Genomic DNA, 231,775 nt, shown 5'->3' on the forward strand with positions numbered 1-231,775 from the left:
TTACGTGACAGTTTCACGAATCCCCGTGAGATCTTGATTAATCGATCAGTTCTTTGGTTGATAAAATATCAGAAAATGGTGAAAAATATCACCGGGCTTCAAAAAAGTCCAAGATGACACGTGCCTTATTTTATCCTAAAATATTCAGTTTGCTGTCATACATGAGGAAAAAAAACAGAAAATATTCACATTTAACAAGCTGGAATCAGAGAATTAATACTTTTTTCTCTAAAATTTCCTCAAACTGATTGATAATCCAAAACAATCTTTAATAATTGCCGATTTTCTTCTTTGCAGATTTTTAGTTATTAGTTTTATTTTCAGCCTAAACATAAATGACTGCAACTAAATTAACCAACAAGTGCAATTTAGCATCTGTGCACCACAAATATGTGCAATTTACATCTATTTTTTAACAAAGTAGTGTTTTTATAATATGTACTTCTTTTATTTTTCAAATGTATGTTGTGCTTCTTTTAATTAGTTTTATTTAATTTACTTTTTCCTCACTTATAAAGCTGACTCAAGAAAATCCACAAGGAATTCCAACAATAAAATTCTATTCTATTTAGTTTTTGGGGGGGATTGATTATTTATGAAATACCAGAAAAACTTCACTTTTGTGGTGTTTTCAGACTTTTTCTCCTGTATTGATAATGCATATTGATTCCAATATTTTTCTTGCATTTTTTGTGGCATAAATGATCAAAGAAATCCAATTTTTGTCTTTTCTTTTGTGTTTTGTTACCATTTATGGCTAGAGTGTGGAAAAAGAAGCCCACACTGAGTAAAAAGAAGCCCACACTGAGTAAAAAGAAGCCCACACTGAGTAAAAAGAAGCCCACGATGAGGAAAAATTAGCCCACACTGAGGAAAAAGAAGCCCACGATGAGGAAAAAGAAGCCCACGATGAGGAAAAATTAGCCCACACTGAGGAAAAAGAAGCCCACACTGAGTAAAAAGAAGCCCACGATGAGGAAAATTAGCCCACACTGAGGAAAAGAAGCCCACACTGAGGAAAAAGAAGCCCACGATGAGTAAAAAGAAGCCCACGATGAGTAAAAAGAAGCCCACACTGAGTAAAAGAAGCCCACACTGAGTAAAAAGAAGCCCACGATGAGGAAAAAGAAGCCCACACTGAGTAAAAGAAGCCCACACTGAGTAAAAAGAAGCCCACACTGAGTAAAAAGAAGCCCACACTGAATAAAAAGAAGCCCACACTGAGTAAAAAGAAGCCCACACTGAGGAAAAAGAAGCCCACACTGAGGAAAAAGAAGCCCACACTGAGGAAAAAGAAGCCCACACTGAGTAAAAAGAAGCCCACACTGAGGAAAAAGAAGCCCACACTGAGTAAAAAGAAGCCCACACTGAGGAAAAAGAAGCCCACACTGAGGAAAAAGAAGCCCACGATGAGGAAAAATTAGCCCACACTGAGGAAAAAGAAGCCCACACTGAGTAAAAAGAAGCCCACGATGAGGAAAAAGAAGCCCACGATGAGGAAAAAGAAGCCCACGATGAGGAAAAAGAAGCCCACGATGAGGAAAAAGAAGCCCACGATGAGGAAAAAGAAGCCCACACTGAGTAAAAAGAAGCCCACACTGAGTAAAAAGAAGCCCACACTGAGTAAAAAGAAGCCCACACTGAGTAAAAAGAAGCCCACACTGAGTAAAAAGAAGCCCACACTGAGTAAAAAGAAGCCCACACTGAGTAAAAAGAAGCCCACACTGAGTAAAAAGAAGCCCACACTGAGGAAAAAGAAGCCCACACTGAGGAAAAAGAAGCCCACACTGAGGAAAAAGAAGCCCACACTGAGGAAAAAGAAGCCCACACTGAGGAAAAAGAAGCCCACGATGAGGAAAAATTAGCCCATGCCAGTAAAAAATTAAACTACGTCAGCAAAAATAAGCCCACAGGGAGGGGAAATTGAGGAAAAACGAACCTACAGTGAGGTAAAATCAGCCCACAGGTCAGATAATTAGCCCACACTGAGCAAAAGGTAGCCCATTTGAGAAAAAAATGAACATTTCGATCCAGTGTTTACACAGTAAAAATATAGAAAAAACTGCTGTTAATCCATGTGAACTCATGCATTCATTTTCTCCCCTGCTTTTTCTTCGTCCATCTCACGTCTCTGTCATTACATTTCTTTTATTTGTCTCTCTTTGGGGTGTGATTTGTCCCTTGCAGAGCTGTGACCTGGCTCTCTAATTACCTCCCCACCTAAAGGAAAGGTGCTGCCTCACAGACGAGCCTCCAAGGCTGAGCATGCATCATACTGATATATTCTTCTATTAGCCACCTGTGGCACCGGGATGTGTGAGTGCAGCAAAGTGATGCCGAGGAGCTCAAGGGCGAAGGGAAGCCACTCTGGAGCATTCTGACGAGCGTCCGTCCTCTCAAGGCCCGGCTGATGCTATCTTTAATTTATCGCCATGTTTTATTTACCAGCAAGTCAATTCAGGCCACCGAGCAACAAACAAGCCTCTGTGTTGGCTGGTAGGCAGCGTCCGGTCGACTCTGCTCGCGTGTCGGTCTGCACAGCTGCACTCATGGACGGTTATACGAGTTTCTAAGTACTTAAACGGGATATTCTGCTGAAATCAGCTTATTTAGAAACATTTTTTTTCTAAGTTGCTTATGTGGGATCATGTGCACAAAAGTTCAAATGTTTCACCCCCGTATCTCCAAACGGTTTCTGGGTGTTTGTTTGGGCTCATTTTACCTCATAGGTTAAATTTTCCTCACTGTGGTCTCATTATTCTTCACTGTGGTCTCATTATCCTTCACCATAGGCTCATTTTTTCCTCACTGTGGACTAATTTTTCCTCACTGTGGACTAATTTTTCCTCACTGTGGACTAATTTTTCCTCACTGTGGGCTCATTATTTCTCACACAGGCTTGTTTGTCCTCACTGTGGGCCTGTATTTCCTCACCTTTGGCTTAGTTTTCCTCGCTGTGGGCTTATTGTTCCTCACTGTTGTCTATTTTTTCCTTTCTATGGGGCTACTTTTTGATCACCATGGGCTATTTTGTCCTCTGTGGGCTTAGTTTTGTTCACTGTGGGCCAATTTTCCCTCTCTGTGGGCCAATTTTCCCTCTCTGTGGGCCAATTTTCCCTCTCTGTGGGCCAATTTTTCCTCTGTGGGCTCATTATTCCTCACACAGGCTTGTTTGTCCTCACTGTGGGCCTGTATTTCCTCACCTTTGGCTAATTTTTCCTCACTGTGTGCTCATTGTTCCTCACTGTTGGCTACTTTTTGCTTACTGTGGGCTATTTTTTCTTTTCTATGGGCTGCTTTATGATCACCATGGGCTTTTTTTTCCTCTGTGGGCTCAGTTTTGTTCACTGTGGGCCAATTTTTCCTCTCCGTGAGCTCATTTTTCCCCTTGCTGGGATAATTTCTCCTCACTGTGGCCTCCTTTGTCCTCTCTGTGTCCTCCTATGCCCTTACTGTGGGCTCATATTTCCTCACTGTGGGTTAACATTCCCCACTCTTGGCTACTTTCTGCTTTTCCTGGGCTTCATTTTTCACAAATACCATATTTTGTCTACAAATCAAAATGTTCCGTTCTGAGGAGGAAAGAAACTAGAAAATATTCTCATTTAAGAAGCTGGAATCAGGATTTTAATTGCTATTTCCGAAAAAGTTACTCATCAGAATAGCTTAAAAATGTATTAATGTATTCATTTTCAACTCAGACGGTAGAAACTGCAGCTAAAGATTGTATTGGGTATCAGTTGAACTATCAATTATTTAAACTGGAAAATGCAAGAAATTATTGAAATAATTCTTGCTTTTGTGATGATTTTAGATTTCTTGGTTTGTCAACCCAAAACCAAAACATGAAATATACCATGTAGTCACATTTTTTTCAGAATTATTAACACCTGTGGACAGATGTCGTTCAGTGTTTTGTTTTGGTAAAATCACCACTTTATGTGCGTCTAGAACATACGAAAATCAGTGAATCTAATAGTCGTTGTAGCTCTACATGCTAATATTTTTGCTCTGTCCGGTCCTGAACACGGCGTCCTGTTCAGAGTCTCAGTATGCAGAGCTGCACTCAGACATTTCGTTGAGGTCAGGATTTCCTCCTCGGCGTTTCCCCCTCCTGACTCTCCAAGATTCTGTTCTGTGGCCAAACATTTCCTCGCTCGCCTCCCCGGAGATCCTATTATCAAGTGTCATAGTGTGCATGACTTACGGCCCTGCTGACCCTGAACACACACTCTGTCTCATTAATTCATGGCCTTCAACTCTGGATTGAATTACAGCCGTCGCTCGGGCAGAATTTACTTTGACAGTGTGCCTTTGTAGCACACACACACACACACACACACACACACACACACACACACACACACACACTTGGAGATGAGCTGCAGTGTTTCAGCTCTGTTCTTGATATGCTATCAGTGTTTGCTGTGCCACTCTGCGCTTGCTGGTATTCATAATTCATCGCCACCATTAGTTTCTCTGCATCTGCATTCACCTCTTTTTTTTTTTTTTTTCCTTGCTTCCTTTTCATCCTTCGATCAATTGCTTCCTCACCGGAGTTGGGAGTGTCGTTTCCCGGCGTAGCGATGCTGAATTACTCACACACACCTCGGTCTTACTCCCACAGACGCATGTGAGCGCAGGATTCAAACCCAGAGCGAATAAAGACGGCGCCGAGATCAAAGGGAAAAGCAGCGAAATGGGGTTGCAGGCCCTTTAAGAGGAGCCGAGCGGGGAGGGCTGTGCATCCATAAAAGATGAGTTTATTCAGTGGCCATGCTAAGACATGGTTAGAGCGCCTCTGCACTCCAGTGTGGCTCTCGCAGCATCCCAGTCCGACCGATCGAACGCCGGCCGAGGCATGGACGCCATAAAGGGATAAAACTGTACGGGAAAGCGACGGGAAGCAACAGCAGAAGAGCGAATGGGGAAGAAAGAAGAGGTTGAAAGAAGATCAGAGGGAAAGTGACGGTGCAGTAGAGGACAGGAAACAGGTGCATCAAGGCGGAGAATGGGCAATTCCTCCTTCCCAGGCATGTCCCCTCTCTCTCCGTCCATTCTGTAGTTGCAGGTATTTTTTCTAACTTGAGTGCCTTTCTCTGACGGGAAACTGCCGCTGTTTACCTCTTTCTTTTTTTTCTTCTTTAATGTCTGCTGCACATCTTGTCTTTGCATGCATGCTGATAAAAACTTCACTTTTTGTAGAAACCTTCCAGAGCGGCCGCAGTGTGTGAATAACACCCAAAAAATGTGGCTGAAGCAATGTTTGTGAGTTGTGACTGCCTGTGTCCTCTCAGAATAATCAGTTTTAAGTGCTGCAGTCTCTTGGAAACAGATTAGAGATGCGTTTCAGTGCAGATATCGACAGGACGGAGTGTCTGGCGGTCCTTTGGAAATGGATTAGAGATGCATTCGGGTGCAGATGTTGACGGGTCGGAGCGTTTGGGAGGATCGGGGCTGTTGTGTGTCTGCTGGTGTCGGTTGCGTCTGGCAGCGGCGCTTGTTTACTGGCTGTGCGGATGGAGTCTGTTGATGCTCTGGCTCCGAGCGCCTGGCATCTGGGGCAGCGTGAAAGAGGGGCTATTGATAGATTTACAGAGGCTGGTCAGAGAGGAAGGGATGGAAACAGCCGTGCAGGGAGACGGCTGCATGTTAATGTTTAGAAATACAGAAGCCAGCTGTGAAGAGATACAAAAAGCCCACATTTGCACAGTAAACATATTTACCACAGTTTCGTCCTCCAGTGGGTGGAGGAACCAGTTACTGGGTGCTTAACATCTGTTGGCATTCAAGTCACACATTCAAGAGTTTCTGTGCAAAGTGTCCATCGAATTGCGAGCGAATGTTTGAAATGTCACAGAAATCAAAAAAAAAAAAAGGAAATGCAAATTAGGAACTGCTTTGAAGCAATAAACTCGGCTGCGTATGTTGTCAGAAGGTGGCGATCTACACTGCGTAACTAATGGTGGAAGCAAAACCAGCTGTGAACTGGAAAAAAACAACTTGAGAAAAAAACACTTTATCTATGAGAGAAAAGAAAGGAATTGTTTTCAGTTTGACAAATGTTTTATGCTGTCCAGAAACAATGAAAGAAACCTCTGTTTAGTCATGTGAGTTAAATTAAAAAAAAAAGCAGACCTTAATAAAAAAAATCCTGTTTCGCTTTCCCATGAAGAACATTAACACCTCTAGTCACATTAAAATCATTTTTGCAAAAACATTTTCTTAAAATTTTGCAATTTTTATTCCATTTATGCAGGCCAAAACGTGCATTAAATATATTATCTTGTTATATTCCAGTGTTGTGCTGGGAAAACTTGTCCTGCTGTTTTTGTAGATGATATTTTTATGTTATCTGAAATTATTGCTAAACATAAGCATAACTGCAACTAACATTTTACTGAGATTCTGCTTCTTTTTGCCTGGTCAATGCCACCTGACATGAAACGGTAATTACAAGTTTCTCGGTTATACACAAAACCAGTTGTCAATTGGGAAAAACAACCCAAAAAATCTGAAGAGAAAAACACACACTTTGTCGATCTACGAGAGAAAAATGGAAAAAATCTTCAGGAATTGTTTTCAGTGTGACAAATGTCTCATGCTGTTCAGAAACAACAAAAGAAACGGCTAATTAATCATGTGAGTTAAATATTTGGCATCTGAGAACTTAATAAAAAAAAAAAAAGTTTCACGCGTCAAGCGACTGTTAAATAATTTTTGCTAAAACGGTGGACAAATTTTATGTAATTTGACGCCTCAAAACACGCATTACCTTTTCTCCAGTGTTGTGCTGGGAAACCTGGTGTTCTGATGTTTTTGTAGACGTTATTATGAAGCTACCTGAAGTTATTGCTAACCATACATAGCTTCCAATGACGTAGCTAACATTAAACTGAGATTCTTCTGCTTTCTTTGTCTGATCAACGCAGCTGAAATGAAATAATAATAGCAACTTTTGCGATTTTAAACAGTTGTCACCGTTTTTCTCTCGTAAATGGACAAAGTTTGGTCAGTTTCTTCTTCCTCTTTGTGTTTTTTGGCACTTTGCAAACAGCTGGTTAGTCTAGCTAATTTGCGCTAAAAGCAACTAATGGAAGCAACCTTTATTTAAATGGTTAATAGTTTGATAAGTTATATATTGCATTTTTAGCTTCAGTCATGCAAAGCACTCCTGCTGAGTTTACCGTCTTTCCCAAGGACACGTCAACACATGGTGGTGTTGACGCTTAAAAAAACAAAAGCCAGAAACCACTTTACATCAGTTTTTGTTCAAAGCTAAGGGAAGTTCTCCTCAAATTTTATAGTTGCCATTACCTTTTTCTGATGGAATACTTAAGATAAGATGAACATAATAAAAAAAGTATAAAACCACCATTTTTACAGTTATTGGACGACCTGCTCTACCGTCTGAACAATGGTCAGCCTACTTTTTGAGTTTTAAATTTGAATTCACCTTTTTTCTTTTTTGCGACATTTCAAAAGTTGGCCTCAGACTTGCTCAACAGTTTTTCACTTATTTTTATTCGCTTCACCTTTGGTTGGTTTTAATGTTGTGGCTGATCAGTGTAGAGCAGCAGTTTATGGTGTTGAACAGTGAGGCAGAACATCTGTAACTTCATAGAAATTAGTACAGTTTAATTTGTTAGCTAGTCACTTAACTGATCAGGAATAAGTTGTCACCTTCTGAAACCTTGTAATAGTGGAGATATTTACCCTCCATTTCCCAGATTTGTTGTAAACTAAGAGGCAAACTGACATGAACCTGGTTTTGGCAGGTATGTTGCACATTTAGCTCATTTCAGAGCGTTGCAGTGATGATTAAAGGATAACCGTGATACTGATGACAGCAGTTTTATACTATTTGGTCCGAGTTAAAGAAAATGTGGTAATGCAGTAGTGGTATTTTACATAACAGGGTTGTTTGACTCATCTTCTACTAGCAGCAGGCATATTAACGGATGCAAAGATGACACTTGTTGGATCAGTTCACTGTTGGGTTTCATTGTGTTTATTTCCAACAAGAACAATGTACAAAATCAACAACAGATATTGACTTTTTCAATCTATTTAGAAATGTTTGTTGTTGTTATTTACAGGGAAAAAGTGAACACAAACATACACAGAAATATCTATTAAAATGTTTTTAAAAATCCCTGACAGGCATAAATAAAAAATATTAGAAAACACTCACAAAAAAAGAACCAGTTTTTCAAGTTTAATCCAGTTTAATACATTTGTTGATGGTCCGCGAAGTCAAGAGAGCACGAGGAGGCAGACAGACTCGGATGACTTGGGTTGTGAGTAATGTTTACTGATATCAGGAGAAGTGACACCGATAGTGCAGCAGTTCATGCAAGCATCAGTTCTGAGGATTCTCTGATCTTTGGGTTTATATTGTAGTTAGGAGAAGGTCAGATTTAGATTAGACCAGCATGGAGACAACTAGTCTGCTTAGTCACTTCAGAATAGACGATATCTGATCTTAACCACAGCAGAGTCCTGGTTTATCTTCCTCCTACAGCAGTGTGTTTTTATCAGCAGCTGTCTTAGCTGCAGTGACCGCATTGGAAAGCTGTTTAAAAGTCATTTTTAAAATGTGATGGATTGATTTTTGTTTATTCAGGTCGTTAGGTTAGTTAACACCTGGATTAATGATCTTCTGTGTTTTTCTGGGATGATCCTGAAGATCTTTCAGAAAACAAACATTCATCAGTGTGTGTGTTTGAACTTCACCATAATGAATGAAACTGCTGACTGCAGGCTGCAGAGCAAAATGGAGTCTCACTGTCTTTAATCTGTATTGATTTACACGATCTCCTCCCTCTTTGCTGTTACTCTGCAGTGAGTTTGTCGTTTTGCGTCTTGTTTTTGTAGTTTTAGGTCGTTTTTGTGTCTCGTTTGTGTTTTTTTGATGCGTCTTTTATAGTTTTGTCTTTATGCCGTTTTGCATCTCACTTTTGTGTTAGTCATTTTGTGTCTCATTTTTGTTGTTTGCGCCTCATCTCGCTTGTGGCATTTTTTCTTTGTCATTTTGTGTGTTGTTTTTGTCATTTTGGGTTTCATTTATGTTGTTTCATGTCCCTTTGTGAAAGCTTTGTCTTGTTTTTATGTTTCATTGCACCTTTTTTTTTGTTTTGTGTGTTATTTACCTTTTGTGTCTCGCTTGTAACAATTTGTCCAAATTTTGACACTTTTTTGCTCTTTTGTTTCTTGTTTTGTTTATTTTTTGTGTCATTTATGTTGTTTCATGTCTTTGTGAAAGTTTTGTATCTTCTCTGTTCTGTCTCATTTTTGCAGTTTTGTCTCCTTTCTGCCCCATTTTTGTCATGCTATGCGTCAATTTTCTGTTTTATTTAGTTTTGTTTTGCGACTCATTTTTGTGTCTTATTTTTCTTTTGTGTTTTGCTTGTGGAGTTGTTGTCAAATTTTGTGTCATTTTGTTTTTGATCAGGGGTCTTGTACTTTCCTGTGTTTGACGCCAAAAAAGTATCAGATTTTACAGTTTTTAACTGACATAATCTTTGAGAAAACACTTATCTCTGATGTAAACTTCAGCATAATCTTAGAGCAGACGCTGCTGAGAGCAAAATGAAATCTTACTATCTTTAATTGATATCGATTTACATCATTTAACTCTACTGTGAATGCGTCGTTTTGCTCCTTGTTTTTGTAATTTCATCTTGTTTTTCACATTTTGTCTTGTTGTTTTGTGCCTTGTTTTTCTTTAGTGTCCCACTTATGCATTTTGTCTCATTTGTTGTGGCAGTTTTGTCGTTTTGTGTCTTTCTTTTTGTCTTGCTTGTGGTGTTTTTGTCTCATTTTCTTTTTTGTTTTTGATCATAGGTCTTGGTCTTTCTTGTTTCTGGCACCAAAACAGTATCAGATTTTACACTTTGTAGCTGTGATAATCTTTGAGAAAACGCCTATCTCTGATATGAACTTGTCCATAATGCCTGCTGCTGCTGACTGCAGGCTGCAGAGAGCAAAATGGAGTCTTACTATCTTTAATCGGTATTGATTCACACGATTTCCTCCCTCTTCACTCTCGCTCTGCACAGATCTGTGTCAGAGCAGGAAAAGACTGGTGTGTCTTGAACACGCTGGCAGACAGGATTTGGAAAACACCAGATATCTTAAAAAATTCACCGCAGTTCGATATGAGCGCTGTCACATCGTGGACGCCGTCTCATTCGGAAGTCGCTGAGAGGATTAAATCTGAAGTGAGCGTTTTTGAAACACCAGCCATACAGTTGCCCTTGAACATCTCAAACTTATCTCTTTGTGCTGCGCGACTGAGTCGTGTCACCTCGATGACAGGGCAGAGCCTCACCGACACCCCAGGAGGGTTTTAGAGGGCCGGGTGGAGGCGGAGGAGGAGGTGGAGGAGCCGATGAAGCCTGCTGGAATCAGAAGTGACTGGGGAGCTGAAGAGAAGCAGAAGAGACGGAGCTGGAGGATCTGTCAGAACGCTGACGAGCAGCAGCCAAACAGCACTTTTCCCATGTCAGCCTGATCAAACTTGTTGACATCTGGAAAAAGATGGAAGGCAGCCGGAGAAAGGCAGGAGGAGATGAAGGGCAGAGCGGGAAGCTGCAGCACCCACATCACAGCGATGATTGATGCTGTTGCCACGGAGCCACCAGGTGAGGAAGAGCCGGCTGTAATATTGACTCGGGGTTGTCGGTTCTCCAGAGAGCAGCGCTGCACTCTGACACGCACTGATCTGCTGCTTTTTCATCCTTGATGTTGCTTCTTTGGCTTCTTTTCACAAGTCAAAACAACATTTTTGGGAAAATTTGGTTTTCAAGCTCAGACTGTAGCTTTCTGTGCCAGAGGCTTTATCAGTTCTGTGGGACGACTTAAAGAAGCGGCTTCAGTTTGTAAAGTTAAATCTGCTCCAATCTGCTGCAAACCTTTCTGACACATGAATCAGTTAGTCATCAACTCTTACATTAGTCAGCAACAGCTTTGATAGTCGGCTAATCGGTTTGACAACACCTTTAAGGTAGAAAAATCCTCTGATTTCAGCTTTTTGTTTTGGGTTTCTGGCTTCTTTTCTCCTCTATGGCAGTAAACTTCATATTTTTTGGGGGGAAGGCAACAAAAAAAGCAACACATTTGTCATGTTGGGCTTTGGGAAACACTAAGCAACAGTTTTCACCATTTTCTGTCATTTTAAATATAAAACAACTCATCCAAAAAAACCTTAATTCCCTAATTAATTGATTATTTATTTGCCAACTCTTGAATTAATTTCCAACTGTCTTTATGATAGATTTGAGATTTTCTGTGGAAAAACAGTCCAAATTCACTGATTGCAGCTTGCATACATTTCTGTCTTTTTTTTTTAAATTTCCACCTCTGACAGTATCTTTGGGTTGTGGACAGAACAAGACATTGGTGATCTTTGGCTTTAGGAAACACTGAGCAACAGTTTTCACCATTTTCTGACATCTTATTGACAAAACAACTCATCCAAAAAAATCTTTTTTTAAGAAAAACAGTCTTAATTCCCTAATTCATTGATTAATTACCAGCTCTTGAATTAATTTCCAACTGTCTTCGTGATAGATTTCAGTGTTTGAGATAGTTTGATTATTTTTCTATGGGGAAAAATGTCAAAAATCCTCTGATAACAGATTTTTGTTTTGGTTTTCTGGGTTCTTTCCTCCTCTTTGGCAGTAAGCTTTAGATCTTTGCATGTGGACAGCAACAAAAAAAGCAACACATTCGTCCTGTTGGGCTTTAGGAAACACTGATCAACAAACGTCACCATTTTCTGACATTTTGTAAACAAAATAACTCATCCAAAATTACTTTTCAAGCCTTAATTCCATAATTAATTGGTTAGTTGCCAACTCTTGAATTAATTTCCAACTGTTTTCATGATGGATTTGAGTATTGGAGATTAGTTTGACTGTTTTTCTGTGAAACAAAACTCACTCAGAATTCACTGATTACAGCTTTTGAAATTTGACTAATAGTGTTTCTTTGCTCCTCAGACAGTAAACTGAATATCTTTGGGTTATGGACAAAACAAGACATTATCTCTGGTTTTGGGAAACACTGATCAACATTTTCCATCATTTTCTGACACTTTATAGACCAAACAACTAATCAAAATAGAGTTTCAAGTCGTGAATTTTTAGGAAAAAGACATATTTCTCGGATTAATCAATTAGTTGTCAGCTATTAACTTAATTGACAGCTGTTTTGATAGTCAGTTAAGTCATTTTTAAGGAGAAAAAAGCCTAAATTCTTTGATTCCAGCATCTTTCCTCCTCTGACAGTAAAACTGAAACAAGACATTTGTTATCTTGGGCTTTGGGAAACATTCCTCAACAATTTTCATCATTTTCTGACACATAGATAAAACTAATCAAAAAATCTTTCTGTAGAGAAAAAAATGTCTTAGTTCTCTAATTAATTGATTAGTTACCAACTCTTTAATGACTTTCCAGCTGTTTTGATGATACATTTGAGTATCGTAGATAGTTTGAGTAAAAATCTAAATCACTGATTGCTGTTTTCTTTCCTCCTTTTTGACAGTAAACTAAATATCTCTGGGTTGTCGTCTCGGGCTTTGCGAAACCCTTCTTGAGAGTTCTTCCCATTTTCTGTCATTTTATAAACCAAACAACTAATCAGATAATCATTTTGAATACATTTTTAAAGAGTCTAAATTCTGTAATCCAAGCTTCCTAAATGTGAATATTTGCGGTTTCTTTCCTACTCTTTGAGAGTAAACTGGATATATTTGTGTTGTGGACAGAACAAGATGTTTGTCAACATTTTCAGGCATTTTACTGACCGAAGAACTAATCAAATAATCTGGAAAATAATGAACAGGTTAATCAATGATGAGAGTAGGTCACAGTTGGAGAATGAAGGGATTTCATGACATCTTTAGATTATTTCTTCTTCATGTTGGCGATCAATTCTTTATTTTCTTCTTTACAATAACTTATTATTAAATTACCAAGAAAAAGACGTATATTTGTCACAGTTTACCATCAATTTAAGAGAGCAAAAGGAAACCTGGACACTTTGGTTTATCTGCTGTCATACTCAACACTTCAAGTTTTTACCTGCTATCTCTGCAGTCCTGTTTATACTGGCGCATGTATATGTTGACTAATAACAGTCGCTCAAAAGAATATATTAAATTTGAGTCTCAGAAATCGCAGTACTGCAGCAGTAATTCACATACTAAGTCTGTAATGTGCAATTTATAATATGAATAGTCGATTATTTGTGCCAATGTTTAATAGATTATTTAGCTGTCAAAACAGTCCTTAGTTGCAGCTGTAATTGTGTTTTTGTGTCGCTGCAGCAGACTCAAAAGCGAGTTATTTGTATGCACACTTGCTTTTGAAACGTACTCTGTCTTTCAGCGTGCAGAGATTTCAAACCAGCGTAGTTTGAGTGCTTGGCGTGAAGATGAGATCGGCGTCTGTCTTGTCGTCTCGGTATAGATTCTCCTTCGTTTGAAGCCGGAGTCGCTCCTGTCACAATTTCCCTTTTGAGTGGAGTGGAGGCTGAGAGCGTCACCTGTGGAACTGGCAGGGAGTCGGTTTCCTTTCTCAAGGACGCCTCCTTCAGCTGAGCTCCGGCTCTGTTTTATTGATGTAAGATGATCTATATAGACTGTATTGTCTTTGTGGAGGACTTTCAGAGAGATGAAGAGTCACAGTGACAGCGGCAGACGAGGTTTCCATCCAGTAAAAGTGTATAATTAAACAACCTTGGCCTTACCTTTCAGATGAAACATTTATGGCACGTCGCAGCAAAGTCTTAACAACTATAAATCTCAGTTAATTTGACCCAGGGTCATTTTTGCAGGCTGTTTTTACATATTCTGTAACTTTTTCATCTATAGAATTGCTTGAAGAACTGATCAAAACCTCGTCAACAAGGTTCAAGATGTTTGGATGTCACGTTAGGCGATGTTAGGCTTTTACTAGAAGGATAAAGATGCACTGCGTCGGCTAAAAAAGCTCGTTTTCTTTCTAGGCCACTCTCGGAGCAGCTCTCCATCCACTTTAAAATTTTACCGTCTTGACCTGCTTCAGGCCTCCGGCTACATCTTATACTTTTATCTCCTGTGAGCTTTTCTCAGACCGTAGGAGGACATACATGCTCTAAGTCTAGTTTCTACCGTACAAACTTCGTCTTGTCCACTAAACTTGACACTTAGGCACAGAGAACCTGCGAGGACTCAAAAAGAGAATCGAATGTCATCTTTTATAGACTGCTAGTCATCATGTAGTGTTGCTCAGGAGCCAAGTCTACAGGTGTCTTTACAAGAAAGTCTGAAATTATTAATACTCATACCAAACTTTGAGTATTAGTCAATTTTTATTTGACATAGATTTTTTCCGGCTGGAAAGATTCAAGAGTTTTGTTTTCTCTTTGTCCCATGCTCATCCAGTATGTGCAGGGAAATGCAAAGCGACTGTTCCCGAAGGTAGAGCAATAACTGTAAGAGAGTATAAAGAACATTATGTTAAATTAAACAAGTTAAAATAGAAAAAAGCCACATCATAAATGATAAGGAGGTAGTGATTGTGATGCTAAAGTGCAGCAAATGACGTTAACAAATGGCAAAAAACATTGTGTTAGAGATGTTAATGATGTGTTTTGGAACTTTTTGAACTATTTCTACTTCTTTTGAGCATATTTAGTAGAAATTAGTGCCCAAAATTGTCTACACTGCTGGAAATTGCTGCAACTTCTTTGAAAAATGCAGCTTCTGTAGCATTAAAATGAGTCCTCTGAGTTTCTACCATGTTCCAGAGCATTCTAGTAGGCTATAAACTGAGAATAACTAATGCAGTAGCTCTTTAGTCACACCATGGTCATAGTAAAAACCCAAGAGCTTAGTGAGATTCTAAAACTACATTGTTGTTCCTCGCGAATGTAAAGTGTTCAAGTGTCCGTGGCTGCTGTGTGAAACTTTATCAAAAACTACAAGGAGTTCCACACTAAGAAACCTCTCAATGGTCGTGGTCGGAAGATTAAAGTGACCCAAGAAGAACCCAGAGATCAGCACCAAGATCATCCCGATGAATGTGATCAGTTCTGGTAGAAACATCTCAATCAGACACCACCAAGGGGGACCAAACTTCTACAAAATGTTTGGACACAAAGAAAAGGGACGAATTCGACCCGTAGAACTCCATCAACACGAATATGAATGCTTTGTGGGACTTTTTCAGCCTTGCCAAAGTAAAACGGCATCATGAGAAAAGAGGATGACGTTCAGATTGTGGAGGAAAAAGGTACAGAGAAAAATTCCAGTGACACAAAGATCTGAAACGTGCTGCCAAAGGGTGAAGAAATAATGAAGAGAAAACGAAGATGTTGCACTCTAGAATCTGTTGAGAAGAGGAAGATTCAACCTCAAAGAGCTGAAGATCATCACAAAGAGGAACAAAACCCCGGTGGAGGCACACAGGAAGACCCAGTACGTGGCATTTTCAGCAGAAAACTGACAATTTTGACTGAACGCTGTGTCTAAAGCTGTCTTTTATCGCTTGTTTATTTCATTTCCAGCCAGAAGGAGCCTAAAAAATTCACCATAAATCAAAATTCTGCATCAATGCGAGTCATTTTGGAGCTTAACTGCATATAAAGGCAAATTATATGGAATGTGCTTGAGGATGCAAAGGGGATTTTTATGTTTTAAAACAACAGTCTCTCAGTTGACACCAGAGAAAAAAGCAGATGAAAGTGAAGCAGTGTTTTGTTTTTGTCGGCGCCTGTGTCATCAGTATTTTTGTCTTCCGGCCTCCCGAAAGCGGTGAGAGAAGAAAAACGGCGAGAATAAAGCCGAGGAGGAGACGCCGGGCTGCTTCTCTGTTATAAATCAGCTTAATTGCGAACTACCGCGTCACATTTTTCCTCCGTAGCAGCAGAGGTTGCCGTTTTCCTCTGCAGCTGTCAGTTGCTGGACACAAAGTGCTGATAATGACCCGAGGTTTGCTAATGCGGCCTCTCTGGGAAAACTCCGGTTCAAACGCCGTCGTACCAGTGAAGGGCTGCACAAAACACGATGCAAACAGTCTTCATTTTGGCATTAATTAGGTTATTTTTCAAGGTTCAGCTTCCTTTAAACGATCAGCACATGCATGTAGGCGCCCGCTGTGATTATCATTAGTCAGTGGGTTCATAATAGACTCCTGCAGAGTGCATGACCCCGAGCTGCAGGAGTGACGTTACTGAAAACACAGGACCTGCAGCTTTTTAACAGTTCTGCATGGTCCCGTGAGTTTTTTTTTTTTTTTTTTTTGCCCGCTGGTGCCCTAAATGTGATTAATTTCTGTTTTCTGTGCTTTACCGGGCAGAAAGAAACAGCCAAACGAGCGCGACAAAGGGGGCGTTTTCTGACATCAAAGGTAAAAATTAAAAGATTAAGTGCAAAAGACACCAGCTGTGTCGGGAAGTGTGGCGACATTTAAAGCTCGCTGCGCTCATTTTAGGATTAGTTGTGAAGTCGGAGGCACACAGTGACAAAACTGCAGATTCTAGCTGTTGGTTGGTTTGAAGGACGGAGTCATGTAGCTATAATTACAACAGACCCTCTGAGTGTTTCAGAAACTGTATTTGTTGGAGGAGGGGCACTAATGTCCACCAACATACAGTCCTCAAAATTATTCATACCTAATGGAAATTAAAATTCTTTTTTGGAGTCTTCATTTGTAGAAGCTGTTATGTTGGTACTTCCTGTGTATCTTTTGTCTACTTGTTGCTGTGCACAAATCTACATATGAGTTGACTACCCTTCATTAACATAATAGATATGGCCAAAACAGATTATTTTTTTTTTGTGCTCATGTTCAAAATTATTCATATATCTCAACAAAAATGTCCCAAATGTGTTAATCTTTCTCCTATAGTTATTTGAAGATGTTACAATGGAATAAACAAAGGGTTTAGAGGTAACGGATAACGTCGTCTTGATAAATTTTCAGAAAACTTTTTTTATAGTTTACTTGAGATAATAATCATAACAGTAATAATTTATTTTTTCTCTATTTTGTAATGTATTTTTCTACTGAGTCAAATCCACTCAACTTCAGTTTGATTGATATCTCAAGTAAACGATAAACAAAAGTTTTCTGGAAATTTATCAAGATGATATCTGTTTTTGCAAATAAACACTTCAAATACCTTTTTGGCTGATCAAATGTTAAACAGTGATTTAAAAAATTAGCATCTTTCCAGAAGAGTATAAATAGAGGGAATGTGTTCTGATCATTTTCAATTTCGAGTCATCATGGCCAAGAAGATGGAGCTCGGTGAGGACCTTCGTCAACGTCTTGTGGGTGCCCACAGCGACGGAAAAGGTTACAAGGCCATTTCAAAGCAGTATGATGTCTCTGTGGCAACTGTCCAGGGCATAATCAACAAGCACGAGAGGTTCAACACTGTTAAAAACTTCAGCGGGCGTGACGGCAAGCATAAAGTGTCCCCCAAACTGTCCAGAAACATCTTTCGAGAGGTCAACAGCAAGCTCTGGAGTACAACCAAGGCCCTAATTGAAACACTTGACCAGGCAGGGACGAAGGTGTCGCTGTCCACCATCGAGCAAGTCGTGCACAGAGGAGGTCTCCATGGATGTAGGCCTTGGAAGAGATGCTGCTCAGGAAGAAACGTGGAGGGTCACCTGGCTTTTGCTAGAGGTCATCTGAGGCAAGATCCCAGCTTTTGGTCAACCATCCTGTGGTCTGATGAGACAAGGCTGTAGTTCTTTGGCCTTATGGATGCCGAATATGTCCGGAGGAAGAAAAGAGAAGCATACAAGCTGAAGAACACTGCACACAGTCAAGCATGGTGGGGGAAGCATAACACTATGGGGATGCTTCTCTCCCAGTGGAACAAGGAACCTTGTCAAGGTCCATGGAATCATGAGAAAGGAGGATTTCATCAGGATTCTTGATGAAAACGTGAAGGAATCTGCTGAGAAACTGTAGCTCGGACACAACTGGATGTACCAGCAGGAAAATGATCTGAAACACACCAAGGTAGTGAAGAAATGGTTCAAGGACAATGATGTCAATGTTTTAGAGTCCTGATCTGAATCCCTTCGAGAACTTGCGGCAAGACTTGAAGACCAGAGTGATGTCTGGGAAACAGGCCAACCTGACCCAGCTTGAGGCTTTCGCTAAGGAAGAGTGGGCCAACGTCCCCCAGGAGACATGAGGACGCTTGTGGACAAGAACTGTCTAGAAGCAGTCCTACAAAACAAAGGCTATGCTGTTAACTATTAAAGAAAGACATTGGTTCGGGGTATGGATCATTTTGAGCATGGCATTTTTTGGGAATCCATGAATATAATACCCCTTGAAATGAAGAGTTTCTTGAATTGTGTATTGTCATTCTTTCTCTTGTTGGTCACATGACTCATAGACAAACTTGACAAAATGCAGTCATTTCATCACAGGAATAAAAAAAGCACAAAATTAACAAGTGTATGAATAACTTTGAGGACAAATGTAGGTTTGTTTCCGCTGATTTGTATGTTATTGTTAGTCGTGTTTATAATTTTAGGCGTATTTGTTGTTGTGGTTTTTATTGCTGGTGATTGCTGGACTTGTGCATCAATACCACAGGTCAGAAACATCTTGGACTTTGTAAAATTATAGTTGACATTTTTGACCAAACAACTACAGAAAACCAAATGTTCAAACATCAGCTGCATCGATATACACAAAGATGCAGTTTTCATATTGTAAATAAGATTTATTTTAGAGATATTTGATTTATTGGGACCCTCTTAGTCCTTTATTGAGGCTCAAGTTCAAAATGTACGATGCTACGTTGTTGGCTGAGTGCTGGGAGTCCAGTTATAATGATGAATGTGAGAGTTTGATGGTACGAGGAAGGATTTTACTGCTCTGGAAAGTTATGACTGCAATTATTTTTTCGTTTCTTTCTTCACAGTTGCAGAGTAGACAGTAGAAATATGGTATATGGTCGATATAGCTCTTAAATTAATGAGAATAAGTTTCATTTAAGTTAATATTGATGAAGTTTTTTTGCATTATAAACCAGCAGTGGAGAAAGTTTGCGGCCAAGTGTTCTATGCAGAACAGGCAGACCTAAGTGCTAGGTAAAGTAATTATAAAGTAGCAATTGAACGATTAAACAGGAATTTAACATCAAGTCTTTACTTTGCACTTTCGACCTATTGCTCAATTATTTTAATATCTACATAACAATAAAACAGAAATTATTGCATTTACATACATAAACAGAAATAAACAAAGATAACCTCACTTATATGCACATTAGATTAACCTTTTTTGTAAATTCATTATTATATGTAGTTTTTCATTTGAGTAACAGCAAATATCTGTAAAATAATCATATTTTTACTGATGGAAATTCGGTAAAAATAGAGTAATTTGCAAAAGTGCGTAATATGTGGTGCAAAGAGAAGTCCTACTACGAGGATCTACTGCAGAAAAACTAAATATTTCAGTGCTATTTTTTCCAGTACAGTACAGCCCTGGTTTAAATAGTCTGAGAGCCTTTTTATTTTTTATTTCAATGCGTTGAGCTACATAGAAATAAATGTGCAAGTCACTGTACAACAAGCTGAAAAAAATGATCAAAAACTGTAGAAATGCTTAAAAAATGAACAACACAAAAACACACACTTAAAAAATATTTATTTTGGCAGATTTAAGTACAGTAAAACAGTTTTTTTTTGGTCATACTGATACAAAGAACAAAATTAAAATACAGTTTTTTGATATGGAGATTATTTATGGTTTTAGCCCTTTTTTCAGTCTGTATGTAAATTAATCACTTATTATGCATATTTTTTTTCTTTTGAATTACAGCAAATATCTGTAAAAAAAAATATAATTTTTCGCTGATTTCATTTTATGGTGATGCCGTGTAAAAACAAATTTCCAGATGTAAAAATACAGAATTTTCCTGTGGATATTTACGGTTTTTACCTTTTTTTTTTTTTAAAACGGTCAACATTTCAATTTATCACTTAATATATGTAGTTTTTCTTTTGAAGAACAGCAAATATCTGTAAAATGATTATATTTTTGGTGATGAAAATACAGTAAAAATAGTGTGATTTTGCATAAAATGTGGCAAATTGTCAAAAACATATTTAGCGAAAATATTTGCCAAAGAATGTGCAGAATTGTGTAATTTATGGTGTAAAAAAACAACAAATGACAATAATAATGTGAAAATTCTGTGCATTAATCTAACTCACTGATATATTCTGTATTTTTGTCGGTGACAAGCGTCTCCAAACTCCTTTTTTTTTTTTCCCAGCTCTTTCAGCACAAATGTCACTGCGCATAAACGGTACGAGCTGCTGTTTGCCATCCATGTTTGTCTTTGCAGCAGCAGCAGCTCATGACAGTCGGTGTTTTCTGCAGACCTCCGCTGGTTTCTGTCCGGTCCTTCCTCACTGTCAAAGATTAGCTCCTGCAGCTTCGGTCCATCACCTCGGTGACACTTCATACCCGACGGAGCTCCTCCACTGCCATTAAAACTGCTCATTAGTCTCTGCTCTGACTGGTAAATTGACTTTGGCGAGTACAATTGGTTAAATGCCTCTTAAACTCCCACCAGAGACTCTTCGACAAGCAGCAGCAGAGGTTTCTACTCAAACAGCACAGGTGTAACTAATAATATTAACAGTGTGTCCGACCAGATTCTTTCTTTTGTACACGCCGACTCACCGGAGCAGGAGTCGCCGCTAACGCTATTAGCTACACCTGTGTTTCCCGCTGTACAAGGTCAGAAAGTCGGCCGTGAAAAAGACTCTATTAACTCCTCTGATCCCTGCGATTATTTTATTAAAGCCCACAAAGAGTTTGTGTTTCCCGTCTGTTGTCGCTGGAGAAAGAAAGTCTGCAGCAATCCGCTGTTATACTTAAAAAGGCCTCTTTGAAGCAGCTCTCAAAGTTTCTCCTCCTCGGGCTGCAACTTTAACATCTCCTGAGAGCGGAATTTGTTATTTTTCCACGTCTTTTTCCATCATCTTTCCCTAACTCCGTTTCAAGTAGAAGTCTCCGGTTGGCTCTGCATAAAAGTTATTTTCACCGCAGAAGATGAGCCTCAGGTGGCCTTTGTTGTAGCTTTAAGGCGCCATAGGAGAGACGTTTGGATCTGTCATGGGGATATGGATTTAGCGATGTGCGCTGTAGATGTGTGTCGAGGAGGTTACTTCAAGGTCTTCCTGCTGCTGTCACACATTCTGCTGCAGCAGAGTCTAATTTGACAACGCTCCCTGAAAGCCTGAACCTCAGATACTCATCTCCAGGTTCTTTTGCTTTTACAACGTTTTGTCCTTGATAAGGGATTGCCATGTCAGTGAACTCTCTGCTATCAGATAGCATTACTGTCACACATCAGGGCACGGAAACAGCAGAGAGGAGCAGGTAGAGTCGCTGCAGATACAGGAAATACCTCCGTGTGCTTTATTTATTCGTAGCATTTATGTTTATCTAAGGGGGATTGCACCTGGTTTTATGTATTTACAGTGAATAGTTCATGCTGGATGTGCAGCCAGAGCAACTTGAGGGAAATACAGTCTTATTTGCTTGACTTACAGCATTATAGAGCAGCGATACAGACTTTAATTTGTACGATGCACCCTCCGTATAGGATGAAGTCTGGATCCGGACCAGTTGGTGACCTGAGGTCTAGTATGTAGTGGAATAAAGGAAGCCTCCATTCAGAGAATTTTACCTCCAAGGAATTTTAGTAATCTAATTACTCAAACAAGAAAAGCACTCGGAGTGAGCAATACTCCTCCAAGGCAGGCATTTCCGACGGATGAAATCTTGAAAAAATTTGTGGCAGCAATCACGGCACCATAGAATGTGTCCATTTAATACAGATGTACCCACAAACAAAATGACATTTGCTGAGCACAGGCGTGTGCTATGCATGTGTATGGATACTGAATCACATGACCTAAATATGTAGCGTGCGACAGGAATGGATGGAACTCAAACACCCCCACAATTTAATCAGTTGTTCCTTGTATCATTTCTGATGCATAAGTCCTGATAGGTCTTCAGCGGTGGATTTGTAGTAGGATCACAGTCAGCTGATGTAGTGTTCACTTGTTGTCATGGTTACAGTGACACCGTGCCTCTATCTCACAATGATGCAGAAATCTTTAACAAATCCGTGGATCCAGACAATAAGCTGCATCACTGCCAGAATCTAATCACTTTGTCCTTGTGTCATTTCTGGCCTTCCCTGAAAATTTCATCCAAATCTGTTCATCTGTTTTTGAGTCATGTTGCTGACACAGACTAACCAACGGTGATCGTCACGTAACTCCTCCAGTCCTTGGTGGAGTAACAACTGTCATTTTTGCTGATTTAAACAGTTAATAATAGTGTCATTTTACAGTCTGGTGTTGTAAAATATCTCATTACTATTTGTACAAATGCAATTTATTTTTGGAGCAGGAAATCTGTAAAGTAACAGTAAATCATAAGAACAAATTAGTGAAAAACTTCATGTAAATACTCTTTGTGTTCTTAGTTTCCTTGTGTTATTTAGTTTTTCTTAGTAACATTCTATCTATATGTATTCTTTACATCTTTAATTTATTTATAGTTGTTTTCTTGCTTTTCCTGCTGTCTCTTACTGACAGAATCCTGACTCTAACTGAAGACCGTGAATAGAAAAATAGAAATAGAATAGAAAAAATAGAAAAATGATTCCTTACATTTGGCGGGCGACTTTATGAATAATCTGTCATGCTCATCTGGCGTTTGTCAAAATGAATATTACATTTGAAAAACATGAAACTGGCTGTAAGTTCTTGTAGTCCTGCAGTAAAGATGTACTTCTGTGTCGTGTCTTCTGAGCAAACCGAGCCATCTGCCTGCATCCATGGTGTGTTTGTGTGTGTCGTATGACGGCTCTCATCGCCTCCTGCTCTTTGTTAGCTCTTAAGCCGGCGTGACAGCTTCGACACGTGTCCTCTGAAAACACACAGCGAACGCCACTCGACCGCGCTGACGACTAAATTACAGCGAGCGGCGTTTAACGAGCTCCTCGTTTGCTGATTATACAGAACGGTCCTCGTTGAAACCCCGATCAGACTCAGATGCTGTCCTGGACAACAAGAGGAGCTTCTGAGATCAGAAGATGGTTGACTGACTGAAGAGATGTTTTAGAACTGCTAATACAGATACCACAACTACTACTACTGTCCTGGACAACAAGAGGAGCTTCTGAGATCAGGAGATGGTTGGCTGACTGAAGAGACATAGTTATATTTTTTGTGGATTTAAATGCACTAAAAATGTAGTTTTATTGTCACATTTTGTAGCAGAACAAATTATTTAAGAAAATACAGGGTTTTTGTTTTTTTCTGGTTTAGTTTTACAATAAATATGGAAATTAAATACTTTTGCAGCAATTTTACTAGCTATTTCAAAACTGTAAAAACAAAACACTGAAAATATCGAGAAATAATTATATTTTTTGTTGATTTAAATATAGTATTTCTATCGTCACATGTTATAAAAGAACAAATTATTTGAAAAAATTAAGTTTTTGTTTTATAGTAAATATGAAAACTTGTAAAACTTTTGGAGAAGGAATATGAATTACTTCTAGTTTAGTAATTTTACTAGTTATTTCAGATTTAACATCACAGAAAAATCTGTAAAATAACAGTTAAATATTTAATTATCCTTTTCAATCCTTAAAATGCATGAACTTTTTTCAGATTACGGTCAATAATCTGTAAAATGATATTTATGGTTAATTTAAATACCATAGAAATATTTTAGTGTTGTGGTAAAATTCATAATTGTTTTAAGAATAAATTCCACTTTGTAAAAACAAAGATTTTTGACTTTATTTACCTTTTTGACCTGTTTTTGTTACACTTAACATGTTAACACTTATTTTAATTTTTCAGTCTTTACCACATTAAAGTGTTCTTCTAAATAATGGTAAATATCTCTTAAGTAATTATATTTTACCTGTAATATGTCCAGTAAAAAATGTGTAATTTTTATGGTCAGTTGTTGCAAAAACGCAAACTACTATTTGTAAAAAATAGAGATGTTTAATGTGAATGTTATTTGCAGTTTTGGCTGTTTTTTTTTTTTTAATGGTTAGTGTAAATTAAGAATTCTGTAATTTCTCCTAGATATTTTCTATAATTTAACAAAACATAAAAAAACAGTAAAATAACAGTTGGAAAAAAAATATTTTATTTTTCTAACTTTAATATGCATTTTTTTTCTGTCTCAAATAGTGGCAAATAACTGTAAACTAATCACATTTTCAGCTGATTCCAATACCTTAAATATGATTAGAGATAATACTCTTTATTAAACACAAACAACAAAAAATCACCTTGTTTGTCCACAATTTTAAAATCTGCAGTTTCATTTGAAGCAGAGCTCATCTTCTCTCTCCATTTTCTGAGAGCAGTTCCTAAAGGACAGTGAATGATTGGCTAGAAAATAGTGTTTATGCGGCTGTGCATGTAGCTTATTGAGAGAATATCGAAGTTTCTCTCTCATTACTGTCGAAGCTCCGGGAAGAGGAGCGAGCGCTGAAGCAATCAGATGTATTCGCTACAGTCAGGATTGCAGGTCGTTGGATGCCTGCTGGCTTTTTCTCTGCACATATAAACCTAAAAAAAATGCTCAGAAATGCCTCTCCATGTGATCAGAATTCAATTTGTGCAGTAAAATAAAAATCTACTGCATCTACAAATGATTTTTCTCCCATTTGTGAGTGAAAACAGGCAGCAGGATGTCAGAGAAGAGCTCTTTCCTTCATTCTCTGCTTCTATAGAACAGAAATTCATTAGATTAGTTAACGAGCAGTGTTGAACGGCTCTAATTTAATTCTATAAAAGCGTGGGCGGCTACCGCTCTGTTTCATGGGCTTAACTGACTTTGTAGTGAATTCTACATGTTGAAGCAGTTTTTAGTGCAGCTTTGTACTCTAAATGTATTTTTAGAGATTCGTCTTTCATTTATTATTTAACATATTAAGGGACTACTACTAGTACTAGTACTACTAACCTTCATTGTGGACGCCTCATACAGCCTAGAATTTGCGACCGCATAGATTAGGAGTGTCAACCTCATTTTAGCCCAGCCCAGTTTGATCCCCAGTGGATCAGACCAGTAAAATCACAGCATAATAACCTCTAAATAACCACAACTCCTAATTTTTCCTTTGTTTTAGTGCAAAAAAGTCTGAAAATGTTCAAATGTTTAAATTTAAAGAATTATGTTTTTACAAAACATTATGAACAACCTGAAATTTCTTCAGAAAAATAAATTCAATTTAGGCAACAATATGCCCCAGTTTATTTACACTTTACAACTTACAGATCAGAGTGTCTACAAAGACACAAAATATTTAATCAAATATGTGGAACTGAATGATGCAGTGTTTTATTTTATGATCAAAGCAACAAAAGTCAAACAAAAAAAGACAACAACAAAAAAAGACAAAATATTACAAAAATGACAAAAAATTAGAAATAGTTTGACAAAAAACTTGACAAATGACAGAAACGAGACAAAAATTATACAAATAACACAAACGAGACCAAAAATGACAAAAGCGAGAAACAGAGCAGCTGAAAAGTAGACACAGGAGAGACAAAAAGAAAACGCAAAATGACAAAAACATGAGACAAATGACAAGTCAGATAAAAACAGACAACAAAAGCATTACAAAATATTACAAAAATGAGACACACAATGACCATAAAGCGTTGAGCAATGTAGTATTTTACTTTGTGATCAAAACAGCTTGTCATGGGCGACAAGTTATTTTAAATATGTTGTTTTACAAATTTACAATCTGCAGTTAATATCTTCTCTATAATTTTTACACGTCACAAATTCGTCCCGGGGACTGGATTGGACCCTCTGGTGTGCCGGTTTTGGCCCACGGGCCGCATGTTTGACACCCCCGGCATAGACGATACAAGCTGATTGTGCGACTGTACCAGCAGAACAAATGGTGCTCAAAGAAGTACTTGTTTGAGGAGAGGCTGTCAGAATTCATCGTTACAGGACTTGTAGGCCTTTGGAGGTGCTTTTCTTTGTACGTCGCTCTCTGTTGAGCCCAAACTCAGCGGGAAGTTCTAAAATCTCCAGAAATCCTGTGCTACATCCACCCCCGGAGCTCAGCACACCTCAGGAATAATCGCGTTAGCACGGTGTGTTTTCTGTGTTTGAGAAATCTGTAAGCTTTGTAACTTTTGCAGACCTTTTATATGCAGACACAAGCAGCTTTTTAACACACTGACGGAAAAGGAATAGCCCAAAAAGCAGAATATCGGCTCTTTATTGTTATTTTCCTTCATATTCTTACTATATTCCAGCTACTTATGTCCACATCTGCCTGTTAGTTGATTACATTAATCGATAATGGTCACTTTGGGTCGATTTCTTTCTGATTTTGGTCTCTAATGCCATCTTCAGCATAGTTTTCTTTCAGTTTGGGCTCAGACATAACATATAGTTCACTTTATAATAAATTGGGGGGATTTTGGAGGCAGCTGAGGCCTCTAAGGAAGCATGAAGAAGCCTGGAGAAACAAATTGGCCGCCATCTTGCCACGCTGCTCTGTTCTCATGCCATTTTAACCTCTGTCTGTGTGTCTGTATATATATATTTAAACCGCTGCAATCATCCCAGTTTCTGTTGCTGAATAATATCAGGACACTCCGGCGATGCTGGTCTGGCTTTACATTAATAGCTTGTTTGCTTTGAAAACATCTATTCTCGACTTCACTGCGCCGAGCCGCTGATTATTTTGGATCACTGAGCCGGATGTTTCTCGTGTTATTTGTGGAGAAGAAGATGCAAACAATAAGAGAGGAACGATGCCCCTATAAGCTGCCGCGATATAATCAGCAAACAGTATTTTTTCTTTACTTTTCTCATCTTGCACAGATTTACAGTCGCAGCCCTCCTCCTCCAAAACACATTTCATCTCCTCTGCAGCGTTCCTCGGCAGCCTTGGAGAGTGATTTCATTGGGATGACAAGTGCGCCTCTCCCTCCATATTTCTGCCACCCGGGCCTCTAGCCTCAATCCAAAGGCAGCCTGCAATAATATAAGGTCTTTTTTTTTTTTTTTTTTTATCCTATCTGATTCTAGCTATGCTGAAAGTATTTTCCTCCTATCACAACATCACCAGCGCTGGCTTTCCTCCATTCCTCTCCGTCCACCGAGCAGAAAATGTTTGCAGGCGGCATTTGGGGGGTTGGCGGCTATCTGTTGGAGCTATCTATCTTGATAATTGACCAGTGAGAGTAAACGCGACGGCGATCGGTGTGACGCTAATACATTCTGCCAATTTGACATGCTCATAATCCGCCGGGCTCGGGTTTCCGCCCTGCAGCCATCGCGGCGGTTTTCGAAACACATCTCACAGCGGGCCGAGCGCGTGGGCGGAGGAGCGACACTCGGGCTAAATTAGGAAACCGGGAAGCGTTCGAATGGAGGGAAAGTAGGGAAATTGGTGTAAACGTGTTACAGAGGCAGACACGTATGGATGGATGTATCTGTCACGGTGTTAAGCCCAGCTGGGGGGAGATAAACGCATCTTAGCATCACAACCAATTTGCTCTGTATGCCGCTGATTGCTCTGGCGGCAGTGAATGACGTGAATAGGAGGTATACTGTACATCTGGAGCGTAAGCGGTGAGGAGATGATGCCTCAGACTAATTCCACCTGGCACCGCGGCCTCGTTTAGCAACGCTATCAAACAAAATCCGGGTGTATTTGTAGGAAGACCTGAAATACACACAGCAGTAGCATTTAGAGGAGCACAAAGCTTGGATAGGACGTCGACTTAGCAATAATAAATACTTATTTTGACACTAAACATGTCAAAAATGTTCATTCTTACTCGCATGATGGACCACAGGTTTATGTTTATGAGCCTGCTGGGAGTTAGAGACCAGAAACAGATGTAAGAAATAAAGCATCTAAAGAGAAATTAATCTCTTTATCAACCAGTAGAGAGAAGAGCAGGTGTCTTAGTGAGTGAATTATTATCACACACAACTAATTTAAGCTGTTGAACCTCCTAAACCCTGGTAAACTCTTGCCATTTTTTTGTTTTTGGCTCATTTTTCACTACAATATAAAGTCCTGCGCCTCTATATAAACAGTTAGAAAGAACTGAAAAATCTGCAGTATAACAGTTGAAATGCCACAAATCCTAAGAACACATTAATGAAAGTTGAATTTCTGATTATTTATTCCACAAAAATATCCATAAATGAAAGAAACCTGTGTAACAGTTTTCCAAATGTCTGCACACTGCAGATATTTTGCTCACGTTACAAACAAGATGGCCTCGTTTAGCAACGCTATCAAACAAAACCCGGGTATATTTGTAGGAAGACCTGAAACACACAGCAGTAGCATTTAGAGGAGCACAAAGCTTAGATGTGACGTCGGTTTAGCAACAAGATATATAGATTTTAACGGTATTTTGACATTAAAGATGTCAAAATGTGAGTTTATGCTAATATGATGGACCACAGAGTGATAATTATGAGCCTTGTTGGTGTCACAGAGACCAGAAAAAGATGTAAAACATGAGAAATAACAGCCATCAAACAGAAATTAATCTCTCCATCAGACATTAGAGAGCAGAGCAAGGGTCTTATTGCTGTCACACACAACCTGTACTGGCTGTTTAATCCTCTGTTGTCATTTTAACAATAAGAAATATGGATTATAACAGTAGTTTGACACAAAAAAATCAAGATTCTGTATTTCTACACGTGACAGACTACAGATTTATAATTATGAGCCTTTCTTGGTGTCACAGAGTCCAAAAACAGATGTAGGATGTTAGAAATTCAGCATATAAAGAGAAATTAATCTCTTTATCAACCAGAAGAGAAGAACAAATGTGTTATTGAGTGAATTATTATTACACACAACTAGTTTGCACTGCTGAACCATCTACTCCCAAGTAATTTGTTTTTGTCCATTTTTTCCTCACTGTTGGCTCATTTTTCACTACAATATGAAGTCCTGCACCTCTATAAAAACAGAACAACCATAGCTAGAGTGCCATTATATGGCAGCTCTACACACTACAGATATTTTACAGTGTATGCTTTTAAAATATTCACAAAAACTTTGTGTCATGAGGGTAAACCGGGCTGTTCTTCAAATCTGAATCCTTATAAAAACAGTTTACTGGTCTGCTTAGATTCGGCCGTCATCATTTGCGAGTAAAAACCAACAAAACTCAAAAATTCACGGTAATCAGCCTTTTATTGGCAGAGGAAAAACAGGAACAGCAGTTGTCTTTAATGGCTGCTGATTTCTGCAGCTACACAATTACAGACGGAATTACTGCTGCGTGAGTTTTTTTTTTTTTCCTGCCGATCCCTCGTGTGTTTAGGGACGTTTCAGATTCGTGGTGGGAAATGACAGCCTCAGAGAAGAAAACTACAGCACAGCGAGATGGCAATAAGAAGAAAAAAACGGGGTTTAGTTAGTGATTTGACACATTTTTACTCCCCGTGTTCTCATTTTTCACTGCACTATAAAGTCCTGCACTTTCATGGAAACGGAACAACCGTAAATAGAATATGATAGAACTAAAAATGTCTTCTGTGCAGTTTGACACAGTTGGAATGCCATAAATCATAACGAAGAAAGTTGAATTTGTTTTATTATTACATGCACTTTTGTCCAAGTAACAGGTGTTGAAAATAATAGAAAAACAATGGTGCCTCATTAGAGATATTATACTACAACTGAGGAGTTTTATTTATATGTTTAGGCATTTTTAAATTGTCTTAAGTCATAACATCAATAAAAAACACTAAACACAGCGGCAGACTTGGCAGCTGTAAAATGTTTCACCATGCTGAATGCATCTCCATCAATTTACTGCTCAGTTCACTGTTTTTTATTGATCCCGTAGCTTTGATTTTAGTCTCATGATGATTTTGGACAAATATTGAGTCATTTTGGGCTTTTTTCTTTCGTATTTTGCAGAAATTAGAGCCTTTTTTTTTTTGCCAAGTCAGAAGCCATTTTAGATAAATGTCAATTATTTTGGACAAGTTTCAGTTTCCATTATTTTTTTTAATCATTTCAGACATTAATTGGTGTAATTTTATTTGATAGTTATGTTTATTTACTGAGTTGATAATTCATATAATGTGAGAAATTATTAGGTTAAATAAGAATGCACTTTTATTTGAGTGTTCACATAAATAGTGAGTCAGTTTAACTTTGGGACTCCATTACCCATGATGCTCGGTTTTTAGCAAGGAATGTTGGGAGCCAACACAAATACAGGCATGGAAAAATGTAGTTTATGCTAGTAGCAAGTTGTAGTGTGCCATGAGCTGAAGCTGCTGTTCCCTTTGTATTCACTAAAGCACTTAATGAAAAGAAGTCCAGACTTTTTACTTTTTCTGAATGTCACTGTGGAAGCCTTACATTAAGAGATGTTCAAGTCATTGTGGCCATTTCTCAATTATTCTGGAGAAATTTGAAGCTATTTTAGTCCAATTTTCTCAATAACTTTGGACCAGTTTCCAATTTTAGTTCATGTCTGACAAATTTTGAGCAATTTTGGACCAACTTTTAATTATTTAGGATTTTTTGGGGCATTCAGAGAAGTTTAGAACATTTTGGACGTCAATCAGAAAAAAATCAGTCACTGGATACATTTTTAATCCATTTTAGACAGTTTCCTCAGTTATTTTGGACAAGTTTCCAAATTAGTTTTTTTTGATAAATTTGTAGTCATCTTGGACAATTTTTTTACTCATTTAGACTAGGGCTGAACGATTTTGACCAAATTCAAAATTGCGATTTTTAGCTACCAATATTGCGATATCGATTTTTCTTCGATTTTTCTTTTTTTTTTAACTGCACCAAAAATACCTTTTGTTGTATATAAAGCTACATAATAATAACAAAACTATCTTGTTTATACAAAGCCATTTTTATTAAATTCACTGAATGTGAAGCTTTGTGAACATTTGACTTTGTCAACAAAACAAAGTGCAGAGAGTGCATAGTGCAACAAACTCTCAAAACTCAAGTAAACTTTTCAGCTTGTAAGTTAGAGATAAAATAAAAATAATAAATAAAAGTATTCAAAGAAAAGATATCAGGTGCATCAAAATCAAATGCTTGCTAAAGGTAAATATTAAATACCTTTTAACATTTCTTTAAATTAAAATACTTGAGTACGAAACACTACTAAACAAACTTAAGTGCAACTGAACGAAACACCCTCCGCCAGGTTTTACTGTTCACAGGTTCTTAGCTAAGAAGACCAACATGTCCACGTTTGCTGGTTTAAGTGATGCTCGTGTGCAAGTGACAATGTTGCCCCCTGTGCTAAAAAGGCGCTCCGAAGCAGCACTAGTGGCAGGTATACACAAGTACTTGCGGGCCATTTTCGACAGGTGGGGAAAGTTAAATTTGTACTCTTTCCACCACTTAAGTGGATCGTCTTCTCCATCAATCAAGGGGGCAAGGAGGTAGCTGCAAAACTCGGCCTCCACAACATCTTCGGGCTGAACACTGACACTGGACACATCGGAGGCTGAAGCGCTGGACTTGAAGAGGCTGCCAATTGACTTCTTTCCTTTTGCCCCACTGGAATGTGCACTTTGTGGACCGTGGGCACTTTCGGTGCGAGATCTCTTCTCCTATCAAGTGAAGGATAAAAATAACAAAATATTTCAGTTTATACATGTTTCAACATAATATCATATTCAACCATACAATTTTGACTTACTTGTCTTAGTATATCCAGCATTTCTGTCTTCAGTCTGCTTTTAATGATGGGAATCTTGTCTGTGTTGGTGTACTTTGTTTTGAAACGAGGGTCTAAAAATGACGCCACATCCAAAAGTTCTTGAGTGATAGGGCAGCTGTATTTGTTTTCAAGGTATGTCTGGACTTTGGATTTAATTGACTTTGTTAACTCAGTATCCTCTGCATCATCAGCAAGCACAGATGTGGCCAAGTGATGGAGAACAGGCTTGAGGTAGGAGATGCTGACGTACTCTTCTCCGGATAGAGCATCTGTGAACTCTAATAGTGGATGTAGTGCTTTGTGAATAGATTCAAGCACATCCATGTCTTGCCACGTTGGGATGAGAGTGCGTGCTGGTGTTCCTGATAAGACCTTTGATATGGCCTTGGCCTGTTCGAGGACTCTTTGGATCATCTTCTCTTTGGATCCCCATCGTGTTTGACATTCCACAATGAGACAGTGCTCAGGTAAGTTAAGCTGCCTCTGTGCTTCAGCCAAGGCTATTTTCTTTTTAGAGCTGTGTGAGAAATGCCCTACAAGCTTCCTACACAGTCCTGTGGCTCTTGACACCTTGTCATCTACTTCTTTAAGAGCGTTTTCTGAAAAACAAAGCCAAAAAATAATTAGTTGATAGTCACCATCACATCTTTTACAGCTTAAGCCAAGCAGCAGTTAATTTACACCATTAAATTTAGAAGTGGGTAGAGTAATGTTAGAAGAAGCTCAAGTAAAAGTGTTTAAAAAAAAAAAAAAAAGTATAGTAGTAATGAGTCACTTTGATTTTGAGGGTAAAAATTCTGAATAATATTTTAGATATGGCAAACAAAAACATACAGTAAAAATCATAATATTTTCAATGAAATCCTCCAAAAGGTCGAGGACAGATACTAGCATTATCCAATTAGAAGTTAAAAAGTATAAGAACAAACTTCAAAATGTTCATCTAATTGAGTAATTGTGACTTAATACTACCCACCTCTGATTATAGTTTCACATTTAAAGCCACCATGTAAATGAGAAACTAGTTGTTTATGTTGCTTGTGAAGGGTCTCAGTCGTACAGGAAGGACCCATCGTAAAAAGGGTTTCTTCAGTCGTCATCTGTACTTGTAAGTACAGATGACGACTGAAGAAACCCTTCTTACGAGTTATTTATGTTATAACAAATGACCCCATTCATTTATGTAGAATTATCAATATGTTTGTCAGATGTTTTTGTCTGTTTTTCCACCACACGTGAACAAAATACAAACTTACCAATGGCGAGGTGGAGTCTGTGTCCGAAGCATTGAAGCCTGGTCCACTCATTCAGCTCCGCAGCCTTCACCATATTTGACGCGTTGTCTGTGGTGATGCACACAAGTTTTTCTTCAGGTAGATTCCAACACGAAAGTCCCTCCCTCAGACTTGCTGCAATATTTTCGCCTGTATGGTCGTCTGGGAAGTAGGCAGTTTGAAGGCAGCGAGCTTTTATGTCAAAATCTTCAGTGATGAAATGGACCGTGAGACTTTGGTACGGCTCAGATGCACGACTTGTCCACAAGTCTGTTGTACCAGCGAAAAACCCAGCTGCTTGAATCTCCATCATGACTTCGTGCTTGCACTTTTTATATAGTTCAGGGATGGCAACCTGGCTGAAGTAAGTACGTGCGGGGATGCTGTATCGCTTGTCCAAAACATTGACCATCTTCATGAATCCAGATCCGCTGACACTGTTAAAAGGCAGCATGTCTTTAGCCAGGTACTCCGCTATTGCCTGTGTGATTTCTCTGTGTCTTTTTGATGTTCGCTCGTACGGGGTAACATTTTCAAACATCACTTTAAGTGAAGCTTGTTGAGGTGCTTTTGGTCTTGTTGGTATTTTTGCCATGCAGCCATCATATACGGTTTTGTGGTGGTTTTTTAGATGTTGGAAAAGATTTGTAGTGTTTCCTTTTGATGTTAAGACTTTCGCCCCACATGTTCTGCAAATTACCTCCGACTGTGCGTCGTCTTCTTTTTTAAATCCAAAATACTGCCAGATAATGGACGATCCTTTTCTCTTAGACTGCAAAGAAACAGTCTGTGCAGTGTTTCCATCGCTGTCTTCACTTTCCTGATCCTCACGCATTGTGGGGAAAGTTTGTTTGCTATAAGTTAGCTGCTAGCTGCTGCTTGCCTCCGCTTGCCTCTCGTCAAGGTGTGCTTCTTCTTTCCCTAACTCCGCCTGCTATACCAGGGGCGGGCGCACTATCGCCCCTAGCGGCCTTGGATATGAATGCACAGGCATGATTAAAATGAATGGGTGCGAAACAACCAAACAAAGGCTCAAAATCGAGTAGCCACGCGATTTCAAAATCGCGTGACGTAATATCGCGATAAAATCGCAAATTAGATAAATCGTTCAGCCCTAATTTAGACAAACACTTTGGTCACATTTTGAGTCACCATAAATATTAATATTTGATGTTTCCAGCCTAGCCAGACTTTGTTTCTGGTGAAACATCTTTCTACAGATGATGTGCTCACCATCTGTAGAAAGATGTTTCACCATGCTGAGTGTATCTTCCAACAACTTGCTCCTCTGTTCACTGTTTTCGAGCCATGCTGCATTTATTTTATTGGTCCAATGTGTTTGTTTTCTCGTTTACTTTCTGTTGTCGTCTCCTCTCTGCTCTATGGACACACTGCCTGCAGTTCAGCCGAATGTTCCTTGAATTTTTGTCACGTGACTGTTAGCAGCTCATGGCTTCTGTGTTTTGTTTTTTTTCTAATTTTTAAATGAGACATTTAGAATGCAGTGATTTTGATTTAATTTTAGTCTTTTTGATCATTTTTTCTATTGGAACCATAGATCACATGTAATTTGTTCAAAGACAATCGCAAAGTTGATGATTGTTACCATTTCAACGGTTTCTGGGTCTGATAAATGGTGTAGTTTTGACGTATAAAAGCAATCCTGCTGGGGTTTTTGAATTTCAGAGTAGCTTAGGTCCTTCTAGAGCTGATATTCGTCACATCTAACTCGTCTAACATGAACCGACAACACGTGTTACAGTTCAACATGAGAGGGAGGCGGCTGACTAATTTAGAAGTTTGCCAAAATAAAACAAGACGTACAGCGGTCAGTTTGCATTTTTGTCAAGCTGAATCTCTGACAGATGTGTAACCACGACTCCCACCCGCACCAAAGCCACAATCTGCTGTTAGTATGGAAATGAGGGAAACATAACAACCGTTTGTCAGAATTCTGGGTGAGACAACCGTCCAGATCTGCATTGTTTCTCTAAAATTATTGCTGTACATGATGTTTTTCATTACTGATGCAGCAGTAACGTTTTATTTTGTCTGTCTGAGACATAAAAGCAGCTCCGCTGGTAGATAAAGCACCACAGTAATAGTAATGCAGCATAAAAAAAATGGTGAGTGCAAAATAAATCGCAAAAAAAGACCAACTTTCTCAATCACAGCTACTCAGATTCACCACCAAGGCAACGACGACTCCTAATGTGATGTAATGTGACATATTATGGAAAAAAATAACAATTTTTATGAAACGGTGCTCACAATGCCTACTTTTTCTAGTGAATTTCTGCATTTATGCCTCATATAAACATAAAAATTGCATATAAACGTTTCAAATGATCATTTAAGACAAATACGGAGTATAAATATCATGAAAAAATTCAACCTGCAAGTTGATTCATGAGAATCTCAGCTTACTATGTGTGTATAGTGTTTGTATAATCGTGTTTGCAGTGTCCTTCTATTTAAAAAAAAGCGTATACCGATATAAAAACGGCCCGCCCGCGGGCCGGCGTACTTTAACGGGTTAAACAGTTAATTACAAAAGATAACGATATAAATAGCGTTATTTATCTCGAAGCAGTCTTTTCCCAGATATTGCTCAGAAAACTAAATTGCATAACGTGAGAAATGCAGTGTCAAGTTGAAAAGCAACAGATATAAGTATGATGCATGACTGATAATAAAATAAATAAGCTCAAATTAGACTAGAAAAGAAAAAAGATAAATAATATAGATAAAACTGCCGCAGTAGTTAAGTAATTTCACACGTGAATATGGCACCTAAAACATGAAATATTAGACATTCATTTGAAATGTGGCACCTAAAACATTAGATATTGGACATTAATTTAAAATATGGCACCTATAACATGGAATATTGGACATTAATTTGAAAAAAAAGGCCCCTAAACCGTGAAATATTGGATATTAATTTGAAAAATTGCACCTAAAACATGAAATGTGCCACATCAATTTGAAATATGGCACCTAAAACATGAAATATTAAACATTTTTTAAAAAACGTAACATGCCTTTCAAACCCGAAACCCGATACTGAGAATATTTTCTGTTTTTGTTGCCTTTCTTAATAGCAAACTAAACATTTTTGGGTTATGAACTGTTAGTAAAACAAATAAGCCCTTTGAAGACATCTTGTTATGTTTTGTGAATTATTTATTTGCAGCTTTGGTGACAGTAATGTCTCTTTCCAGGAAAAAACAAAAATGTCCTGAGTACTCTGCCTAATCCTCAGTGTTGACAGATTAATTACTGAATATTTTATTATATATTTGCAATTGAAAATGTCATTTTTTTCAGTGCTTTGAGCAGCATGACTAAATTTCTTTCTGCTTGTGTCGTGTCGGGGCGCCAGACGTCTTGGAGATGAAAACACTTTGTGGCCAAAAGTGTGCAGATGGACAAACATTACACTCAAATGAAAATGTTTTATTCCATCAATCTGCTGCTTTAACAGCTTCACTCTCCTGGTTTTGGGACTTTAGCTGCAGGGATTTTCTCCCATTTAGCCACAAAAATATCACTAAAGTCCAAGACAGACGGAGGATACGACGGCTTTAAAACCACCTGGATAATACTGTGTTTTTGGTCGACAACGGTGCTTCTGGTGTCAAAATAACATCAACATAAATGCCAGTCGAGATTAAATGAGAAAATCATTATTATTCACTTCACCTGTCAGTATTTATTATGTTGTTGCTTGTTTGTGTTGCACTTAGTGCTGCAAATACCAATTACTGATCCTTAAATGTTTTTTTTTTCCATTTCTAACGGTTTAAAACCCACAGATATTCAGCTTAATATCACGGAAAAGTAAGAAAACTACACAATACTGATGTTTGAGGAGCCGGAATCGAGTCATTGTTGCCCTTTTTGTTAGATAAATCAATAAATCTGGTTTATTTAGGCAACACTTTTCATACAGACGAACTGTTAGACAAAATGCTTTATAGATAGAAGAAATAAAAATGCAGTAAAAACAATTCAAACAACCCAAACCATACCATCATGTTGTAAATGAAGGGCTCAAAAGAAAAAGGGTTGGGGAACTGAGGAAACACCAGATGAAATTAAATATGAGCTAAAATGAACAAATAAATCAATTATCTATGATTAAAAGATATATATATATATATTGCTAAAGGGGCTAAACAGAGGTCAAAATTCAATAAAACAGAACAAGAAAATAATAAAAACGAAGTAATAAACAGCACATTGAGTAGACTGAAATATGTCAAAACTAAACAAAAAGAGAAAACCTTGGTAAATTCCTTGATTATCAAAATAGTTTCTGTGGAGACTAGAAGCTTCTTTGTGCACAATCGACTCTTTCAAAATTCCACGTGAGGCGTTCAGGGAACATTGGTGAAGATTGTCTGTCTATTAGCAGATCTGAGCAAGTAAGGAGTTTTTGGTACAATTTTGTTCATATTGAGGTTGAAAATTAACTTACTTGAACTATTTCTGGAACATTTTGTAATGAAGTTGTGCTGGCCTGGAGAGGAAAATCAAAGCAAATGAAGTTTTAGTCACTCACTGCTCAAGTTCTCCTAATTTCTTTCTACTAGCTCCAGCAAGTGCTGTTGTGTTTGGTATTCATTGTGATTTTGTCATGACTTGGTTTTCTAGGTAACCCCTCAAACAACAAAACCCACTGGTTAGTTAAAAAAACAAAACAAAAAAAACAAAGCTTTGTTTAAAATAAGTTACTGAAATTACACCATTTTTCATCCAGAAAAGGTAAAAACTGACTTTTTAACATTTTGTGTGACGTGTGGTTCCAAAATCAGACAAATTTAAGTTTAAAGTTGTCATATTTAATCAAAAATCCATTTATTCCACCGAGATTGAACCATTATCACCAGTTTGTCGAAAACAAAACCAATCATGTCAAACAGCCATGTGACAAAAAAATCTGTTGACTTTTAGGCTGAACTGCAACATATGTGAGTATTTGTAGATTTTGTTGCCTTCCTTAATAGTAACTGCAATTTTTTGGGTTTCGAAGCAAAATTAGCAGTTTTGAGTGTGAATCGATTGGTATATGTTGAGAAAGTGAGGTGCTTTGGATCCAATTTTATTTATATTCTGATGAAAAATAAACTTATTTTATGTCTTATTTGATGCAGAGACTTGTACATGAGGGGGTGCACAGTGGAGTAGTGGTTAGCACTTTTGCCTTGCAGCAAGAAGATCCCGGTTTGAATCCCGGGGTGGGCCTGGGATCTTTCTGCATGGAGTTTGCATGTTCTCCCTGTGCATGCGTGGGTTTTCTCCGGGTACTCCGGCTTCCTCCCACAGTCCAAAAACATGCTGAGGTTAATTGGTTACTCTAAACTGTCTGTAGGTGTGAATGTGAGTGTGATTGTCTGTATATGTAGCCCTGTGACAGACTGGTGACCTGTCCAGGGTGTCCCCTGCCTTCGCCAGAGTCAGCTGAGATAGGCTCCAGCACCCCCCGCGACCCTAATGAGGATAAAGCGGTGTTTAGAGAATGGATGGATGGATGGTCTTGTACATGAGCAGAAATGGAAGCTGTTTATTTCAATCACAATAATTGTGGTTATAATTTCAGCCATAATTGATTGGCATCTAGATGTACTAGACTGTTAATCTGGGAACTGCTGCACCTCATGTAGCATAAATATTTCCCAATTTCTACTGAAAATTTCTGCGCTCCTTGTTGCAGTCGTGAGGGTATAACGAACTTAACTGCAACCCTGGGATGGAATTTTTGTGACTTTTCGGTTGAATTGCAGGCTGTGTTTGCACATAGCAAAAAGATGCACATGGAAGTAAAAATAAAACATACTTGAGCACTAGAATGTCTACCTCTGAACTCCACAACCCAATGACTGGTTTGAAAGTCATATTACGTGTAAAAACAAAAAATCACCAAAATTGCACCATTTTTCAGCCAGAAACTGTAAAAACAGAAAGAATTGTTGGGTTTTCAACATTCTGTGTGACATATGGTTACAAAATCAATTAAGTCTGAGCTTGAAGTTGTGATGTTTGATCCAAAATTACTTTATTCTCCATGTCTTAATCAAAAACTCACCAGTTGGCACCAGACTCTGTAGAAAACACGACATTTCTGCGCTCCTAGTTGCAGTTGAAAGTGCATGAAAACTACCACGTTGGTTCCAAGCGCTTAGTTAAATAATGTCATAATTAGGTCGAGCTGACCCTTTAACACTATTACAGAAAATTAGCATTTTGACGACATGAAATCTGTAAAGCGAGAAACATAGTGTGTGCTATGTAACGTGCAGTCGGAAGTTCCTTCTCTCTTCAAACCTGCAGCCTGTTCTGATTTGCTGCCAGACTTCTCCAGATGGAATAGCGGATAGTCTGACTCACTGACAACATTTGCATCTCAAAACGAGAACACAAAAGTTGCGTCGTATTTAGAGCGCCCCGTATAAACAATCAAAGCGCACAGCTGGAGTCGCTGCGGCACAAAACGAAACGCAAAAGACCTCGGCGAGAAGAGGGAGTCGTAGCAGTCATTAAGGGGCAAGACTGCTCTCTGCAAAGTCTGGCTTATCTGCTGCAAAGGTGGAGGCTCGGGGAGGGCGATTCTGCTCGGGGCTCATGTGCAAAGCCGAGATACAGAACAAGAGCGAAGTGCGGGGAGAGAGGCGGCGATAGAGCTGGTTCATTTGCAGCTCGTCCCCGTAGACTGTGGAAAAGGATTAGAGAGAGGCAGGGAGAGGAGGAGAGCGAGAGGAGAGGGAGATGCTCTGTCTTAGCACACACTGAGTAACTGCCTCCAATCTTCTCCACTGCACTGTGCACTCTCTCCTCAGCACCACTCACTGCTCTCTCCTGCCTCCATCACACATGTGCAAACACACCAATGTAGAGTGTCGGCCGAGAGGGGGAACCTGCACAGGACCACCAGCCCAGGTACGCTCCATCCATCCTCTTATCCATCCATCCTCTCATCCATCCATCCATTCCTGTCACACATTATGCACCAGCTGCAGCTTCTTCTTCTTCTTCTCTCTCTTTTTTTTTTTTTTTTGTCGCTGTACTGATCCAGCCACTCACTCTCTGCAGAACACTCTGCATGCACCAAGATTATCCGGCTTCTTTGCATAGCCCCAAGAGAACCAAAAGAAAAAAAAGAAGATAGCACTGTGTGAGAGAGGGAGAGGAGCCAGAGATGGATGAGGGAATGGGGGAGGATGGGTGAGGAGGAAACTGAGCAGTGTTTGTCATGTAGGGCAGCAAAGTATGCGGCTAACCCGGGTTGACCTTCACGTGGGAATCGGTAGCACCTATTCAACAGCACGAGGTTCCTCGTCAACGCCCCCCCACCTCCCAGAAAAGTCTTCATGTCTTCTCAAGAGGGCCATGTTTATAATCATACGCCGTGAACACGCTCAGGGGACTCGCTGCTTGAGATGCAAATGGACGAGATTATTCATCCTTGTGAGATTAATTTGTGTTTGTCACAGGATCGGCATTCTGTTGGGAAAGAGAAAATCTGGCGGCGACACGATCTTGATCTGAGAGGTTTTTATTTCGTGGTGTGTCAAGTTTGTCCTCCGACTCCCAATCAGTTTAAAGCTTTTTGAAGTGCTCCGTTTTTTAAAAAAAAATTTTATTTCTCTTTCTGGAGGATCGGGTGACTCAGAACGTGGGGCTTCAGAATTCACTTTGATGCCGTTTTTTGGTATCGGCTCGCACATCTCCAGACTGCAGGGGCCTTTTTCTTTCTGTAATATTTTGGAATGAAGTTGCGCTGGCCTGGAGAGGAAAAGCAAAGCGAATGAAGTTTTAATCTGAGTCACTGCTGACGCTCTGCTTCTGATTTCTTTGATCTGGCTCTTACCAAAGAGTCAGAGCTGTCTGACAAATAGCTGCAAGAACGGAAACGAATCCTGCCTTTAAAATAACACCGATATGTGCTGTTGTGCTCGGTGTTTACTGTGATTTTATTGTAGCTCGACGTTACAATTACACATCTGAACTGCAATACACAATGATTGGTTTGATCAATCGGGTTATGTGTAAAAAAATGAGGAACAAAATGACACCATTTATCAGCCAGAAACGGTAAAAACAGACAGAATCGTCGGGTTTTCAACATTCTGTGTGACATATGGTCCAAAATCAACCAAATCTGAGCTAGAAATTGTGATTTTTAATCAAAAAAACTCACAATTGGCACCAGATTGTGTAGAAAACGCAACATTTCTACACTCCTTGTTGCAATCATGAAGCAAAAATTGACTCGGCTGCCAAAATTCCACCATTTATCAACCAGAAACCGTAAAAACAGCAAGAATCATTTGGTTTTCAGCATTCTATATGACATATGGTTCAAAATCAACCAAATCTAAGCTAAAACGTGCAATATTTAATCAAAAAATCACATTATTTTACGTGTCTAAATCAAAAGTCACCCAAAAACAAACCACTGTTGCCAGATTCTGTAGAAAACAAAAACAATTTTTCATTGCAGCGAAGAAACCTCAAATGACTCAGCTGTGACCATTTAGCACAAGTTTTGTGACATTTAGGTTGAGCTGCAGGCAGTGTTTATGCAGAAGAGGCACATAAAGAAGCAAATTAAAGAGCAAAATAAAGCATACTAGAGTAATAAAATGAACGTGGCATGGCTCCAAAATGGTGAACAGAGGAGCAAGTTGTTGGAAGACACATTCAGCACGGTGAAATATCTTTCTGCAGCTGATAAGCTCAGGAAAATGCTGCTGTGTTTAGTGTTTGTGTTGATGTTATGACATGAGATGACACGAGGCGATTCAAAAATGTGAATATTTGCTTATTTTGATGTCTTTCTCAACAGTAAGCTGAACATTTTTGGCTTTGAAGCAGTGATAAGGCAAATTTAGCAGTTTTAAATTTGTCAATAAGCAGATGTGGAGCAAGTCAGATCTAGAAAAAAATGTAAATTCTAAGTATGTAGAGACCATTTTTTATGGTACTGACATCTGTGGGCATTTGGACAAATTTGTACATGTAGATTCCAGATTTTTTTCCATTTTATAAGAGAAATAAGTAACAAAATTCATATTTTCTATTTCCTTTTTATGATTAATGGTAATTAGCTGCATCATACTGCAGAGAAATCCTGTTTTCTTCCAGTCGTGGTTTCCATAGAGATTAAGGACTTTATATTCCAGTGAAAAATGTCCACGGTGAGGAAAAATGCAACAGGAGCAAGAAAACGGCAAGAAACCACAGTCCTTGTTGATCTGGTTTCTTGATCGTAGTTTTGCCAAAATGTTAGCGTATAAAATTAAAGCTGAGGTCTTTGGGAATGTTTGTTTTGTTGATAAACCTGCAGGAAATTTCTCTCCGTTTATATGAAATAAAATCATTTTAGACTCAGAAATACATTCTTTTTGCTGTCAACAGTATCACAGATTCACAACGCGTAACAGAATTACCTCACACGTTGTCGTCATCGCCGCAGAATTTATATTTTTCTCTGGGAGCCGCCAGAAATATTATTATGCTGTGACATCACCCCATACAGTAATACGAGGCCGGTTCCTGTAGCTGTCAAAACAACCCAGAGGAAGATATCTGAATGTACAAAATCAACCACAAAATCACCGGCGGATTGAGTGGGTTTCAGCAAATATATGTAGAGTCAGGCTTTCGGGATTTAAAGAGCAAACACTGGGCCACTCTGACATTCAGAACGCATTCTCATCGAGCTGCAGTGCCACATTAGAGGCCATTTAAACAAACAGCTAATACAGTTCCAGTGAAGACAGCAGTGAGAGCTCACTAACAACACTGCTGACTTGTTGTGTTTATTTCTTAACCAATCGCTGCAAATTGCTTCTGCATGTGCGGTTATTACATCTGTTTTTGATCCAGTCTGCCTCAGTTAACAGCTGCAGCTTTTGTTAATACTTTAACGTGTGTTTTCTAGATGTCAGAATGATCGCATGAGGAAGTTAAATGATGCGTCTCTTTTGTTTTTGTCAATAAATCCCATTAACCAACAATGCAAGTTTCCTGCTGATAATGTGCATCCAAAGCCTAATTTATCTTCTTCTGCTGTGGAGTAGGACTCAAAAACACATCAGTGAGCCACATAAACACACTCTGAAGTGTATTTATTTGACTTAAAACCACATAAAATCTACTTTTTGTTGGAAATTAAAGAAACTTCGATCCATTTAATAGTTTGTGAGAAGCTATTTGGATGCTGTCCTGGAGAAGTTTAACCTGCCAATCAAAAAAATCGCTTTAAAGACATGTTATATTGGGAAGAAAAACACCCAAATTTCACTATTTATCAAAGCCAGAAACTAAAAAAATACAAGCAGAATCATAAGATTTTAAAACTTTCCGAAACCTTACCCAAACCCTGACCCTTCCAACAAATTGTGTTGAATGGTTCTGTTGGGAAAAGTAACCAAATCTGAACTTGGAGTTATGTTTCATCAAAAACACTTTATTCTGCTCTAAATTTGCAAAAAAAAAGCAAATTTGAACCAGATTCTGCATAAACAGACCCTAAAACATCAAGCGCCCTCCAATATTCGGATGGTTCTTGAAGTAATCATGTGTGTGCGATGTGCGGTTCCATTGGTAAAAATCAACCAAAACAAGCATAAAATTTTTTAAAAGTTCTACATGTTTCTTATTTTTTGCCAAAAATAAACTGCTTGCACTAGTTCTGTATAAAAATATCCCCATAAACCCAACCTGAAGTTTATTTATTTGGCTAAAACCCTCATAAAATGTCCTTTTTGCTGGAAATTAAAACAACTTAGATCCATTAAATGGTTTGTGACAAGCTTTTTGGATGCTGTCACAGAGAAGTTTAACCTCTGAACCTAAAAACCCACTTTAAAGGCATGTTATGTTGAAAAAAATTGCCAAAATCTTACTATTCATCAAGAAAGAAACTAATTCAGAAACGATAAAAACAATCGCAGGATTTTAACTTTACGAACCCTAACCCTTCCAACAAGTTGTATCGAGTGGTTCTATTAGGGAAAAATAACTAAGTCTGATCTTAAAATTGCGGTATTTCATCAAAAACACTTTATTCTGCTCTAAATTTGCCAAAAATAAGCAAATTTGCACCAGATTCTGAACAAAAAAACAAACCCTAAAACATTGAACGGCATCCAATATTCGGACGGTTCTTGAAGTAAACGTGTGTAGTGTGGTTCCATTGACAAAAGCAAGCACAAAATGTATGATAACTAATCAAAAATGACATCATTGTACATGTTTTAGTTTGTATTCTGCCAAGAGACAATCAAATGATGCAAAATTAGTCAAACAATTCCTCTACTTGCAGCTAAAATAGCTTCATTAGCTTCCACCAGATGTCTGAAAAACACAATAAATTAGCAATTGCAGGGTGTTTTTCCAAAGATAATCCCTCATCCAGTGTGTTTCAACAGCACAAAGCTCATCAGACATTTAAAGTTCGGTCACGTAAAGGACTATGGTGATTCGTTTTTAAAGCCAGGACGTCTGTGTTTATTGTCTCTTGCTGGGCTTTTTATTGATCTCCCATAAATACAGAAAAAACCGATGGCCGACCGTCTAGAAACGTTATTTTGACTGCAGCCGTTTTATGGTGCAGTTTTTATGGTGTGAAATAAATTGATAAAGCTCCTGTGTTTTGTTCCATCTATTGGAATTGATTTTAGCCTCCTCAGTATAATTTATAGCTGTAACTTTGTGTTGAGCTTTTAGTATAATTTCCATTTTTCTGTATTTTTTTTCCACACTAAAGCTTTTTGTTGTTCAGCTCTAAGTGGTTCCTAGTAAAAAAACAAAAAAACAAACTCCAGGCTGCTGTAAATTCAGATGCATCTCTAAGACCGAAAGTAGAATATGTTGCTTCTCATCTGCCAATGAATGGTCGACAGTTCATGATACTTTCTCATCTTTTAATCTAAATACTGAATAAAACTGCACTAGTCTTCAGACTGGTTAAATTAGTAAAACGTGACGCTTCAGAAAGGCTCCATGATTGGTGTTTACTGGCACAGCCTCATTATTTCACAGATATTTCCTGATGTTTTTACAGTTTCTTTTGGTTGATTGAATAAAGCAAAACACAAAGTGACAAAAGTAAGAACAAAAACACGAGTGAGACAAAAAGGAAACGCAAACCAACAAAAATGAGAAAGAAAATGGAAAAAAAATGAGACAAATGACTGAAGTCATACAAAAAACTAAATATTGCAAAAAAAAAATGAGACACAAAACAACAATCAGTGATCTAGTGTTTTACTTTATGATCAAATCAACTGGTCATTTTTGAGAATGTATTTTAAATTTATAATTATACAAATTTACAATCTGCAGTTAATGTCTACTCTGTAATTTTTACAAAATCATCCTGCAGGCCGGATTGGACCCTCTGGAGGGCTGGTTTTGGCCCACGGGCCGCATGTTTGACAGCCCTGTTGTAGGTGACCAGAGTTTTGTTGGTTTTCTCTTCTGTTTTTGAGAGTAAACTTTGACTTTGTTTACTCTGTTTATTGCGATCATGTAGCCTCCAGCGCCACTTTCTGATGCCACAGATTATTTTGCTTAACCCTTTAAGCTTTAGTCAATTCCAGCCGTTTTCAGTACAAAAAATCGCTAATATTCTATTTTTAAATAAAAAAAATTACGAAAAATACAGGGAATATTGGACGCGCATCGTGAGGTGCATTTCCTTGAAAACGACCGATTCGTGGATTTTATACCGACTTCAGGACATGTTTTGGACAAAATAGTTTACTTGCTTGTGTCATCTGGATGTAAAAGGTTGGATTATGGCCGTTTGTTGTGGAATCTTTTTTTCTGTGTGTAGTAATGAACCCGGAAATGTGAGTCGCGCTGTGTGCGTTGAAGCCGTGTATAGAGAACGGATGGATGAATATTTGTTTTTGTCGGACAAATGTGTTTTTCTCACCCGCTGTGGTAATCGCATCTGAAAGTGGTTTATACCGGCGGATTCATGAGAATCTAAGCTTTCCATCGGCGTATAGTGTTTGTATAATCGTGTTTGCAGCCGTCGAACATTCTTGAAATTCCTATGCAAATTAGTAGGTGTACCGCCGGCGGTACACCTACGACGCACTGAAGCGTAAAGGGTTAATATATAGTACTTAATAAAAACCAAGTCTAATTTGCATGGTTTTTGAGAAATTTTTAAATGATATTTCCAAACTTTGCTTCAAATTTGCTGAACAGTTTAACGGAAACCCAGCTAAAGGTGCTTTTGGTAACAAGAAGTCTAAAACAACGGCAGCCTTCAGGTCTCAGGTAAAACTCTCAAACCTTGATCAGTCCTCCGGTCATTTTTACTGCCTGCTTTTAGTATTCTGCTCATGCAGCCGCCCCACCGTCCTGTATGATTCCCTCCCCTGATGTACACAATTACCTGTGAGTGTCTGACCTCCAGACACCATGTAATTGCTGCCTTTCACAGACCGGTAATCAGTGAGAAAGACGCTGGAGCCCGTAAACCAGCCTTCTGCTTCATATGCACATTAAAAAAACAAAACAAAGAAACAGTGAAAATCTGACCGCAAAGGTGCCACGGAAAATACAATTTAAAAACTTTGGAGTTCTGTAATGTTCAAAAACTGTGGAATTAACTGCAGCAATAACACTTTTGGCTGATTTAAATAAAACAAAACTGTAATTTCACGATGAAGTGCAAAGAACTATTTCTAAAAATACAGGTTTTAATGTAGAAGTTATCATTTTTTTGTTTGCAATAAAAAAAATTTTTCTGTGATTTTAATGTATATTATCTGTAATTTAACTAACGGAAAAATCTGTAAAATAACCTAAATAATTTGCTATTTTTCAATCCTTATGCTCCCTTTTTTTCTATCAAATAATGTCAAATATCTCCAAACAAATTACATTTTTAACTAATTTAAGTACAGGAAAAATAGTATTATTTGAGAGTCAAATACTGCAAGGTACATTAAAAGTTTTTCTGTGATTTTACTTGATATTAACTGTGATTTAATAAAACAGAAAAACTCTGTGAATAAACAGGATTTTTTTAAATTATTGATTTTAATTTTTTTCAAATGTTAACATGCATTTTTTTTTATTAAAATAAGGGCAGATATCTGTAAAATATTGACATTTTTAGCTGGTTTGAAAACTAAAAGCAGCGTAATTCTAAAGTCAAATGTTGTAGAAGAGCACATTATTTGTTAAAATTAATATTTTCAGTGTGGATGTTCCTCACACTTTGGGCATAGCATGTAAACTAATACTTTCCCCCCTCTTTTTTTGTCTTTTAATGCATCTGTAATTTGCCAGAACAGGGAAAATCTGCAGAATTACAGTAAATTGTTTTTAAAAATTACATTTAAACTGTAAACAACAAACATTTATCATAGTATGTCACTTTACATGCAAATCTTGTATATTTTGTGGTCTTTTTTTGTTATTTTATTCAGATTCCCATGTATTTTAAAAATACAAAAAAAATCTTTTGTAATTAAAAAGGAAGAAAATATAATTACAGGTTTTTTTCGAGTGTTCAGTGCTCAGTAACTGTCCAGTGTAGCTCCAGTTTGTGCTGTCAGCGGCGCGCCACGCTGAGCAGAAACAGATGTTGTCGTGTTCAGAGCTGCATATGTTGACTTTGATTCATTAGCTGTGTTTAACAGCGGGAGGCAACGGATATGTAAGAAAGAGACAGTGGATCCCTGCAGAGCTGCAGGAAGTCGACCCTCTGAGCCTCCCGTTAAACGTACGGTGATGGTGGTTTGACCTCCGTCCTGCAGGGAAGCCGACCTCCAGCCGACACCAGCATCAGCCCAGAGCTGTCAGAGAGGAGATCAAGGATAACGAGGTCTGAGTCTGCTGCTGGTGATGCTGGAGGAGCTGCCGAAGCTCTCAGCTGAATCACTCCAAGACCAGTTTAGACTTCTCATTTCATATATGTCATTTAACAGTGACAGGCGTTTTCCTCATGTCGATGCTCTCACAGAGAAGTTTAACCTCTGAACCCGAAAACCCACTTTAAAGGCTCGTTATGTTGGAAAAATCATCCAAACCTCATCATTTATTAAAGCCAGGAACTGTAAAAGCAAGCAAACTTTACAAAAGTCTTCAAACAAATCTTGTATCGAATGGCTCTACTGGAGAAAATAACCAAATGTGAGCTTAAAATTGTGGTAATTCATGAAACTTTATTTAAACATTTGCCAAAAATAAACAGATTGCACCAGATTCTGTAAAAAAAAATAAACAGAGAAGTACCATCCTCCAATATTCAGGCGGTTCTTGAAGTAATCGTGTATGTGATGTATGCTTCCATTGGGAAATTCAACCTAAACCAACGATAAAATGTATGTTTGATTAAAAATTTGAATATCCGCATGTTTTCATTAATATTTTTGTCAAAAATAAATCGCTTGTATTAGTTCTGTAAAAATACCAAATAAAAACCCCCAAAATGTGCACTCCTTTGGTAGGTTCTTGAGCTAATCATGTTCAACGTCTGGTTTCATCTGGAAAATCAACCGACTCTAAGCTCAAAATGTTGATATTTTGTTAAATTCACGTTTTTCTACCCGTGTAATTTTCAAATTCACCAAAAATTAACAGTGTGCACCAAATTCTGGAAAAAAACAAAACAAAATGCAAACAAATTTTTGTTTGTGAATCGTTGGTGTAGAAAGTGACTTTTGATTGAATATCACAGTTTAAGCTCAGATTTTGTGGATTTTGGGCTCATCAAGGCAAATGTTGAAAGTGGCTAAAATGTGTGCAATTTTTTTAAAACCTCACCCTTCAAAATTGAATATTTGCTGTTTTCATTGCCTTTCTTCATAGTCATACAGTTGAGACAGTGATGGATTCAAAAGTTGTGGCAAGGGCTGGAGATTTATCTACAGAAATTTTAGAATTGATCATTGATATTAGAAGCGAATTATGTTTAAATATCATCACTTCAAGCTTAGATTTGCTTGATTTTGTAACAAAATAAATGTTGTATTGTGACAAATTTTAATTCATTGACATGGTTTTGTAGAAATCTGTTTTTACTTTAACATGAAAGAGTCTTTGGTTGTAAATTCTTGTCTGAAATCCCGACTAGTCCTGGTTGTTCTGTTTCTGTAGAGGTGCAGGACTTTATGCTACGGTGAAAAACATTGGAGTGGATTTGTTTTAAATAAATGGAGGTTGTACGGTGACTGTTTAGACTCTCAGCCATCGATGTCGTGATGTGTCTGAAATAAAAGCAGCTGGTTTGCTTTCGTGTCTCGAGGACGTTTCACCTCTTCATCTGACAGACGTCTCGGGTTCTGACACTGACGTTGACGTTACACGTGTTGTCAGGTTTGAAGCGACTCCCCCGTGTTTAGTTCGGGTTGACAGATGAAAGACTTTTCGTCGGGATGAGTTAGCGGATATCTGGGCTATTTCTGGGTCGGTGTGTTATTTGTCTAAGCGGCTGGCACTTATGGCGGAGGGATTTCATTATCAGCGGCCGTAAGCTTTGAAATTCTGAAATATGCATATGTGGAGGCTTTAAACAGCTGAGTGGATTCCCCTCCTGCTTCACTGTTCCTCAGAGCACATCAGTCTAGTAAATTGTCTCCCAGCACCAGTTGACTTATGACCGCTGATGTAACATGCTACCGTCATGCTAACACGCCATCTGCAGCCGGAGAGCTACGTTTTTAGACTGTATGCTGGGGGAAAAAACTGTTTCATTTAATTATTTAACAGAAACACCATCTGCTTATGAGCTGCAAATTAAAGTACATCTGACTGCAGTGATTTGGAAGACAAATTAGACGTAATTCAGTATATTGAGTGTCTTTTTGTTTGTTTTTTTGGCGAGCGGGAAGAGAGAATCCGACAGGAATCCAACTGTGACAGAAACAATGTGATCACAGTGTTTGATTTGTGTTTAACTACTAGATCAGATACCACAACTTCTAAATTCTGATGAATAGGAATTTCTACTTTGGTGTTCTGATTCTAGTTCAACCACCGCTGTAGTTAAGAGCATTTAAAGAATTACAGTTTAGTTTTTCTCTGAAATCTCTAGGTTCATTTGTTGGTCGATTTCCTGTCATTCGACCACATTCTCATTGGTCGAACATTTATCCATGTTATTTTTAAAAGGAGAAAGCTCTACATCAGCAGCTTCCCTGGTTTAATCCATTACTTTTAGCACCAGGATGAGAAATAAAATACTTCTTACTACATTTACTGAAGCTTTACTGGGAGTCGACTCCATACTGACTCCATGTCAAAGAAGTCGTCGTCGTCGTGGTATCCACAGGTGATTGGTTGGTCAGTATGGACCAAATTCTCATTGGCCCAACAATCTCTGGTGTTACTTTTATGTGGAGAAAAGCTCTACATCACCAGCCTTCCACGAAAAATCCATTATTTTTGGTTGCACGAGGAACAGACCATCTTTGAACACCCCCACTTTTTTTCAACTTTGAACTGGTCCAACCTAATGGAGACTGTTGGGTCTACCTTTTTAACATTTACTGAACTTTAACTCACAATTGGCTCCAAACTAATTGACTGAAACTAATTCAGAGTGTAATTATAGCGATTATATTCAACAATGTACGACTTCTTGTAAACTCAAGCATCTTCAGTGTCTAGAAAAGTGGTCTATTTTGACGTGGCTACACCATTTTCCGGTACCAAGACTATCGTAGCTAACGTTAGCTCTGGTGCCAAGAGCAACATATTTCACATTGAAGTGATACTGTCGGCCTGAAGTGCTGTGGCGATCAGAAAACTCTTGGTTGCACAATTTGCACACGACCTCGCTTTTATCCAAGCTGCCATCAGGAAGTTTTTTTTAAAGATAACTTTCCTCCCAACAAGCTCAATGCGTCTCGTCTTCCTTCACTGATTACCAGACATTCTTGTGTGCTGACAGTTTGTCCTGTGCTTGTTCTTCATGGCTGGAAAACGGACTTTAGGTTCATTAGCGCCACCTACTGGCCTGGAGTGTTCATCTGTGTTACTGGTGTGCCACAAATTAGGGAAGTGAGAAAGGTGCGATTAAATGCGTTCTTTTTTTAAACGCATTAAAGCCCCAGCCTTAGTTTAAACTGAAGATGTTGGGCTGTTTTTTATCATGCTAACTTCTCCTTCCTCTTGTCTTTGCTCCTCCCATTGAGGACGCGATGAAAGTATAAGATGAAAGGACGAAGAAGCTGAATCTGCCAAATGAGGAATCCTTTTAGCATCGGCTTGAAGTGTCACCAGTCATTTATGACGTGCTGCACGCCTGCGACAACGCGCTGTTTTTCATCAAGCGGCCCGATAATAAGTTTCCATGTAGGATACACCTGAGTTTCCTCGTTCTGAGCTTCTCCAGAAACCTCCTCATCTCTTCCAGATGCTTTTATGTAATTAACTGATCCTCCACGATAGCGAAGAGCTGAACGATTTACAGATCATGGAGGAAAGAAGATGCAGGGAAGCATAAATTAGTATCATGAAAAAGCAAGCAAAGCCTGAGATAGTAAATTACTCGAGAAAATGTCTCGAATTTGTGCTGATTAGCAGCATGTTGGGGAAGGATGCAAGGATCTAGAACATGTTTTCACGCATCCTGCTTTAATTATATTTAAAAGAAAACTGTATTTTAGGTCTTAACTTACGCCAAAACTGTTTTCTCGAAAAGCTAGTCTGATTTCCTGAACATTTATTGACATATTTTAGTGTATTTATCATATTTCTGTTCAAAAATGCAGATTTTGATGTAAAATTTAAATATTTCTATACCCAAGTCCATGGTTTTTGATTAAATACAGCTTTATACACATGATACTAAATTTAATTTGTAATCTTATTGTTGATTTTGATATTTTTTGATGTATCTCCCTACAACATATTTCATCTTTCTGTTCAGAAATGCTGATTTTGATGAAAAATGTCGACATTTTTAAACACAAGTTTGTGATTTTTTTGATTAGGTGCAACATTATACACATGATACTCAATGAAATCAGTAAACTTTGTGTTGATATTGATATATTTTAGTTTATTTCTCCATAAAAAATATATTTCTACTCCAAAATGATGATTTTAATTAAAAATGACGGTAATTTCAAACACAGGTTTGTGATTTTTGATTACGTGAAGCATTACACACACGATACTAAATTAAATCAGTAATCTTTGTGTTTCCAAGTCGTTTTAATTCGTATGCTCTGTGTGCGTTTGTGAAAAGACGAGCCTGCAGGATATCCTCTCTTCTCCACCTGAACATTCAAACTGAAGCTCGTATTTCGTTCCATCCGAGCTGCAGCAGTAATTTGGCTCCGTCACTGATTTTCACACACAAAGACGCCGATGCTCTGTCCCAGTATTTATTTTATAAATGAATCATGCTCGTCACATTTCAAAGACTCGGGGTTGCCCCAGTTGCAGCTCGGTTGTTTTGCCGTCGCATATATTAATGCTGAAGAGTCTGCTTTCAAAATGAGATTTCCACAAGTTGAGAGGGAGACTGACAGTCGGGGAAAAATGATTTTCTGCACAAGAATGCAGCCGTTATGGAAGGATTTACCGTCTGCACACCTCACATTTGTAGGCATTCATTATTAGAGCTGCTGTGATTTAATTATTGCCACCTTTTATTATTTAAAATATATTAGTTTGAGAGATTCTTTAAGACCAAGCAGCTAATATTTATAAGGAAAATAAGTGAGAGATTGGCAGTAATAATCATTTGTAATCATCATTTGCATCCCTAGTTGTGATAAAACTTTCTGCTATAAAATATCCCTTTCACAAATGGCTTATTAGAAAAACAAACTGTTAATTTACATGTCTGATAAAAATAAAAGATGGGAACATAGAATATACAAGAATTTCATAGGATTTTGTTTGAAGAATTTACTGTTATTTTACAAATTTTCATCATTTTTAAAAAAAACCAAACATTTAATATCCAGAAAAATCATTAAAAAATACATAAAATGTATGTTAACCTCTCAAAATTTGACTGTTAAATTACACTCTTTTAATCTATTTAAATCAGCAAAAAATCTTTATTTTAAAGACGTTATTTGCATGAAAAATATTTATATTAAAGGCTGAAAAATAGTAAATTAACTGTCATTTCACAAATTTTTCAGGTTTTGTTAATCATAGATATTATCAATTAAAATCACAAAAAAATGTTAATTTACTCTAACCATAAAAACAGACTAAAATAAACAGGGTAAATAATTTTTCAAATTAATAATTTCATCTTTTACAACATTTGACCGTAAAATATTTACACTGATTTTAAATTAGCAAAACAAACATTCTTTTAAAGATATTTGATGTTATTTTTACATATTTCCCCGTTTTTTTACCGGGTAAAACTGGCACAATTAGTAATTAAAAAATCGATTTTTCACAAATTTTTCATTTTTTTAATGGCGCCTTTGCCAACAGATGTTAAGTTTCTTTGTTTTAATTTTACATTTTGCAAATGGCTAAAACTTTAAATATCTAATAAATCTTTTTTAGAGCTTTATATTGATTCTTCCACAGTGTCTGATTGTTACATTACACCATTTTACTGCATTTTAATCATTTAAACATAATATTTTACAAATACTAAATAATATTTTTACAGTTTCAGAAAGGTAACGAACTTTATTTTCTTTCTGGTAGATTTTCCTCTTATTTTAATTTTGATTTACCATCACAGTGAGCAGTGTTTCAGTTTTTGCTGCTCTGTGACGCTGCACAAAGCCGAGCAGCCTCCATCCAGCTGGCTGCCTCCCAGAGCCCAGTGTGAGACTCTGATTAGTGGCCACTAATAGATCTCGATCCCTGACTCATCCTGTCCCACTGTTCAGTCAATGATACCAATTACTCACCTTCAGGACGTGTCCCGCGCTCAGACAAGCCAAAAATATCACTTTCTAATTACCAGAACTTCCTGCCTGACGTGGAATTGATGCCTGGCGTCGGACCAGCAAGTGGAAAAGGAACAGAGGAATATGTTATGAGCTGGATTCAGTCTGTGACGGAGGGAGGCTGTTGATAGCCTCATACTGCCCTCTTTCATCCCCTTTAATGCCACCTCCTCCCCAGCGTTGGTAAATTGATGCACTGAGCATCCCACGGCTTCACACTTGGAGCAGGATATGAGTAGAAAGGTTGTTTTGTTTTGTTTTTTTTGTGTAAAAGAAGCTGGAATTCACTGAGCAAGCAGCAGAGATCTGGCTAAAGAGCAGGAATGTCAAAGTCATTTTAGTTCAGGGGCCACCTTCAGCCCAATTTAATCTCAAGTGACCACTAAAATCAAGGCGTAAATAAATCAGACCTATAAATAACCACAACCCCAATTTTTTTCCTTTGCTTTAGTGCAACAAAATACACATGATCAGTTTACAAAATATTATGAACAACCTGAACTTTCTTAAGAAAACATTTAGTCTCAGGTATCTGGAACTGTATGATCTAGTATTTTACTTCATGATCAAAACAGACAAAAATCAGACGGAAATGGACAAAAAAAACCAAAACAAGCAAAATATTACAAAAATGAGACACAAAATGACAAAAAAATGGACAAACGAGACAAGCGAGATAAGACAAAACGACACAAACCGGCCAAAAAACTACGAATAAAATGACAAAAATGATACACAAAACACAAGCGAAACAAGAAAACAAAACGACAAAAAGGAGAAACAAAACAGCGAAAACATGAGATGAATGACGAAAGTCAGACAAAAAATAAGGCTAAAAACAAGACAAAAATTACAGAAATGACAGACAGAGACAAAAAGACACAAAAATGAGACACAACACAGATAAAGCGAAACACAAATTGACAAAAACAAGACAAAAAACACAAAGGAAACACCAAATGACAGACATGAGACCAACAACAAAAATCAGACAAAAACAACAAACACAAAATGAAATATTACAAAAAGGAAACACAAAATAAGAACATGAGAGAAATAAAAATCTGACAAAAAACAACAAAACAAAGCAAAATATATCAAAAACAAGACACAAAGTGACAAAAAAATGGACAGATGGCACAAGTGAGACAAAAAGGAGAAACAAAAATGACAAAACAAAAACATGAGATGAATGACAAAAGACAAAAAAATAAGACAAAAAACAGCAAAAACAAGACAAAATATTAGAAAAATGACAAAAGAACAATGAGCCATCTAGTATTTTACATTGGGATCAAAATAACTTGCCATGGTCTAGAAATGATTTAAAATGTATAGTTTTACTCATTTAGAATCTGCAGTTAATGTCTTCTCTTTACCAAGTCGTCCTGTGGGCCGGATCGGACCCTGTAGAGGCCCGGTTTTGGTCCACGGGCCGCATGTTGGACACCCCCAGTATAGAGGATCAGAGAGGGAAGATGATTGAGCCTCAGCTGTCCCTGCTGCTGCTGCTGCTGCTGCTGCTGCTGCTGCTGCTGCTGCTGCGTCTTTTTCTCTTTATCCACCCACTAAATTATCAGTCTCTTTGAAGACAGATCATCACATTTATGATCTGCTCCCTGTGACGTTCAGAAATCTGCACAGTGGTTTCTTCTGCTTGGCTCAGATCCTCGGAGACGACACCCCAAAAAAAAAAAGAACAGAGAGCGTGGAGGCTACTGTTGTGATAAATGTCAATGTTTGCTGACCGTGTAGCGGCATCCATGGAGGATAAATGTCACACGGATGAGTCACGTGGGATTATTTGTGCTATAAATGTACCTGCCTCTCACGCAGAAAACAGCTTTTATAAGTCGCCGCGGTTTTCCTGCACGATTTTAAAAAACGCAACACATTGTGGTGATGATGACAGTCTTACAGCTCCATGTGTCTCTGTGGTGTTTTGGCAGCTGATAAAAGCAAGTTTTGATCACCTGCCACGCTGAAAAGGACAAAAAATAGACGTTTACGGGTTGAGTTAGCAAGTGTAGCAGCGATAGCATCTGGGACACTTTCATTAGTATCATTTGTCAACAGCTTGTTCTTCCTCGAGGTGCCACTAACACATTAATCTATCAGATATTTTCCTGATAGGTTGATCATTCTTAAAGAGTAATTGTTCTCTAAAGCAGCATTTAGTTTATTTAGTTTCCATGCTTGTCTCTGTGTAAACACGGCCTGCAGTTCAACCGAAAAGTCCCTGAGTTTTTGTCACACCTTTGTTGGTTGCAGCTGAGATCGTTCATGGCTTCTTAGTTGCATCAATGAGCAGAAGTTGTTTTGTTTTTGCAGAATCTTCTTGTTACAAATGCTTTGTTTTTGTCAGAATTTTAACATATAACATGTAGAATAAATGGATATTAATGAGATATTACATTTTTACCTTAGATGTGGCTGTTTTTGCAGATGAAACCACTTATTTTGGATCCAATTAAGTCTTTTTGGATCATTTTCATGTCATTTTGCACAAGTCTGATGTCATTTTTGGCAAATTTCAAGTAATTTGCACAAGTTTGTAAGCTGGTTTCGTTCAAATTTGAGGCACTACGGACAATCTGTCACTTTTCACTTTCAATTTTCTGGATAGTTTTCAAGCCATTTTTTTCAAGTTTGCAGCTTTGTGAACAGTTTTCAAGGAATTTTGCACCAGTTTGTAGTCATTTTGAACAGGTGTCGAGTCATTTCGGTCAAATATTGTGCACAATTCTGAATCATGTTGAGCATTTCTTCAAGTTTCAAGTTATTATTTTTACAAGTTTGAGAAGTAACTGTACAAACGTGACTCGCTGTGGAGAATCTTTCACATATGTCGGATCCATTTACGTCATTTTACAGAAGTTTGAAACCACTTTGCACAAGTTTGCAGCTTTGTGGAGAATTTTTGAGGAAATTTGCGTGAGTCAATTTGGTCAGGTTTCAATCATTATGGACAAATGTGAGTAATTGTGGATAATTTTCCCATTTTTGGATGCATTTCAGTCTTCTAGGATAGTTTTCAAAGAATTTAGGACTAGTTTTTAGTCATTTTGAATAGGTTTTGAACCGTTTCGGACAAATTTATAGTATTATGTAGGTATTCTGAGGCACCTTGAGGAGTTTTCAAGTCATTTTGTTCAATTTTGTAAAATTATTCTCTACGAATTTTACTCACTGTGGAGAATCTTTCACATATTTAGATCCATTTACATAATTTTGCACAAGTTTCAAACCATTTTGCACAAATTTGCAGCTTTGTGGACAATTTGAGGAAATTTTGCGCAGGTTTTCAATAATTTTGATCAGGTTTCGAGTCATTGTGTGGACAACTTTTCAATTATTTTGGATGCATTCTTTTTGGGTAGTTTTCAAGTAATCTTACACAAATTAGAAGCCATTTTTTGTAAGTTTGAAGTCATTTTGCACAGTTTGTAAAGTAATTTTGTACAAATCTGAGGCAATGTGGACAATTTTACACTTATTTTGCATGCATTTTTGTCTTTTTGAATAGTTCTCAAGTAATTTTACACAAGTTTCAAGTCCTTTTTTTGCAAATTTCATGTCAATTGTACAAGTTTGTAAAATAATTTTGTGCAAATTTGACTCACCGTGGACAGTTTTACACTTATTTTGGATCCATTTAAGTTTTTTTTGGATAGTTTTAAAGTAATTTTGCACAGTTTGAGACATTGTGGAAAATGTTTTAGGCATTTTGCACCAGTTTATTTTTGGCATTTTTTAAAAGTCAGACATCTAGAATAAACACATCACAATGGGATATATAATTTTGAAGATCAGATTTGATTATTTTATATGTATTTTTGCTGTGGCATGAAAACTTTTTGCAGCTCAGATTTACTGTTAAGCCCATCAGTAATCGTACTCTCTCATTGGACAGAAATCTGTGCATTTTCCTGCTTCTGAATCACTTTCTGCAACTCTGTCAAGTCAACAGCATCTGTTTGTAGCAGAAAAAGCTGTGAATCCTCTGCAGTGTGGTTCATCCTGGGTTAACCTCTGCGACGCTGGAGGAGGGTATCAAACGCCAGCGTTGTTAGAAAGGTTATTTGGCCGCTGAAGCTCACGTATGAGTCGTCTTTGAGTCATACGTTCCCATCGGAGCAGGACTTTCTCACCGTAACACCGAGCCGCCTTCACGCCTCATTCCCCCTCCTGTGATTCATGTATGTTGGCTCCAGGCGCCGCTTTCCATCCACGTTTAATATTTATGCCGTAATTAGCGCTCGATTGAAATTCACATAGTGTGATGTAGTTTAGGCAGAAAAGGAAGGCCGATGTCGACGACGCAGGAGGATGAACTTGTTTTCTGAGCTGAGCAGACATCAGGTTACCATGGAGCAGCAGTGTTTACGATAAACAGTCAGAGAGCCGCTGGCCTTCAGAGGATTCCCTATTCTCTTTTTTTTAAACCTTTATTGATCCCGTTGGATTCAGCTGTCATCATTTGGAAGTCAAAACAAACGAATCTCTGAAGATTAAATGCAATCAGCCTTTATTGGTGGAGAAAAACAGGAACAGCAGTTTTTAGCGGTGGCTGATTTCTGCAGCGACACAATTACAAAACTAATCGCTCCTGCTTCGTTTTCTCGAGATCCCCTCGTGTGTTTATGCAGTTCAAACTCAGCATGGGAAACCTCGCCCACCGCAGATGAAAACTACAATTTGAATATATTATAATCAGTGGTAAAGTTAAAAATATACCATCAATCGTATGAAAAGTGTGGTTTTGTTATTGACTAAAGGATTACAAGTTTTAACTCTGTCTAGGAAATCTTTCAAGTTTTTTTTTTTTTTGTGCTAAAGTCACATTTTTGGGCTAATTTTTCACTGCTATATAAAATCCTTCAGCTCCATAGAAACAACACAACAACTAAAAGGAAAGAGGACCTAAATATATCATTGTGCAGGTTTTAGTTCCTTAACAAATTTACGTTGAAATAGACTTAATTCTACATGTCTGACAAATTAAAAAAAGAAAAAAAGACCTGCTTAAAAATTGTCCACAATGATTTCACACGTGTGCACAACGGTTTCAAAGCTATCCAGACAGACTTAAACCGATCCAAAATAACTGTGAAATTGTCCACTGTGCCTCAGATTTGAACAAAACTGCTTTCCAAGCTTGCGACAAATGACTTAAACTGTCCAGAAAAAGAGAAACTTGACTGGATCCAAGATGACTTGAAACTTACTCTGACTTTTTCTGAATTTTCCACAGTGCCTCAAATTTGTCCCAACTGACAAAATTATTAAAAACTGTTGCAAAATCGAGACCTTAAACGACAAAAATGAGACACAAAACGACAAAAACGAGACAAAACTACCAAAATGAAACACAAAAAGGCAAAATTGAGACACAAAACAAAAAACAAGACTCAAAATGACAAAACCGAGACGCAGAATGACAAAAACAAGACAAAATGACGAAACAAAACGACAAAAGCCAGACACAAAACTATCAAGACACAAAGCAAACAATCAAGACACAAAAACAATCAAGGCACAAAACGACAAAACGAGATACAGCTACACAAATAAGACACAAAACATGACAAGAGACTGAGAAGAAAGTCAAAGCTACTGGATGAATAAAATAAATGCAGCATGGCTCAGAAACAGTGAACAGAGGAAGTTGTTGGAGATACATTCAGCATGGAGAAACATCTTTCTACTGATGTGGAAAGTTTGTGGCTGTGACAAAAAGATTAAAAAAAAAGCAAAATATGTGGAGCCATAGTTTTGATAAACATCTGAAAATGAGTTTTATCATCTTGGTTGTTCTGCAGTGAAAAATGAGACAAAAACATCCAGAAAAAGCTCAAAGTTCAGAGGTTAAATCAATGCGCAGAGCGTTATCTTGAGGTTTAAAGTAGGTAGGGCTGAAACAACGAATCAATAAAATCGATAATAATCAATTATTAAAAGCATTGGCAGTGAATTGCATTATCGATTCGTTGTGTCGTGCGATTCATGCGTCACTCGTCACGTTGCGGAGCCGTTTACTTCACCTGCAGACAGAGTGAGTTGAACAGAGCGAGGTGGAGGCAGAGCAGAGCAGGTGTTTTCAAAGGGAAGTAAATTCAACAAATGAAACATGACCAGCACGGAGAAAACAGTTTGACCAAAGTCCTCAAAAGTATGGGAGCATTTCACGCTTCACAAAACAAAGACATGCTGCGTGTCCACTACATGCGAATGCACGCATCTGAAAATCGCACTGATGCTGGACGGTCACGAGCGGGCCACTACGTGGTCACATGACCGCGCTTTCAGCTTGACAGTCCGGTAGATGAGTCTGATAAACACAGCGGCTGGGCCGCAAACTTTCTCTATTATTTCGAAAACACTAAAGGGAAAAGTATTTCTAAAAGCATTTAAGGCGAGAAATAATCTGTGCAGCAGCTGAACCTGTCCTGGTTTTAGTTCACCGACGGCTAGTTTAGATGTTGAAGGACAGTAGAAGTCGAGTCTACTTTATAAAAATGAGCTGCAGGTAAACGCATCGCAGCTGGAAATGCATCAACCGGTCACATGCGATGTGTCACATCCAGTGGACATGCACCTTAAGTCACTGCATTATCCTACATTTGTTCCGTTTTAAAGTGAGGAAACGTAACATCAGTCTCTCTGGTAGCTTGTCTGATGCTAGGGTTAGCTTATTAACTGATTAATGACAGAGATGGGGCGTGTGTGATTGAGAGAGTTTTATTTCACTTTCATCAGCTAAAGCATGGTTTGAATATACATTACTAATGAACGTAACTTGCACACTATAGTGGTAATAATTTGAAGATTAAGCCTCAAGTTTTAATTTTCTGACATCTGAGTGAAGACACTGGTCTGTGTTGGAGTGAGGCAGAATGAACTGCATTGACAGGCTTCATGATGAGAAAGACATCATGTCCACCACAGCAAGCAGCTGTCTGACTGAGAGCATCCTCAACATGAACCTCACTGACGTGAGGCCTGTGTCTATGGTTGAAGATGAAGGCTTCCCTATAATGATCTTATTTGTTCTGTCATTCCAAATCTTCTATTTCTGAATAAAGAGGTGGAAATTAAGTGTTTTTTATCCGATTTATCGATTAATCGAAAAAATAATCAGCCGATTAATCGATTATTAAAATAATCATTAGTTGCAGCCCTACTTTAAAGTGTATTTTCTTGCTGTCTACACATAGATGCAGCTGTTTGGATCCTCTACGTCGACACAAACTCTTTAAATGTGTCGCAGCATTTCCACTTTATCTAATCTCCCGTCTCGCTCTGCCTTTTCCTGCCCTCCTCTGCTTCCCAACATCTGTTTTCGTCGCCGGATCATCCTCAGCCAGCGTCGCCCGAGGCTCTACAGATCCAGCATGTGGAGGGTCGAGTGTCCTTCAGGCCTGTTTACTCTGCAGCTGTCAGCTCAGGATTGAAGGGTTACGGCTCTTAAAGCTGAGAGCAGAGCCGGCTAATATTGGGAGACATTTTATCTGGTATTATTAGACACCCAGTCGGCTTTTTTTCCAACCAGTCTTCCGGCTGTAAATGAATTATGAAGCACTCTCAGAAGCGAAGTGAGAGCTGTCTTGAACTGGAGGTCAAAGACGTCTAAATCCTAAAGTTGTTGAATAAAGCATGCTCAACACGGTGTGCTCTCACAGCGGGAGCCTCTCCGACTTTTACCGCTAATAATTACCGTAATTACAAACCTGCATGGCTCCGAGAACAGCAGCTAAATGTAGGTGAACATGAGAGAAGACACAGCGTGTTCTTGATCCGGGTGATTGTCAGGTTAGATATCTCTTTAACGGCTGCTTCGCTGATCCTCCAGTTTGGATGAATTCTGTATTCAGCAGGACTCGTTCCAAATATAGCCGCTCGGCGTTTGCGTTCTGATCTTGTTTGGGTTTTATTTTAATTTCCAAGTGCCCCGGAGAGCTGGATATTATAATTCGTGGATGGAAGAGCGCCATTTCTTTTTCTTTTTTAAGCTTTTTTTGCACTTTCCTGCCACAGTGTCTTCCTTCCATAATTAACGATCTCTGATGAATAGAGAATTCACGGTTGGGAGTTAGGAGTGAACTCGGTTCAAGCTGATGGCATCTTTCCACATTCTGCCTCTTTGACGTTTACACCGTGTCCCAAAAGTTCGTTCTCTCCAGAAAAACAAAGCTCAAAGACTGAATATGCAAGACAAGAGTCATTCCAGAGATTTCTACACTGTGCGACATCCTGATAATCTTTGGACATGAAGTGAAGTTTGCTCTGTGCAGATTGTACGATGAAAACGCAGCTGAATCTCAGCCTACGATGTACGTGAGTCGACGTGAATGCACAAGAATAAAACGTCAAACGTGCACCGTCCATCCATGCATGAAAAAACAACCAAAGCATAAACATTGTTTAATAACAAACTAAATGCTGTAACCACCTTTTACAGTAGTGTTTGTGTGTGTTTGCTAGTCGCTAATGTTAGATTGCTAACCTGGGAGCTGTAATTCCGCTGCTATGTCCTTCCATGCTTCGTCCTTTTTGTCTGGTTGTGGTACGAGCTGAAGGACACGTCAAAAAGGCTTCTGCCTCTCAACAGGTTGCTAATTCATGCTAATGTGATCTTTTTCTCAGCAGTAGAAGCTGGATATTTAGCTAGCTGTTACTGCTGACCAAGAGGACAAACTGACTGATGGAAAACAGTCAAAAGAATGAGTCTGATCCTGATAATATGAGGTAGAGTGAGACATTCAATCAAGGCTGACGATGTTCTGAAAATGTTAGAAAGAGAAGAGAGGACATAGCTTTGCTCTACACATTCTTTAGGAAAGCTGTTTGATGTCTCTATCATGTGATTCACAGTTTTCTTCTTCTTCTACTAGCTATAAAAGGTTATGCTAGCATGTTGTGGGACACATTTTTTATGCATGATAATTATTATTTTAAATATGTTGATTAACCCTTTAAGCTTCAGTCAATTCCAGCCGTTTTCAGTACAAAAAATCGCTAATATTCTATTTTTAAATAAAAAAAATGACGAAAAATACAGGGAATATTGTCACACATCGCGAGGTGCATTTCCTTGAAAACGACCGATTCGTGGATTTTATACCGACTTCAGGACATGTTTTGGACAAAATAGTTTACTGGCTTGTGTCGTCTGGATGTAAAAGGTTGGATTATGGCCGTTTTTTTTTGGAATATTTTTTTCTGTGTGTAATAATAAACCCGGAAATGTGAGTCACGCTGTGTGCGTTGAAGCCGTGTATAGAGAACGGATGGATGAATATTTGTTTTTGTCGGACAAATGTGTTTTTCTCACCCGCTGTGGTAATCGCAGGTGATTCATGAGAATCTCAGCTTTCCATCGGCGCATAGTGTTTGTATAATCGGGTTTGCAGCCGTTGGACATTCTTGAAATTCCTATGCAAATTAGTAGGTGTACCGCCGGCGGTACACCTACGACGCACTGAAGCGTAAAGGGTTAAAACATTAGCTCATGTGTCTGAGTTTGTAGGAAGAGGATATAAAATCTGGATTTAGCTGCAGAACGTTGTCGTAATGAGCCACATTTTAGTCACTTTGTCATATTTGTTTATTGTCTGACAACAGAAACAAAAAAATATTTCACTGAGAACAGTTTTATTAGCAATTCTGCTGTCAGTTTCGTCTTCTTTTTAAACTTTTCTTGCACTCTTTCCTGCCCCAATGTCTTCCTTTCATAATTAACGGTGAATGATGAATAGAGAACTTCTGATGGAGGGTTAGAAGCCGACAGCGTCTCTCCACATCCTGTCGCTTGGACTGTGAGTGAGATTATGTAAAAATGAATAAATGAATGAGTCAGTGGAGAGGAGGCAGTGAAGAAATAAGAAACAGTTGGTCAAAGAAATAATATATTGCTCATTATTCATCAAAGGAAAATCTGAATTATATTAAGAAGCAAACCAGGTGTGAATGTTGCACACCTGTTGTTTTAGCCCTCTCAGCTTCAAGCAGTTTATGGATGATTTTTCCACAATTTTTACTCATTGTGGGCTCATTTTTACTGAAATATAAACTCCTACACCTACATGGAAACACAAAAAAACATGACAAGAAGTAGAGGGAACTCAGACATGTCTTCTGTGCAGTTTAGTAAAGTTCTAAAGCCATAAATCATTAAAAAGAGCAAAGAAAAGTTAAATTTCTGTCAATATGTTTGATAAAAGCTGGATTCAACATTTACAACATTTCCCCAAGCGTCCACTGGTGTCAGTAGTGGAAAACTAGTGGCTCTACATGATATAAATATTTTACTATTTACATTTTTTAGAACATCACATAAACAAGATATTTCTAACATGACTGCACATCAATTCAAAATTAGTATTTTACAGAAATTGATTCTGGAATCAGTGTGTATGACGTTTGTGCCCACATGTGTTTATCAGTTTCATATTTTTATCTTTTGATCACAGCTACAAATTCGAATTTAAAAATTCAGATAGCTGCATCTATGTGCAGACGACAAGAAAATATTTTTTAAACCGCGGGATAATACCTGATTAATCCTCTGAACTTTGAGCTTTTTCTGGGTGTTTTTCTCTTTTTTGCTGCAGATCAGCCAAGAATTGATGAATTTATCTGATAATTTACTTCACACAAACTGATAAAATTGATTTTCCAGATGTTTATCAAGGCTGTAGCTCCAAATAGTATAGATATTTTGCTATTTTTATCTTTTCATCACTGCTACAAACTGCTCACCGTCTGTAGAAAGATGTTCCACCATGCTGAATGTATCTCCAACAACTTCCTCCTCTCTTCACTACTTCAGAGCCATGCTGCTTTTATTTTATTCATCCAGTAGCTTTGGCTTTCTTCTCAGTCTCTTGTCATGTCTGTTTTGTGTCTTGTGTAGTTGTCTTGTTTTTTGTTGTTTTGTGTCTCGTTTTGTCGTCTTGTGTCTTGCTTTTGTCGTTTTGTTTCGTTTTGTCATTTTGTCTTGATTTTGTCATTTTTGGTCTCTGTCATTTTGAGTCTTGTTTTTTTTTTTGTTTGTTTTGTGTCTCGATTTAGTCATTTTGTGTCTCAATTTTGCACCAGTTTTTAGTAATTTTGTGTTGAGTCAGTTCGGACAAATTTGAGGCACTGTGGACAATTCTGAAACATTCTGAGTAAGTTTCAAGTCATCTTGGATCCATTCAAGTTTCTGTCTTTCTGGACAGTTTTCAAGTCCTTTGTTGCAAGGAAAGCATTTTTTTTTTCAAATCTGAGGCACAGTGGACAACTTCAAACTTATTTTGGATCAATTTAAGTCTGTCTGGATAGCTTTGAAACCGTTTTGCACAAGCTTAAAGTCATTGTGGACAATTTTTTTATCAGACATTCAGGCAAGTTTAAGTCTTTTTGGACAGTTTTTTAAGTTATTTTTGAGAAATTTGAGCCATTTTTTACCAATTTTGAAGCCATCTTAGACATTTTTTCTCAATTATTTTGGACAAGTTTTTAGGTTTCCATTATTTAGAAAAGTTTTTGAGTCATTTTGGACATTTCTTTCAAGCTCTAAGAGATGTTTAAGTCATTTTGGCCAGTTTTCAATTATTTTGGAGTCATTTGACCAAATTTCTCAATAAATTTGGAGATGTTTTCAGGTTTTAGCCATTTTTGACCAATTTTGAGCCATTTTGGACAAACTTTGAGTTATTTTGGAGCACTTTAGTTCATTCAGGACATTTTGGATGATTTTCAGTAATTTGGAAAACTTTAAGTCACTGGATAAACATTTATTTATTGATCTAGTAGGTTTGATTTTCTGTCTCTCCTGTCCTCTATTCTACTCTCTCACTTGACTGTTGGTCACAGCCGACTGAAAAATGAGTTCACAGCTGCACTGAGACGTGTAGAATTTGTAGTTTTTTGTGAAATATGATGTTTATTTGAAGCAAAGTTTTCAGTGAGACCTATAGAAAGAAGCGATTTTCATGTAATACCACAATTTTAAGCTTATATTTAGGTATTTTTTCCTGGTGGAATCAAACATTTAATGTTAAACTGTCAGAAGGTTGAAAATCTCATTGTTCTTTCTGTCTTTACTCTGATTTATTTCTTTATATCCACCAGTGATGTGACTCTGAAACAAACAGAGTCTGTCAGGCACATGTCTGCAAAACAAAGAAACTGTCAAAGTTAAAAAAAAATATAATTTTTAATGATGTTGGAGACAGTTTGTGATGAATATGGTTTATTGCCATCACGTTTTCTTCTCTCCTTGGCCCTTTCTGTCTGCTCCGTGGAAACACTGCCTGAAAACTCTCCAATTTTTGTGGATTTTACAGAGCCTGCTTCCTACAAATTCTTCATTTTACGTATTTTAAAAAATATATAACATGTAGAATAAAGTGATTTTGGCGAAACATCACAATTTTTAGCTTAGATTTGAGGTTTTTTTGCACATGAACCTGAAAATCACACTATTCGTTCCTTTGGAAACTTAAAAATCCAACAATTCTTACTTCTTTTTTCATTTTTTTTGTTTGCTGCTGTACTAAATAGTAATTTCTCTTAGACTTTTCTGGTCCTTTGCAGAGCGTGAAAGTGATGATTTTTTAATGAGACATGTAAAATGAAGCTAAAGAAAATCCAACGTTACCTTCTGTTAGTTTCATGCTGTGATAAATAGTGTATTTCTGCTCGTTTGTTTTCACTTTTAATCATTTTATTTAATAAGACACCTGCTTTTCAAACCTGTCAGGAGGTTTTGGTATTCGGTGGGTTAAAACAGGATGTTTTACGGCTCTTATCCAGGTTGTTTTCACCTGATTTTAAATCCCTTCTCATGTTGTTTCTGCTCCCAGATGTCTGTCGCTTTGGATAAAAGCTAAATGAAATTGTAGATGCATGGTGTAGCACACTGAAAAAGCTTCATACGTTTTATATTCTCTGTGTTCCCTCAGAGATCAGCAGAGTCAACAGATCTTGATCTCGGTCAACAGGGCAGGTTCTGGGGCCACAGTTCAATCAAGTCCAGCTCTGTGCAGATTTCCTTTGACCCTGCAAACTAATCTACTGATAGCAGTCAGACCTTATCCAAGACAAACACTTTGACTCGTCACAGCAGGAAAACACAAGTTTAGGATCAGTAAATTACATAACGTGAGCTGTTCAGTGAACCCATGCCACACTACCAGAACCTTTCCTAACATTTCTGCTGTTCTTCTATTGCAAATAAATGAGTTTGCAGCCAAATTTGTGCTGTTGAGGACCGAGCCTTAGCTCCAGTAACATGTTTTACCACCAAATTACAGGATAGTTCATTCATTAAAGGAAGACTGTGTGAGATTATAGAAACAGAAAGCTAATTTTTTAAAGTTAACCAACAACCTAATTTGCTCATTTTAGTGCTCCATTTAAAGTCACCACAGCAAAACAATCTGTACTTTGTTTAGTGTTGGTATTATAAGCTCAGGAAGCTGAGATTTGTTTGTTCTATCAATGAAACCAAAAATGACCAATCCAGTCCAAAGATTCCTGCTGTTTTGTCAGTTTATTGTTGTGATGGATGGTGTGTTTTTGTTTTTTTAGATTCTTCTGGTCTTTTTTGCAGAGTTTAATGGTTTTTATGGTGTTTTAAAAAAAAAATGAAACTTAGAATAAAATGATCTTGGTGAACATTGCAATATTGAGCTTAGGTTTGGTTGTTTACACCAATAAAAAAACCTAAATAACCAATCCAATCCAATCCAATCCAAAGATTTTTACTATTTTCATTTTTTCATTTGGTGATTTTTTTTTGTTCTTTTTTGCAAAGTTTTTTTCTTTTTTGGTGAATTATTAAATGAGACATGTAGAATAAAGGTTGCTTTAATAAAATATACCAATATTTAGCTTAGATGTGGTTGTTTTTGCCAAGAAAAACAAAATTTACATGACTTGTGGAAAGTTGAACATCCAAAGATTCTTGCTGTTTTTACTCTTTGTTGCTGTGAAGGTTTTTCTTCGACTCTTTGGGGCTTTTTGGCCAAATCTGGTGATTTAGTTTTGGTGATTTAAAAAAAAAAAAAAAAAAGACACGTAGAAAAAAGTGATTTTGATTAAATATCTCAGTGTTAAGCTTAGATTTGTTCGTTCTTGCCAATGAAACCAACAATGTAAGGATTTTGATTAAAGTATTACGATTTTAGGCTTAAATTTGGATGAATACAAACATGAAACCGTTCATGACAATTAATTGATTAATGATTAACATCTCTAACTTCAACCTAAAAACTCTCACCTCACAAAACAACCCAGATAATCACCTGTCCAGCAGAAAAAGAGCAACGATGGTGCCACTTCTCAGACGGTTGCTGCTAATGTGGAAAAGTCACACCAGTGTTGACTTGAGTTTGATTTTGTGCTTTCTGCTAGCTTTTCTTACATTTAATCTTTCTTTCCTTGCTTTGTGTAGCAGTGCAGGATGCTACAGGTTTAAAACTGTATTATGTAGCTGCACTGTGTCCATTTAGTCTTGTGGAAAACTTTGTTGACGTGCAATGAATGCGTCGGCAGACAGTCTGAAGTTAGACAAGTATATGGTCTGACTGAATGCAATGACTTTATGTACTTTTTACAGCCTGTCACTGCACCAGAGAAGAGATTTTTTTTTTGGTTTTATATTCAGACAAGATGTATTCATTGGTTGCTGTTGGTGTATAAAGAGGTTTTAAACAAAATGCTCCTTGAATGCATCACATAATGTAGCTTTAATAGGAGACCCAAGTTTTAGCCAACATCATTATCAGGTGATCTGATGGTTATTATTTTGGATTATTTGATTGATTATTAGTCTATAACACAAGCTCCCAGTGTTCTACGTTGCATCTGTAGATTCTCAGAATATTCAGTTTTCAGTGACGTCCAGCAGAGCAGCAAATCCTCACGTGATAACTCCTCTGTTCATTGTCTACATGTGCTGTATTACATATTTCCGTCACATTTTAGCGGTTGTAGCCCAGCAGTAGATTCATGCTGACGTTCACAGCATGTTGTAGCGTTGGACTGCAGCTGTCATCTCATGGTTAATGCAGAGACCCTCTATAGACGGAGCTGTATCATCTCATGTACGGTTGTTTTTCAGGACGCTGCCCTCCAACAAACCTCAGCGTTCCAATCAAACGTCGGGGAGAAAATAATTTGAATTTGAGCGAAACCCAGACGAGTACAAATGATTAGACTGCAGCCCGATGAAACCGTAAAACTAACAAATAGCCGCTGTCAGACCCCGGCCAGCCGCGGCCAAGGTTGTGTTACCGACTCACACTCGCAGCCTTGTAATGAGAAATGTTTGGACGAGGCCTTGAGCAGCCTTTTGGAATGTTTCCTGGACGGTTGAAATATGGCATCGGCGGCACCTCGACCATCGCTCACTCGGTTTTCCCTCAACTGTAATGAACTCCGACAAATGCATCATGTGGAGACGCCAGAACAGGAGCTTTGTATGAGTGTGTGTGTGAGCGGGACGCGGTTTTATTCAGTGTGTTTGAATTATTAGCATCTAGAACCAGCGATTGAAGTTGCAGTTAATGTTGTGTTTGTGCTCCATCTTAGCATGGTAACATCATGTCACACTCTGTGAGCTCTGTGCGTCCCCAAGATGGTTTATTTGTAAAATACAGCTGTAGAATGAAATGATTTTGATAAAGTATCCCAATATTTAGCTTTGATTTGGATGTTTTTGCCAAATGAAACCAAAAATGACCAATCCAGTCCGAAGATTCGTGGTGCTTTTGCAGTTTGTAGCTGTGAAAATGGTGATTTGACTTCGACTCCTGGTCCTTTTTAACAGAGTTTTTTTTTTCCTTTTTTTTGGTGAATTGCTAAATGAAATTTTTTTTTTTTGCTGATGTATCCTAATATTTAGCTTAGATTAAATTGTTTTTGCCAATGAAACCAAATATAACCAATCCAGTCAAATGTAATCCAAAGATTCTTGCAGTTTTTAACAATTTATTATGATGAATAGTATTTTTCTTTGACTTTTCTGGTCCTTTTTACATTTTTTTTCCTTTTTTTTTGGTGAATTACTAAATGAGACCTGTAGAATACAGTCATGTTAATAAAATATTCCAATATTTAGCTTAGATTTAGTTGTGTTTTGCCAATGAAGCAAAAAAAAATCAATCAATCCGTTCGAATTCAACAATTGTCATTTTTACAGTTTTTTGCTGTGATGAATGGTGTTTTTTTGATGGTTTATTTTTGTTGACTTTTAAAAATGAAGCATATAAAGTAAAGTGATTTTGATAAAATATCCCAATATTAAGCTCAGAATAACTTGTTTTTAACCAGCAAAACCTGTGATAGCTTTCTTTGCGATGTTGAAAATGTGACAATTCTTGCTGTTTCTAAAGTTATTTTTGATGAAATTGTGTGTAGAATAAAGTGATTGTTATAAAATATTACAATTTTTAGCTTAGCTTTAGTTGTTTTTGCAGATGAAACTGAGTGTAACACGATTAGTTTCACTGGAAAATTTAAAATCCAATGATTTGGTGAAAGTTTATGTAGAAAAAATGATTTTGATGAAATATCCCAGCATTAGGCTCAGATTTTGTTGTTTTTAACCAGTGAAACCAGCAAACCCATGATTTGTCTTGTTGGAATGTTGAAATTCAGACCATTCTTGCTGTTTTTAGATATTTTTGCTGAAGTTTTATGTAGATTAAAGGGATTTTGATGAAATATGTCAATATTTAGCTTAGATTTAGTTGTTTTTACCAATAAAACCAGCAAAAACCCCGATTATAGTTTCATTGAAACGTTGGAAATCTGACAATTCTTGGAGTCTTTAGTTGTTACTGGTGAATTTTTAAATGAGACGTGTAGAATCAAGTGGTTTTGATAAAATATTCTGAATTTGGGCTTCAATTTCAACAGATATGATTGTCACATACTTAGCGCAAGGACTGCCAGATACATTTTATTTAGTGTATTTGAACTATTACCATCTAAAACCAGGCAGTAAAGCTACACTTGATGCATTTCTGTTGCCTTCTTGGTCTGATAAGGTCAAGAAAATTGAGCCAGAGTTTCTGAATGAATGTAGTCGCTGATAAATGCGGTAGAATTAGATTTTGTGGGTTTTGTTTTGTGGCTGTATTGATACGCTGGAAGCTGAAATATGACATGTTCCTGATGGGTACAGCAGCGCCTTTAAAGATCCAACAATGTAAGTAAAACAAGACAATTAAAGGGTAATTCATCAGCCGGACCGGTGGCTGCACAGAGCCCTAATAACAGAGGTGTAGCCAGCAGCGAGCTGGGATGAGGTGGCAGCACATTAACCACCACCAGGAGCCGTAATGACACGGTGGAGGTAAAAAATAGAGCCGCAGCTGCTGTTTCACACGGCTGCTTTAAGTAATACACGTCTGGTTTAATATATACAAAACAGATCAGACGAGATAGCAAAGGCAGAGAATTCACCAGAAATCGATATGCAAGAAAGACGGAAACAGAAAATGTCAGCGTGTTGAGAGATGTTCTAAAAATGCAGCAAAGGTCAGCCATTTGAAACTGCAGTCAGAGGAAGGTAGCAAAGTTCTGTTCATTTTTACGTCTTTATACTGGAATTAAAGATGTAAAAATGAGCCAAAGGACCTCAGAGGAAGCTTCAGAGTTGAAACACAGATAGCGTTGAAATATTACCTTGCTGGTGAATTAAGTTCAGTTATTAGAGTTTTATTTGATGCACAGCAGGTCTGATGATCAACTACTGAATAATTCACCAGTTGATTTTGATAATTAGATTCTCTGATTCCAGCTTCACAAATGTGAATATTTTCTGATTTCTTTCCTCCTCTGACAATAAACTGAATATCTTTGGGATGTGAATGGAAAAAAAGGACATTTGAGGACTCGTCGTGAGCTTTTGAAAACACAAATGAAGAGACTGAGAAGCCAAAACAAACAAAAAAAACATTAGCCATAAATTTAAGGTTTACTTTAGTGATTACCTTGAATTTTTTTAGCCAAACCTAGTTTCAGTCTCATTCTCTGCCTTCATAAATGCTGTAAAGCTGCAATAATTAGTTGGTCTTTAAAAAAAATCTGAAATCCACAACATTTGCTGCTTTGATCCTCTTAAAAATAAAGATTTTTACCTGGCAGTAAACTGAAAATGGACTTTTTGGCTATTGGTCTCTTAAAACAAGTCGTTTGAAGCTGTCTTGTTGGGCTGAGAGAGGTTAGAATTTATATTTTTTCATTATTTTCTGACAGATTAAAAACGAGCTACAGCAATTTATCAGTTATTTGTCAACTTTCATTTATTGCCAACTGTTTTGATATTCAGTGAAGTGGTTTAAGTGTTTTTTAAAGTCTGAACTGTGTGATTGCTGCTTCTTGAATGAGAATATTTTCTTAATCAATGATAATTTCAGGTTTTTATCTTTAATAATTTCTCAGATAGTCGTTCAAACAGCCTCAAATTTCAGTGAGCAAAAAACTACTGCTGAAAGTGGGCCGACGGGCAGAAAATATTTGATATATGAAGCTGAAATTTCACAGATATCTTTATAAATATTTATATTTTATGCTGGAACAGCAAATCGGACGTGGTCGAGCAGAAATTTAATGATTGATCAAAAAGTGAATATTGGTGCTGATGAAGATTTAAAGCACTATAATCTGGTTTCACTGGACAGCTCCCAGTAGTCATTCTATAAACGTCAAGCTCAGATTCCAGTGAGTCTTTGCCCTGATTGATGGCGTTCTAATGTAGGACGGGTGTTGTTGCATCATCAGTGTTGATTTGAGGAGTACGGTGAATTCCAGCAGGTTTTAGTGATGACCGGCTGGCCTCCTTGTGGTAAAATATAGCTTCTGTTTGCCCCACATTCACACTTCTACCCCTCCACACACACATTTGTACACTGTTTTTGTGCACACAGGTTGTAAGGGTTTGCTCGAGGCTTCACATAAATTACAGTGACAAGCTCTCGTCTGGTTGTTCCCTCCTCAGCTGCTGTTTTATTTCCCACCATGGAAACGCTCCGGCTTGCTGCTACGCTCCAATCACACGACGTGCATCTGTCACCAACTGTTGGGTTTCTGTTTTTTTTAGGTTTTACAGCCACAAATATTGCTGTTGTCAGGCTGAATCCACAGAAGGGCAAGAAAAAGATTCAGGAGTGTCCGTACTACTCATCCCACAGCATGGGAACGTTCATGAGGGAGCTTTTGCTGCATGATTTTTAGCTTTATGTTCTATGACAGAGGTGTCAAACTCATTTTAGTTCAGGGGCCACAATCAGCCCAGTGTGATCTCAAGTGGGCTGGACCAATAAAATCAGAGCATAATAACCAGAGAATACCCACACCTCCAAGGGTTTCCCTTTGTTTCAGTGCAAAAAAAGTATGTTCTGAAAATGTTCGCGTTTAAAGAATTGTCTCTTTACAAAACATTATGAACAACCTGAAACAAAAATAAGGCAAAATATGACAAAAATGAGACACAAAATGCCAAAAAATGAGACGGAAAATGACAACGAGACCAAAAATGATAATCGAAACTAAAAAGTAGACAAACACAAGCGAGACAAAAAGGAAAAACACAAAAACATGATGCAAACGACTCGTCAGACAAAAACAGACAACAATCCCAACAAAAACAAGACACAATATGACAAAAATGTGACACACAATAACAAAAATGAGACACAAAATTGCACAAATGAGACCAAAAATGACAAAACTGAGAAACAAAATAACTAAAAAGTAGACAAAGAACACAAGCAAGACAAAAAGGAAACGCAAAATGACGATAACATGAGACAAACGACAAGCCAGACAAAAACAGATGAAAAACGACAAAAATGAGACACAAAAAGACAAAAGAACAATGAGCAATAGAATATTTTACTTTGTGATCAAAGCAATTTGTCATGATCTAGAAATTATTTTAGTTTTATAGTTTTACAAGTTTACAATCTGCAGCTAGTGTCTTCACCCTTTCCACAATTTTCACACTTTGAGGGTTGGATTGGACCCTGTGGAGGGCCGGTTTTGACCCGTGGGCCTCATGTTTGACACCACTGCCATGTAACGGGCGGCTGTATGACAGTTTCTCGGCTGCTAATGAAGGTAAAGGTCTCGCTCTGGTGATTCCCGCCTCACGGAGCAGATCGATGCCGTGCAGAGGAAACATGTAGTTTACAGTTTGTTTGTCGTAAACAGCCTGCACTTGTGAGTCCGTTTGTCTCCGTACATCACCTCCTCTTCAGCCGAAGGAAATCGGCCGGAAAGTTTCCCCCCTACGCAGCAGATAACCTCCGATCAGATTGAAAGTGAATATCTGACTCGGACATCAACGGGTCAGAGTGTTTTATGGAGAATCTACACTTTATATTCCTGATATTCTGCACCAGGAAACACTGGCAGCTGGTGGGCACATCGTATTAATCATGCCTTTCAGGTATCACTTCCACCATGGAGGTTGTGTTTTATTGCTGTCTGGTTGTTTGTCTGCAGGATTACACAAAAACTACTGAGCTGATTTTTATTAAACTCATCATAGAAGAGTGGATAGTTGGTCTCAGTGGATGTCTGTGCTTTCTGAGTGTCCCGGTTAGTCATTACAGAGGAAATTAAGTCGAATTTTGGCTCTTTTTTAAAAAAAATATTGAGGATTTCGTGTACGGCCGCTTCCTAAATGTAAAGAAACCCAACTGCTGCTCTGACTAGATGCATCTGTTGGTCGATGTTCTTTCCAACCAATGACAATTTGGTTGGACGAATGGTTTCACTTTCCTGTAAAACCATCAGTTGATCCTATCAATTATTACTAGAATTAATTATAACCAAGCCAATGGTTTTATAAAATATATGTAAAACCATTGGCCTGGTTATAAATCAAAGATTCACGAGCATATGTACTAGGCAGCTTACCTCCTGGCTGACTATCAATAACTTTTCCTTTAGATCATGTTTCAGATTGATTTCCATTTTCTTCTTCTGCTTTTTGTTTAGTTTCTAGAGAAGAAATTCTATCTGGAATTCTTGACTTGACATCCTGGCCTTAAGGTGAAAAAACAGTTTGGTATCGGCTTTTAGTTTTTGTGTTGCTTTTAGAGAAGAAATATAACGAGATCTTGGACTTTTTACAAAACATAAGACTGTTCTTCGTAGAGCCGCTCTCTAAGTGCAGAGAGCCCAAATGCTGCTTTGCTTTTCCACCATTTCCACATCGATTTGTTGTTGATATTCTGTCATCCAACCAAACTGTCATTGGTTGGACGAATGATTTTATGGCTTTAATGCAAATTATTGCAAGAATGAATTAAGCCAGTGTTTGACCTTTCTTACTTAAATATAAATGCAAATTGTGACGGTTCCTTGTTGAGCTGTTTACTGGATGTCAAGGAATCCAAAAAGGCGATGTGTTTTTCCCCATTTTTTTTTTATCTTGTACACAAATTATTTTGCCTGTTGACTCAGTAAATCATTATTGAACATATTTTTTTGTTTTTAGTGTTCCAGGATTAATCCATTATTTTTGGTGACAAGAACAACAGACTGCCTGTGAACACCTCATGATTTAAAACTTTAATTTGGTCTAAGTTGGTCCAACTTGTTTAACATTTAATGAACCAACAAGGAAACCCAGTGCAGTGTGTTGTTTCCAGTTGAGCCATCTCCCCAAATGTGAGGATTCAATGCTTTTTTTTTTTGTTATATGCTGAAGTAAACTAAAATTCTTTGACTGTTGGTCACACAAAACAAGATTGTTGAAGATGACGGGCTGGAGGACGTCAAAATTGGTGTTTCCTCACTATTTTCTGATAGATTGAAGGCTCAACAATTAATAAAGAAGCATCTTTTCTATTTATTAGTTGTCAACTTAAACAGTTAGCTGGTTTATTATTAGTTATTTAAGGACAGGGCTTTTTAAATGTGAATAATTTCTGCTTTCGTTTCTCTTTTTTTTTTTCAAAGCACTGGATATCTTTGGATTGTGGACAGAATATGACTTTTTAGGACGTCATTTTGGGCTTTTAGAAGCATTGATTGGCATGTTTTTTTGTTTTTTTACCATCAATTGATCAAGAAAATAGTGAAGATAAATTGAGGATTCAAGTAATGGTTAGTTTAAGCTTTAAACTATTATCCAACAAGCATAAAAGGAAGTGGTAAAAGGAGCTAAGTCTGTTGGTAAATGTAGAAATATCATTTCATAGTAAGAACAAATACATTTACTGCAGCCCTCCATCACATTCCACCCCTTTAAATGTCAGCAAGTAAAACATTTGTTATTTGCATCCACTTTATCACCATTATTCCTGCAAATTCAGCTTAAAAACTGATAATTCCTCCTGATAATTCCTCCTAAAGTTATCCTTTTATTGAACGTCTCTCGAGCAGGAATCCGTTTATCTCAACCAGTTTAACACACACCATGTAGTTTATGATGTAGTTTTTATGTCACAATCTCTACGGTACAACATCTTTGACACAGTGAGGGCATTTTTTGGGTTATTTACAGCAGGTATCATGTTAGAATATGTTTTTTTCTGGCTTTTTTCATCTTGTGCAGAACAAATAAACCCAAACATCCACCTCCAGCAGCAGTGCTTTGTGTGTCTGTGGTCACTAGGGGGCACTAAACTCCCAAAGCAGGACTTTCATCATTTCCATTCCTGTCGCTTTCCCCCCCGACTGACTCTGACCCTGGAGTCTGCTGACGTACGAAGCAGCAACAGTTTGCTGTCGCCTCCGGCTTCCCCGAACAGCGGACAGATGTTCTAGTGTTTTCACGTGTGAGGGGGGTGTATTACCAGAGGTGTGCTTGTGCTGTTGTGTTGTTAAAATTGTGTGCTGGATGTAACACAGGAAACATTGTTTGTTGTTAACAGACTGTGCAGGTTTTGCTCAAGGACAGATTTGGTTCATGGATGTTGTGGGTTCTCACATTAGCTGCTGCTCTGTCAGGCCTGGAGGTCGACTGTTAACCGCAGTTTGTTTACTCGGATATAAGCAGCGACTGACGGACAGTTTAAAGCTGCTCAGCACGTCTGACAGGTTTACTTTATACCACTGCTGCTTCTGATGCAGGTTTATGCTTTCACTTCTCTTCTTTTTCTTATTTTGTTTAGTTTCTAGAGACAGAATTGTAACTAGAATTAAAAGCCGCCACTTGGCCTTCTTTGTAAAAACAAGAAAAATGGATTAAATTGTGGTGCTCCCTTGTAGAGCTGAAAGCCAAAAGCCAGTGTTTTTTCTCCATTTTTCATCTGGTTATTCATTATTTTGCCTGTAGACTACAATCTGTTATTGTTTGTGTTGCAGATTTGTTTTGATTGTTTTTGTTTATTTGAGAAGAAATTACAACTTTCTTTGCGCAGCTTGTTGTCGAAAAACCCAAAAGGCAACTTTGTTTTTTCTCTGAGGGCGGGATGGGTATTCTTATTTTAAATGTTTTTAAATGTTGTACAGCACTTTGAGCTGCTTTTTATTGTATGAAAAGTGCTTTATAAATAAAGTTTGATTTGATTATTCATACTTTAGCCTGTTGACTATTAACCAGTTTTAATTCATATTAAATTATAATTAAATCGATTCCCCATTTCCCCTTCTGGTTTAGTATTTTTCTAGAGAAGAAATTATTACTAGAGTTATTAGTAACTATGCCAACATTTGACCTTTTTCTCTTAAAAAACAAAACGTGTAGCATTTCCTTGTAAAATTGCTCTGTAACTGTCAATGAATCCAAAAAGACAATGGTTTATCTACTTTTTTTTGTCTCGTTTTATGAACCAAGTTTGCTTTATATCACCACTCACCATATTTCTATTGGTTTTTAGAGAAGAAACTGTAATTTTCTTTCTGCACTTTCTCCCTAGATTTAAAAAAAAAAAAAAAAAAACCCAAGAGGCAACTCTAGTTTTCCTCTATTTTTATCTATTTTTTTTATACGTCTGCCTGTTGACTACAAACTAAGTTTAACTTGTATTATTGCAGAACAAATTCTGATTTTTCCCCATTCACCCTTCTGGTTTTGTTTTGCTGCCAGAGACAAAACTTACAACTAAGCAAACATTGAACCATCTTTTCTTAAAATAAATAAAAATGTAATGTAGCTGCATACTAGATGTTAAGAAATCCAGAAAGACAACCCTGTTTTTTCTCCATTTTTATCTCCATTATTTTGCCTGCTGACTGTAAACCGGGTTTATTCATATCATCACTCAACATATTTCTTTTAGTTCTTAGAGTCAAAGCTATAATTTTGCTTGAAGGGCTGCTCCTTAGATGTCAAGAAACCCCAAAGGCATCTCTGGTTTTTCTCCATTTTTTTTTATCTCCATCCATTATTTTGCCTTTTGACTATCAATAATTTTGTATTTTATATCACTGATAAACAAATGTGATTGATTTCTCATCTTCCCTTCTGAGTTTTTTAGTTTCTTGAGACAAAATTCTAACTGGAGTTAAAGGCCAACGTCTGACCTTCTTTGTTAAAACAAAGAAAATTGATTAAATTGTGATATTTCCTGGTAGAGCTGAAACTTATTATACCAACGATGTTATTGTTTGTGTTGCAGATTTGTAAGTTTTTTTAAAATAAATGAGAACTTTCTTTGCACGGCAACTCTGAGTTTTCTACATTTTTCTATCTGGTTATTCATACTTCTGACTATGAAACAGCTTTACTTAATATGATTGCTGAACATATTTAAATGTTTTTATTGTTTTACATGCAGATCGATTCCCCATCTTCTTCAAAACAAAGAATTAATTCTAACTAAGCCAATACTTGACCTTCTTTCTTTAAAATCAATAAAACGTTGTGGTGTTTACGGATTGATTTCTCACTTTTCAGGCACAGAGGTGAAAATGAGCCAGCACAGACTTTTCATCTATTGATATTTCTGTCTAAAAGTTATCTTTAATAGTTTTCATGTACTTTATATTCCTTATATTCTGCATCGCTAAACACTGACAGCTGCTGGTGAGAACTCCAGCTGGATAGATCTGATTAATTCTGTCTTTCAGGTTCCGTCTCCACTGAGGAGGTTCTGTCTTTATTACTGTTTGTTTGTCGGCAAGATTACACAAAAACTATCCAACAGATTTTCATTAAAACTTATTTTACAAGCGTGGACTGTCGGCCTCGGTGGAGTTCTGCTGTCTGGATTCTAGTGCTTGTTTGGTTTTTAGAGAAGAAATTACAGCTACAGTTTTGACCTTTTTCAGAACAGTTGTAGGGATTCTTTCCAACCAAAGTCTTCTGATTCCAGCTTGTTAAATGTGAATATTTTCCGGTTTCCACAACGGTAAACTGAATATCTGTGGGTTGTGGACAAAACAAGAAGATGCCATCTTGGGTTTTGGGAAACGCTGATGGACATTTTTCACCATTTTCTAGCATTTTATAGACGCAACAATTCATCGATCCATTGGGAAAATGTTCGACAGACTAATCAACAGTGAAAATTACCATTAGTTGCAGCTTCAGACCGCTTTAGACTTCTAAACGGTCTCAAAGTGTCCTCATAGTCTTTTAGTTTTTAGAGACAAAACTATGACTACAGCTTTGACCTTTTTCAGAACACATGTAGGGATTCTTTCCAACCAAAGTGTTCTGATTCCAGCTTGTTAAATGTGAATATTTTCTGGTTTCTATGACTGTAAACTGAATATCTGGGTTGTGGACAAAACAAGACATTTCAGGACGTCATCTTGGGTTTTGGGAAACGCTAATGGACATTTTTCACCATTTTATAGCATTTTATAGACACAGACTAATAAACAATGAAACTAATCCTTAGACTGCTGTTTCACGGTCTCCTGATTGTGTTTTAATTTTTAGGGAAGAAATTTTAACGAGAATTTCAAGATGGCCTTAAAAGGCAACCCTATTTGTTGTGTTTTCTTTTTAAATCTCCATCGTTCTGCTTGTTGTATATAACCTGTGTTTGCTTCATGTCACTGCTGAACATATTTTCATGTTATTGATTGGTTGGTTGGTTGATTCTCACCTTTCAGGCAGCTGTTCTTCTTTTCTTAGCTGTGAAACTAAACCACCAGACGATACATTGTTTGTGAATAAATTCTTACAGTGCAGCAGCTGAAACAGGAACTATTTCCACTTTTTAAACTGCAGCTGACATTTCCTGTCGATTAATCTCCATTCCTCCCGTACTCGTTTGTGCCTGTTAAATACTAGAAAATACAGAAAAACGTCCATCATATTTCCTCTTGACCATTATTTTGGCTTCCCGCCGTTAAATGATGATGATCAACTGCAATATTGATGTTCAAATGCTCACAGAAAATTTAAAATCAAACTGACAGAAACCCACTGGGGAGTGATTGAGATGTTTTGGCTTCAATTTTTGGGCAGACGTCCTGCCGCTGTGCTGCACCGGTTTTATTTAGATCTGCTTCTAGGAGACGCTCTGTGAATAAAGATCAGCATTAGTTTGATGCAAAGGTTTGAACATTAGGAATCAAACACAACAAAGTAAATATGCTCTTTGTCTGTTTGTCAATTCCATGTTTTCCATGAAAACTCACACTTTTATCCATGTGCTAACATAACTGCACAAGGGTTTTCTAATCATCAATGAGCCTTTCAACACCATTAGCTAACACAATGTAGCATTAGAACACAGGAGTGATGGTTGCTGGAAATGTTCCTCTGTACCCCTATGGAGATATTCCATTAAACATCAGCTGTTTACAGCTAGAATAGTCATTTACCACATTAACAATGTCTACACTGGATTTATCATTCATTTATTGTTCATTGAAAAAAAAGATTTTCTTTCAAAAATAAAGACCGCAAACGTTTGAACGGTCGCGTACCTGAATTAAAGTTGCTCTAAAGGAGTTAAAGCTGTTCTACATTAGTTAAATTTCCTCTATATTACTTGAAGTTTCCCTATATTATTTAAAGTTGCTATGTATTAGTTTAAGTTGTTCTAAATGAGTTAAAGTTGCTCTATATTAGTTAAAATTGCTCTATATTAGTTAAAGTTGCTCTGTATTAAAATTGCTCTATATTAGTTAAAATTGCTCTATATTAATTAAAGTTGCTCTGTATTGAAATTGCTCTGTATTGAAATTGCTCTATATTAAAATTGCTCTATATTAAAGTTGCTCTATATTGTTTAAAATTGCTCTATTAGTTAAAATTGCTCTATATTAATTAAAGTTGCTCTGTATTAAAATTGCTCTATATTAAAGTTGCTCTATATTAAAATTGCTCTATATTAAAGTTGCTCTATATTGTTTAAAATTGCTCTATGTTAGTTAAAATTGCTCTAAAGGAGTTAAAGTTGCTCTATATTAAAGTTGCTCCATATTAAAGTCAATGACTTGACTGTTCTCTGTGCTGTTCAGTAATAAGACATTTTAAAAGGAACAATTCCTTTAGAAAACTGTTCTTAAAAAGCAGAACTCTGGATTATTTTCTTGTTTTCTTGCATTTTCCAGAGGATTATTCAGGTTATTTTAACTTGCGTCACCAGAAGCGTCTACCCTGGTCTGATTTTCTGTCTGTTGTTTTTAAATCCTCTCTGACAGGTCGAGAGAAGAGAAAGGGTCCCATGATCTCTGCCGGTGATGCCGAGTTCCCGCGGGATTACCACACGCTGGCTGCCGGCGGCGGCCGCGGGGCCCGGCGGTTCCCCGACACCACCAACGGCGGCTTCACGTCGTCCTCGCTGGACCGCCGGCACAACTCGGTGGCCGCTAAGAGCCTGGAGGCGCTGAACAGCATCCACAAGGCCGACATCGAGCGGCAGCGGGACGCCCTCATGGACCTGCAGAAGAACAAGTACTCCAACAGCCCCGGCAGCATGTCGCAGGGCTCTGCTGCTGCAGGACGACAGGTACTTTAACACTGTTACCACAACAACAACCGTATTTACTGCATCTGTAGTTGTCCTGCCACTAAAACCCTCAACCAGCTACATATCTTTATTTAACATACAGAAATATAGAAATTTCTTGTTTTCTTCCATCCTCCAGAGCATAATGCACGACTCTACTTCAACACTACTGTTTATATTCGCACACATGAAGCTGTTTTTTATAATCAGGCAGCTGCTTCTTTTATAGTGAGTCAGGAAGTACAGTGTCCTGTGAGAAAACAGCATGAAATTTATCATCGTTTTCAGGATATTGCATCCTTTAAGCTGTTTATATTGTCGTAATGTTATTATTGTCTGCAGAGATACTGAGGCTGAACTCAAACTGTGTTCGACCCACGTGATCTCAATAAAAAGAGTTTTGAGAGTTACAGACACTAAAACAGACGTAATATAATCGAATTGTATTGCTGTTTGCACAGGTACATGACAGTTTAAGTACACTGGAATTCTATGTGCAGAGAATAAAGGAAAATAAAAGTAAGACCAGCAGCAAAAAGACAGTCATCACATAACTGCTGAAACTCCACCTCCTTGGTAGAGCAATAAAATAAGTATATATTATCTAAAAACAAAGAAAAAAGCAAAATAATCACCTAGAAAATGTATTCACATATTAGTTAGTGTACAGGAGTAATATTGCACCTGGATTAGGACGTTATATTTGGAGTGAGGTGGTTAATTGAATAAATAAATACTGTAAATATATCAGATAAACTATAATAATAATATACAGTGCTGTTAGAAAGCATCACCTCCTCTACAGGTATCTTCTACTTTTTCATCGGAGTGAAATAAGTTTTCCAATAAATCAACATTTAAATAACATTTTCTTGCATTAGCTTAGTCTTATATTAAAATTAGTTTGATGATCTGAAACATTAGTCTGACAAATATGGAAAAGTAGAAGATATGTGTAAGAGGGAAAATCTTTTTTTTTTCCTGAACCTCCTTCAGAGATTTGATTCTTTTACTCCTGTTTGTTTGTCTGACAGATTCAGATTTATTTATAACATGCAAAAAAAACTGAAATATAGCAAAAGTTTTCACACCTGCCCAAGGCAAAAAAAAGATTTTTTTTTCCAGAATGCGCAAATTTCTAAAATATTCATGCTGTAGATTCCAGGCTGCCTGCTTCTCGTCACGGTGGAGGATTTGAGATGTTAGAGGGCAAAAAACTGAGGTTTTGTCGTGTCATTTACATCTCGGTAGTGATTCATTTAACCCTCCGAACTCTGAGCAGTTTCTGGTTGTTTTATTTTTATTTGCTCCTGGCGTGTTTTTCCTCCATGTGGGCTCATTTTCACTGCAATATAAAGTCCTGCAGCTCTTTGGAAACAGAACAAGAAGCAGAAGGAAGCCAATATGTCAAGTTAAAATGTCATGAATAAGAAAAAAAGTTGAATTTCTTTGATTATTTGTTCTACAAAATTTTTTAAAAAAATGCCAGTATGAGTTAATATTTAACAGCTGTAATGCTATAAATCATTAAAAAGCAAAATATCTTTTATTTTTATTTTTAGAGCAAAGTTTAAATCCACAGAATCAACCTACAGAACATTTTCCTAGTGTCTGCAGGTGTTACCAACAGTGCAAAAAACAAAAACAGTTGATGCTACACGCTATAGATAATCTATAACCTGTTTAAATCTGCTCATCAGCTGTAGAAAGACGTTTCACCGTGCTGAATGTATCTTCCTGACCCATGCTGCATTTATTTTATTGCTGCAGTAGCTTTCATTTTCCACTCACGGTCATTTTAGACAAACATTGAGTTATTTTGGGCATTTTTTTTAATCAGACATTCAGGCAACTTGAAGTCATTTTAGACTTTTTTTTTTTTTTTTTAGTAATTTTGCAGAAATTTGAGCATTTTTTAAAAAAACAATTCTTAGACATTTTTCTCAATTATTTTGGACAAATTGTAGGTGCCCGTGTTTCAGTCACTTTGGCCATTTTTCAGTTATTTTGGAGAAATTTTAAGCCATTTTAGACTACTTTTCTCAATAATTTTTGACAATTTTACAGATTTTAATCATGTTTGGATTGAACATTTATTGAAATTTATTTGAAACTCGTCCAAAGTAACATAAAAATGTCCAAAAAGAATTTTTCAAAATAACTCAAAAACTGTTCAAACTTTGTTGAAAGTAGCTCAGAATATCTATGTAAGTCATTTTAGACACATTTGAAGTCACAAAAGTAGCTCAGAATATCTATGTAAGTCATTTTAGACACATTTGAAGTCACATTTCAGCTTGTAGGAAGACATTTCACCATGCTGGATGTATCGTCCAACAACTTGCTCCTCTGTTCACTGTTTCTGAGCCGTGCTACATTTATTTTAGTCATCCTGTAGCTTTGGTTTCCTCTTTGTTTCTGTAAGACTAAAATCTGCACAGCCTGCAGTTCAGCCAAATATTTACTGAATTTCTGTTTTGTAACTGTTTTGTTGCAGTCAGTCGTGGTCTTTTGGTTGTGCTGAAGAACACAGAATAAATTAGTTTTTTTAATAGAACCTGTTGCAAACTATTTGTTTTTTAGGGATTTAAGAAAAAAGAAACATGTAGAATGAAGTAATTTTGATGAAATCTTTTTTTAGCTTCGATTTGGTTGTTGAAACACGTCACGTGATACCTTCAAGGACTGTTGAAAATTTAGTTTTTATGTTTTTCTTGCCCTGATAAATGGTAATACTTTGTTTTCTTTCAAAGCTTTTCTGGCCTGCTTTGAGGTTCAGAGGTTCCTGCTTGGTGTAATATCTTCTTTTTGTGCAGCTTTTTAATTCGTCAGCATCTTTCAATTAAATTAGGTGTAAAATTTGAACAAGAGCCGACAAGGACTTCTTTACAAAACCCTCTTTGAGTGTTTTTCCTGCTGTGAAGCCACAATGACAGGCCTTAGACCATCCCTGAGTGTATGTGATGTGATGCCGATCCGGTTTCAGAGTGCAGCCGTAGGGAGGAACGATTCTCTGAGTGCTTTCTGCTTCCACATATGAACATTTTTTTCCTTAGAGACAATAACGGACCGTCGCTGGGCTTTGAAACCCACACGAGCGCATTATGTGTGGAGTCGCCTCCAGGGCTTCAGCGGAGGCATTTTTATGACCCGTACGAGGGTCAGTAATGGCCGTTTTTTAACCGGTTGTTAGGTGAAAGAGGCGGCGATAGAATATGGAGAAAAGGGTTTGAGGCAGGTGGTGAGAAAATGTCAGAATGTGAGATATTAAACCCTCCTCTCCGTCTCCTCGCTTCGTCTTCTGCCTTTCATTCCTCCATCTATCAGAGGAGATACCTGAGACAGATGGTCCGAACAGAACGCTGCCTCAGCTCCTCCGTTAGGATCTGAAGGAGCAAAGTCAGTGTTTACTTTGCTGCTTTCTTTCCCATCGTCAGAGGATCTATTGTCTGTGTTTGAAGCCCAGACATGTGGTTAGCCTAGCTTAGCATAAGGACAACATGAAGGTCGAGCAGCTGAACTGGATCTCTGCAACACACTGTAAAAAGTAAAATAAAAAGTAAAAATCTGACAGTAAGGATGTTAGAAAAAATACTTCAAACTCTGGAATACTGTTATGTTAAAAAAAAAAACACTGTAAAATCTGTGAAAATGCTGCAAATAAAATATTTTTGCAGATTTAAATACAGCAAAAATATAAAAATACTGCCTCATGCCGGTATTTTTTTTGTTAATCAGCGTAAATTAATGTTTTATTCTGGGATTTTACTAATTCATACCTGTAATTTAATAAAACTGTGAAAATTTATAAAGTGGCTTTTAAAAACGTGTTTACTATTTCTCGATATTTAGTATGTGTAATTTTTCTTTATATATACATGCAAATATCTGTCAAATATATATATTTATATATTACACTGTATTTTAAAATGTTCACTGTATTTAAATCGGCAAAAAAACTTAGATTTATGTATTTTTGCTGATGTGACTACAGTGAGAATTATAGAATACAGTTTAAAATACAGGTATCTGATGTGGACATTATATTGTAATTTTGGCCTGTAATTTTTTTACAGGCATATAAATTCCTATTTTAATCTGTAATCTACTAGTTCTTATCTGTTAATAAAAATGGTCAAAAATTATAAAAATAATTTATAAAAATTATTTACCATTTTGAAATTTTTAATATGTATTTTTGTGTGTAAATAAATGCACATTTCTGTTAAATATATTTATTTTTGCTGATTTAAATATAGTGAAAGATTTAAAAATACAGTGTAAATACAGATATTTAATGTGGACATTTGTTTATAGTTTTGGCCAATTTTTATTTTTACTTTGTTCAGCTCTGTGGTTTTACTCATTTTAATCTATAATTTAATGAAACTGGAGACATAAAAGATAATTAACCATTTCTCAGTTTTTAATATGCACACTTGTCCTTTCCAAACAAGTCAATTATCTGTTAAATATTTATGTTTTGCAGATAGAAATACAAGAAAAGAAAATGTAGAAGAACAAATTACGGTCACTATTTTGATGTGGAATTTATTATTTTTAGTATAATTTTAAAGTTTGTTTTAACAGTCAGCATGTAAGCTAATACTTTGTTTGGTTTTAGTAGTTATCTCTGGTTTAACAAAAAATGTAAAAACAAAACATTTTAATCAAGTATTAATTTATCAATCTTTTTTCTTTTTCAGATAATCTGTAAAATGACCTAATATTTTTGCTTATTTAAATGAATTAGTGTAATATTCTGATCAAACGTAAAAGAATGTATTCGCATTTCTAAAAATACAGATATTTGATGTGGGCATTAGTTACAGTTTTGGCCTTTTTTTCCCCCTGTGACAGTAAATCAAGTCCTTTTAAAGATACTTATATATTTATACTGCTTGTCGAGCTGCTTTAAGCTGGATTTTATTTGCTTCATGTTACTGAGACATGCAGCCACACATGGTCCAGAAAACATCATTAGTCTCTGTCTGCATTATTAGGTTTTTTTCATGGGACTTTTTGTGACGCCTTTGATTTTTTTGTCATGTTGGAACTCACCTGTAATCTGGGACTACTTGATCTACTTGTCTAACATTTTAGATTCTAAATCAATGGCATGATGAGGAATAACAGTGAAAATTTCAGGATTTTATCATTAATAGCTGCTGAGATATTGTCGTTGAAACAGACTCCAAGTTCAATGTGAGGAAAAAAAACCTGAAAGTGGGTTGTCAGATAATTTAATACGGGCGGTCCTCGGTTTACGATGTCCACGACCTACGGCGTTTTTTTTATTACATCGGAACTGGTTATGTGGAACTAGATGGCGAGCGGAGCGGACAAATACGTCGTCATGCGGCGCTAAAAGACGGCTTTGTTTACATTTGCCGATCGTATACCACCTTGGATTGTGCTACATTCGCTAAAGTTTTGCCCTTCATTATGGCTCCCAAGCATAAATCAGACTCTTCTGATGGTAGTGCTTGGAAGAAAAGGAAAGTCATCTCCATGGAAGTGAAACTATGTATTATAAAATGCTCAGAACATGACTTTTCTGAAGAACTAATTGGAATCAAGATGCATACAAAGGCTTTGTTTACATTTTTGCCGGAGTTCCAACTTGCGTCAATCCGTTGGAACAGAACTCTGACTTGGGTTGAGGACCCCCGTATATCAAACTAAGATTTCACAAATAAGATTTTACACATCTGTAGTTGGTGATGAAAATTTTTCATGCAAATGAATGAGCAGAAATTGTTTGAAAAACTTGAAGAGCTGAGATGAAATGACCCTCCTGTGGTTGTATTAAAGTGTTTGTTTCCCTTCTTTCGTGATTGATGCTGCGAGGCGAGTTCAGACAACACAGGTCGGACTGGTGTCAGAGGTTTAACTCAACGCTTCAGCGCTCATCACATCAGTCTGAACTGCTGCTGGATGTGAATCAGAGGCTCCACTGATGCCAGCGACATGAAAAGATTCAATGATACGGACATTCAGACGTGGGAGTGTTGAAAGTGAAGCTGATTTGATGTGATTCACTGCTTTATTAGAGGGGTGTATGTAAATACGCTGCAGTCTGGAGTCTGAGAGTGTGAAGAGCTGCTGACTCATATGAAAGGTTCACTCAGGAGACCTTATCTGTTGGCTGAGAGGAGAACAAGAACACCAGCAGGCGTGTTATTCCCCCAAAGGAAGCCGCTGAGCGACTCAAAGGCCTGATCTGTGTTTGCTCGACCACAACACTGGACTTGGCCCAGTTCTGGTTCCCGTGCTGACCGAATCTAGGCCACATCCAGGTACGTGGCTGAAAGTCTGGAAGCCTCACCGTGACGACAAGATGCTCTGACCGGCTGGTGTTTGCCAAAAATAGTTCCGACATGTGAAGGCAGCGGCACATCTGAAGAGCTCGTCGGATATTTGGATGCGTTTCAAAACTTCCTCCCCCTCGCCTTTCAGATGATGGTCTGTAATTCAAACCCATTTTACACTCAGACTGGACAGAAAAGCAGAGGCGAGAAAATTATTTTCATTTCTCAAACATCTAGTGATTGAATTATATGTTCATTAGTAATCAAGGATACCAATACCGAATACGGATTTGCAGGAAAAATTGTTGTCAAAATTTAGATTAACACTAAATATCCGCTATTTGTCACAAACTATTGATGTCAACACATTTTCTTGGGCAATTTTGTCGATTATTCTGAGTTTTTTGGCATTTCAGGGCACAAAAAGGCGTAATTTGTACTCGCATTGTGCAAATAGACTTAATATTCCACCACTTATTATTTGGATGAAGACACAGTATTGGGATGTCTCGATCTATTTATTTATTTTTTTTGGAGTCATTTAATATATAGTATCTGCTAATTCCTGATACAATTTTATTAGATAATAGGTACTTCATGTATTGTAGATTAGCTTTCACTGTTTATTACTGTAGCGACCATGAGTCGGCATATCTAGGTTGACAAAAAAAGCATTGTGGGGTTTTTCAAGTAAAGGGGCACCATGACAGAGTCTTATATTCTGCTTCATGACCTCCATCCAAGCTGAGATCAAGTAGGACATCATTCTTATTTCACAGTGGCATATATAGCAGATGCCAAAATAATAATACCATAATTTAGTAAAATATTTAGTACTAATGCATCATTTTTAAAGAAAACCATTCAAATACACAACATCTGTTTGACAGTAGATTTGTGTTGATTCGATCAATCAAAAACTGACTTTTTTCCGATTTTCGCGTCGATATTACGAGTAATTCTCTTAATAGCTTGTTGGTTGCACTCTTTATTATTACTCTGACTGACTAAGCATTTATTTTTACCTCTGCCAAGGAGGTTGTGTGACACCCAGCGTCTGTCCGTCCGTCCATCCGTCCGTCCGTCCGTCTGTCCGTCTGTTAGCAAGATAACTCCAAAACGCCTGGGCAGATTCAGATGAAATTTTGAGGGGATGTAGACTATGGTAAGAGGAAGAGCTGATTTAATTTTGGTGGCAATCCGGAAAGGATTCTGGATCACTAGATAGCTCAACTGGTTAAGAAGGTGATTTGTAAACAGAACTGTGTCAGACGCAGATTTGATTCCAGCTCATCATCCTTTACTGCATGGGTTTCCTGTTTTCCTCTCTATCCTTGGCGGAGGTCTGCACTCTGAGTGCTTTTCTAGTTTTGGAGTGTAACACAGTACGTAGGAATATGCTTGAATATCAAATCTGATATTTGTGGGTTTATTTTGTGCCATTTTCCTAAATAATACGTTTCATGTGATGTAGCTTAGCTAAAGTACCTGATTGTTCTACCAGGTGGAATTTCTTTGATGCCCTAACTACCAGGAGGGTGAACAGCTTTGTGGGGTTTCGCTAACAAAGGAGCACCATAACAAAGTCTTATATTCTGCTTAACGACCTCCATCCAAGCTGGTGTTAAGTGGGACATCATTCCTATTTACCAGTGCTACATATGATAGCTGTCATCATAATAATAATACTCAACTTAAATGCATAGCTGCAAGATTCGATTTTATTTATTTAGACAAACCTTTTTGCTTTGCAAACATTGTTTTGATTAGCTGACATAAAAATGATTGCACCAACTTAGTGTTTTGTTATTTAAACTTTCTGCGCCGACTGAATTAAAACTAAATTCAAGTTCTAGTAAATTAATTAAATTGGATGTTTAGTTCAGATTTTCAAAACCTAAATAATTGGTTTTATAAAATGTCACAGAATCCAGAAGAAAGACCAATTCTCCAAACTCAATATAACAAATTGGTTTACTATAATTAAATTAGAGAATGCATTAAAAATGGATAATAATCAGCAAATGGAGCACATTCTTGGCTTAAAATGATTAAATTAGGTTTATAAGAAGCAAAACTAGCATTAAAGCAGATTTATAGAAATATAATCTGTATGTAGGCCTGACAAGTTGATTCAACTTGGAATTTGGAAATTTTGCAGCTCGTAAGACAAGTTTGAAGTAAATAATCAGCCAAAGTGCAGTAAACTGCCATTGTTAAGGCAACAGGAAACTTAATTTTCAAAGGTAAGTTAAGTTAAAGTGGTTTGTTTTACAGGACTCTTAGTATTTTGTTTATTGTATTTTTTCAAATGCCAATGATTGCAGACAAACGAACAATTCCTTTAAACCAATGTAATGAAATTATAAGTTGCATTAAAAATATATAACAATCGACAAATTGAGCAAATTCTTGACTTAAAATGACTAAATTAGGTTTATAGGAAACAAAACTAGCATAAAATCAGATTTATAGAAAGATCGTCTGTATGTAGCCTCAACTAGCTGATTCAACTTGTTTTTAGTTACTTATTTTCTGAAATTAACTCCACAAACTCAAGACAGGCTGAACTTTTTCAATGCAAAAATTGATAATATCCACCAGCAATTGATGTCCATTGGTTTATCTTGCACACCCCTGGACTGTTTCTCATCATATCTCTCCAAGGGCTCCCAGTTCATTCAGTTGAAAACATTCACATCTCACCCATCTCTCCTTGAATCCGGCATTCCCCAAGGCTCTGTTCTTGGTCCCATTCTCTTCATCATTTATCTTCTCCCTCTTGGCCATATATTCCATAAATACAACATTCAGTTTCACTGCTATGCAGACGACACACAGCTCTTCCTTTCCACCAAATTTTTCTTCTGTTTAATTTCCTGCTTTTAAACATTTTGCATCGTTCAGTTTTATATTGTTATTGTGAATGTGTTTTGACTTTGTTTACTTTGTACGGTATCCTTGGGTGTTTTGAAAGGTGTCTATAAATAACATTTTTTTTAAGTTTGGACTAAATCAACCAAATTGCAGTAAACTCTCATTTTTAATTCAGCATGAAACTTAATTTTCAAAGATAAATTCACTTAAGATGGTTTTGCATTGTATTTTTTTTTTCAAATGCCACAGATTGCATGAGAAAAAATAATTCCTTTAACTCAACATACACTACCAGTCAAAAATTTGGACACGCCTTCTCATTCAGTGGTTTTACTTTATATATGTGTGTGTGTGTGTGTGTGTGTGTGTGTGTGTATGTATATATATATATATATATATATATATAGAGAGAGAGAGAGAGAGAGAGAGATCTATACATTGTAGATTAATACTGAAGACATCCAAACTGTAAAAGAATACACATGGATTTTTGTTGTTCAGTGTTATTCTACAATGTAGAAAATAATACAAATGAATAAAAAGCATTAAATGACATGTCCTGGTAGTGTTATTAAATCAAAAGTTACATTAACATTTATTTTTTGAGTGGACCGCAATAAATAGGAGCATGCTGTCTTGTCTTATGATGGCTGTTTTGTTTTTTTTTTGTTGGTGTTTTTTTCCTCACTCTCCGGTGTGGCAGCTCCACGTACGTGAACACCTTTGATTACCTGTCTGGACTGCAGCTCTGTATTTAACACAGACGTGAGATTGGAATCGATCCGCGGAAGAAAAGCAACAACTGCATCTTTAAGTCCTGTCTGTCCGTCTCTCTCTCTCTCTCTTCCTCCATGTGCTGGGTCTATTTACCGTCTATCTCCTGGTAGGGGGGAAAGATGAAAAAAAAAGAAAACACCGGAGAGAGAGAGAAACAGGTGGAGTCAGCCGTCGCCATGACAACCCCCGGTTCCCCCCCGCCCCCCCATATAAGGAGAACCGAGTGATATCATATGGTCGCTTTGGGAAGGAGGCACACGCTGTACTGAGAGAGAGAACCAGCGACAGTAGGGGAAAGGCTGCTATTTATTTTTTTTATTTCCTTTCCTCCCAGTGTTTATGTCGGGGATAGAGTGACAGCGAAAGGGGGAGAGAGAAGGAGGAGGAGGAAGAAAAGGGGAGGAGGGGTAGGAAGGCACGCTATAACTGCCTCGGAGGCACTACTACAGGAACCAGCGGAGGAGGCGGCGGCGGCGGCGGATCCTCGGGGCGCGGGAAAGACGCCGAGCCGCAGTGGAAAAGGAAAGGAGAAAAAATAAATGGAGAGGGGGGAGGAGGAAGAGGGAGGCGTATGGAGGAGCGGCGGGAGGAGGATGCGGCGTCATTAAGTGGTAACTCTCCCTAACCCCGTCCTTGCTGCTTCTCTCTCTTTTTTTTTTTTTTTCTGGGCTTGAGATGGAGTGAAAGTGCAGGAATGTGTGCGGTGACAGTGCTGGCAGGGGAGGGTCCGCTCATGTGTGCAGGCAGGTGAGAGGGGGGAAGCCAGGTGTGTCCGGGGCTGCTGCAGAGGCACACGCGTGTTCGACACATGAGTTGGGTGAGGTGGGCGCAAAGATGGCTACTTGGCATGCAGGTCAGGCATCTCCCGGCTCATCCTACCCCCCACCCCTCTAAGTCCTGCCCGTCTCGGTGCATATGTGTGCTTTGGGATTTCAGCTCAAGTGATTGAGAAATATTGCACTGAGTCACGGCGCATCGGGGGCCTGTTTGTCTTAGAAGGTTTAATGTTCCAAAAAGGGTTGTTGGTGCGTTAAATTATCTGCGGACAGGTGATTACACAGATATATATATAGGAGGGATTATAACACAATTATCATCTGGTGGTGATATTAAAGCCCATTTCCCAGTTGGCAGCCTGTATTTATGATGCTGAACCCTTGTGTCGTCCTGCGGGTCAAAATTGAAGCGTTTTAAAGTTTGAAAATGTGGGGGAAAATATATATTTTCACAGTGAAACCTCTGATGTCCACATTTTTAACATTTTTGGGAAATCTTTGAACATTTTTTGGTGGAACAAAAGAAATGTTAAAAATGTTTAAGAACATTCACAAAAACAAGACAGCTCAGTTTTATAAATTTTCAGAAAACTTATTTTTTTATTGTTGACTTGAGATAATAATAATAATAATAACACTAATAATTTATTTTTTCTCTATTTTGTCATGTATTTTTCTACTGCGTCAAATCCACTCAACTTCAGTTTGATATCTCAAGTAAACAAAAAAAAAAGTTTTCTGAAAATTTATCAAAACAGAGTCTGTTTTTGCAAATGAACTCTGAATATGTAATCACTTTAGATATTTTTAGGATTTTTTGAAGATTTTTACTCCTCTTTTGAAAGTATTTGCAAGAATTTTCTTGCCAAATTTGGGGATTTTTTTTTAAATAAAGCTTTTTAGGGAAACTTATAGAATTATTGGAATTTTCTTCCTGAAGGTTTTGCAGATTTTCAGAAATTTGTTGAATTTCTTTGAATTTTTGGATTTCTTTCAAACAACGAAACAATTTGAATTTTTGGTGCCCGTAAATGAGGACAACAGGAGGGTTAAAGGTTGAAGGCAGCTGGAGGTTACTGAGGTTTGTTGGTTCTATATGTTGAGAAATAATCCTCAGTTGGATGGTGTTCCAGTAAACTAAAGTAAAAGTAAACTGGTGAGATGTTAAATTCAGGTATTGAATGCAAACTCTTACTGACAAGAATGGGTGGGCATTTTTTCATTTACCTGTCAGTGGTCCAGTTTCATCGTTGAGGTCGGCCAATCAGATGATCCTTAAAATCCCTAGATCCAGACTCAGAAACATGAGGTGACTGAGCCTTTTCTGTGGCTGCGCTCAGTCGAACTGCTTACCTGCTCAAATTAGAACTGCTCGGTCTCTTGAAACCTTCAGGTGCCGACTGAAGACACACATGTACCGTCTGGCTTTCAGTTGACGCCTTGATATGCGTCTTTGTTTGTCTTGCTCTGTATATTTCCTCACAGATTGTGTCTTGTTTTCAATTTTGAACTCTAAAGCACTTTGATCAGCCTTGGTTGCTTTTTAGATGTGCTACACAAATAAAGTTGACTTGACAGGAGGGCACACAGCTGATCAGATTGCTAAAATGAAGCCCGTCTATCAGTTATATGGGTCATTCCAGAGTTGGAGGGCATTTGAGCTTCAACATTTTTGAAAAATAAACCTTCTCTTTTCCAATTTTCTGCTCCATATTCATCATTAGCAGGTAATAAACTACCAAAGGCTTGATTAGCTCAGCTTACACATCAATGGTAGCATTTTTATTCCATGTTTTATTTGTTGTTTGCTAACCCTACTCTAATCACAGTTACAGGGTTGCTAATCCATGCTAATGTTAGCTTTTTGTCAGCAGTGGAAGCTAGATATTTAGCTAGCTGTTACTGCTGACCAAGAGGACAAACTGACTGATGGAAAACAGTAAAAAGAATTCTGATAATGAGGTAGAGTGAGACAGTCAATCACGGCTGACAGTGTTATGAAAATATGAAAAAAGGAAGAGAAGACATAGCTTTGCTCTACCCATTCTTTGGGTAAACTTTTTTCTATCTCTTCTACCAGCTAAAAAGATTTTGGCAACAGGGTAGCATGCATAATAATTATTTCAAATGTTATTTTGGTTAAAAATATTTTTTCACATTACAAGAGACAATGAAAAAACTAATACCAAAAAAAGGAGATTTAAATTTCATTTTAACTGTTTTACTTGAGATTGACATCAGGGGGGTGGGACAAGAGAAAAATGTCATTTTAGGGGGAACTCCAGACTTATTTGGTAGTAGTAGTAGTAACATTGCGGAATTTGTAAATTATACCAGAAATACATTATGAGAGACAGAACTGGACCAAATACCAGAAATAGAAATAGAACCGGAAATAGAGCTAATGGCGTCACTTGCTGTTGGTGGATTAGTGGACAACCATGATAGCATCCAGAGTGAAGACAGATTGGTCGACATTTTCATTGGTCACAACGATGTGCCTGCTTTATACAGGACGTTCAAACAAAATAGTCGCATGTTCAACCGTTTTTAGAGAATGTGAGTTAAAATTTTACTGAAGTGTATGACAGTCAGCTGCATTAGCCACAGTGATGGAAAGTTGGACTCCTCCTTCATTGGCTCAGTCAGAATCTCTTTGTCTGACTCATGAAACAATCCATTTAGCTGTTAGCGTGGTCCAAATGTGAAGCGTTTAAAGCTGAATGCTGTGTTTCACTCTTTTCAAAATCATTTTTAATCACATATCTATCTGAGTGATCTGCAGCCACCTGGCTAGCTGCTACCGTAGTGCGCATGAGGCGTTTAGGGAACAACAGTGAATGGTAGTTAACCAATAAGCAAATGTTCAGCAACAGAGGAGTTTAGCCCGGCCAGTTTATATCAAACAACCTGGAGGGAAAACAAGATTTTCCTCAGATTTTTTTTTTTTTAGCAAATATCAATCCTGAAGTTGCCATCGATCTTTACATGAATCCAAGACTAGGGGATGCAAAAGATAGTTTGAAAGAAATAAAGAAAATGATTCATCAGCATGCAACCAAAACAAGATGCAAAGGTGCGACCAAATCACGTGATTGTTTGACAAAGTAGTGGTGGAAACTGTTGGGTTTTAAATGTAGAATCGACTGTTTTTGTCACAGCAGTACTGCCAGCGATGCAATCAATCTGGATCCCTGATTTTGGAGGTCTGTTTTGTGCTGTGTTTTGCCTTATTTTGTGTTTTCTAGCAGACTGTTTTAGCCACAAAACTGGCGGGAGACTAGAAGCTTCTCTGTGCACAGCTGCCTGGCTAGCGCCTGCTGATGCTTGTGAGGTGTTAAGGGAGGATTGGTAAATGTCTACCAATATCCTGCATGTGAGGTTTTAAGTGACATTCTGTAAACTGCATTAGTCTGTGCATGCACATCAAGTAAATTCACATAGATGTGATAAAAAGGCCAATGTAGTGCATTTGTTGCAAAGACTGCAGTCAGAGCACCATTGAGAACTGAGCTTTTTCTGTTGGAACTTTGCCATTCTGAATTTCTGGAAAGTTGAAAAAGCAAATTATCTCCAAGAAACTCATTGTGCGTCGTGACAGGTGCAAAGCTGACAGAGCAAACTGAAGCAGTGAGGAGTCAGAACTGATATTCAATGCCTAAAGGTGTGCTGGAAACTGAATTATGAGCTGATTCTCCTAAATAATGAAGTGCAACCAGTTTAAAAAGTGTAGAGTCTTAAGCCCTGTAATATGTGAAAACTCCCTTGGTGGGTAGTGTGGATGGCGTACAGTCCAGTATCTGAGCTGCAGAGATGTTCCTTCACTGTAATGTGACCAAAATGGCATCATTTATTGTTAATAACCTTCACCTCTTTTCATGCTACTCTTAGATTTACTCCTGTCCACCCAAACCGTTATGTAGCCGCATCTCTATGAAACAAAAACACTCAAACCTATACATTTTTGGATGCCATGATGAATTTTAAATAAAGCATTGACTGAAACATCGACGTTCAGCTTTCATTTAAGGATTTGAACCAAAAATCAAGCATTAACTGTTCAGGATTTAGAGCCGTTTCTCATACAGATTCCCTCCATTTTCAGACTCAAAAGTAATTGGACACACTGACACAATTATAAATATGAGGCTTATTTTTAACACTTGGATGCAAATCCTTTACAGTGAATGACTGGCTCAGGTCTGGAACCCACTGACTTCACCATATGCTGAGTTTCCTCCCTTAAAATGTTCTGCCAGGAAATTACTATGGGTCTTTCTGCCCTCAGTTTCGTCTTCAGTAAGTGAAAAGCAGCTCAGTTGAGTTTAGATCGGATTACTGTCCATACCATTTAGGAACTTTTCATTTTAGGGTGACTCGATAGCGTCTGTATTTTAATTCCCAGCTGTCTGAACCTTTATTGCACATCATCCTCCTCCCTTTTCTTCAAATTTCCCATCTACCTCTGCTGCTTCTATCAAAAATGAAGGCCTTAAGAAGCTCTTGTGTTGCCGTCGTGGTCTGTTTTGGGTCAACCGTCCTGTAAGGTTTGCAGCATTTGACTAAATCTGAGCAGAAAGTGTTGCTCCGGACACTTCAGAATTCATCTTGCTGCTTCTATTAGCTGTCACATAATCAATACCAACACCAGGGACTCGGCTCCATCGACAGACATACATGCTGATGCCGCCACGCTGCCTCCTCTATGTTTGACAAATGATGTGGTCTGCTTTGGCTCACGATCTCTTCCTCTCCCGTCCATCATCCTGATACTAGTTCATCTTGGCTCTGTCTCCACAAAGAGTCTTATTTTAGGTTTTGAATTTAGAAGTTTGATCTGTTCTTTTTGGCTTTTAGTGTTTGTAGTGGTTTGTGGATGTTGACAATGACACTCTGATCGTCTCGAGTGTTTTTTGACTTGGGTTGATGGAAAAATTTCATCTTTTATGGTCTTCCAGGACTATTGGTGTTGTAAAGGTCTCCAGGGTCTTCCTTTTTTTTGAGAATGAGTTGATTTGGCCACTCTTAAGATCCTGGTTTTTTGTTTTTCTGCCTCATTCACTTTCATCCACATGTATTTGAACTTCATTTTGATGTAAATTCTACACTTAAATCAGCTCCAGACCTGGTATCTCCCTAATTAGTCATCCAATAACGAGGAAAATGGGCACACCTGGACGTCAAACTGCTCATCAGTCGATTGTCCAATTACTTTTGAGTCTGTGGAGGGACTCTAGTTCCTGAAGAGTTATAACAGTATTTTTAATAAAGCTCTAAGTGAACTTTAGTTAAATCATGATTACTTAGTTTGAAATCCAACGTGGAGGTGTACAATTATGCAAAATTCTGGATTGAAATTCACAGAGAGTTTCTTTATAGTTTAATATGAACTTTTTTCCTTTGTTACTACATTGTGGGGAAGATAGTCGGGCAATACTTCCTAACACTCTTAAAGTCTGTGACTGCTTTTTGCTAACTGAAGGGAATCTTTTAGCACTTTCCCAAGAAATTTCCATGTCAGATTCTTAGTGCTCTTTCATTCGCAGCCTACTGGTATTCATGTCATTACACAGATGATAATTTATACCAGCAAAAGGGGAAGGAAAAGGAAATCAACACTGATATTTAGAATAATAAGGACTCAAACAATACTTCAAGATCAGCTTGAAGAGAGCATTGTTCTAGGAAGGGGATCCCACAAATGTCGACTATTAACAGGATTTTGAAAAGAGCAAAACTAGAAAATGTTTGGCTTTAGTATATGTTGCTTATTTAATGTATGAAACACTGAAAAAACAGCTTACAGTTAGCTGAAGTTGGTAACAAAACAAGTTTAAACTGGTTTGTCCTACAATCGATGCATTTGTTAGTCTTTATTTCAGGTTGATCCATACATTTAAAGTTTTCTTGAAGTCAGGGATGCAACATAGAATGCTACCATCCATTTCTAAACAAAAAACAGTCACTTTTATAGACTACCATTAAAGTAAGACCAGTCTACTGCCAACAGGAACTATACATAAAGATAGATATATAAATTGAGCCCCTTTGATTCCTCACTAGGTTTGTGAGTCTTATGGACCGGCAATGTCATGTTTCCCAAGATCACAGAAGGTAGATAAACCTGGAATCTCCTCTTCTTCATCAGTCCACCTCATTTCCCTCATTGCTTATTTCTTCTCTGCGTATCTTCCTCCCGATTTCTGCAGTTCTGCTGTTGGTCTGTTCGTCATGTCTGACGGCTTCAGCATAATCAGCCAGTCTCTAGTGCAAACAAGGCAAGCGTGGAGTTGCTGAGTAACAGCAGCCAGCACTGAATGAGGGAGATAACAAAAAACAGAACAGAAATCTTTCCAGAAAGTCTCCAGCAGTGATCCAGGCAAGCGTAACGAAAAAGAAAAGTTATAAGAAGGAGAAGACAATAAGAAAATGAGCGGGAGCAGCTGCAACAGGCATCGGTCTTCTCATGAAGTCATGATGTTTCCTTGTTTACCTGATGATAGTGTTTAAGCTGCAGCACTCTGTATTTCCTTTCAGTCGATGTTTGTTTTCCTCTGCCGCGTGAAGAAAAGAGATGTGATTCATCACACTGAGTCACACTGAGAATAAGCAACTCTCAGACATCCAAGAAGAATTTCTGCAGCAAAGATTAGCCACAATCTTCTGCAAAGGGCCTGTGAGAACCCAAAACATTTAAAAATATCCAGAGCCTGCTGTAATTACCAAGAAGTGCTGAATAATTGTGCTAATTATTATCATTATGGTGACGTGATTGTCTGAGGAATGCTGTGATGCACGGATGGGAGGAAACGGTTACATAAAGATGTCTAAAAGTTTCTCACAAAGTCTGTCATTTAATTTTTTCCTTATAGTGAGAAATACCAAACTTTTATGAGGTAGAAGACAAAACTGCAGAGATAAATGTAAAAGATCTCTTGCATCTGCTGCCTCGTTTGTTGTCTTTAAGCTATTTGGAATTTTAGAAAGTGACCTCCAGACTGATTTTGCCACAACTTTCTCAGTTGGTTGTACCTTGTTTTTCAAGCCAACATGCTGATCAATAGTTATTTAAATTTGCAGCCCTTAGATCTGCAGTGACTTGATTATACTTTAATCTGAAAATATATTGCTTTGCTGTTCACTTCTATTAATTTGGCACTGGCTATGTCTTTGGTACACATTCACCATGTTCTTCTTCAACAGTGAGAGTGAGGATTTAAATTTTGTGAGCTGGAGTTGCTTTTTTTTGATGTTACAGGCAATGCTCAACTTGGTTGGGCAATAATGCTCATTAACCGCTGAAAATAAATGTTGTTGAGCTTAGTGTTTCAGGTGAAGCATCAATCACTGAAAGTCTAAACAAGCTTAGATTTACCTGCAAAGGACAGACCGCATTGACTACAAAACACACAAAGTAGCATTGCCCTTGCATCACAATCACAGGTAGCTACTTCCTCATCCATTGTACTTGAAAGTAGAGGTTTTCAGATCAAGCTTTTTTTCCCTCGATTCAGTCCAACTGTGCTGTGATTGGGTACCATTTTCCGAGATTATACACATTTCAAGGACATTAAAATTATTCATATCCATCCAAAGTATATGCTTAACAACTGTTTGAGATGTAGTGCTAGAGAGTAGGTGGTGCTGTGGAGCTCTGAAGCTCAAGTTTTTTCTAATACTTGGACTAGGAGCAGTGAGCGTTCTGGCAGTGAAGGGGTACCATGACAAAGATTTATCTGACACTTAATGATGTGTCAAGTTAAGCTGGGATCAAGTAGAACAGCTTTTCTATATTCCAGTTGCATCTATAGCCTTGGTGGCTTGTATCATGTGTCGTAGCTTGCAATGGGAACCATGACAAAGACTTCGGTGGTGCTCAATGACATGTTAAATCAAGCTAGATTAAACTAGGATCTCTTTTCATATCCCATCAGCATGTGTACCAATTTGTGACATGTAGTACTCGTCGTAGCTAGCAACGAGCACCGTGGCAAGGACTTGTGTGACACTTAATGACGTGTTAAGTTTAGCTGGGATCAACTAGGACAGCCATCCTGTATTCCCAGGAGCGTCTGTTGCCTTTGTGGCATGTATCATAGCTCACAATGGGCACCATGACAAAGACTTCAGTGGCACTTAATGACATGGTCAATCAAGCTAGAATCAACTACAATAGCTATTCCTATATTCCAGTAGCATCTTTAGCCTTTGTGGCATGTATTATGTTCGCAGTGGGCACCATGACAAAGACTTGTGTGACACTTAATGACGTGTTAAATTAAGCTGGGATCAACTAGGATCTCTCTTCCTATCCTGTCAGCATATGTAGCAGTTTGTGACATGTAGTACTGGTCGTAGCTAGTAATGGGAACCATGACAAAGACTTTCGGGACTGTTAATGACCTCCAACGAGCTCATGTATTTTGGACAAGCCTGGATCGACTGGGACTGTGTTTGTATACCCTTTGTAGCTTATGTAGCAGTCCAAATAATGTCTTCACTGACTAAAACAGCAACATTAGCACATTACAAAGTGACAGTGTGACCAATTTCTGTGATTAATTAATCAAATATTGATTTCTAATTTGTGTTCCTAACATCATGCCACCACTTTTGCGCTCCCTTTCTGCTAATCTAAACCGTGGATCAGACTTATCTTGCAGATACCAGTCACTTAAAAAATACGTCGACAAAAAGTACAACTTTTAACCACAGTAGGTACCAAAACAGCCTAGTGACCGTCATGTAGTCTCACAAATTTGATTCCTAAAGGTCACAGTGTGAAGCCTTTACCTCAGAAATCTCTATGCTTAAATATTTGCTGAGAAATCATATCTAGGACAAACAACTGATTTCATTCAGGACAAAACAACCAAAAAAAATGTGATTTCAGATGAAGATTCTGGCCGAATCGGCTTCAATCAAATGTCTTTTGTTTGGTTGAAGCAGACTGAGGCTTCAGATCAGGTATGGCGGCTCTGTTTCGGTCACCAGCTTTGGACGGAGGCCTGGACGCCATACAGAGCTCAGAAATCTGGGTCACAGCAGCCCTACAGGCCTGTTGAGGTCTGTTTCCCAAAGCTGCTTCTTCTGTCCGGCTTCCTCCAATAAATATTCAAAAGAAAGTGAGATGAACTTTCAGATGCCAGCAGAGGAAAAAAGAGAAAATACTGGAGATCCGTGCAGCTCCCTGAACAGCTGCTCAAACATGAATTAAGTTCCACCTACACCTTAGTTTTAATTATTGAGCAAATTTGTTTTTTTCTTTGTAAAGCTCTCATTTGAGAAGCGCCTGTGATGAAATTTAGACTTGAATTAACACACCTGGGCTATAATATGCAATTCCTAGTAAAATGACCCCTAAGTGCAGCTCGGTATTCAAATTGAAGGCCTTGAAACTATATTTTCTCAATCAGCGGCTGACTGTGAATATGGCTTTCTCTGTTCAAACACACTTTCTGCTTTGTACATGAGTAATGCTCTATATTTGTGCATTTCTGTGCTACTTTCGATATCCAGCGATTATGATTTAGCATAATTATGGAGAGAGTTTCTTCATATTGCGCTCAAATGTTTGCTTTGACTCAGGAATGAAGCTTTGGTTTGTAGGATCCAGGTCATCTGGTCGATTGGTTGATGGATATGGACGAAATTCTCATTGGTCGGACAATCTCTGGTGTTACTTTGATAAGAAGAAAAGCTGTACATCAGTACCCTTCCAGATTTAATCCATTATTTCTGGCAGCAGGAGGAACAGACTATCTTTGAACACTCCATGTTTTCTCAGCTTTGAACTAGTCCAACCTAATGGAGACTGTTGGGTCTAACTTTCTAACATTTACCGAACTTTAACTCAAAGTCTACTTCAAACTAACTGACTCCGTGTCAAAGAAGTCGTTGTTGTGGCTGAATTTTGTTCAAAAAATCGATTGCTAACTTTTCACGTTTAACAACCAACATGTCAGATCGTCTAAAAACAGCAGCTAACTGGTCTTTATTTTATTCCTCAGTAGTTCTTGTTCTCTAATCACTAGTTGATGTTATTTTTTAGAAATTGCACGAATATGTGCAGCAACAACCAGATTCAAATGATTTAATTTGCTGCAAATACAACCTTTTGTGCCAATTTTGAGTGTATTTAGGCTAAAATGGCTGCGGGTAGAGGCTCTCAGTAAACTGTGGAACATTTAGTTCATCCACACATAAACTGCAGTTTATTTCCCCCCTGATCGATCGATTATTTGGTTCTCTACAGCAGTGCGTGGAATGGATTTAATTAGGTGGTTAAAGGTCTCTGTGGCCTCATGTCTGTCTCATACCTGTCAGCTCAATAAATCAGGAACTCCTGGAGGGAATTTTATTAAATTTGGCGCAAATGTTCACTTAGATTCAAGAAGGAACTGATTTAAATCTGGTGGTTAAAGCTTAGAAAATGAAAGAAGACAGACATTCTTCACAAATGTTTAATAAGATAAAACGGTCATAGTAAATGTTTATTGTTCGATTGATCTGTTGATTATGTTCTCAGTCAATTCATTAGTTTTTAGTAGATAAGTGTTTCTCAAAGGTTTGTTTTGTCCACAACCCAAAGAAATTCCGTTTGCTGAAAGAGGATTAGGAAAGAAACCAGAAATTTGAATTAAGACTTTTTTTATTCTTAAAAATGACTCAATCCAATTACTAAGCTATCAAAAATATTTTAACAGTTGATAAATAATCCATTAATCGTAGCAAAATGTGGACAAACATGCATGAAAACATCAACTTTACTGGTCAGCAGAGACATTCAACCATGAGGCAGTAACTTTAACCTGTTTTCTATTATGTGACTGTTTCTTTCCCCTGAACTTTAACTCTGGGTGCTTCTTGTTCAGTCAGGAATATTTGATGTCGTTGCAGAAATATGGTGAATTGCTGCGGTGGCTGCATTACCCAGATCAATCCTGCACGCTCTCACTTTTCTCCCAAATTGTTGCAAATCATTTGTTGTGACGGCTGTCTGTAGATCTGTTTGTGTTCAACCCGGAGATCTGAGAGCGAGAAGCCAGCGTGCAAACATGTAACAATCCGCCATGGGTGTTTTAAGAAGCGCTGAGAGGTAATTGAACCGCAGACGTGTAGACTTTCATACGATTAATGCTGCAGAAGAAGCCTTCTTTGTTGAATTGTGGACATCTGTCGGTGGCGCTCCTGTAATCATCAGTAAAACTAGTTCCAGAGCTCAGACTAGTTCTCCTTCTTCCATGGAAACGGAAAGGATTCATGTTTCTAAGCTATTTTGCAACATTTTCCAAATGATAAACTCAAGATGCTGCTTTAACCCTTATTCTTAACCAGACTAAAAGTCAAACAGTCAGTGATCAGTTCTACACTTCAGTTTATGTTGACTCACCCTCTTATTGTTCTTCTTAGAGAAATCCTTTGAATAGCCTTCATCTTTTAATCAAATGTTCCTCCTTCATTGACACAGGATATTTTCAGTGGCTTTTTATTGCTGTTAGTCTTAATATTTCAGTATTTTGTCATTTAAAAGCAGATTTGCCTTGTTTTTTACAGCTATCATCTATATTTTACTATAATGTAATTGATTTTACTCGTCTTTATTTTAGTTGTTGCCTGTTTTATAAAATGTAGATAATTTTTATTCAACTCTGGATGTTTAAAAACATGCTCCAGACATAATAGAGCTGCAGTTATTATTCAGTTAGTTGAATGGATGTCAACTACTAAATCAACTATTGTGAGTTTGAATACAGTTTAAATTCTCTAAATTGCAGCTTCTTAAATGTGAATATTTTCTGGATTCTTTCCTCATCTGTGGCAGTAAATTGAATATCTTTGGTTCGTGAATCGAACAAGACATATGAGGATAGTTTTAGGAAACATTGACATTTTTCACCGTTTTCTGACAATTTATAAACCAAACATCTCGTAATTTAAGTCTGAGATTAATCAACAGTGAGAATAATTGTCAGTTTCTTCCTTTCTATTGATTTATGAAGCGACGACACACTGCCAAGTGTGGACTTCTCGGGTTTGAGACATTTGACTTATTGTAGCTGTTGATAGGAATGTTTCGCTGTACAATCGATGTGTTTATGCAGGTGTCACTTGTCATAACTGTTCATCGTATCAGCAGAGCTTTAACAAGGACCACAGTGGAGGGAAATCAATACTTTGTTGTGCTGTTAAAGAGCCTTTAATGTGCTCTTTGTGTCCTCCTTTCCTTTACTGTGTGATAAAGCAGCTTTTTTTTTATGTCTGCAAAATTAAAAAGCCAAAGAAAGTCATTCTCAACCCAAGAAAACACGACTCCTTACCTGCCTGAAATGCCTCATTTGACGTCCAGACTTTTTATCTGTTCTCATAGATACATAACCAATGTTACCTCACTTTTGGCCAGCAGAGTGGGCTTTTAAAGAGCTGAAATGGAGCGTTTCTGTTTGCTGCAACGATTTTTTCCTAAAGTTCAGAGACTGCACCTTTAAAAAATATATCTGATACACACTACTGTTTAAAAAAATTGGGGTCACTTAGAAATGTCCTTATTTTTAAAAGAAAAGCAGTTTTTTTCCAATAAAGATCACAGTAAATTAATCATGAATCCAGTCTAGACATTGTTAATGTGGTAAATGACTATTCTAGCTGGAAACAGCTGATTTCTAATGGAATATCTCCATAGGGGTACAGAGGAACATTTCCAGCAACCATCACTCCTGTGTTCTAATGCTACATTGTGTTAGCTAATGGTGTTGAAAGGCTCATTGATGATTAGAAAACCCTTGTACAGTTATGTTAGCACATGGATAAAAGGGTGAGTTTTCATGGAAAACATGGAATTGTCTGTGTGACCCCAAACCTTTGAACAGGAGTGAACATCTGGCCGCCATCGCTGTTGTAGTCGACTTGTGCCAAGATGCACAGCTCCCAGTGCTCCTGCAATTTTATTGGATTATTTTTAAAGTAGAAAGTTAAATCGTCGGGCAAACTAAAAATAACTTGCTGTAAACTGTTAGCAGTTTCTTGAGGCATTCAGCTAAACAACAGTTTAATTGGAGTGAAAATGTGGCATCCTAATGGGAGGAAACTAAACTAAGTAGCTCATAAAAGAGGTATTGAACACAGCATAGTGGCTTTATGTAGTCCACACAAAGTCCCCTCTCTGGAGTGCCGCCATCATTTGTTGCTTTTACATTATTTTCTTTCGCGCTGGTGGAAGGACTTAAATAAGACTCTGAAGGGAAGTGTGCTGAGACCTTGAGTTTAGATCTGTTTTCTGATTCAGCTCATTTAGCCACTCGTCAGTCCGACATAATGAGTGGGAGCTGTGCAGGGAAATAGTGCTGCTTTTTTATAAAGTTTCATTCAGGAAAAACGGAAAGAATTGTTAGCGGCTCGCATACCAATCATGTGCCAGCATATTTTACGCCGGCATGTGGACAAACTGAGGGCATTTATTCGCTCCCCAGGTTCAGACTATCCAGCTGACTTTTCTGGAGCACGAAGATGCCAGTGATTGGTTGCCATGCCAACAGAAACACACTGTAGTAAAGGCTGGAGGCTGTTTACTGTTGTAGACGGTGTGTGTTGACCAGTTTCCAGTTTACTAAGACTGTACAACTGTGCAACGTATGTTTAGTCGCAGAATCTTGTTGGTTTTTTATTTATTTAGTCTAAGTCTTTGCTGATTCCAGCTTCTTGAGTGTGTGGATTCGCTGCTTTTCTGACAGTATGGAAATGTAAATGGAAAATGGTTGTATTTATATAGCGCTTTTATCCAAAGCGCTTTACATGATACATCACATTCACCCATTCACACACTGATGGCGGGAGCTGCCATGCAAGGTGCTAACCACGACCCACCAGGAGCAATTAGGGGTTAGGTGTCTTGCTCAGGGACACCTAGACATGAGCACGACGGGCCGAGGATCAAACCGGTTGTGAGACGGCCACTCTACCCACTGAGCTATGCCGCCCCCAAATGTAAATCGACCCTTTAACCCTCTAAACCCCAATCAGTTTCTATCCTGTCACATTTTTACTCACTGTGGGCTCTTTTTTCATTTAAATATAAAGTCCTGCACTGCTGTTTAAACAGTAGAAGTCTAGACGAACTCTGAAATGTCTTTATTTCTTGTATAGAATAAACATACAATGTCAGAAATAAATTTAAAAAGTTACATTTTGTTCATAATTTGTTAGAAAAAAAGGGAATCAACATGTATGACATTTTTCCAAGTACTCACAGCAGAACCAATACTGAAAAAACAAAGTGACTACTCATATTATAGATAATTTATTCCTTATTTTTTCAGCTTTTGGTGCTTTTACTCTGCTCTGTTTCTCCATGCTGAATGTATCGTCCAACAACTAGCTCCTCTGTTTGCTGTTTTTGAGCCATGCTGCGTTTATTTTGTTTAATTATGATTTATTTTGTCGTCAATCACTCTAATTTAGTCGTATAATCCCTGATTTTTTTTTTCTGTGTGACTGTTGGTCGGAGCTAAGTCAGTCATGGACAACAGAATTTTTTGTTTTTTTACAGAATCTTTTGGTTGTTTTTTAAATGTTTTGACAGACTTTTAAACTTAAATTTAGTTCACTTTTTCCAATGGAATCGCACGCCACATGTGATTAGTTCAAGGACCATCAGAAAATTGAAAATGTGATGATTGTTTCTGCTTTCACAGTGCCTGGTTAATAAATAATTTAATTTTGGCATTTTAAATGAAGACAATAGGCCTTTCAGACTGACCACTATTAGTTTTGGGATCCGGAAGTTTAATGTGGTTCGCTGTAGGCAGGTGAAATTCCTCGACATCAAACTGGGAACATTTCTTCGTGGACCTGCACCTGCTGCAGCCTTCGAATTCCCCTTCATGGACAGATCATGCTGTAAGCACCACTCTCCCCCACCGTTTCACCAACTACTGTTGTTAATAATTGATAGTTTCTGGATGTAGTTTCAAGGAATGTGCCACAAGAGCATCGCAGTGCTGCTGAAGTTTATCCTCACAACAGCAGAGCTTAAGATAATTCATAACTACAAGTGAAAAAAACGAAGAAATCTCAGGGAAGCAATTATCTCAGCAGAGGCCGAACCACTGCAGGATAAACGTCTGAAACAACGCTGCTCCTTCTCCTCTTTGTACTCTGTAATGGCTTTAAGTGTTGATGAATAAGTCAGGAGATGTTCCATATTTTTCTTGTCAGCAAATCCCATTAAAAACCAAACGAAAAACAAATCAGTTGACACTGCTAACAAGTTGAGTCTGTCTATGAAAGCCTGATAGTTTGTTTACAGAGCTCCATTACAGCTAATAGAAGCACATTATTGAGCCACACTGATGCACAGGGAGACGTTTTCCTGAATTACGACATGTTTTGACTCAGCGCTGCCACAAATAACCACTAAACCACCAAATGTGTGATAATCTGCAGCTGAAAATTGTCTGTAACTAATGCAGCGTTTCGACCCGTTTCAGTGGCATTTGCTCGATGCTGCAGCGGTTTTAGGAAATTATTCAAGCTTCTTAAGAAAGGAAACTAAATTTGCTGTCGTTTTTTTTTTTTTTTAAGATGCCAGTCTTCAATTAGAACCAATGAACTTGGGGCTGACCAATGCAGACAGACTGGGGAGGTCAGAAACTACACATGGTTGGTTTCTTTACTGGGATTTTTTGAGAATAATAGAAAATATAGATTATTGCCAGCCTTAAAGTCCACAGGATTTATTATTTCTATACTTCTAATTCTTTGTCAAGGCTGCTCCATATTTGCATAAAGTAGAAGTCTTTTTATTTAAATGAGCTTTCAGTGCAATATGCTGCCTCTGGAAACTCCTGAGAAACTTTTAAACTAACCGTCGATGATGAAAAACAAGGACAGATTTAGTAGCTGCATGGCTTATTCCTACTGAAATGTGTTCTGAGATACATTTTGCTGAAATGTGTTTGTTAATTTAAGCAAAAGTTTCCAAACAAGCTGCCATGATGGTGCAGTTTGAAATCCAGCCAGATGCATCGGGTGTTTTTGTGGCTGTAGAAGGATGTTGTCTGTTTCGGTTTCCTGTTTCAAGGAAGGAGAACATCTGGATAGTCATCTCCACATCATGCCTCCAGTGTGCTCCACACCTAAAAACACACCTGTAGTCATGCATTTCTCTTTAAAGGCCCCATATTGGGTCCATTTTTGGTCAGTTTCATCTTAAAACACCATAATAATGGTTCTTTCCATCATGATAACCTCTGGTTTTAACCCAGTTTTGACTGAAGGCAGCTCCATGTCTTCTTAGTTTTTGAAGAGAACCTTGATCCTAGGGGCTTCCTCAATTCAACTATATTTAAATTTCCCTCGGGATTAATAAAGTATCTATCTAGCTAGCTATCTCTAACTAGCTAATGGGATGTCCCAAGTCTTTACTGCAACCCATGATTTAAGGCTTCTTTATGACTTGAGACTCAAACAAGGTGTGAAACCTCATGAAACTGGGGAAGGATTGCATTCTAAGAATTGTATTATAAGTGGTGACGTAGAACTGCTTCTCTTTTTAGATGTTTAATACAGATTTGCTTCTTTAACTCTTCTATCGAACATCTGTCTTCTGTGAAAAATGTGGACATCATTGTCCCCAAAGTAATGCAACATCTTCAGGAACAAAATATAAGCAAAGGGAGGAGCTACTGTGGACCCTGCAGATGTCTGGTCCATGGACTGGCCTGTGATCATACCAACTATCCACTCACGTACTTGTGCATAACTTTAACCCTTAATAAAATTAGAACAGGTGAGTTATATAAAAATCTGCCCTCTTTGCAGTCGTCATAAATAGGGAAAAAGACCAAAAAAGACCTTGTTGAAGATGTTTCACTTCAGATCTAAGGCTTCCTTAGTTTTAACTTGAGTAATGGGGAGTCCCACGTCGTTCTTTTCACCCCAAAATCTCATGGCTAATGACACAGAACTTCATTGACTTCAGTGGTGGTGAAACTGGGAACCCAGGACTGCATTATAAGTACCTGATAAGTGGTGCTGAAGACAACCTGCTCTGTTTATGATGACATGACTGCTCCATTTTAACATGTATGGCTTCCATTCAAGTTGGAACTGAGAAAGCCTCTTGGATGTTCTTAAAGAACCGAACAGAAGTCCAGTTGCCTTCTACTGAAGATTTTAGAATTAACTGTTCTGCTATCATGAATATAAATAAGTGTGAGACTAAGACATTCAATTGCTTCTAACTTTCTCTCTGAACAATCATTTTTATGTGAAAACAGAATCAAATTCACAGCACAGTCTTTGTTTTTAACTCTGTTTGTGGGCGGTTTGTCAGACCCCATCCACAATTATAAAGTCAGTAGTTTATAGTGCGGAGCCACAAATTGGGTAGTAGCTGCTAAATGACTGCTGGTTAGCATGTAATCATGAAGAGCTGCATTTCAGTCACTACTTTGTACTTGTTCTGTTGTCTGAGAACAAAAAAGATAAAAATATGGAAATAAAAACAACTGTATTTGGAATTTGGCTGTGTTGAAAGGCAGTTCATATGAGCAAAGAGAGAAGCTAACGCTGTAAACACCAACTTGGTTTAACTTTTAGTAACATTAAGAATTTTTATGTTGTATATCTGTAAAAGCTATGCACTGGGACTTCAGTTTCTCAGATGCTGGGAGTGCATGAAGACTCCTGTGTTCACTCTTGCTGCCAACAGCAGAACATTTGTTGAGTTTTGCTAGTGGCCAAGACATACAGTTAGCAGAAACAACTCTAGAAAGGGGTATTATGCAAGTTCATCATTATTTCTGTGCAGAAAAGGGATCAAATTCATGTTCCACAGGTGGCGTGAAGACACAGTAATCCACCCAGTCCTTGTTTAATGTTGGAAAATGGTCATTAAGTTTCCACTTTTTATGAATGTTCCTCAGATTTTTGGTTTCCACAGAGCTCTGACCTGCCTAAAGTTAATGGTAGCGATAGCCTTGTTCTAAAGATTTTTATGTTGTTGTATGTAGATTGCCAACAAAAACAAGGAACCCACTGGGTTCTCAAATGCTGGGAGTGCATGAAGACTCTTGTGTTCACTCTTGCGGCTAACAGCAGAACATTTGTTGAGCTTTGCTAGTGGCTGAGAGTTAGTAGAAATGACTCAGAAAGCAACAAAATGCAAATGTGTTATTTATACATAGAAAATTGATAAAATTCACATTTGCTGAGCTTTTATTTTATACCTCCAAGGATATAAAACATACAAAATGCAATAAAATTGGATTTTCAGACCTTTTAGCCAATGCAGTAAATTGTGGTGTGTGTTAAAAAAAGAGGCGATGCTTTAAAATCCATCAGTTAGAAGGTATTTCAGTGTAATTAGCTGTATACTTGAGGCCACATTGTGTACATTAACAGATAAACGTATCTGTAGAACATCATGGGAAAGCACACGCAGCCTCAGTGTCTGTATTTTAAGGAACCAGAGAACGTTGACCTGAGTCTTGGCTTCTCTCCACATGAAGTGAAAATGGCAGCTCCTTAATCCAGTATCTGTGCTTCGCTTTAATCCTGCTGCTGGGCCGACGCCAGCCGACTCTGCATCCAGGGAGACCGCTGGGCCGGTTCTAGGAGCCGCCCGTGTGAAGTCACTGTAAACATTTGATTAATTGCTGAGAAGCAATTACAAGCAATTAAAGTCCTATTATGATGGCAGTGAAGGACAACGCAAGTTAATCTGGCTATCATCACAATAATTAGCACGTCGTTTTCTCACCAGGACTAATGTGCAAAAATCAGGCAGTTTAGTGGTATTTTGCTTAACCTTTACGTCAGTTTGTGGTCTTAGAGTGGCGTCTCTCGCTGCTTAAAAACGCCTCTAAAACTTCACTAGTCACACTGTTGCTTGGAGTGATGAAGCATTTTTTTGCTGGTTCTGGTTCTAACCAGCCATCCTGTCGCCTGATCTTTTGTGTTGTGGTATTTTGCTGCTTGACACTTGGGGAAAAAAGTCTCACCCTCGACTCTCTCCTCTCCCCTCTTTACCCTCCCTGCCCCTCTTCTGTCTCCTTTGCTCTTTGTTTTTCTTTCTCCCCCCTCTAGCAACAACCAAACTACTGGAGCTTCAAGGTCAGTGCCAATACTGTGTTTGTGTTTGGCTGTAAATCTGTGCCTCTGTGTGGATTCGTCTCTAATAGGATAACTCCATTGTTTCTTTGCATGCCTGCTTGTTCTCTCTGTTGCGTTCAGCTTTGGTCACATGTCAGCGCACACTTTACTCTTTAACTCTGTTTTCTGTCTGTGCTGTGATGTTTCTGCCTCAGCTTTGAACAAAAATGTTGGTTTGAAAAGAAGATTGAGTGATGGCAGCCAGGAAATGTACACCATGAGCTTCACATGTAATATTTTATCCAGCTGGGTATGGTTGCTCATTATGATTGTACAAAACTGTAAATCTAATGCTTAAAATGGCAGAATACTGAAACATTCATTAACTGTAAAAACAGCAACAATATCAGCAAATCTATGTAACATAATATTTTCAGTCAATTTAAACACAGTAAAAACTGTAATTTTACAGTCATGAAGAGGAATGAAGTAATCAAAATACAGATTTTTGATGTGGAGATTATGTACTTTTAGACTTTTTGTAAATGTAAATTCATACCCCTTTTTGTTTGATTTTAGTAGATATATGTACTTTAACAAAACAGAATCTGTAAAATAATAGTTTTAACAATCATTTAAATTTTTTTTCCAAATTCAAATATACAAAAATGCCATTTTTTCTATTTTAGTATAAAATCCGTAAAATAATAGTTTTTACAACTCATTTATTATTTTCCAAATCCTAATATATATATATATATATATATATATATATATATATATATTTAATTCCAATTAATAAGAGATATAGCAGTAAAATTATCTTTTTTTGTCATTTGAATAGAGTAAAAAAATAAATTGGGTAATTTTGCTGAAAAAGAATGAGTTACTATACATAAAAATACAGATTTTTTATTTGGATATTATATAATTTTGGCTTGTTTTTATACATCAGCATGTAAATTAATGCCCGTTTTCCTATGATTTTAGTAGAAAATTGGTAAAATAATTTTTTTTAAAAACAGTTATTTTCAAAATATACAAAATTTAATTTCAAATGACACCAGATATAGCTGTAAAATTATACTTTCCCTCATTCAAATACATCAAAAATTGTGATGATTTTACAGGCAAATGTTGTAAAATATTTAATTACTATATGTGAAAATACAGATTTTGGATGTGCATATGTTGTTGTTTTGGCCTAATTTATTTTCAAAATCCTAATATATATTTTTAAAATTTTAATTAACAGACATAGCTGTAAAATTATATTTTTTCTAATTTAATTACAGTAAAAAAAATAGTGTAATTTTGTAGGCAAAAACTGTGAAATAATTAACAATTTTTAAAAACATAGATTTACAATTTTGGCCTGTTTTCTTACGGTTGGTTAATGTGCAGATTAATTATTTGTACTGTTACTTTAAGAGATATTATCTTTAATTTGACAAAACAGTGAAAAATATGTAAAATTAAAAAAAAAAATGGGTATAAAATGTTCTCTTTTTTGCTTTTTTCGACACTCTCCAAAGAGATTTTAATCAGTGCCAAAACTATAAGAATTCAGAATAAAAATTTCTGTGTTTTAACCAGTTTTGTTGATTAGAATTTTATTTACTGAAGCATAGTAAACATTTTTGATTATCAGATGGTCAAAAGCAACAGGAAAATGCACAGATTTCTGTCGTTAGGGTTACAGACTCATTGCCTTTACTGTACGTGGACTTATCACGCTTATTGTCATGTGTAGGCTGATTCTGAGCCTGGAAAAAAGCCTGAAAAGGTGGCAAAATGATCCAGCTGTTGTGTGAAGTGCAATGTGTGGTTCAGTTCAGCCTCGGTGCTGCTGCTTACAGCTTAGATTTCTGCTCCTGCTTTCAAAATCCTCCCTCTGGAAAGGCATGCTTCCAGATCCGTGGATTGCTGCCCACAACTGCCATGTTTTCAGAGATTTAAATAGGCCTGGTGTTGCTTATGTGGATGACTGAAGGCAACTGCACGTCTTTTTGGTTCTTGAAGAGAACCTTCATCTAAGAGCTTTCACTAATGGGATGTTCCAGGTCTTTACTGCAACCCATGATGTAAGGCTTGTTTATGACCTGAGACTCAAACGAGGTGTGAAATGTCCTGAATCTACCTGGGGAAGGAGCTCAGTACTGCATTATAAGTGACTGATAAGTGGTGACATAGACTTTCTTCTCTTTTTAGGGCTTTAATGCAGGTGACTTCTTTAACTCGTCTATCAAACATCTCTCAAAAATGTGGACATTACTGTACTCAAAGTAGTGCAATGTCTTCAGGATCCATTGGCTGCCAAAGACTGATGATTAAATGATCCAAAGCTCCAGAGGCAGGTAGTTTAAAAAGCAAAACAAAAGGTGAGCTTAAAACTTGAGTCTGGATAAAATTAAAACATAGGTAGCTAGCAAAGATTTGTCAAAAACAGTCAAAAGGGTAACAAGAACACAGCAACTGGAGGTGTCAAAAAACTAAATGTTAAACCAGAGACGGATGATGAACATGGGAAAGAATTCAGGCAGGTGTACACGAGCTAAGCAACCAGACAGGTAGACTTTTAGGCAGAACAAGGTTGCAAACAGGTGAAAACTAATGAGGTATTACGTCAGCTGAAGTAGAGCTGCAAAAAACAGACAAAACTAGATAAAGTGGCTGAAAACAATGGAAGACACTGGACTATAAAAACACTAAAGGACCTAAGACACAGTCAAATTAGGTCAACAAAAAAGGAGGGAGGACATTAAACAGCAAAAAGCATACAAGGACAGGAATTTTTACGTAATCCCTGTCCTTTCTTACATAATAAAACGGCAAATAAGTGAACAAAACTACAGCAGGTAAAGCAAGTTTGAAGACGAGACAAAACAAGACGAAGTAGCCAAGAATCAATGGAAGACACAGGACTATAAATACAGTAAGGGGACTAATCAGGATAATTGAAAAAGGAGGGAAAACCAGACAAAGGGAGAACATTAAACAACGATTGACACACAAGGACAGAGATCTTTACAAAAATAAAATAGAAATAACTGACCAAAACCACAGCAGGTAAAGCAAATGGGTAGACAGAAGACAAAAGAGAACAAACTGGACGAAAACAGTGGAAGACGCTAGATGTGTATACACTAAGGGAGCTAAGACACAGACTAATAAGGTCAATCATAAAAAGAGGGGAAAACAGACAACAGAAGAGATGCACAAGGACAGTGATTCTTACAAAATATAACAGGAAAGAACTAAAAAAAATTGCAAGAGGTACAGCAAGTTCGCAGACAAGAAACAAAATAGAACAAACTGAATGAGAACAAAGGAAGACGCTGGACTATAAATACAGTAAGGGGACTAATCAGGATAATCGAAAAAGGAGGGAAAACCAGACAAAGGGAGAAAGTTTAACAACAAGAGACACACAGGGAAAGGGATCTTTACGAAATTAAAGAGGAAATAACTGAACATAACTGCAGAAGGTACAGCAGGTAGGTAGACACGAGACAAAACAAGACATGCTAGCCAAGAACAATAGAAGATGCTGGACTGTAAGTACAGTAAGGGGACTGATGAGGGCAAACAAAAGAGGAGGGGAAAACAGACAAAGGGAGGATGTTTAACGACAAAAGAATCATCAGGACAGGGATCCTTACAAAATAAAGCAGGAAATAAGCAAATCTAAAGATGACAGTTAAGATAACTCTTCTAGCAACTGATGTAACTGATGGACACCAACTGGTTTGCTACCTTAATGTTCTGAGTTGAATTCTGGTTCTACAATTTCTGTTCCAGGACGGTGACTTCATAAATAGACAGGGATTGTTTGGATCACAGGATGTACCGTACCAAACGTCCTTTAGGATATATACCTGTACTGCTACACCGCTAATCCTCTCATGTTCCCTTTAGCGCCGCAATGAATCTGACATTTGTAGTTTTCAGTAAAATCTGTTAACTATTGTCTGGATGTGTGTAAATTTCCTGCAAACCTTCATGTACCTCACGTGGTGCAGTCTGATAACTTGGGTGAATTTCTGACTTTTCTTGAAGCTTCAGCATCAATTTGTGCCCTAACATGGTCCTGCTGTGCTGAAGGCACATTCTGCACGTTTTGTTAATCACAATCCCGGCACCTTGTAGGTGTAAAGTTGCTCAGCCGAATGTGCCTCGCTTGCAAGTTCAGGCTCCTCCAGCCTGCGGGGTAGTTACTCAGTATGTTATTCAACTAGCTGAAGATGAGCTCTGGGAGCGTAGTGATGCTGTGACATTACTAAGACAGCGGTGGAAGTGTTGTGTGCGTTAGTAGGAATAGATTATTCATGGCCTCTTATTTCCTGCGTTGATATTAATGTAATCTGGGCTCTATTACACACTTTACTTAGTGACAGAAAATACGGGAGATGGGATTAGTTGACATGAAGCTAAACTCACGAGCCAAATTTAAGCCCACGCTGCTCCAAACGCTTGGTCTGCCTGCAGGATTACTGAGTTTGTCCTCAGAGTCCCACCGTCCAAGTACAGCCTTGTTTCTACTTGGAGTTGGACAATTTTACCAAGAACTGGCAGGACTGATATGTAAATAATGTGAAATGTACAAATTATTGTGAAAACAGGGCCGTTAGTGGTCATCAGTCAGCGGCAGCTTCGTGCCATCGCTCTTCTTACTTGGCAGCTCCAGCTGGTTTCAAGTTTCCAGACTGAAAAATACTGCAAGGATAAAGTTAAAGACTGAGTTCACTCCCAGCATGTTTGGACCAAATAAATCAAAGTCAGGATGTTCCTTCTGGTGTGTTATTTAGACATGACAGATGGATGCCATTTAACCTTTGTGCTTTGATCTGAAGAAGTAACATGGAGACAAAAATGATCAAGAAGCTTCCATTAAAATGTTATTTATTCATTATATTTTCCACTTTCTTTCAGTTCCATTTTTGAACCAGCATCATTCCTGATCATAACTACTAAATATTCATTATTTTCAGGATTTTAACCTGTTAAATCGTAGTTTGTTTATAAAATGCCACAGTAGTTTTTTTTTGTGAAAAAGGATGTGGACTAGCATACACTACCGTTCAAAACTTTGAGGTCACCCAGGAAATTCCATGATTTCCATAAAAACTCACACTTTTATCCATGTGCTAACATAACTGTAACAAGGGTTTTCTAATCATCAGTTAGCCTTTCAACACCATTAGATAACACAATGTAGCATTAGAACACAGGAGTGATGGTTGCTGGAAATGTTCCTCTGTACCTCTATGGAGATATTCCATTAAAAATCAACCGTTTCCAGCTAGAATAGTCATTTACCACATTAACAATGTCTAGACTGGATTTATCATTCATTTAATGCTATCTTCATAAAAAAAACTGCTTCTCTTTCAATAATATGGACATTTCTAAGTGACACCAAACTTTTGAACGGTCCTGTTTGTAAAAGTATTTTACATATTTTAAATTCTAAGGGGATTTTTTTGTCATTGCCGTCTGACAACATTGATTCTTTTGCATGATTATTTTTATGCAGTGTCTGATTTAAAACTCTCCCAGGACCTTAAGGACAAAGATGTCCACGTCAAACCGTCTTAATCATATTATATATTGATATTACTTTCCACTTTCCCTGAATAAGTTTTTTAACCAACATCCATCCTGATCATAACAACTAAATATTTATTCATTTCCAGGACTTAAGCTCCTTAAATGCAAAATTTGTGTAAAAGCACCACTGTTATTTGTGTTTTTTTAAATCAAAAATATAAGAGGATATTTTGTCCGATTGTCACACACTCAGGACCTTAAGGACGAAAATGTCTGTCAAAAAGAGTCATAGATTTCATGTATCAATGCTATTTTCCATCTTTACTGAGATAGATTTTTGAGCAAACTTCAGTCCTGATCATAACTACCAAACATTATTGTTAATGGTTTCAACTTTAGTCTACATGTAATAAATATTAAGGGTATTTTTTATTATCACTATCTGGGACATGTCGATGATTGGCAACAACATTGATGCTTTTCTTCAACAGTGGAGACATCAAGGTAATTTTCCACTTTCATTCCATCCAGTATCAGTCCTGATCTCAATTACTAAATGTACAGTAATTTTTTAGTATTTTAACTTTTACATATTGCCATTTCCTGTCGTAGAAGTCTAATGAGCATCAGATTTCACATTGATCAGCAATTCAAAAGAAGATATTTCATGCATACAACATGTGTTATCCATCCATACAGAAAATAATAAAATAATGGATTAATGTGTTAAATAGTTTATTTCATTCATTGGCAAAAGAAAAAAGCAATTCAATGCAGTACATAAGCAAAAGTTTCCAATTTCTGAATGAAAGGGAGCAGAAAGAAGAATAAACACGTGTAATCTGCTCCTTTATAACAGTCAGTTTATAATGAGCTTTAAAAATAAACATCAAACTAAATGACTTTAAAGTCTGAGAGGCCTGCTCAGCCACTGGGTTTTCTCTCATAACAAACACTATGAAACTCTTGATTCGTTTGTTTGTATTTGAATGATGTGCTGGTTTTAATTACATTTTTAAATCTTGCGTATGATTTAGATCCTTTTGATTTCTCGTCTAGATTGTTCCATTAATTGAACCCTTTCAGAGAAATGCAGCATTCCATTAATTTGGTCTAAATCTTGGTTTTACAAAGATCTCTGTTCCTTTTACTTCCACTTCCTGCAAATCTGGTGTGGACATTGACTGGTAAACGTTCTTTATGAGCTTTATACATAATTTGCAGAGCTATAACCTCCTGTGTCGTGAAATTCTGACCTGGTTCTTCAGAGGTTTTGAGCTTTTGTAGAAACCAAAGACAATATCACTACAGAAAATAACTACAATGGAAAATCATATCGCTCTATTTTTTTAAATGAAGATTAAATCTTCTCCTATGTACAAACATGGAATTTAATTTTGAAAATGGTTTGAAATCCTACATAAAAGTAAAGGAAAGTGAGAAAACATGTTTGCCATTTAAGTTCTAAATCCCACAAAACAGAAAAAAATGCACAAATTCGGTGAAGACAGAACAAACACGCACGTGACTTTAGCCTGAAATGTAAACATGTTTTCCCTCTCAGGTTGACAAACCAAAGCCGGAACATAAAGACCAACAAACGGCCATAATACATGTTTAGTTCCTCCTCAGACTTGAATAAATTAGACTTTATTCTGAACAAACCCTTTTGACCTTTATGTGGATGTAGCCTGGAGGAGACTGTGCTGCTGTGCATATGCTAACCTAAGCACTTACCGCGGCTTACAGCATCTTCACCATAAAATTACTTGATAATCTGAAAGGCTGCTTGCGTACCTACTGCTGATACAGCGAATATAAACTCTGCTGCAGGATTTCCTCTCATGGAACAATAGCAGAGCTGCTGCTGTAGAATCAGAAGGAAAATGTAAAAGTGTTTGCCGTGTTTCACATTAAAATGTCAAAAGAATGAAGCTGAGAGGATAAAACCAACCAACAATACTGAGTGTGTATTTTATTTCTTAAAGCTGCACTGTTGTGCCAAAACACAACTATGAGTCACAATGTTGAGCTGGTTTACATTTTCCTCCGTTACTGTGAAGATACTGTAGTTTATGTAGTTTTTTTACACAAACCTTTATAGATATATAAAAAAGGATCCAAAAGAAATGTGAGAAAAACAACAGATAAAACTACATTTAAAGAAAATCCATGCAGTTAAAATAAAATCTGTTTAATTCAACCTGCTGTAAGAAAATTTAACATATTCTGTGTTTCTATGGGTCATGAAACAGGAAGTCAAACACAACAACGTATATCGGGTCAGAAAGTATGTTTCCAAAAACCAAAAAAAGCATTTTTACAAGATTAATGTTGAAAGAGCTCCTATATGGCACATTTACAGGTTTGTAATTTCATTTTTTGGGGGCTGTAAAACACACTGAAGGACTGACTCCAAGGACACATTAAAAAAATGAGTTATTTTGCTGTCTGGGGGAACTTTATTTGACTAATCAAATGTATATTCACCCATTCACACTGTTTATTTATGTTTACATATTTGAGGATTTTTTTTATAAATTTGAAGGCAGATTACCCCGATTGTCGTAAAAAAGTTGTCAGTTTGTCGCCTTTAATATTTTAAAGTTCTTTAGAGGCACAAAAACTACATTAATGGCAAACAGTGAGGTTTAAACAACCTGACTTATCATTGAAATGTGTTTTAATAAATTATTTAAGGTTGTATAAGATTGTAAATGATATTCAGAACATTCATTCATTCCTGCTGATAAAATTATACAGAAGCTGAAGACTCTTATTTTGAAAAATTGCTATAGCATTGCTAATAGTTGCCACAATGCCTTTATTAGAAGCTTTGTTTTTTTTACTCATGTTTCACTCTCAAAACATGAATTATGAGCTCAAACAACCTCTAAATCTGTTATCAAAAACCCGATTAGATCCATATTTATTCTATTCTATTTTCAATTAATCTAGTGCCTGAATTTTGTGTTTTTCTTCACTTAAATGAAGACATTTCCTCCATAAATTGGTGCAGAAAAGGAACAAATTGGTACATAAAAAATCGCCAGAATGCATGAAATTAAGTGTTGAATAATTAAATATGAAATTAATTAAGCGTTCAGAATGTCCTGCGGGGACAGCGCCCCTCCTAATGTGTTCCCCCAAATATTCAAATGAAACTTACACCCATGATTGCAATGCTGGAGTGAAAATTTGCCTCCAAGTATGCCAGAAAGCACATTAAGAACTGTAAAATAATGTTGTTTTGTTTTTTTTGCATTCAAATGTTATCAAAGAACAAATTACCATTTATACAAATTCTGACTGTTTACAGTTTTGGCCTACTTTTCTCAGTAGTTATCTGTAATTTGAATAAAACAAGAGAAAATCTGTGAAATAACAGAAAATTGTTCCAAAAACTGCAATTAAGAGCTGTTAAATGTCCATATTTTTACAGCGTTTTACAGCGCAAAATAAGAGTCTTTGCTTGTTTTATGTTTTTACTGGAAGAGATAAATGCACGTTCTAAAAATGATTTACATCTGACAATCTAATACAACCTTAAATAATTTATTAAAACACATTTCAACACCAATTCATGCTAATTTCAACCTCACTGTTTTTCATGAATGTGTTTTTTGTGGCTTTAAAGAACTTTACAATATTAAAGACGACAAACTGACATGACTTTATCAGGACAATCAGGGTAGTCTGCCTTCAAATTTAGAAAAGTCAGCCTCAAATATGTAAAAATAAATACATAAATGGTGTGAATGGACAAATATACAGGCGATTAGTTCAGTTAATGTATCCCCAGAAAGCAAAAATGTCCATTTCAGGAGGCAAATTATGTTATCTTTCACTCATGGTGAAAAGAAATGATTTTAAGAGACTATATTCTGTTTTTTTTCTGCCCTTCAATTTGTTTTATATCCCCCAAAAATGCAATTATAAACCTATAAATGCGCTATAGAGGAGCTCTTTCCAAATTAACCTTGCAAAAATGCTATTTTTTTTAAACCTGCAGGAAGCTCGCACTTTGTGACCCGATATATGTTGCTTTTTACAGAAAATATGTGCATTTTCCTGTCATTTCTGACCATTTGATGAACAAACAGGCTTGTTATGCTTCAGTAAATGAAGCCACAGTTTTGGCTCTGGATTAAAACATCTCTGCCAGAAATTCATCTGTGCAGGAAAACCTTGTTATCATCTTCATGTACAGTAGCAGCAGCTTTCCGTCGTCTGTTCAGCTGGTGACAAAAACACATGCAGGCTGTTTTTTTCTCTCCCCCCCCCCCCCCCCCCCAAAAATCCCCTCCGTTTGTTGCTGGTCTGCAGCTCATGCAGGATTGGTTATCGCTCCCCTTCCTCTCGGGGAGTCGGGGAGTCTCGCCTCCTCTTCTGATGCAATAGAAACCCCTGCAGCAGAGCACTGCCGAGCCCATGTGTGAGGCAGAGTGTGTGTTTAATAGTCGCCCCTTTGATGTTGCGCTGCCTTTTCCAGCTCACTAAATGCACACGCAAACATGGGTGGTACCCCTGCTGCAAAAAACACATCGCACATTAGCAAACAATTAAATGCAAACGGACCTGCAGTGGTCGTGGAGGCTGTAAATATGGATGATGAACACACATTTCCAGGCTGCTACGTCCTCCAACACCAGCCTGCAACTGCTGCTGACACTGTCAAAGACACAATGGAGCAGAGTGCTGCATAATTCCTTCCTTTTCATCACTCCCAGCCTCACTTATACAAATATTAATGCTCCGTTTTGCGTTCTCTCGTGCTCTTGTCTTTCTGTCTGGAGAGGCCAGAGTAATCACGGCCCGTTGTCTTCCTCTGTCGCCTCGGTGTTTAATTTGGAGGAATGTGCTGTGCTGTGGGCTCAGATAGGGAAAGGGGATCCTATTGAAGCTGTCGCCACTATTCCACTTATTCATCAGCCGTCTTCATTTGCGGGGGAATTATAAATGGAGCCTATTGCTGGTGGGATTTTGTTAAAGTAACCATAGTGACAGAGCAGAGGAAATAGTTAAATAAATGCCTCCCTGACTGTATTATCCCCCTGTACTCCTCAAACTGTTTAACAATGTTCTGCTGTTGAAGTGATTAAAAAAATGTTGTTTTCCTCGTGTTTATCTTCAAAAAAGCTGTATAGGTTTGTTTTCAGAGTGTGCTGGAAGCAAATAAGAGCCGTTTATCCACTTCGACCTAATTTTAGCGCTTTTGTTTCACTGTTAGAAGCCTCTATCCAAACACAATGATACAGAAATTTGTCTCCTTCCATTGCCTATCAGCATCGTAACTTTGATGGCGCTGCAGCTGGCTACAGGTTCAAGTTCATAGCAGCATTCTCTTGGAAGCAAATCATAGTTGTTTGTCCACTTTAATCTTGTGTTGTCGCTTTTGTCTCGCTGTTAAAAACCAAAATTCAGACACAGTGATACAGAAATGTCTCCTTTGCTTACTGGCACAGTAAAATGATGGTGTTGCAGCTGTTTGCAGATTTTAGTTCAGAACAGCAGTTTCATAGAACAAATCATAGTTGTTCGTCCATTTTTACCTCGCATTGGCGCTGTCATCTCACCATAGAAGCCCAAATCCAGACACAATGATACAGAAATTTGTCTCCTTTGCCTATTGGCACAGTAACATGATGGTGTTGCAGGTTTTAGTTCAGAAAACCAATTTCTTAGAAGCAAATCATAATTGTTTATCCACTTTAATCTTGTGTTGGCGCTTTTGTTTCTCAGAAGACAAAATTCAGACACAGTGATACAGAAATTTGTCTCCTTGGCCTATCAGCATTGTAACATGATGGTGCTACAGCTGGTTACAGGTTTAAGTTTGTAGTAGTTATTTCTTAGAAGCAAATTGCAGTTTTTCTACTTTGACCTCATATTAATGCTGCTGTCTCACTACTGGAATCCTAAATCAGGTCTCCTTTGCTTATTGGCTCTGTAACATGATGGTGCTACAGCTGGTTGCACGTTTTAGTTCAGAAAACCAAGTTCTTGGAAGCAAATCATTGTTTATCCATTTTTACTTCATGTTAGCACTATTGCCTCATTATTAGAGGTCTAAATTCAGACACAATGATACAAAATTTTTTATCCTTGACCTATAAGCATCGTAGCATGATGACGCAACAGTTGGTTGCAGGTTTCGGTTCGTAGTGCAATTGCTTGGAAGCAAATTGTAGTTGTTTTTCCGCTTTCACTTCATGTAACACTGTTGTCTCACTGTTGGAAGCCTAAATTCAGACACAGTGATACAAAAATTTGTCTCTTTGGCCTGTTGGTACTGTAACATGACTTCGCTGCAGCTGGTTGCAGGTTTAAGTTCCAGCATTTCTGTGATATTAACGAACAGCTGGTTGCAGGTTTTAGTTCAAAGCAGCAATTTTTCAGAAGCAAATCATAGTTTTCATTTGCTTCATAGTTGTCTCACTGATAGAAGCCTAAATCCAGACACAACTAGATGAGCCCTCAGTAGAGGGCAGAACCACGCCCTCTACTGGCGAAAACCCTGTCCTCCCTATAGAAATGATGCAATATGTATCAATTTTGATCATCGTACATATCTCCCTTCCTACTTGATCTGCTGACCTGTAACTCCACAACTGAGCAGGGGACCTTAGACTGATCTTCAGTGCCAAGTTTGATTATCCTGACTTCAGCACTTGCAGAGATATCGGAACAGACATAGCCACATACATACATACATACATACATACACATACATATACATACATACATACATACATACATACATACCCAGCCAGCCAGATACCGCACCGAATACAGTAACCCCGCTGACAGTTGTCAGGCGTGGTTAATGAAGCAGAAATCTGTCTTCTTGGTCTATCAGCATCGTAACGTGATGTTTTCATGGAAAACATAATGTTTGCCTGGGTGACCCAAAACGTTTGAACGGTAGTGTATGAATGGATGCAATATACAACAGATAATCAAAATCTACTGATAGCGATAAATAATAGAGTGGGATAAGCAGTCTAGACAGTATAAACACTGTAAACAGTATTAATGCTATGGGATATATGCATACTGGATTAGCCGTTTATATAACTCAATTATAAAACTGACCTACTATTTAACCTGATTGCTGACCTCTGCAACACTGTTAAAACTGATATTTTAGCAATGGGATTATTTTCTCCGCAGCTTAAATATGATTCAACAATGAAGATCTGCAAACATCCACATTTTTCCCATTTTGGAGGACATTATTTGAATGAATTGGTCACTTCTGGGAGGCTGGAAGCTTTGCAAGACGCTCGTCTGTGTTCCATGAGTGTCGTATAGACAATAGACCGGTTCTATACGGCTAGTCATCCCAGAGAGCTAGCTCAACTCCAACCCATTCAGACGGTTGCTTCTGTGGCCCTCGTGCTGTTTGGCTGTTGATATGATGCTCGGCGGAAAATTGCTATTCCCACGATCGGGCTCGGAGAATGGCGGGAGTGTTTTTCCGCTGCTAAAAGGCTTAGGGGGCCGACTGCCGCGGCGTTTTCCCCCGACCGACTCGCGCCCAGTCGAGGCACGTTTCCAGAATCACTCATTGACTGTTCACTGCCATCTGCCAAGACTGCAAGGTTTGCTTAGCGGGCTGCACATTTAAAAGAACTTAGTGCAGGAGTAGGAACAGGATGGAAAACTTCCCAGTAGATTTTAATGCAAAAGAAAACTGTCCATTACTGGAGGCTGTAAATGAGGTAATATAGAAATGAGAGAGGAATGAATACTGTTCATGGTGAGCTGTTTTACCTTTTAGACTTTGCATGTACTGCAGATATGTTATTCAGTTCCTCCTGGATCAAGAAAAGCATTTCAAACACATTGTCATTGATTTCAAGGACGAATCTCTTTTAGCATTCATGTATTTGATAATTCATAATATAGAGAGAAGATACTTTGTTCGACTGACCAGCTGTAATTGCAGTTTCAGATATGTGATTAGATATAATCCTAGTTCCAGATACCATTTGTTTCTCTCAGTTCTAGATGTCTACAGTGTCCTTTTTAGATAAATTAAGGTTGAACTAATCAGAATGATGCCATAGCTGACTCACAGTGGTCAAAATGTTTAACACAGACAATTATTTTTTCAATTATTATTTGTGAAAGTCCATTGCTCACTGGCTCTAAATCCACAGACAGACGAACCATGAATCACAGGACGGCTGGATGTTGATCAGGACTTAGATGGGCGTCGTCACATCTCACCCAAACTAATGGCACTTTTCCATGAGCACCTACTCGACTCGACTCGGTTTAGGTCGTTTTCCATTACAATTGAGAGCCACCTCATCATGGGTGAAGTCACAAAACACTCACCGTCCTCAAACATGGTCTCCAATAATGCAGTGACGGAGTTAAGGTTGCTCGCCGGTCGGTGCCTGTAAATGGCATTCATTTGGCTAAACCACTTCCAACACCTCTGGTTTGACCCACTCCAGCCGTTGTGGTCTTTGATGTACCGTCACATTGAGCTTTTTCAGCTTCTCCTGACACTGCTTCATTGTCCTACTGTATCTGTGGGCAGCCATCCGCTCAGAGATCTCCTGATAAACCTTCTCATTGCGAGTCACACCGTCCAGCTCCCTCTGTATTCTTTGGTCCACCACTAAAGACAGAAAAGTCTCAACCTCTTCATTCGTCCAGTACAGGTCTCATGTGTCATCACTCTCTGTCCAATCGGTGGCCTGCACTCTGTAGACGTCACATTATCAGCTCGACTCAGCTCACTTGGAACACCAGCCGAGTAGGTACTAAAATTGTAGCTAGTACCAGGTACTACGCCCGAATGGAAAACCTCACAAATCGAGTAGAGTCGAGTGAGTAGGTGTTAGTGGAAAAGCTCCATAACAGTAGAGGGAGGTTTCAGGTTGGTTGAATTCAGCGTGTGGGGGAAATAGAGATAAACTAAAACAAGACAAGCTAACAAATGCCACAGCAGATTAGTTAGCTGTAGACTTCATTCTGATTTTGTGGAAGATGTCGGTCTGAGGAACGTTCTTAGGATTGCAACGAATGAGCCTCAACCTCCATCACTGGAAGGTTTTTTTTATGTATGACGACATAAATTATAGTCGCCGAAAATCTTTCTGCTCTTTTAGTTTCTGCCTCCAAAAATGATGTGATTTTGGTGATTTTTTTTAAATGACAAGTCTTTTCAAGCCATCTGTCATGTTTTTTGGTTCAGGGGATTAATATCTTCAGCTGCTCCTTGGTAAATTGATTCGCTGCAGTATTTAGGCTTTAAACTTGGCTGACTGAACGCTTCACTGGATTTTTTGTTGTTTTATAAATAAAGTAAAATTCTGGTCTCTCACATCCAGTCTGGTGAATTAATGAAGCCTGACTCACTGCGGACTCAGAATTTTAGAGAATGTGGTTTGAGAAAACTGTTGATTTTTGGTGATTTTTAAAAAAAAAAAATTGATACATTTAGAATAAAGTCAAGTTGATGAAATACCATAATTTTTGGTTAATTTTTGTGACAGAACTGCATATTTGTTCACGGATCATCGGAAAGTTGAAAATCTTTCCGCTTTTTCACATTCTGCCTCTGAAAGTGGTGTAATTTGGTAACTTTTCTTTTTTTTTTTTAGATAATGTTCAAACCTTCTGGCATGTTTTTGGGTTCAGATGGTTAGTATCTTCAGCTGTTCCATGTTAAATTGACTCCCTGCAGTATTTAGTCTTTAAACTTGGGCGACTGAACACTTCACTGGGTTTTTTATTGTTTATTTTACAAATAAAGTAAAATTCTGATCTCACACATCCAGTCTGGTGATTTTATGAAACCCGACTAACTGGAAGATCAAAATTTTAGGTATTTTTATCCAAGTTTTAAAGCTTTAATTTGGTTAATTTTTGTGACAGAACTCACAAAAAAAAAGTTGAAAATCTTTCTGCTTTTTTTAGTTTCTGCCTCTGAAATTGGTGTGATTTTGGTGAATTTCATTTTTTCAAAGATAATATTCAAATCTTCTGGCATGCTTTTGGGTTCAGATGGTTAGTATCTTCAGCTCTTCCATGTTAAATTGACTCCCTGCAGTATTTACTCTTTAAACTTAGCTGACTGAACGCTTCACTGGGTTTTTTGTTGTTTATTTTATAAATAAAGTAAAATTCTGATCTCACACATACTCTGGTGATGTCAAGGTCAAACGGAGACACCGATGATTTAACGAAGCCTGACTCACTCGTTCAGCTGGGAATATACGAGCAGGAAAGTGAGCAAGAGGTTCTCTGCTCTCGCTTAGGTTCCCCCCCACTCCCACTTAAGAACAAGTGCCCTTGAGCAAGGCAATTAACCCCCAGCTGCTGCTGTCGAGCTGCTCAGCGGGGAGCGGAGCAGAACCGAGGCTATATCGGGCGGCGAACATGTCATGTTCCCATCGCCTCCTTCACCTGCCTGTCTCCCCCAGGCTGCTGCTGCAGAGATGTGTGGCCCGTCGACTCGCATCATTCAGCAGAAAACTGCACTCGGTAAAAACGCCATTTCACAGGAAGTGACACAGAATCTCTCTGCTGCTGGTGGACGGCGAGGGATGCTCTCTCAGCGGAAAGGAATGTCTCGGTATGTAGCGTAAATGCCCGTGAAATCTGCCGGTCCAGGGGTGTGGCAGCTGTGCAGGGGAGGGCAGGGCAGCTGTGCACATCATCAATCAAAACCCCGAGTATTAGCTGCTGGGAATTCTGGGTCTGAGAAAGCATTCAAGGCTTGAAAGGGGGAAGTTATCACATTCAGGAGAGTGTGCAGCAGCGTTAAGCCTGAGAAGCTTTAGACGGAGCTGTGAATATATTTCTAAAATCCTCTGAAGGTTTCTGTGTCTGCCGAGGAGCTAATGAAGCTGAAGTGTAAATGATGAAGCCCGTCTCATGCTTTTAGAAAACATGCTGGAAGTCGAGGTAAGGGTCAGCTCCGACTAATATATGGAGATTTTTAATGTAAATCTGCTGCTTCTCTGTGAAAAGCGGCGACTGCTTTTATCTGGAGGGCTCAGTGGGAACTTATTCATATTATAATTCTGCAAAAGAAATGAAAATCTGCAAAAGATAAACCACCAAAAACTGTAAAAATCTGCCAGCAACGGTGCCAGGAAAAAATATGAGTAATACTGGAACACTGTCACATTAAAAAACTGTAAAAATGGTAAAATGAATAAAGTTTTTGGCAGATTTATATAGAGTAGAACAATTTAACTTTAATATAGCGAAAGCATTTAATAGAACTAAAAATACAGATTTTTTTTGGATGTGGATGTTACTTGGAGTTGTGACAGTTTTATTTATTTATTTTTTTTCTGTCAGTATATACTGTAGTTATAATTTTTTTCTGTGATTTTACGAAATACATGTGACTGAATAAAATATGTAAAATCTGTAACATACAACTTTAACAAATCTAAAATTAAATTAAAAATAATGGCATATATCTAAGTCTTTTTATTTATATTTTTTATTATTAATTTTTTTGCTGATATAATTACATTAAAACAGTGTAATTTTAATAGAGCTAAAACATCTAATAGAACTAAAAAATAACACAAATCTTTGGGGGGATTTTTTTTTAAATTTACAATAAACTTGTAATTCATTTTTCTTTCTGTGATTTTACTAAATGCATATATCATAATTTAACAAAACGGGGAAAATCTGTAAAATACCATTTTTTAAAATCAAAATAAAACAATTACAAATATCTACCAGTATTGTCTTTTTTTTTTTGCTGATTTAATTCCAGTAAAGCAATATAATTTCAATAGAACTGAAACATTTGATAGAACTAAAAATACAGATTTTATGTGGATATTATTTGGAGTTTTGGTTAATAAAAAATTAAATAGTCAACATATGATTATTTTTTCTGTGATTTTATTAAATGCGTATAAGTTATTAAAACAGAAAATAATCTGTAAAATACCACTTTAAAAAAAATCTAAAGTTAAATTAAAATCATGACAATATTTGGGGATGTAAATACAATAACAGCTTGTGTAATTTTACACTCACACATTGTAAAAGAACAAATTACCAGTACAGTAAAATAAAAATGTTTAATGGGGATGTTGTTCATCATTTTGGCTCTTAAATTTTATTGTCATTTCTGATTTCTTATAATTTGCTGCTGCCTGTTTGTTAGTTTTTAGCTCTTCAGTTTGAAATATTGATGCTTTAACTGTAAAATCTGTTTCCAGCTGCACTTTTTTTGCGATAAGTGCATACTCTCAATTTACAGATGTTCCCTAAATGCCTCACATGTAAACAATAGACTCTTGGCAGGGAAGCTGTGCACAGAGAAGCTTCGAGTCTCCGCTTAGTTTTTGCAGCTCAGACAGATGTGAAATGAAAAACTGCTTTGAACACAGTGAAATAAAGTCAAATTTACACAAATTTAAACTAAAGGATTTTATGTAGCTGGTTGAGCTGCCCAGAGACGAACAGATAAACGTGCTAAATGTAAGGCGTTATTGATAAAACATTTTAAATACACTGGTTTGAAAGTGTGTTTAACCCTTGTGTCGTCCTGCGGGTTTAATTGATCTTTTTTTGTGAATGTTCTTAAAGAAAATATTCGAAGTTATATTGATGTATATTTGTAATCACTTTAGATATTTTTAGGATTTATTTAGACAATACTTACAAATTTTTTAAAAATATTTCCAAGAGTTTTCTTTCCAAATTTGGGGATATTTTTTAAAATAAACCTTTTAAAGAATTATTGAAATTTTCTTCCTGAAGGTTTTGCACATTTTCAGGAATTTTGGGGGATTTTTTTGCTGAAGTTTTGGATTTTTTTCAGACAAGGAAACTGTTTCTTTTTCGTGCCGTAAATGAAAACAGGAGGGGGAAAGGTGGTAAAGAGGACAGAGGATCACCAGGAATCCAGAGAAAATATGCATTCTTCTCCCCAAATATATAAAGCCAGAGAATGTTTTGTATTTTTGCTCGATAAATGGTGACGAACAGTTGATTGAAATTGTTCCTGACTAATCGACTACGTATCCCGCTGTTCATTTCAAGCTGTAACTGTTGTTTTATTCAGATTTTTTTACCCTCATTCCACATTTGAGACGCACCAACCCTCCACATAATGTCTTCATACTCCAGCAGTAACCACTCTGCTGTTAAACCCGTCCAGACGTTACAAGCTGCACAACATTATAAACCTCGGCTGATACAGTGAAGTCATAGTTCACCTCCATCCAAGGTGTTTTTTTAATATCTCGGACTAGCTTTTAAACAGACTTTGTTGACTGCAGCAGCTCCGACACACCAGATCATCCGGTATTCAGTGCAGGTATCCAGCCAGATGTTTGGTAATTGTTACGGAAACCGAAGATAAACGACAAATTGAGTGACGCCTCCTGATATCAGGTTAATTCTCAGTTATTGTTCAAAGTCACCAGCAGAAAATAAAACATGTCGACTCTGTTGTAATTAAAATATGTGGCGAGGGAAATGAAAATCGAAAATGTGATACTTATTTCACTATATTGTAATCTACATGATGTAATTTTACTTTTATAGTCATTATGGACTAATGATATCACAATTACAGCACCATCTGGGCTTAGTATCGCAGTATGACTGATTAAATATGATGGGAACCTGCTGCTTTAGTCAAGTATATAAAAACAAGAAGTCACACTAACACACTAGATTTGGGCTGTGAAATACAAAGAGGCAGCACAATATTACAGCAACAAACGATCTGAAGATGTCTTCTACATGAGGATTCATTAACAGAAACGGTTTTATTCTGTGACGCCTCGTGCTGCGATAAAGGTGGAACAAGTGAAATTATCCGCCTCTTGTTTTCCTTCGGTGGTTCCAATTCGGTTTGAAGCTGCAGGAAACCTCGTGATGACGTTCGCTCATGAAATTCATGGAATCTCTCATGCAAGAAAATATAAATAGACGTTTTTCTGACTGCATTTATTGTGTACTTGAGCTTTCAGTAGAGGTTTTATGCTGCTTTGTCACAGCCGGATAAACTTAAGTGACACATGCACTGCAAAAAAAATTATACATGCCAGAAAAAAGCCAGAAAAAATTCTTAAAATGTGACTAAATCTGTCGGATCCAAAATATACATACAACAGTGTTAATATTTGGTTAAATTCCCACCTCAGTTTGGTTCTTTTGGTTTCTGTCTACAAGCTTCCGGTTAATTTTTTATTCCTCTGGACTGAATTGGTTCTGTTCAACTAAATATGTCATCTTTCTGACTTGTTTCTTCAGGTTATTCCTGGGTTTAAGTCAGGACTTTGGGGTGACCAGTGTAGAACCTTCATTCTAGCCTGATTGAACCATTTCTTTACCACGTCTGATGTGTGTTTGAGCTCACTGTCTTTTTGAAACATCCAACTGTCTCCAAGATCAACCTTCTGCTGATGGTTTTAGGTTTTCCTGAAGAATGTGGAGGTAATCCTCCTTCGTTGTTCCATTTACTTTGTGGAAAGCTCCAGTTTCCATGGCAGGTTTGGTGTTCTTGTGGTGAAAGAAAAAGAAGTGTAAGACCTGCCCAAGACAGTCTGAAACCAGTCCTCAAAAAATCTAGTATCAGGACCAAAATCAAACCTAAACCTGATCAGAAAAATGTTCAGAATTAATCAGAATACAATCTGAAACCAATCCTAAAAAGTAAAAAATCACCACAAAATTGAGACAAAACCACCCGAAACTACTCCTAAGAAATGTCCAAGACCTGCTAAAGACAGTCTGAAACCAGCCCTAAAACATTCTCAAAACCAGTCAGAATCCAATCTGAAACCAGTCATAAAAAAGTGAGAATCAGTGCAAAATCAGGACCAAAACCGAACCAAATCTACTTCTTAAAAATGTCTAAGACCTGCCCAAGATAGTCTGAAACCAGTCCTCATCCAGGATCAGATCCAATGTGAAATAAATCCTAAACAGACTTCAAATCACATCCAAAACCAGGAGAACCAAGACGGAAACCAAGCATAAACCAGTCCCAATAAAGCCAAAACCAGTCCAACATCCAGTCTGAAACCAGTCAAAAAGCACTTCTTGAAAGCCCCCAGAGCATGATACTGCCACCACCATGCTTGGTGGTAGGTTTGGTGTTCTTGGGGTTCTTCTCTGCTCCAAACATATTTCTGATTAGTTTTTGCTTCATCTGACTACAGGCCTTTCCTCCAGAAGGGTCTTTACTTTGTCCATGTGATCAGCAGTAGACTTGAGTGGAGCTTTAAGGTTCTGCTTCTAAAGGAAGAACTTCCTTCTTCATGGATCCTCTCAGCTCATGTTGATGTAAACCACTGTGGACAGTGACAGCTGTGTTCCAGCAGCTTCTCATTCATTCAGACCTGCTTTCTGATGATTCTTGGTTGACTCTTGACCATCCTGACCAATCGCTTCTCAGCAGCAGGTGATAGTTTGTGTTTTCTTCCTGATGGTGGCAGTAACACAACTCGACCATGGACTTTAGACTGACAACGTAATGATTTTAGGATCTGAAGCTGCTTTGAGATGGCTCGAATAATGGCTTGTTTAAGTCAATAATTTGCTTTTTCAGATCTTTGCTGAGCTCCTCAGACTTTCCCGCTGTAGTGTTTGTGTTTGAGTCTACAGTAATGAGTGGATCTAATTGGTCCTAATTAGAGATGCACCGATTGCAAAATTCTTGGCCGATACCGATTTCCGGTTTTAAAGGAGGTCTGACCTGCCAAAACCGGTTTTTCCGATACCGATTTTCTATCTGAGAAATAATTATAATCATATAATAGACACCATATTTGTTTGGCTTGAGTAGCCTTTCCCAAATTTAATACAAGTACCCCTCTACCAGACAACATTTTTCTTATATAACTACAATTAAAACCACAACTAATGATAGGCTATATGCTATCATAACCCTCCTTTTCAAGAATAAAACCTTCAACAGTGCCTCCTGAGCAGATTTATTTTCAACACTGACCATAACATTCAGTCCAGTTTACAGGTCAATAATTAACTTATATTCAAACAACATTCAAAAACATCCCAGCATTTGCCTGGTACAATGTAATTTATTTACTACCCCTCCAGTACCTCTGGGTACCCCAAGGGGTACTTGTACCCCAATTTGAGAAACACTGGAATAGTTGACTTTCAATGTCACATCACAGTCAATATATTTCAGGCTTTCAACACCTCAACACAAGCAGCAGTAGTTATTACAAAAGAAAACTTTAACCCCATCTAAAAAAAAATAAAGTGCAATGAAATCGGTGTACTTGAAAATTAAAGCTGGTGATCAAAGTAAATTGCACCACCTCTTTTAATATTTCAAAATAAAAAGTGCAGCATATAATATAAGATAAAACTAAAATACTAACACAAACAAAATATAAATATAATTTATATATAATAAATATAATTTAGTGCCGTCCAGCAGTTTGTGTATGTGGCCTGACACGCTCTCAAACAACTCTGGCAGCGCCGTGTCAGAAAAGTACCGCCTGCTTGGTAATTTGTACCGTGGATTCAGGTGTTTCATCAGATTTACGAAGCCTTTATCCTGTACAACGCTAAACGGCTGGTCGTCCAGTGCCATGAACTCCATTATTTTCATAGTGGTGGCTTTGGACTTTTCAGTGTTGATGTCGAACATAGGAGCCACGGCGGATGGTTGTTGTGGCTGCTGCGACTCTGCCACATCCCTCCTCTTAGCGGCATTGTCGTCCTTATATTTGCTAAACAAGCCTGCGTGCTTCTTTTCCAAGTGGCGTATTAAGTTTGTTGTTCCAAATGTCTTAGGCGTTGACCCTCCACGGCTGACTTTTGACTTGCAAGCATTACAAACAGCGTGTTTTGGGTCGCTCTGGCACACAGTGAAATAAGTCCATATTACCGACATGTTTTGTTCCTGAGTCTTGCTAGTTTTTAGCTGTTTTGCTCTGAGCCGATACGCAGTGCTTGACCCGCATGCGCATGCGCGGTGCATGCCCATGCGGGGTGCATGCCCATGCGGATCAGTTTGCCCTGGGAAAACCTATGGGGAAAACCGGCAAATTAAGACAGTGATCGGCCGGTCACCGGTTGGGGCCGATTGGATATAAAACCGGCTTTTTAAATCGGCGGCCGATTGATTGGTGCATCTCTAGTCCTAATTAAATTAGCTCTGAGGAGTCAGCAGCTGCAGTCAATTGGAAAAACGTGATTATTTGAAGATAGGAGCTTGAAGGTAGAGGTCGTGAAATGACCTTGAAAAGCTCATTTTGTTTACTCAGATTATAATTAACTACCATTACGTAGCGTACAACAGAAAGAAGTACCATCATATGTAGATGTTGTGTGTTACCTCCATCCACATTTTTCATCTTGGGAGTTGAATCCAAAACGTGTCCTCTGATTTCTTGTCAGGCTGTTTGTGTTCCTGATTTTCTATTTTCCACTAGAAAAGACAACAACAATAGTTTAGTTTACTGATGCTGGCGGACTCGTGTCAGAATCCCCCTCAGCCTGAGGATGCTTAACACACTGTGAATATTGAATTAAAACAGATAATTACCGATTATCTGTGGTGAAGCGGGCGTCCATTAATCCATTAGTAGCGCTGCTGCTCTCCGCTGAACATCTTAAAGAGAAACGGCACTAAATGTAGCAGCACCACTTAAACTGACACCATATTTAGATTTATTACATCTCAGCTGTGTTACTAATAGTTCTCTTGGTGACAAATAGACAATTTACAGTTTTCTTTTAAGGTAAAAGTCACACCTGGCGTGAACAATAAAGATGATTCTCTCACTGGTTCACCAAGATTCTGTTTACTGCCCGAGTTAAGCTAAAGAAAAGAAGCTAAATTGCTGGAAAACACACTGATATTTGCTTCACTAGTATCGAGATGAAGCTTTAGATGGATCGCTGTCATTAATTCTGAAACTGAAGGTTTTATTCTGACAGCAACATTGAAGATTTCCAACTGAAAGTTAACATTACATCACTTCCAGTTAGCAGAGTTAGCTTAGCTTTCTATAAACGTCAACTGCTGTCTGATGAATGTTTGTCTTGGTCAACTTCTCATCTAATTCTGGTTGAGTTTTGCTCATAAATAATTTTATTTCAAGAGCTGCTAATGTTAAATAACCTTACCGACAGACCTCATGTTACCAAATACAGGTTTTTCTAAACAACAGGTGAGCTCCCCTACATATTCCTTGTAGCATTTTTATTTATTTATCATATTTTATCTATTATCACTCTTGTAGAATGTTTTCTTTTGTACTTTCTATTTTGATTGATGTTAATTTATTTTTTTCTTTCTTTACTTACAGAGCCCTGCGCAAGAATTCCAATGTGCCTAGAATGTCTGTTTGCTCACAAATGGGAAAAAAAGTCTTGAATCAACAGCTACTTAACAAGCAATATATTTTAGAAACAGAACTCGGATTCCAAGTTTCACTGGTGTTCCTTGCTTTTAGACTAAACAATAGTATTTTATAGTTTAATTACATAAAATTTCAGAGCACTGTCTACTAAAAATGGTCCCAAAATGCATCTAAATATTCGCATTCTGGAGTCCTGCACTAATTACAGGTTTGGTTGTTTAATTTCTGGTTTCTCCTGTCCACTGGATGAAGTGATAAATGTCCTCGAGCAAAACACTGAACCACAAATGTCTCTACTGCCAAAAATTAGCATCAGTTAGTGGGTGAACGAGGCAAAAAAATTATATAGTGTTTCACCCGCTACGGTAGGAGAGTGCTGTTTCATTGCAGTCCATTTTTAATTTACCATACTTTGAATTCTGATTAAAAGAAGTAACAGGCATTCAGAGACATTGTTTGCACTCTAAGTTCTGTACTCCCAATTTGGGATGGACTAAAATGGTTGTTTTTATAGCAGATAGCGATGGTTAGTGATCAGACAGATAATAATGTATAATATCATCAAAAATAAAACTCTTGATGTCAATTTTTTTTTAAAAACCCTCAAACTCCAAAATATCACTGAAATGCATTTTTTAAAATTTATGTTCAACATATTTTATTTAAAAAAAGAAGTTTTCTACATCAACACATGCATCCTTCACTGTTGAGGTGGCTGCAACAGAGCCTACGTAGCACATTTTTTCATTGATTTATTTGATTTAAAATTGAATTCAGGTAGGATATGATAAATTTCATTGTCTCAAAGTGAATTTGTCTTGGACACATACACTACTGGTCAAAAGTTTTGAGACACTTTGTCATTCAAATAAATGAGAACCTGTCTCAAAACTTTTGACCAGTAGTGTACGGTAACTGATGTTTATATACATCTCACAGTGCATAAATACATCACTTGTACACAAACCAACAACACTTATACAAACCGACAAATTGCACAATATGACAATACAATAAGTCTTTTTTAATCCCACAGTTGGGAAATTATTTTTACAACAGCTAAAGGGGCTAGAGTTAATATTTAAGAAGAAATGTCAGCAGAAAAATCAAAAATAAACTAAAAATATTCATAGAATGTACATAAGCATTTCAGATGCCCGTTGTTCGCTATCATTAGTGTTCAGTAGATCTATTAATTTAAAAGCAGAACTGTATGAACATTGCATGTGTACAGAAATAAATACGTCCAAGCAGCATTACAAAGACTGATTGTTGGCCATTTTTGCTATTCAGTTAAGCACAATCATACTAATAATTACAAAATGATGAATGTCAGGCCTGATAATCGGCCAAATCAATAAGCAGTCAACTTCTAATGTTTATTTCAGAACTAGAGAAACCAGATTTTCTCAGTAATTAGGTGGAAAAATGTGTACTTATGTGCCATCGCCAATAATCCTACATTCTCCACCTGCAGATACATAACAAGAGAGAAACTTGACAGTTTAACAGCTGTTTTAGTGGATTCTCACGTTGTTAGGGCTCTGCCAGGTGATGCAATAATCACCTCCTCTGAGATTCTGTCTGATGAACTAAATTAGGGCTGCAGCTAACGAAGCCTCGAGTAATCGTCTGAGCACAATGCGTCATCAAAAGCGGAAGTGAACGCACAATGCAACAGAAATCACCGTCCGACCAGAGCGCGGAACACGGACGAACACCGGCGCTGCATCGTGCATGTATTATGTATTCACGATGCAGCGCGGACGTCCGCGTTTAGATCCAGCTGTAAAGTAAACGCTGACATTCGCGCTTACGATAGATCGTGGACGTCCGTGCTGCATCGTTCATACATAATACATGCACAATGCAGCGCCGATGTCTGCCCGTGTTCCGCGCTCCGATCGGACGGTGATTTCTGTTGCATTGCGCGCTCACTTCCGCTTTTGATGACGTATCGTGCTGAGACGATTACTCGAAGCTTCGTTAGCTGCAGCCCTAAACTAAATGCAGAATTTCTCCACATTAACAACAGTCATGGTGGTGTTCCTTCAGTTTACTGCCGCTAAACTCCCTCTGAAGCGTCTCTGTGTCCAAACTGCGCCTTTTAACTTCAGGACTTACACATAATTATTTACCGTCTGATGCTAAAATAAAACACAAATTGAATAAAAAGCTGCTTTTAATCTCTTCGGTGTAAACAGAAAGGAGGATCTGTGTTGAAAGGATCAAGCAGATAAATTATTATTTCAGGATTACAAAATGGTCTTTTCTTTATAACACGTGTTTTCTGTTTATTTTTGTTTGGCATTATCAAATGACAGAGATTTTCTCATTTTTTTATTGTCTGTTGAGACTGTCATCGTACAAATGACAAAAATGTGTAAAATACTGAATGAAATTAGTTCACTAGACTGTCATCCTGTGCTGATCTTGTTGTTTGTAGCCACAGATACATAATACAGAACACTGGGATTTAGAGACACTATAATAGTTGATCTAGACTTGATTTAACACATGATGTGGCTGAAGGTCATTAAACATCACAGAATACTTTGTCATGGTGCCCCTTTACTAGCCAAACACCCACAATGCTCTCTGCTTGCCAACATGAACTCCTCTGGCGGCAACACATTTTCTGGCATGCATGACTTCCTTTTTCCGACTTTTCAGTTAAATTATTCATGACAATTAATGAGTCACGCTGTCAACATCAGGACATGCGTTACAGAAATCTTTACTGTTTTAAATAGTAAGATGCTCCACCTGGAGGAACAACCAGGTACTACAGCTAATCTGTCTACTAAAATGGGATCAGTTGTTGGTAAATACTAAATGTTTAATATCTTGGATCAGATCCTGGACAAAAAAACTAAACTTGAGTGGGACATCTCTAATTATTTCTGAGGTAATTTTTTAAAATATGTATGTAAAACATGTCTTCTGTTTATTCTTAAGCATTATCAAGCTATCATTTTTGTCTTGCGAACATGTCATTACACAAATCATGAAAATGCATCACATATTCTATAAACTTTCAGGAATAAATCAGCGTTCAAGTGGAATGTGGTGAAAGTTTTTTGACTGTTCTTTTGGAAAATAAAAAAACACGCAGCCAAGTTTTCTCTTTTAACCTGAATTTAAAAAAATACTCTGAGAAATCTGAGAGAAATGGAAACTAGTTTGGAAAAAGTTAGAGTGGAGTGCTTCATCCATCTTTTTAGTTTGTCTCCTCGACTCCATTGTGTTTGTTATTCTGCTCTTTCTCGCTGTTTTAGTCCTCCAGTGCATATACGTTCTGGCATGCTCTGTTTCCAGCCCTTATCTGCTCTTGTTCTTCTTTTCTTCACAGTTCACTAAACACAAACTTTGTAATTCCCGGCTGTTCGTCTTCCCTCCTCAGCAGCTTGAATCTTGTGCGGTTGAAGGCAGAAGGTGTGCAGCGTCTGGCTGACAAGCTCACTCTGAGACCGTAAATCTCCAAACATATGAGAGGCAGCACACATAATCTGTCAGCCTGTTGTCAGCGTTAAGAGATGTGTGGCTGATTGTGTGCATTTTAATGCTCGCGAAACACAATTAAAGCAGAAAAAAAGCCCCGAGAGGTTATTTAGTGCTGCATGTGTGCGGCGCCATTTAGCTTTTAATTTTTATGCCTTTTGATTGTTAGTGTTTCCTACATGTTTGCTCGCACATGCGTGGCGGAGCAGCTTGTTTGCTTGTTCTAGCCTGGAGAAATCAAACGGCAGCACCCATGTAGAGCTTGCGCGAGGGCTAAGCAAAGACCACAGATGCATAAGAGAAGCGGTGCCGGCTCCACGTACCACTGTGGGAGCTCATTACTGTAGTCTTTGGGCTGGAAAATGTCTGTCAGTAAGGATTCATTAAAAGCCAACCTGCTGCAGCAGCTCCTCGTAGCGCTCTGAGAGGTCCTTCACAATTTGTGCTCCCCGGCTCTTCATATTGGACAGGTGAAATATCAGCTGGTCTGCATCACGGACAGACTGTTTAGATTGTATTTGTTAGCATCACAATGCTAACGCTTTTTGTGGATTCAGGGCCGAAACGTTTTCTAGTAGCTGCAGAATCACATCGTTTATTTTGTCTTTCTTCAGGAACATCTCACACGGCTGCTGCTGCCTGCGCGGTTCTTCATCGTTGCTTCTTCACTCTCTGCTCCTGCTTTGAAAATTTAATTGAAACATTGTTCCAACTGTTTTTGTGCGTCTTTATCAATGCAGGTGGATGATTTCGAGGTTTCAGTTTGGCTCTAATGTCAACTAGACTCACTCGTTTAACCTGGCCAACTGTCTGAGGCTCTAATTGTGTCTTCAGGATTCAGATCTGTTTTGTTAAAGATGTAAAAGTGTCTGCGGTAAAATGTTTGTTTCTTTGTGCTAAAAGCTTCTTTTTGATTTCAGTTTGTGTTCTCCCTTTTTTTTCGTTGATTGCAGTTGGTCTCGGTGCTTCTTTTTCTTGACCTCGCCCCTCTGTCTCGTCTCTCACAGACTCGGACGCCTCGTGTGACTCGACTCAGCCCAACTCAGCCAGCCCTCGCCGACCAGGCCAGCAGGGTGTCCTTCGCCTCAGCTGAAAATCTGGAGACCATGTCGGAGCCCGACATCCCCATCGGATTCAACCGGATGAACCGGCTTCGCCAGAGCCTGCCGCTGGCCCGTTCGTCCAGCCAGGCCAAGCTGAGAGCGCCAGGTCAGAAGAAATATCATGTTTTAGATTCTGGTGTTTTACCCTCAGTTAGGTCCTGTAGGAGTCCGTCTGTTCCATCAGCTTCAACAGAAACCAGCCTCTAAATAACAGCCTTTAATTGGAATTCACACTACTGTTCAAAAGTTTGGGGTCATCCAGACAATTTCATGTTTTTCGTGAAAACTCACACTTTTATTCATGTGCCAACATAACTGCACAAGGGTTTTCTCACACCATTAGCTAACACAATGTAGCATTAGAACACAGGAGTGATGGTTGCTGGAAATGTTTCTCTGTACCCCTTTGGAGATATTCCATTTTATATTATTGTTTTATGTTTTGTTATTGCGTTTTTACTGTTTTTATTGTGTTTTTATTTTTTATTTGTGTTTCTCCTGAATTCATTGATATTCAGGAAACAAACCAAGTCAACAGATGTTTATTTTCTCTGCCTCATGTCAGCATTGATTTCTGGAATATGTCCGTCTTATTGACAGCATCATTTTGATTGACATGTCAGGAGCCAATCACGTGCCGGCACTTTGATGCGAACTGTTAAACTCATTTGATGTTTCTGAAACAAGACGCATTAGTTGTGACTACAGAACGGGGAATCACCTGTTCAGCTCACCTATAAATCTACTGTAGAGTCAAAGTCAGCCTGTAGGATATAAACAGAGCTGTCTAATGCCTCCAGATGATCTGCCGAGCTGCCTGTCGACTTTGATTAATGGCTTTGGCAGGAGGCAACATCATCTCCTCTTTTAAAGTCTCTGCAGCATATGGAGAGGAGGACGGTGCGTTCGAACCAGAGCTTCATTGTAATTCTAAACACCCTCGTGTCAAGAATTTCACATTTTCTCTCAGAGGCTGTTTTGAAGCTACCAGGAGAACGTCGATGCTCAGGCAGTGATGCTGCAAACCTAATGTCAGGGGCTTTTAATCCTGATAATGGAGCTTTAAACTGCGCCGTAACAAACACTGTTTCATAACGCGTCTGTCTCCGAGCTAATTTTACTTTCGACACTTAATTGTACCTGACACCGTGGTGATGATTCCACTTTGCCCACTTTGGTATCGCAGGTAAAGTGAGGATGATAATTATGTGTTGCTTCACAGGGCTTCACTTGTTCAGCTTAGATGCAAATGATGCCACAGAGGAGGGAGATTTTTCCCAGCATTCTTGGAAATACACTCTGTTTCCATGTTATTAGGTTACTGTAAAGAAAAGATTTACACAGCTGAAGTCATAGAAAGGAGCTAAATACACAGCAAAAATCACACAAAGAAGGTAACTTAGTAAAGTCATACAAAGAAACTAGCTACACAGCTAAAGTCATAGAAAAAAGCAAACCACACAACTAAAATAATGAAAATAAGCTAACTGCACAGTTACAGTGATTAAAAATAAGCTAACGACACCGCTAAATTCATAGATGGTAGCTACCTACACAGGCAAAGTAATAAAAATAAGCTAACTACACAGCTGAAGTCAAAGGAAGAAGCTAACTATACAGCTAATGTAATAAAATTAAGCTAGCTACACAGCTAAAATGATTAGAAAAAGAAAGTAACTACACAGCTAAAGTCACATAAAGAAACAAACTACACACCTAAAGTAATAAAAGTAAATTTACTGCACAGCTAAGGTCAGAGATAGAAGCTAACCACACAGCTAAAGTAATAAAAATAAGCTAACTGCACAGCTTAAGTCATAGAAAAAAGCTAGCTACACAGCTAAAGCAATACCAAAAAGCTAATTACACATCTGAATTCATAGAAAGAAGCTAACTACACAGCTCAAGTCACAGAAAAAAGCTAACTCACAGCTTAAGTAACTACCAACTAACTAAATCTAAACCTAAAATTGTGGCATTTCATCCAAACAACTTTATTCTACATGTCTTATATAAAAATAATAATAAAAGAATGTGCACTCCTAAGTACAACTGTAAACTTCAGGGACTATTCAGTTGAACTGCAGGTGGTGTTACCAAAACCAAAAACAAAATAATTCTTTTCCACACCAAATATAGAAGCTCGCTTAAACACCACTTTTAACTTTGTCCTCAGTGATAATCATGAAGTTGATGTACACATTTTCAACAAAAACTTCCTCAAAAAACATGCTATTGCAGGCCTACTACAACTTCCTCCAAGATGCTGTAGATGTGTTCAAATCCTTCATAATTAGGACTCCTACACTAATTTGTAATAAACTGAAGCTGCACCTAATAACCTGAACAAATACTGTATGAATCAGACTATCGTTGGGTTTTAAAAGTCCTGTAAACCTTGATTTTCTTGATTAAAAAGGCTGTAAAAGTCATGTCTTCTTTCTTGCTGCAGACAGTGACATCAGTTAAACACTGTTTGTAGATGGGATTGTGAGCAGTAAGTAATACAACTAGTGTTGTAACAGTGAATTATGCCACCACAGAGGCTCGGTGAGTCAAGACTCCTGCAAAAACATGAATTATACTGAATGGGATAAGCCAATAAATTCATGTACTGCATAAATAATTGTTGACCCCGCAGGATTTATTGTAAAACAAGTTTGAAATTACATTCTGTAGCGCATTAGAAAGGTCTCTGAAAGTCATGGATTTAATTTGGGGAATGCTGCAGGAACTGATTAATAGTTCACAAACAAAAGATTTACAATCTGACATTTACATCTACGCATCTGTTTATTTATTTTGCTTTCTTCTGACCATTTACAAATAGGCCAAGACTTAACTCTGAATCCACTTTTTTGAAGTATTAAATCATTTATAATGCCACTTTTCTTTTCTGTTTATGGATTCCAACCTTAGTTTATAGTGTTTGTCTTGTGTTTCCAGAGAAACTCAAGTTAGTCCTTTAGAACAAAACTGAAATGTGTTGTTTTCTCACCTACCACCCACATGCAAAGTCGTTTTTTTTGGGCTGTGAAATGGAAAGTTTACAACTGTAAGTAGTAGCAAGGGAAATGGAAGCTGTTACTCCACCTGTATACCATCAGATAGAACTTGGGACAGATATTGCTCGGAAAACAAAATGACATGAGAACAAAAGCAATGCCTGGTAGAAAAGCAATGACGTATTTTTGCAATGCTTCACTGGAAATTAAAATAAAACTGAAGACTCAAATAGAAAAAAATTAAGAGCAATGATATTGAAGTAGTAAAGTAGTGTGACAGCACATGGAACACTGTACATAAAATTGAAATACTTGATGATAATATTGAAAATGTAGTTAAATATTGCACCTAAAAGTTTAAGTATTGCACGTGTTAATGAAGTATTGCACACATAGTTGAAATATTATGTATAAAATTGAATTATTCCACCTGAAAAATGAATTATTACACATGATTCTTGCACAAAATACTTAAAAAAACAATATTGTAAAATACATCAATGTAATTGATATTGAAACTAGACACATTTAGGAAAAAGACATCAAATCATGTGAAGTAGGGATCGACTTGTATGGTTTTTTTAAGGCTGATGACTGATATCTGGAACAAATACATATATTAAAAATGATTTATTAACAGCATGTAATAGTTTCTTCATTATGAAAGATTACTGGTACTAAATTTATACATATGTACAATAAATATTAGATATTAACTTGTCTTGTCATTCATAATTAAGCAAATGTGCTTCTCTGTCTTTCTGTGTAAACAATCACTGTTGATGTTGATTGGCGGTTACTCGTGATGTGCAACAGCCAATCAGAAAGAGCTGTGGGCGGGACATTGTTGAGACCCACAGAGAGAGAAGGCAGCCACAACCAAAGCAACACAGTTTATTTATATTGCGGTGATACAAAGATAGTTATCCCGATTATCTGAACTTGCCTCAATAATCAGTTGTGCTGATAATTGGTTGATCTCTAATGTGAAGTGTGTTTAAGTTAAATAGATGCTTATTTGTTGCTTTTCATCTCTTTTAGGCACATAAATCTAATGTTTTGAGTTGAAAGCTGTCCATTTCCTCTCTACTTTCATCACTAATCTTGTTCCTCTCCCTCCATGACCGCAGGGATCTTGTTCCTCCAGCTGGGGGAGGAGACCCGCCGGGTTCACCTGACCCATGAGCTGACCAGCCTGGACACTCTGAGGGCGCTGATCGTGCACATGTTCCCCCAGAGGCTCACCATGGCCATGCTCAGGTACATCGATCTGTTAGCACTTCTGCATTCAAACTTCATTTCATGCCCATTTAAGAAATCAATCTCAGAGACGAGGTGCTGTCTTCACTGCTTCATTCTCAGATAAAAAAATAATGATTGTAAACAGATGAGGAGTTTAAGCTGCTGCCCTCAGGCCGTCGTCTCAGGGCATCGAAAAGAGTCTCCTTAATCCTCACTCCTTTTGATATGTTTAACGGAAATTAGCACTCATCTGTGCTCCACCTCTGCACATTTGCGCTCTTGCACATTTGTATTTGGTATGGATTTCCGTTTAGTTTATGTCGTTATTTTCGCTGCTGTTGTTCCCTTTTGTTCTGTTAATGTGTGAACTCTTGCTGCAGAACAGATTTTCCTCAGCGGGACAATAAAGAGAGTGATGAAGCAAAAAAAATGGAAAATGGAAGCAGGAAAGAATAAAACGGAAAATATTAAAGATCAATAAATCTAAAGGAATTGTGAAATTGACTTCTCAGCCACATATATCACCTAAAGTCTCAGAATAAATGACGTTGAAATGACAAGTTGTCGTAGTGATGCCGCAGACTTTATGCATGTATTTGCATCTTTATGGTAGATTTGAAAGATGTGTTTTTCTTTTACAATGACGCCATTTATCAGAATCCGTAAAAACAAAGTATCGTTGAATTTGTGGCATTGGGAAAATTAACCAAATCTAACAACGGCAACATCAAAATCTCATGGCAAAAATTTGCGTTCTTGGCCCATTGGTGCACCTAAAAAGCCAATGACTGACTCTGTTGAACTGCAGGCAGTGTTTCCACACTCTGTCTGTCTGTTCCCAACATTACTCAAAAACAGACAAACTGATTTACATGAAAGTTTCAGGGAAGATAAGAAATGACTCAAGGACCAAATGATTAGATTTTGGCAGTGATGCGGCTTATATAGTCTGGATCCACGGATTTGTTAAATTTCTGTATCATTGTGAGACAGCAGCACGTCATCACTGTAACCATGACAACAAGTGAACGCTACATCAGCTGCCTGCTGATGATCAAATGATTGTGATCCTACTACAAATTCACCGTTGAGGACTTATCGGGACTTATTCATCAGAAATGATACAAGGAACAACTAATTAAACTGTGGGGGTGTTTCTGAGTCCCATCAATTCTCGTCGCCCGCTACATATTTAGGTCACGTGATTTGGTATCCGTACATAACGTACTCATGCAGAACACACACCTGTGCTCAGTGCAAGGCCAATTTTTTATTAAAAATTTCAGGAAATGATACAAAGACTGAGCAGTTTTGGCAGAGTACTGCTCTCTGAGTGATTTTCTTGTTTTAAAGTGTTATAAATGCATCTTACTTTACAAAAAGTATTTCTGAGTTCTCTCTCCTTCATGGTTGTTCTGTATCGGTAGAGTTACAGCACTTTATATTGTAGTGAAAAATGAACCCACAGTGAGTAAAAACAACCCAGAAATTGCTCAGGATTTAAAGAGTTAAATTTTATACACACTGAAAGTTACACTGAAGCTTCAGGGGTTTTTAAAATTAAATCTCAAATCGAATTGCAGCGTCTGTCAGAAAAATCATGAATTTTATATTTTCCACAACCGCTTCAGATTGAACGTGTTTTTTCGTTTGCTATCTTTCTGACTAGCCCAAATCAAGCATAATCCAGTCCATAAATGATTTAATTTGTCTGTCCCTTTATAGTACTTCGCAGCTGGAAGCAAGCTTGGTGACTTTGGCATGTACTTCCACTTGCTGTTAGCTTTTTATTTATTTCAACATTTAGCGCATGCAGACTCGGACGGAAAGCAGTGTGGCTAGCAGTAGCATTAGCCATCGTCAAAGTAAGATCAAGAAGTCTTGATAATTTGCACTTATGCACATCGTAAATCTGTATATTCGTTTTTCCCTCCAAATGCCTCTACTTGCTGCACTTACTGTTTGTTTCCTTTTAAATCTTTTTATACTTTCTAAAAATAAATGAGATTCCTTCCCTGTGAAATCTTAAATCTGATTGCACCCCTTACACATGCATTGCACATGAGGTTTTAAATCACAGCTAAAATTGAAGCGTCTTTGTTTTTAAGTTGTTGTAAGTTGCTGTTAACCAGATGCACTCACAACAAACACCCTCCATTTGTTTCTGACCATAAATGTGCTTTGGCTTCATTTCAGTCGCTCTGCGCAGGACAGGAACCTACGAACTAAACAATCAATGGGTGTTTTCAGCACATAGTTAATTATAGATTATCAGTAAAATCTGCTCTGCTGAAACAGCGGCTCACGTTGTTATTACCAGCAGGCCTCTCTTAACTCCACTCTCTGAGAATATTACATTTGTGATGAGTTCGATATCTGTTTATTCTCTCATTGCGCTTAAAGATCTTCCAGTTCTGCCGCCTCGCTGTAAGTGAAAATACATCACTGCATATTAGCCGGTAATTGGTGCTGAGATTGTCTTTGACTGTTTATCTGTGTCGCTTTTTTTTCTTGTTTTGATGACTATCGACGTCCAGGTCTCCCAGCACGGCGCTGCTGATCAAAGACGAGACCAGGAACGTCTTCTACGAGCTGGAGGACCCGCGGGACGTTCAGGACCGCTGCGTAATTAAGATTTACTGCAAAGAGCCCATCTACGGCACCTACCCCGGACACCACAACCCTCACCTGGCCAACGGAGACCTCAGAGTAAGTGTCCCGTCTCTTTACTAATACGATAGAGCATCTGAGACATCTTACGGTATTTGAAGCGTTCGTCTGGGTTTGTTTTTTGCTCTTTTTGCTCCCAAAATGCCAAGAAAATGATTATTTCAGTCACCTTTTGCTCCGTTGCAGATTAATTTGCTTCATGACTCACAGATTAAAAAACAGACAAACACTGGTGTCGCCGTTTCAGTGGCAGAACACCAATAATACCTCCTGGAATTCCCTTTAGAACTGTTATTTATGTTTACTAAGCGCTAGCTGGTGTGACATAATGCGTCCACAAGTTCACTTTATTCCAACTGTTCCTGGACCAGCGCCAGTTATTTCACATCAGCGGTGACGTCACGGCTGGAAGCCAGCAGGCTGTAAAATAACATAAATGTTCCTCTGAGATGAAAGGATGAAGATCCAGGTCATCTGAGGACACAGTCATTTATGCAGACTGTTACATGTTGCATATAGTATAGCAGAAAAGTTATTTACTGCTGTACATATATGTAATATATACTATATTTAGAATATCCCAACACATCTGCATTTCTTTTACAGTTGTTTTTTTTCAATATTATAAAAGACATTGATCTAATTGATTTTGAAACTAGAGACATTCAGGAATAAGACATCAAGTCATGTGAAGTGGGGATCGACTGATTTGTTTTTTTAAGGCTGATGAGTAATATCTGGAACAAAAACACATATATTAAAAGTTGTTTATTAACAGCATAATAGTTTTTTTTAATTAGAGAAGATTACTTTTACTGATTTTATACATGCATACAATAAATATTATATATGAACTTGTCTTGTCATTCATAACCAGGCAAATGTGCTTCTCTGTGTAAACAATCACTGTCAGTGTTGATTGGCAGTTACCTGTGACATGCAACAGCCAATCAGAAAGACCTGGGGGCGGGACTTTGAGACCATGAAATATATATTACCAGTTTTTAATTGTAATTTTTTGAGCAATTTACTGATATTGTACAGATTTTGTCTGTTTTACGAGTAAAATCACAGAAAAAAATTGTTAATTTACATGTTAACAAACAGGTCTGAACTGTAAATAGATAGTAATTAGTTCTTTTACTGCGTTTGGCCATCCAGGGACACATTGTGTACACTGTATTTAAATTAAGAAGTCACAATTTTAAAGAAAAAATATGTTTTTTAAGGACTGAAAACACTGTCAATCATCATTCTTTAAATATTAATTTGCAGATAATAAGTAAAATCCCCCAAAAAATAAATTTAAGTGTTGACTTAAAAACAGGCCCAAACTGTAAATATGTTCACATAAAAAATCCATATTTTTACAAGGAATAATTTGTTCTTCTACAACATTTGACCATGTCTTACACAATTTGTCTTTTACTGCATTTACATATTAAAAAAATATTTTAACGGAAAATTATGTTTCTTAGGAAAAAAATCTAAAAATAGTTTTGTTAAATTATAGAGTATCAAGTAAAATCACAAAACAATATATAAATTAACATGTTGACCAAAAAAACACCAAACAGACCCAAATCCATATTTTGTTAAATTATAGATATTGTCGAGTAAAATCACAAATTATATAAATTTAGATGTTGACCTAAAAACAAAACAAACAGATCAAAACTAAATTTTTTACAAATAGTTTGTTCTTCTACCATTTTGTACAATTTTTTTTTTACTATATTTACATTTTTAAAAGAAAATCATTATTTTAGAGAAAAAATATGTATATTAGGAAAAAATACACAAATAGTAAATACATTAACAGTTAATTTTCAGAATTTCACTATTTATTATTTACAGATATAAAATTAAATCTTATTTCTTCTTACTTGTTGATCATAAAAAACAAAAAAGAAAAAAATAGTAAATTAAATGTGAATTTTTAATAGTTGTTTTTCATTGTTATTTTACAGATAATTGCTGTTCAGTTTTTAATACACTCAGTTTACTTTGAAATAAAATAAATGTCTGTAAAAGTAAGAATAACGTTTCTTGAAAACACAGATTTCTGATGTTTTTTTTAACTGTTCTTGTGTAAATTAATATTTTGTTTCTGTGATTTTTCTAGTTATTACTCATATTTTAACTAAGCAGGAATATATGTAAGATAACATAAATTGTTCCAAAAAATTTGAAATAAAAACTGTCAAAAAATAAAGACAAAGCTGTCGTTTGACCTACAGAAACAGGTCACAGATGAGTCAGGTTAAATTTGCAGAGATCGGTGTTTTGTTATCTCTTCATGATGGAATCAGAGTTAATTAGAGGTTTGTGATCTGTGACGTTTTTTAATTTTAAAAAGAACGATGGTCAGTTTCCTCTGAAATGGGTTCAGGAGCCTCAGTGGGTTTTATCTTAATCCATCAGTCAGCCGCTGACTAAATATATGTGGCATTAGCCTGATTAGCACGATTACTGACGCTTTGTGCTTTCGGTTACAGCTAGAGCAGAATAAAACCTTTTCCTGTTTTCCGTACAGAACCTCGCATTCTGTCGCCTCCTAATTACACTGTGATTATGGAAATGAGGCGGTAATTCAAAGTGCCACAGAATGCTGCTTTTATAGGATAAAATAAATTATAAACTAGATAAATTACATTAGAGCAGACTGTGAAAGATGAATCTGGCTGTCAGACGGCTGAAGTGAAGCAGAGGAACGTCAGCCTGGAGCTCGGTGTTTACGGTCGGTCGCTGCCTCTGGTTTGCAGCTGGAGGTCGCGTGTTCTCCTGGGATCTGGAACCTTCTTTTACGGCCCCGTCAGGGAAACCTTGAGTTTTATGTGTGAGGTTCCACCAAGGTGAAGCCGAGGACGCCGGCGTCGGAGCTTATTGAACTCCAGCCGAGATTATTCCCTGATTGCAGCCGCGAAAGCATGACGAGGATCAGTGGAGCCAATCAGAGCCGGAGGACGGAAAACGTTTGAGGAGGAGATTGATGGGCAGATTTTTATCAGCAGGAGGAAGGCTGCTTCTGAAGACCTGTCAGGACAGCGAATAGTGGAGTACTGTAAGAGATGATGAAGAGAAGTGAAAATAACATCAATTATTGGTAAAATAATGTTTTTAGCAAATTGAAATGCAGTAGAACAATCAAATTTTATAATCAAATCTGTGCAGTAATGCATATTTTTGATGCAGATATGATCTAAAAAGTGCTAATTTTTAATGGTCAAAAGTTTACATCCACTTGTAACATAATGAGAACATAATGTCATCCCTCTCTTGAGTTTCCAGTTATTTCTACAACTCTGATTTTTCTCTGATAGAGTGATTGGAACAGATACTTCTTTGTCCCAAAAACATTCATGAAGTTTGGTTCTTTGATGACTTTATTATGGGTGAACAGAAAAAGTGACCAAATCTGCTGGGTCAAAAATATACAGCGAGAGAAATTATTTATTATTTTTCAGGCATTAGTCAACATCATTTTTCTTTCAAATAACAGCAAATATCTGTAAAATAATGACAGTTTTGCTCACATGAATATTGTAAAAATGTGTAAAGAAGTGTAAAAGGAAAAATATTAGTAAAAATGCGGATTTTCTTATTTACAGCTTGGCCTTTTTGTGGCGTTACTAATTATTATTAAAAATTTGCCAAAACATGGAAAATCTGAAAAAATTGCAGTGAAACATTTTCACCATTTTTCAGTTCTTATATATCTGTAAAAAAAAAAAAATCTGTAAATATCTGTTAAATACATATGTAGATATCTTTAGCTTATTTGAGTACATTAAAAAATTAAATATATAAAAATATCTAAATATTTTAATATATATATATATATATATATATATATATATATATATATATATATATATATACAACATTTTATATAGATATATTTAGCTTTTTAAACACAAAAATATATGAAAATACATTCAGAAATATTAAAATATTTTTTCAAATATATAAAAATTATCTATATATATATTGATAATTCTATGTGTGTGTTTATATGTATATATGACATTTTAATACATTGTAAAATATAAATATATAAAACATATTTTTATATATAAATTAAAAAAAATTATGTATGTATCTATCTAAATACATTCAGTGTATTAATCCTTAATATACATAATTTTTTGTTATGTAAAATATTTTTCCTCATTCAAATACAGTTAAAAAATAGTGTATCTTTAAGGAGAAATGTAAAAAACTAAAGGATACTATTTGTAGAAAGACATTTTTGATGTAGACATTAGTTAGCCTCTATATTTAAAGCAACATTTAAATTAATCATTTTTTTCTGTGATTTTTACCAGTTATTAGCTGTTATTCTGGAATAGTTGAAATATCAGTGAATTGTTGACAAAGGGACACTTTTAATAAAGTTTTCTTTGTGCTGTGGACCTCCGACTAGGTGGAATTAAACGTCTGTAATTTAACAGCTGCCTTCAATGGGAGGCTGTTGCTAAGATACGGCCGGAGGATGATGGTCTGTCCACAGGGTGTTGTTATAAACGGCCGGAGGGTTATTATGTGGAAATATTGGCTTTTCAATTTGCATCGTCTCCAGGAGATAGCTTTGTGCGTCACGAGCAATTACAGCGCCTTCTTCCTTTGTGCTTCCCGTTCTAACGCCGCCTTTGTCTCGTCTTCCTGCCCGACGTTCAGGATTGATGCCAGGAGATAATCTCTTCATGCTCGGCCCGTCAATATTCCATCAAGTGCAACTTAAACTGCTCTTCGAGGGCAATTTGGAGTCTTTCCTGTCAATCATGTAGCTGCATCTATGAAGCGCCAGACGTTCCTGTAAACTACAGATAGAAGCTTTTATTGTCTTCGTGTCAATACAACAAAATTTGTGACTTTTCCATCTTTTATTTTACATCTCGTTTAAAATTTGAAACCAAAAGAAAACAATTGCTTGACGAGATTCTGTAAAAACAAAAAAATGAATTCTAAACTCCTCAGCAGAACTGAGAAGCAAAGACTGCAATTTTTTGTGATTTTTTTCACTCATTTGATTTTGGACGTTTATGGCATTCTGTGATCATTTTGTGTCACATTTTACTAGTTTTACATCTTTTTATGGTCATTGTGTGTCACATTTTGGATGTTTAGCGACGTTTTGTCGTCTTTTTTGGTAATTTTCTGTCACATTTTGGTTGTTTTAGAGAATTTTGTGTCACATTTTGGTCTTTTGCGTCATTCTGTGGTCACTTGGTGATCATTTTTTATCCCACTGTGATCGATTCACATCTTTTTGCATCACATTTTAGCGGTTTTGTGTCACATTTTGTCTGTTTTAGGTCATTTTATGTCTTTTTGTGGTCATTGTGTGTCACAGTTTGGTCATTTTCATCTCATTTTGGTTGTTTAACTTAGTTTTGTGGTCTTTTTCGGTCATTTTTGCTAATTTTGTGTCATATTTTCTCTGTTTTGGGTCATTTTGTGTCACATTGTGGTTGTTTTATGTCGTTCTGCGCTCTTTTGTGTCATATTTTGGCTGTTTTGCATCACATTTTGATCATGTTGCGGAACATTGTACAGAATGTAAAACAATGTACCACGCAAACTACGCTCCGTCGCTGCAACAGGAAGGTGTTCTGCGGGATACTCCTCAACATGTTATATTTGAGTCTTTTTTTTTAAAAAATATGTTTGCAAAATTGTCAAAAAAAACTTTTTTCACTTTGTCATTATGGGGTATTGTGTGTAGAATTTTGAGGAAAAAATCTATATTTAATCCATTGCGGAATGAGGTTGTAAAGCCGTTGAGTTTTTCCACCATGTCGTTCTGCTGACTGATTCAGCTTCATGCACCTCTGAGATGAACTCTTAAAAAATATAAGAGTGTGATCGTTTTAGAAACCACTTGTCGAGGAACCTGGTCGTGTTTTTAAAGCCCTCTTTGGAGACTGTTAACTGCTATCATGTCTTTCATGAGGTCAGAAGTCATCGGATAAGTGATTGCTCTCATATCGTGTAACACCGCCGGCATAAACATCCAGAGTATTTTTTTTTTGGCTTTGTGTCTCATTCAGATTTGGATTTGTCGTAAAGAGCTTTGTGCTGCTGATTTAAATGGTCGATCTAGTCGTGTTTCTGGGTCATCATTTGTGCATTCTGTAGCTGAAATATTTCTATATGCATCACATTTTGGTACTTCACGTCATTCTGTGGTCCTTTTGTGGTTGTTTTACATCTTTTGCAATCGTTTTGTGTCACATTTGTCGGTTTTAGGTCATTTTGTGTCATATTTTGGTTGTTTTACTTCTTTTTATGGTCGTTGTGCGTCACGTTTTGGTCATTTTCGGCACAATTTGGTTGTTTAATGTAGTTTTGTGGTCTTTTTGGGTCATTCTTTGGTTGTTGTGTGTCACATTTTGTCTATTTTCTGTCAATTTGCGTCACATTATGGTTGTTTTAACGTCTTTCTGCATCACATTTTTGTTGTTTTTTATGTTTTTCTGTGGTCATTTTGTGTGACATCGTGGTTGTTTTGTCACATTTTGATCCTTTGCGTTACTCTATGGTCGTTGTTTGGTAATTTTATGTCACATTTTGTATGTCTTGGATCATTTTGTGTCACATTGTGGTTGTTTTACATGGTTTTGCACTCTTTTTGCATCACAATTTAGCTTTATTGTCACATTTTGTCTGTTTTAGGCCATTTTATATCAAATTGTTTTACTTTTGTGGTCATTTTGTGTAACATTTTGGTAATTTTCATCACATTTTGGTGGTTTTCTGTCATATTTTGGTTTTGTAATGTAGTTTTGTGGTCTTTATTGGTCATTTTTTGGTAATTTTGTGTCACTTTCTCTCTGTTGTAGGTAGTTTGTGCTACTTTGTGGTTGCTTTGTCTTTTTTCATCACATTTTGGTCGTGTTGTGTCAAATTTTTGTCCTTTACGTCATTTTGTGGTCATTTTGTGTCACATTGTAGTTGTTCTACATCTTTTTGCACTCTTCTTACATCACGTTTTAGCCTTTTCTGTCACATGTTTTCTAATTTCTGTCATTTTGTGTCACGTTGTTGTTTCACATGTTTTTATGGTCAGTGTGTGTCACATTTTGGTAATTTTCATCACATTTTGGTTGTTTTGTGAGTGTTGTTTTTAATAAATTTGCAAAATTGTCCATATATAGCCTGATATGTTTTCGTTAATTTACCTCACTTCGCAAAACCTAGTCTTCTCTGCCCGATTGCACTGTTGAATCGTGTCTATATTAGGGTCACATCTTGTTATTTTGCAGTAAATCGCACCCAGCAGTGGTGTTAGAAACCCTCTTCTTGGCTTATTGTGGTTTAGAGTGAAAAATCTCAGATCCAGAGAGTTTCTGTTGATGTTTTACCCTTGTGTTTGTAACTTAACTGTTAAGACTGTCTGTGGCTATCGCATATCTGCAGTGTTGATGCTGAAATGATGCATGTGCAGCCCTACTGTCTATATTCTGAGGGTTTTCACAGAGAGCGTCACTCACAGCATGATTTATTGAACATTTTACTCCTAATAATAGGCCAAAAATGGATTTTCTTTCGTGGCTGTGGAGTAGTTTGTGATATATGGAGCTATAAAAGGAAATATCCAAAATCCCCTCTATAAAAGCCTTTTGACTCTAACATGTCTGTAAGATAGAACAAGAATTTTGACGCTAGTTTTATCACATTTTCAGATTTCTGTTCTGGAAATCAATGCAAATTAGCGATTTTTTTTTTGACTATATAATGCCTTGTTTGCTTTTTTTAATCTTTTGAAAACTTGCAATGCCAAAAAAATGGGTGCTATGTTATAAGCAATTACCTGAGGTGGTTTCAAAGTGATATCTGTTAGTTCTCCTGCAGTATCTCCTATTAAAATGAAGAAATCATTGCGATATAATGTTGTGAAGCTCTGTGTTTAAATAGAACTTCTGAGCCGTATGCAGTGAACTGAACGCAGCTCCAGAGTGGAACTAAATGAAGCCTCCTGCTCTGACTTTCAGCAGAGAGAAGGACAGCTGCTGGATAAAACATGACGTCACCGTTTTACAGCTGCAGAGCAGAAGTCAGGATCACATTTTGCTGTTTCTGTCACCGACGCTGGTAGAACTGCATCATTTTTTTAAACGAAATTAATCAAGCCGATTGCAGATAAACAGCTTAAATCTTATAATTTACCTTAAATCCATTTGCTTCAGATTGCGAATCAATAGTGGCTTTAACAGAACCGTATATAGATTGTTTGATTGAGCTGCGTGACAAATTTTAGTCAGCCCTGTCCAATCACGTTCTTTAATTCTGTCTATATTAGAGATGCATCTTGTTTTTGTGCAGTAATTTACACAGCAGTGATGTGAGAAGCCTTCTATAGGAAAAGCTGCAGACCTGCTGGCTGAATCTTGCAGTTTAGACTGAAAAATGTGGCACTTTCAAGATTTGCTCAGATCCAGAGAGCTTTGTGTCGCTGGTTCTTACACTTGTGTTTGTAGTGGAGCTTTTTCTGGTGTCTGTAACTTTAAATGTTCCCGTTTAACTGAGTGTCAGTGATATAACCTTGTCCGAAGTTGGCTTACTTTGGCTTTGCTGGGTCTCGCAGCAGCGACACTATAAATGCTGCTCACTGTTCAATGTGCCCTTAGAGATTTTATTTGTCTGTCTAGAAACCCATTATCATCCATCATTTTAAACAGTTTCAGTATAACATACACAGATAGAGGTGCCTGGTCGGGTGTTTTGGCGGCTGGTGATTTCAATGTTGTGGCTGGTTAATGTATGTTCTCAGGTTTTTCATTCATGACTGAGCCTAATATTTGATTTGTCTCTTGGTGAATCTGTAAGATCAATGTAGTGGTGTACAAAGGGAAATATTTCTCTTTGAAGTGTAATAAAAACCAAAGGAAACCTTAAAGCTCGTGTCCGGAATTTGAATCGCAGCGTCTCCCAAAACACTGTTGGTCCCTCCCTCTGATTTCGCCCCTTTATTTGTGCACGCGCGCAGTACATGAGAGAAGTGCCCGGAGTGCTGCAGCATCTCGCCTGTTTTGCTGTTTTCTGCTCTTCTACATTTAGTACATTTAGTAAATAATAAAGGAATTACGTTAGAATTCTGTATTGAGTCTAACTTGTCCTAATACCAAAATAACATGAATCTGCTAGGACGAACTAGTAAAGTTTCAATATGTGATTACACTGGTGTATCCCTCTCGATGACGTTGTTTATCAAACTTAGTGCATTTACGTGTGTATATGTGTTACATTGTTTATTTATTTCTATCTAGAGTTCAGAATTGCATGACTCCTCTGACGAAGAGTATGTCCCAGACGTCCCAACATCTTCCTCCAGAGGTCGGGCATCTAAACGAAGCCGTCAGGCGGGCTATGGAGGCCGTGGTCGGGGAGCGACGCGAGCACCCCGAGCCAAAAAACGTCCTGCAGTCTCTTGGCCTGACAAGCCGTGGGATTGGTAACTTTTCTGGAAGTTGCCGATCCCTGATGCCCTCTCCTCCACAAGCAAAACAAATGTGCGCGCGGTTGCGTAGTGCGAAGCTCGCCCACCTCTGCATGGGCTTGCTTGCTGTGCGCGTAACCGTTGATTGACAGCATGACAAAGCTGAAGCTCGAACTTGATTGGTCGGCAGCAACCGGTGCTTTTTGGAATAACATGGGGGTCTATGAGAGGAAGGCGGAGCTCAGGAATAAATTTTCATATCGCGTTATACTAACTTTATATTATAGTATCGAACTAGACAAACACATTTGAGCTTTGTTAAACAATGATACATAAATTGAAAACAAACGGAAACTCCGGACACGAGCTTTAATGGATACAGTATGTATACTCAACCACTGTTGCCCTAACACCATCTCCCAACAACAAGGATGTCCTGACACAATCTTTGCATTTTTAACTGATCAATATCGGAACAAACCTGAACCCAGTCTCTAAACACTGACTTAAAGACCTGCTGCGCTCGTTGTGTGTCACATTTTGGCTGTTATAGGTCATTTTGCAATCTATTTGCATCACATTTTGGTCGTTTGCATCATTCTGTGGCCACTTTGTGTCGCGTTGTGGTTGTTTTGTCACATTATGTCTGTTTTAAGTCGTTTTGTGACATTTTGGTTGTTTTACATTTTTTACACTCTTTTTGCATCACATTTTAGCCATTTTGTGTCACATTTTGTCCGTTTTATATCACATTTTGCCTAGTTTAGGTTTTGTGTGATATTGTGGCAGAAAATAAAACACCCATGGAAACCTCTACCACTGTTGACCTAACACCATCTCCTGACAATAAGAATGTCTCGACTCAATCTTTGCATTTGAACTGATCAATATCAAACCTAAACCTGATCCCTAAACCCTGACTTAAAGACTTGCTGCACTTGATTTTTTTTAATCTTTCTATCTTTAATTAAGAATTGTTTGTGTTTTTCTGTGATGTATCAGAACATCAAGTCAAATACCTCATGTGGGAAACCTTCTTGGCAATAAAACTGACTGTTATTCTGATTCTGACACACAACAGTGTATAATAGGATGCTAGGAATGTAAAATATGAATCATTTTCTCATTAATCTGGAGCTTTATCGATCAGTGATGGCTTCACTGATGACAGAAATTGATCACAGGTGACATTTCCTGTGTGCTGGATTTACTGGTAAAGGTAATGGAAACATCGGCGGCTCTGTTGCATTTGTCATAAATCCTGGCTATTTTCAAACCTACATGCTCTGGTCAGAGGTCATTAAGCATCACAGAAGTCTTTGTCATGGTGCCCATTGCTTGGTAACTTCCCACAGTGGTCTGCTCGCCAACTCAGAACTACTCATAGTTCTTAAAACCAGGGTGGTCCCTTAAAACGGTGACAGTGGAGTTGTTTTGCTAGAACATTTGTATTCTGGGAGGCAAGTGATTATACTGGATAATTCATTGCGAAGAACTGGCATGGTTGCCTTAGTGCATGATCCAAGTCTTCTGGAAAAATGAGAATTTCAGGGCGGTGGGTTGCTAGCCTGGAGGTTGTTGTTTTCTGTAGCGGAGTGGTTTTTTGAAATGGTAGATAGTGGAAGGAGAGGAGGAAGCTAGCTAACAGTAGTGGCCAATAGTAGGCTTATCCCCCCAGCCTACATCCAGTCAGTCAGACTACAGATGTGTAAGCTCTGGCCGGAGGTCCTGATGCAATGTGGTGCTCCTTGCTTGCTCAACCTGTACAATGGTCTCTGCTTGCCAACACAGAACTGACCGCCTCCTCTGGTTAATATGATATTAAATTGTCAGAGGCTCCACCTGGTGCCATAGTTAGGTACTACAGCTAATGTACAATACTAAAAGTATGTACTATGTTGGAAAATGACATCAGATTGCTGTCGGCAGTTACGAAATGGATCAGGTTAAGACCAAAGACTTGATTGGGACTTCCCTATAAACACCTCTGGAGACTTGGAAAAAGTTCATAAAATTCTTGCATCATCACTCTTTAGATACCTTTTATAACTGTTTTTTTTTCTATTCTGAGATACTTGCTAAATTAATGTGCCATCCTGTCTGTTTATTTTTTATTTGTAGAGAGAGATGGTTTACGCTCCCCAGGACTCTCCACCAAACCGCCGCCTGAGCAACCCACCCATGTCTTCCCAGCATTCGTCGGCCTCCGCCTCGCCTCCTCAGGGCTCACCGTCTCGAGCCCGTCTCCTCTACAGCGGCGGTAGACCTTCTTCCTACGCCGGGCCTCCCCACCACACCCACTCCCTGCCTCACCCGCACTCCCAGTCCCACCACTCTTCTCCCCACCAGCAGCCTCAGCTCCACCAGCCCCACCACAACCAGCCGGCCTTCTGCGCCTCCTCCAGCGCCATCCTGGAGCGCAGGGATGTGAAGCCCGACGATGAAGTGGGGGGATCCAGGAGCATGGTGCTGCTGCGGGGAGATGAGCGCGGTGGAGGTGGGATCTATGCGGACCCCTACTCCCTGGGCCCGGACACCAGTCGGCTGAGTCTGGCTGGAGGTCCTCACTCCCCTCTGCCGGCCAGAGCCGACCCCTACGGTTCCTTATACCGCCGTGGAGGAGGAGGTGGAGGAGGAGGTGCTGGATCAGTGCGTTCACTCACCTCCTACTCTGCAGCTGCCTTACAAGGAGAGCTGATGGAAAGCGGTGCCCTCTACAGGCCGGGAGGTCCGCTTTATAACGACGCCTACGCTGCATCGGTGTTGGCCATGGGGCTGCGAGTGCCACCGCCGTCCTCCCCACAGAAGATACCCGATGTAAGGGATCCTTACGGAGGCACCATGCCAGCTCGGGGTTCACCTGGCAGACAGAGTTTGAGAAGAGACTCTGTGACGTCCTCTGTGTTTGGGGACAGTCCTAAAGCCCGGGGCCAGGGTCCAGGGTTGGGTCTCACCTCTGAGCAGCTCTGTCTGATGGCTGGAGGGGAAGGAGGTGGTCCTGGAGGCTTCGGTTCACCTCTGCTGGGGAACGAGACCGAGACCAGGTAGGGCAACCTCAACATGTACTTCGAGTCAGACAGGAGAGCTGACATTTAAGTGGAAATTAGTTGGAATTGCAAAACCTTCTTCTTGGTTGTTTCACAAGAGAAAACTAAACTTCATCAACAGAAAATCTTTTAATTTGGCCCTAATTCAGCTTCGAAAACATGCAGTTTCAGCATTTAAGCTTGATAAAAGTAGAGATTAACTCATTGGCAAAACCAAAAATGGAGCACAGCATCAACAAAAGTACAATTTTGTTGTTTGAGTTAATCCAACTCAATGATTTCCTACTCAGAAAGACAAAATAAGGGAAAAGTGAAGGACAGCAGCAGTTGTTCAAAAGTATACACACAGTTGAAGCCAAAATATTTTTATGCATGCCAAATTTTGACTTACAGTGAATTTCTACTTGACCAATAGGGTTCTTAACACTGGAAGTGATTTTAACGAGTGGCAGAAGACAGCTAGATGTGTTCAAGATGTTAATGATGAATTTTAACCCTTTAAGCTTCAGTGTACCGCCGGCGGTACACCTACTAATTTGCATAGGAATTTCAGGAATGTCCGACGGGTGCAAACGCGATTATACAAACACTATACACCGATGGAAAGCTTAGATTCTCATGAATCCGCCGGTATAAACCACTTTCAGATGCGATTACCACAGCGGGTGAGAAAAACACATTTGTCCGACAAAAACAAATATTCATCCATCCGTTCTCTATACACGGCTTCAAAGCACACAGCGCGACTCACATTTCCGGGTTTATTATTACACACAAAAAAAAGATTCCACAAAAAACGGCTATAATCCAACCTTTTACATCAGATGACACAAGCCAGGAAACTATTTTGTCCAAAACATGTCCTGAAGTCGGTATAAAATCCCCGAATCGGTCGTTTTCAAGGAAATGCACCTCCCGATGCGCGTCCAATATTCCCTGTATTTTTCGTAATTTTTTTTATTTAAAAATAGAATATTAGCGATTTTTTGTACTGAAAACGGCTGGAATTGACTGAAGCTTAAAGGGTTAACTATTTCTATGTAAAATTCAGTGTCCAAAATTATTCATGAAATTGTCTGACGATAGCCCTGGTCAGTTTTACCATGTTCTAGAGCATTCTAATACTCTCAGCATTTCTGGTAACAACATCCCAAGGCAGCCAGTAAACAAAGCTGGTATCCATGGACACCGGCCAAGGGCGATTAAGCTGGACAAATAAGAAATTGTCATCAGTTCTGTGGTTCTGTTCTGTGATGAAAATGGAGTTGTTTAGACACAAGGACATGACTTCAATTTGGCAAAAACAAAGGATTTGACCCAAAGAACATCGTCGGGACGGTTAAATGTGGTGGGAATGTGATGCTTTAGGGCTGTTTGTCAGCCTCTTCAGCGTAAAGGGCATCGTGAGAAAAGAGGGCGACATTAATATTCTGGAGGAAAACACCATATATAAATCATAATGTGGCATGACTATGAATATTTGGGGCTTAACTCTGTTAAGTATATATTTATTCACTGTTGGACATGGAGTTCTACAGCTTTGTACTTAACACTGCAGTATTTGTTACACTACACAATATTGACTATTTTTATGAAATGTAAAGACGGTAAAGGAGAGCCTTTCTCACATCATAATGAACTTGAATAAATGAAGATTAGAATAATCTGTGTTCATTATTGCAGATGTGTGAAAGGGATGATGATTTGCTGCTACAGTCGATCAACTTTTCAGTATTTAAAGATAAAATCTGATCACGAAAAATAGGTCTGTTAAAGTGAACTTACAGTAGGTTACTATAGAAAGAAATAGCTTATTTCTTCTCTTATTAATTGAAGCTTAGTCCGTGACTTCTCTTCCTACTTGCTATAAACCTTAGCTTGTTGTAGCTAATGTTAGGTACTGCAATTGTACATGATATGACCTTTAGCTTGTGGTTACGGTTGCCAACTCCCTGAAAAATAAATAAGGGACACCTCGCTGGCAGGGCTGGACTGACTCGATTGCCTTTACCCCTCCCGGCATGGTGAAATTTTTTTTTTGCCTTTTTTTGTGCTTGAAACGATTTTTAACCTTTTTTGAGTCAAACCTGAGTTTAATTAGATGCATGTTTTTGAGTGATACAAATGCGTGGAAAACAAATTATTATTCAACAATTTATTTTTCGGTGCAAAATAACAACCCATTCTTCACACCTGGTCACTAGGGCACTTAACAAACCCTACTGAAGATGCTGAGGTTCTCTTTGGGAGTGACCAGGATGGATAGAATCAGGAATGAGTACATCAGAGGGACAGCACATGTTAGAGCCTTTGGAGATAAAGTCAGAGAGGCCAGACTGAGATGGTTCGGACATGTCCAGAGGAGAGAGAGTGAATATATTGGTGGAAGGATGCTGAGTTTCCCACTGTCAGGCAGGAGGCCTAGAGGAAGACCAAAGAGGAGGTTTATGAATGTGGTTAAAGAGGACATGAAGGTAGTTGGTGTGAGAGAAGAGGATGCATCAGACAGGGTTAGATGGAGGCAATTGATTTGCTGTGGTGACCCCTGAAGGGAAAAGCCAAAAGGAAATGAAGAAGAAGAAGAAGACTATGTGAGGGAATGACCTAATGCAGCGCTTGATTTAGATGGTCGCCAGGTCGCCATTTGCGACTAAAAACGTCGCAAATGGCGACCGTCGAAACCGAGCGCTCAATCAAGCTGAACTGCCTATCATGTTTTCTTCATGGAGGCAGCGACTTTGTATGATGTCAACAACCTGCCATGATTCCCGGCACTCACGGCGACCTGGCAACCGTCTAAATCGAGCGCTGTAATGACTCCCATAATGAGGTTATGTTATTTACAATTTACCTCCTGCTACAAGACTGTACTGATGGTTTAAGAAAAACACTAAAACAGAATTTGATTTTGGTGTTTTAGTGGGAAAAAATATGAAATGAAGCTTTTTTTGCAGCTTTTATTTAATCGCACAGGGCAGTTCTCTCTCTGGGAACAAAGTGGCTGCTTCTGTTGCTTCCTGGGAGGATATGAATGAAACTACTGTCAATGAAAAATAAAATGAAATAAAACTACAGATTGCCTGTAAAGTGCAACGACTCAGCTTTCAGAAACCATTGGATTTTTTCCGATAGCATAAACGTTGACATAATTACGGTTTTCCAAAGTGTGCTTACCCAAACACTGATGACAGACTAGGACTTAAACGTTAAAAAGAAATCATTCTTATTTTTTACATCCCATATCTGCCTCTGGCGTTGCCTGGTGGACAACAAACCGGTCAACGATTCCCCTGGTTTTGTTGTGTCTCATGGTTTTAATGTGTACAGCAGTCGATGCATGCTGTTTAATTTCATAAAGTCCGCCATGGGCTACAGAAAACACACGCCGACAGACAGTACAGTGCGCCTTGTAAATGTTACCGCACACTTTTTCCACCCACATGTATTCTCGTTCCCATTCGCTTCTGTATTTCTGCAGCCTCTTAATCTTCCTTGGAGGAGTTCCATCTGCCGTGTCCGAGGCCTGAAAATTGTCATCCACGTCAGTGTCATCCATGCTGCTTTGTTGTCGTCTCTTGTTTGCCGGTATACATTCTTTCCACGTGAAAGGACCTCAACCAATGAGATGAGCTGAATTCTGTATTGTCTTACTCGTGTGTGAGTGTGCTGTCAGTTCATTGGTCACAGAGTAAGAGAGGGCTGGCAATGAGATTACCGTAAATTATCACATGAAGCACCCTGTTATTCATTGATTACGTTGTCATTTTAAAGACTGATTTTTCATTCTCATGGTAATATGGGACAAATTGCGTTCCATATGGGACGCGAAATTTTGTTGCTCAATATGACACGATTCCATATTTTAAGGGATGGTTAGCAACCCTACTTGTGGTGGCTAATGTGAGTTTCTGCAGTTGTACGTGATATAACCCTTAGCTTGTGGTAGCTAACGTTGCTTTTTGCAATCATAATTGATATAACCCTAAGCTTGTGGTGGCTAATGTCGGCTACTGTAATTATGCTTGATATAGCCTTTTACTTGTGATGGCTTATTTTAATCACTGCAGTCGTAGTTAATATCACACTTAGCTTGTGGTGGCTAATGTTAGCTTCTGCAATCACACTTGATATAGCCTTTCACTTTTGGTGGCTAATGTTAGCTACCGTAGTCATACTTGATGTAACCCTTAGCTATGCTTGGTAATGTTAGCTAACGCAGTCATACTTGATATAACCCTTAGCTTCTTTTGGCTTATGTTAGCTACCACTGTCATACTTGATATAACTCTTCGCTTGTTATAGCTAATGTTAGCTAATGCAGTCGTACTTGATACAACCCTTAGCTTGTGTTGGCTAATGTTAGCTCACGCAGTCTAGACCCTCCAGAAAAATGTGATTATGCGATCGCATGAATTCCCGCATTAATCACCAAAATGCCGCTGATTATGCAGGGGTCAATTATTTCCCAAAAGGCCGCATAATCGCCGCAAAACAGCGCATAATTCCCACAAGAATCTCACATTTCCACAAAAAAAAAGAGAAATATGCGGGTACCGCTTGATTTCACAATTTCCGCATAAAATGAGAAAACTATAACCAATATAAATGGAGTTGTGAGTGAGTTTTTATGTGACGCCCGGCCTGACGTCATCAGTTCGCGCATTCACACACACACACACACACTAGAAGCACGAGCTGATGCGGAGCGCGGCGCCAGTGTTGCCAACTTAGCGACTTTCTCCCTAAATCTAGCGACTTTCCAAAGTGTCCTAGCGACTTTTTTTGTCAAAAGCGACTCGCCACAAATCTAGCGACTTTTTCTGCCGTTTTGGAGACTGACAGGAAAACTCGGATCATTCTGCAGTTACTGTTTTCAACAAGCAGCAGGTGCTGCTGTGAGCTTCTCCCCCTCCCAAAGCACAGACTGTCAGTCCAGTAACCCCGCAGCAGTCCCAATGTCTGATTAGAGGACTCATCCCTCCGCGGCCAGACGGCAGGTGAATCGCGCATATTTTTGCATATTTCACAACTATTCGCATACTTTGCAACTTTCCGCAATTTCCCCGCATAAAATGGCATAAAAACCCTGCATATTTATTCGCATAATCAAGGATTTTAGCCCGCATAATCAAGTATTTTTGCCCGCTTTTTTCTGGAGGGTCTAGCAGTCATACTTGATATAACCCTTAGCTTGTCATGGCTAATGTTAGCTACTGCAATTGTACTTGATGTAACTCTTAGCCTGTGGTGACTAATGTTGGCTACTGTATTCATATAATTCTTAGCTTATGATGGCTAATGGTAGCTAGTTGATAGTTGATATAACCCTTAGCTTGTGGTGGCTAATTTATCTTATTTGTTTTAGCTTTTGGAGGCTAATGTTAGCTAATGTTAAGCATCCTGTCTACAACCAGGTGGACATGAGATGATGAAGACTTCCCCATTAGAATTTATAGACAGCTGTGGTGGATAAGAAACACATTTACATAACCAAGCAAATTATGTCTAATTGTAAACTTAACTGCACAACTATGGAGTTGATAGAAAAAAACATGGTTTTTTTAAGGGATTGTTGAATATTTGAGCAGTGGCTGCTTGTTCTGTCTGTTTAATCGAGGTAACGACCTCCTTTAAAACCGTTTATTTCTTTATTGTACGAAAACTTTTTGCCGTGACATTAGGGCGAGTTTGTTGGCAATTTCCTCTTTCAAACCAGAACTGATGTGTACTTTTGTGCAATAGTTTGTGATCCTGCATCTCTGTTTGTGGAGTATTTTGTCCTCGAGTAGATCAAGGATGAGGGCTGCACTATATTTCTTAATCTATCAAGAAGTAAAATAAAATATCAGATGTTTTAATTCTCTTCCTCCAAATCTGGCCTTGCACTCAGTTGCTTCTTCAGCTGTGATTTCTGTTGGTTTGAGCAAAGAAACGAGCGATAACTAGTAACACATAAAGTCCCTGATTCGAGGTTGATGGATGTTTTGATGAAATAGTTCATAATAATAACTTATTCTAATTACAACTGTTAACATCGATCTCTGCTGCTGTTTGTGCAGAAATGTCCAAAAGTAGATTTATCCTCATCTGAAGAGAATTTCAGTTTTACAAGGAGAACTCGGTCGTATCATGGGGAAACCTTGACAGTGTCGGCTTCACTTTATGTCAGATGTGTGTGAAACATCTGTTGGTTTTTCTGATGTGTGTTGGTGTGAATCCAGGGAGCGGATGGAGGCCATGGAGAAGCAGATCGCCAGCCTGACCGGTCTGCTGCAGAGAGTCCTGAGCAGAGCGCCGGAGGCAGAAAGCCCGTAAGAAGCACCACAACATGAACACAAACACACATTTAAACACAAATACAACATGCAGAAGCCCTCCTCTCACCGGCACACAGCTGAAAGCGTTCAAATCTGGTCTGCTATATTTGCTATATCATGTTCTATATATACATTACTACTTCTAATTTAATTCTCTGACACTTCATTTGAAGAATTTGTGACACATGTTGCCCTCAGAGTCTGAAAATATTTAATACTACAGGGAATCTGCAGGTTTTGAATAATAAAAAAGGTAGTAAACCTTCCAAAAAGGGGCTTTATGAAGGTGTTCAAGTCTTGAATGTTATTTCCTTTCTTGCCATGGATGTTTTTTACAGCCACAAATTAAAAATGGGTCACTCCATCATTAGCGTTAGAACAATTTGTGCTCTACCATCTCTGGTTTTGCATAATTTTTACAGCATAAAATCTGAATTTTTATAAATGTGCGTGTTAAACTTTGCATATCGAATGCTTTCAGAGATTTGTTTATAAATTGGCAGTCAGCCTCACTTTCTCGTCACGTTTTTTTCCAGGGTTTGAAATTTGAATCTCCAACAATGCTTTAGTATCCAAAATTTATGTCTACAAAATGCTTCCTGGAAATGAAAAACCATGCTAATATTCAATTCAATTCAATTCAATTTTATTTATATAGCGTCAGTTACAGTCAAATCGTCTCAAGACGCTTTACAGAACCCATATGCCTGACCCCCAGAGCAAGCCCAAAGGCGACAGTGGCAAGGAAAACACCCTTTTAACAGGGAAGAAACCTCGAGCAGAACCCGGCTCTATATAGGGGGGACCCATCTGCCTGCTGGCCGGGCGGGTTGAGAAGGACAGAGGAGGGCAAGGGGGAGGGAAGGGAGAAGAGGGAGGGGTGGGAAAGCAAGGAAAACACAACACACATTTGGATACATGTATGACAGGATATGTGACACAGACAAAGTATAAGCTGACATTGAAAACTGACTCATAGTTTACTCTGATGATGTACGGCTCTGACATTAAACATACTCCATATATAACTAGCAGTACAATTCAAACAGTATGTAAGTTAGCATAACAAGTATAGTGAAGGCGATGCAGAGTTGACTGGTGGAAAAGGGGAGCTGGAAGCGGAGGGCTGGAGGAAGGTCAGCAGCAGCATCCCACAGTGGACATGATGGAGACTGGACCAGCTGGTGGAACATCAACCGCAGATCTGAAGCATCCAGCTCTGGGACCAGGGACCCTCGGAGAAATAGCACAGGGGGAAACAGAGTGAATGTACTGCAATAACGGTATACATATTAAATGTAAAGGTAGATAGAGAAGGGCTCAGTGCATCAAGAAAAGTCCCCCAGCAGCCTATAGGCCTATAGCAGCATGACTAGAGGCAGAACGAAGGGACGTCCAAGAGGGAGTCAGCTGTGCAATGAAGACACAAGCCGAACCTCTGTGGGTCACCCAGTCAGCCCTAACTATAAGATTCACAAAATGTTTTCTCAGTTATACATTTGAGTCTCATTTTGAAACCCCTTACTAGACGATGTAGAAATGTTTTTGTTTTTGTGATACAACTCGTCATACCTGCGCAATCAGTTCTGAAAATTAAACAAAAGAGCATTTTCATTTTAGTATAATTTGAAAATGAAAAAAACAAATATAATTGCCATGAGAGTAGATTGTGTTGCAATTTTGATGTTGGGTGTTTTAGAGGTTTAAACATGTTTCAGTTTCATGCTTTTGCATTCAAAAAAGGAATATGTACTGGATCAAGATGTTTTGTTTGAGGCATTAGTGACTCCAGCAGAGTCGAGAATCTACCTTGTGTTGGCTACAGCCTATCATTGGGAGAAATAAAGACAAAACTCAAGATATTTAGATGTTACAATAAGGACAGTTAAGAAACTAAGTTTAATTCTTGAAAACTGCACTTTTCTGTTATTGGTTACATTTTTGGCTTAAACTTTGTCTGTAGCTCACAATTAACGATGTTTTGTTGTCATCAGCATTAAAACGAATGTAGCAGCAAATAATAGCATGGAAAATGTGCTGTATTGATGGATTTTGTGCTAAATTAACATTCGTCCCTGTGTAAAAATAAAAATAAAAAAATAAAAGTCCTGAACCTCCCTCCAACCAAACCAAATCTTCGTCCGCTTGGTTCAGTCGTAGCTAAACTTCAACCAATGGATCAGTTTAAATTCTAAGTAAACACAAAAGGATGCTAATATTTGCAGCATATGAATTAATTTGTACCGGTTATTTTATACTGAAATGCTAAAAAACAGAGCAATAAAAGAGCTCAGAGCAGTTATCTGCTGTTGCTAGATGATCTTCCATGTTGGTTTGTTGAGCTGAGATACACAAACTGCTCTTTGCTTGGTTTGCAGTCGACTTTTTGTCCATCTGTCTGAACAAAATACAACCACACTGACAACTGCATTGGAGCCGACTAAGAGTAAACATTCAGTAAATGTTAAATAAGTTAGTCTGTTCCCTCTGCTGCTAAAAATAACAGATAAATCCTGGAACGCTGCTGAGCTTTTCTCCTCATGAAAGTTATACCGGAGATTGTCTGACCAGTGAGAATTTGGTTTGATGGAATCATATCGACCAACAAATCAACCATAACAATCACTCTCTGTGAGTCAGTGTTGTGAGTTTTTAAACAAAAGTGATAATTTAGACGCCTGATTTGCATTTCTCAAGCCTAATATCATAAATTTAATGATAAACAGTGTTAAATTAACCCTCCTGAACCTGCAGATACCTTTTAAATAATTCATTATATTCAATAACTAATTGCGGTCCTTATCGTCCCTAATGGTTTCTGTCGTTCTTTGATCGGTTAGAACTTGATAAAAGGCGCTGAATTGTCTCCTATAAAAACCCTGAAGTGGAAGTGTTCATATATGTAAATTTTATGTAAAACAGCATCTGTCTACGGAGCTGCAAAGCGGCGATGACTCATGTCCGAAAACTTTAATTTACCTCCCACTCCCGTTGGTCGTGTGGGGAATAGATTTATATTAAAAAAAAAAAAAGTCTCACACAGCAGCAGCACATACACCACATTTCCACATTCTCCACCGTATATCAGTAGCTTCTCAGTGGCTAAGTCGATAGTGTGTTCTGGCTGTAAGTACTTTAACACTTGCCTCTTCCAGGGAGAAGATTGAGTCAGCCAGTGACTGCTCAGGAACTGACAGTAAGTGCTCGCTACCCGGAAAAAAAAAAAAAAAAAAAAAGACAAACTATTTCCTATCACTGCCTGTCACTGCTCCCCACTGCTGCCTGTTTGATAGCCACATAAATTGGCTCTTCTTCCTCTCACGGATGGGCTGCTACTTCAGTTTCTCTGCATAATTCTTAAAGTGCCTCATATGTGATCGTAATGGCTGACTTTTGCAAGCTTCTTCACATGTGCAGTGCCGGCTTTTTTTGCTCTTTTTGCTGCTCTTGTAACTGGTGCTTCATGCTTCTTGTTTTAGCTGGACGAACTAAAAAAAAGAAAGGTAGCTACTGTGTTTGTCTGATTCCTGTCCCCCTGTCTGCCCCCTTCTCCAAACCCAGTGTTCCCAGTGAGCCCCATTAGCTTCCCAGCAGTATACAGTTAAGCCCAAAACTATTCATACACATGGAAACTTTTGATTTATGCACCATTTTCATTGGATCAAGTGGCTTCTTTTGGCTGGAAAATGACAAAAACAAACAAAAAGGATGATAAGGCATTGTGTTAGAATGATGTTTTTGCATTCTTACTCGAAACGCCATCTTCAGAATGAATAATACAGCTTGAAATTGTTGCACATTTTTGAGAAAACGCTGCTTCTTTGCCATCCAAATGCTCCTGGTAGTTTCTTCCATGTTCCAGAGCGTTCTAATGCTTTTTAAATGGAGGACAGCTGATGTAGTACTTCTCTAGTCACTTACTAGTCGATTATAAGTAGCTGCGAAAACCAAAAAGCATAGAGAAGACATCTGGTTGCATTTTATGGCCGCTCACAAGATGGAGAAATGTTATAAAGTCATATGAAAGTGTTTTTGAGTGCCAGTAGCTGCAGTGAAAAGTAGCATCAAGAAGTACAGGAGTTCCATACAGACGAAACTCCAGACTGCAAGGGTTTTCTGAACTGAAAAGACCAAATGGATCTACACTTACCGGTCATTTTATTAGGTTCACATGTTCGGCCAATCACATAGCAGCAACTCAATGCATTTAGTCATGTAGACGTGGTCAAGAAGAGCTGCTGAAGTTCAAATTGAGCATTAAAATGGGGAAGAAAAGGTGATCTGACTTTGGCTGTTGGTGCCAGATGGGTTGTTCTGACTACTTCAGAAACTGCTGATCTACTGGGATTTTCACATACAATCATCTGTAGGGTTTACAGAGAATGGTCCAAAAAAAGAGAACATATCTTGTCTCTGGGTGAAAATGCCTTGTTGATGCGAGAAGTTGGAATGGCAGGAGTCGTTCAAAGTGATAGCAAGACAACAATAACTCAAAAACCACTGGTTATTACCAAATTACTCAGAAAACCATCTTTGACCACCTCAAACCTTGATCCAGATGGTGTACAGCAACAGAAAACCCCACCAGAACAGAAACCCGAGGCTGCAATCCACCAAAACTGAACAATTGGATTGGAAAGCGTTGTGAGTCTCCATTCTGCTGGGACATTCAGATGCTTACAATTTAGCGTGAACAGCATCAAAACATAGATCCATACTACCATGTGTCAACAGTTCAGGCTGCTGGTGGTGTAATTTTGTTAGAGGATATTTTCTTAGCACTTTCAGGGCCCCTTTCTGCCAATTAATTAACATTTAATCGCCACAACTTCCTCGACTGTTGGTGCTGACCATGTCCATCCCTTTAAGACCATGATGTACCAACCCAGTACTAGCAGGGTGTACCTAATAATGTGGACGGTGAGTGTATTTTCCAGTTAAGATATCTTGCAAATATCATGGTTGAGTATGCAAAGACACAACTATCACCAGCAAGCAAGGTTGATTAATGCCACATTGTACCAACAAACGATTGGGGACCTGCAATCGAAGCATGTTCTGGTGAGACCAACTGGGAAGGTTGGTAGTACCAGTGTTAATAGTGGGAAAAATCAGTCTGGAATCCTGCAAAAAGCTTGATAGGAAGCCAAATGTAGTTGGAAACTGAGTAACCAAGAACATCTGGATAAATGTGATCATTTCTGGTAGAAACATCTCAATCAGACACCCAGAAAGACATATCTCCATGAAGACTAAAGTTCTACAAGACAGAATCACCAAAGACTAGCTGGACAAAGAAGAAATCTGCTGAACATCAGTTCTGTGGTCAAATCAGATGAAAATCAAAAAATTAGAAAAGTTTAACCCCAGGAACTCGATCAACGCTGTCAAACAGCATCATGACATGAAGATATTGGAGGAAAACATCCAACAAGATAAAGATCTGAAACATAAAGCCAAGGTGGCGAAGAAATAATGAACTGAAAACGACATGAAGATGTTGGAGTCCAGAATCTGTGGAGGAACTGAAGACTAGAGTGATGAAGAGGAAGATTCAACCTCAAGTGAAACAAAACCCCAGTGGAGACATGAAGAAAGACTGTGGTGGCAAACAAAAGCTTAATAAACTGTAAAATAACCACATTAGCATCTCTAATGTGATGTCCTACATTCATTTTCCCACTATACGTGTCATTTGCAGCCAGAAGAAGCCTTCTGATTGAGTAAAAATTCGCTATAAATCAAAGTCTTTCATGAGTATTAATAATTTTGACCTTAACTCTGTGTCATTTTGAAGGACGTGTCTTTCTGAAAGCTGCCGTCCTTCACTTTTCCCTTGTTTTCCTGACTAAGAAATCATTCAGTTGCATTAAATCCAAAACAGAGTAGTCATTTTGTCAATGTTTTTCTATATATATATATATTTTTGGTTTAGAAATTAGCTCACCTCTGCTGAGTATGAACCTGCATGTTTTCAAAGCTGAATTGGAGCCAAATGAATCGATTTCTGTTGATAAGCGTTCAGTTTGTCGTGTGAAGCATCCAAGAAGAAGAAGGTTTTTCAGTTTTAATTAATTTCCTCTTAAATGTGGGATCTCCTGTCGAATTGTAGATAAGCCAGGGTATTTTACTGCAGCTTGAATTAGACTTTTCTTGAGTGTACTTTATCATATTTCCACTTAAATTTCAGGGAAGCTTCACAGACTTTCTCCCATTTTAAAACCTTTGAGTCCACCCATTTAAAAAAAAAAAAAAACCTTTCTATCTTTCTCCTCTTAGGATCTGTCAGATATTTATCAGTCTGTCTGCCAGCGGTAATAGTTAGATCGACTCGAGCTGTTATCTGCAGGACGTCTTTGTGCTGCTTCTTTTTCTTCGTGACTGAAAGACGTTTGACGGCTGCAGAGTTTGTGTTCATCAGACGCCCCTGAACGGCTGAATTCTGGCTAAATATGTGACTTTAGCTCTTCTGCTCGAAGCGTCTGGCCAGAAAGTGTCGACACCGAAGTGTTTGAAATGTTCCTCTGGTGTTGTGGCGACACTCGGGTCTGACTTAGTGAATTTAAGTAACAATGCAACTCTTGAAAACCCACTCTGTTATTGATTGGTTGTCTTGAAGTTTCCCTTTGTCTCGTTCTGCATGATGCGTGTGACTCAACACCCTAATTACTGTCAGAGCATCGCACTCATTGTCATTTCAAAGGATTATCTGATTTGGAGACGCTCATACATTTTGCCTGTCTGGGGACTCGGTTATAATGAGATATTTGGATTTGGTGGAAATGCTTTTTTTCACTCCTGTTTGTCCCTGAAGCCTCCTCCATGCTGTTTATCATTAAGTCTATGTAAGACTGTAATCTCCACCCCTGACCTGCAGCGCTGATAGAACTTGTACTGGATTGCTGTTGCCAAATCCTGGAGCAAACCAATATTCTGTGTCCAGGCAGCCAAATTGTGTTTTCTAACCAGATGGACATTAGAGGTCACAGGAGTCAAACTGGTGGGGGTTGATGTCCTGTTCTGCAACATGCACAGTTCTCTGACAGTTTCTATCGGCTCTCAGTGTTCTCTTAAAGAACACCAAGAAACGGTTATTTTCCACTGCAGGAACTCAGGGGATTCTCAAAGTGGTGCAAACGTTTCCAGGTTGTTTTTACATAGCGGCGTAGGGTCTGACATATTCGACCTTGCTGTTAAATCAGAGTGTACCACAACAACAACAACTTGTACTTTTAACTCCATTTCTATGAGTCCATAGGAAATACACCAGTGGAGGGTTTGTTATTTTAACTTAAATGAAGAATTTTACATTGAAGAAGGTCACATTAGAGTCAAGAAGACTGATACCTGATGGGGAGTTCAAAAGGGCAGAAAATGCTGCTTGTTATCGTCTCTTAGTTTAACCAATTAGTGTTTATCACGAAGTTTACCCAACTGGATTGGTCTTGAGTTTAACCAATGTGCATTTGTTCTCTCACAGTTTAACTAGTAGCCAGTTGTCTTATCCAACTATTACCAGTCCAAATTAGTCTGTTTCAAGTTTAACCCATCAGGATTAAGAACTGCAGTGTTTTTGTTTATGATCCAACAGATTCAGCCATAACGTTAACTCTGAGTGCAACAAAACAAAAATACCAGTATGTGGACATAACTGCAGTTCTGTGAACATGTAGGAATAAGACAAAGTATCAAGAAGTAGAGCAGTTTTTCATTGGTGCTCAGGAGTGCCTACCCTTAAGTAGGTATTTTACCTCCCCTAAAAACGTTTCTGAAGATGTTCTACAGTTGTTGTGATCAGAAAACATCAGAAGGTTCAGACCACCTTAAAAAGACACCTAAAGTTCCTGCAGTGGAAAACAGCCTGATGCTTAAATAAAGTTCCTTGTGTTAAATATTTATTTTTGCTGGGCAGCTTTGACTCCATCAGCTCCTCTGGCGCTGATGCCGCCTCCACCTTCAGGACCCAACCAGCCGGTTCCGGTGTCACGTCTACAGATGCAGCTCCACCTACAGGGTCTGCAGCAGAACACCAACGCTCTGCGTAAACAGCTGTCACAGCTGCGTAACATGCAGGTTGGTATACTTCTACAACAGTGACTCAAAAGTGTCCAAACATTGTTCACGCTCGGACAGCACCATAAATGAACCTGTGACTTGGTTTCCCAGCTGGAGAACCAGGACTCGGTTCTGTCCCTGCTGAGGCAGACTGAGTCGGAGCTGAGCCTCATGATGCTCGATGCCATGCGGACCCAGGAGGACCCTCTGCAGAGACAGCGCCTCCTGGTGGAGGAGGAGAGACTCAAGTACCTCAACCAGGAGGAGCTTCTCATCCAGCAGCTGCAGTAAGCATAATTATGATTGTTTTGTAACCACTGAAAGTCCAAAATATTATTAAATTACTAAGAACTTAAAGCATATGCACAGTAAGACTTACTTTATGAAACAGGAGAAATGTTTTGGATAGCCAAACTCTTAAAATATATATTTACATATTTGAAGTCCCTGAACTTTTTTGTGTGAGAGAAAAAAAAACGACTTTGGCTTTAAGGAATTTTTACAGGGTTGAAATAACTTTGTGGCAAAACCATATGAGTTACAACTGATTATTTGAAACAGTAATTTTAAATGTCTTGTTGACTCCTTATCTCAAATGCAAGAAAAGGCTTTCTTTCTTAGACAAAGTAGGTACTGTCAGCTATTGGCAAAAGTTTTGTTGGTATCACTTTTTGAACCCAGGTGTCAGAAAGTTTGAAAGTCTCGTCAACACGGACACCAAAATCTAAAGTTTTCCAGCAGAACACCACATACTACCAATATGATCAATGATATTCACTTCACCTGTCAGTGGGTTTAATGTTGTGGCTGATCGATGTCCATGACGTACATGTTATACAAACGGTCCCAGAACTTTTCGATTGCATCTTATATAGAGAAATGATCTCGATATGGGAGCATAGAAGCCTGGATCCTTTCCCTGCATGTTACTGCAAAGCTGATTTCTACATTCAGCTTCTTGTGGATGTAATTTTCCTCTTAGAATTTGCATTAATGTCTCCTCGGTTGATGATGAAGCCGCTGCCAGACCGCAGAGTGTCAACAGTGGCTGCACTTCCTAATTAGCAGCTCTTTCCCTTAAAGCAGATGTTTACAGTTAACACTCAGCACCTGGTCTGCTCTGAGGTTTGACAAGGAGACGGATAGCATAATGAAAACTGGGGTAACGGTAGCAACAGTGTGCAGCGTAGAGTGATGTGTGTCTACCGTCCACAGCGACCTGGAGAAATCTGTGGAGGAGCTGCAGAGGAACTCGTCCGTTAACCACGGCCTGGTGACGGAGCAGGACGTGGAGCAGAAGAGCAAAGAGCTGAGGATGCTGGGAGAAACGCTCACTGAACTCAAGAGTAAGTACTCTAATCATTGGCTATTGAAGTTTAGAGGTGGCGCCGTGGCTTTCTAGTTGTCCAATTAGTTCCCCTGAAGGATAATTTGTGTTTCCTTTAGTCATTTTGTCCGTTTTCTCACCAGCTTCACTCTCAGCCGCTCAGGAGCTTTTTCTGTCTGACTTGGTGCTTTTACCCTCAAACTGCCATCAATTTAAAGTAAAAACTGCCTATTTTACCTTCAATTCACCTCCAAAGCAGCCTCAGAGCACTTAATGTGCATGATGTGTATCAGTCCACCTCTGAAAATAGTCCTCGACGAATACATAATATACTGAAGATGGCCTTACCTTTAGCTGTATTTGGATAGAATATCGGAAGGGCAGAATGTTTATTATGTGAGTCAGAATGTCACATTAAACTGAAGAATATTGATTGAAATACACAGTTAAAGTCAATTATATCAATATTTTTGACTGTCTTAGCTTATAAATTTATCACATATAGCTGCAGGTTGTGGAGGTTTGAGGCAAATTCAGCTGCCAGACCAGTTTGTGACGCCTCTGAACCTCAATGTTTTCCTGAATGATCGGCCAATAAACTGATTCAGCAGGGCAAATATATAACCAGTTTTATAGTGAGTAAAAATGTGACCCAAACAAAAAATGCTACGCAAGTGCTTGTAGTTCAGAGGATTAAGGTTTTTCCTCATAAGTAAAAGTATTTTTAATATTTTGTCTCACAGAAATAGCAGGAAGTCACAAAGTATTGATAGACTAAGGCATAGTTTCAATGTTTAAATCAATAAAATGAATAATGTTGAGCCTATTGGCAGAAAACAAACCTGAAATTTAAAGATTGCAGTTCATTTCTGTTTTTTTTTCTTCAAATAGATTGTAATACATCAACCAAAGTTATAGTTTACATCAGAGTCATAGTACCAGCGTCTTTTACTGCAGGTCTTATAATGTGCTTACCAAGCAAAGACACTGTATGATCATGTAAAAACCTTTCATGTTGCTTCATTTGCTCCAAGAAAACCAATGTTAATCATTAAATGCCTAAAAGAGCGGTGCTGTACTTGTAGGTCATAGATCAAGTAATAAAAGTGCTAAAATACTGCGTGGACGTCCATATTTCATGTCATGCAAAGTCACCGATAAATGTATTTATAAATGTTCTTACACTTTAATTGATATTCATGAAGTTTCAGGTTTAACCTCTTGTCCCGCTCCTCTGACCCATGTTCCTTCGTCTCTATCTTCAGTATTAATGAGTAAACCCAAAGCTCTGAGGGGCTCATTAGTATGTTGTGGAGACTGCTGCTTGTAGTCGATGCGTTCACCTGGATCCTACAAATTTTGCCTCATCAGGAAGTCACACTGACACTGAGGACAGGAAAACACCAGCAAACCAAAAATCACCAGAAACAACCCAAAGATTCATAAGTAAACACCAAATTATAAAGATTTAAGGCCAAAGAAGGAGATTATTTCTGAAAATTGGTCTTGAGTGAACTACGACTGACAAATAATCAAACTATTATCGAAATTGCAACATAGGCAAATGAGAGAAGCTACATTTCTTTGATAAAGATAAAGAAAAAAGTCACAAAATAACGTTTTAAATGCATCATAACGGTGCTACAGAGATGCTGCAGTTTATAAATCAGACTACAGACAGCTGTAGTACCTGGTGGAACAACCTGGTACTACAGCTGATATGAAATACATTTTCTGAGAGAATACCTGTTTTCTCTATCTTTTATAACTTGTAGAACCACAGTACGCTCTACTCTCTAACACTACATTTCAAAGCGTGTTCTACTGGAGCTTTACAACAAGGTTCATGACCACCTACAGAACTTTAGGAACAGATTGGATGCAGAATTTTGTTCTTAACCCTTTAAGCTTCAGTGTACCGCAGGCGGTACACCTACTAATTTGCATAGGAATTTCAAGAATGTCCGACGGCTGCAAACACGATTATACAAACACTATACGCCGATGGAAAGCTTAGATTCTCATGAATCCGCCGGTATAAACCACTTTCAGATGCGATTACCACAGCGGGTGAGAAAAACACATTTGTCCAACAAAAACGAATATCCATCCATCCGTTCTCTATACACGGCTTCAACGCACACAGCGCGACTCACATTTCCGGGTTTATTATTACACACAAAAAAAGATTCCACAAAAAACGGCCATAATCCAACCTTTTACATCCAGACGACACAAGCCAGTAAACTATTTTGTCCAAAACATGTCCTGAAGTCGGTATATAATCCCCGAATCGGTCATTTTCAAGGAAATGCACCTCACGATGCCCGTCCAATATTCCCTGTATTTTTCGTAATTTTTTTTATTTAAAAATAGAATATTAGCGATTTTTTGTACTGAAAACGGCTGGAATTGACTGAAGCTTAAAGGGTTAATGAGTTGCAGAACTTTTCATTTTTGAAATATTTTCATGGGATTGATTTTAACAACTTTGATGTACTTTACTAATAAGTTGGTTGGATTGAAATGGAGATTTTCTTTCTTCCTGGAAATAAATGGATGGACGGATAGATGGATAGATGGATAGATTGATTCAGGAAATGAAGCCACTTAAGCAGTTGCCTCTATTTCATGTACAATTAGTGCACAATGACATGTTTTAGTTATAGAAAACCTGAGTGGAACCTATAAAAATAATGAAAATAAACTGCATGAAGATGCATCTGCAACCTAACACGTAGTGCAGAGTGTGCTTTCTAGGAAACAAGACAGTTTCTACATCCTAGAGGTCACTTTAAAAAAAAAAAACAGTGTTACACTGTCTGTTATTATTAAACAGGGCGGAGCAGCTAGAGTTTGCTCAGTGAAAAAGCTAATTTCCACCAACAGACACACGGGTTAAAGACAAAGATAAACCCTAAACAGCAGCGCCTATTTAGCAAAAATTAATGTATTTAGATGGTAGTTATTTCAAGGTTTTCTTCATATTCTGGATGAAGATAAGTGTGTCTTATCAAAGTAAATATTTAATAACTCAGATCAATTCAGGGGCGAAAACATCCCAGTTTGAAAGTCAATTAAATCAGACTGGAGAAGAATCTGAGCCTGGTCTGGAGTGGAGCTTTGGATGTTAAAATAGGACATTAAAATGCTGAGCAGAAAGAATGACTTTAATTCTATATGATGTAAAACGAAGTGGACCGAAGACGGGCCCCTGTGGCACTCCATTTTTGATGATTTGAATGGCGGCTGGTTTAGGAAATCTGTGTCTAAAACATTTCAAATAATGACTGAATTCTCCTCACAGTCTCCACAGACTCTGTTTGTGTAACTGCATATTTGCCACGTTGTTTCTTCTTGTTTTGGCCGATCTCCACTGAGTCCTCTCACTGAAACCTCTCTGTGTGACAGAAACGACATCCTGTCTCATTTTCTTTTCCACACTGTTTGTTCTTTTGCCTTTCCCTCCTCCCCGTACAGACCAGTTTCCCAGCCTGCAGAGTAAGATGCGGGTGGTGTTGAGGGTGGAGGTGGAAGCTGTGAAGTTCCTGAAAGAGGAGCCTCACCGCCTGGACGCCCTGCTGAAGCGCTGCAACACCATGACGGATGCTCTCAGCACGCTGCGCAGGTACTCGAATCAAACGCTTCTCGGTTTCTTTAGGTAATGTCTTACTTTGTTATTAAACCAGGTCAGCTCACAGACCGCAGTTTCTTCTTGTTTTATATGTATTCATTGTTTAATGTGAGCTTTCTGCATGATTCAGGACGGCTTCTATAATGTGCATGCAGTCATTTTACAGAACACTGAATAATAGACTGGGAATGTTTAAAATTTAAGACTACATGATGAACACACCCAAAAGAGTCCTGCACACTGTCTAACTTGCATAAATATACACTACCATTCAAAAGTTTGGGATCACTGAGGCAATCAAAACTCTGAACAAGGATTTTCTAATCATCAATGAGCCTTTCAACACCATTAGCTAACACAATGTAGTATTAGAACACAGGAGTGATGGTTGCTGGAAATGTTCCTCTGTACCCCTATGGAGATATTCCATTAAAAATTTCCAGCTAGAATGGTCATTTACCACATTAACAATGTCTAGACTGGATTTATGATTCATTTAATGTTATCTTCATTGGAAAAAAAAGTCTTTTCTTTCAAAAATTAAGACATTTCTAAGTGACCCCAAACTTTTGAACAGTGTTGTGCATCTAAAAAATGTCTATTTGCTTTAATTTCCAGAACATAAACCTGAAAACTGGATAAAACCAGCTTCAAACATCTCTTTTTGTCACTTCAGATATCAGAAAATAATGTCAACAATATTAACTCAAAAAAATGTGAATTTTGGCCTGAAATGTTGTAAAATGTGAACAAACTTCTCTGTTACACCTTCAGAATAAGGACAGGAATACAAATGAATCACTTTGTTGTATGTTCCTGAGGTTTCTGAGTGACAGGATGATAGAAAACTCTACAGACACAAACAGAAGTGCAGAAAAATAAATAATAAAATGTCTGTTTTGGATGTTTTCTTTCCACTAGTCTTAAAGAAAACATGTTATGGAAGCAAAATATTCCAAAATCTCAAAATAGACAGAATGATGTTTTTACTGACAGTGACTCGCCTTGATGTAAAGAAAAACTAGTTTGCAGCCAAAACCACATTTATCTGAATAACATGAAATAAAAATGATGAGGGATTTTTCTGCAAATCCTTAAAGTAGATTTTCATATGAATTATTTTTTTTACTTCTCCTCCTCGCCGACGCGTTTCACAGGATCCTCAGTGATGCAACCTCAGATTAACATTTCAGAAATCTGAAGAAGAATTTTTGTTCCATGATGAAAAGTGATGTTTAAACTGTAGTGTGAAATTCTCAATAATCCCAGAACGTCCTGAAGGACAGACATACTGTCTGAATATTGATAAAAACATCAGAGGAGGTTCAGACTGGAGCTGCAGTTAATGAAGGGTTCAGAGAGTTCAGCAGACGGGTGATTATTCCATCAAAACACGCCGTTATGAGACTATTTAGATGAATATCTACGACTCTGAATCATTTAAAATGTCTCAGTTTGTGTACTTATGTCAAAATTATAAAATATTAACATGTTTTTCTGCAAAACTCTTCACTGAACGAACCCAAACACTGTCTAGGCTTTAAATAAAATGAAATCTGAATCATGATTCAGTTAAATAATGTGTATGCAAGAGAAAAAAAAATAACCTTTTTCACCTGAAATGGTACCTAGCCTACCTGAAATACATAATTTCACGTTTAAAATGCCACATTTCTTTTAAATTCTTTTTTGCTGTGAAAAAAAATCACCATAATTGCATCAATTAATAATGTAAGAAACTGTGAAAACAAAAGAAACTTTGGATTTTTAACTTTTAAACTGAGCTTGAACTCCGTTATTGAGCTAAATCCAAGCTGTAAACCGTGACATTTCATCAGATTTACTTTATTCCACACGTTGTATTTAAAAATGTGTTTTAAAGAAACCAAGCACACTATCTAGATTCTATAAACATGAAAAGTTCTTCAATTCTCAACACAAATATCGACACATATTCACGGACTTTTGGCTGAACTGTCATTTCTATAACAATTTATCGCCCAAATACATAATGTCACATCTAAAATTTCAAATTTCTTGTAAATTATTTCTTTTTTATAAATAAAAATCACCATAATTACACCAGTTATTAAAAGAAACTTTGGATCTTTAACTTTTAAACTGGCCTTGAGCTCTGTCGAAAAGCTTTTATATAATAAAGTTATAATAAACCGGATTATTATTATTATATTACTAGAGTAGTAATAGTATACATTGATATATGTTGCACATTTTGCAGACAAAGTGAGTTTTAGCAGGTGGACTGGACCTTCACGGTGTCCTGTGTGTATTGTAGTCTTTTGTCTCCGCCTTGTATGTTCAGACAAGTGACCGAAGGCGTCTGGAAGAGTCCCGAAGACGTCTCCAACCAGCAGAAGAGATCCGACGACCTGAACCGAAGCTCCGACCTCGACATCCTCAACAGCCCTCCGCTCAGCCTCACCGACCTCAGCACCAGCGCCGGCCTCGCCAACTGGATGCCCGTCACCGGGGGCGACCCGGACGCCTCGGGCCCCGAGCAGGACAACCAGCCCTCCATGACCTTCAGGAACCGAGTCCTGGACGAGCTGCCGAGCCGACGCCCCGCCGATAAATCCGTGTCGGCCGAAGTCAGACTGGTAATGAGCTGCAGATTATTCAGACCGTACATAAATGTCACCGCCGGCCAGATGGTAAACAGCCGTTAGCGTTTGAGTATTACACATGAAGGTGCTTAAATCTCTCGTTGACACTCTGATCACACACCAGCAGTCGGTTTGTAATTCCATTTATCCCAGCGGCATCAGAAACAGACCGCGCACATCTGTCTGTTATGTTTGTCTGCACATCATTCATCTGGACGTCTTTTTGTTTTTTGTCTAATTTTATTTTCAGTGTCGTTTTTTTTTGTCATTTTTTTTGTCATTTTAAGTCTTTTAAATTTCTGTCAATTTTTTTGTCATCTTCAATCTTTGTTTGATATTTTTTTGCCTAGTTTTTTGTCATCTTCAGTCTGTTTTTGTTGTTTTTTGCCTCTTTTTTGTCATTTTCAGTCTGTATTGTTGTTTTTGTGTAATTTTTGTCATTTTTTTGTCATTTTAAATCTTTTTTTTGGTTTTCTGTCAATTCTTAGTAATTTTCAATCTTTTTCTTGTTTTTTTGCCAAATTTTTGTCTTTTTCTACCTTTTTGTTGTTTTTGACTAATTTTTGTCACATTCTGTGTCTTTGTTGTTTAATTTGTCAATTTTTTAGTCATTTTTGATCTCTTTTTGTTGTTTTTTTGCCTAATTTTTGTCATTTTTCAATCTCTTTTGTTGTTTTTTGTGTGTCGTTTTCGATGTCTTTTTGTTGTTTTTGTCTCTTGTCATTTTTAATCTCTGGCACTTTAGAGCTAACTTTGTGCTGTTGCTAATGCACAAACATGTGAAATAGTTTCAGACGTTTCAATAATTGTTCACTCACCAAACTATAAACATGAAAAATGTACTTTGAGCTGTTTTGTTAACTAACGTGTTCCTTCTCCACTGGGAGAGTTTAATGGATCCCTCTTCAGAAATATTAACTCATTACTTTGAAGGTTTTCTAGAAACATCTTCTAGCCTTTCTCTCTCCTATATATCAGGCGGCTGAGCGGGACTGGGAGGAGAAACGAGCCAGCTTGACCCAGTTCAGCGCTCAGGACATCAACCGGCTGCTGGAGGAGACCCAGGCCGAGCTGATGAAAGCCATCCCGGACCTGGACTTCGCCGCCAGGCACATAAACAAGCCGGTGGTGCCCCCCAAGCCCCAGATCACCATCCCCATAACCTCCACCACGGGGTCGGCCCCGGCGACCGGAGGCACCGGGAGCTCGGCCGCCGCCACCACCATGACCACCACGCCCAGCGGCGACCCGCAGCCCGGCAAGGTGCAGCTGGCGGCCCAGAAGCTGAACAACATGGAGGGGGGAGGTTCTCATCGAGGGTCGGGTCAGTCGCCTCAGTCTGCTGTTAATAATGCTGTTTAAAAATGTAAAATTAGAGTGATTTCTTTAACTACAACATGTTTTTTAAACTGGCTTGGACCGAGTTTGAAAAGTTAAAGAAATCACTCTAATTACATCAATTGTCTATGCAAAATAAAACTAGGAAAACTGTTTTCTCAATGTCGGTTTGAGAGAAAAACAAAAAACTAAGCAAAAAAGCAAACTGTCAAAAACAAATAAATCTGCTTTCTAATTTTCAGTTTAGAAGGGAAAAACAACAACATGGCAAAACAGTGACAAAGCTCTCATTTTTGACATTTTCAGTCTGTTTTTGTGGGTTTTTTCACATTTTTTGTAATTTTCAATCTCTTTTTGTTCTTTTTTCCTCATTTTTTGTCATTTTCAGTCTCTTTTTGTTGTTTTTGTTAAATATTTGTCATTTGGAATCTGTTTTTGTTTTCTCCTTTTTTGTCATTTTAGATCTCTTTTTGTTGTTTTATTCTATTTTTTTGTCATTTTAGATCTCTTTTTGTTGTTTTTTTCCTCATTTTTTGTCATTTCCAATCTCTTTTTTGTTGTTTTTTTGTCTCTTGCATTTTGAATCTCTTTTTGTTCTCATTTTGTTTTTTGTTGCATTTTTTGTCATTTTCAGTCTCTTTTTGTTGTTTTTGTTAAATATTTGTCATTGTCAATCTGTTTTTGTTTTCTCCTTTTTTGTCATTTTAGATCTCTTTTTGTTGTTTTATTCTGTTTTTTTGTCATTTTCAATCTTTGTGTTGTTTTTGTGTCTTTTTTGACACATTCAATCTCTTTTTGTTGTTTTTTTCCTCATTTTTATCATTTTCAATCTCTTTTTGGTTGTTTTTTGTCTCTTGCATTTTGAATCTCTTTTTGTTCTCATTTTGTTTTTTGTTGCATTTTTTGTCATTTTCAATCTCTGTCAACAATATGTCAAAAACAAATGAGCCTGGAAATTTTCTGTTTCAAAAGGAAAAACAATAGCAATGAAATGAGAAAGCTGGTTTGTTTAAACCAAAAACAAGGAAGCGGGTCCATTTGTAGTTTGTTTGTTTTAAAACAAAATCCAAAAATGTCTAAACCAATCAAAAATGGACCCAAGAAAAACATGAACAGGAGAAAATGGACCCATTTTTTGTTTTTCTTTGAGTTGTTCTGTTTCCATAGAGGAGCAGAGTTTTATATTAGAGTGAAAAACGAGCTAAAATCTGACAGGAGGGGGGAAAAAACAACACCCAGAATGTGCTTCTTGGAGTTCACAAGCAGTTTGTGTTGCAGGATTTTCATCACTAAACGTCTGAACTTCTGTGTTTTCTCAGTGGACCTCAGTGTGGCCAGATACCGAACAGAAAAACCCTCCAAGTCTCCTCCTCCACCTCCTCCTCGTAGAAGCTTCCCGTCGGTCCACGGCATCACCACCAACCGAACCGGAGAGGTCATCGTCACCAACAAGAGCCTGAAGGTGAGACGACTTAAGACGAGCTGTTTTTGAGGAAGACACGCTAAGCATTTTTTCACTTTTAGACGCAGATATGATGACTGATGCTATGTATGTACCTTTTTAATGTTTCAATAAACTGGTTACGTCTCATTTTTCACCCAAATATGAGGTGTTAAATTAGAGGAAAATCTAATATTTTGCCTCTCTGTCTAGTAATTTTAAATGGAATGCAGTCCCAGCTAATGGTGCTGAAAGGCTCATTGGTGATAAGAAAACCCTTGTGCAGTTATGTTAGCACATAAATAAAAGTGTGAGTTTTCATGAAAAACATGGAATTGTCTGTGTGACCCAAAGCTTTTCAGGAGTTATGTCTATAATCAGATGTAAACTCTTCACCTCTCTGTGAAATTCTGCATTTGGGGCTCAAAATAAGTCACACATGAGATTCGTGCAGATCGAGGAGAAACGGTTTGACTCTAACAGCCCAGAATGAACCAACTGTGCAGTTTCTCTTAGAAATGTGGAGATGTCAGCTCTGGGTGTGTTGGCTTTTGTGACAGACGACACAAACATGTTCGTCGGTTTCTGAAATCACACCTAAAGTGTGTTTGATCTGCCAGAAGGCTGCGGGTGTCTTAGAGCGACATTTAAAGGACTCTGAGGGAAAAGATTCTCTGGTGTGACGTGACTGAGATCATTTCTGACTTCGTTTTTTTTCCTTCTCTTCTGGTTTTTGTCCTGTTGCCGTATTTAGATCTCATATCTTTTCCTTTTCAGAATTGGTTTTAGGCAGCTTCGAGTATACTTTGATTAACTAAAAATGAGAATGTGAGCAAAAATACCTTCTATTTCACCTTTTCTCTACCTCTTACTTACACTTATTAATATAACTGTAATATCAAATATAACACCAGATGTTTGCTACTGGATTGGCAGCTGTTTGAGCCACTAGACAAACGTATAACAGCATCAGAACAGAACTTTATGAGACTAAATTGTAAAAAAACAAAAGGTAAAATATGATGCAAGTCTGACAGTGAAAGTGCTGATCTTATATTATTCAAAACTGTAAACTTCTCAGATAAATAGTGATATTTTAAGGCAGGCTGACTGTCGGATTAAGCTGTATCTTGCATGATGTGAGTAAAAAATAACAGAACAAAGAAACATATTGAATAATTAAATGTTGTCAAGTAAAAGTCAGACAAATTGTTGCTTTCTGAGGTGATAAAGACAATGTTTACAATGATAAATGAAGTTGGATAACAGTTTCTTACTGTCAGAAAGAAGACGAATGATGATAATTACAGATAAAATTAGGCATGTTATCATAATTTTTTTTTGCCTGATCTGATCCAAACGGATACCATTTACTTAGAAAATAAAGCTGCACACTACAAGTATTAAAGTTTTTAAATTAGTCCCATTTATGTGCTTGTCAACTGAATATATTTGCCATTTATTTAGAAAAAACAAAGCATTTCTGCACCCGAAGCTGTTCCTTAATATTATCTTTATTTTACAAAATAACAAAGTAAGCAAAGTTGTTTTAATTCCACTCAGTGCGAATTTTTTTTGTTTGTTTGAAGAAAATAGCCAAAATTATAATAACTAAAATTTGTCTTCATAAATAGCTCTTATCACTCTTCCAATAGAGAATAAGCAATGAAGTCACAGTTTCTCTTCAGATTGGTGCAATAGATAAATAGAAATGACAGTTGAACTTAATGCAGCAGTAAAGCTAGTAAACTAAGAATAAAAATTTCAATTTTACTTCAAAGTGTAGAAGTCAAAAGCAGCTACATCTGGAACCTTGTTGTAAATCTCAGGTATGGTGAAAAAAGCAGATTCATGATTTTAAACTTGTGCAACCAGGTGAATTACGGTACTTTTGGCTGTCCATTTAAAGCTCTAAAAGAAGGTGAAAACCTGCATTATCCAGCAGAGCGTGATGAATTCAGCCGTAATCTTTTGTCCTTGTCCCTGTCAAAATGAAATATCTCTTTCCTTTTAAAAGTCTGCCAGACTGGTAGTATTAAGTGCAGCTCTCTAAATACTCACATTGCAGACATCAGAAGTGGCTGCTGGACTGATTTCCTTTATGAATTTAAGATATTGCTTCTCTGCAGACATTTTAGTCGCCTTCTGCAACAGATTGTTCTCTTATCGACAACCGTGACAGCAGACGTACACAAAGCATCAGGCTTTCATCAGCCATTCATGGATGAAATATCTTTTATTGTCTGAGTAAATATGTCGGTTCTCCCCAGTCTGCAGCTTCCGGGGAAATGAGATGCGTACAGGGATTCAGAAACATGTTTTGTGGGTCTACTTGGATTCTTTCCTACATGTTAAGAAACCAGACAACAGGCTGAGCTTCCTGTCAGCTGGGGGCAGTTTCAGGTTCGGTTTTCAGAGCTGCAGCTCTAAAGCCTCCCTGATCTCTCCGTGTGCAGAAACTCGCCAAGCCGAGTTCGCTTTTGTCTCCGGAACAGACAGAATTCTTCAAGGCATTGATTTTACACGCCGCTGAAATCCTTCCTCGGAGACCTCGACCCGTTCTCGCTGAACAGTGTCAAGTAGCTCTTGGAAGGTTTTTACAGAAAAGTTCAGTCTGTGAAATGTGCTTCTACTCTGGTAAAATCCACTCAGCGTTGCATTGTATTACATCACGGACACATCTTTTTACAACTTCAGCTTATCTCACTGTGACTTACAGACATTTGGAGGACTACTTCATTGTGCACCTTTAATTTCAAGCAGTAATATTGTCGTCGTGCATTTTTGTGTTACTTTTTTCACATTTTGTGTTCACGAAGCAGCTGCTGCAACATTACACCTCCTACATAATACCAATAAAATAAATTAAATGGTGGGTTTCTGCTCGGAAAACGTAAAAATAGACCAGTCTTCTGTTTATATTATTACCCACAAGGTTTACGTGGGCTTTCTGCACAGAAATGGGTCATGAAGTGTTTAAATTTTCATAAATTGAACTACCAGTAAGTAAGATCGGTGTTTTATATCAAACACCATTGGCAGTCTGTAGATGTTGCACATTTTCAGTGAAAAACTTCTTGTGTTTTTGGTCCAAAATCCAAAGAAACAACAATAACCAAAAGCAATGATCAGTGTCGTGTTTTGCCACTAACTTACTCCATATGAGGTCGCTTTAAAAAATTCTCAGTCTCATCTGGAAACAAAGGCCACAAGTCCCTTGATATCCTGATATCATGGTCTGCAAAACTCAAAAGTTTCGAGCAATCGGATATAAAAGGAGAGGAAAGTTTTGTTGCTGCATGAACCTCATTCACCCGACCTCCATCATCTGACTTCAGTCTTCATCAGATGTACGTTGCTTTGGATAAAAACGTCTGCTAAATGAAATTGTAGTTGACTTGTAGACTGCCGGTATATAACAGTAAAAAATAAATTCTATGCAACATTCACTCTACAAACCACCCACATACATTACGCTTTACAAAATTTCCCCTTGGGAATCAACAGACGGCTGATTTTTAATGGAATATCTCCATAGGGGTACAGAGGAACATTTCCAGCAACCATCACTCCTGTGTTCTGATGCTACATTGTGTTAGCTAATGGTGTTGAAAGGCTCATTGATGATTAGAAAACCCTTGTGCAGTTATGTTAGCGCATGGATAAAAGTGTGAGTTTTTATGGAGAACATGAAATTGTCTGGGTGACCCCAAACTTTTGAACAGTAGTGTATCCACTGACTTTAACTGTTTGATTGGTGTTTTGTTGGAATAAACCAAGTCTGGAGGTGTAGACGACCAGAGGGATCCTGCTTTTACTGTCTTCGTTTGACGTTTTCAGATGGAAGAAGACGGTGACTTACCTAAAACTCTGGTGAAGCTGAGGCGGACCCCCTCCGACACGCCCCGACCGGCCTCCACCCCTCCAGTGATCGCAGCGTCGGCGATTCAGGACGAAGACGATGAAGAGAAGATCATCGCCGAGCTGGAGGTACGACATCTCCAACACCCGACCGATTCTTCCTTTAATTTGTGCTGCAGATTTTAGTTTTTTTATGTGCTTTTTTAACATGTCTGTGCTGCACTTTTTCACACGACAACAACAAAGATATTTGAGCCGGTTAAAGGTTGTAGTAAACAGTGCAGCTCCCCACCAAAGGCCTCCCCTCGCTGCATCTTTGGCTCCCTGGGCAGAAAGGTAAATTAAAACCTCCAGCTGTCACACCTGTGGACTCTACTCCTGCTGACTTCCCCCTTTTTGATCTACTACTTCTTATTTTCTGCTGCTGAAGCTTCCTAAAGACTAACAAAAAGAGCGTAAACACCTCTACTGAGGGCAGGAGTCAAAATGAAGAGAAAATACCCCTCATGAGAGAAAATACTGGTGTAAAAAGTGAGTTAATGCAGCTCTAGAAAGCAGTTTTACTCAGGACTTTTCTGGCCGTGACTCGATTCACTCGAATTCTTTTCTACACATTTATTTGTTCAGAGTTAATTCATTTAATTTTTATTCATGTAACATAATCTCTGAGCTGCACATGCTGACATCAAGGTCTGATGATATTATAGAGAGAAGCCCAATGAATTTAACAATGTTAGACAAGAAAAACACACACCAGCAGGAAATGAACAACTATCAGTAGTAAAATCTAGTTTAAACTCTATTTTAGTCACCAGAAGCAAGAATTTAATGAAAATAGAAGCCACCAAATGCAATAAAAGGTCGAATAAATTAGTGTAGCTCGACAGAAATATTGTCTGTTATTAGCTTTTTGCAGCTTTATTGGCACTATTAAGGTCACAAATCTTTAAAAACAACATTTACTCTAATTGTTTTGGAGTACTTAAAGTGATTCTAATATGTGAGTATTTGCATATTTCATCAAGTCAAAATAAACTAAACCTACTCTGTCTTCATCATTAGATATTTCTGATTTTTAAGCTGCTTTCCCCTCAGCAACAAGCATCTAAATCTGCTTCTGATTAACTGCGGAGCTGAAGGGTTTTAATACGGATGCTGGAATAAACACACTTTTGAAACTAACTTTTGAGAGGAAAAAAAATCAATAGTAATAAACTTTTTTTCTGTAGCACCTCTCAAAACTGGATTTACACAGTGCTTTACGGCTATAAACAAGAATAAAATGCAATAATAAAACCTGAGAAGCAACAGTATAAAGTGTAAAAATACAAGTACAAGTTGGTTTTTCAAAGGATTTTGACAGTAATGTGGAGCTAAAACAGGAGAAACATGAGCTCCTTTTGATATAAACTTGGACTCTGGGACTTTAAACAGCAGCAGATTCTCTGATCTGAGGTTCTGAAGTTGTAAAATGTAGATTGAAGCCTGATCGTGTAGAGATTTAACTGTAATCAGCTGTATAACAGAATGGGTGCATTTAACCAACTTTAACTATGATACAGCCTCCATTTATAGTTAAGAAAGCCTCAGTGGAAATCAGTGATAGGTTGCTAAAGCTCAGTTCATCTTGGACAACTTTAGCAAGACAAAATGTAAGAAAATTCAGTTTTAGAAGACTCCAAACCAAACTGAAAACTTGCGAAGTGAGCAACACTAAATCTGGATCAATCTTTTTGAATGTTTGATCTTAAATTACTGTATGCGTAAGTTTAACCCTTTAAGCTTCAGTCAATTCCAGCCGTTTTCAGTACAAAAAATCGCTAATATTCTATTTTTAAATAAAAAAATTACGAAAAATACGGGGAATATTGGACGCGCATCGGGAGGTGCATTTCCTTGAAAACGACCGATTCGGGGATTTTATACTGACTTCAGGACATGTTTTGGACAAAATAGTTTACTGGCTTGTGTCATCTGATGTAAAAGGTTGGATTATGGCCGTTTTTTGTGGAATCTTTTTTTTTGTGTGTAATAATAAACCCGGAAATGTGAGTCGCGCTGTGTGCGTTGAAGCCGTGTATAGAGAACGGATGGATGAATATTTGTTTTTGTCGGACAAATGTGTTTTTCTCACCCGCTGTGGTAATCGCATCTGAAAGTGGTTTATACCGGCGGATTCATGAGAATCTAAGCTTTCCATCGGTGTATAGTGTTTGTATAATCGCGTTTGCACCCGTCGGACATTCTTGAAATTCCTATGCAAATTAGTAGGTGTACCGCCGGCGGTACACTGAAGCTTAAAGGGTTAATATTCTTGTGTTTAACTCCCAGATATTATTGATTTTCAGTCTTTATTTACATCTTGCCAATATCTGTACTATAATTTATCAAACATACAAAATATATTGATGTATTGTATTGATGTAATTAGTCGGGCTGGACCCGAATATCCCGTATATCCGAATATTCGTTTGCTACGGCGGTATCCGGATATTAATTTTGGTATCCGAATATTCGCCGCTACTGTCTTCCTTCCGCCTTCGGCCCACATCAGCTCATGTCGGCTCATCCCGTCCTGTGATCACATAAAATACATACATATGTCTATGACATATCCACATATGTCTATGTGATCACCCCTTCCTCCCCCCAGATGAAAATATTCGGCGCTCGTCTCTTCCCTTCGGCCCACTTCAGCACATCCTGTCATGTTCGGCTCATCTCGGCTCCTCCAATCGTGTTTGTAAACACCACCCGAATGGCCAGGTTGCTGCCGACTCTAACGTCACGCTTCACTGCGTTGCATAAACACAAGACAAGATGCTGAAGACCTCCGCTGTTTGGGAATTCTTCAGTTTAACTGAAGACAAAACGAAGGCAAAATTTGGATCCCAGACTAGACGAACGGATCCGAATATTCGGGCCGTCTCTGCCACAACCCGTCTCCGCCACAAGCGTTAGGGTTAGGGTTAACCCTAACCCTAGGGGGGTTAGGGGGTTAGGGTTAGGGTTAACCCTAACCCTAACCCGTTACGTGCATCACGATATCGATCAGTTCTTTGGAAGAGTCATGAATACCAATGACTTCATTCACGTATGAGTCATTTTACAAGCCGATAACAGAAGATGTTGGACTTTTTTTTTACAATTTGAGCATTTTATGATATCTAATTTCACTTCCATGAAAACAGCTTTCCTTTTCTTCGAAGCGTCAGAAGAGTCTGACTTACATTGAGGAGTTATAATGAAGGGCTAAAAGTTGGTGAATGTAGCACAATCCAAGGCCGCGTACAACCGGCGAATGTAAATAATAGGGCCGGACCCGAATATCTGAATATTCACTCGTGACGATGGTATCCGAATATTAATTTTGAGATCCAAATATTTGCCCGATGCGTCCTCCCTTCGGGCGTTACTATAGGAACTGATCCTGCTATCCGAATAGTCATCTCTTTCCTTCGTTTACTTACTGCTTCTGACTTTATGGACTGAAGCGAATATTCGTTTGTGTCACCATCCGTCGTCCGTCACCCCCGACCGAATATGTATTCGGATATTCGGAATTAATAGGGGCCGAATATCCGCAGCCCAGACACTGCTAATCGGGCCAGCCCTAGTAAATAAAGCTGTCTTACAGCACCGCATGACGACGTATTCTTCCGCTCTGCTGGCCACCTAGTTCCACGTAACCAGTTCCAACGCAACGATGAAGTGACGTAGGTCGAGGACGTCGTAAACGGAGAACCTCCTGTATTCAGTTATAGTCGCCCTTATTAAATAGTAATCACATGGTTCAATCCCCACTCTTTATATGTTTTACATGGAAAAATCAAACAAATCACACATAGGATCTAAATATGTGGTTTCAGTTGTAGATGCTGATCTGAGCTTCTCTTTCCGTCCTTGTTAACCGTTTCCCACCTCTTCTGATTCTTCCTCTGAACATGAGCCTAAGATGATGTTTGTTCTGTAGCTGTGTGAACATGATGCTGTGATGTGTGGTGACTCAGCACGGGGCTGCAGTCGATGATGTAGTCGGTTTATCCTGGCAGCCTGGGAGCAGCGAGTTCACGTCTTGACAGCTCTCGTGACACATTTAGCGGAGTAAAGATGACTTGTTTTTGTTGGAATTATCGCGCAACGCCACCGAGCAGTTAGCTGTCAAAATAAAGGACGGCGAGGAGGGTGAGGTTTCAGGTTCAGAGCTGCAGACAGAAATGTTCCTCTGAAAGAATCTATTTTCTCACATGCAGGTGTTTTAAATTCAGATGCTGCTTTTATTCCTGAAGGCACTTTAAAGTTTCTGCCAACCGTGATTAATGTCAGCACAAATACACCGTCTCTCTCTCTGATATTGGTCATTAAAAGTATATTCCCCACAGCAGAGCATTTTTATTCTTAGGGGCTTAAAAACAAAATGGGCCACATTTATTCACCTCGTTTGTTTATTTGCACAATAAAAAATGTCAGAAAGTCAGAAATACGCCGAAAAACTGAATGTGTTAGAAAACATTAATCATTTAAAGCTCCAAGACTGTTGGGGATCAGTTCTCCTGGAAATACCTACACCAAGAAGACAAAAGAAAAACTCAGTGTAGAGGATGGAAACAAGAAAGCTTCCTCTTCACTGAATAAACTGGAATACAGTCAAATATGTCATTAAGAAATGTAAAGAATATGGCACAAGAGGAGGAGACTAGTGAGGGAGGCCACCAAGACACCCATGACTCCTCTGAAGGAGTTACAAGAGAGACTAGTGAGGGAGGCCACCAAGACACCCATGACTCCTCTGAAGGAGTTACAAGAGAGACTAGTGAGGGAGGCCACCAAGACACCCATGACTCCTCTGAAGGAGTTACAAGAGAGACTAGTGAGGGAGGCCACCAAGACACCCATGACTCCTCTGAAGGAGTTACAAGCTTCAGCAGCTGAGATGGGAGAGACTGTTCATACAACTTATGTCTGCTCTTCACCAGTCAAAGCTTTATGGAGACAAAGAGAAAGACTCTGATGGAAAAAATTAAATCTGGACTGGAGTTCACCAGAAGACACGTGGAGACTCTGAAGTCACCTGGAAGAAGTTTATTTGATCTGAGGAGACCAGGATGGAGCTTTTTAGTCATTAGACTAGAAGCTTTGTTTGGTAGACATTCAATGCTGCATATCTTCATAAACACACCATCCCTATTGTGAAGCACGGTGGTAGCAGTATCATAATGTTTCTAAGCAGCTGGTCCTGCAAGGCTTGTAAAAGTAGAAGGTACAGTAATCCTGGAGGACAACCTGATGAGCCTGAAGAGAACCGAGACTTGGAGAAGATCTGATTTCCATCCAGAAGCCAGAGATCCTCAGAAATGGTTTAAAGACAACAAGGTGAAAGTTCTGCAGTCAGAGTCCAGACCTCAATCCCACTGAGGATTTGTGGCTAGACTTAAAAAGATCATTTCATTACTGATCCCTGTGGAACCTGACAGAATTTGAGCTGTTGTACAAAAAATAAATTGGGCGTCCAGATGTTTAATCTGATGGAAACGTATCCAAAAAGGCTAAATGATGGAACTGCAGCCAAACGTTTATCTACTAAATAGTGACCTTAATGTGGTGAACATTTAATCTAATCCCTTATTTTATGTTTACTATTTTGGATTACTTGACATTTCTTTGTAGAAATCAGTTTTCACTTTGACATGGAAGACTCTTTTTGGTAGGTTTCTGTGAATACAGCCTGATCATACAGGCCACGTTCAGTGTTGAAAAGCCATTAAAGTAGACAACTTGCAAAGGGAGTGAATAATTTTTATAGTCACTGTGTATGTGCAAGTATTTATGAAGCTAATAAAAAGATAAAGGGCAATATATATATAGATAAGTGGACCTCCCAAGACATAAATGTTTATATGCTTGAGAGAGAGACTATTTTTTATTTGAAGGGTAATCTTTAGTGAGGCAGTTTACAAGGACACATAGTTCACCAACCACTAAACCACAATTTAAAATAAAACAATACATCTATTAGCAAATTTGCATACATGTACCCATTAGCCCATCACCTCGTAGCTAGAAGATCCCCGGTTTGTGTCCCGGCCTGGGATCTTTCTGCATGGAGTTTGCATGTTCTCCCTGTGCATGCGTGAGTTTTTTTCAGGTATTCTTACTTCCTCTCACAGTCCAAAAACATGCTGAGGTTAACTGGTGACGCTAAATTATCTAGGCGACCCTAATGAGAATTAAAGTGATGGATGGATGGATGAATGGAATTGAAATAGTTCTAGGAATAATAAAAAAAATTACTCTTTCATTAAAACTTGTTCTTTCTTGCTCCTACAGAACAGCAGTAACTCTCCAGGCCCGACGAAGGGTCCGACCGTCGCAGCCCGGCTCAAACATCTCCAACAAGGCAGCCTGGAGAGGCCCAAGACCCGCAAGCAGAAAGAGGATTTCCCCAAAGTCCAGGGCCAGCAGCAGGTATTCCACTTCTAAAAACCTCTGACGCTCCGTCTGCCTCTTCCTCTTCCTCTTCTTCTCTGCCGTCACTTCAAAGGAAACTTTCCCCTCTGTGACTCCTGCGAGACGAGAAAAAAAAACTGCATTAGGCCGAACCAGCAGACGATTCGAGATCACACGCTAACCAGAGGGGAGCTATCTTCAGATTTTTACCACTTCTTGATGTGTGTTTTGACATTTGAGTTACTGGATCTAACCTAGCTTGCTTAGAGATCAAGTTCTTTGTCGTACGAGTCTGTCGATGTTTTGATTTCCTGAGGAAGGGTCTTGGTGGTGCTTGTGACTGATCAGACTAGCTTTATCATAATAGTCACATCTGTTCATCCTTTTTGCCTCCCATCATGCGGAATAATCTCCAGTAATGCCACGGAGTGATTTCACATCTCAAGGTCGAAGTGAGGATGTTTCACCCTGATCCAGCCACGTTTTCTCCCCCTCATCCTCCCGTCTTCTCATCCATTAATTACCTCGTGCTGCTCTTTTTCTATCACCCATCTTTCAAACCTGGAGGTTAGCAGGCAGCAGCAGTCAGAAGGTGTTTCAGACGTCGGCGTTCTTGGTAATAAACAGCCTGAAAGGTTCACATTCCAGCCAAGAGGCCAGTCCATTAAGCTGCGTTGCTTTCCTTTTAACAGCTGTAAGGTCACGACTTGTTCTGTAAGACGACAAGACGGAGGAAGAAGGTGGAAGGTTACAGAAGGATGGTTTTGTAGATTTTAGTTTAATGTCTGCTGGGAGCAAATTTAAAGGAGAGCAGTGGAGGAAAACAGAAAACAGGATACATATCAAAGCAAAGAAAGGCAGCAAGGATTTAAATCTTGTGTGTATCTGAGAAAAGAGGCTGAGTGGATTTATAGCAATGAAATATTCAGTTTCAAGTTAATTTCAGGTTTAAAAAATGTAAATGATTTCCCTTAAAAAATCCCAATATTCTGGAAAATTGGCCAGCGTTAAAACATTTGGATGCAAGTTGGTCGTTTTTGCATCTAAAAATTCAAAATCCGATCTCAGCTTGTAGTGATTAAATTTAGAAGCTAAAATTTACAGTAAATAATTCAATATTGAGCTTCCATCTTATCAGCTTACTGGCTCTCGATCATGAAGCCCAGAAGACGAAATATATTCTGCGAAATCAAACCAATGGAGTATTTTTTCCAACTATAGCTGAACCTATTAGCCTTGTTTTTGATTAATGATTCAATTAATTCACCAATTATTTTCACTTCTTAATTGTTTGGTCTAAAAATAGCGAAAAACACGTCATTCATCCCAAGATGGCCTCTTTCAGTGTCTTGTGTCGTCCAACCAAAACCCCCAAATCCTACATTACTCACTTTATATTTATATATAACAGAGAAATGCAACATTTGTAGCTATTAATTGTTGAAAATTACACTTCTAACATTTCTTTCCTCCCACAAATGCCCTGGTAATCCCCTTCCTGCACACACAGACTTTAAATAAACGTCCAGACTCAGCTGTTGGTTTGAATGAGGAAGGAACAAACAGTTTCACTTGATTTTCTCATGGTTGCTGATGCCCTGATTATCTACAATACTGTAACCACGTGTCACCAGGACTTGAATGAGAAAATGCTGCATGAAATCACTCGAGATTGGACACAAAACAACAAGATTTACGTAAGAATTTTACTTCCTACTGAATCGATTCACAAAAAATAACATTTCAGTGCATTTTTGATTTAATCTTTGCAAACCAGAGTTTTGTGTGTATTTGGTACTTATTACCAGGAAGCTCCAACAACTAAAAGCATCTGACCAGCACAGACTGCTGCACTTTAATTAAACTCCTATAGTGTGAAGGCAACAGCTGCATTACTGACTTTGCACAGTTCTAAAACCAGTTATGTTGGCCATTAAATTATACCAGTTTCATTATTTTTATGCAGAAAGGCGACTTGCTTCCAAGCAATTCTGACTGATTAATTGTAGATTGAGGGTATAAATCTTCAGTTTCTGCCACAGACTTCATGCCATATTCTCCTCTTCCACTATCCTCATGTCTGCATTTTCAAAATTCCTTTCACTACAATAAACTAGAACCTCCAAGCTGCAGCCTGCACATCGAATATAAAAGGTTTTGCTGATGATGCTGTCTTTTTCCCAACGCTATTACAAGAGCGCTGTCGCAGTGATTTGTTAACCCTCTGAACCCTGAACAGTTTCTGATCATTTTTTGTGCGTTTTTCCTCTCTGTGGACTCATTTTTCACTCCAACATAAAGTCCTGCACCTCTGCGGAAACAAAACAACCGTGAACATGTAGAGAGAACTCAGAAACATGACGTCTGTAAAGGATGACGCAATTAGAAGGGCATATATCATGAAAAAGGAAGAATAGAAGATGACTTTCTTTAATTTATTTGAAAAATTTAAAATACAATAGAAATAACATGCCCAAAAACTCTCCAAATGTCCACAGATATTACCGATTGTGGAAGTAATTGTGATTCTATTGTGACTCTGTATTCTACAGATAATTACTTACAATTTGATATCTGCTTTGTATAAACGCTACCTGCAGTTCAGCCAAAAACTCTGAATTTTTGCCGCATGACTGTTGGTCTCAGCTGAGTCAGTCATGTTTTATTTGCACTGACAAGCACAGAATTATTCACTTTTTACAGAACCCGTTTAGTGCAAATGGATCATTTTTGGTGAATTTCTAAAGACTTGTAGAATAAAGTGATTTTGATTATGTTGAAATATCACAATTTTAACTTTAGATTGGGATAATTTTGCTGGCAGAACGCTAAATCACAGATGAATTTTTACAGTTTTCTGTTCTGATAAATGGTGTAATTTCGCCAGTTTTTAAAGTTAAATTGTGTTTCATATCTGCTGAAACACGTTGGGGTTCAGACGGTTAAACCACCGACTTCAAATGACCCTCCAGCAGTGTTATAAGAATCAAAACTGAGTATTTAAACCACCAGTTTGTTGCTGAACACACATTGAGCTTCAGGTGAGATGAAGGAGGCCGGTCAGTGTGAGCAGCAGGTTAAACTCTCAGCTGGTGAATCCTAAAGCCGGCGGTTAGATGTGAAGCTCCACTCGTCTTATCTGCTGCTGCAGACGCTCCTGGCTGCCTCGGACCTCGGACACCGTCCTCTTTTTAACAAAAAAGGCTTTCAGAAAATAAAAGGGACACAGATCCAGCTCAGCCAGGCGGCCTCATCTTCACCCCCAGTCCTCAGCTCCATTTTTAGCCACATTTGGAGCCATTTTCAGGGTCGTGGTTTGATTAATTAATGGATTTAACACTGAAAGCAGCTCGTCCACGTGAGCCCAGGTGTGGTTTGATATGTAAATGTTAGATTCGTGTATGAGAAAGGACGGCATCTTATACAATACCTCACATTAGCAGCAACAGCCGTTAGCACATGGCTAACGTGTCTGACCTCCACTTGATACGCAACGCCATCTGGGCGACTTCCTCCACAAACACTCAGCGATGATTAATATTCAGACTGTGTCCTCAACTGGTCTGAATATTAACCAAGTTTATTCATTTCCATTTTTGCTTTTTAAAAATTCATGATTTTATCCAGACGAAGCCTGAAAGCAAATATTATTCTGTCTTTAACACGGATATGATTTGAGATAATGTCATCAAACACGGTGTTATTATTATTCTCTTCCATTATCCTGTTAAACTGTCATCACAAGCTGGGTTTATCTGTAGAATTGTAGCTTAAACATACAGACGAGTAATTATAGAGATTTAAAGCATCTCTGCACTGCACAAATGAAGCCCCACGTGTCCAATAAATCTGACCGTTAAATACAAAGAAGTAAAAACTGTTATATACATTGATCAGAAGTTAGACTCTCAGCCATTGTAATTGCATTTTTATTAATATTTAGTATGTTTTCACTCATGTCCTATTATGGGTAAAAGATGCAGTAAAATCCACTTCAAAGGCAAAACACAATTAATACATATAGGTTTAACAACCTTAATAAAACTACTTTGATTGTATAATTAGAATTATTCTGGCATTAAAATATGTACTTTATTTAAAAACAGTGTTCCAGACTTACAATAAAATATAAAATGGAGCTAAAAGCGAATATCTGTACCTGTGTAGCTGCAGCATTCTGGCTGTATAATCCGGTATCTTTGCGGCTAATGCTAGCTAAAGCTAAATGTGTAGATTTTTGATTAGTTTACAATTGTAACTGTAAATGACCCAATTTATTGAACTTTTTTTATTTTTATGTATTTTTATTCCACATACAGTAACTGGGTGACACATTAATTCAGCTAATATTGAATGCAGTCATGCAAAACCACAGCTAAACACCTGCTAAAGCTAACCTGAAGCTAGCTAGCTTAGTAGTAGAGCTGCAAGAATTAATCAACTAGTCAACTATTGAATTAATGGCCAACTATTCTGACAATCAAATAATCGGTCTGAGTAATGTTTTAAGAAGAAAATCACAGTTTTATGATTTTGTTGCCTCTTAAATTGACTTTGTAATCTCTGCAGCTAACGTGGGCTAAAGCTAAATGTGAACGTCTAGATTTTTGACTAGTTTTCAATTCTAACTGAAAATGACCAAATTTAATGAACTTTTAAAAAAACATTTTGTATTTTTTTCCACATAAAGTAACTGGGCAAGGTGTTAATTTAGCTGGCATTGAATGCAGTCATATAAAACCACAGCTAAACACCTGCTAACGCTAACCTGAAGCTAGCTAGCCTGGCAGTAGCGCTGCAAGGATTGACTGAATTATTCTCCAACTATTCTGACAATCAAGTAATCGGTTCAAGTAATGTTTAAAGAAAATTCTCTGATTGCAGCCTCTTAAATTTGAATATTTTCTCTTTTTTTGTGAACAAAAGACATTTTAGGATGTAATCTTCAGTTTTGGGAAACATTTTTCATGATTATTTTAGACATTTAATAAGCCAAAATACTAAGCAATAGACCCTTTATTTGTTTACAAACATTGTGACGTTTTTTTGTGGGCGGGGCTTATGCTGGAGGCAAAAGCTGAGCGAGAAGTCAAGCGGGACTGGGAGTATATAGTTTGCGCTGGGAGTTTGCGCTGCAAACTCGAGCATTTTTAACCCGTTAAACTTCAGTGTACCGCCGGCGGTACACTTACTAATTTGCATAGGAATTTAAAGAATGTCCGAAGGCTGCAAACGCGATTATATAAACACTATGCGCCGATGGAAAGCTTAGATTCTCATGAATCCACCGGTATAAACCACTTTCAGATGTGATTACCACAGCGGGTAATATAAACACATTTGTCCGACAAACAACGAATATCCATCCATCCTTTCTCTGTACACGGCTTCAACGTACACGACGCAACTCACATTTCCGGGTTCATTATTACACACAGATGAAAATATTCCACAAAAAACGGCCATAATCCAACCTTGGACATCCAGACGACACAAGCCAGTAAACTATTTTGTCCAAAACATGTCTTGAAGTCGGTGTAAAATCCCCGAATCGGTCGTTTTCGAGGAAATGCACCTCGCGATGCGCGTCCAATATTCCCTGTATTTCTCGTCATATTTTTTATTTACAAATAGAATTTTAGCAATTTTTTGTACTGAAAACGGCTGGAATTGACTGCAGCTGATCGTCTCTGTCCAGTCTTTTAGCCTCAGTGCATTTAACCACAACTGTCTTCGTTCCCTCTGAGCACGAGTGTTCGGTGGAATCCTATAAAACTTTAATTTGCGTTCGCCAATGTCATTCCTCCTATTCTGGCATCCAAAAACACAGCAGGACGACATTTTAGAAAAGTTGATAGAGCCTAGTCCCTCAGTCTTTCGCCTTTCGGTCACGGCCGCGGGCTTCCCCTTTTGCCTCCAGCTAAAGCTGTGACGTCATTCGTGACGTGGGTCATTAAAGGGTCTATTAATCAAGAAAATCATCAACAAATTAAGCAACAATAGAAATAGCCATTAACTGCAGGTCTATTTCTCATTACCTGCTATTGATAACTTTTGGTGTTATAAATTGTTGATTTTTATTCTTATATTCAGTTAAATATGAATGCTAGAAATTGCACTCAGACTTATAGAACCTACTTTCTATGAGCTGCAGGCATAAAATAATCAAAATAACATTTATTTTATTGAACAGTCTAGTTAAAAATGGACAATAGCGATGAAAGAACATTTTTCATTGAATTCAGTGAAGGTTACCTGGAAGCAGAGTGTAGTATTTAATGTTGATAGATATTATGAAGGTTGTTTCACAATGATTTATGTAAAAGAGGTAAAAATAATCACTCTAAAGGGAGTAAAATTACAGCTTTGCAGCCTTTATTTAATGCACTGTTCTTGTATTTATGATGCTTTGCCTTTGAATGGTGGTGTCAAGTTTCTCCTGACTATTAGACAGCAACATCTACAGGATATGTGACCAAAACTGTCATATTTTATCTCAAAATGACAAGAGTTATCATTTTCTTATCCTGTTCAGGCTTGTTTTTGTCACAAACAGTGGCGTAGTTGCACTTTGTGTGTTGTTTATTTTATGAGTTTGACTGAGAAGCTGCTGCTGTGCTGCACAAAAAAGGCGGAGCGCTTTAAAATCCCTTTTCTTGGCTGGGCGGTGTAGACGTCTCTGCTCGTCCTTTTGTTCCTCAGATGTAGCATCGTCCCCCCCTTAGGCTCCAGCAGCACCTCGTCACCTCAAACTGTTTCTTTTCATGGTTCAACTTCAGCTGTTGTCAAACTCCGATTCTTCCCCCTCGTTTCCACACAGCGACAGACGATGTGCAGGGCAGCATTGTTCTCCAGGCATCTTTACTCTGCAGAGAATCCACATTCTGATCCACGTACTCAGATTCTGTTTTGATCTTTAGAGACATTATAGTGCTGAGGATTCATACTCCAAAGGATAATTGTGGTTTACCACGATTTGGGTTTCATTTTGTTGTAGAAATAGGAGTTACTAGGAATCTGATGAGGCAAGAAACACATTTAAGTTGTAAACAAACCTCCACGTTAGCTGATTTTATTTGTTAAAGAAAACCAACATGAAGGTTTAAATATCAGTTTCTGCTTCAACTTCTTGCTGTAATTGTGTTCGTGCAGCTTTTCTGTGCAACAAGGAATCATTACCTGCATTTCAAGTGGGCTCACTTTTGGTTTTATCTCCAAACAAAACACATTTTAGAGGAAAATTTATCTTTTTGTTCTCTGTTTGAATTCAGCTTTCAATATTTGCAGGCAGCTGAAGCTAAAAATTAATTAGTCTGCAGATTGTTTACGTGGCAGACGTTGCTCATTGAACAAGACAATGAATATAATATACAAATGCAACGAATGAACTAGAAATATTTAAAATTTTAAGTTTTTAGGTGTTAATATTTTGTGTTTAAAGATTTTTCCAACTATTTAAAGACATTTAAACCCTCTTTATCAAGTAAGGTAAACCGATTTATACCCTGAATAGACCGAAATAAAATGTTTAATATGACTCCTCACTCTTGAGAAGATAATCTGAATAGATTTTATTCTATTCACTATTTTTTGCCGAATAAAACCTTCATAAAATACAGAACACATGTGCAACCCTGCCTTCATTTTAAGGCAGCATTGAAGGTATTGCATTTCCACACCAGTGTTTACATTTATTCCTAGCTTTGAGTTTTGTTTTGTTTTGTTTTTTTGCTACTTGGAGGCAGCAGAACACACCGTGGTAGCAGAACAAGTTATATAGAAACAGCAAAATTAGAAAAAAAGTTGGTGGTGGAGACCAAAATCAGAGCTAAAAAAATAGTCAGTGAGCTCTAAATGAATTGTAACAATGAAGATATGGCAATAAAAGTGTTTCCAACGGACATTTCCATGCATTTTAGAAATATTGCATCAGAAAAGCTCAACTGAAATGGGAAAATTAGAAAAAATTGGTGGTGGAGACCAAAAACAGAGCTACAAGAGTCACTTAAATTAATATGTGGCTCCAAATTAATGAATACTGTGAAGACATGTCAATAACTCTGTTTACAGAGCATCTTTTTTTGCACTTTTTAAAGTATTGCATTAGAAAAGGTTAGCAAAATTAGCACAAGTAGAAAAAAAATATGTTGGTTAAGATCAAAACGGAGCGAAAAAAGTGATTAAAATTTGTAGTATGGCTCTAAATGAATGATAACTATGAGTCGTGTTTCCATTATATGTTTGTTTATGCACATTTGTACAGTATAACATCAGCAAATTACACAAAATTGAAAAATATTCTCAATTTTGTGAGAATGTCTTGAGAGAAAATGTAAATTACAAAAATGATGAAATCAGATTAACGTGCAAAGGTTTTGTGTAGATACATGATGCACAAAAATAAAAGGAGAATTGGAAGATACTTTAATTACAACTTAACATCATAACCTTATCATTGCAGTTAATTTCATTTGTTTGCTTTTAGTTGCTGATGACTTTCAGAGCTACATTTCTATCAGTAAAGTTTATTTTTGTAGTGAGTTGTCTGTTTACAGGAAGACTGAGATGTTGGCAGATCTCCAAAGTTATTTAAAAATGAACAAAATGCACAAAATGAAACTCGAGTTGTGATAAACTCTTTGAGCCCTGAATTTACCCGATGTCCTTGTCTTCCTGCTGTAAACCGTAATTAATCTTCCTGATGTATCTTTGAGGATGAACGAACCTTCTGTGAGGTCCGTGGAGGTGTGATGGAGGAAGATGTTCACTGGTCCATCAGCAGCATCACTAGTTTTTCCACTTGGTTTGTTTGTTTGGCTCACAGAGGAGTTTCCTGCTGCTGCTGTAATTTACAGAAACATCAGATATTTTCTCAGCAACAGCCGGAAGATTCGACCAAGACAGAGCTGTGGTCAGAGAGAAACACACTAGATGGATAGATAGGATATAGAAGAGATTCCTCCTCCTGTTTCCTTCCGTTTCACCCCTCATTTCCTTCATCCAACTCTTCTCCTTTACTTTATCTCTACTTTTCCTCCTGTCCCTCCTCCATCTTCTTTCTACCATTTCCTTGTTTTTTTCCTCCTTATTTTTTCTGTTCTAACTTTTCCTTTTCTTTGTCTATCTTGTGTTCTCTCCTTATCTCTTTCTATCTCTTCTGCATTCATAATCTTGTCTCCTTGTTCTTACCTCCTTTCATTTTCCTATCTCTTCACTCTTTTTTTCCCTCTTTTCCTTATCTTGTCTCCTTTTATCGCTTCTACTTTCCTAATCTTATCTCCTTTTCTTATCTCTTCCCCTTTTCATATCTCCTTTCTTATCTCCTTTCCTTTCCTTATGTCATCTCCTTTTCTCATCTCCTTACATTTTATCTCGTTGCCTTTTTTATCATCTCCTTTCCTCATTTTCTGTCCTTTCCTTATCTCCTCTCTGTTTCTTGTCTCAACTTTCTCATCTTCTCTATTTTCCTCATGTCCTTTCCTTTCCTTATCTCCTTTGTATCTCCTCTCTCCCATCCTTATCTCTTATTTCCTTATCTTCTATCCTTTTATCTCTTCTACTTTCCTAATCCTGTGTCCTTTTCTTGCCTTCTCTCCTTTTCTTATCTACTCTCATTTCTTTGTCATCTCCTTTTCTCTTCTCCTTTCTTTATCGCTTCACCTTTTTTGCTATCTGCTTTCCTTGTCTCATCTCCTTTCCTCATTTTCTCTCCTTTTCTTATTTCCCTTTCTCGTCTCCTTTCCTTATCTTCTTTTTTCTCCTTATCTCTGCTTCATCCCTTTTCCCTTTTCATATCTCCTCTTCTTTCCTTATCTCATCTCCTTTCCTCATTTTCTATCATTCCTTATTTCCTTTCTCCTTTTTGTATCTTATCTTCTCTCCTTTCCTTATCTTATCTCCTTTTTTCTCCTCATCATTCTTTCGTTCCATTTTTCCCTTTCATATATCCTTTTTAATCTCCCTTCCTTACCTCATCTCCTTGTCTTATCTCATATCCTTTCCTTGTTTTCACTCCTTTCCTTATCTCCTCTCTCCTCTCCTAATCTGACCTTTATTTCATTTCTATTGTCCTTATCTCCTTTTCTGTCCTTATCTCATTTCCTTGTCTTCAATCTTTCTTTTTTCTCCTTATCCCTGATTTACACCCTTTTCCCTTTCCTCATTTCCTCTCCTTTTGACTCCTTACCACTTTTCTTTCTGTATATCTTTTCTTCTTTCCTTTCCCTATCTCCTTTTGATCTTCCAACCATTCCTTTCACCACTTCAAATTCATCTTTTCTTCCTTTCTGTCCTTATTTCCTCTGTTCATCTTCTTATCTCCTTCCTTGTTTCCTCTTCTTATTTTACCTTTGCTTGCTTCCCTGTTTTCCTCACCTCTTCCTTCTTTACTTGTCTCCTGTCCTTGCTTCCTTCGATCTCTACATTTCCTTCCTCACTCTGCATGCCACAGCAAAAGCAGAAAAAAAGAAGCAGAAGAACAAGAAAAAAATCTGAATCTGTTCAGGTTTTGTGTCTCCCAGCTCTGACAGCAGCTCTGTGATCGTATTTTCTGGCTGTTTGCAGCTCGACACATCTTCCTCATCATCTTCATCATCTTACCGCGAGCACAAGGACCGTCGTCACGCCGATGCACCGTCGTCCAATCAGATGGAGTCTTGGTAGCGCGTGGTGGCATCTCATAACTCACAGATGAAACATTTAACAACAAAAAACAAACTTGAAATACATTTGTCTGTTTGTAAATTTTCATTTTTGTCTTTTTGTTCCTTTTCCCCTCCCTCTCACTGCTTCTCGTTCCCATTCAAATTTTTCCTTTTGTTTGCTCTCGAATCTCCTCCCTCCCTGCTTTGCTTGTACTCGGGGCAGAGCTGAGCTTTTTGTCGCCGTCGCTGTCACAGCTGAAGCGCCGCTCGCTGATCTGGCCAATCATCATCAGTTTCGCTGACGTTTCCCTTCACTGCTTCTTTTGGTCCGTGAGCCGACTTCTTTTTCTTTCTCCTCTACTTCTTGCTTTGCCCCTTTTTCATCCTCTGTCTGCTTCTCAGGTCTCTCAGGTCTCGGCCGGACTAATGGGGAGTGAGTACTCACTTCATTCTGTTTTTTTTGGACTCCTGATTCCCAGATGTGAGATTTTGTCATTTGAACAGTTTGCGTGACTTTACGAGCTGAAGGTCACCAAATTACTCAAACAGGAGTGTGTAAAAATGATGAAATTTCTCCTTTAATCACACTGTGGCTCTGTGTTGTACGCTTGGAGGAACCTGCATCGTGAAGCAGTGTCGGGAATCCACCTCTAACTTGTTTGCTGCAAATCCATCTTCCACCGTAACCAAACACAACATCTGTGTCCCAATTCCACACTAATTTAAGAGCACTCAAAATAGTCTGTATGCATATTAAAAAAGGAGAATATACAAACAATAAAGCAGCAAAAAAGCTGCCAGAATACTAAATAATGTCCACGCATGCTGCTGTATTACAGGACTGTCCTTAGTATTCATATTATTCACAGATAAATTGTACATTGATTCACATTCAGAGCACATAAATCAACATGAACTACTTACAGCAGCTGCAGCCGGTCGTGCTTTTAACAGATAATATTGTCCCTTTATTGTGAAATATAAGCAACTGGTAAATATAAAGTGAACTCCATGCATTTTATTGACATGTAAGAGACAGATAAAAGAAAAAGTAAGCAGCAGAGTTGGAGATGACCTTTAGGAACATAAATATGGGAGTACATTATTTACAATATCTGAAAAATAGTCATCTTGTAGCAACAGTCGCCATTTTTAGTCACTAATCAAGTTACTTTGATCTCATCCGCTGTAATTCATCATTCACAGGCTTCCCTGTTGTTTTTTTTGCCTTCTTGGAATTCTTGTAAATTTTTGTTTATAAAAGTACTTTATGAAGTTATTATTACATATAGGATCCCCCATTCTTTGTTTACATCTGCTGTCACGCTATTGTTGTAAACGGATACAATTTTATCAGCATTTAAAGTTGTAAACATGGCTAACGCTTTACCTAACGGCTAACTGCACTTAGCAACATTAGCATTTATCTAGTGCCGTATTACTGATGATGCTACAAATATAGCTCCAATATTTCCCATCGGTTTCAGCTCTGTTTTAGTTTTAACAAACTTGGAAGAAAAATGTCTTTGTTTTTGGTGCTAAACTTTTTAGTAGCTCCGTGTTAAATTTGATGCTCAGCTGTTAGCGTTGTCAAGTTAGCTATTAAGCTAGTTTGGTTGAAGAGACTTCAAAGCTTTGCAGAATTTCAGGCTTACAGTCTTTTGTTATGATTATCATTCACAGTTAAGCTCTAAATTATTCATAATCGTGTGAATTCTGGATGCAAAGTTTAAATACTTGCCTTAATAATTGGCAGTATTATCAATCAATGATTTTTATTTTGTGATGTTTTAGTCAACAAATAAGTGATCTGGGTAACTGGAATTAGTCCTTATTCATACAGGCTGCTCTTAAACACATTATTTCTGGTTGGAGGTCATTAATCAGCACAAACATCTGTCATGGTGCCCGTTGCACTTTATGGTAACTTTATTGTACCTGAAGTATATATTATTTATGATAATGGTAGCAGATTTGGACTTGGTATCAACAAATACTAAACAAGAAAAGAGAAAGCAGTGCTCTGCCAAGGCTGCTCAATCGTATCATTTCCGACAGAAGAAATCTTCACTAAAAAAATAATTTGTGGTGAGCACAAGTGTGTGTTATGCATGTGCACGTTATGTAAGGATAACAAATTGTGTGACCTAAATATGTAGCAGGCGGCGGGAGTTGATGGACTCAGAAACACCCCCACAATTTAATCAATTGTTTCTTGTATGAATTCCGATGGATCAGTCCTGATAAGTCCTCAGCAGTCAATTTGTAATAATAATAATAATAATAATAATAACTTTATTTATAAACCGCTTTTCATCAAAGTGCTGTATACAGAAATAAAAACAATAAAAACAGATAAATAAAAACAGATAAAGACGGTAAAAACAGATAAAAACAATAAAATAGAACAATAAAAAAAGACAACAACAATTTAATATCCATATATAAAAGAAAAGAGGTGGGTCTTCAGCTTAGTTTTAAATACATTAATGGACGATGCCTGTCTGATTTCAGCAGGTAGACTGTTCCACAATGTTGGCGCCCGGAAAGAAAAAGCCCGTTCCCCCACTGTCTTTTTACAGACCTTCGGGATATTCAGAAGTCCAATCCCCTGAGAACGGAGACCCCGAGCGGGGACATACAGATTCAGCAGGCTGGATAAATAAGACGGGGCAATTCCATTAACAATTTTCTAGGTTAGTAGCAGCACCTTAAAGTCTGCTCTAACATGAACTGTAGCCAAAGCAGAGAGGCCAGCACTGGAGCAATATGCTCGTATTTACTTGTTCTGGTCAGAACGCGAGCTGCGCTCTGAACCATCTGCAGACCATGAAGGCTCTTCATTGGCAGACCTGATAAAAGGACATTGCAATAGTGCAACCATGAGGAAACAAAAGCGTGAATTAGGACCTCAGCATCCTGAAATGACAGACTTGGTCTGATTTTAGAGATATTTCTGAGGTGGAAAAAGGCCAATCTGGTCACCTCTTTAATATGGAATTTAAATGAGAGGGTTTTATCAAGGAGTACACCAAGATTCTTAACTCTGTCTTTACAATGAATAGCACAGTCATCCAAAGACAGTAAAGTCTTCAAGCAGAGGATCAACACTTTCAGGTCCAATCACCATCATTTCAGTCTTGGCAGAATTCAGGAGCAGGAAATTCGTTGATAGCCAGCTCCTAACAGCTGAGAGACAGGTAGTAGGATCACAATCATGTGATCATTAGCAGACAGCTGATGTAGTGTTCACTTGTTGTCATGGTTACAGCTATCTCACAATGATACAGAAATCTTTAACAAATCTTGAACAAATCTGTGGATCCAGACAACAAAAGGTTCTTTACAACATCCTCAACCTATGGCGTTTTGTGGTTATGTTGCCATCGCCCATAAATTTATTAAGAGAGTCTTGTTTCATCATTCCAACGTATGGCGTTTGGAACATTGAAACAAATTTGCGTGGAAACTATTTGGAGAGCGGAGTGGTGAACACGTCGTCACGCGGCGCAATATGAGGAAGACAGCTTTGTTTACATGTGCTGGTTGTAAGCCACGTACATCGCAGTATGTGAGTTCCGACTTACGGCTAAAATCCAGTTACGTCGCGCCGTATGAAGGGAATTCCAACTTAAGTCGAGGACCCCCTGTATAAGCCCCATCACTGGCAAAATCTAAACACTTGCTCCTTGTGTCATTTCTGACCTTCCTTGAAAATTTCATCCAAATTCATTTGTCCATTTTTAAATAATATTGCTACCAGACAGACTGACCAATGGTCACAGTTCCCACTAAAATTCTGACTCCTATCGCAATACCTGTCAAAAATAATAGCTATGGCTCTGCATGTTGTATCGTTTATTTCTGTTTAAGCCTCAAAACTTGTCAAATTAATCTCAACAAGAATGAAATATATGAAATTTGGGATTACTAAAAGTCAGTAGAACCTATCAAAATTAATTCACTTTATGTCAAAATACTCCGAAAGGCTTCATTTGTGGATTAAATCACATTTTAGTTTGATTCTTTGTCTTCCAGCTTCCAATTTTCTCTTATAAAATTTAGAATTTTGATTTGATTAGCCTTAAACTGTGTGCAAATCTCTTGGAACTATTCTCATATCTTACGGCTACACGAAAGAATTTTACCTAAGTTTCAGGAAATTAGCTGAATTATACAAGACCTGTAAAATTAGGATTCTGATCTTTAAAAATCCAGCAAAAACAATGTTAATTTCTTCCTTATTCCCAGCAAAATATTTGCTAACTGTAACAGTATTTAGAACATACAGTTAGTACAAAGTGTGAAACTGGGACACAGATGATGTTTTACTCACATTTTGTTTGCAACAATTTGTGTTTTTTAGAGTTGAACCCTTCCAAAAATAATTTATTCCTAATGGTACCTTGAATGTGGTGAGCTAGTTCGGATTAAAACCCAGAAATGTAGAAATATAGTGAGTTGGGATGACGGATGATGGTTTTTGTCGTGTGAAACGAATCTAAAATGACGAGATAAATCATCCTGCACACTGTGCTGCTGCAGGGAAATCTGACTCTGAGTGTGTATTTATACCACTGGCAGAAATTAAATCAGTATTTACATTTATGGAATGTATTAGTAGCCTCAGAGATAGCATTAAACGCTAGCACGGAAATAGAGAAAAAAAACGCAGTTAAAGTATAACCTGAACCACTTCACAGATAAATTGTATGTATATTATATGACCATTTAGTTTTTTGTTTTGAAGAGGTCGCTTTATTAACATGTAAAAAGAAAAGTGTCATCTATGTTTTATATAATCAAGCTTTTTTTGTATTTTTATACTTGAAGAAGAGGATTCATAAGCATGTAACACATTTATTCTGTAAATTATTATTTTTCTGCGTTGGAGATTCTTTTATTTTTTCTGCTGAACCATGAAACAAACCATGATCACACTTTGTTGTAGAGACCAGGAGGTGCTCCAGAGGGTTGTGATGGACTGAAATAGTGCCACCGCATTTATAAAAAGCACATAAAAACGATCACCTCACTGATAGGAAGCCCCATTTTGTAGCTGTTATCCTCTATTATAACCAATAGTGTGCGTACACTACACAGATTATACAGTTTATTGATGGTTTCTTGATGAATGTGTGATTGTCCAAACCATTTGTGGATGTTAAATCATGTATATAAACCCAAATAATATATTCCAAAATTGATTTTATGTGAAATTTTTATAGAAGTTAAAAAAAAAAAAAAAACTACTACTCCAAAATGGCATGCATACTGTATACATTCCTGGAAAATCTGCACGCTGGGTCAACAGAGGTCTCATTTTCTTGTCAATAATTCTGTGTATACTTGTGAGTGTATGATAGAGTAAACAAAAATTGTACAGTAATCTAGATTTTTGTATTATGTTCGAAATGGGTAGCCCCTTTTACTGTCAGAATAAAGAAAAATAACGACTACTATAACCGTCAAGAAAGATATCTGAATGATATTGTATATCAACTAAACGCTGTTTCATCCAGTCTGAGAGTGATGCTTGCTGTGTGGGGTAAGTGTTTGTTTGTGAATTGTGAAGAAGAATGACAAAACTACTACAAAGTCAGTATAACTAAAGACCAACTAAACCGTGCAAAACACAACGCAACTTTGTGTATGGAACGTACAAGTTGCCGCTTCGTGTGAGAAAAAATCAAATGAAAAGGTTGCTGCTTTTGTACATTCCTGTTGTGTTTTTGTGACAATAAAGGTGACCCTCTTATACACGACGGCTGTTCGTGCTTCATTTGTTGACTGTTCGAGATGGACGACGCGACACCGATGAAGATGAGAAGCCAAGATATCGCAGTCGCCCCCTGGTGGCTGGTGGAAGTATTGATCGTATTTCTGTCATAATAAACATGTTGTTGATGTTTAAGTGCTTCTGATTAGTTTGGTATTAGCCATGTTTTAATAATGTATTTGGAAGTACTTTAATAGATCTAATGGCAAGATTAGGAAAAAATGGTGGTGGAGACCAAAAACGGAGCTAAAAGAGTGACTTAAATTGGTGTCAACAGTTGTTTTCCATTATGTATTTTAATGCACTTTTTGATGTATTTCATTAGAGAAAGTTAACAAACGTCAACATTTTTAGATGGTGGTGGTGGAGACTGAAAACAGCTAAAAGTGAAGTAAATTTCTTCAAATTCATGAAAACTGTAAAGAAATGCCAGTTGTGCTTCCATAATCTGTGGTTTTGGCCATTTTTAAGAATCCCATTAGAGAAAATTAACAAACTGCAAAATTGCAACAAAGAACCAAAAGCGGTGGTCGAGACCAAAATGGAGCTAAAAGAGTGACTTGAATTTGTCCGTTGGCTCCAAATGAATGGTAATTGAGAAGATATGTAAATAATCATTTTTTCCATAATGTATTTTTTAATGCACTTTTGAAAAAAAAAAAAAAGATGGTGAACCCAAAAACGGAGCTAAAAATTAAGTAAATTTATCAGGTGGCTCCAAATTGATAATTGTGATGACATGTCAATAGTTGTTTTTCAATAATTTTTTAAAGCATTTTTGATGTATCCCATTAAAAGAAGTCCACATTTTTAAAATTTTAAAAAACAGTGGTGGCAGAGACCAAAACAGAGGTAAAAAGGAATTAAATTTAACAAGTGATTCCAAATGAATGAAAACTGTAATGAAATGTCAATTGCTGTGTTTCCATAATCTGTGTTTTTCAGCATTTTTAAGAATCGTATCGGAGAAAATTAAGAAACTACAAAATGACAACAAAGAACGCAATGCGGTGGTGGAGACCAACAACAGAGCTAAAACAGTGGCTTCAGGTGGCTCTAAATGACTGAGATGCCAATTACTGTGGCTTCTGGTGTTTCCACAACAGGTTTTTTGACACATTTTGAAGTTTTGGGTCACAGAAGTCACTGTCATGGTGCCCATTGCTGGCTAAAGCCCAACAATGCCATCTGATGTTATAATGAGAAAGAGATGCATATTTTCTACACATTTTAAAGTATTGTGTTGGGCAAAGGTAACAGAAATGGCAATTCACAAAGAAAATAAAAAATAGTGATGGAGATATCGTGAAATTGCTAAAAATCTACTTTGGTTGCGTCTGTGGTTTAAACTTTGACATAGGAGAAGTATCTTATGATCTTATTTGTGATGTTAACATTGAATTTCTACAGTTTAGAGAGCTGTTTCATTCATGTGTGCTTAATGTATTGTGTTATTTGAATACATGCTTTATGAATGTAACATTAGCTGTTTATGTATGTAGTTTATTTTCTGTGGTTAAAATTTTCTGTGGTTTCTGTCACCTGCTTTATGTGAGCTAACTAATTTGTCCTTATTTTGCTTATTTATCGATGCAAAATTACTTCTTTTGTTGTGCTCTTTCATTTGCAGTCGATATTTGTTCTTGTGCTCCTAAACTTTGCTTTACAGGAGTGGCTTACATGTGGTTTTAATTTTTATTTTATGTTGGGCTCAAGCTTAGTTATTATTATTAGTGTTCAAAATAAATTAGCTCAAAATAAATGTTTTTGTCATGTTGTAAAAGTCAGGTGTTCAGATTAAATCAGGTTTTTAATTTATCATTAATGAATTTCCAGATACAAACATGCATGAAGGTGTTTAGTGATTTCTGAGGGTTTTTTGTTTGCAGCTCTGTCACCTAAAGCTCCCATTACTGTTTTGTTTTTTCACGAACAGCTCAAATAATAAAGTCACTATGTAATGCATTATACCAGCTTCAACATTCTGCTCTCTTTAATGTCATTAAGAACTGTTGAAGTCATGAACAGGCATGATGCTTCCTCTTGGCCAGAAACAATCCAGGTTGTGTAAGAGCTGCAGTTTCACCCCTATGACCACAGAAATGTACTGGATGTTTGCCCAAATATTTAATAAATACCAAGAGTCCACAGGCATGCAAGGGCGCTAAATGCTAACGAGAGCAGGCTATCACCACCTTGTTTTAGCCTGTTAGCATGCTAATGCCAGGCCAATGGCTTCTGATGTGTTTCTGACCTGTTAGCACCCGGTTACATCCTCAGGCAGAAGTCTTTTGTTGTTCCAGGAGGCCAGCCGGAAGCTTAGAGGGCTTCAGTTAGCATCAGGGGCTCCAGAGCGACGACATCAGGTGGGCTAGTTGGTAACTTATTTTAAATATCTTTCTAAAACATGGTAACTTTCTCCTCAATGCGAAGCGCTTTGCTACGTGGGTTTTGAAAGGTGTATTGCTAGCTTTGTGGGTGAGCACATAAACCACACTACTGCATAAATTAAAATTTGTTGTGACTTCTGCCGGGGAAAATTGAAGGTGACTGACTTACTGTTAAGATGGAGATTCTACAGGAAGACAGAAGATCCCCAAAGTCATTCGGATTCAACCCCTAGAGCCTCTGGAGCATCAAATAGATCAGAGCTTCAATCAGAGGTAAGGAGGTTCGACAAAACTCACTCAAGATGTGTGGTTTTTTTGTTTTTTTTTTTCTACTTTTCAAGAAATTTCCAAAGATTATGTACAATTTACCAGCTAAACGGGAAATATTTTACTCTTCAGGAGGTGGTGGAGACCAAAAACAGCTAAAAGAGTGACTTCTATTAAGTGCCTCAAACTGAATATTAGTGGTGAATGTATTTCAGTCAGCCTGTTTTCATGATGTATTTTATGCACATTTTGAAGCATTGCATCTGAAAAAGTAAGCAGAAACTAAAACAAATTTTAAAAAAGGGTGATGGAGAGCTAAAAGACGGACTTCTATTCATTAGGTGGTTCCAAATAAATGATAATAGTGCATATATCTCATTATCTGTGCTAACATAAATTCATTTTATACTGGTTTTGAAGTATCACAGTTGTAAAAGTTAAACAGCTCTTTAAAAAAAGACGACATGGTGGAGACCAAAAACAGCTAAAAGAGTGACTTCAGTTCCTTAGGTGGCTTCCAGTTCATGTTAATAGCGAAGATACATCCCTGTCCATGTTACATAGCGTCTTTATGTGCACATTTTTTAATTTGTGTTTAAAAATTATATCACAAATAGTAAAAAAGATTTTAAAGGGTGGTGGAGACCAAAACACAGCTAAAAGAGTTGCTTCCATTCATTAGGTGCTTCCAAATAAATGATAATAGTGAATATATGGCATTATCTGTGTTAACATACTTTTTTTTATACTGATTTTGAATTATCACAGCAGTAAAAGTTAACAGAAACAGCTATTTAAAAAAACAAACCATGGTGGAGACCAAAGCAGAGCTCAGAGTGTGACTTCTATTCCTTAGGTGGTTCCAAATAAGCGATAATAGTGAATATATCTCATTATCTGTGTTAACGTAAATTCTTTTAATACTTAATTTGAAGTATCGCAGTCGAAAAAGTTGACAGAAACAGCAATTTTTTAAATTTTTAGTAGGGGGTGGAGACCAAAAACAGCTGTAAGACTGAGTTAAAATTGTCAGTTGCTTTCAAATGAATAAAAAATAGTGAAGATATGTCAGTATCCATGTTGATAGTGTCTTTTTCTACACATTTTTACATTTTTTTTAAAAAAAACTTTGTTGTAACCTTTCTAAATCTTGCTGTAAACTTACTTGACAATTATATGGAAACACAGCTAATGTTGTGTTCACAAGTTGTGGAAAGTCATTTATTACAGGTGTAATCACTTTTATTAAATTCACCAAAAAAAAAGGCTTGTTCTCCCCAAACAGACTTTGTGTACAATCAGCTCTTAAGTGCAGCATGGAAATGAATTAGTCATTTTAACATGTGGCAAACCTTTAATTTTGGTGAAAGCATGACAAAGAGACACATGAAAGCTGCCTTCAAGGTTATACTCAGCAGCTGAGTCAAGTTTTCACTGGAGAAAGCAGCGCTTTTTGTCACCATCCTTAATCAAACACGAATGAAATGATCATTTAACACAGTTGTTTAATCTTGCAGGCTCTGAAGCCTCCAACGCTGACAAATAGATTAGTTTAAACAGTCCAACTCTCACCAAATATGTGTTGAGCTACACCTGAGCTGCGGTGCAATGAGGTGGGTTAATTCAGATTAGATGAAAGTTTATTGATCCCTGAGGAGAAGCTGAGAGTAACAGAACGGGAATCGGATAAGAATCAGATGAGTGAGGTGTAGGATTAGAAATCTTCCTGCAGCTGCTGTCTCGACCATGATCTTATTCGGTTTCAAGCTTTCAAGTGATTTGCAATCTAAAATATCACATGACTGAGCTTTAGCACGCTATGAATGTGCTAATATATGTACAATACGACGCAATTGAACAGAATGGGCCATTTTACTGCTTTCCAATATGTGTTATGGTCATTTTAATTACGCTTTTTTGAGTGCAGTGATTTCTCTCAAGTGACCATACGGTTTATAGGCTACATTACTCTGTCGGCAAAACTCAAGTCTTCCTCGCTTCTTTTTGTCTTATGTTGGCTTCAAAAAGTTTTAAAACAATAGTTTTATGGGCCCCAGAGTGGTATATACAATGCTAGAAAACAGATTGGCTAAAACAGTAAAGCCTTGCACTTGTTGACCTCATCAGATTGCATTAACTTCACTAATTAGTTTGAAAGATGTTTTTAGTACGGTTCTTTCTTCCCAAGGCTGTCTGAGACTGCCAAGGCTGGAGGAATACAGCAAATTATTTACATAGGAATATTTTGTGCAACACATTAATTAAATGTTGTTGTACAATGTTTAGTAAAACACATTTGAAAACATTGATCTTACAAGAATAAAATTGAACTTTTTGTCCATCGGACTAGATGCTGTTTTGTGGACACCAATCACTATACATCATTCCAGGCACATTATCAGCACTGAGAAGCATGGCGGTGGCAGCATCATGATGTGAAGCATGGCGGTGGCAGCATCATGATGTGAAGCATGGCGGTGGCAGCATCATTATGTGAAGCATGGCGGTGGCAGCATCATTATGTGAAGCATGGCGGTGGCAGCATCATTATGTGAAGCATGGCGGTGGCAGCATCATTATGTGAAGCATGGCGGTGGCAGCATCATTATGTGAAGCATGGCGGTGGCAGCATCATTATGTGAAGCATGGCGGTGGCAGCATCATTATGTTTCTTAGCAGCAGGTCCTGGAAGGCTGGTAGAGGGTAAAATGAGTGCAGAAAAGTCTAGAGAAATCCTGATGCAGTCTGAAGAGAACTTAGACTTGGAGAAGATTTGTTTTCCATCCAGACAATGAGTTGAAGCAAACACCCAAAGGTACACAAACAGTTTAAAGACATCAAGGTGAAAGTTCTGGAGGCCAAGACAGAGTCCAGACCTCAGTCCTACTGAGAATATGTGGATGGCGTTGAAAAGAGTTCTAACTTTTGATCCCTGTAGATCCTGACAGAGTTTGACCAGTTTTACAAAATAGAATGAGGTAAAACTGCAGCGTCCAGATGTTCAGGCTGATTGAGACCAACACAGGATCAATGATGGAACTGCAGACAAATCTGCATCTACTAAATAGTGACTTCAAGGGGTCGAATTATTATGCAGTCACTTACTTTCCGTTTTCTATTTTTAATTAATTGACATTACTTAATAGAAATCTACTTTCACTTTGACATGAAAGAGACTTTATGTAAATTCTTACATGAAGGTGAAAACAGTAAAAAGCAATGAAAGGGGAAATATTGCAAAGGAAGTGAATAGTTTTTATTGGCACGGTAAGCTGATGTACTTGCAGTGGAGAATTCCAGTCTTCATTGCGTTTTATTTTATTTATTTATTTTTATTTCCAATTGGCTGCAAACTTTTTGGAAACAATAGTTCTTTTGGCCTTGCAGCAGTATAATAACAAAACAGAGACCAATTAAAGCAGCAAAGCCTTGTTGGCCTTGACTGTTAAACATTGTCAAGGCTGCAAATATACGACAAACCTGCTTTACTCATCATAACAATACATTCAAGCAACACATTAATTAAATGGAATGCAGTAGTAATTATACTCTGTTGAGCATATTTTCTAAGAGTTTGACGTGAAGGTCAACACTTCTCGTCTTGCAGGAAGGTAGCTTAACATAAAACCACTCCAGTATCTAAAATGAATTGGAAACAATGAAAAAACAAATCACAGCATCATACTTTTGATATCTCCAAACTGTATGGAATCATGATTGACCATTAAGTTGTCAGAGTCCATCATCTATCTATAAAGCATCTGTACACTTAAATAAGCACCGGACTAGTATGAGAGAATACAATCTAAGATCTCAAACATTCCACTTATGAATCTATAACGCCATTAAATAAAAAAACTACCTACAGTCAACTCATAAGAAATGTAAACATCATAAAATTTATGAAGGACAGTATGTAGAACTGTCCAGATGCACATTAGAAAACTCCAAATCAGACCCAAAAATGTCAGGACCCAAATAACTAGCAATTAATACGCTAAAGTAGGGCTGGTTAAAAGAATATACTTGAGGGAATACTGCTAGTTTCCAAAAAAATATGTATAGAAGAAAAACAACAGTCACAAATATTTAATTCAAACTTCATTCTGGCTTTCATAGGTTTTTATTTTAGTTCAATCCACCAATTTAATGTTGTAAATATTGAACCTCTGGTAATTTGTAATAATTGCAGGCCGTCAATGATTTTAGCCCCATGTGAATCTGCCATGTTTGTAAATTTTTTAAAAACCCGCCACAAATTATCAATCATGAGGTACCTACGCTTTAAAACACACCCTGCTTTACAGTCTGTTTTCCACTAGATGGGACCACAATTTAGAAAGTAAACATCATGCTGTGTTGGAGGAGATTTAAAACTAGTAATTAAAACCATAAACTCATGAGGAAAAATATTTACTGAGGCGATAAATCAAGTGAAAAGTAGGTTCATTTTTCATATCCTTCTGTATAATCTGATGACAGAGGAGTCACCCACCACAGGTTGTTAGACAGAATGCAGGTTTAATGCTTCACTTTTCACATCTGCAGTACACATCACTTTTTCTTTAACAGTGTATTAATTAATGCATATATTCATTATCGTCAATTACTGATTAAATAGTCCAGGTTTTCTGCTCAGTAACATGTTCATAAAGGCCTCAGATCAGAGTACTGCAGCACAACCAGACACCAGCAGCTCGCTAATGAACACCGGCTCGGATCACAGTGGACGTGGACACTAATCAGTGTTAAAGTGCTCCTTTGTTTACCTTTGGGGAGATGAGCCGGAGGCTAAAGGTGATCTCTGACTGAATCAGCTCCTCAAAGAGCAGGCTGAGAGTTATTATGCAAAGCAGACTTCAGCGTGACCTTCATCCTCTCCTGCTGACAGATGAGGTCTCGGGCTGAGCAGCAGTGTTTCTAAGCAGTTTACTCAACTTTCCTCAACAGTCGAATGCATGAGTCGACTTTCTGACGCCATCACGTGCCTAATATAAAGGAGATGGCGCTGTATTTTTATTGCTGTTAAACTTCAGTTAGCAATAAAGATGATGCAAAATTTATGAATATTTGAGTGTCCGCTGATAAATTTCATATTTCCACACAGTAACGACTCATGGGGAAGAGTTGTTTTTCCTCTCGTTCGTTGTCTTTTAGCTACATATTTTGTGTGTTTTCTATTTCATGTTTACTGTCCTTCAGCTAGTTCAAGAATATTGTTTGGTTTGGTGAAGCCCAATGAACTTTCTTTATAGTCATTTTAATTTTCTGATTGTATTACACATTTGCTTGTTGGAGGGAGGACACTAAAGGTTCATCTGGCTGCTTTTGATTGGTGAATACATATGTCAGTCATGTAGAGCATGTATTGATTGGCTGAGCTGCACAAACCAACTATTCAGTACTGGAGACAGTTTACATCTGTGATGCTCATAGGCTTTTTAACTGGGGACATTAAAATATATCTGAAGCAGATGAGGAGGGGACCAAAATTGAAGCCCAAAGATTCAGAGGTAAGTTTAAACTTGAACTGGAGCGCATTGTTCGTTGATGAAGTGTTACAGGCACCATTTTGTGTTAGCAAACGTCAGCTCACTGCTGTTAGCACGCTAACGCCATTTTGTGTTAGCTACTGTTAGCGCACTAACACCATTTTGTGTTGGCTAATGTTAGTGTACTAATGCCATTTTGTGTTGGCTACTGTTGGCTTACAAATGCCGTTTTCTGGTAGCTACTGTTTGTGTCGACTAACGTTAGAGCACTAATTATTATTATTATCAGTTTATTTTAAAAGGGACCATGTACAAAATTAAACATAAATGTTTCCATTTGATGCATTGTACCAGAGATGGCTTTAAGCTAATTTTCATATGCAGTCCCTTAACAGGTCACAGTAAAAACATCACAACATTACAGTGTTATAAAAAAGTACATGACACAGTGAAACTAAATATTACACACACACACGCACACAAACATACACTCTTACAAGCACGGACACTCACACAAAAATGCCAGTTAAAAGAACATTGCTAAACTAAAATACATGATAGTAAATTAAAACATTATACACATACACACAATCTTAAAAGCCCACATGTACACAGTCACACATAAATGACAAAAAGACATTAATGGTTGCAGTTCTGAGTGCTCTTATGCAGGTTTTTCAATTTGTTTTTAAAACTGCTGATAGAACTACAGGTCTTAATGTCATCAGGCAGGGCATTCCACTGAGCCGTAGCTTTTACAGAAAAAGCTGACTGTCCAAAGGTGGTGCGTCGAAAAGGTATTGCACAGTCAGTGGTGGAAGATTGTGCCGAGCGATACTGAACGAACTGTTGCAGCGGAGGAGGGGCCAAACCATTTAAAATTTTAAAGACAAGACACATATTTGAAAATAACTTATAATTTTCAAAATTCAGGAGATGATGCTTATCTAAAATCCCGCAATGGTGATATTGCATTGGTTTTTTGTCCAGGATTTTCAAAGTCTGTTTGTAAAGAGACTCCAGTGGTTTGATGACTGCCTGCCCAGCTTGTCCCCAACATGTGATACAATATGACATGTGGGACAGAATCATAGCGTGCATAAATGTCTTTGCAGCGTCCACAGATAGACAGTCTCTAAAGTGCCGAAAGTTTAACAGATTATATTTTATGGTTTTTGCAAGGTTTTTGATATGCGACTTAAAATTTAGATTTGATTCCAGCATTGTGCCTAGATATTTAAACTCACTCACAATTTCTATTTTTTCAGTCCTAATTAAAATGTCAGCGCTGATAGACTGCTTTGTTTTGGAAAAAACATCCCTTTTGTTTTGGTAACGTTGAGGCTGAGACATGACTGATCGAGCCACTCTAATCTTTCCCAAAGCATTCGTTAGTGTCTCAGCTGCTAACTCTGCAGTTTTTGCACAAGTATAAATGACCGTGTCGTCAGCATATATTTGTAGGTCGACACCATGGCACACCTGCGGAAGGTCATTGACAAAGACTGTTCTCCGTTAGCCAAAGTTAGCATACTAATACTAACGCGCTAACATTCAATATAAAAAATTTGTGCACAATTTGTAGCACTTAATCAGTAGCTTCTTACATTTTGTCAACATAGCTGGTGACTTTTAGTATTTTTCAAACTTTACTGTCTTGCTGAAAACGGCGCGTAATATTTATAAAGCTTAGATATTGTAAAAATTATACTAATGCTGTTCAACCCTGCTAATCAGTTTTCAGGTTTAGGGTGTTCGCCAGTCTAGCCTTTTTTAACCCTTACCTCAGGTCAAATTTGGTCCAGCTCTCCGTTTAAAGGGTTAGATTCTATCTGCCTATTAGTATTCCACCGAACAGGTTTCAGCAGAATAAATTAAGCTGGAGTCGAGAGACACTCGCCCAGGTTCTGACTGCCTTGCATCCGAATGTCTCACCCCTCTTATCTGATAAATGCTATCCCACTAAGCAGCCTTTCTAAGTAGTAGAATTGATCTATCATTCACATTCGTTATCGGTCAGCTTCTCTCTAAGGACTTGCATGCACTTGGTGCTATTCCTGGGTTCGTTTTAGAGGTTTGGAAAGAACTAACCTCAGGGGTAATGTTTAAACAATCTCACTTTGGACTAAGTAACCTTTAAGAACCATTGGATTGAATGCACACAATCAACTTAACTTTTTACCACTATGCAGATTTTTAGTGGTTTATAATAATTTCATTAGGCTTCTCTTTAAATGCAATAAAGCGTTTTATTAAGCAAGTTTAGCAAGAGCACAGCATCAATACATGATTAAAACAATTAATTATTTCTGATTAAAAATGAGACTAAAGTAAATAAATTGAGCGTACCTGACAATCTTCTCTAATTATTGAATTTAGGAGAGAGAGCGAACAGCGTGGCCACTACCGTATCACTCGGTCTTGACTTGCGTCTGGGAGAAGTCCTCAGTTGTCCAGAGGACTCGTTACGATGTCTTCTTTGTGAACAAAAGGATCTTATCCCTCGGCAGGGGGGAGCGGAGGAGTCCTGTGAGCCAATCGTGGTCTGGCAGTTATCTCTGGAATCGGCTGGAACGTTAGTGCTTACGCCCCAGCTGTCTTCTCTGTGGTATGGTGGTGATGGAAAACCCTCGTCTGTTCAGGCTGTAGTGGGTCACTGGGTCTTCCAGCCCCGGGGAGGGGAACAGCCCAGTGCTGTTGTCTCCTTTGCCTCTTCGGGTGTAGTCGGTTCTCCCCTCTATTGGTTTCTTCTGGATAACTACAGAACCTCTTAGGACTCTCCGTTTGGCAGAGTGTGGTCTTCGCTTGTTGAACAAAGTCAGAAAAAGACTTTGCTTCCAACGATGTCCTCAGCGATCTCTGGAGCCTAAGTCCCGCGTCGTCTTCCCGTCTCTTGGGCAAAAGAGGAAGGTGAAGATTCTTCAGAACTCCGGCCAAGTTCCCTTTGCAGCTCTTCTGGCGGCTCCGGCGAACATCTCCCGTATAATGTCTCTACGCTCCCATTCTTATACTCTCTCCTGACACACAAAACTGGCTAGGTACGCCCTCTGACACCATCTAACTTATGCAATCAACTTGTCATCACATACAGCAGTAATACAGAAGTCATGTTGTTACAGCAAATACACAGTGTCCACATTCTGTTTAACACACACACATTTCAGCCAGCCCTCTTGGGTTTTTCCCAAACTTCCCTTTTTTCTGAGGAGGCTGCAATGTCATTGTGGCTGCCGAGTCATGGTGACTGTTGTTTACTGCACTTCTGCTTTCTTAAGGCCTGGACATACAAAGCCTATGCGGCCTGTACGCACACACAGAGCCTAAACACAGAATCACTTCTTAAATCATTCTTCTCAATCTAAACATAATAAATCATCAGAATCATTACTCTAATCAAATCAACACTTTTAAAATGTATATGTATTTTAGCAAGCATAATCATATGGTTAACTTATAATGTTTCTTCTTAAGATCTTTATTTGTCTGCTTCAAAACCTTTGTTACCTTAGGGCCATAATGAGCCTGAGTCCTCTCTGAGACCTCAACATCTGCATCTTACTTGACAAGGGTTACTAGTTGTACATATGTAATTATGTCTTCATTTGCTGAATTTCACTGAAAAGGTGGCTGCAATCAGCAACCAGTTCTCTGAGCCTGACCAGTCCAGTCAGCTCAAACCCACTACTGCTCCTTCACTCTGCTCTTTTGCTGCTCTGAGCGAGGATGAGGTCTCCAGGCTTCTTCTGAGGTCAAAACCTACAACTTGTCCTCTTGATCCAATACCCACTAGCATCCTGCAGACCATCTTGCCCACAATCAAACCTGCAGTCACGCACATTGTCAACTCCTCCCTGGAAACTGGCATTTTTCCTGCTACTTTTAAACAAGCCCGCATCACCCCACTGCTCAAAAAGCCTCATCTCAACCCAGCCCAGGTTGAAAACTACAGACCAGTCTCACTTCTACCATTCCTGTCAAAAATACTGGAGTGCTCAGTATTTAACCAAGTCTCTGAACATCTGCGGAACAACAACCAACTTGAGCCCTTTCAGTCTGGCTTCAGGTGCAACCACTCCACTGAGACTGCGCTCCTATCAGTCACAGAATCTCTGCGGCTGGCGAGAGCTGCTGGTCAATCCTCTGTCCTACTGCTGCTGGACTTATCTGCTGCCTTTGACACCGTGAACCATCAAATCCTCCTCTCCACACTCTCTGAGCTCAGCATCTCAGGTTCTGTCCTGTTGTGGTTCAAGTCCTACCTCACATGCAGATCCTTCAGAGTAACATGGCGAGGGGAGGTGTCAAGGTCACACGACCTATCAAATGGGGTTCCTCAGGGGTCAGTGCTTGGTCCCTTACTCTTCTCTCTGTACACCACCTCACTTAGTGCAGTGATCCGCTCCCACGGCTTCTCCTACCACTGTTATGCTGACGACACTCAGCTTTTCCTCTCTTTTCCACCTGACGACACAACAGTTTCAGCTCGGATATCAGCATGTCTGGCTGATATCTCCACATGGATGAAGGAACGGCACCTTCAGCTGAATCTGTCTAAGACTGAACTCATGGTCTTTCCAGCTTGTCCATCTGTTCAGCCTCAGATCAGTGTCCAACTTCACTCGAGCCTACTTGTGCCCACAAACTCAGCCAGAAATCTGGGTGTCATGATTGATGACCAACTGCCCTTTAAGGTTCACGTGGCCTCAGTTTCTCGATCTTCTCGTTATGCCCTCTACAACATCAGCACTTTTTGCACTAACTACAGGTTTTTCCTTATGTCTGAATTCTTGCTTGTGTTGTACGTCGCTTTGGACAAAAGCATCTGCTAAATGAAACTGTAGAATTGTAGAATTTCACTTGATTAATTTGCTGGTGTGGATTTAAAAAAGAATTTCAAGAAAAGATAGATATATTAAGTCTCATACAGTGGTACGTTTGGATGGTTGGCTGGCCTAATTGATAAAGCACTTGAGAATTTGAGTCTTAAGATGTTTTGGTTTAGTTGTGATATAATGACCATATATTAAATATTATTATTATTATTATTATTATTATTATTATTATTATTATGTTTCATGTGTTGACAGATTAGTCTATACAGTTTACACAATCAAGTTTAATCAAGTTTCTACGATATATTACAGATGTTGAACTAGGAAGTTGTTCTTTTATGTTGAACTGTGGAAACAACCCAAATGCTAAAAAGATGATGTGTTGTAGTTTATTTCTCAGAGCATTTAATTGCTGTTTCCAGTATTCGGGTGTTTTTGTTTTTGTATTGTTTAGCTGCAGTCTTGGTGCAGAATGAGTGACACAGAAGTTTTTTTTGAAAATTGCTAAAATCAGTTTAATCTCTACCAGTTACAATAGTGAAAGGCAGCTTAATTTAACTTTAAATTGCTGTTGATACTTAAAACACTTTTGCTTTTACAGGAAGTTCACTTGCAGTTCAGCATTTTAAATGTTGTGCATTTGCTTTTTTCACTTTCCTTTGGCATTCACAGACTGAAATTCAAAATATGATGAGTATGTTTGTTTGTCACACCTTCTTTTGTTAATAACACAAATCAATCATTTCACACTCCCTGCTCCTCCCTTCGAGGCATCTGGAAGTGAACCAGTTTGACGATAAGTCCTGCCCTCCTGTTCTGAGTCCTGCACTTCCTGGTTCCTCCCCTGAACGAGTTTCAGCCTCTTGTTATACCTACTTCTGTGGGAATTTTTTCCACAACATGAGGCGGCAGCAGTTGGTGTTTCGTTCAGACAAGAGCAACAGACCAAAGACTGTGAGTATAAAAAAACTTACAGACTCTTAGCTGTGCAAGATCACATTGAACACCTCAAATTTAATGACAAGAGACAGACATTCTTACACAGTCTTAGTTTTCAGTAATCTGTGAATGTAGAAGAAAGATGAAAAATGGAGATAAGTAAATAGAACAAATATTTGTTGTTGAAGTTTTTAACTCCACCAAGGAGGCGGAGCCTCAGCAGAGTTATGTGACGATCGCATTGTTGGTTTGTTTGTGTTTTAATAACTTAATTATAAACTATTAGTTTTTTTTAAAATAAGAACTTATTTTCATATGAAAACAGAATCTATGGGTTTTCAACTTTTTGAAGGTCCTTGAACTACTTATGCTTATGTTATGTGTCATTCAGTGGAAAACCAAACTAAATCCTGACTTTTAATCATCAAAATCACTTTTTTCTAAATGTCCCGTACAATTTTCTACATTTTAAGTGATAAACATGTGTCAACCAAAACATATTTGAATTGAAAAACTTTGCTTATTGTGTCAGATATTGATATTTGACCAAAATGCGATTAATTATGGAGCCTCTAATTAAATTAAATTAATTTTTAAGTGTGTCCCAGCACTAATTCATTTATTTATATTAATTCCAAACTGAATTGTAATGGAATGAGGTCAAACTGGATTTTTGTTAAATGTTTTGTCAGGAATTTATTTCAATAATTCACAGGTATTTTACAGAAATTGTCAGAATCAGCTGCACAAGTTTCAAATCTTTGTTTTTCTTTTTAATTTGTAGGCAGAAAAATACAAACTTGGAAACACTAAGGACGAGTGCTCACCATCGATCCAGCTCCTTCCAAACAGCTGAACTTTTGTCCAGTAGGCGACTTCTCTTCAGCATCAGGAGGTCATTTTGGGGCAGAAACACAAAAATGGCGTTTTTATTTGAAAGGACCACTTCTGCTGTCCAAAGTTTATTTGGAGAAACTGATGAGGTCCTCCAAGAAAACCTCATCAGAAGTCTGACGTCTTTCCTGCAGCTCTACGATCAACAGGAATTCAGTTTTCGCCAAGCATCAGAGCGTTTCAGTCGGGTAGCAGCAGGCCACGATGAGGGTTATGAGGATGTTTTTGCTGCGGCTCTGTTCGGTCTGTGTGGTGGAGCTGCGGGGGCAGTTTGTGGGGGCGTTACCGGCGGACTTTGGGGGGCTTTTGGGGCAGTTGGAGTGGCAACATTCGTCAGGTTCAAAAGACATGTTAATCCCGTTGGTGCAACTGTTGGCTTTTTCGGCAGTGTTCTCGGTGGAGTCGTTGGCGGGGCATTTTCTGGCTCCATTGGTTCTGCCGTTGATGTTGCAGGTAAAGTGGCCGGTCATCAGAGTCACTTAAGGCTCAGCAGACCTCTCTGGTTCGGCATCGGCTTCGTATCCGGCAGCACAATTGGGAGCACTTTTGGCGGGCCGGTTGGTGCGTTAGGCGGGGCGGTCGGAGGGGCATGCGGTGCGCTCAGTGCCACGATTATCACAGTTCATCTGGTTGGAAGCTTCACCGACTGGTTCTCTAAAGGAAGCAATTCCACAGAGGCCAGGCAGCTGGAGAGAGCAAACAGGACGCAGAGAACCAGAGAAGACTTCAGAAAAGCTATTGAACCGCTGGTGAAGGAGCTGAAAACCATCCGAAAGATTAGCAACAAAATGGCCTCCAGTGACGCTGTGAAGAGAGTTTCAGGACGAACAGCGAGGACTTTGGCTGCTGTGGACGAGATGAAGAAGAACATGAGCGACAGTCGGCCTCAGTTCTGTTGTGAAGAAGCAGCTAAATGTTGCAGGAAAATCACAGAAGAGCTGCAGAAGACGAGAGCAGAGGTGAAGAAACTGTTGGTTTCACTGAAGTCACTGCAAAACAAAAACCTGAAATAACTCGGAGCTGCTCTAAGGGTCATTCCAGAATTGGAGGACATTTGGGCTTCAATGTTGTATTTGTTGTTTGCTAACCTACTCTAATCACATTAACAGGGTTGCTAATCCATGCTAATGTGATCTTTTTCTCAGCAGTAGAAGCTAGATATTTAGCTAGCTGTTCCTGCTGACAAAGAGGACAAACTGACTGATGAAAAAAATCTAAAGAAAAAAGTAAAAAGAATGTCTTCTCCTGATAATATGCATAACAGGGTTGCATGAGGTAGAGTGAGACATTCAATCAAGGTTGACAATGTTATGAATATGTGAAAAATAGGAGAGAGAACATAGCTTTGCTCTACCCATTCTTTTGGAAAACTGTAATGATGTTAATTTCAGCGTATCATGTGATTCACTGTTGTCTTCTATCAGCTAAATATGTTATGGCAACAGGGTTGCGTGCACGTTGTGGGATGCACATTCCATGCATAGTAATAACTGTTTAAAATATTGATTTAAAAAATGTTCCCACAATTAAGAGACATCGATGAAAAATAATAATACCAAACAAGAAGTTTTACCAAACAAGAAGTTTTACCAAACTTGGACCGCCCGGCGACAAAGATGACCCCTGTGACCTTGAAAATGAGGTCACGGTCACCAAATTCGAACTTGACTTGTGTCTTATTATGGTACACCTGTGTACCAAATATGGTGAGGCTCCATCAATATTTTATCGAGTTATCGCGCGGAAACCAAATTGTTACAGACAAGCAAGCAAGCAAGGCCATGCAGCTGAAAACAATACCTTCAGGAAAACGCAGTTTTTCCGGGCGGTAAAAATGAGATTTTTTTTTTTGGAACAGTATTACTAAGGTTTTTTTATCTTAAAAAAAAAAAAAAACTGGACAAAGACTAACAAAAAACAAAAAAAGAACTGTGCGTAACGGCAGCGGGTCGGGGTGCCATGACAGTCCACAAGCAGCACATACTGGAGCTGATGCTTTGCTTCGGGGTGGCAGGAAGGGACGTGGTGGGTGTAGCTGGAGTGGTCAAAACATCGCTAATGATGAGGGGGATAGCGGGGGTTGAAAAAAGAGACAAGCATATGCTACTGGCAGGATCAACCAGATAGCCCAGACGGGACGAGCGTGCGGCGCACGCCCGAGCGTAGAGCTGCATGGCGGCGCCCAGTCGGGGGCAAGGTGCATGATGCTTACTGCAGCGTTTAACCGACTAGTAAAATACTAAACGTTTAATAAATGAGGAGGCGGTTAAACGATTAAACGACTAGTGGCACACATCCCTAGTTGCCATATGGTGTAAAATCTATTAAGATTGTCCATGACACTGTATCGGATTTTCTCCGTGTGTAGTAAGCTAGTTAGTTCCATCAGCCATGCCTTGAACTGAGACACTGTGTCTGATTTCCAGAGTCCAAAAAACGAGATTTAAGTTTCATTTTAACTGTTTTGAGATTGAGTTTGGTCATCAGGAGGGTGGGACAAGAGAAAAATGGCATTTTAGGGGGGAACTCCAGACTAATTTGGTATTTTTAAACATTCTTTTCTCCTAGTTTTTTAGATTTGGTCTCAGGATGGTTACATTTATACAACAACTGCAAGTTTTAGTATTTTGTACGTGGATTATTTGAAATTTGATGGGTGACACGTAAAATGTCCTCCAATTCTGGAATGACTCTTATTTCATCATTAACACGGACGTCTGTGCTTTTATTTTGTTTCTGCTGTTTGTTAGTTGGTTTTCTGTCCTCGTCGTCTCTGTTTCATGCGTTTAATAATGGAGATTTTCATGATTATCCTCAACATGATGAAAAAAGTGAATTAAAACTTCATTGTATGACTTGGTGTTTTGTGTTTTCTTAAAAAGGATGTGTCAGTGAGTCAAACTAAATAATTACTTTTCGCTGCCCTAAGTGCCAAAAAATACTAGCTGGTTAAACTAATTATTTTTTTTGAATTAATATATAACATCAGTTAATCTTCTCAACTTCAAGACAATACAATGGCTAGAAGGATTTGCAAAAAAATCCTCCAACATGTTTAAAAAATGCACAAAAAGTACAAGCAATATCCAGACACAAACAAAAAAGGTAGATTTATAAAGCCCTTCTCATAATATTAAGTCTGATTATTAGTCCAGGAGATAATAACTTTAAACTACAACATACCCTGAATCAAAGCACGCTGCATATTACAGATTATCCAGCAGGTTATTTTAGTTAGAAAACTAACTGCTGTGGTATGAGTCAAAAATGTTGTATTTAACTGACTTTTGTTCAAAACCCAAAAATAATTGTAGAAAAAAGCAGACGGCCACATTTGAGAATCTGTAATCTGTGAATTTTTGTAATTTGAACGAGGTTCATCGTCTTGTGCTGCTTCAATAAAAAAACTTTAGGTGTTATTAGCTGGGTTATTATATTGTAAAACTGCTGCAATAATAATTCATTTAAATGATAGAAAACTACTAGGGCTGGACCCGAATATCCGAATATTCGTTCGCTACGGCGGTATCCAGATATTAATTTTGGTATCCGAATATTTGCCCCCCCCCCCCCGGTCGGACGTTACTGGGCAGAACGAATATTCAGCATGACTGTCTTCCTTAGGCTCATATCGGCTCATCCCGTCCTATGATCACATAAACATATACACACATGTCTATGACATATACACATTTGTCTATGTGATCACCACTTCCTCCCCCCAGATGAAAATAGGAATATTCGGAGCTCGTCTCTTCCCTTCGCCTTCTGCCCACTTTGGCTCATACCGTCGTGTTCGGCTCATCTCGGCTCCTCCATTCGTGTTTCTTACCACCACCCGAATGGCCGGGTTGCTGCCGACTCTGACGTCACGCTTCACTTCGTTGCATAAACACAAGACAAGATGCTGAAGACCTCCGCTGTTTGGGAATTCTTCAGTTTAACTGAAGACAAAATCAAGGCAGTGTGCAAAATTTGCGTCCGGGAGACCAGAGGAATGGATCCGAATATTCGGGCCGTCTCCGCCCCCCCCCCCCCCCCCCCCCCCCCCATGTCAGACATTAGGGGGTGGAACGAATATTCAGATATTCGTCTTTAATAGGGCCTGAATATCCGGAGACCAGAAACCACTATTCGGGCCAGCCCTAAAAACTACACATTTGCAAGGTGAGCTTCAGAACAAATTAGTCTGATTTTAAAAATTACATTCATGGCTTTAAGTTGAATTATAGAATTTAAAAATACGGGTGAAGTACAGAAAACTTCCCCCAATGACAGCTTTACTTTGTACCAATTCTTTTTGCTGTAAGAAACAGTTTTTATTTCTTGCTTTGACTTTTTTTTGGGGACACAAGTCAAGCAAGTAGGCGGATTACTCAAATTATTGTTGAAATCTGTTTTAGAAAAATGAGGCAGCAGACAGAATAAAGTTAGTTTCTGTTGTTAGATGTTGAGTCATCGGGCGACACTCAGGTTTAAAATGTTAGTTGATCAGTGATGTTGTGTCTTTAACTGATGCAGCTTCAGTCACTGAGATAAACTCCAGTAATTGGCCACATGAGAGCAGCTATCAGGAGGAAAAACTCCTGAAACTTCCTGTTTTTCTTTGATTGATTAAAGATGAACAAAAAGAGCAAAAGGCCACCAAGAAACAAACTGTTTTGCTGCTGCAGCTTCCAAACTCCCGGAAAGAGGAAAAAACATGAGGGTTTAAACCTCCTTTATGCCGGTTTCCAGGAACTGATGCTCAGAAGTGAATCTTTCTCTTTCTTCTCAGCTCATTCTTTGAACGGTTTCAGTGTTTCTGAGTTCTTCCTCCTGAGATTCGTCCTGTTCTGCACCGTGAAGCTTCAGTTAATCATCTGAGCCTCACTCATAATGTTGTGAAAGTTCTTTGTCTAACATCTGCTAGAAACACCATTAAAGGGCTTTGGTTACAGGTGAATGTGTGTTCAACACGTCTGTAAAGGTGTGATAACTGTAGGCGTCTAATCCCAGATGTGAATTTTACAGCACAGAAGCTCGTCAGACATAACATTTAAAACACTCTGAGCATGGATTTATGTTTATACCACAAGAAGTTAAATGATTATAGGATTTCAGTTGCAATGTTCTAAAGAAATCGTATTAATTTGAGAAAGTGCTGCAGTTTCACGAGGCACAGTGTTTGAGTTGAGGTCAGAATTTCACAGAGCAGGCTACAATAATTCTATGTTATATTTAATATTCTATGAAATATTCTATTAATATTCTATTAAAATTCTATTAAATATTCTGAGCTAAAATTGTAATTTTCCCTCAAAGTTTTCTGAAAAAGGAAAGTTGTCGATAAAATGTTTCCTTATTTTTGTGTAAACTTTCTAAACCTTTTATTTTTGAAGATAAATTTTACAGTAAAAAAAAATCTAAACATGGAGCTGGACCTTTGAATAAAATAGATTTTATAGAGAAAAAAGTTAAGAAGATGAATAGTTTTAATTCAGAATGTTAAGAAAAAAAGCAATATTTTATGTGAAGAGTGTGTAATGATACAAATTTACATTTTTTTCTTACAGAAATCTTAATACGATACACGATTTTAACATTACAGTAAACATGTAATAAAATATTTATAAAAGCTGAAACACGAACAATTTTAGAAAGAAAAAATTAAGTTGCAATTTACCAAATTTTTTCCTTTTATTTTCTTCGAAAAAGTTTTAATATTTTCGTTTAAAATCTACAAATTGATTTATAACATCAAGAGAAAAATAGTTTATGGAATAAACTTGAACTTTTAAAATGATTTTGTCCAAAAAATCCTTTTATGAAATGAAATGGTATAAAACTATAATGAGATTAAACACTGTGAACT

General features: G+C 38.0%; 2 protein-coding genes across 10 annotated transcripts; one reads left to right on the top strand and one right to left on the bottom strand.

Annotated features, from left to right (window-relative positions):
* The first annotated feature begins 4,609 nt into the window (after positions 1-4,609).
* LOC110960444 (SRC kinase signaling inhibitor 1-like) lies at positions 4,610-211,088 on the top strand. Of its 9 annotated transcripts, XM_051939807.1 has the most exons (20): positions 4,617-5,033; positions 81,579-81,886; positions 111,714-111,740; positions 140,140-140,341; positions 144,371-144,500; positions 147,020-147,191; positions 158,716-159,638; positions 165,863-165,952; positions 169,114-169,154; positions 169,438-169,461; positions 173,871-174,031; positions 174,125-174,300; positions 175,229-175,359; positions 178,821-178,968; positions 181,271-181,592; positions 182,577-182,922; positions 184,256-184,398; positions 188,218-188,367; positions 194,566-194,703; positions 205,552-211,088. In XM_051939807.1, exons 1-20 carry the CDS (start codon positions 5,012-5,014, stop codon positions 205,555-205,557), a joined length of 3,660 nt encoding a protein of 1,219 aa, XP_051795767.1. In that variant the 5' UTR covers positions 4,617-5,011; the 3' UTR covers positions 205,558-211,088. The 9 variants fall into 9 exon arrangements, with proteins under 9 accessions (XP_051795772.1, XP_051795767.1, XP_051795766.1 ...); XM_051939812.1 differs by lacking the exons at positions 194,566-194,703; positions 205,552-211,088 and adding an exon at positions 188,485-188,598 and having other exon boundaries at positions 4,610-5,033; XM_051939806.1 differs by having other exon boundaries at positions 194,566-211,088.
* Positions 30,834-34,183, bottom strand: LOC127531145 (E3 SUMO-protein ligase ZBED1-like). The gene is made up of 3 exons (XM_051939825.1): positions 33,079-34,183; positions 31,802-32,421; positions 30,834-31,712 (listed from the first exon to the last, which is right to left on the bottom strand). Exons 1-3 carry the CDS (start codon positions 33,929-33,931, stop codon positions 31,311-31,313), a joined length of 1,875 nt encoding a protein of 624 aa, XP_051795785.1. The 5' UTR covers positions 33,932-34,183; the 3' UTR covers positions 30,834-31,310.
* Positions 211,089-231,775: the final 20,687 nt, after the last annotated feature.

This window comes from Acanthochromis polyacanthus, chromosome 19 (genome assembly GCF_021347895.1).
Source record: "Acanthochromis polyacanthus isolate Apoly-LR-REF ecotype Palm Island chromosome 19, KAUST_Apoly_ChrSc, whole genome shotgun sequence".
Taxonomy (NCBI): domain Eukaryota; kingdom Metazoa; phylum Chordata; class Actinopteri; family Pomacentridae; genus Acanthochromis; species Acanthochromis polyacanthus.

Coding starts and splice junctions, on each gene's coding strand:
- LOC127531145 (XM_051939825.1), bottom strand. CDS start 33,931: ATGCGTGAGGATCAGGAAAGTGAAGACAGCGATGGAAACACTGCACAG. Junction 32,422..33,078: donor CAGACTCCACCTCGCCATTG/GTAAGTTTGTAT, acceptor TTTGTTTTTCAG/AAAACGCTCTTAAAGAAGTA. Junction 31,713..31,801: donor TGCTGGATATACTAAGACAA/GTAAGTCAAAAT, acceptor TTCACTTGATAG/GAGAAGAGATCTCGCACCGA.
- LOC110960444 (XM_051939806.1), top strand. CDS start 5,012: ATGGGCAATTCCTCCTTCCCAG. Junction 165,953..169,113: donor GCGCCGGAGGCAGAAAGCCC/GTAAGAAGCACC, acceptor TGCCTCTTCCAG/GGAGAAGATTGAGTCAGCCA. Junction 182,923..184,255: donor AGGTTCTCATCGAGGGTCGG/GTCAGTCGCCTC, acceptor GTGTTTTCTCAG/TGGACCTCAGTGTGGCCAGA.